The sequence below is a fragment of the Anopheles arabiensis genome, chromosome 2, assembly GCF_016920715.1.
Source record: "Anopheles arabiensis isolate DONGOLA chromosome 2, AaraD3, whole genome shotgun sequence".
Classification (NCBI taxonomy): Eukaryota; Metazoa; Arthropoda; class Insecta; order Diptera; family Culicidae; genus Anopheles; species Anopheles arabiensis.
In genome coordinates this window covers 39376013-39644839 of record NC_053517.1, presented here as the reverse complement: position 1 = coordinate 39644839, position 268827 = coordinate 39376013, and the positions used below count along the sequence as shown (strand labels likewise).

At 47.1% G+C, this 268827-nt stretch overlaps 42 protein-coding genes and 1 long non-coding RNA gene across 65 annotated transcripts in view; 21 read left to right on the top strand and 22 right to left on the bottom strand.

Annotated features, from left to right (window-relative positions):
* Positions 1-6869, bottom strand: part of LOC120895656 (transcription elongation factor SPT6-like) — a 9303-nt gene extending 2434 nt beyond the window's left edge. The window contains 4 exon segments of the mRNA XM_040299185.1: positions 1-3940; positions 4042-4244; positions 5908-5989; positions 6228-6869. The exon segment at positions 1-3940 is cut by the window's left edge and continues 491 nt beyond it. Of these exon segments, the coding sequence (XP_040155119.1) occupies positions 1-3940; positions 4042-4244; positions 5908-5989; positions 6228-6266 (4264 nt within the window). The 5' untranslated portion in view covers positions 6267-6869.
* Positions 6870-7226: 357 nt separating this feature from the next.
* LOC120895657 (serine/threonine-protein kinase Warts-like) lies at positions 7227-16550 on the top strand. Of its 6 annotated transcripts, none has more exons than XM_040299186.1 (8): positions 7227-7398; positions 10338-10522; positions 10610-13712; positions 13808-13928; positions 14009-14124; positions 14210-14279; positions 14359-14554; positions 14639-16550. In XM_040299186.1, exons 2-8 carry the CDS (start codon positions 10379-10381, stop codon positions 15074-15076), a joined length of 4188 nt encoding a protein of 1395 aa, XP_040155120.1. In that variant the 5' UTR covers positions 7227-7398; positions 10338-10378; the 3' UTR covers positions 15077-16550. The 6 variants fall into 6 exon arrangements, with proteins under 6 accessions (XP_040155120.1, XP_040155123.1, XP_040155125.1 ...); XM_040299189.1 differs by lacking the exon at positions 7227-7398 and adding an exon at positions 7773-7940; XM_040299191.1 differs by lacking the exon at positions 7227-7398 and adding an exon at positions 8100-8396.
* Positions 16551-18966: 2416 nt separating this feature from the next.
* On the bottom strand, positions 18967-28329 carry LOC120895349 (calcineurin-binding protein cabin-1-like). Its single transcript, XM_040298628.1, has 23 exons — positions 28151-28329; positions 27939-28052; positions 27210-27863; positions 26969-27140; positions 26797-26898; positions 26554-26734; positions 26303-26489; positions 25970-26226; positions 25506-25674; positions 25127-25429; positions 24880-25042; positions 24654-24810; positions 24443-24580; positions 24094-24372; positions 23684-24025; positions 23433-23606; positions 22336-23359; positions 22001-22255; positions 21770-21933; positions 21235-21697; positions 20583-21156; positions 19361-20519; positions 18967-19281 (listed from the first exon to the last, which is right to left on the bottom strand). The coding sequence occupies exons 1-23, from the start codon at positions 28238-28240 to the stop codon at positions 19113-19115; spliced, it is 7290 nt and encodes a 2429-aa protein (XP_040154562.1). The 5' UTR covers positions 28241-28329; the 3' UTR covers positions 18967-19112.
* Positions 28330-28616: 287 nt separating this feature from the next.
* On the bottom strand, positions 28617-30400 carry LOC120896802 (toll-interacting protein-like). Its single transcript, XM_040301253.1, has 4 exons — positions 30245-30400; positions 29642-29767; positions 29177-29554; positions 28617-29101 (listed from the first exon to the last, which is right to left on the bottom strand). The coding sequence occupies exons 1-4, from the start codon at positions 30284-30286 to the stop codon at positions 28832-28834; spliced, it is 816 nt and encodes a 271-aa protein (XP_040157187.1). The 5' UTR covers positions 30287-30400; the 3' UTR covers positions 28617-28831.
* Positions 30401-31674: 1274 nt separating this feature from the next.
* On the bottom strand, positions 31675-32726 carry LOC120895550. The gene is made up of 3 exons (XM_040299037.1): positions 32470-32726; positions 32030-32103; positions 31675-31949 (listed from the first exon to the last, which is right to left on the bottom strand). The coding sequence occupies exons 1-3, from the start codon at positions 32488-32490 to the stop codon at positions 31778-31780; spliced, it is 267 nt and encodes an 88-aa protein (XP_040154971.1). The 5' UTR covers positions 32491-32726; the 3' UTR covers positions 31675-31777.
* A 15240-nt stretch (positions 32727-47966) lies between these two features.
* LOC120896193 lies at positions 47967-48860 on the bottom strand. Its single transcript, XM_040300154.1, has 2 exons — positions 48721-48860; positions 47967-48663 (listed from the first exon to the last, which is right to left on the bottom strand). The coding sequence occupies exons 1-2, from the start codon at positions 48804-48806 to the stop codon at positions 48063-48065; spliced, it is 687 nt and encodes a 228-aa protein (XP_040156088.1). The 5' UTR covers positions 48807-48860; the 3' UTR covers positions 47967-48062.
* A 5556-nt stretch (positions 48861-54416) lies between these two features.
* LOC120898196 (vacuolar protein-sorting-associated protein 36-like) lies at positions 54417-55785 on the top strand. Its single transcript, XM_040303689.1, has 4 exons — positions 54417-54694; positions 54853-54911; positions 54984-55382; positions 55503-55785. The coding sequence occupies exons 1-4, from the start codon at positions 54671-54673 to the stop codon at positions 55783-55785; spliced, it is 765 nt and encodes a 254-aa protein (XP_040159623.1). The 5' UTR covers positions 54417-54670.
* Positions 55786-56683: 898 nt separating this feature from the next.
* Positions 56684-57619, bottom strand: LOC120894337. The gene is made up of 2 exons (XM_040296861.1): positions 57335-57619; positions 56684-57108 (listed from the first exon to the last, which is right to left on the bottom strand). Exon 2 carries the CDS (start codon positions 57080-57082, stop codon positions 56765-56767), a length of 318 nt encoding a protein of 105 aa, XP_040152795.1. The 5' UTR covers positions 57083-57108; positions 57335-57619; the 3' UTR covers positions 56684-56764.
* A 2494-nt stretch (positions 57620-60113) lies between these two features.
* LOC120894635 lies at positions 60114-62885 on the top strand. Its single transcript, XM_040297350.1, has 3 exons — positions 60114-60227; positions 62142-62194; positions 62389-62885. Exons 1-3 carry the CDS (start codon positions 60210-60212, stop codon positions 62648-62650), a joined length of 333 nt encoding a protein of 110 aa, XP_040153284.1. The 5' UTR covers positions 60114-60209; the 3' UTR covers positions 62651-62885.
* Positions 62886-64905: 2020 nt separating this feature from the next.
* On the top strand, positions 64906-66018 carry LOC120894190 (transmembrane protein 208). Its single transcript, XM_040296625.1, has 4 exons — positions 64906-65025; positions 65093-65251; positions 65317-65453; positions 65520-66018. Exons 1-4 carry the CDS (start codon positions 65020-65022, stop codon positions 65740-65742), a joined length of 525 nt encoding a protein of 174 aa, XP_040152559.1. The 5' UTR covers positions 64906-65019; the 3' UTR covers positions 65743-66018.
* On the bottom strand, positions 65962-67983 carry LOC120894188 (palmitoyltransferase ZDHHC3). The gene is made up of 6 exons (XM_040296623.1): positions 67581-67983; positions 67345-67388; positions 67109-67250; positions 66524-66745; positions 66211-66423; positions 65962-66136 (listed from the first exon to the last, which is right to left on the bottom strand). The coding sequence occupies exons 1-6, from the start codon at positions 67659-67661 to the stop codon at positions 65981-65983; spliced, it is 858 nt and encodes a 285-aa protein (XP_040152557.1). The 5' UTR covers positions 67662-67983; the 3' UTR covers positions 65962-65980.
* Positions 67984-68466: 483 nt separating this feature from the next.
* LOC120894189 (protein CDV3 homolog) lies at positions 68467-70066 on the top strand. Its single transcript, XM_040296624.1, has 3 exons — positions 68467-68813; positions 68962-69252; positions 69373-70066. Exons 1-3 carry the CDS (start codon positions 68640-68642, stop codon positions 69601-69603), a joined length of 696 nt encoding a protein of 231 aa, XP_040152558.1. The 5' UTR covers positions 68467-68639; the 3' UTR covers positions 69604-70066.
* Positions 70067-70237: 171 nt separating this feature from the next.
* On the bottom strand, positions 70238-75389 carry LOC120894187 (putative fatty acyl-CoA reductase CG5065). The gene is made up of 8 exons (XM_040296622.1): positions 75090-75389; positions 72835-72917; positions 72635-72751; positions 71830-72120; positions 71541-71754; positions 71252-71450; positions 70943-71182; positions 70238-70852 (listed from the first exon to the last, which is right to left on the bottom strand). The coding sequence occupies exons 1-8, from the start codon at positions 75094-75096 to the stop codon at positions 70480-70482; spliced, it is 1524 nt and encodes a 507-aa protein (XP_040152556.1). The 5' UTR covers positions 75097-75389; the 3' UTR covers positions 70238-70479.
* Positions 75390-83064: 7675 nt separating this feature from the next.
* LOC120898190 (muscle M-line assembly protein unc-89) lies at positions 83065-90820 on the top strand. The gene is made up of 8 exons (XM_040303676.1): positions 83065-83531; positions 83591-84378; positions 84453-85247; positions 85336-86295; positions 86366-86522; positions 86630-87447; positions 87529-90042; positions 90126-90820. Exons 1-8 carry the CDS (start codon positions 83065-83067, stop codon positions 90623-90625), a joined length of 6999 nt encoding a protein of 2332 aa, XP_040159610.1. The 3' UTR covers positions 90626-90820.
* Positions 90821-92981: 2161 nt separating this feature from the next.
* LOC120895804 (probable cytochrome P450 4aa1) lies at positions 92982-98994 on the top strand. Its single transcript, XM_040299457.1, has 8 exons — positions 92982-93213; positions 96973-97144; positions 97224-97421; positions 97494-97673; positions 97734-97800; positions 97864-97990; positions 98046-98192; positions 98258-98994. Exons 1-8 carry the CDS (start codon positions 93196-93198, stop codon positions 98843-98845), a joined length of 1497 nt encoding a protein of 498 aa, XP_040155391.1. The 5' UTR covers positions 92982-93195; the 3' UTR covers positions 98846-98994.
* Positions 98995-99058: 64 nt separating this feature from the next.
* On the bottom strand, positions 99059-104543 carry LOC120895803 (cadherin EGF LAG seven-pass G-type receptor 1). Its single transcript, XM_040299456.1, has 7 exons — positions 104233-104543; positions 103338-103416; positions 102894-103189; positions 102702-102814; positions 101072-102642; positions 100895-101007; positions 99059-99391 (listed from the first exon to the last, which is right to left on the bottom strand). Exons 2-7 carry the CDS (start codon positions 103390-103392, stop codon positions 99338-99340), a joined length of 2202 nt encoding a protein of 733 aa, XP_040155390.1. The 5' UTR covers positions 103393-103416; positions 104233-104543; the 3' UTR covers positions 99059-99337.
* A 686-nt stretch (positions 104544-105229) lies between these two features.
* LOC120894203 (putative fatty acyl-CoA reductase CG8306) lies at positions 105230-110263 on the top strand. Its single transcript, XM_040296653.1, has 10 exons — positions 105230-105415; positions 106211-106424; positions 107821-107901; positions 107985-108236; positions 108332-108477; positions 108589-108698; positions 108759-108951; positions 109039-109158; positions 109246-109623; positions 109702-110263. Exons 2-10 carry the CDS (start codon positions 106314-106316, stop codon positions 109838-109840), a joined length of 1530 nt encoding a protein of 509 aa, XP_040152587.1. The 5' UTR covers positions 105230-105415; positions 106211-106313; the 3' UTR covers positions 109841-110263.
* A 10-nt stretch (positions 110264-110273) lies between these two features.
* On the bottom strand, positions 110274-114703 carry LOC120894202 (cullin-2). Of its 2 annotated transcripts, XM_040296652.1 has the most exons (12): positions 114597-114703; positions 114104-114232; positions 113621-113878; positions 113165-113546; positions 112995-113080; positions 112694-112925; positions 112300-112619; positions 112040-112218; positions 111577-111953; positions 111385-111486; positions 111205-111318; positions 110274-111113 (listed from the first exon to the last, which is right to left on the bottom strand). In XM_040296652.1, exons 2-12 carry the CDS (start codon positions 114220-114222, stop codon positions 110982-110984), a joined length of 2301 nt encoding a protein of 766 aa, XP_040152586.1. In that variant the 5' UTR covers positions 114223-114232; positions 114597-114703; the 3' UTR covers positions 110274-110981. The 2 variants fall into 2 exon arrangements, with proteins under 2 accessions (XP_040152586.1, XP_040152585.1); XM_040296651.1 differs by having other exon boundaries at positions 111205-111486.
* A 1177-nt stretch (positions 114704-115880) lies between these two features.
* LOC120908351 (regulating synaptic membrane exocytosis protein 2) lies at positions 115881-135957 on the top strand. The gene is made up of 11 exons (XM_040319267.1): positions 115881-117004; positions 124456-124563; positions 126799-126910; positions 127155-127408; positions 127638-128356; positions 128452-128672; positions 128773-128897; positions 128990-129218; positions 129305-129369; positions 133784-133965; positions 134501-135957. Exons 2-11 carry the CDS (start codon positions 124528-124530, stop codon positions 135312-135314), a joined length of 2757 nt encoding a protein of 918 aa, XP_040175201.1. The 5' UTR covers positions 115881-117004; positions 124456-124527; the 3' UTR covers positions 135315-135957.
* A 149-nt stretch (positions 135958-136106) lies between these two features.
* LOC120908353 (methyltransferase-like protein 9) lies at positions 136107-138734 on the bottom strand. 3 transcript variants are annotated; one of them, XM_040319269.1, is made up of 6 exons: positions 137945-138092; positions 137739-137835; positions 137124-137411; positions 136879-137027; positions 136632-136804; positions 136107-136392 (listed from the first exon to the last, which is right to left on the bottom strand). In XM_040319269.1, exons 1-6 carry the CDS (start codon positions 137983-137985, stop codon positions 136181-136183), a joined length of 960 nt encoding a protein of 319 aa, XP_040175203.1. In that variant the 5' UTR covers positions 137986-138092; the 3' UTR covers positions 136107-136180. The 3 variants fall into 3 exon arrangements, with proteins under 3 accessions (XP_040175203.1, XP_040175204.1, XP_040175205.1); XM_040319270.1 differs by lacking the exon at positions 137945-138092 and adding an exon at positions 138155-138734 and having other exon boundaries at positions 136181-136392; XM_040319271.1 differs by having other exon boundaries at positions 136181-136392; positions 137894-137988.
* Positions 138735-139045: 311 nt separating this feature from the next.
* LOC120908352 (alpha-1,2-mannosyltransferase ALG9) lies at positions 139046-141329 on the bottom strand. The gene is made up of 4 exons (XM_040319268.1): positions 140892-141329; positions 140596-140795; positions 140085-140520; positions 139046-140017 (listed from the first exon to the last, which is right to left on the bottom strand). Exons 1-4 carry the CDS (start codon positions 141221-141223, stop codon positions 139339-139341), a joined length of 1647 nt encoding a protein of 548 aa, XP_040175202.1. The 5' UTR covers positions 141224-141329; the 3' UTR covers positions 139046-139338.
* Positions 141330-151062: 9733 nt separating this feature from the next.
* Positions 151063-169832, top strand: LOC120894833 (elongation of very long chain fatty acids protein). The gene is made up of 8 exons (XM_040297680.1): positions 151063-151884; positions 163527-163707; positions 166381-166488; positions 166660-166740; positions 166844-167006; positions 168092-168228; positions 168314-168472; positions 168563-169832. Exons 2-8 carry the CDS (start codon positions 163567-163569, stop codon positions 168764-168766), a joined length of 993 nt encoding a protein of 330 aa, XP_040153614.1. The 5' UTR covers positions 151063-151884; positions 163527-163566; the 3' UTR covers positions 168767-169832.
* Positions 169833-171002: 1170 nt separating this feature from the next.
* LOC120896544 (ATP synthase subunit O, mitochondrial) lies at positions 171003-172209 on the top strand. The gene is made up of 3 exons (XM_040300734.1): positions 171003-171138; positions 171314-171760; positions 171829-172209. Exons 1-3 carry the CDS (start codon positions 171109-171111, stop codon positions 171982-171984), a joined length of 633 nt encoding a protein of 210 aa, XP_040156668.1. The 5' UTR covers positions 171003-171108; the 3' UTR covers positions 171985-172209.
* A 566-nt stretch (positions 172210-172775) lies between these two features.
* Positions 172776-174557, bottom strand: LOC120896371 (protein SET). Its single transcript, XM_040300423.1, has 2 exons — positions 173749-174557; positions 172776-173656 (listed from the first exon to the last, which is right to left on the bottom strand). Exons 1-2 carry the CDS (start codon positions 174161-174163, stop codon positions 173319-173321), a joined length of 753 nt encoding a protein of 250 aa, XP_040156357.1. The 5' UTR covers positions 174164-174557; the 3' UTR covers positions 172776-173318.
* Positions 174558-175576: 1019 nt separating this feature from the next.
* On the top strand, positions 175577-184190 carry LOC120900222 (eukaryotic translation initiation factor 2 subunit 3-like). 2 transcript variants are annotated; one of them, XM_040306938.1, is made up of 4 exons: positions 175592-175800; positions 176270-176444; positions 182357-183467; positions 183576-184190. In XM_040306938.1, exons 1-4 carry the CDS (start codon positions 175723-175725, stop codon positions 183634-183636), a joined length of 1425 nt encoding a protein of 474 aa, XP_040162872.1. In that variant the 5' UTR covers positions 175592-175722; the 3' UTR covers positions 183637-184190. The 2 variants fall into 2 exon arrangements, with proteins under 2 accessions (XP_040162863.1, XP_040162872.1); XM_040306929.1 differs by lacking the exons at positions 182357-183467; positions 183576-184190 and adding an exon at positions 178232-180703 and having other exon boundaries at positions 175577-175800.
* A 98-nt stretch (positions 184191-184288) lies between these two features.
* On the bottom strand, positions 184289-193114 carry LOC120900231. Of its 5 annotated transcripts, none has more exons than XM_040306962.1 (6): positions 192391-192633; positions 191688-191994; positions 187712-187957; positions 187483-187636; positions 186283-187375; positions 184289-186204 (listed from the first exon to the last, which is right to left on the bottom strand). In XM_040306962.1, exons 3-6 carry the CDS (start codon positions 187831-187833, stop codon positions 185636-185638), a joined length of 1938 nt encoding a protein of 645 aa, XP_040162896.1. In that variant the 5' UTR covers positions 187834-187957; positions 191688-191994; positions 192391-192633; the 3' UTR covers positions 184289-185635. The 5 variants fall into 5 exon arrangements, with proteins under 5 accessions (XP_040162896.1, XP_040162906.1, XP_040162923.1 ...); XM_040306972.1 differs by having other exon boundaries at positions 191722-191994; XM_040306989.1 differs by lacking the exons at positions 191688-191994; positions 192391-192633 and adding an exon at positions 192929-193114.
* Positions 193115-194062: 948 nt separating this feature from the next.
* On the bottom strand, positions 194063-198917 carry LOC120905560 (protein RRP5 homolog). Its single transcript, XM_040316474.1, has 3 exons — positions 198732-198917; positions 194660-198647; positions 194063-194561 (listed from the first exon to the last, which is right to left on the bottom strand). The coding sequence occupies exons 1-3, from the start codon at positions 198819-198821 to the stop codon at positions 194221-194223; spliced, it is 4419 nt and encodes a 1472-aa protein (XP_040172408.1). The 5' UTR covers positions 198822-198917; the 3' UTR covers positions 194063-194220.
* A 468-nt stretch (positions 198918-199385) lies between these two features.
* Positions 199386-201805, bottom strand: LOC120905573 (transcription factor grauzone-like). Of its 2 annotated transcripts, none has more exons than XM_040316499.1 (3): positions 201692-201805; positions 201259-201601; positions 199386-201168 (listed from the first exon to the last, which is right to left on the bottom strand). In XM_040316499.1, the coding sequence occupies exons 2-3, from the start codon at positions 201364-201366 to the stop codon at positions 199762-199764; spliced, it is 1515 nt and encodes a 504-aa protein (XP_040172433.1). In that variant the 5' UTR covers positions 201367-201601; positions 201692-201805; the 3' UTR covers positions 199386-199761. The 2 variants fall into 2 exon arrangements, with proteins under 2 accessions (XP_040172433.1, XP_040172443.1); XM_040316509.1 differs by having other exon boundaries at positions 201259-201536; positions 201692-201796.
* A 141-nt stretch (positions 201806-201946) lies between these two features.
* On the top strand, positions 201947-205473 carry LOC120905567 (protein arginine N-methyltransferase 1). The gene is made up of 3 exons (XM_040316487.1): positions 201947-202057; positions 202147-202955; positions 203019-205473. The coding sequence occupies exons 1-3, from the start codon at positions 202042-202044 to the stop codon at positions 203898-203900; spliced, it is 1707 nt and encodes a 568-aa protein (XP_040172421.1). The 5' UTR covers positions 201947-202041; the 3' UTR covers positions 203901-205473.
* A 324-nt stretch (positions 205474-205797) lies between these two features.
* On the top strand, positions 205798-207726 carry LOC120895242 (60S acidic ribosomal protein P0). The gene is made up of 3 exons (XM_040298400.1): positions 205798-205894; positions 206145-206238; positions 206555-207726. The coding sequence occupies exons 2-3, from the start codon at positions 206185-206187 to the stop codon at positions 207443-207445; spliced, it is 945 nt and encodes a 314-aa protein (XP_040154334.1). The 5' UTR covers positions 205798-205894; positions 206145-206184; the 3' UTR covers positions 207446-207726.
* A 53-nt stretch (positions 207727-207779) lies between these two features.
* LOC120895241 (leucine-rich repeat protein 1) lies at positions 207780-209297 on the bottom strand. Its single transcript, XM_040298399.1, has one exon. It carries the CDS (start codon positions 209134-209136, stop codon positions 207829-207831), a length of 1308 nt encoding a protein of 435 aa, XP_040154333.1. The 5' UTR covers positions 209137-209297; the 3' UTR covers positions 207780-207828.
* A 762-nt stretch (positions 209298-210059) lies between these two features.
* LOC120895322 (protein ARV1) lies at positions 210060-211972 on the top strand. The gene is made up of 3 exons (XM_040298559.1): positions 210060-211175; positions 211250-211369; positions 211434-211972. Exons 1-3 carry the CDS (start codon positions 211029-211031, stop codon positions 211950-211952), a joined length of 786 nt encoding a protein of 261 aa, XP_040154493.1. The 5' UTR covers positions 210060-211028; the 3' UTR covers positions 211953-211972.
* On the bottom strand, positions 211846-213657 carry LOC120895321 (probable proline--tRNA ligase, mitochondrial). The gene is made up of 3 exons (XM_040298558.1): positions 213435-213657; positions 213108-213371; positions 211846-213021 (listed from the first exon to the last, which is right to left on the bottom strand). Exons 1-3 carry the CDS (start codon positions 213525-213527, stop codon positions 211993-211995), a joined length of 1386 nt encoding a protein of 461 aa, XP_040154492.1. The 5' UTR covers positions 213528-213657; the 3' UTR covers positions 211846-211992.
* A 109-nt stretch (positions 213658-213766) lies between these two features.
* On the bottom strand, positions 213767-214786 carry LOC120895323 (V-type proton ATPase subunit e 2-like). The gene is made up of 3 exons (XM_040298560.1): positions 214562-214786; positions 214429-214476; positions 213767-214351 (listed from the first exon to the last, which is right to left on the bottom strand). Exons 1-3 carry the CDS (start codon positions 214657-214659, stop codon positions 214210-214212), a joined length of 288 nt encoding a protein of 95 aa, XP_040154494.1. The 5' UTR covers positions 214660-214786; the 3' UTR covers positions 213767-214209.
* A 7525-nt stretch (positions 214787-222311) lies between these two features.
* Positions 222312-229711, top strand: LOC120895274 (sodium-independent sulfate anion transporter). 6 transcript variants are annotated; one of them, XM_040298455.1, is made up of 7 exons: positions 222570-222693; positions 222853-223995; positions 227152-227383; positions 227451-227879; positions 227937-228888; positions 228962-229162; positions 229490-229711. In XM_040298455.1, the coding sequence occupies exons 3-7, from the start codon at positions 227222-227224 to the stop codon at positions 229498-229500; spliced, it is 1755 nt and encodes a 584-aa protein (XP_040154389.1). In that variant the 5' UTR covers positions 222570-222693; positions 222853-223995; positions 227152-227221; the 3' UTR covers positions 229501-229711. The 6 variants fall into 6 exon arrangements, with proteins under 6 accessions (XP_040154385.1, XP_040154389.1, XP_040154383.1 ...); XM_040298449.1 differs by having other exon boundaries at positions 228962-229711; XM_040298451.1 differs by lacking the exons at positions 222570-222693; positions 222853-223995 and adding an exon at positions 222312-222563 and having other exon boundaries at positions 228962-229711.
* Positions 224530-226482, bottom strand: LOC120895275. The gene is made up of 2 exons (XR_005738306.1): positions 226346-226482; positions 224530-225530 (listed from the first exon to the last, which is right to left on the bottom strand). It is a non-coding gene; the product is annotated as an uncharacterized LOC120895275 (long non-coding RNA).
* A 661-nt stretch (positions 229712-230372) lies between the features above and the next one.
* LOC120897387 (phosphate carrier protein, mitochondrial-like) lies at positions 230373-235283 on the top strand. The gene is made up of 4 exons (XM_040302238.1): positions 230373-230492; positions 232598-232990; positions 233971-234311; positions 234412-235283. Exons 2-4 carry the CDS (start codon positions 232628-232630, stop codon positions 234755-234757), a joined length of 1050 nt encoding a protein of 349 aa, XP_040158172.1. The 5' UTR covers positions 230373-230492; positions 232598-232627; the 3' UTR covers positions 234758-235283.
* A 778-nt stretch (positions 235284-236061) lies between these two features.
* Positions 236062-239451, top strand: LOC120897397 (phosphate carrier protein, mitochondrial-like). 3 transcript variants are annotated; one of them, XM_040302249.1, is made up of 4 exons: positions 236062-236191; positions 237635-238042; positions 238345-238685; positions 238754-239451. In XM_040302249.1, the coding sequence occupies exons 2-4, from the start codon at positions 237683-237685 to the stop codon at positions 239097-239099; spliced, it is 1047 nt and encodes a 348-aa protein (XP_040158183.1). In that variant the 5' UTR covers positions 236062-236191; positions 237635-237682; the 3' UTR covers positions 239100-239451. The 3 variants fall into 3 exon arrangements, with proteins under 3 accessions (XP_040158183.1, XP_040158204.1, XP_040158193.1); XM_040302270.1 differs by lacking the exon at positions 236062-236191 and adding an exon at positions 236251-236336; XM_040302259.1 differs by lacking the exon at positions 236062-236191 and adding an exon at positions 237450-237563.
* Positions 239452-239641: 190 nt separating this feature from the next.
* LOC120897407 lies at positions 239642-240937 on the bottom strand. Its single transcript, XM_040302283.1, has 4 exons — positions 240688-240937; positions 240213-240613; positions 239980-240133; positions 239642-239911 (listed from the first exon to the last, which is right to left on the bottom strand). Exons 1-4 carry the CDS (start codon positions 240824-240826, stop codon positions 239802-239804), a joined length of 804 nt encoding a protein of 267 aa, XP_040158217.1. The 5' UTR covers positions 240827-240937; the 3' UTR covers positions 239642-239801.
* A 171-nt stretch (positions 240938-241108) lies between these two features.
* LOC120897373 (sorbitol dehydrogenase-like) lies at positions 241109-242839 on the bottom strand. 2 transcript variants are annotated; one of them, XM_040302226.1, is made up of 4 exons: positions 242745-242839; positions 242313-242616; positions 241442-242252; positions 241109-241378 (listed from the first exon to the last, which is right to left on the bottom strand). In XM_040302226.1, the coding sequence occupies exons 2-4, from the start codon at positions 242404-242406 to the stop codon at positions 241201-241203; spliced, it is 1083 nt and encodes a 360-aa protein (XP_040158160.1). In that variant the 5' UTR covers positions 242407-242616; positions 242745-242839; the 3' UTR covers positions 241109-241200. The 2 variants fall into 2 exon arrangements, with proteins under 2 accessions (XP_040158160.1, XP_040158152.1); XM_040302218.1 differs by having other exon boundaries at positions 242313-242634; positions 242745-242830.
* A 1930-nt stretch (positions 242840-244769) lies between these two features.
* On the top strand, positions 244770-246109 carry LOC120895674 (sorbitol dehydrogenase-like). Its single transcript, XM_040299218.1, has 2 exons — positions 244770-244940; positions 245007-246109. The coding sequence occupies exons 1-2, from the start codon at positions 244878-244880 to the stop codon at positions 246033-246035; spliced, it is 1092 nt and encodes a 363-aa protein (XP_040155152.1). The 5' UTR covers positions 244770-244877; the 3' UTR covers positions 246036-246109.
* A 1269-nt stretch (positions 246110-247378) lies between these two features.
* LOC120895673 (sorbitol dehydrogenase-like) lies at positions 247379-248629 on the top strand. Its single transcript, XM_040299217.1, has 2 exons — positions 247379-248289; positions 248371-248629. The coding sequence occupies exons 1-2, from the start codon at positions 247379-247381 to the stop codon at positions 248552-248554; spliced, it is 1095 nt and encodes a 364-aa protein (XP_040155151.1). The 3' UTR covers positions 248555-248629.
* A 233-nt stretch (positions 248630-248862) lies between these two features.
* Positions 248863-250288, top strand: LOC120896376 (sorbitol dehydrogenase-like). Its single transcript, XM_040300429.1, has 2 exons — positions 248863-249814; positions 249892-250288. The coding sequence occupies exons 1-2, from the start codon at positions 248907-248909 to the stop codon at positions 250073-250075; spliced, it is 1092 nt and encodes a 363-aa protein (XP_040156363.1). The 5' UTR covers positions 248863-248906; the 3' UTR covers positions 250076-250288.
* The last annotated feature ends 18539 nt before the right edge of the window (positions 250289-268827 follow it).

Genomic DNA, 268827 nt, shown 5'->3' with positions numbered 1-268827 from the left:
CGATGTGCTGGTAGATGCCGTCCGTTACCTTCCACGTCGCGGTCAGATGGTCCGAGCCCTTGCTCGACGGCCGCACGATCACGTCGCCCTGGTCGTACCCTTCCAGCAGCTTCAGCGCTTCCGCGTACGAGATGTTGTGGAAGGACGGATGCACGATCACGCGCTTCACGTACTGCTGGCGCGCCTGCTGCTTCTTCGAGTCGGCCTCCTTGCGCGTGTCCGCCTCCTCCAGCTCCTGGTCGTAGCACGGATCCTTGCGCGGGCGCCACTCCTGCTTCCGATCGCACAGGTCCGAACTCTTCGACGAGCACTCGAGCGAGAACCGCTCGATGTCGATTTTGGTGACGCGCACGTGCACCGTCTGCCCGATCTGTACGCGCTCCTCCGGGTTCTTCACGTGCTTGTCGGACAGGTTCTTGATGTGGATGAACCCGTTCAGCCCATTGTCGAACCGGACCCGCACCCCGGTCGCCTGGCCCGGACACTCGCCCGCATCGAAGTGATTCCACACCTCGGACAGCTCGGGGAACTCCGTCTTCATGCAGAACGGGCACTGCCAGAAGCCGGTCTCGTCGTTGCGCACCGGGTTCGCCTGGTCGAGCTGCTCGCCCTGCGGCTTGCGGTAGGTGAAGCCGCTCACCGTGGCCAGCATCATCTTGCCGACGAACAGCGACTCGGGCGTCTCCTTCGTGAGGTAGTCGAACAGCTCCTCCGCCGTCACTGAGCGGAACGGCGTGCGCAGATCCTTGTAGCGCGAGTTCAGCTCCGCCCGGATGTCGTACAGCGTGATGCTCTTGTTGCCGAAACCCTGCCGGTCTAGCTCGATCGCGAACGCGTCCAGATCGAGATCCTTCAGCCGCTCGGGCGCCTCCAGAATCTCTTCCAGCGCACCGGCCGGATTGGCCTCCTCGTCGTCGTACTCCAGCGCGTCGACCGCCATCTTGCGGGCCCACTCGTACGTTTCCGGATGGACGCGGGACCCGTCCAGCACCTCCACGTACGTTTCCGTGCTGTCGCCGAGCGAGTTCGTGTCGATCTTGATGAACCCGGAACAGTTGATGAACACCTTCGGGCCCATGTGGCAGGTGGTGACGAGCTGGGTGCGGTTCTCCAGCCGCGAGTTCGTCTGCTTCAGCACCTTCAGCAGCGTCTGGCCCTTGCGCGGTCCCAGCCCACAGATGAACTGTACCAGGTTCGCGGTCAGCGGGTTCTGCACCGCCAGGTTCACGTCCACGCCCACCTCGTTCGTGCGGTTGATGAACTCGAGCTGAATGTTTTCCAGCAGCTCCTCCTTGGTGAGCTGCTCCTGCAGCGTGTGGTAGCGCAGGCACAGGATTTCCTCGTCCGAGTTGCACAGCTGGGAAAACTCGACCAGCGGGTCCTGGATGCGGCGCGCGAGCGAGATGGCCTGCCGGAGCAGCGGCGGGTACTCCTTAAAGTCGGTCGTACCCTTGACCGAGTTGGCGTACACCTTCGCCAGCTCGTTGTCCGCGATCTCGACCGCTATCTGCGGGAACTGTTCCTCCTCCTGCAGCCGCTTCACGCACTCGACAAAGTCCTGCTGCACCATCAGCGCGTCCTTCGACTCGCCCCCGATCACGATCACGTGCGGTTTCTTGCTGCGGATGAAGTTGGTGATCGTGCGCAGGTCCGACTCCTTGCACTGCTTCTCCGACTCGCGGTACGCGTTCTTCTTCTTCAGCAGGTGCGGTATGCGCAGATAGTCCGTCACCTCGCCGTCGGGCGCGATGATCGCACCGAACGCGGACTGCGTGTAGTCGGGCACGTAGGCGACACCCATCACGCGCACGCCCCGCGTCGTCTCCCACTCGTAATCGTCAAAGTCCGGCACGGGCGGTTTGTACGGTGCCACCTTGATCCAGTTGTACAGCTTGCGGCAGCAGACGCGCAGCACCGCATCCTTCGCCTCGGTCAGCAGCGTGTTGTGCAGCTCGCGCTTGAGATCCGGTATGACCATGCGGTTCACTGCCAGCACCACACACTCCGCTCGCACCTTGTTCCACTCCTGCACGTTTTTCGCGAACTCGTCCCGGTGGTAGAGCGCCTTCAGCTCCTCGAGAAAATCGCCCGACGTGTTGCCCTCGATCCGGTCGACAAACTCCATCGTCAGCAGCTTGTCCTCCTGGGCGATGTACAGCTTGAGGTACTGGTCGCCGGTCAGATCGCGCACTGGCTTCTCCTTCAGATACTTCATCGCGTAGCAGTGGTGCGTTTCGTCGATCTCCTTCATGCCCTTCTTGGTCGGGCGCACGTTCAGCTTGGCGCGCTCGAAGTACAGCTCGCGGATGCACTTGCGGAACAGCGGTTCGCGGGCCAGCTGCCGCGCCACCATAAACACGCCACCCTGCAGCACCTCCTCCGGCGACTCGAACGTCGTGCCCATGTACTCTTTGGCCACCTCGAGCGGTTCCTTCGTTTCCTGCTCGACCTCGTGCCGCTGGTAGCTGTCGCGCACGTTCTCCGCAAACTGTTCCGGCGTCAGGCCGAACCGTTTCGTCAGCCCGGTCAGCCCGCGCTTGCGGCAAATCTCGTACGGCCCGACGTCGATGTTAAGCCGCACGCGCTCCTTGCCCGCGTCGTCCACCGCCTTACCGCCGCCGCTCCCGCCCACCGTCTCCTCCTCCTGCTTCTCCTCCTCTTCGTCCTCTTCCTCCGCGTCCTCCTCCTTGTCCTCGTCACCATTCTCTTCACCCTCCGCACCGTCCTCCCCGGCTCCTTCGCCGTCCTCCGGGTTCTTCTTTTTGGGTGCGCGTGCTTTCTTCTGCACCCGCTGCGTCGACTGCTGCTGCTGCTGCCCCGACTTTTCCCTCGTGCGCAACCGCATCGGTGCGATGTCGTGCGCGTAGTACAGCAAGAAGTGCAGATGCACATCCTTCAGCTCCTCGTGCGACTGCACCGAGCGCAGGCGGGACAGATCCTCGTCCCGGATCACCCGCATGTCCTCCGGGATCGGCGCGTCCGGGTTCTCCATCAGCTTGTCCAGCTGGTAGTTGCGCATGTTCTCGTACAGCCGCTGGAGAGACGTTTTGCGCCCCAGCAGCTGGCACCACATCGAGTCGAACTTGTAAATCTTCCACAGATCGTTAATGTTCAGATCCGGCTGCACGTACTCCTTGCGGTAGAACGCGATGAACGGCACCTCCAGGTGCTGGTTGCGCATGAAGTCGAGCGCGTGCTTGATCTTCGGCACGTTCGAGGGAGGCTTGCGCGTCATCGCGCCCTGGTCGGACACGTGCGGCTTGCAGAACGCCTGCTGGTAGATCCACTCCGCTTCCTCCTCCAGCTCGTTCGAGCCTTCCGGCACGGCCGTCACGGGTATGTCGCGCAGCTGCATCCGCTCCGGTATGTCGATCTTGCGGATCTCGTTGTCCAGGTCGGTGAAATGGCCGCGCTTCAGCTCGCTCGGTTCGTAAATTTCGTAGATAGACTTTTTCAGCATGCGCTTGCGTGCCGCCGGTTTCGACTTCTTGCCCCGCTCGCCGCTCGGCCGGTCCGCCTGGTCGAGCTGCTCCTCCTCGTACTCATCCTCCGCTTCCGAGCCCTCCTCATACTCGTCGTCATACTTCTCGAACTCGTCGTAGTCGAAATCGACGCCGAATATGTCCTGTCCCTCCTGCAGCGACGCGTCCGTAAAGATGTGCCTTCGCTTCTTGCGCTTATCGCTGATCGGCACCCCGTCGTCGTCCACGATGAAATCGTCCGCATCCGACTCTTCGTCCTCCTCCTCGTCGTAGTGCTCGCGCACATTGGCCATCGTGTCCCGCTGGCCGCCCTCGTGGTCGGACGCGCGCTCTTCGTCCTCTTCCGATGCCGCATCGAACAGCCGGTTCTCGATCGTTTCCCGTATCATGCCCTCGTCGCCCGACTCGCCATCGCTCCCATCGTCGTTGGTAAACTTTTTCAACCGCTTGAACCGTTTCTGTTAAAACGCCCGAGTGATAAAAGGATAAAGGATCGATTTACTTAAAAATGCTACAAGCCACAGGATGGTGCAGTGCGTCTGGACGCCATTCAACTGACCCGCTCGACCTTCACGCCCAGATTTTCCTCGATCAGCTCGTAATCTTCGTCCTCGAGCCGATCGTCCAGCTCGTCGTCGCTCTTTTTGCGCTTCTGGTGACCCCCCTCGGAACCATCGTCGGAATCATCATTGTCGCTTTCCTCCTCGATCGGGTTGTCATCGATCAGGTCCTTCAGCTCTTCGCGCAGCCGGTCCTCATCATCTGAAACCAAGCATCGGTGGGGGGAGGAGGGACGAACACAAAAAAAAGTCACAAACTGCGTACATGATTCGCGAATGCAAGCGGGCTTATGCAACATTTCGCACAGATTGCAACAGATAGTGGCAGGAAATTTGCGCTGGTTTAACACATTCTTCTTCGCAGTTCCAGATTCTTGCCAGCGCAGCTCGAACCACAACCGGTACGACCTGTTCTCACGTGCACTCTCGAGACATTGCGAGTGTCACGGATTTTCCAGGCGCCGGCCTAGACAGGATTTGGTGTGGTTTGTACGTGCACAACAGCACGCCATCGTATGCAAATGTGGGCAAACTTGTTTGTACTTTCCGGCGTACACGTACGCCACAAAAACCTGCTGCGACAATGTGGCTTAAGTGAATATGAATAAAAGTAGCACAATGAGTATCAGGTAGACTAGCGAACCGGAATGATCTGGTACGAAGCAGAAGCATTCTTCGTGCACAGGTTCCGGTTTTGCTGAGCCCGCACGGTGCAATAAACTAGCCACTATTAGCGACCGCGTATTCATTCATACGTGGCAGGAGCAGGTGTGTGAGCATCATTAACTGGAAATAGCTCATTTCGAGCTTAGTGCAGTGTCCGACTATGTCAAGGCCAAGATGTATTTAAGAGTAGATATCTCGAGCATTCGAATTGTATTTTTGTCCTTGTTGTGCGAAACATTCTCGCCTGATGTATCGTCTTTTTCACATCATTAGGACCTACTTGTTCCTGGTAGCCTTACATAGACTTAAAGAGGTATATTTTACCGCGTAAAAGACGGGAAAATCGATACTTCTTACAGGATGAAGGCACGGACTTGAAATGAACCACCTTGATATTAGCAGAAAACTACGCATTGATGTGATTGGTCATCTCGTTCCTCAAATAATCATACAGTATCATTAGAGCAAACATGAAAATAGGCGTTTCCCATCCGAATCATGCCCTCCAGATACAATTACAAGGAGCAAATGAAGTCTTGCCATAAGCCTGGGACAAGTCTGCCGATACCAAAGAAAATATTGTACAGTCTGTTCTCGAGTTACACGGTTCTCGACTTACGCGGATTCGAACATACGCGGTTTTCTAAATTTGACAGATCAAATGTCAAAACAGTACAATTTGCTTCAAGTTAGGTATAAATGGCATTTTGGCTAACAAATTGAAACCGCTTAAAAGCCAGAAATATTAGAATTTTCTGCACGAATTATCTCAAATAAATGATAAAGTGTATAAGAGAACTAAATTAAATAAAAAACTCCGAGTAATCAATAGTATTTTAGTCAAAAAACGTGAAATTCGACATACGCGGATATTCGAGTTACGCGGATTCGTCGGGAACGCAGAAACCGCGTAACTCGGGAACAGACTGTATTATTTAAGCCATTTAGGCTGAATTCTTCAAAACGTACGGCTTCTTGTCTGTGTTGTCGGTGTTATTGGCCAAGCAGTATTGAACAATTCGTACAGTCGGTTTGTCGGGCGATTTGTCCAAAATCACTCACGACTCATCTTCGTCTGGTCAAACATGTCGAAAGTCTTAAATTGATGAAAAATCTGTTACATTCGCTTCAAAACTGCATACCTCAAGTCCTGAAATGAGATAATTTTCGTATGAACATCCGGTTCGTACAGCACTCACCTTCCTCTTCATCTTCGCTGTCCGATACGGCCTTATTCTTCTTCAGCCTTTTCCGCTCATGTGGTTCCAACTCCTCCTCATCCTGCAGGTGGAAAAAAATACAAAAAGCATGTAGTGTAGGTCAGATAGGTTTTTTTCCGCAAATCTTTCTCTCTCTTTCCAACAGCAGGCTTAAAGTGGACATGGACAAAGATTCTTAAAATATAATAGCCCTTCTAAAAGGGTCGTCACCATTACGGACGGTCAAGGATGTTACACACCTTACACACACGTACATACAAACACACATTCACACACATACCAGCATCCACCCTGCTTACCTCACTCTCCTCCGCTTCTGAATCGATGAAATCAGCCATCGCTTTTGTGGGGGAAGTTGGCTCCTGCCTCAACTAGTTTTATCCAAACCCGATATTATCGTCGTCTGGCTCAGGTGCCTTTGCCTGAGTCCCACACCAAGGAAGAAGAAAGTTAACCTGCTTCCCCTCTTGCGGCACCGCAAAAAAAATCCTCTCCCCCGTCTCCTACTGATACTATTGACACAACGCAAAAACACGGCCTGCCCGGAACGGAGTGCTCCGATGTTCCCGACTGCACGGCTCAGCTGGCCAGCGGGTGCAGCTGACGCCGGAGGGTTCAAGGACCGCTACAACACGCAAACCTGCGGCTCGAAAATTAGCAACCACGAAATCGATGCCGACAGCGATGATGCATCAAGTCCCGCGTTCGGCCAGAGGAACGGGAAGGCGCTGCAAATGCTGCCTGTACAGCCCACCCAACACTGCCACGGCAAGCTAAACGCTTTCGCGTATCGCTCTGAGATTTTCCACGACCGGATGTGCAGTTTTTCGATCGTTTTTCCGTTTTTTAACCAGAGAAAATGGGGAAAATGCCGTACGACGGCAGCAGCTACCACGATGTATGACAGGGTTCAGAATTCGCCATGTTGGATTTTAGTATGACAGCGAGCTGACAGCTGGTTATCGATGTCAGCAGCGGACGGGTTGGACAATGCAGAATCAATAAACCATTCGACAAAAGGATGGCGTGCAGATTGCAATCAATAAAAGTGCTACAAGCAGCTATGTTTGATAAAAAATATTTTGAACTGGTTTTAGAATATTTGTTTGCAAAATTTGACCTGCGCTACGTTCTTCAACCCGTTGTCGGAGAATGTGACTTCGCAGTCGACCAAATCGTATTCAGCGCCGACAGGTGCCGAAACGCTGAATTCCCCCCGCGTACGGTACCATGCGTGTGTACGTGTGTGTGTGTGCGCACCGTGCGTATGTGTGTGCGTTCTTTTTGTGTGTTGTTGATAAACGTCAAAACTACAAAAATTTGATATTTTCGTGACGAGAGAATTGCTTCACGAGGGGTCCTGCCTGCACTACGACAACTCGCTCGGATCGGATCGCGATCGCGGGCCTGCAACAAGCGCGCAATCAAACCGCCCCACTGCAAACATATTTGCCAGTGAAATATGCGAAGGTAACGTTTCGGTTTGGCCCCGTTTTCCTTTCCACCGTCGCAGTGGTGGTGTGGTGGTGTGGGGCTGAATTTTTCACTTGCTACGGAGCTGCCACCCTGCCCTCCTCCGCTGGCTCCCTTCCCCTGGTGTGTGTGTTTGTGTGCGTGTACCATGAAGAAGAGGAGACAGTTGCGTCCGTGATTGCGTGCGTGCGTGCGTCCGTGTCTTTTTGGAAAGTGTAGAGGCTGCACTTCCCTTCGCTGGAGGGGCTGATGGTGACCACTCCACCACCCAACCTTGCCCGTCGAGCTGTTGGTATCCGTGGAACCACCCTCCCCACCCCCTCAGAGTGGGTGAGCGCAGGGGAAGGTGAAAAAATGTGCCCGTGACGGGTGGTGGTGGTGATGGTGGCGGGTGCTTTGCTACAGGGTGACAGTGGCGACGGTGTGTTGTGGAATGAGAAGCAGAAGAAGCGAAAAAAGCAGGTGGAAAAAGTGGAACCGTGAAGCAACAAGAACGAACGCACTGTGAGACTGTGTGCGGGAGCGAAGCAATTGCATTGGTATGTGGAATATTATTTTCGTCGAGATCACCACACACAGGCAGGCAATAAAGAGAAGAAGAAAAAAAACGCGTGTGATTGAAATGGCAAACGGTGCAGGGTGTGTGTGTGAGGGGGAGGGAAGGGAGAAGTGGGGAAGAGAAGGGAGGAGTGAGAGAGGAATGCCAGTGATGGTGGTAGTAGTGGTGTGGTGGTGCACGATCATCGCGATGATATTCTAAGGGCAGAAATACTCGCACACACACACATACATACACAACCACATGCACACACATGCACGATCGCGCTTCCACGACAAGGAGAAAACGCAGCGGAGAATATATTCGATATTCGCGCGGCTGACCGTCGAAGGGATTGTGGAATGTGGAATTGTGGAAGCAAATCCCACCGTGTGTCTCAGTGTGTGTGTGCGTGTGCGTTTGTGCTCTTTTAGCTGTGGTGGTGTTGTGCGCGCGTGTAAGTGTGTGTGCGTGTGTGTGTGTTTGACTGTGTGTACATGTGTCGCTTTTTGTGTGGATGGAGCAGGCTACTGCGCGCGAGATACAGCCTGAAATTCGGTGGATTTGTAGCAGAAATTGTGTGTTTCACCCCTGTCCGGTGGTGGTCCGAGGAGTGGTCTGCCCATCCCACCCTCCCCCCACCCCCCTTGTGCCGGAGTGAAATAGTGGCCGATCCGATCTGGTCACCTACACTCTCGCACACACGCATGGAGCTTTCGTCTCGCGTAAACAAAACTGGGAACGAAAATGGAGTACGCTGGTGGTGTGCGATGGCCTTAGCCACCAGTCCGCCGTGCAGCAGCACATTCCATCGATCGTACCGAGGGCGTGCTAGCGGTGAGAGGAGTGGCGAAGGGGAAGCGAGGGTGAGCAGTGTCGATGAAACAACGATTCTGTGGCGTAAAATGTGCATCAAAGCAAGCGAAATTACCCACGAAAAGATCATCCTCCTCCCTCCGCCAGTGTGTGCGATCAGTCGAAGGAATCCAGTGCAGTGTGTGTGTGTGAATGTGTGTGTGGTTGTGGAAAAATCAATTTTCTGATGCATTGCAATGGGGCCCGCACGGTCGTCCAACGTCGAAGAAAGAAGGTCCAGTCCAAAGCCAGTACAAATCCAGCGGAGAGAGGGACACAAAGTAAAACTGCTCAGTAAAAAAAAGAGGGACTTTGCCTCTGAGCTCAGGGGGGAGAGGGGGCGGGACCCTACTGTGCATTCCATTGCCCCCTCCCTGACACGATGACATTTACGGCAAAAGGTGGGGGAGCTGGGGGGAGCAGCGTGAAAATCCAATCGAATTCAATAACAATGTGCACACCCACCTGTGTACAGAATTGGTGCCAATCTGCTATTTTTTTCTTTTTCTGAACGTGAAATTCCATTTTCCTCCTGTCAATGAGTGTGCATCGAGTGCTCCGTAAATGATGATGATCCTCACGAAACTGGTCACTGCTCACGATGCTTCCGTTACGCATGAAAAGCAGAGCAAATGGTGAAAATATGTAATACTGCAGAACAGAAAATAAAAAAAAAATGCTGGGAAGGCCAACCAAAATTGCACTTTGCCTTCCACCGTCCAACAGATGGAGCGCTGCCTTCATGTGCGGCGCGGGGCGGATCATTCTAACTGGCATAACGCAACGGCGGGTACAGCAAAAAAAAAGATAAAAAGAAGAAGAAGCAGGATAGAAAAAAAGCACTGCACACAGAAACGTGTGTCTTCTTCTTCGTTTTTTTCCCCTGCCAATCCGTGCCCGTTTTGCTTTCTCACTTTGCATTCCGTGCATTCCACGAATAATTAGAATAAACACGCATCGGTCGGTGTGTGAGCGTGAGCCCCCCCTCGCTCACATATACGTGTGTGGTGTGTGGTGTCCCGGAGACTGCGAGTGCTCTGTGCGCGCGCGACGTGCGGTGAGATGATGTGCGATGATGTTCTGTGCTGCGTGAGTCACACGCAATTTATGCAGCGAGCGAGGGCCCATACAAAGATGATCTCCGTTTCGCATTGCTGTCGTGTGTGTGTGCGTTGGTTGGTTGGTGATCCCGATGGCGGAGAAGGAAGGAGGAGGCAGAAATTTTGCTCTTTTTTTGCATCGTGTTGCTGTGATTTGTCGTGTTGCAAAAAATAAATGGTTCTGCGTAATTTTGAATATGTGTGGATGTGTGTGAGTGCGTGTCTATTTCCACACATGCGATGGAAAAGTCCGCATCCTAGCAACGGACTGTTTTCCTGGACAGAGGGCAGACAGCACAGTATGCTTGGATTGACTCTGAAGTGAAAACAGAACTTCCCCTATAACTGATTGTGAATTCGTTATCATCCGCAAAGTGGCATTCCTTGTCTGGATTACTAATTTTCCATTCTGCTCTGCCATGCTCTCTTCTCTTACCACCCAGATCTAGGAAATAGCAATAAGTTATGCATATTATAATCCAGCATGAATGGAAAAGGCGGCAAAGTTCCGTTGTCGGTGGCTCGCCACTCGGCGTACAACGCGATAGCACTGGAGCAGATCAAAAACGAGTTGCAGCCGTACGAGACGAGCCAGCAAGCGCTGGGTGGTGGTGGTGGTGGTGGACAGGTAAGCGAACCCGCTGCGGCGGTGCTTTTACCGCTTCCGCACTCTCGCGCTAATCCGATCCCTCATTTCGATCCACTTGCCTTCCAGCTCGTCGCACCGCTGAAGCGCAAACCGAGCATCGAGAAGGATGCGCCGCAATCGCCGCTGCACATGCAGCGCACTAGCCCGGCGCTGGACTCCGGTGCCGGCAGCTCCCGCTCGAACAGTCCCCACTCGCAGCAACCGTTCTCGGCGGCGCACGTGGTCGGCCGCAGCTCGCAGTACTCACCGTCGCCCTGCCCGACCAACTTCAGCGATGCGCCCCCGATTCCGCCGCCGCGCTGCTCCTCCACCCCGTCCACTCCTCAGCCGCCGAACCCGATGCATCTGCTGAAGCGCATGTCGCCCGCCTCGGTCGCGTCCGGTCGGAACGGGCAGTTTGGCGGCGCGGCCTCGCAGTCGCCGGCCCGCGGCTCCTCGCCGATCGCGAGCAGCGGCAACCATCCGGGGCTGCGGCAGCCGATCATCGTGCAGAACGGGCCGCAGGTGCAGCAGCAGCTCAGCCAGCAGATGGCGGTGTACACGGGGAACGAGCCGCCGCCCCCGTACCCCCAGCTCGGGCCGTCCTCGCCGCCCAACTATCTGACGTCGTTCCACAGCCGCCAGAGCCCGACGCAGTCGTCCTCGGCCCAGTCGGACTTCCGCAAGAGCCCCAGCTCGGGCTTCTACTCGAACGCGTCGATCGGCTCGTCCAGCCCGATCACGGTGTCGCAGGGAGCGGGCGGCGGTGGCGGCGGCGGCAGCGGGCTGCTGGGCGCCGCGATACAGCGACCGATCCCGCTGCAGCCGAAACCATCCGCCGTGCATGCGCCCGCCTCGAAAGCGGCCCAGCATCCGATCATCATGCACTCGGTGAAATCGACCCAGGTGCAGAAGCCAATCCTGCAGACGGCCGTCGCACCGGCAGCACCGGCCGGAGGCGTCCCCGGGAGCAGCGGTGGCAGTAGTGGTGGTCACCCGCTGCACAACAATCCACCGCCGCCCTCGTACGCCGTGTCGGTGCAGGCCAAGCTAAACAAGGCTGCGTCCGGCTACGCAACACCGCCACCCCCCTCGCCGTCGGCCCTCGGGCATGAGGGTGGTGGGGCGGGTCGGCACGTCGGCGCAGCAGCTAGTGCAGCCGCGGGCGGCCCGGGCAGTGGCGTACCGAAGCAGCCCCTGCGCGCCAAACCATCCCTGCCCGGGCTGCAAAACGTGCTTCCTTCCAATGTGCCAGTGCAGACGGTCGGCGGTGGTGGTGGTGTCGGTGGCGGCACAATGAACGGCCAATCCTCACCCGCGCAACCACAGGCGCTGTCGGGCAGCAGCAACAATGGTGTGTCGAGCGGTAGCAGCACCGGCTCCCCGAACGATCCACCATCGTACGACACGACCATGATACTGCTGCAGAAGCATTCATCCCCCAAGAAGGAACCCCCGCCGGCTTATCTGCTGGACGGGGGTGGCGGTGGTACGCCTCCACCGTTGCCACCCTCCCCACACTGTCCCCCGTCAGCGATGGAAATGGAGCAACAGCAGCAGCATCGAAATAATGGCGGCAACAATCACCACCAGCAGTCATATCAACACCAGCAGCTGCAGCAGCACCACCACCACCACCTGAATCATCATAATCATCTTCTGCACCATCAGAACCACAACGGGCACGGCAATGCCGACGGTGGTGGCATGGTGAACGGCAACGCGAACGGTGGTGGTGGTAGCGGAATGAACCAATCCAGTACCAACGGCAGCAGTAGTCACAACGCGAACGCTAATACGATTAACGGCAATATGAGTAATAACGCTAACGCAAATAACAATAACAATACAATGAATAGTATGCATAACAACAACAATCATAATAATCACGATCACGCAATGATGCACGGGGGCAGCAGCATCGTCAGCAATGGAAAGGTGGTGCCGCCAAGCGGCTTGTCGCGAACGGTCGACGACGATCGGCACCATCACCATCTGCACCCTCATGCTACCAACGGGTTGATGCAGCAGCAGCAGCAGCACCCGGCCGATCCGAAGCCCAAGGCACCGCACAAGTTGTCCGGCAGTGGTGGTGCGGCACAGCACACGTTTACCGGTGCGCTGAAAACGCTCGGCGCGCTAATGGGAGGTGGCCAGCAGCAACAGTCACAGCAGCAGCAGCAGCAGCAGCTCAACCACCAACACCACCAACAGCAGCAGCAGCAGCAGCAACAACATGATGCCAAACAGCGTGGCATAGCGTCCACTGCGGCAAGCGGTGGTGTGCGTAGCAGCCTCATGAAATCGGTCCGCTTCCCGGGCACCGGTGGCAACACAAACAATAATGGTCCTGCGCCGGCCTACACGAACGGTGGCGGTGGGATGGATCACGGGACACCCAGTGGCAGCAGTACCGCCGAATCATCCCCTGCCACAACACCCACCTCGGCGAGTGGTGGTCGAACAAGCTCTGGAGGTGGAGGAGGAGGAGCTGAAGCTGGAAGCAGTGTTGCCAGTGGAGTCGGAAACGCTTCCACCAGTGGTGCCAGCAGCAGCGGCGGCGGCAGTGCTGCCGGTGGAGCTGCAGGTGGTGGTGCTGGAGGAAGTGGTGGCGGTGGTGGTGGGGAGGATAATCCGCGCAAGATCAAGCACCAGTCGCCGATACCGGAGCGGAAGAACCTGTCCAAGGAGAAGGAGGCGGAGCGGTCCGAGTGTAAGGTGAAGCACTATTCGCCCCAGGCGTACAAGTTCTTCATGGAGCAGCACATCGAGAACGTGCTGAAGTCGTACTCGCAGCGCAACTTCCGCATCAAGCAGCTGGAGAGCGAAATGTCCAAGCTCGACCTGCCGGAGGAGACGAAGATCGAGATGCGGAAGCTGCTGTGCCAGAAGGAAAGCAACTACATCCGGCTGAAGCGCGCCAAGATGGACAAGTCGATGTTTGCGAAGATCAAAACGATCGGCGTCGGGGCGTTCGGGGAGGTGACGCTGGTGAAGAAGATCGACACCACCAATCATCTGTACGCGATGAAGACGCTGCGCAAGGCGGACGTGCTGAAGCGCAACCAGGTCGCGCACGTGAAGGCGGAGCGGGACATTCTGGCGGAGGCGGATAACGAGTGGGTGGTGAAGCTGTACTACAGCTTCCAGGACAAGGACAATCTCTACTTCGTGATGGATTACATACCGGGTAGGTGGGGCAATCCGGGGGAGGGTGGGGGGTGTGGGTGCAGTGAGACGTGGGTGTGATTTAATTCGTATTTTTGCTGTCGTGTCGCCCACCAGGTGGAGATCTCATGTCGCTGCTGATCAAGAAAGGAATCTTCGAGGAGGATCTAGCCCGTTTCTACATCGCCGAACTGACCTGCGCGATTGATAGCGTCCACAAAATGGGATTCATTCATCGGTGAGCAATTGGAGCACAAAAAAAAACAAATATTAAGATATTAATGAACCTCAATCCTGTAACGCAAAATATCCTTACAGAGACATCAAGCCAGACAATGTGCTGATCGATCGAAAGGGACACATCAAGCTGACGGATTTCGGTCTGTGCACCGGGTTCCGATGGACGCACGATTCGAAGTACTATCAGAAGAACGGTATGTGGAGTGCCCAACTGTTTTAGCATTCATCCATCAATAGCTAACCTAATAATCATCTGCTCGTATCCTTTTTCTGTTGCAGACCATGCCAGGCAAGATTCGATGGAAGCGTGGAGCAAGTTTGGTCCCGATATACCCCCACCACTAGAAAGGTAACCAGGGGAAACCATGCATTGGTTTGCGATCCAATTGCCTATGCTAACGTGATTCATCCATTCCATTCCATTGCAGGCGAAAGTTCCGTGAGAAAAACCGCGCCAAAGCACACTCGATCGTCGGCACGCCGAACTATATTGCACCGGAGGTGTTGATGCGTAGCGGCTACACCCAGCTGTGCGATTGGTGGAGCGTCGGCGTCATCCTGTACGAGATGCTAGTCGGACAGCCACCTTTTTTGGCAAATACGGCAGAGGAAACACAGATTAAGGTAGGCTTGATCGCGCGCACAATCGCTCGCTCGTTGTGTTGTGTTTTGGTTTTTTATCAATTCACACCCTTCCCCTTTGCTTAGGTTATAAACTGGCGGCAAACGTTGCGCATACCGGTGGACGCGCATCTGACGCCGGAAGCGATGGACATCATACTGCGGCTGTGCAAGAACGAGGACGAACGGATCGGGCGAAACGTGGACGAGATCAAGTCGCACCCGTTCTTCCGCACGATCGACTTCACCAAGGACCTGCGCAGCCAGCAGGCACTGTACGAGCCGAAGATCAAGTACCCGACCGACACGTCCAACTTCGACCCGATCGATCCGGGCCGGCTGCAGGACTCGTCCTCGTCCTGCGACGAGAACGGCCACGGCAACCTGGACGAGGTGTGCGACAGTGGCAAACCGTTCCACCACGGGTTCTTCGAGTTTACCTTCCGGCGGTTTTTCGACGACGAATGTGATCACAAAATCACGCTCGACTCGAGCGAGGGACAGGCGGAAGCTATTTATGTATAAAAAAGTAATCATTACTACTAATATTATTAATCTATCTAATTATTATTGCCGAAACACACCTACCTATAGAGGGGCGCTTCTTAATCGTAACCTTTTTTTTTAGTAACTCTTCTAATCCACGCGCAAAGCCTGCGGAGCGCAGTGTGCGCTCGTGCTGCTATAACGGTTGTGCAGCAGCAGGTGTAAAAGGGAAGTAGAAGTTAGTATTGTGTGTGGGGGAAACGGAAAGAATGGCAATAGAGCGAGAGGTGATAGCTTATCGCGTTAGAAAAGGATTTGAAAAACCAACACACCCACATGAAAACAGGAATTTTAGATAGAAAAATGAAGGGGTTAATACAACACAAAGTGCTCTTAGAAACAAAACTATTAAAAACAAGATATACACACACAAGCAAACGGGAAATTTGAGGCCTTTTTGGGAAGCGTGAGATGAGGGACAACGATATTTGCTAGTAAATTTACAACCACAAAAAAAAACACGCTAAAAGATGATTGTAGGGCAAGGGAATGAGGAGAGAGGTTAGGGTGATAACGCATCAGTGCCGCTTCAGCTATATATATATATACAGGTTTTTCGTTTTGTCGATGAATTAATATAACTATTATTATTTTATTACTTTTATACGCGAATTGTTGTACAGTGCAAATATGTGTGATTCTGGATTTACAGAGTATTTAGAAAGTAAGATTGGGGGGACGAGTGGAAGAATTAAGGAGAGAAACACACACACAAACACACACCCACACGCAGCAAATGTGTGGTAGAAGATATATACAAACAAAACACTAGCAAAACCCGTATTCTGAAGCATAATAATACTCTCAGTAGAATCGAAAGCGTCAAATACGTTCAGACAATCGAATGTAAAGGTAAAGATAGAGAAACGAACTAAAAATGAGGTAAAACAAAACAAAAAAAAGCAATGAAATAGTAACAAAAGAGATGAGAAATGGAAACACATCAAATGCAAAGGTGAACAGGGCAGTGAATGGTGAGGGGGAAACACACAGTTACGGCAAGGAGGTAACAACAAAGGAAACATTTTACATACAACAGTAGCAGAAACAAACTATTTTAAAAGCAGGACGTGTTACAAGACGAAACAAAAGCAGAAGCAAACTCAATGGAAAACAGAACTAAAGTGAAAGAAAAAGGAAGAAATATGCATGTTATGTTGGTTTTTTGTTGTTGTTGATATATTAACTACCATGGAAAAAACGGAATAGGAAAATGGAACCTTATTTTCACATCGGAAAACGAAATCGAAAAAAAACAAAAACAGAACATAGGAATATACACATGCAAGATAGCAAGATATCCTGGCACGCGGGAGAATAGGATTGGGGCCTTAACAAGACGGTTTTATCCGGTACGCGATAGCGAAAGAGCGACGAGCCACGCACGAGATAGATGGTACCTTTTTCTCATCACAAATAAAGAACGGAATAAAACAAAAAAAGCCAAAACGAACGAGTCGAACCGACGTCTCTCTCTCTCTCTCTCTCTCTCTCTCTCTCTCTCTCTCTCTCTCTTTCTCTTGTTGGCCTGCTCACGATGGAGCACGTTGATATGACCTGGCCCGGTTAACAATCATTCTCCAGGATGCTCGGTCCCTGACTGCAGCATCCCATCTGTTGTGGGCAGCCGTGCGTGCCGACCCCTGGACTTTCCGTGGCAGTTGCGCTGCCACCGGTCAACGTCCAGGGGGACGACAGTGTGTACACGCACACTGTCGCACACACTAAGCGCGCAAGGCTTAGTGTGTGCCGAGCGCCGAGCAGAGTGTGCACGAAGGCCGATCGAGCAGGAGCTCTCGGCAGGGGCGCTCGGTGCGGCTGGCGCGCGGCCTACGTTGTAAAGTGTTGTACATTTTAACGTGTTTGTATTTCGTGTATCAGTATTTATTATGTACGTTATACGTGTTTAAATTAAACATAAGCAGTTCATAACACCATCCATGTCCAACAAGTCTCGCTTCACCTGATCCAGCTATTGAGATCGCTGTTGTGTTGGGTTTTATGAATCTTTCGTTGAGATTCATTCATGTGAATCTTCAGTGATGAGTGATTTGAATCTCGAGTCGAATCTTCAAATATTCATGAATCTCTAAATATTCAAGAATCTCCAATGATTCATGCATCTCTTAAGGTTCATGGATTTATACGATTCATTCATCCATTATATCTATATATATCTCCAGCGATTCATGAATCTTTAGATACGTATAATATTCAAAATATTGAATTTGCCCAATCCCACCTAAAACTTTCTCGTTTGGGTTCAACCCTGGCATCGACCGTCTCCTCGTAGCAAAACAAACTATCCGGATGCGTGGTACTTTCCAAGTATTCTTTCGAGATTCATAATCATTTCGAGATACATAAATCTTTCGAGATTCATGAATCTTTCCAACCTAGATTCAGATTCATTGAATCATCCCAAAGATTCATTCAGATTCATGAATCTGAATCAGATTTACCCAACACTAGTTCGCTGTGCTTCCCTGCGCCTTATGCCGAACTGGGGATCGCTGTCGAACACCTTCTTGGTTCGCCGTACAGCTCAGCAAGCTCGTGGTTCATCCTTCTTCTCCACGCTTTATGCTCGAACACACCGCCAAAGATGGTCCGGAGGATGAGTCGCTCAAACACGCCCAGAGCGATTGCATCCTTCGCTCCGATGGTCCAAGACTCGTGGCCATAGAGGGCCACCGAGCGAATCAATGTGCGATATATCTCACACTTCGCGCGGGCTCGAAGTCTTCTGGATCTCAGCAGTCGGTGAAGTCCATAGTGTGCACGATTTCCCTGCACAATGCGTCTCCGGATTTCGCTGCTGATGTCGTTGTCCAAAGTAACGACCGTCCCGAGATAGCAAAACTCCTTTACTACCTCGAGACTGTCGCCGTCAACTAATACCCTGCTTCCCAGATGGACTGTGTCTCCGGCAAACAGGTACTTCCTCTTCGTTGCATTCATTCTCAATCCAATTTTTGCAGCTTCGCGTTTGGGTCGGGTTGGCTGTTGGCCTGCCGATGATGTCGATGTCATCCACGAAGCTACGAAATTGGAGAGACCGGTAGAGGATCGTACCACGGATGTTGTTGTCTCGCCCCGCGCTTTGAAGAGCAGACAGGAGAGTCCGTCACCTTGTGTCTCGCTCAGACTCCTGTGAGATACGAACGATTCCGACACTGCATCCCATCCCAGATATTGCTCTTATGCTGCTTGATGGGGCTGGCAATTTCATCCAAAGATGGCGGGGGCACCTCGTCGTCGGCACCAATGTTGTCGCTGGTGTTACTGCTGTGCTGTTGCTGTGGTGGTTGCCTTGTTCTGCCACTTACTTCAGCCTCTCCTACCTCCGCTCCATTTAGGTGTCCTTCGAAGTAGCACTTCCACCTTTCGATCACCTCCCGCTCGCCCGTCTGGAGATTTCCTTCCGCATCCCGGCACATTGCGCTTTTAGGAGCAAACCCGCTCTGTGCCTCCTTCAATCTCCTGTAGAATAAGCGTGTGTCCCCCGACTGAGAAAGCTGCTCCAGGAGCTCAGTCGTCTGTAGATCTCCACGTTCTGACGGGTTTCATGCCGTAGCCTGCTGGCGCGCGTTGCATTCTTCTCGAATAGTCCTCGTTTGCACTCTTCGTTGAACCATTCCTTTTTCTCTCTACGCGGTAAGCGGCCGTTCTTGTGTTCGGCTGCAGTGCTGATGTCTCGTTCTACCATATGCCAGTGATCTGTGAGGGGCATCGCGGCGATGTTGTTGTCGGCCGGAAGCGCTTCCCCGAGCCTTGTCGCTTACCACTCCGACTCATCAGCACACTTCAACCGGTCCAGGTAAAGTTTGCTCAAGAGGGTAAGAAAATAGAAAACTCTCGCAAAAGCGTACAGTTTAAATAATGTTTATTGGCAGTTTCTGCGAGCTTCTTACTAAGCACTATATTATGATAAATGCAAACAATCGAGCGATCACGTGTATCATTGATCAGGAATCAAGCCGCTCGTTGGTAGCGCGGCATGATCCAGTAACGATCATTCCAGCACGATCACGTCGTCCGGATCATCCATCGGCTTGGGTTTGGTGTTGGACGATGGGGGACCCTGCTTCGGACCGGTGGCACCTTCACTTTCGCGCGCTTTGTTCGCCTTTTGTCGCTCGGCTAGCTTTTGCTGTAAAGTTTTCGCTTGCTGCTGGCTGGGCCTTAGGAAAAAGAGCGGGAAAGGATGCATTAAGAGCAAATAGGAAAGAGCGAACTGCAATTTCAAATTTAATCCCTTACCCAACGCCCATTGTATGCGCCGCCATCGACGGAGAGGATCTTCCAGCACTACCACTGCCGCTACCGATCGCCGACTTCGCCCCTCTGCTGTAACCGTCGGCTTGGAATGCTCCCGACGCTACTGGTGTGATCGTTGCACTGATTCTTGGCATGCCGCCCGTCGTGGTGGTGGGACTAGCAGTGAAACGACTGCCTCCTGCTGGACCAACCGGACCGGATCCACCACCAGCTCCAGTACCTGCTGCTGCTGCCATACTCACCATTGCGGCCTGCATCGCCATCGTATTGGTGCTGGAGGCTTTGTTCGATTGCTTTGCCGATTGCTTCCGGCCACCGCCACCACCACCACCACCCGTTGCCGTTTGCTGCGTGGTACGGTCACCGCCCTTCATGCTCATCAGCAGCGAGCGTGCCATGGTGGGATACTTTTGCAGCAGCTCCGCATAGGACGCTAGCAAATCCTTTGGCAAGGATCCGGCCCCGACACCCAGCCCGGCGGCGGCGGGGAGCGTTTTATCCGTTCGGTTGACGTTCGCTCCGGTGGCTGGTTTACTGCCGCCTGCCATTGGAGGTTGTACGAGGACGGGCTCGATCGACAGGCCGGGCACGCCGAGCTGCGAGATGGCGGCTTGATGCGAGTGCACCGGTCTGCTGTACGGTGTCGGGCGCGACTGTTGGCCCGCGGCGTTACCCGCTTTACCCTTGCCCTTCGTTTTGCGGCTTCCCGCCGGCTCCTTGTGCCGTGCCGGTATAGGTCCCTCCGATGGGGTAATGGTAAGGATCGGCGATGGTGAGGAAACGCGCTGCGACGCGCTACCGAACGGTGAGGACACGCGTGCATCTTTCTTCGTTGGCAGTGTGCCCGTCAGCGTGGACATCGGAGTGAGCGTAATGGTGGCAAGCTGGTGCTGCTGGTGCGGCTGGTGCTGCTGCTGCTGCTGTGGCAGTTGATCGAGGTTAATGGAAGTGATCGTACTGCTGGCAGCTGATTTACCACCGGAAGCCTTTTTACTTCCACCAGCTGTTGGCGGTTGATAATCCTTTCCAACCATTCCTTTCTGCAGCCCGGCCGGCAATAGAGGCAGTGGAGAGGGCGTGGAAGTGCTCCGATCGGTATTGGGGGACATCGACACCGCCTGTTTTTGCATCTTCAACGTAGCTGTGCATAGAAGAAAATGTTATGAAAATGAGTGGAATGTGCGCGTGGAACTGCTCAACTTACTCAAATACTCGTTCAGGGCGGCAGTCATCATTGGATTGGTACCGAGTGATGCGATGTTTGGGATTGTACTGAAGAGCTTAAGATACTGTTGAAACAGGGCGGCAGGATTGGTGGTCGACGATGAAGCAGGCAATTGTTGCGCTAGTGCACTGACCGCTGGCAACGGAGCAGCCGAACCGGTCGGCATCGGTAGGAGCAGTTCGTTCGGGGACGTTGCGGAGAATGCCATCGATTTCGTTGTGGTGGTCGTTGACGCGCCTCCCATCGTCGGCATTGTGCTGGCAGCGGAGGAGGTGATTTTCGAGCCACTGGCACCGGCGGTCGAGGTTGCTGCGGCATCGTGCATGATTGGTGTGATGGTCACACGGGACGAAAGCTCCGACATCATGCTGGACACGCTGGTTCGAGCGTATTGGCCTGATGGTCCGGAATAGCCCTGCTGCTGAACAACCGTCTGTTCCACGGTCGACGATGTAGCGATGGAGGATGCTGCTGCGGGCAGCGAAGGGTTGACCGCACTGGATTTGGTCCCACCCAAGCGTCTGTTCTGTTTCGTCAGCCCGGGAATAAAATTCTGTTGCAGGTAAAGTAACAAAAAGGTGAGTCATTTGATGTATCAAAGTAAAATAAAGGGTAGCCGAACATCTCTTACCGCAGATATGGGCTGCATTGGTACGATCATTGTTGCAGGAAGTTCGCCACTGGTGAGCATCTGCTTCGAACCATTGCCACCATTGCTTGAAGTACCCGCTCCGCCTGCACCTGTGCCACTGGCCGCATTTTGCTGCTTTTCCTGCGTCTTTCGGTAGTTGATTTCGTACGTGCAGAGCTTTACGGCCAAATCGAGCAGGCTGGCATTGTCCGGCAGTTTCAGGCCCTTGTCGCTAATGAACGCTCGGTACGCGTCGATCAGTACCGTCGCAAACAGCGGCTCCTTGGACTGCATGTGCTTGATGATCTTCCGGTACGCCTTGTACACGTCGACCATTAGCGAGAGCAGCTCGGCATCGTTGTGCCCGTCGGACGCTTTCTTCAATATGCTGCGATACACCTGCACACAGAACAGTATCGCCTGCTGGACCAACTCTTTCCGCTCAAAGTCATTTAAATATTTCCTATCCGGGAAAAAAGGGGAAACACTCGCATTAGCAGTGGGTCAAATGGAGATGGTGGACCATGTGACTTACTTGTCCGGTTCCGGTGTGCGCTGCAATTGAAGTGCCAACTCCAGCAGCACTTCATGCTCGGAAAATTCTTTCAACGTTTCCATCAGCACGATAACGCATTTCGAGATGTGTGAGGCAAAGTTACCCGGCCGATCGATATCCGATGCAGGAATACGCCACAAACCCTGTAAATGGATCGAGACGGTACATTTAAAGCTCACCCACTACTTCAAGCGTACGGTGCGATCTTACATTGAAAAAGTTGGTCGTCTTCCGTTCGGTAAACAGCCCAGGTATTTGATTGCCGAGCGTGGTACGATACGTGCCGAGCAGCAGCTGGCGGGCACTTTCGAACGACTTGGTCGCACCGGGCGCATGCATGAAATGATGTATGAGCCGGTACATCGATTTGTAGTGCTCGGGGAAGCGCGTTATGCACTCTTCCAGGTTTTTAATGCACAGCTTGAAGATGGTATCCCTCTGGGCGGGGCTGATCGTCTGTTGGTTCTAAAATGGTAAGAATGATACCAAATGCGCCGTTAGTACTTTCTGCCGAAGAAGTTCGTCTGTTGCTTGCCATTGCTTACAATAAGCTCATCATCCGTCGAGGTGCTATCACTGTCCGAGTCGGACGACGAATCCGTATCACTGTCGGACGAATCGCTGCTCGACGAGGACGTGCTAGTCGTGGTCGTAGTGGTGGTCGTTGTGGACGTAATTGCGCTTTCCTGCGAACCGCGGCGCAGTGACGGGTTTTGCGGATCGCCCAGCTGTTTCAGCTCCTCCACCCGGATGTGTTCGAGCACGCGGCCCGCTGGAGGAGGCGGATTCGCACCAGTGGTGGCTGGTGAAGGTACATTTTCATCTTCCAACACTAGCACATCATCCGTTGCCGGTTGTGTTTCGACCGGTTTCGGACTGTTTAGCGTTGGAGTAGTACCACCCGCCTGTTGCATCGGTGCTTTGTCACCTTCCTCGACTGTTGTAGGCGCGTTCGATGCCCCATCGGGTTGCACTGCTGCTGTTGTTGTTTCACCCGACTTGCCCACCTTTGGCGATGCAACCGAAACGTCCATTTCGACCGGTCCTCCCGCATTGCCACCGTTTGGCGAGATCTTTCGCTTGAGCATGGTTTCGTTAATTTTGGCACGATTCACCGCGAACGGACTGGTGGACAGCTCCTTCAGCGTGCGCAGAAACAGTCGCGACGTTTTCTTGTTTATCGGCGAGTGCTGCTCCACGTACTTCATGATGGCCGCGTTGATGCGGTAAAATATCTCCAGCGCTTCGATCGCCAGCTGGGACGGGCTGCTGTGATTGATCTTGATCGGATAGGTCGCATTACACTCGTACAGATATTTGGCCGACTTGAGGTAGTGGGTCAGATAGACGGCCGGGTGTTCCTTCTTCTTTTCCGCTATCTTGCCCAGCATGTAGTGATGCAGCCAGATTTCGTCCTCGTGGGTCGGGCCATTGTCCTGGTTCGGTTGCAGCTGCTGCTGTTCATCGATGCCGTCTCCGGCCGCGCACAGCTTGATCAGGCTTACCTTATTGAAGCACGTGAATGCTATATCGAGACAGCGCTCCTTGTGCGTTTCTACCAGCGCGAAGCTGTGATGGAAGAGGATCCACAAAGGGGTCAGTTAGGCAGTGCTACGTCATTTTATCAGTGCGAATAATGTACCTTTCCATGGACAGTGTGTCACTCAGCAGCTTGAGGCTGCGGGAACAGAACGAATGAATGTTGTACGCGAAGGAACCGTACTCGATCCACAGCTGCGAGTCTTCTTCGTTCAGCTGCAGGCACTGATCGAAACACTTCATCCCGTTGTCAGTTTCGTCTAGAAATTCCTGCAATCTGGAACAATAAGACACGTTGGTTACACACACACATACACCGCTCCGTTTTTGCACAAGCGTTTCCCTGCCACTTACGGTATTACTTCCGTTGAGTTGAGCTTCGTTTCAATTTTGCTCGCCTTGGACAGCGATATGCCTGCCCAGGAATCGAACCGTGCTGGTTCCAGGGCCAGATCCATCACGTAGTACTTGATCGCACGGGTAAAGTCCTGAGTTTTGAAGTAGAAATCAGCCAGCAGATAGAAGATTGGCTTTACTTCGCTCTGCAAAATGTTCGCGCCCTCGGGCAGCGTGTTGCCCTTGCCATCGATGAACTCCGATATGGGCCGGGACAGTTTCATCATATTGATATCGCTCGGTATCAGCAGAATGATGCGCTGGAGCAGCGCTTCCATGTCGGTTGAGATCGATTCCAGCCTGGAATTTAGTATGGAAACAGTTATATCGAACTCGCATAATACCGACCCCACACGCCGCTCACATACTTGTAGGAATTAAAATCGGGCAGCCGGTCGGGTCGATAGAGATCAAACAGCTGAATAGCTCGCTCCCAGGTAAGCGATACCTGTGCAGCGCAGTGATCTTGTATGTGCCGGAGCCGAGGTCTTTTTTGCGGATATCCGTACAGGCAGTACGTCACCTGTTCGAGATATTCGTTTAAAATCTCGCGGAAAGGTTCCAGCATTGGTGAACGAATTTTGGGTACCACGACGTCGAGTGTGTGAAACAGCAATCCACTGTCGCCCTTGGAGCACCAGTTTTTCCTGTGCGGCGAGAAAATAAATACGCGAATGCAATAAAAGCAGAAATTAACCACTCCCGGGCAATTCTTACTTTCCGAGCAACTCATGAGCAACGAAACACATCATGATCGAATTGCACAAACGCTCTGGCTCCAATTCTAACGCTCCACTTTGATCGGCAATTGCCGGCGTGCGATTTAGCTTAACTGAACTGTCCATATCGTCCTGTCTGTAAAAGCAGGGTGAGGGTTTGCATAAATGACAGTGTACAATTAGCAGTCCGCAGCCTTTCACCGCAATACCTTTCCAAGATGTAGTAAAGAACGATCCACGCTCTCCAGCATTCGATGAGACATAGCTGGGCGGTGTAGTTCTTCTCGCCGCTCGGGTCCAGCTGATGGGTGAGCAAACGATGCAACGATTGAAGGAGACGCGATAGATTTTTGCCCAGTATATCAACTGAAAGAATGCAAAGGTATGATTGTTTAACAAAACCCGTCACTATTTAGAGAGCCCCGCAACACGCACTCATCACCACCCCTTCCTGCTTGATGATGGACTCGATGTACAGCAGCGCAAAGTTAATATTATTCGCCCACATTCGCGACATTTTGCTGTCGTGCTGTACCGGGGCAGTAATAAACTGCTGGACAGAGTAGGTGAACGATTTTTCCGACCAGAGGAAACATTCCTGAAGTTAGAAATATCGCGAAAGAGAAGGGTAAATATCGTTACCAATCGTTGATTGCATATAAAGAGCAATCACGCGTGTTACCTCCATTTCCGCCATATTCCAGAGCGATTCCAGCAGCATTTGCATTTGAATGGTAAGGCTAAGAATCGTTTCATTTGGATTGCCAACCGATGTGTAGTAGCGTAAGGTATCCTTCAAGATATCAACCACCTGCTCATGTTCCCCGGCATCGTAGTGACGCTTAACGCGCTCGATGCGTAGCTTCCGTTCAGTTTCGCCGATCAGCTCACGGACCGAGCTGCTGCTGATGCGCGTGTTTGCCTTCTGATTTGGAAAGCTCAACTCTACGCGTGAACCATCCGACGATTCGACGAGCTCTTGAATCTGTAAAAGTTACAATTGCCGTGGATGAAAGGTGAGGCGTAAAAAAATATACAAATGGTATCGAGAATCTTCTTACCGTATAAAGGTTATCTAAAGCTAAATCAAACTTTTGCATACTGCAATCCAGAATGTAGGCAATCCACAGCAGTCGAATGCGATACAGCATCACGATTTGCAGATTGGGTAAACTGTCCACATAGAAACGGCAGCGATGGAATACTTCCTCGTCGAATTGATCAAACACACTGGAAAGGATTGGAGCATTGAAACATTGGCATGTCATTTTACTAATTTTGATATCGTTACACCCTAACATGTGCCGGTCTCATTGTACAGTCGTCAACTCGTACGACTTAACAACATGCCCTTCATGGGGGCAAGCCCCAACTAGACCGTGCCGCCATACGTAGGACTGGCTATCCAGCTATGGGGGGGGGGGGGGGTAATCCAAAAGTCACTGACAGTCTCAACCTCACAAGTGGTACAGGCAGGCCTTGACCGACAACGGTTGTTGAGCCAAAAAAAGACACCCTAACATACCTGTTTGTATCCTCCTCACGACACTTTGCCAGCCCTGCATCAAGCTTCAGTTCCAGATGAAACAGTGTGATTTGAAAGATCACTTCCAGCCGCTCCTCGGACAGTTGATTCCATGCATCGTAATCGGTAAACTCCACAAAGAACGAGTGTACCTTCAGGTACAGTGTGCGGAGTTCTGGCTTCATCGCAACACCCCAAGATTTAGAAACGTGAGCTAAAAATCCGTACATTAACGCGTACACGTCGATGTCGTTTTTCTGAGCGATATAAAAAGTGTGTGTGTGTGTGTAAGAATTAATAGTCCCGCCAGTGAATGAAACATTGCAATATTACCTTCATTTCGGCGATAAAGTTATGCAAATCACATTCACTGCAAAAGTCCAGCTGTGTAGTAATCTGTTGGACATGTTCTTTAGGTGAGCCGGTTCGATTTCCTTCCTCCTGCTTGTTTACCGTTACCCTTTTTAGCTCCTTTTCCTCTTCCACCGTGAAAGGCGAATCTTTGAATTGTAGTTCCTCCCTGCAGAAAAAATACGCAATTATTTTGCGAAATTGCTGCAAGAAAGGGCACACAGCGCACTTACGAAAGGTGTTGCTTCACGGCCTGTTTGAAGAATGAGTCCACCGTAGCGTCGACCGGATCATTCACCTCCTGTACGCTCTTCTTTCGGGTCGAGCGGCGATTTTTGTGCCATCCCCATTGCTCCAGAATTTTTAGCTCCGAGCCCCGTCGCCGTGCCTTGTTTTTGGCCTGCTCGTTGGCATCTGTGCAGTGGATGGAAACATGAATGCACTACGCATCGTTTGCACCTATCAACTCGTCTTACCGACTCCGGAATCAGCACTATCAGCAGCCGATGTACCATTGCCATTGGTTTCATCGTTACTTTTCACTGCACCCCCGGCACCATTCGCATCGTTTGCTTCTTCTGCAACAAAATGTGTAAAATTGTGTCAAATGCTGAGTACATTATGCTTGCTCCGGCTCTCAGCACTCACCACACAATTCATCCTCTTCCGTTTCCATTCGATTGTCGTCCTTTGCAGTTGATACATCAGTGGCAGATTCGGTCGGTAGCGGTGCCATTTCCACATCATCTTCCATAGGTTCCGGTTGCTCCTTCCGATGTTCGCAGAACAGTGCGTCCGTGTCAACCATAAAAACACATTTCTATGCAAAAGATAAAAGTCATGTATGAGAGAGAGAGAGAGAGAAAAAAGATTATGCTACACATCTTACCAGATCGAGCTCCTCCATTAGACAGTTCACCTGCACCAACGCATTGCCGATCGTTTCGAAACTGAGATCATCGATTTTCAGCACATTTTTAAGCGTCTCCGGCATGGCGGTAATGTCCACCGGCTCCTCTGCCGGGTGGCATGGTTTGAACAGCTCATCGAACGTTTCCAAAGCACGGGCCAGTGGTCGTTGTTTCTCCGCCTCGGTGAAATCAAACACCGGTGGCACGGTGAACACGGTATCCAGATATGGGAGGGTGGATTTAAACCGTTCCCTGATCGCTCGCAGCACATCCACGTACAGCTTGTTGCGGCCATCCTTCCGATGGCACTGGCTGGCCCATCCGTACGCTTCCACCACGTTCGAGGCGCTGCAAAACACGCGCAGCAGCCCCTCCATGCTGGGCCAGTGATTTGGGTTGCGCTTGAGACACTTTTCGAAGTACAGCTTCGATATCTGCAGATGGCCCGTCTTCAGTGCCATGCGCGCCAGCCGGGACATGGTGTACACATCCGTCTCGTCGAGATCCATCGCCTTCATGAGAAACTCGATGGCGAGCCGGTCGTTGCCCTGCTCTTCGTAGATCAGCCCAATGTTGCGGTAGCAGTTGTACTTCACCGCAAACAGTTTGCTGTCCGTTTGGGTGGAGGCGACCTAGAACGATACAAATGGGGTGTTTTGTGTTTTGAAAGCGTTTCCAAGCGGCTTCGTACGCCCGGCGGCTCATACATCGTTGATGACTTGAGTGTCCAACAGCTCCAGCAGCAGCTCCAGCGCATCTTGCTGCTTGTTCTCATTTTTCATCTGCAGAGCGCGCACATACTCCGAGATGGCAATGGTTTCCTAGAAGGAGAAGAAAGTTACTCTGAAGGGGTTGCCGATGATGCTGGCGGAAACACACCCGCCGCGGGGAGTGTAAACAAACGATGTACTTAACCTACCTCTGCTTCCTTCGTCACTATTAACTCCGTATCGAATCCATTGCTATCTTCGTCGGATTCTTCCTCGTTTAGTGCTGAAATTCGAATCATTTCTAAATGAATTTATCTTACGATTCGTTTATTCGTGTGACTGCACGAGTTTGCGATGGCGGCAAAAGCGACTTTGTTTACATGCCTTCGGTGACCCTTTTGCAAAAAAAAAAACACCGCTTGTCACTGCCAACTTAAGGTGACGTATAATGAGCGCAAAAGGTGTGACAGCTTTTCTACACGGAACGCTACAAATGTCGAAAGCGACATTTAGCTTTGAAACGTAAATCGTGAACCACATTTTATTCAAACGCTTTCTTGCTGTTATCCATTTAACATACAGCATTTTTAATTTATTTTTTAATTATTTTTATAGAGGCTTTGGGGCCTTTTGGCTGACATTCGCCTGTGGGATCATAAAGCAATGAAACACAAATTTCCATTGGAAGGTGTAAGTCTAGCGTAAATTTATTAAATACAGTTAGAAGCGCTCGTAAATATTAACATAAACAACAAAAATATATTGGAAGGTTCAATAAACTTGCTCACGCGGCGCCACTGAAAATGCCTCCTGCCCGATAATAAGCGCACCATCATATTCCTCCGAACACGGCCCCACTCACTCTCCATTCCCCTAGCGTTCCGAGCAATCTAGCTGCTCATCTGCAGCAGGGCATTAATCACTGCATCGCGGTCTTGATTGTTGGCCACGGCGACCGATTTGATCACTTCCTTGTCGACCTGCGGGAACATCTCGTGTATGCGCGTCAGATCGTCGTCCGTCAGCACTGGAGGCGGTGGCCGGGCTACCTGCGGCTGGTTCGGTGCAACGAACACGGGCATCGGAGTACCGGTGGCCACATTCGGTACCAATACGACCGGTGCATTGGTCTGTATCATGCGCGGTTGGACGACCATGTTCTGGAAAGGGGGAAAAAAAGATCCAATGAGCTCGAAGCTGATGCATGAAATCTTCTCGCTTTCCCTGCTACTTACATTAAAGCTCATCACCATGTCGAGGCTACCTTCCAGCCCTTCGCCCTGCTTACCGCTCAGCGGATACCAGTCTTCGTGTGTTTCGCCCCTCAGCACCGACTGGGGGATACGAATTTCGGCCCAGGCAATCAACTCGTCCATCGAAAAGTTACACTCGTCGTAGATCTCGAGCGCAATCGTGTCGACGCCGGCCGGCAGCTGACAGTGTATGACCCGATTCCAGCGTGGATTGCGACCACCGTTCGGTGCCGTCTGCGTTTCGTACACAAAGTGGCCCACCCGCAGACGCACGTACGGATCCATCCGGGTGATGCCGTAGTTTTTCACCAGCTTCGCCTGCGCGATGGTGATGCTCAGGCGTCCGACAAAGTTCGGCGCCTACGGTGGATGGTGGAGTGCGAGAAATGAGGAACAATTTGAGTACTGTGTGAACATTCGTGTGCGGGTGTGTATGGGCGTACTTACCATATGGGGCGTGTACGTATTGTGGTAACTTTGAAGGGCAAGTGCGGCCTGCCTGTCCGATACCTCCTGAATGTCTTGCGCTGTCGTAACACGCAAAAACTCATCCGGCAGCGGTCCAAGATAAGCCTGCAAATGAAACAAACAGAAGGTTCTAGATTACACCCAGCCGTAAAAATGCTCCCCTGCAAAGGTAGCAGGTTGAAATGAATCGGGAGCAACGTGTAGTGTAATGCTTTTCCAGAAGTATGTTCCAGCTACACTGCAAGTCATTCCCACCTGCGGTGAGATGCATTTGAAAGGTTTCTTGTCACCAACGAGCAACACCGCAACAATTACAAAGCACAGATACTCTGTGGAATCACGGCACTTTGTGTATGAGATTGCACGTTTTGCATAAGATCAGTCTAGCCTTTAACGAAACGGTCCTACACAGCCCAGTTGGAACATGAATCATATCAACAATGTGTACAAATTACATTTTTTATCGCTGATAAAGAACGACGTAGATAGATAGGGGGTAGAATGCTGCCCTCCCCAAAACCGCTGCGTACGGCAAGGGTGCAGGGGTGCGACAAGAAAGATATCGATATTTAGGCAATTTACCCGCTTCCAGTGTTCGTTAGATCTTGGCGTCACTTCCTCCATGGCTAGGGACAAAGCAAAGTCCGTAAACACAGGTCTTTTTTTCACTTGCTATCAACAAAAATACAACACCACCGCCAGCTGGATTTGCAGATATGGCACGAACGAGACGGCATCTGGCAGGTCGGGTCAACAGCGGGGTTTCCCTCATTCGCCATATTGGATTTTGGTGTGACAACTGAGTGAAGTAAACATCAGAAACAAACAACCAACTTTTGGCGCAAAACATAGGGTGAGTGAAAAAATTAACTGATTTGCGTGGTTTATATTATAAAAGGTGTGTTTTTTATACTCTAGATAACGAATTGCAGAAATCGGTTGGGATTTGGTTAAGGTAGAAATTGTGTTACTATTGAATTCGAACTGCCTCCTTGGTTAAGTGATTGTGTTCATAGTTCTCATCCAATAACCGACTTTGGTGTTTTAGCAATTAAACCTTTTAATAGAACTCATAAATATTGAACAAACTGAGCCTGTTGTTATGAAGGAGTTTGGCATAACGACCGGAAGCAACAATCCGTGAACTTATGAAGGCATATTGTCTACTGGTTCTTCATCTGATACAATCTGTAACAACAAGATAACAGACAAGGGATAACAGTCTTTAGCGGTAAGTACGCTTTTATTATTCAGATCAAGCTCACTTTCTGCTCTTCTTCACTATGATTCTTGTAAGGGCGGATGCTGATCGATCCCTATACGGAACGTATTCTCCGTTGTTGCTATTGCTTTTTTATCGTGATTTTTACTGCTATTTTGATCCTTCGCTACGTTCGCTTCTCTCCGTAGGAAGGGTTGACCATGTGATTACTTTTTTATTCCTCAGATGCTATATCACCTTGGTGGTCTAAGCTTCCTGGAGAATAGTCCGAAACCTCCGTTGTCTGTTAACTCTTAAACAGAACTTGTGCACGGCATCTTTTCACCGCAGCATGTGCCATTGGGCTAGGGTTTTCCCATGCAATGCGAATTGGTTAGACAGCCAGACAGCTCATACAGCTCGTTACTATTTATTGCACTTCCTTTACAGTCCTGTTACAGATATGGTGCCAACTTCTCTTCTAAGCATTCTCATCACGAACACGTTTTGGAGAGTTTCGTATTATTTGAAAAAAAAGGTCCATATTTCAGTGGTGTTGAGGCTGAATAATTTCTCAGCTTCAATTTCTATGAGCCAACAGCGGAACCACATTCTCATGTAGTCTTTGTCTCGGAAATCTCGAAACCAAAATTCTCAAAAATAATGTCCAAAACTGGATAAAAATCAATCCAAAAAATAGCATCCAATCTTTAATCCCATTCCAAATTTTACTAAATTTTGTTTTTTGATACCTACCAGTACCTAAAATATTACGCTTTTCTTTCATTGATTATATCACGAAACAAAACTGTTTCACCTATTAGTACCTACAATTTATTAATAATTCTATTTTTTGGTTCGAAACGCCTAAAGTGCACACGCACATTCGATGGGTGTGCTATCGTTGCCGCTGTTTAGATGTAGGACAGATAGCTGGAGGCGCCCTTCTTCTTCTTACCATACTCCCAACCGTGTTCCTCTTCGTGCGGCTTGACGTTCTTCACCGGGATGCCCACATGTACCGTTTTGACTACGGTTTTCGTATGCAGATGGGTGTGATGCTTAATCGGCACGTGGATGCGAATCCTGTGGACAATACGTATGGAAACACGAAAAGCTCCATCGATTAGTACGCGCGGTGTTACGCAGATCACGTGCATACTCACTTGGCGTGATCCGGAACGGGCAGTGCGTTAAAGGCAGACACAACCATGGCCATGATGAATACTAGGGCAAATACCTGTCCGAAAGAAGCAGAGCAGTAGTGCAACTTTAGTGTTAGTGTTGAATTATCAAATGCTGGGGTTTTCAGGATACACTTAAGGATGCACTTAAAGCTACACCAAAACGTATGTTCTCTGGGGTGCGTGATTGTCCAGGTGGTTGAGTAATTGAATTTAGATGTAAAATTGCATCAATAGTTCACAATATCCACACAAATGATTGTATGTCACTCTCCATGCACACTTGCGCTTTGTCCCTTTGGACGATCGATGTTTAAAGTTCATTTTCCACCATTTAATGTCCTCAGATGCACTATCCTTTTCACTTATTACAACAATTATTGGCACTACAATGGGAACCTTAACCGGGCGCCGTAACTTACAATTTTCGATGCCATTTTCATGATGTATATTTGCAATAGGGTTGGCTTGCGTACTACGAAACGAAATGAAATTAGTCGTAAAATGAATTCCACTGCTAAAGCACTTCTACTGCAAATCCACACTGAACACAACACTGAAATCGCGAGTATCCGTCAGAAGTAATCGCTGAAGGTGCACTGGAGTTCGGTTCGGTCTTCCGTTCCGGTTCGGTCCTGCACTGTGTGCGGTGTGTCGTGCTTGTGCTCGCAGCTGATCGCGGTAGTTATGGTCAGTTTTTGAAACCGACCGATCTTTAAATATCTATCTATCGGCAGCGAGAAATGCTGCGATGCTGCCGGTGCCCACCCCACGCCCTGCAACGCCGCGGGAGTGGCCGGGTCGGCTGGTGGTGGCAAAGCCAGCCGACTGCACGGTACATCGAGTGTAGCTCGATGCTTATGGTGGCTGATTGAAGCCTGTCCACACGCGTCCCGCACGGGTGGTTGGGTATGGGACGGTGGCCTCGCGAGCGGGACAGCCCCTCCGTTTTCCTGTCCATCCATTCATCCTATCCGCCCGGCTACACGGTCGGTGGGGTGGGGTACGGTTGGTTGAGCGGTGGGAGGGCGAAAGATAAACAAAATCCAACGTTATCTCCAGCGCTACTGTCGCGATCGGTGCTTGCCAGCTGCAATCTCTCTCCCTCTATCTTTATCTCTCTCTCTCTCTCTTTCTCTCTCTCCTTCTCTCTCACAATCACTCTATCGGATTCTTTCCTTCTGCCGGGTTTGATTTCCATTTTTGTGCTCATTCGCGCAATAGATGCATGGCATAGGGGTACACCGAAATTCATAGCCCACCCATCGTAGCAGAAACCGGCGAGCCCAAACATAATGTTGATTTCGCCCTCCCTTCCGGTTTCGAGTGGAGCTCGTCGTAACAAGCGCGAAAGCAAACCGCGCGTACCCCGCGAGATCAGTGGGCAGAAGCGCGTGAGACAAGGGGTGAAAGGTTCCCTCCTGCTGGAGGAAAGGCCGAGAAAAGAAAATGATCGCAGCGCAAACGCAGCGGTGATGATCGCAAAAAGAGCCGACCGTACGATCGGTACGTTGTGACCTCCGAAACCGCTCGGCCAGGCTTGTTGATGGAGCTTAGCATTCAAACTGTTTGGGGGATTATGTGTTTTTTAATCTTCCCATTATTGCACGGTTGGATTGGACAGACGCTAACAGAGGCGCCTCGGAAGTAATGGATGTGCGAAAAGTGGCGATTAACCGATATGTTGTATGGGGTCGAAATAGTGCTAAGAAGACTTAATTGGAAACTGATATCCGAACGTCGAGTGTCGAATACCCTTCAATCAATGGTGTTTTTTGCATAAATAATGGACTAAGTAGGATAAGTAACTGTAAAATGTAAACGAGAGAACCATTTGCTCCTATACTGAACTATGGTTTATAGATACAATGGATAGTAAACGGTTTGCGAACGTAGAGCTTTCGAACGTCAAATGCCGACTAAATGGCTTAATAATGTTATCCTTTGTACCGTATACGTCGTCCTTAATTATCTTGTTTATTTTACCCATATCTTGACCCCAAAAAGACTATCAAAGTTTATCTCACTTGTCAGAAAGTTAGTTTGTCTGAAACATTGTCTTCTAAATATTTTTAATTTTTTTATATTTTTTAATTTTAGACTGTAAGATCATTGGATCAGTTGTTCAATGAGATTTACATGATCCTATTGGTTAATATTTGCTGTACGTATATAATTTACTGCGATTTGTGTTTTAACACTCTTTTTAATATTTCCTTTTATTATTCTTCATGACATTATTTCAGTAATTTTAGTAAGTTTTCAGTAATTCAACTTCTTTTTAATCGTTATTATTATTATTATTGTTATTATTATTATTGTTATTATTATTATTATTATTATTATTATTATTATTATTATTATTATTATTATTATTATTATTATTATTATTATTATTATTATTATTATTATTATTATTATTATTATTATTATTATTATTATTATTATTATTATTATTATTATTATTATTATTATTATTATTATTATTATTATTATTATTATTATTATTATTATTATTATTATTATTATTAATTATAATAACGATAATAACGAGAATGACGATAATAATATTAATTAATAATAATTATTATTATTATTACAATTATTATTACTATTATTAATACAATTCTTACCTTTCTCATATGAAATAATTGATAAATAACTAAAATTAAGATCGTTGGCAAGCTTGTTTAGCAACCGTGCTCCGAAAATCTTTCATCCTAAACCGGTACTAAATTTGCGTACGTTTAAGTAATCGGTTTTCCCCTTATCCCGCCAACCAGCCCAGCTTGTACGATCTGAAATACATAATCCTAGCCCGTAGGGTTACCTTTTCTCCTGCTCCAATTCCACCACGATGCACCATAGAAACTTGTTCCCACTGCCCGAGATTAGGCAAGATGTCAAAAAAGGCGTTCGGCATTAAACTCGTTCAAATGCCGGTTCCGTGATGGCCGGGGTGTTTGGTTTGTGGAAAACATGCTTTATCGTAATCGAACATACTGGAACACTTTCCACAGTCGTGCCTGTCTGCACGTGTGTGCATTTGAGTGTGTGCGTGTGGTTTTAAAAGGCCTTTCCATCGAATTTCCCTTTACTTTAATGAAAATCGCGCTTCTTTATCGATTCGCACATCCCGCGGTTTTGCTATCCTCATCCTGTGATAAGCTGCGATAATTGAATTCTGTTCCCTTTTCATCAACCATCGCAACATCCCATCTGCCAACTGTCTGGCGTCCGATCCGCGTGAAAGCCGATGTGTGTGATGGGCTGTGTCCCTTCCGGTTACGAACAAATATTTTATCAGCCGTTGATGAATAGCACCGCTCCAACAGGGCGGCACAGTTCATCACCCAGCATTTTGGTGTGAAAATCACGTCGTAACACGCGTGGAAACGTAACCAATTACGGCGCCCGCCCCGTTTCGCGCGAACGTGTCCTCCGGAGGATTGGCTAGGTTCGTCATCAGCAGCCCGAGATAAGGAGCGCCCGACCGGGCTGTCGGTTAATTCTGTTGTTTTAATTGTCTTCTGTGGTGGATGTTGTTTGCTTCACGGTGCGTTGCTTTGCATACCGAAAATACCAAGTCCGGTCACAGTGCTTGCGCTCATCGAAAGCGGGAGAGTGCTTTCGCGCGGACCATCATTATCCGTCCGATTTCGTAACCGAATGCTGTGTGTTGGCTGTGCGTGTGTGTGTGTGTGTGTTTGTGATGCGATGTGTATCTTCGCACATCATTACGCACGGGTTGTGCGCCCTTTTGGGCAGAGACACTTGGAAAGCGATAATATTATTCGTGCTTTTCCAATGTTTGGTGCGGGAATGTGGCTCAATGCAGCTATCGATCTGAACTAAACAATTTGTTAAGCAGTATGGTAACGGTTTTGTTTACACATTTCATTACATGCTGCTTGTGGCGCATTCTAGTGGTTTGTTTTGGGTTTTGTTTGGGAAAAGGTAAAATGACGGGTTCGTCGCTTTTGTGAACGTTGAAGTCTTTTGACCGCGGCACAAATGAAACATTACTATTTTTATGGAATGTTATGTTGTAAAAACAAATAATGATTTTTAAGTTGATTCTTACAATTTACGTAGTCAAAACATAAATTCCTTGTCGATGAAATATTATTACGCCTTTATTTTCTTTTAAACCGTTATTAGGCAGTATATCCATCTCTTCTCGCGCCCATCACACCGAACCGACGGAACTCGTTTGTACCGTTTACTAGGTTACGAATTACCACTTTTCACTTGCCTGCAAGCACACTCGATCGAATAAGTACGATCGATGTACACATTTTGTTTCCCCGCCACATCTTAGAAAATCAGGTTCGTTATCATGGGTTCCTTCCTTCTGTCGTTTTTTTGTTGTTACTTTGCTTGCCTCTGTACCAACCCATGACTGTTTCTCTTTCTCTCCATCTCTCTTTCATACTGAAAATGGGAAATAATAAGCCGGTGCAAGATTCCGTTGTGATTAATTTCCGTTTCCGCAATGCACTGTGATCACTAAGCACCGTGCAGCGGTAAGCCAGCATCGTGTGCCGCGATCAAACGCTTAAACTACGGTGGAAGGCGACTCGGCTCGGAAAGAGGCCGAAAAGCGAAAGGAAAAGCCCAACCATGCATTTCTGCTACTGTTTTCGGCTGAGGAGCAGGCTTCCTTGCGCTTGCATAATGATAAAACTATGTTATTGTTATTCTTTCTTTCTGTTTTGCACATTGTTGAAGCTACGAGTGTGGGCATTTGAATGTGCCGAGATTGTAGTTTAGAGTTCATTGTTGCTGTTTTGTTGCGCGTCAGATAGTAGCAGCCAGCTTTGTTATCTGGGTAAGATTAGTGCAGGAAAGCTATAGCACAGCTAGAAGCACATGACACTACCTTTACGTTTTAAAACATATCGTAAAATAGGTAATGCACGTAAATCAATACAAAAAGGCTACAAAAGTGTTTGCTCGTTCAGTTTTGTTTGGCTTTTCGTGCATTGTTGTTTGCTCTATCCCACACACACACGGACACACGCATAGGAGAGCTTCGTCTTCAATTTTCCACTTGAAAACCACGCTCAATGGAGGAAATCATTGGCAGCTGTGTGCGGTGGCACACACTTTCACTATCAAACGCTTGCACACGGCGTCTCACTCATGCCCCTCATTAGCCTCCCAGCTTACGCATACTACCTGATACTGGTGAACTCGTTGCTGCACGCCGTTGCAAATAAACGAAAAATCCTCTCGCTCCTGTTGATTGTGGCAAGGGGGTGGGTTATTACGTAAAGCACAGCGAAAATGCATGATTAGAGATGGGCTGAAAAAAGTGCTCATGTCCGAATTTGACCCGAGCGCCATCTTCGGTTTCAGTATTGTCAATTGTATGTAATTTTCAACCAATTGTAGTATACATTTTTTAGCTAGCGCTGAACTTAAGAGGAAATGCTTTGGACCGTGTTTTTTGTTTGTTTGTAATCTACAATTATAGTAAAAAAAACACTGGTTGGGAGGTTGTTTAGGAGCGAGTGATTTGTAGTACACGCCGGCATGCTGTTTAGTGCTTCTCATGTAAATAATGTGAAGTATCCGATTGTACTGAACAATATAATGTTGCTAGTTTACATTATAGCGCATGGTATACGAATTAACGCACAAAAGCGTAACAAACCCGTATCGCAATGCCAGCATTGACAATTTATGTCATTTTACAGTCGGAGACTGGCTTTTTCCGCAAAAGGTGAAGGTTGTGGTGTCCGGTGAGTCAACCTGTACAAAATCTACTCCAGTTTAAGATTGCCTCCCCGTAGTTGTTATTTCACGCGGAAAAGTACGGTGGCGAAAAACTGGTTCAACAGTTTGTATTTCTCTGCACACATACACACACCGCTACGACTCCTAACGATGCTACGTGAGCTGGGCGACCGTCTATTCCGGACCGGACAATCCCGGACAAGTGACAGGTATTTGAGTTGACAAGATAGAGACCACAAAAAAAACATCAACAACACATCACTGACATGCTCACGTCGACGAAATCATCATAACCGTGCGACATAAAGTGGGTCGGTTGGTGTGATTCGTTTCTTTCTCCAAGTGTTTTATTTATTGCACTGGCCGCGGCGCTGGCGGAGGGCTGACAGTTTGCTGTGAGAAATGGCTAGGCTGCGATGATGTAACAAGCAGAAAGAAGGACAATGAAAGTTCGCGGGGTAGTTGAGTGGCTGTATGTAGCATGTGTAATTAGCGTGCACCGGTAAGCATGATGAAGATCAATGACAGTAGGCGCACTACAAATGGAATAATTAGCATAGCTAATGCGGTACCCGGGGTGGAAATTATAATCAGTAAGTTAGTGATATTAGCGCGTGTGGAAGCGGCTGCGCTTACGTGAGAACGATTTCACTGTTAAAAATAAAATGCTGTATTCATTTTATAATGCTTCATTATCGTAATGGTAACAAATTAAATCAATCAAATACTAAAATCAAAGCTATTTTGATAACAGCATGATAAAAGATAGTATAACTAAAAATAATACACTCTTAATTCCTTTTCCCAAAGATTATTGACACATTTTGAAAGATCACATGGATGTAGACAATCTGCAACAGTCTACAGCTATTCCTATTCCTCTAATGCTTTCAATGGCACTTTACGATCCTAGCGATTGTTGGGGACTCGGTTAATACGCTATTTGAACACAAATCTATTCGTATTCCCAATTCCCAAACATAATGGTAAAGGCAATCATGTCATCTTGGTTAGAGAGTTTAAAAAGAAATTTACGGACAGAGTGATCCTTGATTTTGCGGGAGAAAGATAGTTCTTTCTATTTAACGTAGTGAAGTTCATTTCGTCAGATTTGAAAAGGATGCATATGTGGTCTGGGGTCACTGAAAGCCTAGCTCACTTCACTAGTGGGTACAGGCAGGCCTTGACCGACAACGGTTCTTGTGCCAATGAAGAAGAAGAAGCATATGTGGTCGGATGCATACATGTATGTCGGAGGTACTATACAGGATCTTGAAGCAGATGGGATTTTCTATACTGAGGGTAAGATAGACATTTCTCATAAATACATAATAAAAGTAATAATTCGAATAATTTAACAATGCAGTACCCAAACTGAAAGTAAAACAACACATTTGAGAACATTTTGGCGTAATGCGTGCAAAATTAGTTAAATTCAAGCACAAAAGATAAATTCAAAATTAGTTAATTTTCAATCGTGCGGTTCCTTGTGGATCTAATTTGACACTTGCGGAACATATGCTCTGTAACTTTTATGATTTATATTTTTGTAAGCTTTATCACATGTTTGAGTTGTCGTGATTATTAAGCAAAAAACTGGCAAAAAACCAGAATGAAAGCAATAAAAAATCTTGTTTTCTTATGGTTTAAGCATCCTGACACCAAAGAGGTAAAGACTGACACTTTGTCGAGAGGGAAAGATCGACACCGAATACGAGGATTTGTTTTGCTTCTTATATACATTTGTGCCTATTCCATCAAATACCTTTAAATAAAGATATTCGGAAGATATACACCATCCAGCAACTAGAGAAAACATGGAAATATGCGTGAAACGGCATACCGGTCAAAATAGCAGCCATTAATTGCTCGATGCTGTTAAGGCACATCACGAAATGCAATATCTTGTCACGACTTTTAATCAATCAAAAGAAGAGGCATTGATATGACATCGTTAGATGATGAGAGTTGACGAGAGGTTGTATGGAATTACACATATCAAAAAGTTGAATTTTGACATAGTGGAAAAAATGGCTTAACCTATTAACAAATCCCTCAAACATGCTCGAGTCTTGGACTTTCCGTGGAGTACTTTCCTAAGGGGAAGTTCTACACTTTTGTTCTGTATGCTGGAGCAAGATCCGCTGTTAGTGCCCGATATTTTAATAATGCCTTAGATTCTGCATTCTACGATATGTTAGAAGCGGCGGCTTGCAGTTCCTAAATTCACGACTGTCGTTGCAATTGGCAAAGAATTGGTTTTGTACATACCAGGACATGGAAAACAATATGATAAGTTAAAATACTATAAACCACTTCAATTTCCAACGTTTTCTACAGGTCCATCTTACACTTCATGGTGTCCATCTTTCCTATATCAGGTGTCTGTCTTACTCGAACATTTCAAAACTACACGAAAAAAAAGTTTCAACATATTTTCTGATAAAATATGAGTGCAAGATAATGTATGCACGTTTTCATGGTCGCTGTATTTATACATCCAAAGTTTTTTTTTTAATTATTTTCCTTAAGGTGTCCGTCTTTACCTACTCTTAAGCCTTGAGTTCATCGCATATAAAGGAATGTATGAGATTTAGCAAACATACTATAAATATACTATATATGAACCGAAATATACATGATTCAACCGTCTAAAAGTAGTTGTCAAACATCTATAACATCTATGATACTTATCCCCTTGCATGTTATTGTTCGCTGAAAAAGGAGATATATTTTAATTTTAGTAATAATTTACCAAATAATTGTAAAAGCTCTTCAATATTTAGTCATAATCAGCATTCTCTTTTTGAAAAAAAAATACAATTATATACAATAATAAACAACACGCACAAAGCATACTACATAACAATTGATTTATTTTTTAAGCATCTAAGAAAGTTTGTTGTGGAAAGTGAACAGAAGAGGCGCGAATTACAGCAGTAAATTACTGAGGAGGATGAAAATCATTAACAGAGAACAACGGCTACTTACAGTAGCCAGAAAAGCGTCACGACCCCACACACTGGTGCGATCTTTACGAAACTTTCGCTTGCAATCGTACTTTGGTTTAACAGCCTTACATATTCTACCGTGTGTATAAATAAGCAACATGTGCACAAGCTGTGCCCAAATTAAATAATAACTAAAGCCATCGTGCACCGCCCCTCCTCCTGCACGTCACAGCTTCCTCCATGCTTTAGCCTCCTGACGCACCAGGGCGACTACTATCGCCCAACACAAACAAAATTACTGTTGCGGTTTTCCTGCGCTCTCTCACTCTCTCTCCATTGCGTCGATATCCGCCCTACCGGTAGATCTGGTCCGGGTTTTTCTCCAGCGCATCCTTAAACTTGATCGTGCCCCGGTTCCGGCTGTACTTGGGGTCGAACTTTTTCTTCACCCGCAGCTCGCTTTTGCTCGACCCGGCAACGGCACTGTCGCCGTGCTTGTCGACCGCCCGATGGTGGCCGGTCGTTCGTTTCTTGGTCGTACCCTTCGTCCCTTGCGAGCCGCCAGTCGGTTTGTGAGTGGTGGTCGAAGCAACCGTGGTCGCATCACTGTGTCCCAGGTAGGACGTCGCTGGCGCGTACGGTTTGGGACCCTTCGCGTAGCTCTTCTTCACGCCCGCATATGGGCTGGTCAGACCGTTCAGCCCTCCAGCGCTGTGGGGAACCGTTTCCGCCAGTGCGGCAAAGGTGGTGACGGGTGGGGCGGACTGGGTGCTGAGTTCGGCCGTGCTGCCGGCAGTGACCTGCGTCCACGGGCCCGCCACGGCAAACGGAGGAGCGTGGGTACGGTTGTATTGCATCTCGACGTTGCTGTACGACTGTGCGACGGCTGCCGGAGCCTTTCCATTGTTGCCGTAGAACATTGTCGCATCGTACGTCGGGCCGAACCGTTGCGACTGGCCGCCCGCCGTCGCCGGTAGTCTGGCCGGTGTTGGGTGTGTGATCGACACCGGCCGTACGGCGACGGTGGTAGAGGTGGCGGTGGCACAGTTCCAACACTTTACCCGCTCCTTCGGTCGCTTTTCCTTGCCCAGGGAGGCCGCTTTAGAGCGATGCTTCTGGGTCGGTGCGCTCGTTGCCTTCGGGCTTGGTGCGGAAGTGCTTGTCAGCCCGTAGCGGCCAGCCGAACTTGTCCCCGTTCCCGGCAGCTTCGGTTTCGCAGTGCGCGTGGATGCCGCATCCAGAGGGCGCTGCTTTTCCGCCGGCACAGGCGCCAGCGCGTTAACGATCTTCGACTCGGACAGCTCTGGCGCGGTAGCACGCACCGGCAGTGGTGCCTTTTTGATTGATGCGATCGGCCGCCAATCGTCATCGGCTGCGTCCGGGAAGAGCGTGTGTATGGTGGCTTCCACCTTGAGCTCCTCCCGTCGCTCCAAGTCGCGGATCACCGCGTTCTCGAAGTGCTTGTACCCCGAAATGCCCAAATCGGACATGAGCGAATCGTACTTGCCGGGCGGTGAGGCCGTCGATGAATGGCGGCCGCGCTTTCCACCCGCGATCGCCTTCTTTTCCCGCCGTAGCCGACGGAGGCCGACTTGAAGTGAGAGGGGCCCTGTTTGGTGAACGGCTGCCCGTACCGCAGCTCGTTCGCGTTCGAGTAGTACCCGGCGGCATTGTGTATGCCCGCTACCGGACGATGACTGCCGAGCAGGTTGATTGGTCCGTGGCCCGGCATGGAGACGGCTTGCTGGATTGCTCCGGTCACACCGTTCACGGCGTGCGCCAGCTTAGACGCACCGATACCGGTCTTGATGTTGTTGATGAAGTTTTCCAGGTTCGTTACCGCCGGCACGTAGTAGGACCGCTTCTTTGGCCCTCCGCTGGGGTTGCCGCCCGAATGGGCTTTGGAGAAGGGGGCCGGTTTGGCGGCAAGCTCGTGGATAGCGTTCGAAGTGCCATCAGTCGATGCTCTCGATTGCCAACGTGCGGCGTGGGATGTACCGCGGGATGTTCGGTGCTTCTTTGATCTAGCGGGAAAAACGCACGCACACAAATTGCATGATTAGCTGAAGCTGAAGCTGAATGCACACAGAACACTCAATGCTTACCTCACCCGACTGCCCCCAGCGAGAACCACCGACAGCAGAAGAACTAACAGCAACAGAACGTGTATACTGCACTGTAATCACACGAAAGGAAACGAGATTAACTTCCAATTTAGAACCAGATCACTGCAGATCACTTGCACGTTAACCCGGGCGGTCTCCAGCCGCTACACTTACCGTTCTCCGGTTGCTGCCTATCATTTTGAAAAGCGCTAACTGCATTTAAGCCTTCACGTACCGCAACAGCTGAACTCAGCTAAACTGGCCAACCTGATCCCGCACACTCACCGGACTAGACGCGATTGCTTCGGAAGCGTCGGGTGTGTAGTGTATTTATAACTTAGCTAATTGTCGGCTGCCTGTGCAGCACAGGCCGGGCCTCACACCAGCCAGGGATCCTCTATCGTGCCGCGGCCGTGTGCGTGCACTATCCCCACTCTGGCCGTTGCGCCAAGGGCGGGTAAATGCCCGGTGTGACGTTTCGCCACAGTATTTAGGAAGAATTCACACCTACCGCAACGATACAAAGCGCAAAAAAAAAACGGAAGGAAGTACGAAGTACGAACGAAAGGCAATGGGCCTGTGCCAATGCGGGGCGGTGGGGTGGTACCGTACCTGTCCGTGGTGGTACCGTTCGCTTTACCAAGCGTTAGCGTGTGAAGTGTCCGCACAGAGTGGAGTTACAAGAGGAGCAAAAATGCTGAAAATTGCGTGAGGAAGGGTAACGAATTGGAAACAACTGATTGGCGGTGTTAGTGGGTGGTAGTGATGGGTAAATGCAACAAAAATCCGGAATACCCATCACAAAAATGATGAATTTTACTTAAAAATAAAATCATTTTTTCATATTCAGTTCATTTATCCCTATTGGACGAATCGTTTTCCTGAAATTAAAAATTAGAATTAAATAAAATGTAAACTAAAATTGTTAGGGGATCTTGGAGCAAAATGGACCATTTACATATTTTTATTTGATCTTTATTGAGTAGACAAATCAAACACTCACGCGTTGGTAGTAGTAATCGATGTTCTTATTGAAGAAGTGCAAATAAAACAGTCAGACACATTCTGTATTATTATGTCAACAGGAACTGACCATTTTGCCCCATGCTAGATGGAGTCCTAGATGTTTTTTTAGAAGGAAGGATCAAGTCTCATTTTAAAACAACATTTTTAAACAACAAAAAATTGATACAAAATTGTATGGAATGCTTACATTTTCGACAAAAAACCTTAATTCTGATCACAGCTTATTATCAAAACGGTTGATTTACAATTTACATTATTTGCTATTTATCATTTTTTAGAATTTGTCATAGGTGACCACATTGCCCCCAGGTTCCTGTCCAATGGTGTTGCGTTGAGTTAAGTTTTAATTCATAATACCTATGTACTCATTTAACGTTGGGTTTAACATTAACACCAAAGACGGCAGCTAATGAACAATAGGGACACGATCGATATGCACGATAAGTGTAAAGACAAGCCTGTGCTCCTTTCGCTTTCCGCCGTTTTACTTGGAAACTCTCATTTTCATTTCGTGTTTTAGTTGGTAGTGAGCGTTTTTTTTGCGCTGTTGTTTTGTCTGTTGCATGTTTCACCACTGTCGTGCGGAAAACTACCGTCCAGTAAGTAGTGAGAGTGAAACGGGAGGCGAAAAACAAACCAAACCCCAAACACGGATCGGCACGATCGGGTTGGTGCCATGGGGATGCTAAGAAAAGTGCATCCAAATCAAACATCGCATGCGCGAAGAGAGAAGGTATAACGGGCTCGTGAATGTCGGCGTGCAGAGCCATAGAGGGGTGGTAAGCTAAGTAGACGGGAAGTGGTGTGCTTTTTTCTGCACTTCACGCTTCGCAGGACACGTAGGAAGTCTGCAGAATTTCCACAGCACAACATGCACACCGCGGTGCACAAAACAACCGTATCCTCGGTGACAATGCCGTGTAAGTGGATCGATTTGATAGTGCAACTATGCTCATGTATTGGTGTGTGTGTATTTGTGCAATCGAAGTGGGAAAGCACGGCGGAATAGCAGCATAGCCGGCATGCTTTTCATGTCGTAGACGGAGGGAAGCGTACTGCAAAATGAACACAAAATAACATAATCGTTTAGTAACGCGTTTTCAACGCACGCACATGGGGATCCAATTGATCGGTGGAAGGTGAATGAGCTCGAGCGGGTGTGGGCATGAAGCATTTTCTGCAACTGAAGTGTTTATGTGTTTGTGTGCGTGTGTGTTTCGAGAGAGTGCGATACGCAACGATCTTCAAATCAATTTCCGGTGCGCCCGGCCGGAAGTTTCGCGTTAGGCGATATGTATTGAGTGTTTTAACACTTTTGTACCGTGCAGTGACCTGTAGCCGTGTAGGTCGATGCAATGAAACGTATGCAATAATTTATGTACACCATTGACAATTGTCCTAGAGCGATCGATCTCAGTGTATTAACTACATTACTTTATGGATGATTTATAGATTTTATGAACCTAATAAATTTATTTTACCTTTTTATATTGTACAAAAAGAATATCATAAAAATGCATTTAATAATAAGAAAAACAACAACACAACATCTTTAAGAGAAGTATGATTAACAATAACAGTTATTAAAGTACAAAGTATCATTTGCGAGGGATCAATCGTTCGTTGGACTCCACAAACTCTCTGGCTGATGGAGTTGTTTTACATCCCAAAAACGTTCGTGACTTCAATTTGTTCGACAAGTAGTGATAGGAAGTTTCTTACAAAATTGTAACAGAAAAACGTATGAATTCATGGAATTTCACTTATAATGCTGCTAAATGTGGGCGCGAGTCGCCTTCAATCATAATCGTCACCCACGCTGCTTATCCGATAGACATGCGTGTTCCTCAAGAGTCATCCTCTGTGAAGTGAAGAAGGGATAGAAGCGCTAGTACAAGTAGGAAGATAATTTTTAATGTAATTATCTGCTGCATTACCTTAGAATCTGCATCTTTGCCAGATACTCCATCGGAGACATGGACTCCATCTGATGAGCGTGCCTGTCCATGCTGTAGCCAAGCACCTTGTAGTCCGTCTTTTGGAACGTCCGATGATGCACCGGCTTGACCCGCGTCTTGGTCATGTGAACGTTTTTGTAGTTGATGGGCACGTGGAAAACCAACCGATCGCCAGCAATTGCGGACTCGATGATCGCCGCATTGAACAGCACGATGAGAACCAGTAGTGCGAATGTCTATATCAAAAGTGTGTGACCGTTAGTAATGTTGGGTTAAGAAAACTTTGCATTACCTACCACAAACCGTTGCATGATGGCAGCTTTTATCGTGACGATTTGCTCGTGTGCCGACCTTCCGGATTTGACCCGATCTTGACGACTTCTCGAGATGCTTTGAGTGCACCGTTGCACCGGCCAGATGCATTTATACTCGTGCATTGAGCATGCAAATCGGTGTGATTATTTATGTTAGCAATGGTCACACTTGCGAAGAAATTTAAGACATTGGACTGAAGATAAGTTTCGACGAAAGCACGGGTAGGAATTGAGTTTCGGAAAATGGGAAACTTTCTTTGGTATGCAGCGTTCGTGACCTTCCACGGGGTAGGTGAGGCATAAACCTACCAGTCCGTAACAACCGATCGGTAGTCATTGACATTCACTTAAACCATGCTCCAGGGCTGGGACAGTTTATGCTTCACCGTGACACTGTGTGATCATTTGTTATACGGCGATCGCTGTAGCACGCATGCACCACGGTCTGTACCGGCTCGCCACGGTCAGGTGCACCGGTGCAAAGTGGCGGGCAAAATTGCATAAGAGATTGAACGTGACAATCAGCCGGTTGGAAGTGGGTGCATCGAACCGCTGCTGTAGCCGATCAGCTGTTGCTAATTGTTGAAATGTTTTAGGGACTGAATTATTATGACGCATTTTTGTGGTAAATTAAATTAAATCGGGTGTGAAGAGCTTTATTTATGTTTTATTCAGGAGGGTGTGAGAAGCTTTATCTTATCAACGAAATCATATTCTTACAAGATTTTTAGTGACATGTTATAAAAGATAGAATTTATTTATTTACCACTGTCTATAGTTCTGCGAAAAGAAACATATATTTTTCCTCTATGGAATTTTAAAATTATAGTTATTATTAAATTGATCATAAAAATACAGATACAGAAAATACGGAATTTGATATTAGAATCTGAAGGAATAATCATTTTATCAGACATTCATAAAAAGTTAATGATTATTTAGATGACATATTAAGGTTTCTGATATATTATGGGCCCCATCTACATATTCGCGAGATTGAACATGTTTTCTATGCGTATTTGTTTCGATGAGACAGCATGGATATTATTTTATTATTATTTTAAACGAATTATCTTTCAATAGGGGCGATCCCGTGGTACAGTCTTAAACTCGTACGACATAGCAAAATGCCCGCTAGAATAGAAATTCTAGTCTAGAATGGATCGTCCCCCCGACCGAGGACTGACTATCTGGTTGCGTGGTATTGCATAAAGTCTCGAAAGCCTGTATTAGTATTGGCCGGCATGTCTGCGTAGGACGGTTACGCCATATAGAAGTCTGTCAATACCATTACAATCATACTGAACTATGGGGACTATTGGGAATATGATTATTGGGAGACTAATATTGCTGTTTTACTTCAAATATGCCATAGGATGTTTTGCATTTTGTGTTTAGTATTTCGTACATCACAAATTTGTGCTCAAAAATAATGATGTGTTTGACTCTCATGTATTTTTTTTAAAGAACTTTAATGTTGAAGATATTAAATAAATTTGTTAAATAATGTGTCTTATACCACTATGAATGTGTTACAAGCCATCCGCCAGCAGTAGTAGGTTGGTACAATGCAAATGAAAAGAAACGGAGAGGGTATTGAGGGTAGTGAGACAAAATAGAAGGAAATTTAGTTTGCATGTCTCCTTTTATGACACAACAAATATTTGTTAAGACCCTAATCTCTACTTTACGTTATCAATATGTCAAGTGCTATCTTGTATAGTTTATCTAAACATACCGAATATTTATTAAAGTTAATGTGATTAAAATGTTCAAGGACATTGTTTTTAGTCAGAGTTTTCTTAAACCATATTATTTATTTAAATAACAGAGAAGCATTCAACAAATTGCATAACAATAGTGATAAAAACAAAATTCAACAAAAACTTGCTCCAACAGCAGTGTACACCACCATCCCGCTACAGATGTCCGTAAGCCTTCTTCTTTTTCGACTTTTTCACAAGCAAGGTCGACTGTTCAGCATCGCCTGACTTAACGCCAAACGACTTGTCCCAGTTGTATCCCATGCTGGACAAGTATTTGGTTTGCGCAAAGTTTGGCAACTGCATCGCTTCCTGCAGCATCAGCTGATCGGAAAGCTTCCGCTGCTGCCGGTAGTAGTCCCGCAGATAGTCCGATGCATCGGCCGGCTCGCGCAGATCGTTCGATCCTCCTCCGACGGTGGGCGTTTCCAGGTTGCGGTAGCGCATCATCAGCTCCTGAGCGAGCTGTGTTGACAGTTTGTCCTGCACCATCGAGGAGAGGGAGGCGGCTGCCGCAGCTGCCATTGCGGAGGAAGAGGCTGACGAAAGGGCCGCCGAGGGAGATGATACCATGCCCGAGGGTAGCGCACCGGAAGGCATCCACATGCCAGCGTGATCCATCGCCAGCGGTTGCTGATCAACGAACGTTGGTGGCATCTCCTGGACGACTTTTTTTGGATGGTACACGTGCATGTACTTGGTTTTGACGTGGACGTGCCGGTTGATGATTTCGGGCACGTGCAGTTTGATGTGAACACTGTGGCGGAGGAGATTATAAGGAGATCAGTAGGTAAAGCAAGAGATGTTGACTCACTGTTCTGTGTCCTCATCGCCGTAGCATCGATCGCGTAGGAGCGTTGTAAACACGCCCAGGCTTAGCACAACTTGCTGCAGATTCATGTTGTAGGGATTTATGTTAGTGAAGGTATCGAACCGGGCCCTTGTACTGATTGCAACGACACTCAAACGCAACTGATGCTGCCTGTGACACAGGATGTGCTTTAAATACAATCATTGCAAGAGCTCCCTAACATCCAGTGCGATTTCGTGTGGCTGCAATTGATAGTCAACTGGACCGCATGTGACGTTCTCTTTCTTACCACCAGTGCGCACTTGCCGCTATTAAATATCATCTGTGACCTTCCTTGCCAGTGTCTTGCGAGGAGTGTAAGATCATCGAGCCATGCAGAGGCAAAGGCAACGGAAACGTTCATTTGAATGTTCGTGTTCGTTTTCAAACGGTTCAACAAAACGTTTCCGCTTTCGCCTTCGGTTTGACATAGTTGAATTGCTGCTGAGTGTGACATTCCAGTTGCGTAATCTGGATCACACGAAAAAGGTTGAAATTTCTCAAGTACACAACACTATTCAAAAAAGGGATACCCAAAACCGATGTTTAATGAGTGTGAATCACACTCAAGGAGGGTACGATCGGTCAGACAGGCTTCTTCATTGCTAATGGAGTGATAAAGTGACGAATGATGTACAAAAAGATCAAAAGTGTAGCGTTTAGTCAGTAAAGAGGTTCACTAGCTTAACTTGTGGTGTTGTTGTGTTGAGGAAGAACAACTTTAGCATTTACAGGAAAATGTTTTAACGAGAGGCATATAACGGAAGCTCAATGATATTCTGCTATTTCTCTAGTTAAAAGATCGTTTGATCTTTGGTACATCATCGTAACAGTACAGGTATTAAGTAACTTGGTGTGAAGCATAACAGAACTGGCACACATTTAAAACACTATAAAAACTTCAATAAACCAACTGATCATTTACGATTGAACTGCATTGCACGCCCAGCCATAAACTTGTAGCTGGATTGGATTATTACAATTTCGAATCGGTTTACAACAACAGTGTGAGCAATTTAACTGCAACTTCACACGGGCGCCGAAAAGCTGTTGCGCAGCCTCATAAAAGCAACAGGTTTCATATCTAAATTTCAAAGCCACGAGAGAGAAATCCGATTCATAGAAGAACCTGCCTCATTCCCTACACCTCCAAGTAAATGTCTTGACCATACACTGCACCCGCATGCACCGCGGTGGCGCATTTATCAAAGAAAGGGGAAACAGGAATGATTTAGCATCAGTGAACTGCTTGCTTCTGCTACATGCTGTTGCCGCTCTTGTTTCTTCACGAGGTGCATTTTAAAGCCTCATAACACTTAAATTCTATGATTATGACGCATTTATAATCCCGACCGGGGAAACGTTTACTGCACCCTCTATACAAGCGTCACACACGAGCTGGCGGAGATTACGAAACCGAAGTACTCTTCTCTCTGTTTTAGCTAAGCGATGCCTACGATGCTATAAAATCACTTGCATCTCAAGAACGGAATTTGTGGTGGAAACGAGTTGTAACAATAGCATCACAATCTTTCGCCAGCTCAACTGATAATCTGGTCAGTTTAAATTATGAATATAGCTCATATTATTACACCCTTCTCTGTTCAAACCTGCTGTCATTTCTTTTTCTATGCATTTGGATGATTTCATAACGGAACAAATCGGAACGCCTCCGTGCACAATTATGTATGGGAGTTGTTCAATTTGATAGTCTTTTTGTGGTACCGTAAAGAATCATAGCTCTAAAGAGAAAGCGGGTTGTTTTGACGGCGAGAATGGCATCGGTCGGTGCAGTTGTTCACAAAAAAAAAACGAAAAAAAACCAAAATCCAATAAAACCGATTCCTTATTCGTTACACTCCATCGGCATCGTATTAGTGATTGGTGGCCGCAATTAATGTACGTCAGCATGATTAAAAACGTATCGAAAAGGTCGTGCCGTTGCATCCGAAATGCATTTTGAATCTTTTTTAATGCCCTTTTGGGGTTTTCCTCTTTACCCATGAATTTGGTTTTGTTTTTGTTACATATCCTGTCTTCTATTTACAATGAGCACCCCACCGGTTTGGCGGTCAGTGACCTTGGCAGGGTCGCCGGTCATATCGTCGGTATTGGTTAACAGCGCAGAAGGCTCATCCAACCGGGGCGACCCAAGAGTGATTGAGGCCAGGCTCGATCGAAAGTAATAACAAGCTTGACCGGTTACGCTGTCATTGGAAATGTCTAACAGATCTCATTTGAGCCGAACGGATTCTAATCCCTTTCAATCCTTTTGGGGCGGTCCTTTACAGTGGAGAAGTCGAGACAAAGAGAAAGAGGGTCAGACTCATCACCAGGTGAGCAAGCTTCAGGAGGAAACGTTTCCCATCGCGTACCAATATGCGCGGTCGGAGAAATGTTACAGACCCACATTTAAATGTTTGGACCGATAATATCTTAATCTCCGCTCCTTTGCCCGGGCCCCCTTCGGCGGTCCTGCGTCTGATGACAGACGCGTCCTTCTAGCGACCGGAGCGAACCGGACGAGTTGCGTTAACACGCTTTAGCTCAGCTATGTCTTCAGCTCTGCAGCCAACGACGGAAAATTCGGAATCTCACTCGGTTACATTTTTGTTCTTCGTTGTACGGATTCTTAACCCAAAGACTCCCAAAGATTCTCTCTTACTGCCGCTCCTGCCGTTGGATAAAATTCCACACCCCGGTGTGTGCGGTACAGGGACCGAAGTATTAAATACTTGTGGGGTTGATAAGATTCTAGCTCTATGCCATGACTTCCAAGCACGGTTTACGGGAACTTCCCGCCCGGCAACACATGTCGGAGGAATTTCAGCTAAGCTTGACTGATTATTTTTCACTTTCATAACCACGGCCGTCGAGCGGGGCGATGCGTTTTGGAGTGTTCTTTCGTCGAATGTTAACCCGTTCTCGTCTTTCACTTTCACGAGTAAACTTTTAGCGTCCACCCGTACTGACACTGCTGGAGTGTAAGGAGTCAGATTGGTGGGTTTGTGCTTCAATGCATTTAAAAGGAATGCGCAATAGAACGTATGCTGCCGTCCATATGTAAACACTTGTCACGCAGCTGTCATTAAACTCTCGCGGTGTGATTGGGTCACTTTGACTGTCACTTGACACGTGAGCGTAGTAGATTAGTTGTACAGGTGATTGGAGAGGTTTCAAGTATCTTTGTGGCCAATGCCCTCGGTATCGTCATTGTGTTCGGTATCTCTGTTGGTTGTTCTGCTCGAATGATGTTTCTGCACCAAGAACGTTGACCAAAGATGATAGTTAATAAGAGTAGACGTTACAAACCGTATTAACGATTGATAAATGTATGTAAATCTTATATTGGTATTCTTGGAGATACATGAAAGTGAAGATATGTTCAATTTTGGAGAGAAATGTATTAAATAACTAAGTATTTATCAGCACGTTGAAATTTCAATCACAATCCTACATACCTAGGAGGTGTTTAGATGAAATGGCTCATATTTCGACTTACACGGACATTCGAGTTCTCTGTCCGCAGACCTCATTGTTTACTTCGACAACTCTCTGTATATATCACATTTTCTAGTTTTCCAGAGCACGTAGTGCTAACTCTAAATGATAATTTAAACTATTATTTTAGTTGATCTTTTTTCTTACCATCTTAATTTAAAATTAATAATCAACGTTGTTACAATTTTAGCTGCATGATCTTGTCAATTTGCCTTTACTGAAGTTTTTCGTACATTTCCTTAGCATCAATAAAATACTCTACTAAAAATTCAAGGGAAGCTACTTACCGCAATCCGCCACGCGTTGGATTACCTCAAAATTAACCTATCGATCGATATCGATCTTCCATTATCTACAGTGGGAGGAGAAGAATGAGCATCTATGTAGGCGCCTCTGGACCTAATTACTAGTGACCACCCAACTCCTGAAGAGTTAACAAGAATGTTTATTTGTTTTCCTCTCCTCCAGTGTTTTAACCACTGTATTTTTTCACTTTCTCCATCAGCCCAACATCGACAGCTTCATCTCATTGGCCTCAGATTGGGGGCGATCGTGCCGACGATGACTTACTTAGATTTCGGTTTCCATTCTTCAGCTCCACTGCATCAAATCATACACATCAAATCAATTTCTCAATGCACTCCGTTCCGTTCGGATCAATTCGGTTGATTGTTTTTCGCCCTGCTCCCTTGCTCCCTCGGACCGCACTGAGCGAAACAAAAGCGCTTATTCTAAAACACTCACCACCCGTTTGTCCTTCCGCGGGTGTATAATTAATGGATCAAATCAAATCACTTTTCCACCCAGAGAGGTCGAGAGACGATTGACCGCACATCTCTATCATGGGTTGGCGGGCGTGAGGGCGGTACAATCAAATCTCGTTCGGAGGCCTACTCCACGCACACAGGCTGGTTAGGATTGTTGTTCTCTCTAAAAGGTTTTCAAAGCCGAGGGAGCTGGGAAAGATGCGCAAAACTTCCGCCTATAATACCTCTCAAATCGCAGATGAAAGTGAGTTCGTGAGGGCAGCAGGGAATTGGGGTCCATCTAATCGGAGCATATACATGCCGCCTCGACATGAATCGGTTGATTGTAATATTTGGGTACGTAGTTATTGCTTCATGGGAGTTTGGGGCATCCGAAGGTTACCAGAACTGTCATTAAAAAAGGCGGATGGATGGAATGGAGTAAAAAAAAACTTCAAATCATCGGCCGCTGATCGTTCAGTCCGGGCTATCGTGATGTCCCCTGCGGGGTTGTTTGTGTATGGACAAGATCGCGGTCGATCGCAAAGCAAACCGATTAACCGATGATAGTTTGGAGATCATGTGAAAGTGAAATGGGCTTAAGTAAGGGCACCGGATTTCCTTTACCCTCACCCGTATACTGCTGTTGCTTGCGTTCATTGTTCGATTTTCAATCAAAGAGTACAGCGATAACGATCGAGCGGGGTCGGTACATTAGGGTGTGGGGATGCTGGAAGCTTTTTGGAGACCACCATCGTTACGCCGATTGACAAATTAGCCTATCATAGGGCGTATGGGTTGGAAGATTGAACGATGGCACAATACATCGGAAACCCATGCGATGGTTGTTTAAAAGGGAAAACAAGAGCACAGAAAAGGCAGAGGTTCATCCTTCTGTACCAGTAGTATGGAAGATGCCGGCAACCCCCTTTTGACCAAGCTTTCGAACAGTATTTCTGTTTGAAAAAATCTATCCATTGGAGCAGCGCTGATATTGATTCTGGACATAGCTGGGAGCAAGAATGAATCAAAGGCATAGCATAGCTTTAAAGAAGAGAGAAAGAGGCGCCCACCAGAATCCAAAGGGGGACGAAAAAAACGTGTTTTACGTTTAGGAAAGTGAAAAGAAAGGAAGGTCAAACCTGAAAGAGGACCGAATTGTTTCGTTCGATTCTTTCTTTCCATGTGATTTTTCATCTTTCTTCCTCTTAAAGAATTCAAATCCTGTAAATGCATGTGCTAGTGTGTGGATGAAATAAAAAACAAACCAACCCAAAACTCCAAAAAAGGAACCATGGAAAACTAGCCAGAACTCTAGACTGGCCAGACCCGTCTAATTGCCGGTAGGGATGGGCATTATAAATATCTCGACAAATGGTGCATTCTTGGTCATTACGCGTCTGGATGTTTACGGGAGCACCGGTAACCTTCCGCTGAAAGAGCTCTTTGTGGTGGCTTTGTTCGATTGGATAGTGGCGGTGAAGAGAAAGTGAGTGTTTGTTCTGTAAAGAATTGTGTTGTGCGATCGAATCGATCGGTGAGTTTGTGCATTCATTCATTGTGTCTACACACAAGTGCCATTGAGACGCTGTTACGCAAAGTGCTGTGAGCTGCGTGATAGGGTGAAGAATTAGGAACGCGAACGGAATTACTACAAGTGCCACAGAATGATGCAGCCATTAAAGTTGTTGGTAAGATGGTGTGAAGCTCTCTAATTCTTGGGTTTCTTGGGATGACGCTTGGATAGAGTGATGGAGAATGAGTGGTTTTTGGAAGTAGCTGTTGTCTGCGAGGGTCTCCGTTGTTACGTTAATGTTAATGGTGTTATCTATTATTCCACCCGTTCCAGTTTGTGCTGTTAGCGTCCAGCGCATCAGTGCGAGCCTTCTGGTGGTCTAGCCCATCGAAGTATGTAACCTAACTGAGATTGTTTCCTTGTACGCTTTATTGTAATGCCACTCCTGTCCTGTCCTTTACCAGTGATCCACCGGTGGCCAGCAAACAGGTGCAGTACGTCCGTGCTTTTACCTACCAACCGGTGGCGTTTCCAGCGCACTCTCTCCTGACACCGCCAGCGCCGTACAAATTCATCCAGGCCAGTCCGGCGGCCATTATACCGACGGCCAAACAGATCAACCCGGTACAGCCCACCAGCCAGCAGCCCGTTCAGCCCGTACAGCAGCAGAGCAGCAGTAGTCCGTTCAGTAGCTTCTTCGGCAGTGCTTTCGGAGGGTTTGGTCAACCCGGTAGCAGTAATTCCGTCTTGGGAGTTGATCGGTCGAACTCCATCTCCTCAGTCCCATCGTACCAGCAGCAGCAGCAGCAACAGCAGCAGCAGATGCACCAGCAGCAACAGCAACAACATCAGCAACAATTACAGCAAGCCCAACAGCAGCAGCAGCAGCAGCAGCAGCAACAACAACACCAGCAACATCATCAGCAGCAGCAACAGCAGGTCGTACCAGTCCTATCCTCACCTCCAGTGACGCCCTCACCGAGTGAAGTGCCGAGCGGAAACCAAGGACTACCTCCGGCGGCCGCCTTCTACCAGGGCCAGCAGCACCCGAGCAAGTATCCGTACTTCACGATGGACCAGGTGCAGTACCTGTCCGGGCTGCCTTCCAACACACCGCAGACACCGCAGGTCCAGTTTGTGCCCTGCATGTGCCCGATCGCGGTCAACGTGCAGAGCAACCATGCGGAGCTCGCCGACAAGCGGTTAGACGAAACGACCACGACCGACGCGGAAGTGGTCGTGCCGAGCGGTGAAAGTGAAAAGTGAGGCACGTTCTACAGCAGCGAAGAAGCGGAATCGAAGCAAAGTGGAGCGCGATGTTGCGAGGGACAAACAAAAGTGTTCTAGTTGTGCTATTTATTTTTGAATGTTTGTTTCACGTTGAAACTGCGAGTTGGTGGAATGAGCAATTCCTTTAAAGGTTTGCGCGGTCAAATCGAATCCCCTTTACCGTACAGTATAGTACCCCCGTGTTATGTACTAACCAAGCCACACCTGATAGATGACTGATTAAATTGATAGTGAGAAATATAAAAATAAATCAATTATTCTACCGAAAAAAAAGCCTTCCGCTGCGCTGTTGTGCTTTTACGCTAATTAGAACACGAGGAAAAGCTAATGCACTCTCATTACTCATCCACCTTCGTTACGCTTCCGAACGTGCAAACGATCTTGGTGGCGTGCTGGAGAAGAATTAATCATTCAATCGACAGGTCCAGGAACGATCGAATCTCACATCTTGTGGTCTACATCTTTCCCAATCTGGGTCCAACATTTCTCTGCCTTGTTAGCCCATTGCTTGGGTCAGTCTTCCACCACTGCATTCCTGATCTGCCACAACTTGAACCCCCTTGGGGTTGGTTTGGTGGTGGAGCGCCTGAGGGAATTAATCATCCTCCGACCGGGCTAATCGATTTACGGTCCGCAAAGCGACCGGCGATCCATCAGCACAGGGCGCAGACAGTAATTGGGCTCCGATCATCAATCATCGATCGTTGACGGAGATCTGTCAATTTGGGTTTGGGCTTGAGGGCGGTTCAGGTTGAATGTATGGCAGTGCTGTGTGCTCCATTTGTTAGCTTCCTCTTGGGACGAGCCTAAGGGTGCGTCATTAGCATGTGACTTCTTTCGGAGGAACAGTCCAACGTATGGTGGGAAGCGCGTGTCTTTGCCATTATTTTATTGTAAGGAGAGAAAATACACAGACAGATGAAGCATTTCAAAGTCGTACTAGTGCCACCCGGTGCTAATCAAAGTTAAACCGACGCTTGCCATCGAACCGGAACCCGTAGGCGGCAGCATTGCGCACGTCCACCAGGGCCGGGTTGCGGTGCGCATAGAAGCTGCCGTGCGCGTGGGCCGGTCGTGAGTTGCCATTCTTCACGCCGTACATCTCGCGCGGGTAGAACGCTTCGAACGTTCCTTTCGGGGGGATAATGTTTGCAATCTCCTTATCGGTTGGATCGTACGATGCGGCGAACTGAAGGGTCTGGATGAGTAGCAGCAGTAGGAGCAGGATGCATGGCCGGGCGCACAATGGACCCGCCATCCAGGACAGTCTCATTGTCGGGAGTTCCGTTTTTCTTCCGCCTGAAATGGAACACACACACACACACGTCATTAGGTGGGCCTTGACGATCTAATCCATATCACACTAAACGTCACTCAAGCGATGGTTTCACATTTTTGCGCCACTTTTCTCTCTTTGTGTCACTACAGTTTGGTGTCTCGTTCCCTGTCCTTTCAGAGGACTAGCTTTTCTAACATCATTGTCTATATACTCAACCTGCATACCGCACCGAACAGCACCACTTACCGTAAGAAGAGGTTTGGAGGTTAGGGTTTGAACAGTAAAGTCACGCGCCACCGGTTTTGGGAAGAAGTGCCCTGCTAAGCTTCACGAAGCGTTTGATGAGCACCGGCCGGATGCTGCACACTAAAGCTTCACTAAAACCTCAACTCGCTTCGCGGCGAAGCACCCGCAGGGGCCAAAAACGAAGTGGATTGACTACTTTCACTAGACCAGCACCACTCTGTGTCTCTGTGTCTCTGTGTGTGATCTCCGTTCCAAAGCGTACGGCCGTGTTGATGATGCCTAAGCAGCGGAAGGGAAGCATACCAGCAAAGAGCCGTCGTTACCATGGTGATCTGTGTAAGCACTAGCGTTAGCGTACCCTACTGAAGCGTGTATGGGTGTGCTTTTTGATCGTTCAGCACGCGGGCGCTTCGTTTGACATCATCCTCCCTGCAGCACACAACGATGCGCGGACGCTGCTCGTTAGGGTGAGAAGATCGCTTATAACAACTTAACTTCAGCTGCGGTGTATATGTTTACACTCTTTAGCCATTGTGCGCATTCACCCAAACATAGACAAGCGCGCCTACAACTTCCGCTTCAATCAACCTTTACGCACCCCGAACGCGCTTCGGCGCTAATCTTTCGAACATTCGAGCGGCTGCACACAATTGCAGTTTTACCCACGCGCTTGCACGTGGTTTCCTTCCGAGTTTCCACCGATGTGCACCGATCGATCAGTCGCCCGGCGCCGGCGGGTGTGTGAAAAATTATGTTCATCATGTAAATTTAAAAATTACGGAACCCGCGATCGCACTGTTAAATTGCGCTTAATGCTGCGTGGGGCTGGCGGAAGTTGCTGCGTGCTGTGTACGCACTTTATTAGAATCGATTGTAACATGCGTCAGCAATAAAATGTTTTATTTAGTGTCCAGGAAATCCTCGTAATGAGCTCCGTCTAGTTATGCAACTGTAAAGCATAAAGCATAAAGCACAGCTTAATTATCTCCAGGATCTCTTTCTTATTATAATGCTGTGTGCGTCACGGTTCTTATTTCGTCTGCAATTAGTTGTACAAAATAGTTGCCGCCAATCGGACGCGACTCGTACAAAATGGTCAATGCGTGTTACAAATGCAAGCGCGCAAAAGCGCAAATCATCATAAAACAGTGTGTCTACAATCGAAAGCACATCATTAGCCAATGTTTGCTTCATTCGAAGGAATGGGCGCCATAAAAAAAAACAGTGAACGCGCGCGCACACATCGTCGACCCAATCAGAGCAAAACATTCGAATTCGTTGGGTTATTGCGAAACTGGTCAGCACAACTTAATTATTCCTTACCTTTGTTTGCTCGGCGATTCGGCCATATTTTGGACGAGTTTAAGGTAACGCAAAAGTGCATAATCGGTACAGCCCCGTGCCCGTTTAGATAACCCGTATGATTTGCCTATCGCAAGGTGCTTTCCCTTTCTTTGCAGTGTGCATTTATGGAATGTAAAACATTTGCATAAATGCGGTTGGGGAGGGGAATGGCGGGCCATTCATTCTGTGCTATGTTTGGTGCAATTGTACCACCCGCACAGTAACCTATTTAATCGTCTTGACTAATGTAACTTTACTTTCGTACCGCATAGCCGAAAATTTCCCCATTTCTTTGCGTCCCTTTTCACTTTCTGCTTTATCCCTTTGGAATGTGCAAATTGCTCCAAACCCCCAACCCCCTCAACAGTGATCCTCCAGTTGTGCTGGGCAGTCGTGCTAAATGTACATTTGTGTATAATAATGCATGCACTCTTGAACCATCGCGCCGAGTTTGAACCGCAGCATAATTATGCTGTCAATCAAAAGCAGCTCTACGCGCGGATTTAATCACGCACGCTTTGCCCCGCTTTGCGATAAGCTCGATGGAAAAGTTTATTGAATAAAGAAGTAGGAATTTAGAGATACGGTACTTTTGATGAAAACAGTATAACAATTTTTGTATATTTTCTAATAACTTTAATAATAAAACCGTTCGTTGAACAACTGGGAAAGTCGTGCGAGTTGACTTCTGTATCACGTGGTTGATTGAATTATGTGATTGTTCATTTATTTAAATTATTTATTAGTTTTGTTTTACGTATTTTTCTGATTTTTTTATTGTTGTTATAAGTAGTTTAAATAGCGTTTACTTACCTACTTATATTTTAGAGATTTTGCTTTCTACTAAAGAACTTTTCACTTCATGCAAACGTTTTGGCTTTCGGTTAATCGTTTGTGCTATCGTTCCTCACTCCCTTTGGGCTACATTACCCGCCCTCCTTAGTCCCCTTTCCCATTATCGCCCCCATATCGCTACCTACAATTGGTGTAAAAACCCATAAACTTTAAACGAAAGCAAGAAAGGCAGAAAGAAAGACACACTTGCAAAATAGCTGCATAGCATTTCCTTAATTTTTCCTACGACGTGTGCAGGGATGCGGCATGCATGCACATGCACCAGTTTGGTTTGAGAACGAGTGCATAAGCCATGGTGGTGGCGGTGGCGTCGCCCTTGCATGTTGCACTGCCGCGCGGCGAAGGAAAGCAAGAGACGGCGCGGAAAGAAAGTAAGCGTTTGCAGCAGCTGCGCGTGAGCGAGAGAGCGCCAGCCATTCATAATGAGAAGTGTACGATGCGCACACTTGCAGCACACCTTCATCGGGTGCATCGGGTGCATCGATTCTATCTGTCTTCCTTTTTTGGCTGCACCACTTGCCACCACACTGCACTCTGGTTGGTGGGGGTGTTGGATGGCCGTATAAAAAGCAACGCCATATCAGCAAAGGTGTTCATTTATGTATTATCAGTTAGCAGGCAACGAAGTAAACAGTCGTTCGAGATTTCATTACCCTCCCCAATACAAACCTTCACAATGCGGCTCCGATTGGTGGTGAGTGTGGTGGTCGAAGTGTGAACTGGAGTGCAATTAAGCGTGGACAGAGAGAGAGAGAGAGAGAGAGAGAGAGAGAGAGAGAGAGAGAGCGAGAGAGTTTTCGGGTGCAGTTTTCGGGAGGAGTGTAATACGGGAGCGAATTGTGTACTACAATTCAATTGTTTCATTCGGGGGAGTGGTTGGAAAAGTGTATCAAACTTAGGTGTGATGAAGTGTAACAATCGATACCTTTGAATGTACTTATGTGTGTTTTATAGTGTTTTTAGTGGACAATGTTGTAAATACTGAACTGTGTTGTGGCTGTGCTGTGCAGTTTAATTAATCAATCAATTAATGGTGAACAATTAAACACAGCGAAATGGCCCGGAAAACAGGTCAAGCAAGAAAATGAGTTCGTAATTAGCACCACTGTACAGAATGTAGAACTTTTGCGTTATTTGTCACAGTTATTAAGCTATTTTCTATATTTACTATTCTTTAAAAGTTTATTTACCTAAAGTATGTTGATTTACTTGATTTATCTGTTTAACTTTTGTTACATTTAATCCTTTATATCTAGTACTGGTATTCCCCGATATACGCTATTAATGCGTATGTCGAATTTCGAGGTTTTCAGTCAAATTATAGCTAATTTTCGTATAATTTTGCTTGAAGAGGTAGGTTTTAGCCACTAAATTAGTTATGTGATCTGATTTTAACTGAAGATTAAAATTTTTACCTTTTAAAATGGTTTTTCAAATTCGCCCAAAAGGGAATTTATGTTGCATTTGACATTCGATGAGTCAAATTAGTACAATTTGCTCAAAGAACTGTCAAATTTAAAACATAGCGTATAGCGAAATCGCATACATCGAGTATGGCGTATATCGGGGAATACATGTACTTTCAAAGGCTTTTTTATTCTTTATGTTAGGTAAAGAATTTTCTAATATTTTTATTCAGCCTAGATAATTAGAACTTAAGTAATTACGAACATTCAAAGTTTTTAAAACATTGGGTACTAAAATGCTAAAATACCCAAATACGTACACTAAGTACTTCGAGTTCTAGCGTGACTCATAAGCCAAGACACGAACCTTGTTCTTGGTATGATTTATATAGCGCGTGTAATAGAGAAATTCATCCAGGTTCGCTTTCCGGCGCACTAATCACCTTGACTTCTACCATTTCGAAGGCCACAGGTTGTACATGGCATCTTCACACCTTTTCGATGGCAAAGGTGTCAGTTTAATGCCACCATTGACGGTGGCAGATCACCGTACTAAACTGCCGAACTGCCGTTTAACTGGTTGGCAGTACATTTATTCCTAATTTTCTTTTTGTGAGAAAAATTATTAATGGTACACGGGAGTGTTTTTTCTCTTTCTGTCTTTCTCTGCACCCGTTGCTTCTTCTGGCGGGAAGATGATCCATTAGTGCCATTTAACCTGGCATGTAGCCATAGCTCTCCATACATACATTCACGCTGCCGCTCATCATGATCATGATCTTGAGCACAGTTTTTTGAAGGGTTAATGAGCTAACAGAGCGGACCTGCAGCCAAAGTAATGGTGGTAATTTATTTTATAATTCGTTACCGAAACAAAACAAGAAAAAAACAACTAACGAGAGGCTATGTTTAATGCGGAAAGAAAGAAAAAAAAACAAGCTGCCATATCCAAGACGCAAACATCGCTGAAAAACGATCCATTCAGTAACGTCAAATTGATCGTTTCACGTCGTTTTCACTTTCCTTTTCGTGGACCTGATTCTGCTCCGTTTCGATGTGGTTCGCTATGTATATCTCACTGGCTAAATGTATTTTCTCTCTTTCCTCGGTTCCATCTGTTTTCACCTTCATCATCGTCGGCGCACCCGGTGCTTCCGAATGTGGCCGTTGCGATCGTTTAACAATCGGTACACGCCCCATAGATCCTAGCGGCATTTATGCTTCTGTTCCTGCTCGTCGAATCCGCCACTGCCGGGTAAGCAAAACGGGTGAATTTTTCTCGAACCATCGCCGACGAGGAGAACAGTCGCTTGGTGCGGAAATCAAACACCCAGACACACACCGCACATTGCACGAGCTGAAACAAAGTCAAATTGTTCACGTTTACCATTATCTTTCCCTTTCCCGCGGCAAACTCCAATGGCCCCGCCACCCCACACCGTACAACAGCAAACGGCGGAAAATCATCATCCACGTACCGGTCAAAGTGAAGCAGCAGAAGCATGTGCACACGGAAGTGAAAACGGTGCACCACCACCACAAGCCGACGGTGATTAAGGAGGAGAAGATCGTGAAGAAGGAGGTGCACAAGCCGGTCGTGATCAAGGAGGAGGTGGAGCACGAACACTTCCACCATCACTACAAACACGATCATCCCACGTTCGAGATCGACGGCCACGACGCGAACGGACTCGGTTCAAGTCTTATCTGATAAGCCACTCAAAAAAAAAACCACAAAAACAAAAACAAAACAACCCCCCCCCAAATCCCAAACCACTGCCACCGGAGAAACTAATATAATGATAAGGATAAATTGAAATTAAAGCAAAACAAAGAGACGTAAGAAGAGAAAATCGTTAATAACTGTTTGCAACAAACAAATGAACAACAAAAATATTAAAAAAAAATTAAACAACCCCAAAAACTGATCTACATAAACATGAATAAAAAAGATATAAAAAAATTACTACCTCCCCTGTTTGCAGTGCCTCTACTACTGCACTGTGTTATTACACATTACCCACATTTCCTTGTGGCGATTTTTTTTCTTGCTGCCTTTTGCATTGTTCCCGATGCTGGTCGTCGCGTTTTCCGCCTTGCATCGACGGCACCCATAAAACCAATTGCAATTGAATTTTCGCGCAGCCAAACATGCGGAAAAAGCAGCGTGTGCCCGTGGTGCTATTTCAAAGGTGCTCCCCCGGAAAAGTGATTGGATGGATGGGTTTGGTTTGGTTCGTGATCGTGCGCGATCGGCACACCAGTGGCGCTATTAGCGCTTTTGAAAGAAAGTATGCACAATGCGAACGGTAAAGCGGTTCGATTTTCGCGCCACTTTTACATCGCCTGTAATTGGTAATCAATACGTTGTGTGTGTGTGTGTGTGTGTGTGTGTGTGTGTGTGTGTGTGTGTGTGTGTGTGTGTGTGTGTGTGTGTGTGAAGGGCGTTCGAGACTATCCCCGGTTTGGAAGTTCATATTTAATATGGTGGTGTACATTTTGCTTCGATAAATTGGAGTTTTAGGTTGCGTATGGGTTTGCTTTTGCTGTTCGACGTATGTGCATTGTTCGACGATTATTTGTGTATTATTAGCGGCAAATCATAGCAAATAAAATAGAAAAATTTATATTTTTTGTTTAAAACTATGCACAAAAGTTTACTACGCGTGCATGTAACTTATGAAGTAATTAATTGAACCTTATTACGCTATCGATTGCGTATGGCTTTTACTGTAAGGGTCAGGAATGTTTCAAGCACCTAATCAGATAACGAATGATTGCATAAATCATACATTATCAAGCCAGTGGATTTGGTAGTTGAGCCATCGTTTTTAGTAATTTGGTCATGCAGTAAACAAAACATTGTTTTAATTATAAAACAGAAATTTTACACTGATAGCTTAAAAAGTATTATTTTGATGTTTTGATAAAGACAATACATCAGACAATTCCCAGCTCAGCGAGTTCCTGATGGCTTCGTATAACGGATTTAGCCTCGTTGCACAAGGAGTTGCCCGCTTTGCATAGTTATGTGAAGTTAAGAAAAAGTGAAAGAAATAACATAAAATCTTATTAAAATAAAAAAAAATTAAAAATAAAAAAGTTAAACACAAGCAAGGATTTACAATTCCAATATTCATAGCTGTACTTCACAGAAGTAATTCAGAAAAGTGTAGCACAATTGTTCGCCTTCACCAATTTTTGGAAACAATTTAAAATTTTTAATATGAATCGTTAAAAAAATCAGTGCACATTGAAAATCATCACTGTAATTAGATAATTTCATAATGGGAATAGAAGTCATCTCAAGAATCGTTAAATTGATGTTTAATTCTGCATATAATACTTTTTACCATCCAATTAATCAATACCTCTTCTATTTGGCGTAACGTCGTATGCGGACATGCCGGCCTATACAGGCTTTCGAGGCTTATTCAGTACCACGCAGCCGGATTACTACGGGGAAACGTTCCATAAGAGCCATGAATCCACGACGGTCATGTTACTAGGTCGCACGAGTTGATGACTGTGACTACAGGACCTAGAATCACTATTTCGTGGAATTAATGGAAAATTGTACAATAAATTTCATTATTTGCGTTGAACATTCAATCTTATCTGCCGTGGTAAAAAAGGCATTATAAAAAAGAGAATTTAACGATTTAACTGTTTTGAATCTTGATCACGCACGTGTTTCGTTTGCGCCCTCGTTCACGCTGGGCACGGATAATCGGGGATGTGCCGGTTACCCTTTTCGCACCCCTATCCGGCACAGTGGTTATCACTTTGTCGAATCGTTCACCAAATTGTTTATTATTTGGTTGTACTTCTGTTTTTTTTTTAAATAAAAATTACTATTTTTTGTTTGTTTATCATCGGGTAATTATAAAACGAAAATATGCTTTATAAACACTTCTCTTTGTTAGTCCATGCTGAATCCCGTTATGCCGCCTGTGTGTACACGATTTGACAGTAAAGTGACGATGTGTTTTGACTCGGCAACTACGAAAGCACCAGCCGAGGGAGCAGAGAGAAAAAAATACACACTCACTGCATTGAACAAATTAAAATATCTGCACCATGTCGGTAGGTACAGGGTACAAAAACGTTGAATTAAACTCACACAATCTAACCAACATGATGCATCCCTCAGCAACAGCAACCACCGAAAAAGAAAGCTACCAAGGGCAACAAACAGATCGTGGAGGAAAATGTGGCCACGGTTAAGTTTTACCGCAACATGTCGCTCATTGCCACCGCGGTCCAGTTTCTTGGGTTTGCCGTGTATGCGGAGCTGTCCACACTGGCAGTGGTATGGTTGGATTACGGTTACTCTCTCATTACAAGGCATGTAACTTCAACTTTAACCCATTACAGGTCATGACTGTCCTGTGCGTCGTAGCGCATGTGGCCAGCTATTACTTTATGGCGTTGATCAGCAAACCAAAACTTACCGAAAAGGGAGACATCATCGAGACGGGTACGGACCTCAACATTGAGGGAGGCATCACGGAGTAAGTGGCTTTCGGGTTGAATGGTATTTATGTTCCGTCTACTGAGCATTTAATTTCCCACCACAGACACGTGAAAGACATCGTGATCCTGACGGCCGGTACGCAGCTTGTATCCATGCTGTCGGAATTCTTCTGGCTGCTGATGCTGCTGCTCCCGATTCGGGCCGGCTGGCTGCTGTGGCAAACGGTGGGAAAACAGTTCTTCCAGGGCGATCCGGCAGAGGAGGCTCCTGTCAATGAGAAGAAGCAAAAGAAGCTAATGCGAAAGATGAACCGAGCGCGGCAGTGACATTAATCGTGACATGATGGTAGGAGGCTGTTGCAGCGGTCTCTAACAGCCACATCGCAGCAGTGTCCATTCATTGTAAGGAAATCAACACCATCTTCAACCAGCAAACCATTCACCGGAAGAAGGCTCACGTGGTGCTGGTCCACACACACAACACTGGAGCAGTGTGTGTGTATTCATCGTCTTTGTGTTAAGCGCGACCTCTTGTTTTATGTTGAGTGTGGTTTTTTTGTTTTATTTAGACTGAATATAAATAATTTTCATGCTTTGCTCTGAGCGGCTGCGTAAACGGTGAAAACCATGCTAGCGAAAAGTGACCAAACACTGCCTGGAAGCTTTTCCAGCGCGATTTCTTCACCCAGCGGGCTTCCTCCTTTTTCAGCTGCTCTATGCCCTGCGTGAAAGAAAGGAGAATTGAAATATTAGTAGCTATCTGCTTAAATAAGAGGATTAAGTGTGCCGCCGTACCGTTTCATCCGTCCATATTGCGTTCAGCTGGGTGCCGAGCATGATCATCGTGAAGACGGCAAACAGTAGCGCTTCCAGTATGAGGAAGAGCAACAGTATCACGGTGGCCGGTGGCGAATAGTTGGAACACTCTCTCCACTCGTTTTTGATGCACAGGCAGAACTGATTTACAGCCAAAAATATCGAATGGATGGAAATGAATGCGATGTAAAACTGTTGTGCGTATTGGAGAAAAAAGGAAAATAGTAGTAGACCAACGATTAATTGATGCGATTTGCGTTGGGATATTTACAGCCGGTGTGCCCCCTCTTACCGTAAAAAGTACGAAAAACTTCTGATTGTTCTCCCCGACGCAGTTGTTTATCCACGGACAGTGGTGGTCCATCTTGCGTATGCACCGCTGGCAGACGGAACAGTGGTGGGCACGCTCCGGCTTAATACTGCAGCATTTGGGACATTTGAAAAACACCTGCCCCTCCTGGTAGCCGAGCTGCTGGATCATTTCCTTCGTGGCGTTTCCTTTCGGTACGGCACCCTTAGAAGGAGCAAAACGGGGAGGCTATTAGGATATGTTTGCAACGGTTTCCAAAAACATGTTTCTGGCCAAACCACATCGATCAAAAAAAGGCTAATCATAAAGGTGGCATATTTTCTTATCAGCGCGCTTCCGTAGACTCGCTTATCGGCATTGGATCGCTAGCCAAGAGCCCTATGCTGTTTACTAAAACGTGAACTCATGCGTATGGAAACGATAAAAAATTAAATCCTCAAACACGGGAGCACAATACTAAGGTATCCAATGCTTAAATCATTCAAATGGGCTGTGAAGCAACAATTGTGCCTGATTGGCCGCCTGGTACGGTGGAATGCAGTAATTCCCATTCCGTGGCTCACTCACCGGATCGGACAGCATGGTACGCAGGTGTGATGCAAACGCCAGGAACGAGCCCGTGTTAAAGATAATAAAGTTAATGTACCGATAGGCCTTGTAAGGATGGGGCAGCAGGATCACCATTGTGACGACGAATTCCGCATACAATCTGCAACAGCAAACAGTGGAGGGTTTGTTAATTTTGTTTTATTCGCTGTCCTCAATCGTCCATTTAATTTGAAACCGCGGCAAACGACACTTACATTAAACCCCACGTTAAAACGGCACAGATGATGCCGCAAATGTCCTGCAAACGGAAGACAGAATGAGAGAGAAAAATAGGATCATACAATATTAATAGCCGTACAAAGGTGGCTGGCGTACACGGAATGCGGCATTCCATCGATCATGGAGGGCTGGAGAGTGGGAGGCAATTGAATAAGGGTCAGCGGGGGAAAGAGGGGGAAGAAGCTCGCGAAAACAATTCACAAAACGGTACCTGTACACACCAAACGCGTCCGCCGCAGCAGCGGTTTTGCGTTTCCTTCTCGTTCCTCATCAGCATGTACTCGTACTCCATCGTTCGCGGAGACGGGAGAGGCGGGAGACGGTAGCAGCACCAAGATCCGGCCACCTTTCCTCCAGACGAACTGTGGTGCAGCAGCAGCACCCACCGGAAGGGAATTGCAGCCAACCACCACCACCACCACCACCCACCAGTGAAACGATTCTTGAACACACCGTAAATCAATCGATAGTACGCGGGCTGGGACGGAGAACGCAAAAATCGTTGCACATTCTGTAGGGTTTCGTGTTTTTCTTTGCTCTGGCGTATCGATAGTGAGTGTGTATATACGCAGGACAGGGCGCGCGCGGGTGGGTGGTGCGCGGTGTTTGCGGGTGTCGTCAAATCATGTAAGTTTTTCTTCTGTCAGACGCACGGTGGGAAAGGGCGCATGAAAACCGTGGAAAGTTTAGAAAAAAGGTAAATTAATTATAATACCTTAATCGTGGGTTCTAATTAGCTTAAAAGGGAGTAAATAAGCGATAAATAGCAAGCAACGCGATTTCTTCTAAAGAGAAAGAATTATTCACACACACAGAGGGCATTTTACTCTTTGGTTAGAGCTCTGTGCCGACAGCATTATGCTGGAGACCATCGATTTTGGCAATTTTTGTCAATTTAATTGACATTGCTTTAATTTAATTTTGTCAAACAATTATACGAGTCAATGTTTGACCTAGCTACATCAAAACAATGTTGCAAATCGTTTGCACAATTTCGTTGAAGCGCGAAAAAACAACCTTTGGTCGCTGTCTGCCATCGAAGCGCACCGTATGATCCAGCCTGGCCCGGCTCAAAACCAGCAATGCAGCGGACTTTGACAGCCGAGCGCACGTTGTGTCATTCGTCTCCGTTTTCCACCCATCATTCGCTCGCCCGTTTCCAGCCGCGAGGAAAATCCACGAGGAATTTCGTCTTTTGCGGAAAAGCAAGCGGTGCCCGTCTTTTTGCCGTACGTGCGGAACCCAAGTAGCTAGTGTGCATCGCATCGCCATGGCGGATCTGGATGATTTCTTCGCCAAGAAGGACAAAAAGAAGGGCAAGGCGAAAAAGTTTGGCACCGCCGAGGAGATAGCCAAGCAGCTAGATGACACGTCGAAGAAGGTCGTCGAAAGTAAGATGAAGCTGCGGCCGGTGGATTCGGATGGCAAACACGATCCCAACGAGGTGAGTGAGTGGCCGGTTGCGATTGGTGGCCGGTGTCTTCCCGTTTGCGGGAACAGGACAGTGCTAATGTTGTGAACCTGTGCACAGACCAAACCCATGCTGCTGCTGCTGCAAGATATCATATGGCATTCCGTTTTTTTTTTTGCAGCCGGAAGACGAGTGGAAGGTGTTCGAGGAGACGAAGAAGGACTACAGCGGACTGAAATTGGCACAGCTGAATATAGACGACGATGCGAACCATCACGATTCGGAGAACTCGGGCGGCATGCACGATCCGTCCTACGATGGAGAGGGCCGGGAAGGCGAAGAGCGCGATCCAAACAAACCGTGGATGAAAAAGGATGCAGCGAATGCAGCGAAGAAGGAGAAGGCTGCACCGGCCCCGGAGGCTCCAGCAACCACAAGCAATATTTATATCAGTCCAGCAATGAAAAGTCTCGTAAGTGTGGCTATACGGGGAATCGTTCTCGAATATCGGGCCTTCTCCCCACCTACCACTGCTGCTCAAATGCAACCCCCATTCTTACCCATCCGCCCATTGTTCGCACCATTTTTCCAGATGGCAAAACAGAAACAGAAGAAAGGCATCGCGCCGGATCTACAGAGCGAGGAGTACTTCCCAACGCTGGGCCAGGAAAAGCCGGCTGAAGCCCCCAAACCGCCGAAAGTGGACCCGTCGTTCGAGGAGGTGAAGCACGGCATGCGGGCGAAAACGGTCGAACAGTCCTCAACCAGCGGCCAGATCAGTATCGGCAACCGGTTCAACTCACTGAACAACGATGCGAGCTAGGGACCAAGTTCCGCGCGCCGCCCAGTATCGTTTTAAACTTTTATACATCTACCGCGTTACACACTACTACTGCTGCTGCATCAATATATGTTGCGCGCGCCGCCTACTACGTTCTCGTACTCTCTCTCTCCCTCTCTCTGTTAACTGCATTTGGGTCGGTGCCTTGGGTCGTTCCGTTTGAGAGCCGCCGGATGGAATTTTGTGTAGGAGTTTTCCTTTTGTTTTCGTTTCTCATCTGCTTTTTGTTTATTGTTCCCTGCCCCAGACCAGCCGGTACGGCTCCTTTGATCGTTGTGCATGTGTGTGTCATGTGAGCCTGATTTCGATTTGTATCCTGAACAATTGCTGCACTGTTGCCGAGCGAGTGCACGATTGGCTGTGGCTGAACGGCTGCCCTACTGCCCCCGAGTTTGTATAAATTGCAACTACAAATGAAATAAAATCGTAAAAAGGGAACCTCGGACCTGCCTTGTAATGGCTTAAATACACTCACACATACCCGTAGGCGTGAAAAGATTGAGAAGCACACGCATAGAAATTGATTCGCTCAGGATCTCCTGGTTTCAACGAAGGAAAGCATTTTTTTACCTCCACGAGTTCGCTGAACGGAAATAACGTTCCCACCTCCAGCAACTATTTTTGTTAGCTTACTTTATTAATCTGATCGGTTTGACACGAGTAACAAAACGGGAGAAAACTAATATCAAACAAAAAAAGGACACACACTCAATAGAAAAGAAGCACCACGTGCGAAGCCACGTGAAGCCTAACGAAACCCAGTTTCCCAGTTGAGTATTTTCTCCCTTGATCCCTGCTTCGACGGTGCGGGAAAAAAGGGCCGCTAAGGACATTGGAATGGGACATGGCCATTATGGCCTATGCCCAGCCGAGCATCTCGTACACCGGGGCCCTCAGCCCGGTCAGCGTGAGGAATAGCCACACCAAACCGTAGAGCAGGAATGCCTTCGCCACCTTATCCAGCACGTACAGACACTTGAGCTGGATGCGTGCCTTGGGCAAGGTGGACAGCGGTTCCCTCATGCAGAACTGCCGTCCGCCCAGAATGATACGCCGCAGGTAGTCCTTCGTGTCGATCGCATCCACGTCCATCGTGAAGATGGTGTTATCCTCCGGCGAGAGATGCTTCGCTATCGCTTGATACTGGTGCGACTTAAAGTCCCACTGCCGGGTGGTGAAGAACTGCAGCAAGCTAAGCCCCTCCGAGACCATGTTCTGTATGCGGCACATGCTGGAGAACGAAAGCGGGAAGGGCAAAACAACAAAAAAAGTTATAAAAACCTCCCGAATTGCGCCGAAATTGCTAAATGAAGCCACTTACAATCGCTTCTGGCCGAAGCAGAGCATCAGAAAGTCGATGAAGTAAGCGGGCAGCCAGTGGAACAGCAGAACGCAGATGTTGTGGTACGTTTTGTTCATCGTAATGTCGCCGTCCGGGTACCAGACGCCGGCCTCGAACGGATACTCGTAGGCGGTCGCCTTGCCCAGATCCAGCACCTCCTTCCAGGTGGTTCGCTTCGTCTCGCGGCAAGTAATGTTGTACACCGGTATTTCCTTCGGCCTGTTACAAAGAAGAACATGAGTCGTTAGCATGTGGGAAACTGAACTGCTTCTCTCCTTGCCAACTTACATCCCCTCCATCTGGCCCAGGGTGTAGGCGATCGTGATCAGCCCATTGATGGCCAGATCGACGGGGATGACTTCCGCGTTGTATTCCCCGTTGCACAACATCGACCGGATGATGCCCTTGCCACCGGCCACCATGATGCCGACGGGACCGTTCAAACTGTCCACCCATCCTTCAACTGGCTCCGCATTGGCAGGGCACACTGGAAGGCAAGAGGGAGAGAAAAAGCGGATATTCGTTTGTTTTGTGGAAGATCGATCTTGAAGTCTCTCCGAGGACTTTGCACACTTACCGATGCTGGGCCGGACGATGCAAACACGCAGCTTGGAATAGGTGTCGCGCACCAGCATTTCCGCCAGCCGCTTCGAGTAGGTGTAGGTGTTCGGATGGGGCGTGAGCAAGTTCGGTGTGATCATGTCGAGCGCCTTCTCATCCATCCACTCCACGGTACGCATCAGATCGTACGGATTGTGATGGAAGTCGTGCACCTTCTCGGTGAGTACTTCCTGCGTATGGGGGTAATGGCAGAAATTGGTTAATAAAACCGGGGTCCGGTTCCGGGCAGACCGTGCAGAGCTCACCTTATCGCAGTAGCAGAATGCCGTGGACAAGTGTAGCAGCGCCTTCAGGCGCTTCATCTGCAGGCAGAGATCGAGGATACGCTTCGTGCCGATCGTGTTCATCTCGATCGCATCCTTCAGCCGCGCTTCGAGCTTCAGTGTGGCCGCACAGTGGAACACGATCTCGGCCGTGTCGATCAGCAGCTGCTCGTGCTCCGGGCTGATGCCGAGCTTGTCGCTCGTCACATCGCCCGGTATCGGGACGAGCTTTTTGTACACTTCCGGCTTTTCCTCCCGGATGCGCTTGAAAACCTGCAGCCGAAACAGAAACAGAGCATTTGGGCGGTGAGTTAATCGGTGATCGTTGCAATTATTGCAATCTAAACATTCAAATCGCGGCATCAACATGATTCTCTAATCGAGACGGATCTTAATTAATCTTGAGCTTTGTTCATGGCTTCAATTATTCCTCACACACACACACACACACATACACGAAGCAATTGAAACCCGTCATGGTGGCATGGGTTTCATACAGCACGGGCCAAATCGATCGTACCACGACGTACTTGCTCGATGAGGTACGCATGATGAAGTGTTTTTTGTTGTTGTTTGATGTACCCCTTTTGCCCTTCAAAGCCACAGGTGCCCCCGGGCGGAGCCAAAAGATCATCCTTTCCCAGTGCCCCCATTGACGTCAAGCGGGGCCGGGCCCGCCATGAATTAAGCCATCATTCTCCTCCCGTTGCTCAAGGTGCGTTATTTAATCATCTCGCACAGCAATGCTCTGTGGCGCGGTGTAATTGCGCTAGCGTTCGTTACTTACCGGTAGCTTGAGCCAATCCTCAATACGTGTTTGTGGCGATTTGCCGCGCTTCGGTCGCATCAGGACGTAAATGCGCTCCAGGTCGGAACAGGAGTAGAGCAGTTTTTCCAACAGCACCTAGGGAACCGATTTACCAGTTAAATGAGGCATCTCGTGGGAAGGTTGTCAGAAGGATTTATCGCAGGAGGAGGATCACTTACCTTGCCCATGAAACCGGATCCACCGGTGACGAAGATCGTTTTTCCAGTGTACCATGTTTGGACTGGTGTTTTCTTTACCAAATCTGGAATAGACGATAACTTTGATTATCAGAATTGTATGTTTCAATTAAATTGATTCTTTTACATGTAAAAGTAAACTTAAATTAGAGTTTTATCGTCGAAATAATCAACTCCAAAAAACTATCATGTTTGCATACAACAGTAAGAATTTTCATATCAAAATATTGGAGTCTTTTCTCTTACGATAATCCATTCTAGAGACATAAATTTGCTTGATCAAGCAGTCGGAATATTCCAATACATTTGTATTAGCACTCCATTTAACAAATACTTATTTCCGATAATGCTTTCGAGGTTATCCTGCGGAGTATCCTTTAACAATTTACAATTTTAGTAATTAGAATTATATTGAATGAATTAATTTCCATCACTAGTATTCAAGAAATTTCCAATACAAACTTTTTTTTTAATAATTCAGCAAGCTGAAGAATCACAGAAGTGAAATTTAAAAGATCGATCTATGAATAGTTACATTATGTTTGATTATTTTTTATCATTTCAAATCATTCTTCCTTTATGTTAACAATATGTAGATATTAATGTCCCATGGTACAGTTCTCAACTCGAACGACTCATTGGCCTGCTCGTCATGAGCTCAAGCCTAGAATGGACCGTCCTTCCCATAGCAAGGATTTGACTATCCGGCTGCGTGCTAATGGATTAAGTCTCGAAAGCCTGTATAGGCCGGGACATGTCCGCATAGGACGTTCCGTCAAATAGAAGAAGAATAAGAAGATATTAATGTAACATTAATACGGAAAATACTTTATCCGGCGAATAAATTATTGATCGATGATTATTCAATCTTAAGAAGCACCCTTCTTAGCATTATTTTTGGTATTATGTTTGTGTTGGAGCGTACAGTTCTTTGGCATTGGCAGGATTGGGTAATTAATACAAAACGTCTCGAAAAAAATATATAAACCAATTAATGTTGTTTCTTATTATTATATCCAATAATCTTCAATCATTGAGCTCAACTTTCACCTTAATCTCAAAAGATAAAACACGACGGAACTTAATGAACCCATTCCGCTTAAATTATCTCCTCGTGGCAGACCACAACGTAACGATCACACACGTGAACTTTCCCGCGCACTGCTGACCGGAAAGAGCGTATAATTTATTGCGTACATTTTTAATCCGCTCCCCAAAAGCACCGGACGCAAAAGTGATTACTGCCACATCAGTGCCCTGTTCAGATGGATCAGGTTCATTTTTAAGGTCGGAAGAACGCAAACGCAAATAAAGCAAAAATTGCTCATAATCTGTCACTGCTGTTACTATAAAAAAACGAGCTACTTGCTGGAACCTTCTCGTAGATTTGCAACAACAAAAAAAAGAATCACTCACAGATGGACAAGAATTTGACCTTCTTGAGAGGGTGTTACGTCGCTGCCGGTGGTGCAGAAACAAACAAAAAAACGAACCTCAAGGGTATGGAAATGTTCCAAATGCCCAAGGTCCGCCGGCCTTTGGGCGATTTCCACGGCGTGCGGCGTATTTTTCCCACCGAAACGAAAGTGAGCGCGCGGAGCTTTTCGACCATCGGATATCGGCCCGTGCCCTGTCTTCCTATGCGCAATAGCACGGCACGCCAGCTCATAACGCAACGGCAGCGTTCGCCACGCGCATATGCGCAAGCGGTCCCAAGGAAGGTCAATACGCAGCGCAGTGTTCTGTACTAGCGGCGATGCGTAGTGGGGGGGTTAGTACATCACACTTAAGACACCCGCCATACGCAAACCGTACGCAACGACTTTTCCAGACTTTTCCGCTCCGTTCACGCATGCAAACACTGGCGAGCGATCACGCATCCGGTCGCGTCGCGTTCTAAAGCCGTTGGACGACAACAGCATGCGCAACGAAAACGTTTTGCGCGTTGACACCAGAGTCGCGAGGGTTCAAAGCACGGACCATTTTGTTCGGGTGATTTATGACGGCGCAACTTTTGCCGGCCCTTTCCCTTCACCGTGCACTGGCTCCCCATGCCTGTCCGCTGGCAGTGCTGTCACGAAGAACTGTTTTAAACATTCGCTTTTAACAAACGCACACCCCTGTTGTATCTCGTTGCGAAGATGACTCTACACAGCAGTGCTTCATGATTGTTGCTGCTTCTCCAGCAAAGGTTGCCGTTGGCAACTGGGAACAAAAACTCAAACGGATGGCTTTACCTTTCATTTTTGGAGAGCAAATCTCTGCTTTGCGGGGGTATTGGGCAGTAGCGAATGATTTCACACAAAAATTAGCCTCTAAACACCAAACTTTTTGGACACCTGTTCGCTCGCAGCACGAGGTTGATTAATTGGCTTCGACGGCACAACAACAACAGCAGCAATAATAACAACGGTACACGAGTAGCACAGTACACACGCGACGGCGGTACGCGAACGACGACGAGTCTCCCCAACACGATGCTCCGGTTCCTCCAAGCTCCAAGCGTAGACTGCTGGCACTGCGCGGCCCGTTCGCTAAGTCTATGACTATCGTTAGTGCCCCCCGAAAAAAAAAACCACAGCTGAGTGGAGTTCCTTCGTTGCGATGGATGGCGATGGAAGGGGTTGCTGCACAAGGGTCAATCGCAGCAGGCGTATCTGTGGCTCGTTGGTTTGCCTGTGAAGCTCTACCTTAGCCGCCACAAAGCCGCAGCCGAACAGATGGAGAGAAAGCCCACTCAGTGCGGGTGCGTGCACTCTAGATCAAATTGGAACTCATGCTCTGTCCGAGTAATTAGACTGCGTTAGAAACGCTTTAACGTACGGCTGTTGTTAATCATCATTAGACTCTGCGGAAAGTTCATAGTGTCCAGTATTGTCCAGCCAATATTGTACGCGCTGCTCGCTGGAACTCAACTGCTCCGAACTAAAGTGTGAGCACATTCCACATCAGACGAGCTGCGGAGCTACGGAGACGAGATCAAATCATTCGTCACCATCTTGCAGTCTCTCCGAAATCTGAGCAAACTCCATCGCTTTACGTAATAGTCCCAAAAAAAAATGGTTTACCATTTCACCAACACCAGCACGACGAGGCTCCGGCACTTCAGACCCCAGTTTGTTGGGCCACGCGCTCAAAAACAGCTTCACGCTGGTGGCCCTGAAAAACGCAAAGAAACGCGCCCCTTCTTGGTTGGGCTGACGGGCTCGGATGGCGGGAGCTGAAAGCATACACATACGCTTGGGGACGGTACAGATTTGTGGCCGCTTTTGACCCGGTTGTTTCGAGCACGCAACGGCGGCACGGGGGCATTGCGCAACAACACACTCACTCTGCCCCGTCCTCAGTGGAGTGTGATTGAAATATTCGAATAATTCATCGTGCCGTCATTGGAAAAGTTTGGACATGCGTGTGTGTGTGTTTTTGTTGCGATGAGTGCACTTTTACTATACCGAACAAACCCGGGCAAAGGAACCCGCCAAGGACGTATCTAAGAGACCAGCATCATTTGCATCTGCGATCAGGCATATCAGGTTGAGGACATCTTATCACTCTTTTAATGGCGCTTGGAGTCTCTTCCCCGGATGGGGAAATCCCCGATAAAAACCTCTCAAACCAGGAATACCTAACCCCAAATCGATCGGGTTCGGGTTGCGGCATCAGATGCAGCCCGAAACTAGAACATAAACATCCTGTCATTTCTGTGGACAGGAAAACCTGTTTCCACTAGCAACGAGGCGCACAAGAGCGTAGCGTTTGATTGCACGCGCCACCACCAACCAACACAGTAGGCGGCATGGTGTTTGGCAGCAAATCGCGTGCATAGAAAGGGAAACTGTCGGCGCTGGGTACGGTGGACTGCTGTGTTGTGGACTACGTTCTCCACCGACAGTGCACTAGAAGATTCCGGCACAAGAAGTTGGAGCTTGTGTTTTAAAACCCGTTTCCCCAGTCCGGGGCTATAGTCGGGCCTGTAATCCGGCAGGGCTTAACGAAAGATTCAAATCGTAAGGTAAAAGGTATTTCGAAGCTGAATTGGGTGTTTATTGCATAATTTCAGCGATCGATTGGGTTTTTGGACTTACGGTGGTGTGAGGGAGGGGATATGATGAGGGGGTATTTATGCCTCAGGACTCAGAGGGGTGGAAAACGTTTGAAGTGAAGCATGCAAAACAGGTGCGAAGCCGTTATCGTTATTAGGACCTATTAAATGGGAGTTGGCCCGATAATCTCTCGCAAAAACGATCGTGCAGTAGCAACCGCTTATTACACTTTTTTTGTTGCATTTTACTATTTATACTGTAATATAGAAAAATATAAACAATAAGATGTATCCAACACTAATGGAACAACCCTTTGGTGTTGATACCTTGTTTTTTAGCTCCGAAATTCAAGCTTCATACAAATCACAAATTCAAAAATTTTAAGTCATTTTTGCCTTCCCCTTCGCACGATCAGTATAGAGCAGATCGAGAGGGAAATGGATTTAAAAATACCTTTCAAAACAAGTTCTTCAGGGCCAGTTTTTGGGCAAAGCTGAATTTGAAATGCATTTGAATATATTCCAGTACCGCTGGAGCTGGAAGTTGTCCGACCGGACTGCTTGCATAATTGTTGCTCTGGGACGGTATCGAAAGCTCTCGCTATTGCAACTCAGCCGCTGTACTTTTTTGATGGTTCTATTAGTGCGTGATGATCGTTGATGGTGCACCTTTGCCAATAAATCTTGATCTTCCGTCAAAGGGGAAGATGATGAACGTCGAGCTATCGTAAATATGTTCATCATCTTCTCCCTCTGGATGATAGTCTGCCTTTACGATGATAAATCGATGCCCATCTGCCGGATGGCTGCCGAATATTTTAAACTTATTTGCGACTTCCATTTTGGGGAGTTCACAGTCACGGACTGGGAATAAATTACGCGGTGACAAACGCATTTCGTTTGGCTGCTTTGCACAAAACGGCCGGTAGACGTACGTCCATCTTCCCAGCTATACAAATCAGGTCTAGGTCGTTCAGTGCGTCTTCGTACAAGCCCAGATCACCCATAAAACATACCGCAAAACCACAACGCACGATGTTCAATGCGCTTGTTTGGCTTTAGATCGAGAGCGTTTCGATTCCGCATTGGGCAGTTTACGATCGTTCCGCCTGTTAGTCAACAGCGTTCATGTGGTGACTCGCTCAGCAGACTCGCTCAAACTCCTGCAGCATTATGCAATGCGCAGGGGTTTAAAATATTGTGGTCTAACCGAATGCACCACCACCGCGCACGAATGGCTGTTTTCCATTTAAATGACACCGATAAGCGGGCCTATGCCTGCCTCTTCGGAATCGATCTAATGCACTCTTGGTGCCTGTTCGTAAAGCTGAGCTTTTAACGCTAACGCGATGGGGAGGTTTGAAAGATGTCACCGTGTGGTAAAGAATGTTTGTTCCCTTCTCCGAGCGATGGAGCGCCGCACGATCGTTCGTCGGTGCATAACCGCAAGCGAAAAGATATTTCCGTAAGCTTTTCACAGGTGGAGCAGATTGAATGGTGCCTGCAGCTGGTGGGAGATGTGGCTTAAGCAACATATTAAGACACATGATCGTGTATTGATTAATCGAATGAGGAAAAATATTCACCTTACCATGTTGAAATGTATAGGAGAAATTATTTTAAATATATATATTTTTGTTTTATTCAGGAGGGAATATAAAAAAAAATGTTACAATATGTCTTGTTCAATTCCAACTGCAAAAATATCTTTCAATAACATTTTCATTCCCTAATGCATCCATTTGATTGCTCATTTTCGCTCCATTCCTCCAAGCGGTGCCTTGCGATTGCGGAAGCTGATCGACACTTTTCTAATTACACGATCTCAACGGCGCGGTGACATAATTAGACGCCAAACCCACACCACTAATCGACAGATAATTGGGAAAGTTCGGTAAACCAGCAAATGGTCTCCCTAACGTTACGTCAATCTGCTTACAATTGTGCTGCTAAACTTTTGGATGATGAACGATTTATTGTTAGCGCAAACGATTTGACTTGACTTGGCTTAAGGTTGGCAAAACAATGGATTAATTGTTTGGCTTTGAGGTCGGATTAGATGGGCTTAAAATGTTGCCATTTTTTTTTCTTTTCTTAAGCAGCTACGACATTATCAACTCATCTTTTCCGTTGCGCACACTAAACCACGTGGCGTCAACCGCGTGCATGGCATTCTTTAAATGTCCGCAGAAGCGTGGAGGGCATTTTTATTGCCCGTACGATGAAAGGAGCCAAAACATAACAGGCAAAACAAACAGTACTATAAGGAAATACTGCATTTCCACACCACAGGCTGTTTGCAAGTGCGCGTGAGATGACAAGTACAAGGTCGTCCAGTTACTGTGATGCAGGTGATAGTACGTGCCCCGGGGGTGAAACTGGCTCACTCGGCCAGTGGTTGTGCATCCAACAGCTGAACCACAGTCTGGTCGACATTCTGTCATCGCTGGTCACACCGGAGGGGGTCAATGCGCCAGTTCACTGCACGCTGCATCGCTGTAATGAGTCAGCTAGAAAAGGAATTCGATCGAAACCGATCGACTCGTGCTCGACAGTTACTATCCGCAGCACCAAAGGGCGCACTAGTTAGGGCGCCTGCGAACGTTCAGCCAGGTTCGGAATTTCGTTGTCAAGTTGATGCCATGACATCTGCACGGTTAGTGGCGCGGTTCGTCCTCTAGCCTTCAGCCGGGTTGTTGTGTACGTACAGAACCCTTACGCACTAAGTAAAAGTGAATTTGTTGATCGAGTGCTGTCGATTGGCTGATTTTTTATGTCCCCTTAAGAGCAGAGACCTACTTTGAGATTCAATTGCAAGGGGAAGGGAAAATGGAAACCACAAAACATGCTTGACCAGTGCCATTTTATCTACCGAATGCTAGATGGTTCGCGAAAAGCTATATGTGTCTATTGATGCGTGCCTTAAACAGTCCCGTCCACTATTTGCACTGTTGCAGCTTGTTTTTGAACGCGCTTGTGTGTGTGTTTGCTAAATGCTGAGAGGAAAATAGGCTTCGCATGCAGGCACTACACAACAAACACGAGGGCGCACGAGATGAAGGATTGTCACTGCGTGCTGCACACGGTTGCATAAGGGACGGGCCAAACAACGACGCCATCCAATAACTGTTTACCGGTGCAAATGCGTTTGGCTGTCATGCTGCCATGCTAGCTTTTCTTTTTAAAGATCAAGGTGATCGTCGGTCGGTCGGTGTGATCGTGCGCGGATGTGTGTTTATCCGACGCAGGATGCACCTTTTACGATTTGTGTGTACGATTTCGCTAGTGGTCGAGGATCGTTGTGTAATCGATGCGATGCGTTCACTTTCCTGGTTTTACCACCTTAGTAACAGGGATTAAATTAGAAAGTGAATGCCTCCTTCCTGTTCTTTCAGTATGCTGAGACTACATTTGTTTACGATTGAAAAATCATAAAAATGTCTCCGTTTTGTAGTTCGTATGAAATATGGAACAATTTTCACGTCATTTTCCATTAATCGTTTACGCATTTTCCACCGTACTCATTCACCAGAAATGGCTCGATCGGTCGAACGGCTGTGTTGGCGGGCTGGCATTACGCTACCATGCGTGTCGAACAAGAAGCAACCATTTAATGCGTGGTTTCCTCGTCCGCACATTTGTAGGTCCTCTACGGTAGGACAGTTTTTGGAGGTGTTCCTCTCTTCTATGTCGTAGTCGGCCAGTGTTATGGCTTCGGTGACAGAGCGGTTGAACTTTCTCCGGTGTTGCTGTTGCGTCGTGTTGCGGAAATAAAGGAAAGCCAAAGAGCTTAACCGGCTAGCAGAAAATATTGGGGCAACGTTGCGATCAATGATGAAAAGCAAATAAAAGTGACAATTTGTTATTATTAAATATTTCAACTGGATTTTTCTAAATAAAATGAACCTTAAGTATGGGAGATTTACATACACAAAATTATTTTCTTTCAATATATTGCTTCTTAAGCAACAATATTTGTAGGCGTCAAATTTGTCTTTCATTGAAAATTAAATGAATAAATGAATTAAATTCATCTTGCGATAATATTAATACCAATTAGAAAGCACATCAAACCATGCTCAATAGTATCAGCTTGATACTATCACTTATTTCAGTATGTAGTTAGAACAACAAAAATATACAAACCAATTACAGGAAGTTCCCGAGATATGGTACCTCTTACACGCAGATGTGGTACCATCGGAGATACGCAGCGAAATTTGACAGTTTTTTGTAGCAAATTGTACTAATTTTAAACAATTGTTTTTTTTTTTTAAATTTGTTTATCTAATTACGACATCTAGCCTAGACTGGCCTACATAACTATTCTGGATTTTTCAATACACTGGCTAACATGGACCTAACTGAAATTAACATCATACAAAACATGGTGATATCGAATTACAAATAGGTAGCTATGACGAAAGTGAAAACGGTAAATAAATATATAAATAAATAACGTAATGCTTCTGATCGTCAATATGTGCCTCGAAGAATCATTTTAAGATTATTTACACTAACGCTAAGATCGACAGTATTGTATAAAGAACTAGATGCATTAACCATTAGAAGTAAATGGTGTTTGGAGCCAAATTTCGGCAAGTTGTCCTGAAATCAGTGCTGCCTTTTAAGACAATATGCCTTTTAGTCGAATTATAAAAATCACTTCTTATCAGTGGTTTCTGCTCGCTCCGCATTAATAGCGTATATCAGCGACAATATGTACTGGATTGGAGGATATGCTCATATAGCTAACGTCCTCCCTGGTCGAGCGTCATGCGATATTTTTTATTTATTGATGAAGATTACGTAGTCTAATTAAATGGACACTTTTACTTAGCAGCATTAGTTGAAGGTTGCGGTTATTAATTTTTACTTTAAATCTGGCGAGCATTATCCTAGAAAAAAAGTCTTTACTTGATCGTATGTAAGCTTATGGTGAATTGAACAGCTGTTTTTTTTCAGATGAAATAAAAACGAATCGTAATAGTAACCTTTAACATCAATGTTAGAGCTAGAACCATACAAGATTATAGATGTGTTCACGCCCAAAGCGTAACCTAATCGTTGTATATACTAGTGTTAAGGATAGAATAAGGATGAGATTTGGTTAGTGTAAGAATAATTGCAAAATAAAGTATAGTCTAAGCTCGTAAGGCGTCTCAGCAACATCATTATTTATTTGCGTCAAAGTACAAGATGAATAGGCTAAAAATAAAAACATTTTTCAACACGTATTTTATTTCGTTTTTGTCATTAAAATATCCAACAATCTCAAACTCCCATAGTTCATAATTTTAAGAAAAACGGTTTTCCAAGCATAGAAAATAGATATTAGCAATAAATGGCATACTTCCAATACAATCCTTCCGAAACTATAATTTGATAGGATGATAAAATATGTAGCTAATTAAAAAAAAGCTTAACAACCTGACTTCCACTTACAACTGTTTTTTTAATTAATTTTTGTACTGAATTTGAGAATGTTCTTATACTTGGAAACGAGAGAGATCGCAGCTCAGAAAGCTCAACAACGCCTCACACGGCTCAACCGTGCAAAACCGAAACCAAAATCAAGGAAGTGCCCGGGTGCAAATAAGTTGCATTTTTCACGCGAACCATTTGACTTTGGCAGCACGGTTAGTGTGTGTGTTTTGGTGTGTCCCAAAATTAGAACCGATCGCACGATTCGTGTGCGTGTGGGGTTCGATTGCGTTCGCCTGTGAGTAACGCACGGGCAAAGAATCGCCAGAATCGGTTTGATTTGGCGATCTTCGCACCGACCCAAACACCCACCTTTCCCCGCCACCCTCCAAAAATGGCCTAGCCGTGGGCGTCTGGCGGAAACAGTTTGGCACCTTGCACCGGTCCGGGCGCTGCTTCGGGTGCGTTAAAATTAGAAAGTGATCACACCCGCACGTCATTGACAATGAAATTGCGCCCTTCGGATTATTTAAAAGTCTCACCGCTCAGGGCCATCCAACGCTAGTTCACCGACGACTGCCGCAGGTCCTTGAACGTGGTGATCGAACAGATCGAAGCAAAGATTTGCTAGTGCTAGACAACTAGTGAAAAGTTGGAGAAGGCTACAAAGGGTGAAAGTGGTACCGAGTGTGAGTTCCTAACCAGCGTGTGTGAGTGACGAATCCCGTTCCCAGGAAGCGTCCAGGATGGTACGCAAGCAAAACAGCGAAGAGGTGATCCCGCAGGTGATCGTGACGGAGCAGGAGCAGCAGCCGGGCGGCGATGGCGGGCGTTCGATGTCGCGCGAAGGCACCTACTCGCGGGAACCGTCCCGGGAGCGCAGTTCCCGCTCGGTCTCGATCTCGCGCCTCCGGGTGGACGATCCGCTGCGCAAGGAGATGATGCTGGTGCGCGAAAAGTCGCCGTTCGAGATTGGGGAGAACCGCAACGTGCAGGTCGCCTCCTGCAAGGCCATCATCGACAAGGCGCTGGTGATGGACGTGTCGGGCGGTGTGACGAACGTGGACGAGTACATCTCGCTCTTCTTCTCGTCCGGCTGCGTCATCGACGAGGCGTCCTGCAAGGACATCTCGACCGCAGTCGAGGTGACCATCATCGAGGAGGAGGAGGAGCGGCCCGAGCTGGTGGTGATGCCGCTGGTGGAAGAGGAACCGCCGGCGGTTGACGAATCTCAGGACAAAAAAAAACTTCGACGGACCAACTTGAAGATAGCCGCGAAAACGAACCCCCAGCGGTGGGTGATGCGGCGGCCGGTGATGGTGACGTAGCGGCGGCCGAAGACACCGAACCGTTGGAGGGTGAACCGATTGAAGGCGACGAGCAGGCGGTGGACGAGGCGGACGGTGCCGGCGAGGGCGAGGAGGGCGCAGCGCGCGAGCTTGAGCCGACGGGCGCAGTCGCTGCCGCCGACGGCGAGCCGAACGACGATGAATCTGATTTAAAAGAGGACGGCGACGAGTCCGAGGAGTCTTATAGCGAATCGGAGGAACTATCGTCAGAACTATCCTACTCCTACAGCGACATGTCCGTTGACGAAGTGGATCCCTCCCAGTGGCGCGTGTTCCACGAGGATGAGGACGAGATCGCGCTGATCAAGTTCGAGCAGGAGGAGAAGACGCCCGAGCCGACGGAGAAGGAGAAGGACGCCGAGTTCCAGCGACTCCGGAAGGCGTCGCGACCACCGCTATACCTCACCAAGCTGACGGACCGGAGCGCCCCGGCCGGGTCCACCATCAAGCTACAGTGCACGGTCGAGGGCCAGGAGGTGACGGTGCGATGGCTCAAGAACGATCAACAGATTGAGCGGACGCCCAACCTGCAGACGTCCGCCGCCGACGGCCTGTACACGCTCACCATCAAGCACCTGAAGCACTCGGACGCGGGCGAGTACAAGATACTGGCGAAGAACCGGGGCGGCGAGATACCGTCGGTGGCGCACGTCAAAGTGTACGACGCGATCAAGCCCAAGTGTCAGTTGCCGTTCTTTGTGAAAATCAGAGGTAAGTGTGATGGCGTGCTGCTGCTGCGGCCGCGAGCGCTGCCGTTGTGTAACTGTGTCTACTTCTTTCCCCAGACTACTTCCACCATGCATTGAACGACCTTGTGATCGAGGCTAGGATCATGTTCCAGAAGGAATACGAGCCGACCATCACCTGGCTGAAGGACGGGGAACCGATCGTGCTCGATCAGCGGATCGGGGCCACCTTCGAGGGGGAGGAAATCTTCCAGCTCAACATTTACGACCCGACGCCGGAGGACAGTGGCCGGTACACGTGCATCGCCGAGAATGAGGCGGGCCGGTGCCAGATGTCCCACACGGTCGACTTCGTGGACAAGGTGCCGTACATGCGGCTGCCCGGCATCACCAACGCCGACCGGAAGCAGCTGACGGAGGAGGAGATCGAGGAGCGCAAGCGCGAGGAGCTGCGCATCAAGACGGAGGCGAAGGAGCGGCTGGCGGGCGGTGGCCGCACGGCCCGGGGCGGCGACGACGTGCACGAACCGTACGAGTCGGAATCGTACGTGATTCGCGACTCGAAGAACAAGCTCGCGTGGGCCGGGCAGCTGCACAACGTCACCACCACGAAGGGTGCGATCGTGAAGATGACCTGCTCGGCGAATGGGCCGCTGCCAATGTTCAAGTGGCAGCGGAATGGGCGCGCGATCGACTTTGGCGATCACGTGAAGCTGATGAACAGTGGCGCGATCGGGCAGATCGTGATCAACGGCGTGACGCGCAAGGATGCGGGCGAGTACACCTGCACGGCGAAGAACAGCCACAACGAGATCAAGACGACGTGCGTGCTGAAGGTGATCACGCTGCCGTCGGCCGAGACGACGCCGGCCACGTTTACGCGCGCGGTCAAAGGTAGGTCGTGGGGGGAAGGCATCTTGGACCTAACAGGGATGTCATCTAACGCGCTCGCTCGCCTTCTGTTTTGTTTGCCTCCTTGCAGAGTTCTACGACATCCGGGCGGACGATCTCGTGCTCGAGGTGAACGTGCACGGTCTGCCGAAGCCGACGATCAGCTGGCAAAAGGACGGCGAGGACATCGTGCTCGGCGACAAGCTGCTGATCAACCGCGAACCGAACGGCGTGTACCAGCTGTGCATCCACAAGCCGGCCCCGGCCGACTGTGGCGTGTACGAGTGCCGGGCGGTCAACTCGGCCGGCACCGCCAAGGTGTCGCACGAGGTGAGCTTCACCTCGAAGGATAAGTTGATCCACGTGCAGCACATCGAGCACGCGGACTACTTTAAAAGGCGGCTCGAGGAGAAGGAAGCGGCCAGTCTACTGTTGACGGCGGAACCGACTCCACCAACCGACCAGCAGCAGCAGCAGCAGCCGGCTAGCCAAGCCCAGTCACAGGCACAGCAGCAAGCGGAACCGGCGGCAACAGACGAGCCCGTGCCACCGGTCGAACCAGCAGAAGGGGAAGCCGGCGAAGTAGATACAGAAGCGCCGGCACCGGAAGCTACTGCACAAGAGCAAACGGCAGCAGCAGCTCCAAAGCCAAAGTTCAAGGCAATGCCGGGCCGCCGCCGCTTCGAGGATGGGCCGGTGGAACCGTTCGTCATACGCGACTCCAAGAACCGGCTGATGTGGGAGACGAAGCTGAAGAACCAAACCGTGCCGGCCGGCAAATCGATCAAGCTGACGTGCAGTGTGACTGGGCCGCAGCCGACCTGGCGCTGGATGAAGAACGGCAAGCCGCTGGTCTGGAGCAAGAGCGTGGTGAACGCGACCAAGGTGGAGTTCGGGTGCGTGCGCATCACGCCGACGACGGTGGCCGACTCGGGCGAGTACACGGCGTACGCGAAGAACAGCTTCGGCGAGATCGAGTGCTCCTGCACGGTGACCGTGTTCGCGACGGAAAAGGACATCGAAACGGTGCCGACGTTCACGCGGGTCATCGGTAAGGTCGTTGTGGATTGGATGGGGTTAGGAATTGAGGTACTGATGCCAACCCGTTTTCGTCATTGCAGACTACTACGACTCTCTAGTGGACGATCTGATCCTGGAGGTGCACGTGCGCGGTGTTCCCGATCCGAAGCTGACCTGGGAGCGGGACGGGATGGAGTTTACCAACGAGACGGATCGCGTGATCATCTCCCGCGAAGGCAACGGCGTGTACCGGTTGAGGTAAGTTGAGTGATCTGACTGACTGACTGACCCTATTTTTATAGATACTTTGAGATCTCGCTCATTCAGATCTGATTTAACACGATTCCCAATCCCTTTCTTCGTAGCATCCACAATCCCGAAAAGCTCGACGGTGGCAAGTGGGTCGTGACGGCCAAGAACCACGCCGGCGAGGAGAAGCTGAAACACTCGGTCACGTTCAAGGGGCGCGAATTCTACCAGAGCCAGCTGACGCACGGTATCTACCATGCGGACAAGCAGATCACGCGCTCGGAAGAGGACGGCTTTGTGTACGGTACGCGGTCGCGCTCCGTGTCCCGTGCACCCTCCGTCGCTCACCAGGCCGGTCCCGAGCCGGACATTTCGGCCGTCGTCGAAGCGCTGGCAGCGGTTGAGGCGACCACCGAGGATGCGCCCGCTGCCGGAGCGGCCGCGGAAGGTGCCGAGCCGGCTGCGGATGCAGCGGACGCACCGGAAGAACCGAAGAAGAAGAAGGAACCGAAACAGTGGCGCAAGAACTTGCAGGGCCTGCTGAAGGGCCGCATCCCCGGCCCGATCGCGGAGGAGCCCACTAAGCACAAGGTGGTGGAGGTACTGCAGAAGCTGTACTTTGAGGCGAATCTGAAGAACCAAACGGTGGCGGAGGGATCACAACTGAAGCTGGTGTGCTCGTGCGTCGGTCCGAAGCCGACGATCAAGTGGTTCAAGAACAACATTCCCCTCGTCTGGAGCAAGAACGTGAAGAACGACACGAAGATGGGGGTCGGCGCGGTCCACATCCTGTCGGCCGAGCTGAACGACTCCGGCACGTACAAGTGTACGGCGAGCAATGCGGTCGGCGAGGTGGAGACGACCTGCAAGGTGATCGTGTACCCGGTGCCGGAGAAGCAGCACGTTGCGCCGAGCTTTGTGCGCAATGTTAAGGGTAAGTGCTCGCGTTGTTTGTTTGCAGAGGAGAGCACGATCCTCATTGGAATTTGTTTGTCTTTTTATTCCCCTTCCCCAGAGCACTACGACATCCAGACGAACGATCTGGTGCTGGAGGTGAACGTGCGCGGCAACCCGATGCCCACGATCAAGTGGCTGCGGGACGGCATCGATCTGGTCGATCCGACGGGCGAGAAGTTCTTCCCGATGCGCGAACCGGGCGGTGTGTTCAAGCTGACCATCCACGACCCGCAGGCGAAGGACGAGGGCCAGTACGCTTGCGAGGCCACGAACGTGGTCGGCAAGGACGTGCTGCGCCATGCCGTCCGGCGCATCATGGAGCGCAAGATCGCCGAAAGCCACGTGTTCGGCATTCGGTACCACGACCCGAACCTGATGAAGCACGGCGTGTACGAGGAGCCGCCGAAGCCGGAACCGGCACCGAGACCGCACCGGGAGTTTATCTTCCTCGAGGACGGTTCGTACTACATCCGCGGCCAAACGCCCGAGCATCTGTGGGAATGGGAAACGGATACGAGCGCGCCGAGCGAGTACGAGGACTACGTGTCGCCGGAACCGGAGCCCGAGCCCGAGGTGCCCGAACCGGAACCCGAGCCGGAACCGGCACCGGTCGAGAAGGTACCTTCCCGGTCGCCGTCGCCCGACTTTTTGATCAAGACGCCGCCACCGCCACCACCGAAGCAGCCGGAACCGGTCGAGGCGGACGATGAGGATGAGGATGAGGAGGACGAGGATGAGGAGGAGGCACCGCCGCCACCGCCGAAGCGTGGCCCGAAGATTAAGAAGCTGCGCAAGAAGCGCGTCCTGCAGCCGCAGGTCGTGCCGGAAGAAGAGGCGGCGATCGCTGCACCGGCCGCACCGGTACCGGAACCGCCGAAGGAGGTTGCTCCACCGGTGGAAGTGGCAGCTCCCGCCGAGGGAGAACCGGCTGAGGATAAGGACAAGCTGCGCAAGGAACGGTATCTGCGCCTCTTCCCCGAGCTGAACCCGGACGAAGCGAAGCGCGTTGATGCGCGGGCGGTGTTGCGCTTCGGCAGCACGCTGCACGACATCAACATCGTGGAGGGCAAGCCGGTGCGTCTGTTCTGTACCGTGCTCGGCTCGAAGGCCGACTTCAAGTGGTACAAGAACGGCGAACCGATGGAGTTCACCAAGCAGATCAAGAACCTGTCCGACGCGCAGGAGGGCACGGGCGTGATTGCGTTCAACAAGGCGTCCCGGGACGACACCGCCGACTACGAGGTGGTCGTGAAGGACAAGTCGGGCGCCGTCATCCGCGGTACCTGCCGGCTGAACGTGCTGCCGGCGCCGGTGCGCATCCCGGTGGCGGAGGGCGAAGCGCCGCGGTTCGTGCGCTGCATGACGCAGCACTACGATCTGCGCGTGGACGATCTGGTGCTGGAGACGCAGATCAAGGGCACGGGCCCGATCAAGGTGGAGTGGTTCCTGGACGGCATCATCATCGAGAACAACGAGAAGTTCATCCAGATCCGCGAACCGCACGGCATCCACAAGCTGTGCCTGCACAATCCGCAGATCCGCGACAACGGCCGGTACCTGGTGAAGGCGAGCAACGACTTCGGCACGGAGGAGCTCAAGTACACGCTGCGGTTCGAGGGCAAGGCGGCCGCGATGCCGATGTACCACATGCACCACGCGGACAAGCGCCGCACGTTCGAGGAGGAGAAGGTGGTGGAACCGAGACAGCACCGGGAGGTCGTCTTCCTGGAGGACGGCTCGTACTATCTGAAGGGCCAGACGCCTGAGCGGTTCTGGGAGTGGGAGACGGACACGGAGGCGGAAAGCGAGTACGAAGAGTACGTGCCCGGTGACACCTCGAGCGAGGAGGAGGAGGCCGAAGCCGAGGAACAGCCGGAAGCGGAGGAACAGCCGGCGGAGAAGCCGGCAACGCCGGCCAAAACACCGCAGCCTGCCCCGCCAGCTGCAGCCGAGCAGGAAGAGGAAGCGGAAGAAGCGGAGGAGGAAGAGGAAGAGGTGGAATCGCCCCCGAAACCGGTCAAGCGCGGTCCGAAGATCAAGAAGCTGCGCCGCAAGCTCCCCAAGCAGCCGGCCCCCGAGCAGGTGGTGGAGGAACGGCCGAAGGAGGTGCCGCGCCAGCGGGAACCACAGCCGGGCGCCCAGCCGAAGGTCAAGCTGAGCCAGCTGATCTCGAGCGGCAAGAGCCTGGCACCGCCCGAGGTGCCGCGCGTCAAGCGCTGGAAGAAACCGATCGAGGTCGAGTTCATCTCGCATCTGCGCAGCGGCACGATCAAGAAGGGCAAAAACCTGACGCTCAACTGCTGCTGCTCGGACGCGGCCAAGATTGAGGTTACCTGGCTGAAGGACGACGAGCCGCTGGTGATGGGACCGCGCTGCCGCAGTGACGTCACGCGCCAGGGCTACTGCACGCTCGATCTGGTCGACCTGCGGCTGGAAGACACGGGCGTGTACAAGTGCGTCGCCAAGACGGCGAACGGTACGGCGACCGACTCGTGCCGCATCACCGTGTTCGAGCTGGAGAAGAAGGACGAGGTTGAGCTGGTGCCGCCGACGTTCATCACACCGCTGAGAGGTAAGTGCGCTTGATGCGATCGCTTTTTGCATCTCCTAACATTGCCCCTCTTTGTTGCTCTTCTCCCTCTTCCCCCCGAACAGAACTGTACCATCCGACGACGAACGATCTGCACCTGGAGATCCGGGTGCGCGGCAACCCGGTGCCGACGTTCCGCTGGATGTACGACGGCATCCCGATCCTGCAGAGCAACGCCAAGTACGAGATCTTCAACCAGCACTACTACGAGAACCGCACCAAGATCACGACGGTGCAGCTGATCATCAACGATCCGCAGCTGCGCGACAGCGGCAAGTACACGCTGATCGCCAGGAACGACGTCAAGTCGGTCGAGATGTCGCGGCAGGTGTCGATCCCGCTCCGCTTCGACCAGCGGGTCCAAACGCACAAGCACAAGCGCATGGACGATGTGGTGGTGGAGAACGAGGCGCCGCGCGTCCTGCCGAAACCGCCCACGCCCGAACCGGAACCGGTACCGGAGGAGCCCGTGCCGGAACCGACCGAAGGGGACGAGCAGCCGGAGGAGGAGGAGGCGGAGGAAGAAAAGGAAGACGAGGAGGATGAGGAGGAGGAGGAGGAGTAGTGAGACGGTTGCAAAGGGCAGCTTTCTACCATAGGCTTAAGGTTGTAGACCGTTTAAGACTGTTTTTATTTATTTGTGTAGCCCAGTTTTTCTACTTGTAAATGATGGCGCTCATCGTCCATAACTGTGTGTGCGTGTTTTGATGTGCTTTAGATAATAAAATAAATATTCACTCGCGAGAATGTGATAAAGAAAGGTCTTGTGTCTTGGTGGCTTTTCTTTGTGACCTCAAGCATCAGTTTGCCCAGTTTTGAGCGAACTTCATACCCGAAAATATTGAAATCGATCCATGTTTGGCATTGTATAAACAGTAATCAAATTTGATACATTAATTCCCCAGAAATTATTGTTCAAGGTGATGAGGTAATACAAACAGCAAATGAGCTAATCATGCAGTACGTAAATTGCTCAGCAGACAGATTATCTGCTAAAATTACATAAGATACCGATCGATTGGCGATCGTACCGTTGGCGTCCTTGTGAATCGTTGGCCCGATCGTAACCTTGATTAGATTTTCCGGCATTGCACTGCATCGAGCAATTCCATTTCAATGTTACACAAATTGTGCAAAAGCATCGGAAGTCGAGATGAGAAGAATGAATGAGAAGGGATGAGTTTGTTTAGTGCTTTTAAGTGAATGCACTAACTGTGTTCACCTAACTATTTTTCTGTAATTTTTCCGTTCGTCTACATGAAATTTGCCCGTTAAATTGATGAAAGATCGATGAATTAGGCAGGCTTTTCTGTGGACAATTCCCCATAGAGATTAGCACGAGAAAGAGAGATCGAATGCAGTTGACAAGGTACAAAGGATGTGATGCCGCTCTGGTTCAGAACTTTTAGAACAATTAACTGGTTGGTCTAAATACTTTGAAAAAGAACGATATTTGGAAGTCTAATCGAAAGAAAGGTTTGCATCCAACACACGTCACATCATCTGAAATTGATCCATAGAGGACTTGTTATATTGTTGATTGTTGATTGATTATGATACGGACGGAGCGTAATCACATACCCAGTTTGCCCTATTTTCTCACAGCAGCAAAACTACAACAAAGCTGCTACGTTTCTTAGCAACCACGTTGCTATGTTTGGGATGGAAATTAATACCGATCTGTACATGATCGCACACCACACATCCGATCGGCGCTCTGTCACACGCTGTTTTGGGGATGAGTTCATTCGCTAATAAACTCACAACGCAACACAAGGGAAAAGTCCCGTTTTGCTCTGTTTATGTTTGTTTTTGGAGGTTTGCGGGTGGTGATTATGTTGGACATGGGTGAGCAAAAACGTATCTCACTGTGCAACAATTCTCAGCTTTGTAGCTCCCAATTGAAAGAGCAAACTTGAGAGGGAGACTGTTTTTTTTTGTAAAAGTTCGTCCACTTGTTTGCCTATGCCGAACAACTTCAAAAAAGGACACGGCAGGTCATCAGCCCTGTGCTTCATCAGGCATGTTCTTGGCCACCGTTCTTGTGCCCCTGCTAGCACATCCCCTTCCCCGGAGGCAAACTCAACAACTGTTGGTAGCGCTAAGTGTAGCAAACAACAACATACGAAAAATCGATTACATCCCCTTCGCTTGGCGTGCGTACGCGAGTACTCCCGTGGAAGCAATTATCTGAGTGTTTAGAGCAACACGTGGACGAAGTGTGGAGTGGATTGCCGTTGAGGGTACAAAGTGACCATTGTGGAGGGTTTTGCGCGTTTTTAGACGCTACGTGCTCAGTTTCCGCGACACAAATCTCAGAATGAACCAACGCCACCGGTGGGCCGTTCCGCGCATTGAAGGAGTAAATAAGTAAATAAACAAAATTATTGCTCAATGGGAGGGAGATGTTTTTTACATGGTTTCTATTTTTTTTTCTACTCATTTCGGCTTTTGTTGTAGTTTGTATGTGTTTCTTTTTTTTTTTGCGTGTGTTTCATTCGCATCCTTTTCCGCATGCTTCCCCCACTTGAAGGCGTTCGGGCAGCTTCTTCACTACAAACGCGCGGTTTCGTTAATTGTGTGAAGATTCTGTTGGAGGATCTTGGTGTACCGAAGGAGAGTGTATGTGTGTGTGTGTGTTTGATTTTTTACAACCAAACTCCTATATCGATGACTGCCGCTCGCGCTCTATCGATGTCAATACCAACGCAAAACGCTGATGCTCCATCGTCCACTCGATCACCGTTCTATGGAGAACGACGTCCGAAGGCTTCACCGGGGCAGATGTCTTGATGCTGCGATATATCCCCACCACGCCACTTGTTGGCACATCGGCACAATTGTACAACATGGTACAAACCGGGATGGTACGTACCAAGGCACGGCAAACTTTATATAAGTACGTGAAGCAACCGCTTCTAGGTGATAATTGCGGCACGTAACCGGCACAGTGCGCAGGCATCCGTAAAAATTCTCGCCACACTTGTGCAAAACCTTCCGGTGCAGTCCGGGAGCAGTCGGAACTCGCCAACCCGGTAGTAGTTAGCGGATCCCCGTACCAGTCGGATCATAGTAGGACGTGATTGTTGGGCTGCTTCGGTGGAACGCAACGGTCGCTCAGTACGCTAGACCAGTATGACATTCTTTCAAGCGGTAAGTGGACATTTAGGCTGCGAGATCACGCACGATCAGCGCCAGCCTTTGCATTTGCGGGGTGACAAAGTTCGGTGTGCGAAAAATTGCCCCCATCCTGCCGTGTACCACCCAGTGAGGCGGGTGATTTGATTTAGAATGCTATCAGCGTACCGGTAGGCATGTAGAGTGGCTAAGTAGTTTGTGATTTGTGTTGCGCCACGGTTTATGCGGTGTGTGACTTTACGGTATTAGTGAGATGATTGAAGCGGCTGGAAAGTGATAGCGAAATGATATTGCAAAGCAAAGACGTTCGTTCTTGAAAATAATGAATAGATAGTGTTTGTACGTCCTAAGTTTGATACGAAGAAATAACAAAAGTGTGAATGTGTTTTAGATGTGAAATAGATAGCTATAGAAATTACACTTCAGTTCTATAGAATATCTAAACGATATTGAACTTACGATACGCAAAAGAGTCAAAGATACCTTAGGCTTAGGCGAGCCTTGGCCGACTTCGGATATTCGGGGAATAGAAGAAGATTTCAAAGATTCTGGTCAATTCTTATCATAAGTTTTGTCCACTTCTTCTAATATATCAAATTTGGTTAGGGAAAAATCGACTCACGTTCGCCTTTACACGAACTGATGTGAATACCATGCGTATACAGACCACCAAACTGCCCTTAAATTTCAACTAATATTATTATCGGTGATTTTAAACCATAGAGATCTCAATTTATAAGACAAATCTCATGTAACATGTACCTAGTGTACCAAAACGGTATGAATCCTCGTTTCCCATATTGTCGGATGTTGATCGTTTTCCATCCAAAATATCCCTTTTATTTAGAATTGACTATCCTGATGTAGAAAAAAAAATAAATAGATAATCTAATTCATCTAAAAGGAATAAGCAAAATGAACCGCTAATGCACCAAAGAAAAAAAAAGCAGTATAATATAGTTCATCATTTTAAAAATCCATATTCTAGACAACTTTTTATGACTTGTATAGTTTTTTACGCTTTCGTAAGGATCTTTGAGTGTTTTTGCAAGTTTTATGAATTTGCCGCACGATGTATTGATGCTGTTTTCCAAATAAGCTTGAATATGTCTCAAGATTTATAGTATTTTTCCCAAAATATTTTGAATGATTTGATACAAAATTGTCCATTTGAAGATGAAAATGAAAAAATACAAAAATATATGGAAAACAGAAAAATCCCTGAAAAAACAGTGCCAGTTTCAAGCCAGTTCAGTACCATAAGCAAACGTTTATAACCTACAACATACATTATTATTATTGATACTTCATTAATATTGTTAATCAGACACTTTCCCAAACTCAATCGAAGAGGAACAATAGTTGCAGTTGCCTAGATACAACAACGCTCATACAAGGTTGCTTTAATTTATTGTATGAGTATCCAACTCAGTTATGCGTACAATATGGCAAAATGTTCAAAAAAACATCCAAGGAAACCACCATTTTATGCCATTTTGACAATCGCTACGATCGTTCCCGAATTCGATCGAGTTTGAGAAAGTGGTTGATGAGTTATTTGCACCAATATCGATCAACAATTTTCGGAAAGAGATTTTCTGATTCGGAAATGAAGCTAACATTCTTTCTTCCACCTGCCCTAGAGGTAAATGTGATAAACGATCCGTAGCGTTAATCCACTTGGTAGAAAGCAAATCTTTCTTAAAACTTTCGAAGCATACCGTACTGCATTTACATATCATGGTTAAGGACATTTCGTTTAAGGACAAAACCCTCCATATTTCCGTTAAATTGTCCATGTCTGGTACATATTTACACAATCTACTGGAAGGCAGTCAATGCGTATTACACGATTGCTTAAAATAATGTAATCGAACCAATCGATTCGACCCATTTCCACGCGCACACTGCCGATTGAAACGTCTATTTACGACACATTAGCCCCTTCCTTGCGATTTCGTTCTTGAGCGAAACATAAACAAAAAACCTTCATCCTCAACATCCCGACAACAGCCCCAACAACAAAAAAGCCACATAAACGCCATGATTTCGCTACTTGCCTACTTACGTGCCAAAACATACACACACAACGCGCCACTTTTCGTTTCGATCAATAAATAGCAATTATCCTCCACCGGTTTACCCATCGTGTGTACCACAAATACTGGATTATCATTGCTCGTCTTATTTTTTTTTTTTGCTCCTATCGTACCGTCAATTGTGTCAATCAGTTAGCACCCCTTGTGGAATCGATGGTTTCGTTGTGGTTTTGGTGGTGTTTTTTGCACCACTTCTTTCCATTCTTAAAGTCTTTTGCGTTTGCTGGCGGGCTTGAGGGTGAAGCGCGCACACTTGCATACGATAGCAAATATTGAACACTCATCGTGCGCTGAGAGAGAGGGATGCTGTACGTACCAGGGGGTGGCAGTTGGTCGTACCTCGCGTTACATCCGGCCATCGTGCATTACCGTTTGTAGGTTAGAGCTGGGTTGACGTGCTTTGGCTCAATTGCCATCGACAGGGAAACCACTTGACGGGAGCGGTAACAGGCATTTTCGATACGAATGACGCCAGAGTTTGGTCGAGGATGAGTCCGAGCGTACTTTGAGGGTTTCCATTTGTAAACCTTTTTTTTTTGCGCGCGCCCGATTGTTAATAGGTGTTGTAACGGTGGCAGCCAAACAACATAAAATGTGATTTTATTAAACAAGAAAGCATGATATTTAGAGAAAAAAATACATGTGCTGGATTTCAAACAAAAAACAAACAGGGTTGGAAAACTTTAACCTTGATCATAACCAAACCCTCCCCAAAAACGAGCTGTACTCACATACTCGAACATCGGTGCCAAGCAGTGGTACGCAACAGTTCATCGACCAAAGCCGACGTACTTCACCTCTCCGCCTGATTTTCAAGGTAACGAAATTCGGCAATTCTCTCTCTCTAATGATCCCCGACCAACCGAAAACCTCATTGAATTACACTTCACCCGATCGACTGGTTCAAAAGATGCTGCCATCCAGCATGGTTTCCTTTCATTGGTGGACGCGCACTTGCGAGAATTATTAAAACAGCGCAATCGCGTCTCTGGCACGTTCAATCAGGGCAGGCGTGGAGAAAAGCTGACGGCGGACTTATAACACACCAAAACGACATGATCGATGATCTTTCGCGTTATGAGCAGGGGTTGTGCAATGTCCATGCTTCTCTTCATGAAGGTAAATTGCGCACACACATCGTTTGGCCGTTCAAGTACTGCCCTGAAGAGATCAATTGTTTGCCATCATTTTTTAAATCGAATGGCCGCCCAATGGCGACTATGAGGGTAATGCAATGTGTTAAAAAATGCCATCGTGTCGACCGATGCAATTGGTAAACACGATCGAGTGTGATCATTAGGGTGGGACGATCCCGTCTCAAATATCCGCTTGTGATGCGTCCATTTGGAAGTGCAATTTGGCATGATCAAGCAGGCAGCGAAAACTTCTAAAATTATACCCCGCAACGACCATCTTTTGACAGTGTTTTCGTGTGTAGCGGCCGCAATCAGTTTGTAAACAAACAAAACAAAAACTCACACAAACAGTAGCTGTTTGCGTTTCCCATCCCGTGTGGACTCCCGTCCCTCACCAATCAGACATGTAAATTACTTGTTTCTATAGACGGTCAATTAAATGTAATCATCAGTTCCGGGAATGGGGACTGCGATCATCCAAGCGAATGCTTCAAGTTTGCTCAGTTGAATGACTCTTTCTTTTCCCGTTTATCTCCCAGCTTGAAAAATCCTCCGCGGTGGAGTTGTACACCTACCTGACGCTGATCCTAGTTTGTGTCCTGCTGTACATCTTCTCGGACTATCTGAAGATATGTGCGCTCGCGTTTCGTTTACCCGGACCGAAGTCCTATCCCATCATTGGCAACTGCTTGGACATTGCCCGAAAGGATCGTAAGGCTTCAGAGAATTAAGCTATCAGCTTTCGAGGTGTAGTACTATAGTACCCAGCGGCTTTCTTTTTGATTTCCAGTTATTACGCGTGAGATGGCCCAGGCGTACAAAAACTATGGCCCGTTGGCGCGCGTTTGGATATTTGTCTTCCCAATGTTTGTCGTGTTCGATCCGAACGATCTGAAGGTGATCCTGTCCTCGAAGAAGCACACCAACAAATCCATGTTTTACAAGCTGCTGCACAACTTCCTGGGCCGTGGACTGATCACCAGCAGTGGTAGGTGTACTGTGTTGCTATATCGTTTTTGCTGCTAGATCACTATGGATAACGATGCATTTCGTGTTTCAGGACACAAATGGAGCTCGCATCGGAAGCTGATACAGCCATCGTTTAACATTGCAATACTGGAGAAGTTTATCGACACGTTCACGGACAGTGCATCGTTTCTGATCGACAAGCTGCCGAAGGAGGAGACGGTACTAAACGTTACCGAGTACGTGAACAATTGTGTGCTGGATATTCTGAATGGTAATAGATTGTGTATTTCTCGTCAATATGGTTTCTAACACCTAACTTTGCCTTTTATAGAAGCTGTTCTGGGAGTGCCAGTGAAATCGGTCGATAAGAAAGAGATGGAACAGTCTCCCTTTAGACAGTGAGTATAAGCAAGCTTTTGAAAGCCGCAAATATGTCTCACCCTCGAATACACATCCCACAGAGGCAAAGTGGTTGCACCGTACCGTATCACCCATCCGTGGCTGTTGTTCAACTCGATCTACAAACTTACCGATGCGGCAACTGCGGAACTCAACCAGAAGAAACAGCTCGATGACTTCTCCAGGAAGGTAAGGATGGTGCGACCTTCCGTAAGCTTCATTCGTTAACTTTGGTTCCTTGTAGATGATTCGTCGTCGACGTGAAATTCTGAAGACACTTTCTCCGTCCGATCGACGCTGTTTGCTGGATTTTATGATCGAGATCTCGAACGAAAATCCCGACTTTACGGAGGACGATATCATCGATGAGGCCTGCACGTTCATGTTGGCAGTGAGTGTTTACGCTTTTGAAATATAACTTCCATTCCTGTGAGACTAACTGCTGTCTTCTTCCAGGGTCAAGATTCAGTAGGTGCTGCCGTTGCCTTCACACTGTTCCTTCTGGCCCGCCACCAGGACCAGCAGGCGAAGTGCTATGAGGAGATCGAACGGCACATCGGTACGGACTGCTCCAAGCCACCGTCGGCCGAGGGAATCCGCGAGCTGCGCCATCTGGAAGCGTGCATCAAGGAAAGCCTTCGACTGTACCCCAGCGTCCCGCTGATGGCAAGAAAGATCGGGGAAGATGTACGAGTGGGCAAGTACAACCTGCCGACCGGGACGGAGATTATGATCCTGCCGTACGCAACGCACCGTCTCGAGCACATCTATCCCGACCCGGAGCGGTTCGATCCGGAGCGCTTCGGTGATGGGGCACCGCATCAGAACCCGTACGCCTTCCTACCGTTCAGTGCGGGACCGCGCAACTGCATCGGCTACAAGTTTGCGTACATCGAGATGAAGACGGTCATTGCGCGAGTGTTGCAGAACTTCCACCTGTCGCCGGCACCGGGCAAGGAGGAGGTGCAGCCCATCTTCCGCATGACGTTGCGAGCGCGCGGTGGTCTTTGGGTAAAGATGACGCCGCGGAAAGTCGTTTCCTAGTCCGTAGCGTGGCATGGGGTTGACCAGTGTGGGTGTGAGCAGCGCGGGACCAGTGGGAAATGTGCGAATGGAAGGAACTAAAATAAGCGATAACTTGATAAGCCGGTCGGGGAAGCAATAAATTATGTTTTCAATTTTATGAACACGTATGCACGGTCTTCTTTCCTTGGTTAGGTGTAGAAAAGATAGAAGAAAAGAAACGAACGCTATTTGTACAAAGTACCACTAGCTACCTACGGTTCGCTTTATTGCCCTAGAGTGGAGCAGAACTGGGTGCACGATCACCGCGCGATCGCTATAAGAGTAAAATAAATAAAGTGTTGGCAAGGCAAATCTTCAAGACTTCGTTCAAAAACGGGTGCGTTCGTGTACAAGGTTGCATGCTACAAATAGGTAGCGTGATCTCAAAAGCACAGCTTTCAGTCTAATGTTTCAGTTGTTAGAATCGTTGAGTTTGGTGCTGGCGAAACTTTGGTCTCTTTGTTTTGGGGCTTAGAAGTACACGATCAGCTTGTCATCGATCGACATATCCTCCGTGCCGTTGTTCTGAAAATGAGCGTGAAACAAACCATGAGATACATCGAGATAGCAAGTTAACTTAAAATAACTAAAGTACGTTTAGTTACGTTGTGTTATGGTATTATAAGAGCATGAAAGATGAGTTGATTTGATACAATTTGTGGTCGAATAATCTTTTGAAGCCTATTGATCAATTGATCTGAGTAATTAATCCTAAATGTAAAAAAACGCAACTTTGTACTGCGGTTTGCATACCTTAAGATGTATACGAAATCTAAATGCATTGCCTATCTATGGACTTTAAACACATAAAGGCCGGGCACACGTACTGTCCGTACTCGCTAGTGTAATTTTGATTTTCACTAGCGCATCTGGCAGCGGCTGGTGGAAGCTTTTTCATCATCGGGGGCAAAGTCTATATAATACAGAGGTCGAGTCGTCCAGAACATTTGATCAAAAAGCGTGGGAAAGTTTTGACAGCTGGATGAAAAAGCTTCAATAGTTTCATCGTAGCATACATTGAGGTTTTAGTTGTTGTGTATGCAGTGGTCTGAAAGCATTTTCGGCCATTTTTACATCGTTTGTTTGTGATATTTTACTTTAAAAAGTTGAGGAATATCAAGAAAAGATAGAATTATAGTGAAATTATCAATTACAACAAGATCAGTGCCCGAAATTACGACGAAATCTTGTGCAGCTCAAGAGGGTCAAAGCTAAGAAGCCAGATTTCTGATTGTGGTCATTTTTAAGTGATGAATTACTAAAAAAACTACTCCACGCCACGTTCATGAGAAAGAAATGTATAGTTAAACCAAATGTATAGTTTTGAGCACAAAATGCACAATTAGCCCTAAAAAGTGTATGGTTGCTTGGAATCGTTTGTGAACGCTTTTTCATCTAACTGTCAAAAATAAGCTTTCAAAATGGTGGACCAAAATCGAGCTATGCATCGACCTCTGTATTATATGGACTTTGATCGGGGGAATGGTCATGCCGGATCTCAAAATTAAGTAGTTTTTTCGTTTTTTGTCATGAACATGGATGCAATGCGTGCAGGACACGTATATCTACCTTTTACAAAACTTTTTTTTTTGCCAAAATTAAGTAAAAAATATGGAAAAATAACATATTTCCTGAAGTGGCTCCAAATTGTTTTGCTAAATGTCAGTCGCCGCCAGATGCGCTAGTGAAAATCGAAATTACACTAGCGAGTCATTGTCCGTACTTTCCTCCGGCCTTTAAGAAAAAGCAGGATTGATATTTTAGAGTCTACTGATATCTAACTTTTAACCTTTTTTCAACTCTACGCTTATCGTCTGCTACTATGATGATTGCCGATTAATAAGCGCTAACATGATATTGCATACATTCAGGCTTATTTTTAAGCTGTATCAGGTGAATTTCTTCGAAAATGCCAAATATGAAATTCATTTAAACATACTTTTAGAGAATATGGAACTCATTTTCTAGTTCTATCGCTTTAGACCTCTTGAGTCAAATCAAATGACAATAATAGCCACTTTTACATACCTTCTCGTCGTACTTTTCCTGCCACTGCAGCAGTAGGTGGTTTAGATTCTGCCCGGCCAGTTCCTCCCGGTCGAGCGCTCGGGTGTTGTGTATTTGCGTTCGTCTTGGGTTTTCTGTAACGAATCGTTCCTACTGCACTGAACATTCCAATCGAATCGCCTCCTCGTCCTTCCTTACCTGCTCCCTCGTGCTCCAAAAAGTCCTGATTATCGCTTCCCAGCGTGGAGGAAGCGGCACAGTCCGCCGCGAGACGCCCGCCCGCATGCATGCCCGGCCGTTCCAGCATCCGCTGGTCGGGCCGTTGCAGCAGAAAGCGGCTAGAATCAACGCCATGCTTGAGCGGTGGTATCGCACCATGGCCGCCCGCACCATGGCCCCCGATCTGGTCGGCCGACGAGACTTTTCGCTTGCGGCGCCGATAAACGCACCGCACCAAGCCACCGAGCAGCAGCACGCCCAGCACGCACGCCACGACAATGTTCATCACGAGCAGGTTGGAGGTGAGGGAAGCCGTCTCGGGCTTCAGCTTCACCACCACCGGTACGGTGGCCGACTTCTGGGGCGTTCCCGAGTCGGTGACGGTGGCGAGCAGCCGCATCGCTAGCGGCAGATCGGTACGGTTCGACACCAGCCACAGGTTGCCGTACGGGTCGACCCGGAACAGGTTGCTGTAGTTGCCCTTCAGCACGAACGACAGCTCGTCCGTCCGGTCGCCGTCGGCCGCCTCGATGCGACCGACCAGCATCGGCAGCTGCTGGGCGTGCAGCGGATTTTCGATCGCGAACGAGTAGAACGGCTTGCGGAACCGTGGCTCCCACATGTTGGCGGGCAGCACGTCCACCACGACCGTGGTGCTGGTGTTGCGTTCGCCCCCCGGCAGGCTCGATTCGATCGCAAACGTGTACTGCGAGGTGCGGCGATAGTTGAGCGACCTGGCAAGCATTAGCTCACCACCCGGACCGACACGAAACTGTTCCTGGGCGAGCGGCGATCCCACGATACGGTAGCGGACCGGTTCGTCGACCCGGCCACCGCCACCCGGGACCAGCTGAGACACCTTCGTGCCGGGCACAGCATCTTCCCGCACCGTTACGTAGAACGTGCCGCGAACGAATTCCGCCCCACCGACCGGTGGCTGCACGCTCATGGCGCTTGGTGACGTTTCGCTGCCCTTCGGTGGCGCCAGTATGACGGTGGTCAGTGCGTAACGGTCCGGGTTGTCCACCTGCGTCGCCTTGACGACGATCGTGCGCGAGTGGTGGGCCTGGGCTGGCGGCAGGGCACGCCTCTGCCGTATCGTGCCTGTCGTTGGGTGTATCTCAAAGTTCAGCTCATCTTCCGAACCGTTCGAGGACACGATCGAGTAGCGTATGTCGGCCCGGATGCCCCGGTCCTGATCCTCGGCACGGATCGTTTCCGGTGTGATGCTGACGTCACCGGGCCCTACGAGCAGCTGGCCGTAGTAAACGTCGCGATCAAACTTTGGATTCTGATCGTCCGAATCGAGCACACGGATCGTGACGTAGGTGTCGGAGTACTTGGGCGGTTTGCCCTGATCTTGGGCGCGTATTTTGACCGTAAAGTTTTGCACCGTTTCGTAGTCGATGTACTTCTTCAGCACCAGCGTACCTTCTAGCGGTGTTACGAAGGCGACAAAGTCGGAGTACGGCCCAGGGAGTGTCTGGTACTCCACGGTCGAGTACGGTCCCGGCTGGTCCAGATCGTGCGCTCTAATGCCTTGGAGAATTCTGCGAAAGGAAATGTTTGAGAAAGCGCTCACAGCAACAAAGACAGCAGCAAAGCGTACCTCGTTCCAATCACGGTCACTTCCGAAAGATTCAGCTTGTACGGGGCCCCGATCCACATCGGTGCATTATCGTTCACGTCCGTCACCCGTATGTTGACTGGTATGATAATACCCTGTTGTGGATGGACAAAAAGAAAAGGACACTTTCACAAAAAAGGAACCCAAACCCGCACATCACACCCATTCGCTTACCGCTTCGTCGGAAAACTTGCGCTCACAAATCACGTTCACAAAGACGGCCGACGGTCCGATCAGACCCTCCTTGTCGAGCGGTTTCGCCACGATCAGATCCTTCGTACCGGGCGCAATGTACACGGGCGAGTCCTTTTCACGCAGCGTCAGCACAATGTCCTTGCCCGGGTCGCCCAGCACGCGCAGGCTGCCGACCACCGCCCCAACCGTGATGTCCTCGTTCGCGAAAAAGTTTACGGCCGATCCGCCACCGTCCAGATAGCACCGATTGTCCAGCAGCTGAGCGTGGATCGTTCCTTGTTTTTCGGCGTGAATAAATTGTGTGTTATTAGGTTGGGTGAGTGCGTTTGTAAAAATGATGAGGGGAATGGTGTGCCATTGAATGATTTCTTTCCAGTACGTGCTTTTGTATTTATTAAGCAAATCTGCTCTTGAGGTACTTACCAACCGTTAACACTAAACTACAAAACAATACTGATAGTGTACACTTTAGCACCATGTTTCTTCAATTGTGGAACTATCTGAAATCAATGGAAAGTGGTTGTTTGCATTGTATGTTTTGAGCATATTTACTATAAAAATGGTTGCAATAGACAAAATGTGTGATATTCCGTTCAACAAGTGTAGATATATACACGCGAAAACAATATATAATACAAATTTTGATGTGGTGCTGCATATTTTTTGGTGTATTTAAAACAATATTGAAGTGTATTTCTATATTAGAGATTGCAAATAAAATGATAAATTCGCTATTTAACACTCTTAGTCTAACAACGTACACTGCAGCGAGGTTCGTCGCTTGTTTCGCATTTAAGTCACCCTGTTCATTCAACCATGAGTATCTTAGGCTAAAGGGCAGGTAATGGCGTTTTAGTAAGGGAAATTGGTGCCTCCAGCCGTATGGATTCTATTCAACACCGTTAGGTTCATCTGCTATTTCCTTCCTCACTTTAGGCAAAACTTTAATCTTTTGAACGTCCTTCACCATTGCTGTTGTTCGAGAAGGGAGCGCGGAAATGCGTGTTTCTCATAACCTTCCCCACGCACTTTGCTCACTTTGCACGACATCAAAAAAGCCCTCCAAACCTTATGCACCATCACTTAACCCAACCAAAACTGAAACACACAACATTACAAAACACACCAATGGACGGTCTTTTTTTGTCTGCATAATACGCAAAAATAAGGGTAGGCCTCTAATAACGCTCCCGCTACGAGCTGGATTGGTGTCTTTCCGCTTCGTTTATTTACAGTTTTACGTCTTGTGCAAACACGGCAACAGCAGCGACATGCGCCATCACCATCACCGCAAACCGAACCCATCTTGGCTTACCTTTTTTTTATTAGAAAATTGGAAACACTGCGTCTCGCTGCGTTGGCCATTCAATTCTACAGCGGTTCTTGATGCAAATCCAGCCCGTCTGGCCGCACAGAACAGGCGCATAGCTGCACTAATTGAAATGTTTTGTTGATCGAAAGTGAGGAAAAAAAAATATTTATGCTGCGTGCGGTTCGGGAAGTAGCAGTGTGTACAGGTGTGTGTGTGTGTTTGTGGGCTGGTTTGTGCTGCACTGAAGACGTTTTGTTTTAGAAAGTGTTTTTTCGTTAAGTGTGTCTTCCATTTAGCGCAAAACTTTTGCTGTATTTTTTTTTGCATGGAATCGCTTGTTGGCATTGTTCGCTTATTGTTTTAGATTTTTAAAGTGTTTTGAGCATGTTTTATTTTTTTGAAATGTATCTGTGTTTTTCTACGACCCAAACCAGCACAGTATAAATAAAAACATATTAATTAAAAATAAAAATAACACCTTAACCATCGTGTAAGGTGTAATCGGGGCATTGTGCAAGGGCTCTTTGCGCTCAACGAAACTTAACGTCAAAACAACCCCTATTTCTTAACGAAAGGTACAGCAACATATCGACTTTACGTCAAACGCTGCGTCAATCTGCCCAAGGTTTACAGATGCTCCCCAAGGTGTAACTTATTCTTTTGTCGTTTGTGTAAATTTAAAAACATTGCAATTTATGTAGCCACATAATTGTTGCAATGTCTTTCACAACAATTATCACAATTATATTATACAATTTATTGATTGAAATTTAATTTATTTAATTTAATTAAAATACTAGATAATAATTGAAAACTGGGGCAAACAAACATTATTTTGCATTGCTTACTCGTGATTGGATTAGCAAAAACAAAACACACAAACGACCGTACTCATCCCTCAGCATCCCCCCACTCCCGCAATCCCTATTCACCCCAGGAAACGCCCACTCGAACGGCTTTGTTGACGGAAGCGGTTGCTGTTGCATTTGCTGCTCTCCACCCGATCGAGTTTCGTGCAGTTTTCATCGGCAAATCCCGAAACGTGTCGAAACGTTGCGCGATCGCCCAAAAAGGGTGTGTTTGTGTGTGTGAAGTGCTCTAGCTTTTTTATTCAATCGCACGCTCTAAAGGTTGCTGTAGTGTTTCCGATGAATAAACCAATTTCCACCGCCTAATCTGCCCCAAAAGCGTAATGTTTAATTCAGATTGGAATTAGAAAAAAACAACACACACACAAACGCTAGTCCCGCGTGCGCAAAGGAAAGCGAGAAACGCACGCCGCTCAAACGGTGCTGTCTACCACCTCTCCTAATCTTCGGATTGCCGAAACCTACTTACGCCGTTCAAGTGACGTGTTTTTCTTCGCCCGTTGCTTTCGTGTCGTCTTTCTTGCCCGGGCCCTTCTGGTTTTCGGGCGGTTTGCCCTCGAAAAGCATTTATTTTCCATTTCCCAGTCGCCCAGTCCCAAACGGTGGTTGAGGGTTCGTCGCTTTAGTGGTCATAGAAATCGTTCGTTCGCTCGCTCGCTCGTTTGCTTCGTTCCGTTAGGCTCTAACTTTCACCATTACATAAAACGGTGCCCGACCCGGTCGTCACAGGTTAGGCTCGTGTCGCGGGTGCGTACATGCAGTCCCACAGCGGGATAGACGGACGGGGCCCGGACCACAACAACAAAACCAGCCCCACCGGTAGGGACCGCACGAAACGCACCCTCTCCCCATACAGCAGGCGGGCGCATCAGCCAAGATCGATCGTGTGGTTGTATGGGTGTGTGTGTGTGTGTTCAGTGTAGTGTTGTTGGCTGTGTGCATACGCAGAGATCGCGTCCGCGTGTCCGCCAGCAACAGCGCTCACCGAATCTTAGATCATCGTCAGTCCGTGTTTGGTCGCCGCTCAGTAGCACGCGTGTGTGCAGCAGCAGCAGCAAAACAGTTTTTGTGCAGAGCGCTAGAAAATAGATAGTTTACATTAATTTCCATCTCAGTGCTTTAGGTGGTTCGGTCGGGCAAAACACTCGGCGCTTCGGTGTAGTTAAAGTATATTTTGGAGTGTATAAAACCAAATATTATCAAACCCCCTTGTGCACGATGGCTAGCGAAGTGCAAAACTTCTACAAAAACAAGTACATCTTCCTAACGGGCGGTACGGGCTTTCTCGGTGTTGCGATCATCGAGAAGATCCTGCGCTCCGCACCAGAGGTAAGTAACGATCAGTCTTACAACGTACACAGAAAAAAGGGATTTCTTATTAAGAGCCCAACGTGTACGCGATCCTCCTTCTCCTCCCCCCCATCGAAAAGATCGTTGATCAGCGTATCAATGCATATTGAGAGCGTGCGTTGGCAATTGAATAATCTCGCGTTGCGCGATCATCATCACATCAGATTGGGCGCCCCGAAGACGCTCACGTAACACACACTTGGTTTTCTGAAGAGAGTTCGGGTGTGGATGTAACTAAATTTGCTTCCTTTTTGTTTGTAATAATAATTTGTATCAACAAGTCAAGTTTTTGTCTGCTGTACGATCGCTTACGTCGTAGCAAACTGCAGTGAGGACGATCACAGCGCAAACCGCAAAAACCTATTCCAATACATGTTAAATATTCAAACGCCACCGTCGGTGGCGAATCTAATCTCTTCAACGGCGACCAAAGAGCGACCACTTCCTCCTCGCGCGGTCGCTCGCTTGCGCTATCTACGTCATCAGGCACCATCCATCCATTCGCTCTAATGAATAATGCCATGACACGGCGGATCTTATGCGTCAATGAGGGTGAAGTTTCCGACCGACGTAATACCCCCCGAAAAGGGGTTTAGATGAGGGGGGGGGGGGATGGTGTCTGCTTTACGCTTCGGACATTTGTTTGCTGTTTGCACGCTGTTTTCTTGCCACCACGAGGAGCGATTTCTTTTAGCCCGTTCTGTTTATTCTTCGCGGCTAATGCGGCAGAGAAGGTTGTAATGTTGGCGTACTTTGTGCCGTCCATTCCATCATCATCTTGCTTCCCGTACTGACCTTGAATTATTGCCGGTATGGAGCGGAGTGGAGGAGATGATCGCCCATCTATGTTCGCCCTCCATCCCGAAGCCATTGCATTACGCAGTGCAATACTTTTTGCCTATGATTTTATCGCTTCACTTGAGCCTGAATCGCGCGAGTACGCATTTAGCGCATCATAATAATTTCATGGTAGCTGTGTGCTGCACAGCACCAGTGTCCGGTTGTTTGTGTTTTGTGTGTGCTCTTCTTTGCCTTCCATTCCAGTGCGGAGGGAGTGGGTGTTTCTGTGGTAGTTTATTTTTCTTTCCCAAGCTCAATTAAACCCTTCTCTCACTCCGGCCACACGCTTTGCTCAAGGAAAGTTACTTTCAAATATGTTGAGCTCTTGTAAGGCTGTGGCCTTACGGAGGGTGTTTTGGTTGTTGATAATGTACCGTTTTTACAGTCCGCTGATTTTAACGCCGAGCGGGCTATTAAAACCAATATAATAATGCAATGATCGATTTATCTCGGCGTATAAAACGTAACACTCTTACCGATTGTGGTTTATTGTGGTTAATTTATTTATCCCCTCTTTTCCCCTATCCCCTTAAAGGTTGCTGGAATCTATCTGTTGATGCGCCCGAAAAAGGGCAAAATGATCGAGGAGCGACTGAAGGAACTTACAAAGAACCCGGTAAGATTATAAGGCTAAAAACATGTCTTTCCCTCATAAGCTAATTTCTCACTTTTATCGCGAAAATAATAAAACGAAAAAAGGTTTTCGAGCAACTGCTCCAAACGCAGTCGGACGACATCTTCAAGAAGCTGATACCGGTGTCGGGCGATGTGGGGGAAAACTTTCTCGGCCTGTCGCCGGCCGACCAGGCCACGGTCGTGGAAAACACCAACGTCGTCATCCACTCGGCCGCCACGCTCGACTTTCAGGCCACGCTGCGGCCAACGGTCAACATCAATCTGCTCGGCACCAAGCGCGTGCTGGAGCTGTGCACGCGTATGCGCAATCTGAAGGTATGCGCGCGGCACGATGGATGGTGGTGGGAGAAGAAACGCTCGTCTAACGCAAGCGCAATTTTTGTCTTGCTGTGTCCCCCTTTTTTCCCCAGAGTATGGTGCACATATCGAGCGCGTACGTTAACTCGTACCTAACGGAAGCGGAAGAGAAGCTGTACCCCTGCACGGAAACCGCCCAGAAGGTGGTCGATCTGGTGGACACGCTGAGCGATGCGGCGCTCGACGATCTGCTGCCCAAGTAAGTGATATCGAGTTGAAGGAAACCACGCAAACACACGCACATAGGGACCCTCATTACTTACCTTGTTTTATCTCTCTCTCTCTCTCTCTCTCTCACTCGCTTCTTTAGACTGCTGAAAGATCACCCGAACGCTTACACGTTTACCAAGCAGCTGGCGGAGCATGAGGTTAACAAACACGCGGCCCAGTTCCCGTGCGCCATTATTCGGCCGAGCATGAGTAAGTCGTTTGTTTGAATTTTGCAGACAAGAGTGGCTTAAAATGGGGTTTGCTTTCCAGTTACCGGTGCTTGGAAGGAGCCTACCCCCGGCTGGACAATCTCCAAGAACGGGCCGCAAGGTTTCCTCATGGGTGCGTCCAAGGGCGTCATCCGCCGTCTGCCCGTCGGCGTGGATCTCGTCTACGACTACATCCCGGTCGATGCCGTCGTCAACCAAACGCTCGTACTCGGTTGGTACATGGGCACAAACAGGTGAGTGGCTCTTCGGAGAGCGTTCGCTACCAGTTCTTGGGCAAACTAACAATGGGCTCCGTGTTTGCTTAATCTACCGCCCCACAGCTTCCGCGAGGTGAAAGTGTTCCACTGTACCTCCAGCACATCAAACCCGTTCAAGTGGAACTCGGTCGTGGATCATGTGAACGATCATCTGCACAAGTACCCGCTGAAATCGGCCATCTGGTAGGTGCCGGACACTGTCCCGTGCTATTCGAACACACCCGCGAGATCCCAAATGATTTGCGAATTTCTATGACGCTCCGCCTACAGGTACCCACGGTTGAAGTTCGTCTCGAGCCTATGGGTGTACAAGCTGGCCTCGATCTTTGTGCACATACTGCCCGCACTGGTGCTGGACCTGCTGCTGCGGGTGACCGGCGGTCGGCCCATGCTGATGCGCCTCCACACGAACGTGTGGGAATCGCTGAACCGGCTGGAGAAGTTCATCTTCACCGAGTGGAAGTATCACAATCCGGCCACCCAGCAGCTGGCTCAGTCGCTGCCGGAGAAGGATAAGCAGCTGTTTAACTTCAACGTTGCCCAGCTGCAATGGCCGGAGTATTTCGTACAGCTGACGCAGGGCGTTCGGCGCTACCTCAACAACGAGCATCCCAAGTCGCTCGATGCCGCCCGCCGAAAGGACAAAGTGTAAGGATTTGCTATGACGGACGACTTCGCCGCCATTCGGTTCCGTTATTCACCTTCGCTTTCTTCTCTTTTCTATAGCCTGTTCGTGGTAGATTTGGTGTTCCAGGTGCTGATCTTCGCCCTGCTGGGATGGCTGCTCGCCACCGTGTTCGGCTCCTCGAGCAGCTTGTTCTGGGTGTATGCCATCGGTAGCTATTTACTCTTCAGTCTGCTTTAAGACTGCAATTCGAGGCAGCTCTGCAGTGCATTTGACCAATCGTCGGAGGGTTGAAACAGCCGTATTAAATTGCATTTCAATGTTACATTGCCCGTTGCCGAACACGATCCTTTCACGTTTACTCTCTCTCTCTCTCTCTCTCTTGCCACACACACACCCTCATACCTCATACTCACTCGTTAGATAGCGTACTTGTGTGTAGGAGTGCCGGAAAACAAAGACTCCACATCATCCCGCAGCTTCCCGATCGGGGAAACGGGAGGATTTTTCTTTTGCTAATGATATTTCTTCTAATGTGTAAGCTACCAGGGAGAAGCGTACATTTCTAATTCTTGTTTTGTTTTGTGGTTTAGGTTGTCGGAATAAATGCTAACTAAATGATAACGATAATAAAAAAAGGAATTAAAAAAACACAAAATGCAACACTTTTTTCTTCTTTGTCGCTTTTCTTTAGAGAAAACATGAACACGTACAAAAGATTATATTTACAGTAAAAAAAAAGAATGGTACACAAAAAAACAAGATCGCCCGAAAACACAAAACACGTCCGCGATCGCGTTTTTTACTCCTCTCTTTTACCACAAAGAGAATAAACCAAAAACGACCAAAAAAAACTTACGATTTACCCACACGCACACACACGCACACACGCCAACAAAAACCCAATCTGTTCCATTAATTAGCTGTTCCGTTCAGCAGCGGTGATGTATAGCGACTTTTCTCAGCCGTAAGCCGTAATCAATGTTCATGAAACCTACAGCTGGTCCCGCGAGTGATTGATTGTTGGTGTCCAGCGGTTCTTCCTTGTTTTTCTCTCCATCACATAGTAAGAGAAGACACTGTTCAATTTTAAATTAAATTTTCAATTTTCAGATTCCTCACTGTATTACTTGCTCCAAGATTTTGCATATGGATTACTATCGCTGCGCGATCAAAACTAATTCGTGAGCAGCTGCCCTGGGCTCACACACAACAATATGGGAGGCGGCTGACTGCTTCCTCAAGAGTATTGTTTAACAATCCGTACAATTTCCATGCAGCTCTAGTCTAGTCGGGGTCCCTCGCCGTGGTGCGCATTAAGTGGATGGAGGGGAGGGGGGGGGGGAGTGGAGGTTGTAGGAAGTCGTGAACGTTACACAGCTTATGCCACGTAGCTGTATTCATCGCCGGAGTTGGGCGTTCGTTCGATGTACTGCTTGTCGATGAGCGACTCGATGCACTTCTTGATCATGGACACGTTTGGTGCGAAACTCACTTTCGATTGGGAAAGAATCTAGAGGATAAAGAGGAGCAAATGGAACATTTTGTTATCACAATCCGATGCCGCCTACTCGGACGTGTCGATAGCAGGCGTAATTACTGACCTCCTGAATCAGGGTGTTGTGCCGCAGCACCTTTCGAGACTTCATGATGCGTACGATTGCTGCCTGTAGGTACATCTTTCGGTCCTCATCGACGGCGTTCATCGTGTGCTCCACCTGTTTGCGGACAAGAATCGTGATGAGACAAGAAAAACAACCCGTGATCCAAGCATCCTCACTTACCTCCTGTGGTGTTTCCTTCTGCAGATTGGTGGTGATTTTGAATTTAGTACGCTTGTTGCTATAATTTACGTTAATGCTAACCTCCGTATCGTCATTCATTTTCTGCGAGTAAAGCGAGCAAAACAAAACAATTGATTAGGGGTTACAAGTTGAGCGCGGGCTCACTGCCGCCATCCACTACACTTCTATTACCTCTTCGTTGAGCAGCAAAATTTTCGCCTCCACCAGGCTCTGCAGGTGCCGTTGGAATATTTCCTGCTGCAGCTGCAGCGACGTCTGCAGCTCCTTGCACGTGTACTTGTCCGTGTTTTCGAACATCAGCAGTATCGCCATCTGGTACGTCTGCATCGTGACGATGTAGTTGCGCTTTTCGAACGACAGCTTCATCTCGCCGTGGCACAGATGGTGCAGCCAGGTTAGCTTGCGCCCGCTAAAGTTGATATGGTAAAACTCTTCGAACAGGCGGATGGACTTTTCAAACTCCTGCGGTATGGCGAAGGAGGCGACCACCTGCGTTGGTCCCAGTGGCCATGCACCAGCCTGCAGCACCTTGACGGAAAAGTTAATACCTTTGCGGGCAAGATGGGACAGACAATGTTGTGTTAGGTCGTGCTTATTCTCCAAAGCAACGGCAAAGAATGGAACTGCAGCTTACCAGTCTCGTGTTTGTTATCGTTCAAATATTTGCTAAATTTTGCGTTCAAATCCGTCGACACCGAAATGTCGGTGAACATGCGGTGCAGCTTGTTGGTGAACTCGTAACCACACGCCTGCTTCAGCTTGTTAATCATCAATTCTTCCGCATCCATGCTTTGCGACTGCTCGTGAATTAATCTGTAAGATAGGAACAAATGTCATGTACCTTATATCTTGTTCAACGGTGTCCCTCCCTCTCTCTATCTCTTTCTCTCTTACCGCTTTGCCAGCATACGGCTGTAGAATTTCTGATACACGTCTTTATCCTCGATGTACTTGAAGATGATGATGCTGCGCGTCAGCTTTTGATCGATTTCGCCTTCAGTCGTTTTCGATTTCTTCAGCAAGCTATCACAGTATTTGGCGACCAGCTCGGCGCTACGGCATACCTGATTATTGCTGTGCTTCTCGTTGATGATACGCGCACAAGCCTTATCGAGCGCACCGAGAAACAGCGGGTCCGACTTGAACGTCGTGTGGATCAGCTCTTCGTACTTTCGATGCACGTCCAGCATGTTTTCCACAAATTGTATGTGTACCTTTGCGAACAGCAGGAGGTGGAATTGGTTATGGCATCCGAAGGATTAAAACGACTACCGCATGCGCTACTTACCGAGTCACCTTTCATGCACGAAATCGTCTTCTTGCCCTGCTCCTTGATGTGCTCCAGGAACACCTCGATCAGTCGCTTCAAACCGTCCGTAACGGGTTTGAGCAGGATGTACAGATTGCGCAGATCAGTGCTCTTCTCAGTCGCTACCATCTCCTTGCACTCGGAGTACAGGAAGTTCATGTGCTTGGTCACCATTTCCTCCTCGCACACCTTGCGCAACTTCGGCAGGGAACTGGCCAAACAAAACCAAAATAATTAATGAACTGGTTTAGCATTTTTTGACTTGAATGTTGGGACGTACCTTTCATGTAGATAAATTTTAGCCAGCTTCTCTTCTTCCTCAAACTTTTTGATTATTCTTTCCATATATTGACTTACGCTGCACACCTGAAAAAAACCCGAAAAGCAATGTTTTGTATGCTGTGTCAACATCTCCCCTTTCTTTAGTTGACCCTCTAAAGATCGGCTCACCTGCAACAGTTCACTAGCGACGATGCGGAAGTTCTGGCCACTTTCCTCCAGCATGCGCGTTTCGAACAGCTCCTGGTACAGCTTGAGCGATCCCTTGCGTCGGTCCTCCTGCACCGCCACGAAGCTCTGTATCACGCCCCGAATAACCTCCGTGCTCTTGTTGTGCTGTCCGCTGGAATTGTTCACCCGTTCCGCGTTGATACCGCTCAGTATCTGGTCGACCAGCTCGTTGCCCAGCCGCTGTATCATGTACTGGTTCCAGATCTCGAGCGTCAGCTCACCGATCTCCATCTTTTCCTGATTATCACCATGGTTGCTGCAACCGTACACGGCTTCCGCTTCGTTCAGCTTTTGCTTTTTAATGTGCTGTTGATTGAGATACCTGCAAGTCGAGAGAGACCGCGACACATTAGTACATGAACGAGCTAGTAAAGCGTACCAAAAGGGGTATCTTACAAATAGAGATGATTTAAGTACTGCGAACCACTGCTGTACTCCATCCACACGTCGTAGTACCGTTCCAGCAGCAGATATGGCGAGGCAGACGACGACCCAGTGCCGGCCGATTGCTCGTTGGAAGCATTTTGACTGTCCCCGATCAGCACTCGCTCCTCCAGCAACGTTTGCACATGATTCTCTAGGAACGTTTTCGTCTCCAAATACAACCGATCAGCCAACGGTTCCGGATGCGCCACACATATCTCGTACACATCGCTGAAGAAAGAAATCAACGGGAGAGACAACACCGCTTTAGTATGAATAGTGACAACCGCAACAAGCACCCAAGACACGGCACACAAAGACGTTCGGTTGGTCGAACGTTTTTGTCGTCGCAGTTGCCGGTCCACGGTACAGTCGGCCGTGGCCTAGTTTTTGTTGTTGCAGCTACGCGGGGAGGGATAAGCACATTCTCTTTGCAGAACAGGGTGGCTTGCTTACACAAATCGATTGTTCCAAACGTCGCGCTTGATGTCTTGCAGGGTGATCACCTGCTGTACCGTTTCGCGCAGCTCCTTCCAGACCTCGTCGAACGCTATTCTGCGCGGCTTGAGCGACATCTCTGTAGAGCTGCGTGGCGGCAATGGCAAGCATGAAACAGAAAAGCAAAAAAAACGAGAACTAAATCGTGTATTCTATTTAAAGCACGCACCAGCGACCACCGCCCACCCAAACCCATTCGCTACCACCGCAAGCCCACTGCCCATGAGTAAGCGAATTTTTCGATCGGCCAAACATAAACATCACTTTTCATCGCTGCCCACAGTCGATGGGTGAAAATTGTTGCCGAAGAAAACGGGGCCGTGCTTTTCACCACGCAGTAACTAATAGGCAGCGAACAATATCGGCTAAACGGACTGCCCCTGGCTCAGGGTTTAGGTTGGGAGGGAGCGAATTTCAGCGGATCGGGGGAGAAAACGCTGCAACAACTTACTTCTTCGAGACTTTCGACGAAATTCACCTATCTGCACCGTCGCTCCTTGCGTAGAATTCTCATAACACAATAGCTGTCAGTGATGCCAGGTTGATTTTCAGTTGTCATTTCGTGTGACAGCTTGCGCTGACAGCGGACAGCGCGATTGACGCAAGCGCAGCTGCTGTTCGCGTCGCACACTGTGCCCTGTGTTGCTTCTGTGGGAATTTTTGAAAACGTTTTTGAATTCGTAGTGAATTCGTTTTTTTTGATAAATGGATCATGGGGAAACACGCATTCGGATAAAAATACTCCCTTCAGTTTTATAATTTGAGTAATTGAACTACTATTTGCTCAGATCTAAATTAAGAAAAGGTTTAACACTTTTTCTTAACTAAAACTCAATCGATTGTTGCGTGATTCTTCCCCATCCACCACTTGTTGCTTGTTGTTTGTAGGAAAAATTATTCGTTTGCATCCTGTTACATTATCTATAAAATTAAATCCGACATGAAATATGTGTTATCGATTCAACCGCATTTTTTTATGAACCATCTATGCAAATGAATCAATACGAATCGCTATAAGCTCCCAACCGTTCGGTTGCCCTTTTCAACTGCCATTTAACTCAAAAAACAATTTTCCAACGAACGAAACCTGAAACTTTTCTTCCCCCCGCAAGCGCAACAATGCACACGCCCGCAACACAGAAACCAAAAAACCGGAAATCAATTAGATTGTACCACCAATCACATGCTCCACTGCAAGGACATTCCTACGCGTACACTCCACCACGGCCCACGGCCATACTCTTCCGTCAAGTCGGGCGGCACCATCAACATGGCCAATGGTGCACCAACTCCACCAATTAATGCGTTAACCGCAAAATAAGTGTAAACTAGTCTCATCAACACTGACCATACGCATGGATGCTCCCCAGCACGCTGCTTCTTATGGTTATTTTCCGTTTGTTTATCAATTTTTAATTGAATTTCAAATCCAACCAGGGCGACAGCATGACGATAAACATTGCGAAGAGGCGGGCACGGTGCGAGTGGTTCCATGGGTGGCTGGGGATGGGTGGCTGTCCCCATCCCGCCGCAGCAGCGCAACAGGACACCATAAAGAATGAGGAAAACTCTCGTATTTATTTCATCGCTCGCTCAACAGCAAACAATCGAACGTGAGTGTGTATGCGTACGCTGTACGCGCGTATTTTCGCTCTTGCTCACGGCGCGTCCTGCGAGAATGGGCCCTTGATGCGCATGTCCCGCAGGAGTACTCCAGCTTTACTGGTGACGATTTTCCTGGGGCACTACTGCACAAACAGCCGCCCCGTAGACACGATAACGCATCAATTTTAAGTGCCACCAAAGTTCCCTTCAGCATAAATCACAACCCGTCTCCGAAGGGGTCGAGAAGAGCACGGTACACGGTGGGCAAACTCTTCTGCGACGGGGTTTCGAACCAGAGATCACTGCACAGCAGCAGCAGCAGCATCAGCAAGGATAATACCCAACATCGAAACACACAGTTCAACATCCGCTCCACAGGTGTAGGCCAAACCGTGCCACTTGCTTCACCGTGCCGTGGCGGCGCATGGCATCCTAATTTATTCGCCAAAATCTTGTGGTTTGTGTGGTGCCCATTTTTCATCCATACTGAAGGTGGGGGAAGGGACAGGATCATTCGTAGCTGTTGCGTAGAGACGGCCATCAAGCTTACTAGATCAAGGGCAATCAGGCGAAAGTTTAGTAGCGCAAGTCCCCCGAGAGTAGGCTGCCCGTGTGTTTTTCACCCGCTCGACCGCATCGTATGAAGGGATATTGGCAGGATACGCAGTGCCAAATCGCCATTCTGCTGCTGTAGCAGTGTTTTGTGCAGTGCACGCGCGACAACAAACCGTGTGCGCGATACGCATATTGCTCGGTGCTGGAAATTTTAGAGCAATAAAGCACACGCAAACACACGGTCGAACGGCAGGCCTCCCGAACTATTTTGTGAGTGATTTCCGCTGCTTTCTTCCTTTATCGGACCGCATTCTGCAACAGTCAACGCTCGCTGTTGCTCCACCGTTGTTCCAGGTTTTCTTGCTCGTCCCAAGAGAAGATTGGCAGGGAAGCATTCCATTTGTGTACGTCCGTGCGAGTGTATCTGTGTAAGTGAATTTGTGAGTGTGTGTTGAAGAAAATGTGCAACAAATGAATGAGCAGCAGCAGCAGCACCAGAGTGGTTCAATGTCGTACGTGCCCCATTTAGATCCATCAGCTGCCGCGCATGATACCGCCAATGACAGCATCGCATCCGCTGAAGTCAGCTCCCGTTAGCGTCACCAGCCGTGTGATACGAGTGTCAGCGGTGGAAAATAAGGACACACTGTAGGACATTCGCGCAAGAGACAGAGGAGGGAGGCACGTATCACGCTACAGGTAAATATAGACACAACGTTGTTGGTAACCTTTCCAAGCGGGCTGCAGAGAAAAACAACAAAAAAGGACCAGGGAACAAAACACAATTTTATGCTACCGCACACACAGACACATACACGAAAAAAAAACCAAACGCCGTCGTTGGTTGCTGCTCGCTATTATCCTTACGCACACATTGGCCGATCCCGAAAACATGTGTATTGGAGGGACGAACACACACCTACCCTATTCGCGAAAGGCACACCAGAGCGGACATTTACACTCAGTACAGGGAAGGAGATGAGGGAGAAAGGGAGAGAAAGAGAGGAAGGAAGGCTAATAATCAGCCAAAAATCGTTGACTCCCCATCAGCACCCCAGCCTCAAGTAGTACATAATGTACATTTAGTAATCTCCTCAATTTCGCACACACACACTCTCTCGCACTCTCCCTTCTCTCGCTCAATGGAGCACACCTCTACGCTCTCTCAGTTACTCTATAAATGGTCTTCCATTACACATTGCACACCCTCAACAAAACCCCCGCTACAACCTGCTACATGGTGGGGTGGGGGAGGGGGGGGAAGAGGGTTTCCTTGGAAGCATACCCTCACAGCGATCGAGCAGGCCGTACGGTTTAACGTCAGATTCCGGTACGGCTGCCGGAATCCTGGCTGGGGGTTGGCTAGTGGTGATGATGATGAGGACGATGATGAGCCTTCGGTGGTTCGGCAGAGCACACACACACACACACACCGTGCAAGCTGACCTCACCCACAAATCAGTCGCAGTGTGGCCATCACCAACCCGCAGTGACCCAGGAGTGCGGATGGAGAGGATATTTGCTTTTTTTTACAATTTGTTCTTCCTCTTCATGCGTGCATGCGTGTGTGTGTGTGTGTGTGGGTTGGTAGAGTGTGCGTGCTTGTGTCTGCGGTTGACAGAAGGAAAAGCTGACCTTCTCCGTGCGTAGGTGGCCACCTGGGAAGGAATCATCCGTGCACAGTTGGAGTCGGGGCGCCCGTATGTAGGTGTGTTCGTGTGTTCGTATACACACACACACACACACGGATGAAGCTGAGCGGTGGAGACATGGTGGATGGTGGCGCAGCACTGTTGATTTATTTGCCTCACCGTGCTATAAATAGTATCCGGTGGCTAATACCTTCGTATTATAGTAATAACGATAATAATCAATCATGTTTTATTTTCGTGCCAGCCAACACACACACACACCCGAGCGGCAGATTGCGATTGCGAAGATGGCGGTTTTTCGGCCACATGATGGTTGTTTTTTTCTCTTTTGCTTTTTGGTTTTTTTTTGTACCATCCAAGCAACAGGCTGCTGTTGGGACTCTCCAATCCTCCCTCCGTCAGTCTTCGCCAATCGAGCAGCAGCAGCAGCTGCAACAAAACATCCCGAGGGCAGCTATGATTGAGTTGTAATTTTTGGTTTATACCGAGAAGCAGAAGCAGGCAGGCATTGTGTTGTGTGCGGATGATGTGTAGATGTAATTTCTTGCCGCTTTCGCTTAAAACAATAAAGCAGGAGCCCCTCCGTCGCCATGTTTCAATTCTCCTTCCGTCGTTTGCTTGGTGGTTTGCGAATATATGGCAATCACCCTGTGGCCGTTCCCCATTACCGTTATCGATTAAATCTGAGCCACCACAACCCCCCGCCGATGTATGTCGACACCTCGGAAACGTCCGTCACACACACACCTCTGCCGGCAAGGATCAAGGCTCGCAGAAAATCAGAAAATCCAAATAGAGAGGAGCGCTTTCGCACGCGTTTGTGCGATCGAGCAAGATGGCGGTCGCCAAGTCGCCCGGATATTTAGCCTGAATGGCTGGTGCGATGGCAAAAGGAATGAAACAAAAGCGACCATATCTTAGCCCCTCCCCCGCCTTGACGCGCTGATGATGGTTTCCGAATTCCAAGCACTTCGCATTAAGCGTCAATCTGTGATGGAAAAGCGTGGTGGGGCTGCTGCCCAAAGCTGTTCATGCACCCAGCAGGTGATAATAAAAACAGAACCAAGCGGCAAAAAAAACCCCACTCCACCCACTCCACCCGCTCATCAGTTTGGGAATCGATTTTTTGATTCCTTGATTCCAATCATTCTTACTCTCAGCTTACTTCTGATTTTTCAATCTCATCTAACACGCACACATGCAGTTGAGAAAACACAGGAAAAGCCTCCCCATCAGAATGAAGTTTTCCCAGCACGTTCGTTAAATATTAAAGCTTCCAAACGACTGGGACACACACACACAGACACTTAACGGCTTACAGCTTAAATTCTATTTCCATCGGTGTCGTCGTCGCAGTGTAACGGCCCTTTTTTCTGTTCCTTTTCTCGATCGAATTTTCACAAATCTTCCCTTTCCGAAGGTATGTGATGAAATGAAAATTAATTCATCGTAAATGGGCAAGATTCCCCGAAAATTTCGTTTTGCCGGATTGAACGGTTAACCACCGTCCCTCCCTTTCTCCTTCTTGCCCACCGTACCGAGGGTATGCTGAGGCCGGCGGCTAATCATCCCCCGCAAACCAAAACTATCCCAAAACTGTTCCGGGCAGTTCGGCAAGTTCAGAATTCTCGACCGAATCCCCTCCACAGCACACGCGAGGCTCTAAAATAACATCGCAAAAATTGATCCAGCCGCTCCGTTTAATTCTTCCGCCGGCACCACTATCCCACACGGTACCTGCAGCCCCGATGGGTGAAAACAGCGCTAGAACTGGTAGTTGGTGGGATCCAGTTTCCCGGCGCCCGTGAAACAGGCTCCGTGTAGGATCCAAAACTCATCCATTCGAAATAATGTTGCACCACTCCCCCTGGGGTTGCGCGTCCCTTTACGCTCCGTTCCATGCCCTGGACCGGAAGAGTGGTCAAGGATGGATTCGTTTCCACCCGGGGCCACCGACCAGCAGGTCGGTTTGCTAAATACGTTTCGCTCGCAGAAACATTAGAACCTTCCCATCTACGCGACTAAATATCGACGGCGCTGTGCCGCTCACGTTATGTACACACGGGTTCCCATTTTTTTCTCGCTATTCCATAGCTTTTCCTTTCCTTTTTTCCCCTCCTGTGTGCTTTTGCTGCTCATATCGCACTACAGCATCGCATCTGCATCAGTCGCATCCACCACTATCGTGCATCATCATCTTCTTCCCCCCCGTGTGTGTGTGTGTGTGAGTGTATCTCTATCGCTAATGGAGTAGTAGGGCAGCATCCGCGCCCTAGGACCGAGGTTTGATGGTCGTAGATGGGAAGGCATCAGTAGCGGGCAAAACAAAACAAAAAAATTCCAGTGAAAAGCTCACACACACACACACATCTCATAACATAATGTGCGCAGCTCATGCTAGTTTAATAAATGCATTCCGGCGAGCATATGAGCGGGTGGAACGCGCGTGGCATACATCGTCGGGCGGTGTTGTAACATGGGTGAAACGGGTTGCACCATGCACCTCGTCCCGGTCCATATCTCGTCTTTTTCTTCCCCACCCGCTCCCGTTTTGCACGGAACCGCACTTCCTGTTCCTATTCCGTCAGCAGAATGAATGTTGTTTATTAGAAAGGATAGCAACACAGAGCGCAACACAACAACACAGTACTAGCCGACCCAGCTAACGCGTTTGCCCCCATTGCACTTGAGCGTCAATGCGATCGCCTGCCTTCACCGCATGCATTCACCAGGCTGGCTCTGGACGGGCTCTGGGAGAGGTGGCAACGGTTTACATAAATGTGGTTCAACACAGCCACATGGGTGGTCGGTTCAAGTGGGCCTTAAGGATAAACTTGTTACTGTGCCGTGTGTTTGTGTGTGTGTGTGTGTGTGTGTGTGTGTGTGCCCCATAGTATCCTTTACCTTTGAACAGCAGGAGGTGGTTGTTTAGTGTTTGGTAGGGAATAAAAAATAGCGAAGGTAACTTACATCCAGTACATTAGAGCCTTTCCCCGTGGGGTGAAGCGGTGTACGGGTGATATGGTACGTTAGCAACCAGACGCTTCATATGAGATGAGCGCCGCGAACGTGCTAAAACTTAAAAGCCTAAATGTTGCTACTATCAACAGCCCAGAGGTGAGGTACTTGTGTGCTGTTAATAGTTGGTCTAGGAAATAAAAACTGAAACGTAAAATAAAAGGGTAGTTTTTTATGTTGCCTCTGTGGGTAAAATTTAGGGGATGATTTTGAAAGTTATAGTGTGCAGTAGCGAATGAAGCTAAAAGGAGTAGGGTTCGAAGGAGCTAATGTAAAAACACAGTTACAGGGTTTTCCTATAGAACCCAAGAGCGCGGGACACTTTGATGAATCTGCGGGAGTCAATCGCAAAGACTAGGCAGCGGTAATCGCTCATGCGGGCGTGCGTGCGGAAACGTCAAAATTGTTTGATTCTGAAGCGTGCGTTTTCAAACTGTCACCCGTAGCGGGTGTCAAATTCCGTACATTTTCGATACGCACGCAGGATCGATTATTCTTCTTCTTCTTTCGCACAACAACCACTGTCGGTCAAGGCCTGCCTGTACCCACTCTAGTGGAGTGAGCTTGGATTACCATATCAGGATAGTCAGTCCTACGTATGGGGGGCATGGTCTATTCGGGACTTGAACCCATGCAGGAGCGATTAGCACTGCCTAAATCACGTTCGCTCCGCGCCAGGTCGTTGCGTTTGTGATCGTCACCAATCTGACATGTCGCGCACCGCGTTTATGAACTGTAGTCGTGCCGTGCGGCCTACCCTATGTTAGATTATTTTTACTGCGTTTAAGTTCATATATTTATAATTTTGTATAACATTTTTGCAACCTCGCTTCGAGAGGGCCTAAATAAATAAATTTACTGAAGCCAGACTTTAGTTTGGTCAAGGTCTTCTCTATACAAATTTCATATGCCAATTCGTCCTTAAAGACTTATTGTCGTGTTGAAACAATGTTTTTATTACATATGCAAATATTGAACTCTAGTTCGACCATACTGATTGGTCTGTCATTGCACATTACGATAATTAAAATCTTTAGCTCTAGAACAGGAGTCTCCAAACTTTTCAGTTTGCGGGCCGCATTGCTTCACATTTTTCCGTTGCCTGTAGCTAATGTGAACGTTTCAATTTCGTCTTTATAAGAAAATTCTAGCATAGTATACAAAACTCCTATAGCTTTCTATTATTAAAGCTTGTTCTATGTCTCTAAAAATAAAAATTACATTTTTTTAAATAGTCACAATAATTAACTATTTATTTTAACCTTCATAAAGTTGCCACGGGCCGCATAATAGGCTCTCGAGGGCCGCATACGGCCCGAGTGCCGTAGTTTGAGACTCCTGCTCTAGAAGGTTGGAAACTAGTTACAGATTGTCCAGTAGATACACGGTAACACTTACACGCAGATTCGGAGAAGCGCGGATTTCTAAATTTCACAGTTATTTGACCAAATACTGATTTGACACATCAATTATCATCGCGGTTTCTGCTCGGTCCGATATCTCGGGAACAGCCTGTATTTTAAAGGTTTTTGAAGGAGTTCCCAACTAAAATGCGATTGGAATTTGTGCGTTTTACATTGTTTTTAAATGTTTTAGACACTATTGAGCTGATTTTTTCCTTACTTTAGTAATTAACTCCCTTTGTGCAAACTTTGCATCCATTTTTGAGTAGATTTTTTTTTCTCCAAACGTGTTGAATATTTTCATTTTGTTATACAATTAGACATCAAGTTTATCATGCGGTTTAGGGAAGAATATAAATTTGGTTCTATCTCCAACGGTGCGGCCTCCATGACGTCCACCAGTCAGCAGGACGCCGTCAGTGGTTTCACCGTACACCCAGGGTAGCGACAGAAGTAGATGATAACAAATACCTTCGATACGGCTCCAACTGAATCTTCAAGATTTCATGATGTTACGATTTAACAGGCACACAGAGTTTGGACAATTTTAAACTTAATTTGAATTAATTTAACGCCTCATAATTGTCTTCTAAATCGGGCCTTAGTTCGGCTAAAAAACATACGAAAAACATAAAAACAAGAACAAAATTCAAACCAATTTAACAACGTAATCGAATTGTACAATGATTCAAAATTTACCTTAAGTAAAGACATAAAACATTGAAAGGAATGTCCATCATATAATAAGATAGAATTATAAATTGAACAGTTAGAGAGAACTGTTCTTCTCTAACTAGCCAAAGCCAAGCAATGGTTCCCGAAAAGCCACACGCCTTTTCTGAATTGTAGTATTTAGTCAGGTATCTTCACTGAAAGCCAAGCCCACAAGTGGGTACAGGCAGGCCTTGACCGACAACGGTTGTTGAGCCATAGAAAAAAAAAAATCTTCGGTGACTACCCTTTGTAGATTTGGCGAGTTGGATAAAGATCTTTACCTTTTAGTCTAAATATCTTCTTTAGGTATTTAGTTCGATAAGCAAAAGTTTATGTTGTCCGTTCATGGTAAAGAAACAACAGTTTATAAAACGGTTTCAAAAAACATTAAAATTCTGTTCTACATCAACATCAGTCACGCCTCGGACAACAAAAACATTGAAGGAAATACTATGTGGAGCCAATCTTTCCGCTCTTTTAATTATTCTGCCAATTTCCCCGTTTTCAATCATCTCTATCAGTCATGATCAGTGGCAGCGTAAAGTGGCCTGAAGTTTATTCGGTGGTGCCTTCGCATCCGACGATTCTCCTAATTTGCCCCGAACACTTCTATCTTCTATCTTCTATCACTTCTATTAGGCCATTCGCATCGATTGTGGTTTGTAATAGCAGCGTGTAATAAATCTAGCGCTGCCTATTTTTTTTTCGAAAATATTACACCCGGCTGGGCACACCCTAACGAGCATCCTTGCGCGAGGCGAGGAAAGTTCGTACAAACACCCATACGAGCCTGTTGTAGCAGATTGTCAACAACTGGATTATTTTCTCGAGAAATATTATTGTTGCCGTTTTTGGCGCACGGGTAAACCGAGCACAGCAAACAACACATCACAGTTGTTATTTCTTCACCATTTCCCACCAGACGGACGGTGTTGTTGCACCCCGCCCCCCGAGCGCCTCCATTCGTTTTCAATATGTTGCAGCAAATTTTTCAATATCGCATTACATACAAATTGCTCGGAAATCGCATTTGATTTTATCTCCTCCGTTTACCGTGTCCCGTTGATGTGACCGTTTCGCCCCGGGGAGCGGGGTGGTCATGGTGGCAGCGGAGCAAACCAACAACTACCCCAGCAGCAACACAAAAAATAATATCAATCCTACAGCCCCCAGTCCACCCAGCCCACACCCTTCCCCACCCATCATCACCCGGTGGCTCTGTCCATCTTTCTACCATCAACTGGTTGTTGGATGAAATTGTGCTGGTAGATAGAAACGGAGGGAGCAAAAACACATCCCCATTTCAATACTTTTCTGACGTCTATCTCTCTTATTTTTGTCTCGTTCTTCCCTCCCTTTGCAGCACATCTACGTCATCACACTACACACGCTCGAGGGGATCGCTGCCTGCTGCGGTGGAATTTAACATTTCAAAATGCTTCCAGCAAACGTAATGTCGTTCATGAAGAAGGTAAGTGTAGAGGGGATATGGGCAGTAGCGCAGTTGAAGACATCATTTTTATGCGCCTGCACACCGAACATCATGCAGCGATACGAAGTGAGTGGGCAAGAGTGAGAGCGAGCAAGAGCGACGGAGAGATCGAGAGCAGGAGCAAAGCAAACAACTCCCCCCTTCAATCTGGTCTCTAATCCTTGTCCACCGGAGCAAGCTAGTGATGGGACACATCGACCGGAGGAAGCACCGGGCCACCATACCGCCCCTCTCGACCGACGTAATGCATCCCTGGAGCTTCCGGAGCAGCTTGCTTTCTTGCTCATTTATGCAGCATTTGCTGTTTCCGGCCCGCACAGAAACAGTCGCAGGAGAAGCAGAAAAAAGACACCCATCATCTTCCCTGGGATCCCCTCACACAAACGCTTTCAGTTGTCACAACGTGATCCCGCTGTACAACGAAGCTTTTCCCTGGATGCCATTTTTCCGGATCGCGTAGTCGAAGAAGGAACAGCAAAAAAACAGCCTCACCCGCTTTGCATAACGTTGCCAGTACGGTGGCGAATGCGAAACGCAACATTGCATAATTTAATTTGCATCCCAAAATTATTAGCCACACTGATGATGGTAGTTTGGAGTTTGCTTTGGAGACTGGAGGCTAATGGTCTGCTGTAAAGCTCCGTCGGCCGGTTTAAAGTGGACGTTAGTTAATGCCGCCCCGGATGAGAGCAGAAGCAATCGCTTCAGTAAAGGACATCCGAGGGGCAAGCCTTTTAAAGGCGTTTGAAGCGCATTTCAAGTAAAAAGCCTTTTCTGAAAAAAATCTCTCCAGCGCAAGGGGATTGCCGTATTTAGCCAACAGCTTACTTTTTATGCAAACCCAAAGGAAGGATTTGCAAAACAAAAAAACATAATTATAACAAACTCTCCCAGCTTTCAATTCCTACTTGATAGCATTTGAGCCTCTTGCCTTCGGTACAGCACAATAGCGCAGCGTTTTGTACGGCGAAGCAATTCAACTTCCATTCTCAAGCCAAGTGTTTCCCGTGTTTTCTTCCGAGACGTCCCTCACCAACACTCCCTCTCTCCTTCGCCGCCTGAGAGAACTGAGAAAGGGGGTGGCGGGTGTTCGGGCGCTCCTAGTTTTTCATTTTAATTACACAACGTTCGGCATTTGTAGCCGAAGGAAAACGGTTTGAAAGGCTTTTGCGCCAGTATAAAACACTCACCCAACCCAACCCAACTTCCTCAACAGGCAACGAGGAAGGAAACGGGTGAAACAACAAAACAATGGCTTGTAGAACGCTACCATCCTTTAGAACGGGCATCTTCCGCACACAACACACGTTGGCAGGGTTCGTCAGCACAGGTGAGCTTGCGAACTGGTGGGCTGACAGGCTCTAGTGGGGATGGGTGCACAGTTTCACAATAACACATGACTACCCTTTTCCCCGGTACGTCTTTGCGGTGGAAAAAGTAAACATTGTGTTTTCTTGTTCCCGAAGAATTATTTCACGAAATGCCAAACCTACAAAGTGCTAACCCTCTTCAATAATACAAGCGCTACATGGCTGTGGGACAGAAAACGACCGAGCAGCAGCAGTAGCAGGGGAGAACATGCATTGTGAACTTTCCCAGCACCAGTGTGAGTACCGTGTACAATAAGGGATTGTCGTAAAAATACTACCCTGTAGAGGAGAGTAAGCACTGTTCGACACGCACACCCATTGGTAACGGGGTGGGAAGGACGATGGAAATGATCGTGCAATAGAGTCATCGTGTCGGTGCTAAAATATTGTGTCAATAGATATTAAAGCTACTCCCGTTACTTGATTGTCCTTTCGATTGTCCGCCGCCGACGTCTCTACGTCCGTGTGATGGCTAGGGCTCTTCTTGCAGATTATGTCCTGGTCCGGCATCGATGTGCTTTGATGTGCAACTGCAAGGGACGCGGGGCCAAATCTACGGGACGAAGGTAATACAAGCACCAGTTGATTGAAAGCGTTCCGAGAAAACGAACGAATTTAATAGTGCCATTTCATTTCGAGCCCTTCTCCCGATCCACCACCACCACCACTGTGCTACTTGGTGTTAGCGGTGCTATTTCCACTGTTTTAATGTTTTTTGACCAGCGAAGAGATACGATTCCTTGTGCTTTTCATTATTATTGTCTACTCGACGTACGGCGAAACAAGAGACAAAAGCAACACTGCTAAGCAACGTACTCTCTTGCGACTGTCCCATTATTTGCAGATGGTTGCTACCGATGAGGCGTCACATCAGCAACCATCGATGGAGAACACGGGCGCGTTCGGGAAGCTGAAGCAAACCCTTTCCACATCGCTGCTGACGGCCCAGGACAGAGGTAAGCACTCTTCCCGGTATCAAACGAATGTAATAAGCGCGAAATGGCAAACTTACAAACAAGCGATTGCATGGCAACGCGCCTAAAGTTATGCAATTCGCTTTACAAACCATTTTCAATAGTGTAGTGCCTGCTGCTGCTTATTACTTATTACTCCGGGCGCTGGTGGAAGCAACAATTTGAAAGCTAATTTTTACCCCGAACTGATTTCTTCTTCTTCTTCAACAACAACAAAAAACTAAAGTGAACAAAATGTCCCCGCGCCCATCGCTGGTACCGGACGCGACCGAGACGCCACAGGACGATCCGTACAAGGATGCGTCTGCCAGCGAGAAGACGGCGAGCGAAGGCAACAAGTTCAACACACGGTCCGGTTCGTGCCGGATATGTTTGAAATCGTTTAAACCGAACGACTTCAAAAAGACCTGCGTCGAGTGTGATCAGAAGGTTTGCGAAGACTGTGCCAGCTACAGCAAGCTACAGGACTCGGAAGACTCGGTAAGTGTGGGCCGGAGAAAGGGAGGAGGGGTGGGAGGGAGGGCTTTTTTCGGTCGAGACTTTCTTTTTGAACTTGCGTCTAATTGGAGTCGCTGCGTCATCCCGCCGAGCTTCTTTTAATCAAGAAAGAATGTTTTGGGATTGTTTTATTTCTTTTTTTTTTAACGATGGAAACCTTTTTCTGTTTACGTTCGTCTGTTTTTTTGACGTTCTTTCCCCCTACTAACAGGATCTTTGGCGATGTAGCGTCTGTCGGCGAAAGATGGCGTCCCGTATTTGCATACCGCAAGAATCAACCGACTCCGCCCTGGAGGTACCGGTTATGGAGACGCTACAGCGACGCCATTCAGACATCAAGCTAGGCTTCAACCAGCATCTGGACGATGGCAAGGGTTCGGCACTGGCCCCACCCCGTAGCCCCGAGCTGCGTCGCCATTCGGACGTTTCGCCGGCGTCGCTGAAGGAGCTGGAAAAGCTGAAGGGCGTCCAGAACCCGAAGAACGATATGGACTGGCGCAAGGGTCACAGTGCCGCACCGAGCCGATCGTCTAGCCCGCCCGGCCGGAAGGAGATGGAGCTGGGAACACCGCGCGTCTTTTCCCGCCGGCCATCGACCAAGATGTCGCGCCAGCGCAGCTACGACGACGAGTTCAAGACGATGAGCTCCGACACGAATCTGGCCGAGGCGGGCCTCAACCTGCCGCCCCCGATGCCCAGACGCAAGTCGGCGTACGACGTGTACGCGCCGGGTGTGCTGATTAACGCGATGCAGTCGGTAAAGCTGGCCCCGGACGATTCCGAAAAGATCAGCACATCGCGCCGCGCGTCTATGAAGATGATGGTGGACGGAGGCGAGTTCGGTGGGGATGACCATACGATGGCTGACATGAAGGCGGCCGGACTGATTGTGGACGATGATCGCCGACACAAGCGACGTGGATCGCAGTTGTAAGATGCCCTTTTCTAGCAGGCTAATGTTAGGAACATCCCTGTGAGGTGGAATAGTTTTATGTTTGGTTTTCTCCTATTCTTATCGCTTGCAGACCCGACATACCGGCACTGAAAGACAAAACTGCCCAGAACTCTGCGAACATATCAGTCTATCAGTGCCCGGCGTTGGAGGACCTGGAGGCACCGAAGCGGCAGACATCGCTAGACGGCGAAGGCATCAAGATCGTGATACACGATGCCGACGCGGGGCCACTGTGTGCCGCCAAGCGGAGCGTCCTACTGCGAAGAGACCCATCAGATAAAGCACACAGAAGTAGGTTCACAAACACTATCGCCCCTCCCCCATTTGTGATGGCTGGAGTATAATTTATGATCTCTTTTCCCTGTATCTCACTATCTTGCACGACAACAAGCACGAGGATTTGGAATGCGTGTCGTCGGCGGTAAAACCGGTACCGATGGACGACTCTTTGCGTACATCGTGTGGACCGTGCCGGGTGGACCAGCAGAGAAAGGAGGTCTCCAACAGGGCGATAAGGTACGGGTCACCCCTCAGAGGGTTGAAGGGAAACAAGGATTGGAAGACACTACAATGTTGGGACTATTTGGTGTCTTCTATTCTTCCACTAGATCCTGGAATGGTGCGGAACCTCTCTCACCGATCGGAGCTTCGAGGAGGTATGTGCCATCATGGACCGCACCGGTGACACGGCCGAACTGCTGGTCGAGCACGCAACCGACTTTAAGATGTGCGAGCTGCTCGACGAGGGCGGCATGGGCATGAACGTTAGTTCGAACTACAGTAGCAGCAACTCGACACGAGCTTTACCGGACACTAATGTGCATACGCTAGCATCAGGTAAGAGCCGTTACCGTTTCCCCCCTTTTGAGCACTCGGCACTGCAATGAGATGCTGATGTTTCTTTGTTCTTGGCCTACCCGCAGAAAGTGAAGCAACGATGGACAAATCGCCCTCTTCGCCGACCAGACGCAAATTGCCTAAAACACCGGTATAAATCTATCAATACGTTATTCCTCTTTTTTCCATCAAGTTGATGTGCGTGTACATGCAGCCAAACCGATAACTTGCAGCGCATTCGATCAGACAAACCCATACTAGTGTACTAGCAAAGAGCGAGCTACAGAAAAAGGAACAAAAATATCAACTACATTATGTAACCGTTACCCGTAGCAAGAGTAGTAGTGCAAAGTAGTAGCGTGTAGTAAGCAGAGGAAGGCAGCAGAGCCAACGCACACTCCTGAACACTTGGCATTGTACTCGAGCGAGCAGAAGGTGTAGCAAACAATAAGGACAAACAGGGCTCCAGGGTAGGCGAAACTAACCAACATGCCCAAAACCCGACAATTTTCATGGTCAAAACATTCTACGTTTAATGGAGCACTGTAGCGGGATATTTGCAAACTAAGCTATACTGAACAAAAATCAACTTAAAAAAAAGCAACACGTTCGATTAAGTCAGTCTCCCGGAGGATCGGCTCCGCAATACAGTTTACTTTCTTGTAGTTAATTGGTATAAACTAAACAATGTTGCGCTTTCGAAACACACAATCGGGTCTGCTCTCGACTTTTCTTGTACTGTTTATAGCCCGTATACACGTGATTAGATGAAAAAAGGCAAAGCTAGAAACAATGCGGGAAAGAGATAGAGAGAAAAAGAGTTCCATATTTTATATTTTGAGTAGCATAAGAACCAACAGAAAATGGGGAAAAGGATACAATAATCTATATATATATATATACATACTTATATATATAAAAGTATATATACATCAATACTTATACTCAATGCATATTATTATAACGAGTAAAGATACACATACACAACACGCACACAACATAAAACATACACAGACACAGCGAGGACTTCACGGATACGACGAGGATGTCGAAACAATTGGAGCCAAACAAGTCGTTTTGAGCTTTTAAAACTAATTGTTGATTACCGGACACGGCAACTGACAAAACAGTAAGTAGGTACGTGTTTAGCCAAAAGGAAAAGCTGCAGATCATCCATTTGAACCATGAGCAGAAACCTAAATTCACCGACAGATAAGAAGATACACATTGGGACACTAGTTGAACAAGTTGTGGCAAGTGTTTTTCAACTCGCGATTACAACAACAACAAAAACAACAACAGAAACAACAGCAGAAGAACAGAGCGAATACATGTAAAACGATGATTTCATTAACAAAAACATACATACACCTATCAAAAGCTGAATAAACTAAAAATATCAATTTTGTGGATAACCTATTTAGAGCAACGTACGTACGAAAATGATCCAAGATCTAGAAACCTAGGACTATGTCACAGAACAAGCTGGAACAAGCATGTGCCCGGCCCAAGATGCCACACAGCTGCTGCTCGGGTTGGATCAGGAGTGTGAAGAGTAGTAGAACAGACAGAACCAAATAAAAGGCACATAAACTAGCAAAGGATGATACGGCAAAGGGCGTAACAAAAGGCAAAAAAGGGCCCAGAAAAGAAAGATATAATTGGACAGAGAACAGAAGTATGCAAGGGAAACAATATTTAAAGTATAAAGGATACATAGTTGTCAGTAGCAAATTACAATTAAAAAAAAAAACACAAAAATGAAATTCAATCAACCATCATCAGCAGCAGACTCAAAACAGGATGGAAACAAAACGCTTCTCTGTTGATCGGTACTACCATGCTGAAGATTGAATTGATCTTGTGGAAGTTGTGCAAAACATCACCTACACCGATCTTGCCTACATTTAGGCGCAAACGCTGCAATCCGCATGGCAGCGTAACGCTACCGGGGTAAAAGTAACGTCTGCATTTGCCCGGTCCGAGCGGTGAGACAATAGCAAATGCCCCGATAAAAACCACCAAACCCTAGCAGCTGCTGCTGATGGCAGTTGATTTAATTTCATTTCCTTTCTCGACGCCATCTGTATGTTCCGCCGTTGCGTTGTCGTTCTTGTTCTGTTTTTGTATAAAACACCCCGTTGCGTACAGAAATGCCGGCAAACCAGAAACAAGCGAGCAAACAAAAACATCTTTACAATTAAATTGTATCCAGTAGGCAAATTAATTGCAGTAGAAAATGTTGTTGTAGTTGTGTTTCTTTTTTCTATCGTTGTCGTTTTAGTTGTTACATACTGTCTTAATCTGCTGTCTTAATTGCAATACCAAAAGCATCGTCAAAATAATCGTTAAAACTCCACCATCTCATCCTCATCATCTTCCACAACGTTGAGTGGTTCACTCACGCACACACAAACAGACACACACACACACTGAAGGGATGGAAAATTGTTCTACCACGTCTTAGGACAGTTTGCGATGTCCCTCAGTGTGTGTTTTTGTATCTACGGCTGTTATTTTACACCGTTGAATAATTCAGCATTTAAAAACAACAAATAACCACACATTTTACACAAACCACGTGTTGCGCTCATCGCCCAACGATCATCGTGGACAATGGCTTTCGCTGATGAGACAATCGCGCCAGCAGAACAAGGACTACTCACACACGCCTCGTTTCGTTTCTCATCGCCATTTCACCTCCCCCCCCTTCTTCCAACCCTTTTCTACTGCTCTTACTGCTAAGCTGCTTAACGCGCGCGCGCTCTCTCCCCCACCTGCCGAAGGCGCCTCAGTTGAGCGTGCCGTTGGCGTTTCGATCGTGCGGCAAATTAACAACACATGCACATTCTATCCTGCTGTCAGTTGCTAATCGTATTGTTTGTTTGTTTGTATTTTTTAGACAGATTTTACGTATTATTTTGCCACCACAAACACCACCACCACCTTCAAGAAACCACCTTTAGTTGCAGCTGAGCGTGCTGAATCTGATAAGCGTGCGTGCCTCCTCCCTCTTTATGCTGACATCTAATGCAGGCACAGCGGCGATCGGTCGATCGCCCCGAGGAACAGAACCAGGCGGCCATGTGATTCGTTCCGGAAAACCCCCCCCTCCCCGATACAGGGTGGTGAATGGAAGAAATGGGAAGGAGGAGAGGGTGATAGAGGGTTAGGGGAGGGTTGTCGAGATCGGTAGTGAACACACAGTAGAGCCATGAATGCACCGAAACCCACCCCATACCGAGTGGGTCAGTTGGGTCAGGTGGAAAAGCTCTCGGCTCGAAGGGAACACAGTTTTATTGTGGTTTTGGATTTATCGTTTTTTTTCTTCTGTTCCTTTCCGGCCTCCAACACTCTTGCGATCGTAACATCGTTCGCAGCTTACCTACTGAACCACCCACCACCCTCTGCTACTGCTGCAACTCGCACATGCACCACAGGCTGTCCCACTGTATAGTTCTTATTTAATCACTTACTCTAAATAGTAAACCGAACACGTTCAAATACACACACACGGACATAAACATGCGCACGCACACGTACACATGCACCCGACAGCATTGGAAAGGTAAATTGTGGGATGAAATTAGATAATGAACGATGTGCGCTTTTTCCTCCCATCGCTTTCTTGTTCTACGTGTGTTGTTTTATTCGTCACCACTACTTAACAAACATCCATACCAACACACACACACACAAACACTGTTGTTTCCTATTCTTGTGCATTTGCTTTTCGGTTTTGCTGTATCGGTGTTTTGTTTGTTTTTTGTTGTATTCACCATCCTAACGATGGCCATCCATCACGCCACAACAAAAAGGCTTTTACCATAAACCACCCACCCACCCTACACTACAGTTCACTGGAAATCCTAGCTCTATGTTTCACCTGGAATGCCACTCATCCCATGGGCCACCCGCTTTCTATATTGTTTGTTCGTTTGTTTTTCACCCTTCCCGTTTGCCGTTTTCTTTGGAAACGTGTCACACAATGTAACCGTTACTGTTTTGGATTTAAAATTAAAAAAAAAAGTTAGTCAAAGGAGCAACCAAATTACCAACAACACCCCTTCACCCCACTCTCCCTTCTATTGCGAGGCTGTGTAATGGGGGGAAGGGGGAAGGAGTTCGCCGTTCCTTGCCAATTTGTTTCCTTGTTGCTATTGTTAGGAGTATTCGTTAGTGTGTTGTGTTGATATGTTTGTTCCGTTCTTGTTCCGGCCAGTAACCGGCAGTGTAACACACATCCGGCACGTGCTGAAATGTCCCCCTGGCCAGCATGCCCTCCCGCACCCACCGATAGACGCGCGTGCATGATGCATTCATAGTACAAGCGAGCGAGGAGACAGACATTGAACCAAACATCAAAGAAAGCGGAGAGAAATAGAGCGAGCGAGATAGTGAGAGAGATAGGGCGAGAGAGAGAGAGAGCGATAGTGAAAGTAGAGAGGAAGTGCAGGAAAGGACATTTACACCCAGTATACAATCCCACTGCCACCACGCACAAGAACCATGCACACGATGGAAAGATTAATGTTATTCCCCTTCTCTGTTTTTCTTTCCTTCAGGAACAGATAGCAAAGGGCAAGTTAGTGTCCGGTAGGGTTCAGGTGCATGTTTACTATCACGGCGAGCGAAACGAACTTGTCGTTTCGGTGATGGCTGCCGATGACCTGCCGGAGCGCGATGAATCGCTGGGCTATGGCATGTATCCCGAAGCCTATGCGTCGATCAAGTTGCTACCCAAAACGTAATATCAAGCGTTCCATCGAAATCAGACACGAGCACGCACACACACACACTTATTACATAAAACATATAAACACAACAAACAACTTTTTGATGTTCCCACAACAGTCACGCGCACACGTCACACGAGTTGCAATAGAAGCACATGATCATGCGCCTCCATCTTGTTCGGTGGCCGGTTAAACATGGCCGACAAACAACAACTATCATTCGATCGCTCCATTGCACACAACACGCAGACAGGGCACAGATGGAAAAAGGAAAACGAACGCACGCACACACAAACACACTCACACACCTAAACCAAGCCCCAACCAACCACCAACCCACACCCTCCCCACTACCAAAACACTGCTCCATCGTTGTTTTTGGCAATTTTTCTTTCTCTGTTTTTCCGTTAAGATTTTCATTTCTTTAACGATTGTCTCCACTCACACACCGCCTCTCCACACTCAACCCCACCCAACCCACGGCTCTCACGATCTCAACGCACTGAAACCGGTTTCTTTCTTACCCCTCCACCTCCCTTTTTCTAGGAACGAATCGCATGTCGCCCAGACCGAAGTGTCCACTCCCTCTCTGAATCCCATTTGGAACGCGACCATTACCTTCCAGGACGTGTTCAGTGACAATCTGTTAGACCGTAAGATAGAGATAGTGCTCTACGATCTGTTGCCCCACTCGGAGCCCATCTTTCTCGGCGAGTGTGCGGTGAAGCTGCAGAAAGCCTGCCTGGACGATGTGGCCGTCTGGTACCGGCTGGAGGATCCGAACCATCTGCGCGGCTCCGGTCCGGTGCCGCCCGCCCGCTCCCGGCGCCGCTCGACCACCGGCTCCCAGAGCTCGATCGACGAAAGTTCCGCCTCGTTCGGCCGGTACGGCAGCACCGACGGCACGCGCTTTCAGCGCTCGATCTCGGACGATGTCGACAGCCTGGACGAGGGCCGGTACCTGCTGCATCCGAACTGGTCCGTTTCCGGGAGCCGGCGCGGCTCGACCCAGTCCGAGATACAGATGCAAACGCTCGAGGTGCACCAGGTCGGGAAGGATTACTCGAAATCGTTGCCCGGGTCGCGCCGATCCTCCTTTCAGGACTCGAAGGATCAGCTGGCGGTTGGGCCGGTGCCGCACGGCTCGCGCCGCTACTCGACCGGCCGCACCGGGCCGGGAGCGGGGGGCGGCACGGCCGGTGGGCGCGATGCGCCGCCAACCGAGCGGAAGCTCTCGTTTGGCGGCACGATCGGCGGGATCGGTAGCGGGGGAGGATCGCGGACTGAATTTATGCGCACCATGAGCCTTTCGCGCGAGCTTGACATGAAGAATCGCAAAAAGAAGCGCCTGTTTTCGTAAGGAAAACGGAAACCCGCAAACGCAACGAAACACGTGACACGAAGATGAAAACGGCACGAACGAACAGGATACCAGAAGCACAATCAAGCAAAGCGCTCCACCATGTGACAGTGATCGTACTGTGGTGGTGGTTGCGGTGCTGCCAACACACACATACACACAAATGGTTTTGAAACTTAGACAATGATTACGATGACGATGAGGACGATGATGATGATGATGATGATGATGGAGATGTTAACGATATCCACACAAAGCATAGGTAACAGTAAAGTGTAAGTCGACGGAGCCGATGTCCTGCGGTAGCTATGTAACGGCACACCAAGGCGAGAATGGGATTTGGACGCGGCATCTGGTGGAACCGTAGCCATTGATCAACGGCATAAAGAGGGCATATGCAGGCGCACTGGTGGCTAATTTATACACATTCATCATCCTTCTCGTTTATAGAGGCATGTTTTTGCCGTGCGACTATGTCTGCACGATCCGTTTTAAAAGATTATATACATATTATATATCATGTTTTGTGTAGCAAATATTTCAAAAGTTTACAGAATATCACTTTCAACACATGTTACTTGCATAGGAGAACGAAAAACGAAATAAACTATAATTCTGGTATATTAAACCTTTACAGATGCAATCGTGTTTCTTTTTCTTTTTTCGACCGTAACGAAACAAACCGAACTAAGTGGCATGACCAGGGGGCCAGCTCGGATCAGGAGTTTACTGCGTCGATGAAGTATGAATGTTTCTTTCAAAACTAACTATTTACGCATGCAACTGCATTGATACAAAGAAGGAACGGCACCGTAGATTGCCACATAAATCTTGTTCCTTTATCTTTAACTGGAATGATTGCACATTTATTTTGAACACAGTACAACGTAATCCGTTAGCCAGTAGAACGACTGGCGCAGGTCACCTTCACACAGGTATGGCGCTTTGGTCCATGTCCGTATCTTGAATCCGACCGCCTGCAGCACGTCGAAGAACATTTCCAGTTCCTCCTCGACCGTGAGCCGCTTCTCTGGTGGCCACGGTTCCAGCAACGTCCTTAACGGTAAATGGCTGGAATCTAGCAATTGATCAAGATAACCACGCTCATATAATAACTCCTTAATGTATTGAGCAATGTTTTTAAAACAAGGGCCAGGAAGGAAGAACATGAATACTGCACGTGTACAACGAACAAAAAACTTAAAACGAATAACTTAACTAATGACGTAAGCATGAAATATAATGCATTTGTGCGCCCTCTCCGCGGAGAAAACATAACTGTAAGTAAATGAGAAGAATTGAACAACTTGTACTTACTTTTCTCCACATAGTGACTGTATGGCAACACCAGCGCTATTAATGCGAATCCCGTCTGATCTAACGATTCGTAAATATCACTAAGCATAACGTGGGGATCGAAGCATCGATCAAGCACATTAAAACATACGATGAGATCTGCTTGATGAATTTGGTTTAAATTCTCCAGCACACTGTAAATGAAACGTCGTTAGTATTCCATTCATATCCTTAAACAGACAAATAAGTCCAATCCATGTGCACTTACATGAAATTCTTCTCATTTAGTCGGTTCCTCATCGTCCAGCTGGATTCTGTGGCGTAGGTCGTTACCTGCCAGTTGCGTTTCTGCTGCAACGTGTGCACCAAGCGTAACGTTACCTCTCCATCACCAGCGCCGATGTCACATACGCTAAGCTAAGATGTGGTGAGAGAGAGAGATAGAGGGCACCAAAGTTTGAAGCGTTAAACAGTGCACTGTTGAAATAGGCCGAGCCTTCCCCTAACACCTACCGCTGATTGCCTTTCGCGATGCTGGAAAAAACCACCAGCCGTGAGAAACTGGTCGAACTGCATTTCGGAAAGTATAAACATCGATCCGCGCTTCAGGAAACCATTGATGTCGGTCTGGGTCATGAACATGTTGAGAAACAGTTTCGCTACCTCGTGGCACAGCTGCAACCAGAACCGGCCGGACGTTTTCTTCGACCGTTCCAACCACTCGAGCGTTAGCTCGTCTGGACCGTTTAGGTGATGGTAAAGGCTACCATACTTTCGGGGCAGTTTGCCCATAGTATACCACTGAAATATTTAAAAAAAATGAATAAATAAATTAATAAAAGTTGCAATTGCAGGTAAATACAGCCAACAATGGGGAGTTGCTAAAATGATTGCCCTCACGTACGTGACCGATCTCACCCCACCGATACTCCGTTATCTGGAGTGGGCGATTAAAATGAATCAAAGTATCCACAGTTTCTAATCGATTATCGGCACTTGTTGCCCGCCCGCTTGTGCTTGTGTGGGCTGTACACAATCGAACATAAACTAAAGCGCTCTTTCCTTTGATTGCTTCCGATGCTTCCTCCCTCCCATTAACGCCATCCCATCCCATCCAAGGGCTCTTACCGTGGTCATATCGATCTGCTGTATAACATCGTCGTTATGTAGCCGATCGAAAAATACTTTCGCTATCGCTCCCCGGGGACGGTAGTTCGACATAATGCTGCAAAGGTGGTAACAAAAATTAGAAGCTAGTTGAAAAGTTCTCTAACATACTGTACTCTCGCAATAACACAAGGGCGACAACAAACGCAACACGTTACTCCACGTACACCGAAAAAACGAACAGAGCAAGAATGGTTAGGGGGAGCATGCTTGCTTAATTATTGCTTCACTTAAACAAATCAAACAAGCTCCATGTACATCTCGTATGCCCCGGTTGTTGTTGCTTCCGCTGCTGCTGTTCTAATTGTGGCCGTGGTATTGCTTAGCGCGTGCCAATGAAGTGTTATTGCTCGAGGGTTCTTTATCTTTCCACTCACCTGCGGCTGCGAGATTAGGATTGAAGTTTGATTAGTCTGCTCTTTTTTGTCCAGCTATGCTGCCTTCATGCACACGGTCGCGTAGTGAGAGCAATGAGGCCAGAATTATACGATCAAGCACACCGACCGTAGTGGTTGGTATGTACGGCTAAACACTTTGGCTAAACGGGACACCTCCACCACCAGCAATTATTGTCTGCTGTCCGCAAGCACAGCAACGGCAACGGGCGTGGTAACCGACAAATACAGGGGGAAAATGTTTTTCTCGGAAGCCAAGGGTTTTCTTCGGTGCATCGTTCGCGGCGTACACATCACCCCACCTGCCTCCCCGCCCAAACAGACAAAAACAACTACAGCTGTCAGCGGTGCGAGTTTTGCAGAGGATTTGCAGGAATCATCCCTTGCTTCGAACAGAACCGGATACGGGTACGTAAGGTTTAGTTGGTGTACGAAACGGAAAGCTTGACCCACATCGCGATGCAACACTTGTCGGTGGATCAGCGCAGCATCACGGGACGATTCCGAAAACACGGGTTGCCTGAAAGGATGTACGGGAAGCGTTCCGATCGACGAACTAGCGAGTATATACCGACGCGTTGACAGCTGTTCAAATTAGCAAACGATTAGCAACATTAAACGGTTGTTCACGCAATTTAGCATCTGTTGAATTGAGGATGGTAACAAGAGAATGATGAGAGTGACAATTTTATTGCAATTTTTTATCTCTGTTTTGCTACATTGCGATTAGCGCTGTACCATAAGCCATTCTCGTTCTTTTACATTTGTTCTACAGTAAAATTAAATATAAAGACCGAGGGGTGAATAAAAGCCATCATAAGAATCCGTAACAAGCGGCTGTGGATGTGGATCATTTACTCTAAGCTGGATCAATTATTTAGTCGAAAAGTATATATTTTAATCAATATTTAATGATATTTGACGTTAGACTGCACTTTAAAATCTCTAAATAACTAGGCAAACTGGTAAGACACGTGTAACAACCGTAATGGCATTAGGACCACCATGGATCACCGACATAGAATCTTCCTCATTTACGAACACATATTCTGACAGCTGCTTCCTCTTCTTTGGCTCAACACCCGGGATGCACGGGATGTTCAAAGACCACGACCGACGAAGGGTCCCGATGAGTCCTTCCGTAGCAACACACCAGCCAAATAGGCTTACGAAATAGGTTTCATTTTGTTACGTCGCAGCAGATTGTACCTGCCCCAAACTAAATATCGATACGACAGCAATGGTACATAGTAAGCGCGAGCGAATGATGCCGACTCTTCGGCCTGCACGAACTCGACGCTACTAGCGATAGACCACGTCTTCCTGTCGACGGAATAGTTTGGTTCCGCGCTGAGCTCGTCGTAAAACGCGCCCTTGTCGAAATCCACCAGATAATCGCATCGGCTCAGCTCGAACAGCATGTGCGGATGGCCCATGTTCTGGTCGTTGAAGTAATCGTGCACAATTTGCGTGCCGTTTTGAGTTTCGTCATAGTATGCCGGCAGCATGCCGGTGAAGCTGGACTCGACAAACCGGGCCCGATAGTTCGGGGGCAAGAAAAAGTTCCCGGGAAACCGATACCACTCTTTGCCGTAGCATACGGTCAATTCCTCATTGGTTGGAGGCAGGTCACTCAGCACGCTCATCGGTGCACGGTAGTACATGGATGTGGCCAGCATTCGCGATACACCTAGGCAGAGTGCCACTGCCAGGACGGCGAAACCCATTAGACGATTCGGAAAGGAGGAGCGTCCTGCACCGAGGATGCGTCGCATGTGGGAAAACAGTTGATCCATTAGCAGTGCTGTTCCAAGTGCAAATAAGGGATAGACGGGGAAAATGAATCTGTAAAAAAAGAAAGATATTAAACGATGAACGTGATAAAAACCCAATAATATCATTGTTTACGAACCGTTCTTCTTTGTGCGGTTGTATGGCAAACACAAAAAGCCATAAATAGAGAGGTGACATCAACCATAGGCCTTGCATCGGTGAGAGTCGATTTTTTGTGTTCCTTACGCCAAGACATGCAGCGGTCAGTACCACCAACGGATATGATAGACTGAGCATAAGCGTAATATTGTGGTTTAGAAAGAGATTTTTCACGTAGAACATTATAGGCTCGACGCCGTACAAATCAGGTCCGTGGGAGGTAAACACGTTATAGCGGATTATGTTTAACGCGGCGACCGTAAATGTTCCAAAGTAAAGGCTATCGATGAGCACTATCGGCACACCGTACATGGCTCCATAGAGTATGGCATTTTTAAAGAAATCCAAAAACTTTCTTTTTTTAAAAAGCAGCTCGAGAACGAAGGGAACGGCCACTATAACAGCGAAAGGCCAACCTGAATGTAAAAAAAAAGGATTTGTACGTTTCCAACAGTTCTGAAAGCTGGAGGTGTTGAGAATCGGTTACATACCAATCATTCCGGAAAATGCTGTTACCGCAATAGCCGTTCGCGTATCTTCATTCAGCCACGCAGCCATCGTTGCTAAGGTAATGTACATGGAAAAACTGCTGGGCAACAGCGCAGCGCTAGAGATAAACATTCCGGCACTGGTAAGCTGGAATAGCAGCCACAGACTAGCCACACCGCCGCCACATTTCCGTCCCAATATCCTAACCGTGAAGACGTAAAACAAGCAAAAAAGGAGAAAATGAATCAATTTACGGCGTTACAGAGGATTGTCTATCATTGAGTGTAAGTATGATTACCTGTACAGGCGATACTCGAGCAAGGCACAAGTAACAGCCAGTAGACACCGAACGAAGTAGAAAATAAGAACACCATTATCAGTCACCAGCTGCAACACTTTCGCCGGCAGCCCGTGTAGCCATAGGTAGCTGTAGGACCGCAAGGCAAATTCGGGACTGTATTCCCATGTTTGAAAACCTTTGCCCTTAAGCAGATAGTGCAACGGCTCCCAGTAATTGTACGTCTCGTCGCAATCGGAAATTATCGAATACAGGGCGGACTGGAGACGCACTACTACAAGCGATAACACGACGACCGCGTTACTTTTAAGCGCGGACATAATTCCGAGCATCCAAAAACACTGCGAAAACTTAATTCCAGCTATTTACTGTCTACCGATGAGCAGCCCCCTTTGCTAGCCGGAATGCCAGCGGCGTGAAATTGTGTGTACAGTTTGTTGTCAGTCGCGGTTGACGTTTGTATAATAGATAAACAAAACAAACAGCAAACAGGTGCAAAAAGGAGAGGAAATTACTTTATTCCGCTTATCTTTTAACATTACCGATAGTCTTACGAACTATTTTCATTCAGCGTAGGAAAATGCCTCAAAAGCTTGAAAAACGCATTTACATTAAAAAATTAAATTAAAAATGTCATCCAGGCTACTATCCTAGGGCTTTCAGTTTCGTACCATTGTCAGCGCTTCTCAACTCATTTAACCTTTGTGCGCTACACGGTAAGTTCCTAATATTTTTTGATGAAAATTTTCAATTTATTGCAATGTGCAGCGGTCTATGTGTAGTTCAAGTTGGGGTATCTGATTTAAATTTATAATGTAACTGGAACAAACTGTTATCTAATATAGTAGGTAAATAGGGGTTTCTGTAAAGCATTTTAATTGCGATCCGGACCGTCACACCATATTTATTCAGTTACACATTATAGGCGATCCCCGAGATACACGGTTAATGAGGACTAAAACGGCCGCAAAATACCGCGTATCTCAAATTTCCGTGTAAGTTGAATTTCACGGTTTCCAACCAAAATATCATTTATTTTCGTGTAATGTTGCTTGGCATGCTCTTTTTAAGTTAATACAGTGAACCCTCTCTTATTTGAGAGGCGATGGGACTGTCGAATAAGAGGGGTTTTCAAATTACAGTGGTGGAAAGTGAATGAAAGGTCCATCCAAACAAGAAAGAGACAGAACATTTAGTATGCAGCCTTAACTGTTGCTATAGGAAACTGCGAATAGGATTGCCAATTTGAGCATACATCATTCAATAACCATGGCAACACCATACGCAAATAAGATTGACACAGATTTCAGAGGTTTTCCAAATTAGAGGAACAAAAATGTACTGGAAATCAAGGGACTGTGCAAAATGTTCAAATAAGAGAGGTTTTTCAAATTGGAGAGGTGTCAAATAAGAGAGGGTTCACTGTAAATCAATTAATAGATATAAGGCCGGTCCGTTGTACAGTCTTCAACTCGTACAACTGAAAACATGTGCATCATGGGTTCAAGCCTCGAATGGACCTTGCCCTCAAACGTATAGGACTGATCCTCCTTCTATGGGTAATCAATAAGTTGACTGAAAGCGAAGACCACTAGTGGCACTGGGCAGGTCTTGGCCGAGAACGGTTGTTGTGCCAAAGAAGAATAAGAAACCTGCTTGAAAGAATTATAAAGTTCGACCAGAAGAGAATTTATTTTTTATTTGACAATTGATATGTCAAATCAGTCGGGCATGTTATTAAGTCGTACGAGTTGACGACTTTTCCACGGGACCGCCTTCATTCTCATATGGACTATTTCTTTCATCTCGGTGTAGTATGAAAAGAGTCGCTGGTTGTTACAAGATCGTACGTGGTTCGACTGCCGTTTAGATCGTCTACCACATACAAGACTAACTATATCACCATTTAAGGGTTTATGCGTATGCCTTCAGTTTTACGTAGCGAAGGCTCGGTTCTTACGGTTCTTGTACACATGACGGCTATGTTGCTATGTCGTACATATGGAAGACGGTACTATTGACACCAGCTAAATACGATTATATATTTTAACAAACTTGAAACAGACCGCTAATTTCTGCTTAAAAAAGATAGTCAGTGAGATGGGAATACTACCACGCAAGGACGGGTTTAAGCACTACGCAAACTAAGCACTACACTTGGAAAGGAAGCAATAACTTCTATCCATTAGCATATGTGTATCAATCTGCAAATGGCTACTGACTGACTACCTGGAAATGCACAACCAGTTCTCTTAATATGATTCAAATCTTTCCCATCGGTTACCATAAATTCACCATTAAGCTTCGATACCACATCAACATAAATTGGCGTCCCACTTAGACTGTCTTCTGAATCGAACGTTACTCCATTTTGCCCAAACAATCAACTCTAGGATTCTGCTTTTCATAACCCTGCCTAACGATTCGAGCATATTCTAATCGCCAATGTCAAAGTGATCGTGAACGCGCAACTACCGCCGCTCATCCATGCCCGGTAGATACGACCCAGCATATCACAGAATTCAATGTCACAAGCAACTGGTATGTTCGATTCCTACCATCCTCGCTGCCAGTTGCAAATATTTGTCACCCTCGAGCCTGGGTGGGGAGTGGCAATGATACACAGGCATGCCCGATATGACACGATTGCATAAGGCAACAACGCAAAACGTGGCGAATATATCTGTTGCATCCGGATTTGAAATGTGGGATCTTCCAAGCCTGAGAATCTACAGATACTTGTTTGCACTCTCATTTTCGGCTGGACAGCACGAGTGAACAGCTTGTTGATAGCTGGTAGAACAACACAAGAAGAAGATTATGCAAACGAACAGTTGATCTCCATTATGCTGAGCGTTTGATCTTTTCCCGTTCACTGAATGGTTTGGTACAAAGTTCAAGATGTGGTTGACATCAGCTTCGGGAATGGAACAACGCAAACGCCACGGAAATGCTGACGTCCCAGTGTGTCGTGACGTACAGCCACACGATGATGTGGTCAAAATTTGCCTGCCCGTCAGACTAAGTATATCACCCGATCAAAGTCCGCACCGTATGGTGGATTACGTGCGTGCGTGCACAATGACACGATTCTAATGAGGATGGACATTGGGGGAAAGGTAAGAAAAAACCAATGTGAAATGTATGATCACACATTACACGCGTTTCATTCAATTTTGCCCGCGTCTCAGCACCTCTATCTTAACCCACATAATTGGTTAATTTTAAGTTAACTTTTATACGGTCATAGATTACTTAAGCACGTTGGCTCCTTTCGTTGGGGCGCGAAGGCGTGCTTCATGCATGGCAGGTTGACACCATTTGCTCGCCAATGTGATGCTCCCCAGCGTCCGTTTACACGTGATCCTCACTTCAGTCGTCACCTCCCACTATAGGTCACCGCCAGGGAGATGAAAACGAAAGAAATGTAAGCTTAACTTACAATCCTTCTTCGTGTACTGCCCTCCGTGTACTTAGCCATGCCCCAAACTAGGACGGCCAGAAGCCGTGGTTCGGGATTCAAACCTCTAATGCCCATATGGTTGGTTCCTTTCGTATGCTTCGCAATGCGATCGCAACTGACACTGGCAACGGGAAGCGAAAGGGCCTTTTGTACGATTGGAGGGGTGGATACAATTGGCCGGAGCAGTGCGCTCGGCTTTGTTGCAAAATCAAACATTCAACCCCATCTCTGCCATCAACACCCCACACCAGACGGTGCGGCATAATTTTACGTCTCGACACACGTCTCGATTTGGGCGTCGTTGTAACAGGGGTACGGTACTTGAACTGCGAACGCTAATGAATGCTCTGTGCGCTGTACGAATCGAATCGTACCTCTCGGCCCGAAAGACCCTCCTTACGGTCGCGTCACTCCAGTCTGCTCGCGCCTCATCGGCAGCAAAGGAGGGTACATGCGTCGACCAACCCGCCCCGAGGGCTTATCGACGTAATGCCTTTTTACGAATACGAATCATCCATCAGACGGCACCGTGCGACAACGCCATCATCTGCACTGATCTAAGGTCATCCAACGAACTGGGAAGTTCTTACATATGTCAATCGCAGCACTGCCACAACCACTCCGATGAGTGGCACTATCTTAAAGCCTCTGGCCCCATTTACCAGCGTTTCCTTGCCATCGTGGCTCGGGGAGCTAAAAACAGGATCAACTGCCCCGAACACACTGGAAGCTTCTTCAGCGGTAAAACAAAACATCCAGCACCTCTTCCTGTTTCGCGCATCGAGGCCAATCCCCCGCCTTGCCATTTTCTAAGTGGTGTTCCAATTTCTTCCCACTACTGCGTAAAGTATGTGAGTGAAACGACGCAGTTACCCTCAATCGGCGCACATGATAAGGCAGCTTTTAGTTGGGACCAACGTTTGGTGGGTGCGTTTTTGTTTTGTCTGCAAGCACACCGGTTGGGCCGATCCTGCAGGAGGAAAGAATAATAAATAGTGCGATTTGATTTGATTGATGAGGGTTGTGTGGTTGTGGTAGAATATTGTGTACTCATGGATGGTAATGAGATCGAGCGGATGGTCGGTTTTTGGGTGACGTACGAGCGGACACTACAGCGGCACTACGGCGCGGCACTTGGACAAGGGAGCTAATGTTCATCCGCGTTTGGCATTGTTGTGTAAATAATTGAAATTGTTGAATAAACAGTGAAACACACGTTCGATTTTTTTTGCTGGTACCGCTGGTTCCGGACACATTGTTAAAACTTGTACTATGCGGTACTGTAACAACTGTAATAGTTACAGGGTTTTCCAGTCCAATACACAATTGTCCATTTGTTTATAACCATCGTCTTTTTAGATATACACCGCTGTCTACCAGTTGATCAAACGTCAACTCATGTGAGTTACTTTGTCCAGTTTAATAACACCAATTATTGTCATCTTGGATTGCACAACAGTCAAATTCGGTAAAGTTTGTGCCACTAATTGCTGTAAACAAGTGGACAGTAGTTTGTTGGACTGGTGAACCCTGTAACGGATTTCTTTCGTTTTTTTTATAATTGCACCGTTGATACGTATCAAATATTTATGAAAAAATGGTTTTGATTGAAAGGTAAAAAAAACAAAACATTGAGTAAAAAAAATCTGACATTTACATTTCATTCATTTATGCCTTTATGTTTGCAAAGGAAATAGTAAACTATCTTCTACTGTATCACAAATATTAAACCACACATTAGTGCTGGGCATTCTAAATTAATTTTTTTAAATTGAAATGAGAAAATCGTATCAAGGTATGGGTAAACCAACTCCATGTAGCTTTCAATGTTGCTCTACTCATCTCAAACGCTGGTTGGTAGTTTTTAATCGAATTACCTCCGTTCCGTACGATTGGGTGTAACGGTTGTTATAGACATACAATCAACCTTGGCCTTTCCTTGAAAATGTTATTATCCTTTTTCTTTCGAAGTAAAGATCCACGTGTATTGCAAAAATAGCAGTATATCATAAGGTAGTAAATCATGTAATTTCACAATTCTATGATATTGTTTGGAACAAACATGAAATATCAAGTACTCACGTATAGCATAGATCGTAAGGCGAGTAAGCAGAAGAAGAGAAGTAAGTCCACTAAAAGTATGTCAACTGCAATGGATATTATTAAAAGACACTGTATGTGCTTGAGCAAGTCTTTTTTACTTAATTTAATTCTCTTTTCTTCCTCATAATCGATTTCAACGCAAGCCGCAATACAATAACGTCACAGCGATTGCATTTTATCGTGATTTTTTCAGATGACTTTGCATTATCAAATGGTTGCATATGGTCGAACAATGATCCCACAGGAAGCGTCTCGATTCGTGGCCTGTCTTTGTATAAATAATCATTAATTCTTACGCATTTCCTGCACCTTCATGATTGATTTTTTAATCTTATTCCTTAACGTGATAGAAACAAAAATAAACATTCCAGAAATATCGCATTAAACCGTCAATTTCATGCGTCCATTACGGTGCCCCAACCTTGCTATGCGTAGTACATTTTTGAGTTAATGTTTTTTTCTCTGTATTTTCTTTTCCAAAGCATAAACCTTGCGTCAGGGTCACCAGATCAGGCTATCACTTTAAGCTCCTCGTGCTCTGGAGGTTGTCGATGCGCAGTGGCACCGCCGTACGTTCGATCGCTCGAGGTTCACGTTAGCGCTAATCAAGTGCTGTGCTACTAACACAAACACTAAACAAACGATCACATCAATTAGCTGACCAGAGCGCCGAACGTGCCAAGGGAAGCTTGGAAGGGAGATGCGGCAACAAAAAAACATACTCAAACAACCCTGCCAAATCAAGCCATCGAGCCAGCTTCCGTGGCTGGTGGTGTCAACTCTACCGATCACCGTGACGAATACGACGATGGTCAAGGTTAGTGCCCGGGCGGCCTCCTCACCTAGTGCGCGGGAAGATGCTACCGTTTTGCAAGGATAATTATCGATCCTGCGTTGCGCTCTAATTAAAAATTCGACCATTTGTGACCCACCAGTTGCCCGGATTCGTCACACAACATTTGCTGCTGGGGTCCGTCCGCTCCGGAACTTTGTGAGCCGGATCTGCATCGAACGAAATTCTAGTAAATATTGGCAGCACATCTGTTATTCTGCAGCAAATAGACACCTCCGTTTGCGTCACTTGACATTTTCCTCACACCTTTAACCGATGACGGCACATTCTTCCAATTAAAGGCGCAATTGAAGAATGCAACCTTAGATCCGTTGCAGCACAAAACGTTACACTATAGGGTGAGGGCGCTTCACAGTCAGCAGTGTAGCCGAGCCACACCAGTTGTGCCAGCGGTTACCATTCAAGATGTTGCCTGGACGAATGTGTACATCCCGTCACAAACTCTGCCGTGTGCTAATCGATTCTCGATTCGAGTCGAGTCGTGCAAGAAAGTAATACCACCTTCCGCTCGCGATTATTATCGCAAGACAATTAGAGTCCACACCACCCCAACACAATAGCGGCCACGATCACGATCACGCAATGTGATTCACCGCGCGAGCGAACACGCCGGGAAAAGCCAACCGTGCCTAGCGCGTGAGAGGCAACGCCCCTGCGACGGAGTGGGTTGTGTGTAAAAGTTTCCATCCAAAACACCAACCGAGCTTGATGATCAAGGATCGGTGGACCAGACCGCAACCCAAGGGCGGTACACGGGGAAAGCGGACTGTTAGGGCGGTGTAATAAAGTGGTAATAAAGAGTTTACAGCAATAGGAAAGAAACCGGCATCCAATTGGCTGGCAATGGTTCTCGTCCTCTGTGGACACTCATTACATTCACCTTGACACTACATACGGTCCAAGGGAGATGAGGAAAACCAACCTCGAAAGTAGTATATATTCGGTTTTAGATCGATACATTTGACCGTTCGCCACGCTGCAGCTTGTTTTCGTTCCGTTTGAGATGAGTTTCACCTTCTTCTCAGACGTGCGACTATCGTGCGGGACTCTTTGTTGCCATGCTAACAAAATTTCCCCATGAGTGTGGCGAGGGATTATTCCGTTAGATGAATATTTAGAATGGCCGTTTTTCATTCCAAAAAGACGGAGAGTGAGGGAAACAAAGCGCCCTCGATGTGGGAAACATTTTGCATCAATAATACAGTCTGCGGCAGTTTTCATTCCACCAGCCTAAATTCACTGGCCCGGGTGTTTGTCTCGCGAACGAAATAGAAACTAAACCAGTCGGAGCGAGATTTCATTAATGCCATCTGCCTGCCCGCGAAATACTTTCTTGTGACGCAGGCAAACACACAATTTCGATATAGCATATCGCGTTCCGGATGCTAATGAGGAGCAGCATCAGCAACCTCAGCATGGTCATCACCCACGGACACACACACACACACACGAACAGGCCACGCCAGGCCACTCCAGCGCTGAATTCAGCTTCCCGTTCACGTTTACGGTTACGTCGCCTTGAGAATGATCGCGAAATTTCCACCACCTCCCCGTTCCTGATCCCGTCCTTATTCGGCAGATGCTGCGCGTTTGTTGGCTGTGCTTGAATAGTGTCCACCATGTGTGCCAGGGGAGAACCCAATGATGCTACCCAAAAGAAAAATGCCAAAATAAAGTAACGCATGCCCGCTTGCTACAGACCGCAGAAGGGAAAAACGTGATGTCTCTTTCGGCTGGGCGGCAGCTCGGTACATTGACACACCTGAGCGATTCTTCTGGCTGTTCCCTACCGGATCTGCCGGGGCTGGCAGGCAGGAGAATATGCTAATCGCTCGGTCTCGCTGTTGCCTATGCTTCGCAGCATTACAGCGAGCTGAGATTTTGCACCCGAAAAACCAGTCTTGGGCCAAAAGTAAAAAGGGCAGCTAATGCGGTGCTGAGTTCGGCGATGTCCGTTTGGGATATTTTTAAAACAATTTTATAGGACTGGTTGTGACACGTGCTAACAACTTGGAATGCTTGTGTTCTGCAAAAAAAAAAGAACTCCTATCGATATTCTGAGTGGGTGGAGAAGGAAAAGCAAAACAGTGAAGAATTTTTATAACCCCTCGTAGAGTTATACAGCAAACTACGCCACAATTGAAAGGGATTCGTTCTTTTTTTTGGGTTCCTCTAGCACCATTTTCGTTCAGAATCAATTCACTTCTCGTTTGCCATCAACTTAGTTAGTTAGTTAGTTCCCATCAACTAGCACCAGCAAATCGTACCATCGTCGCTCTCGTACCTTTAATTTGTTAATTTATTTCAGCAGTTTTCCATTCGATCTCTTGGGTGCACGCCAGTTCATGCCCCAGTTACCTTGGCTCAATGCCGTTCAGATTAGCCAACAAGATTCAAAACCGCACCGAAACGCTTCTTAAGCTTGCTCCGTTCGGTAGAGTGGGGGAGGAGTGTAGAGAGGTATACCATTTTCGACTCAGTCTTGTGCATTTCGCACAGCTCCGTGCAACCGAACCGAACACCTCTAGTTGAAGGGCACGCAGGCGCGAGGGACATCGGACGGACAAATCCTGCTTCCAAAAGGGGCCAAGTTTAACAAGGTAAAGTTTTGCGACCGGTGCAGACTTGCCGGTGCGCCCGTACCTACTAGGATGGGAGACTTCAACGCAACGCAAACGACATTTGCGCGACACACGGGTTGCAGTTGTTGCGTCAAACCGGCATTTAATCTATACTACCTACGGGAGTGCAACAGCAAGAGCAGGCAGGGAGAGAGAGAGAGAGAGAAAGCAAGATGCAAATTGACGATGGGTGGTGCATCTTTGTAGTGCATCGTTCGATGCCGGGGGAGAAAAACTGGTTAGGCAAGTAGTGGCTGTCACCGTGCCCGGGCCAAGCGTGTGCACTTGACCAACAATCTGCCGCTGGGCCCGTTGGACACCTCCACAAAGGCACCCATGCAACCTTCTGCTTTGTATAGAGCTGATACGGTGTGTAGCCGCATCCAGAGGATCGAAGGCAGAGCTACGCGCATAATCACACTGCCAAGATCATCCACCAATGGCGAGCGTCTGTAACTAAGGCTCATTGCACTGGACTCAGAATGTTTCTTTATTCCCCAAGCTAAGCGTGCCTCACAATGCATTCAAACCACCATCGCAAGATTATCAACAACATCCAATCGTCATCATGGCGGATTGGAAGATTATCCGTTGAAAAGCCTGCTGTAGCTCTGCGCTGGAATTTCCGTCCCTGAGCCAACACACTACAGAACGAAAATTCGCCTTTTGCACAAAAACAAGCTTTGTCTAGAGCAGCGCGTAGTGTGTTCCCCTAGGTTCGGAACCGGCTTTTAGCTTTGTGTAGCTCCCGAGCGTGCCGTATCTTGCCACCCAAACGCCCTCCCAGAGCGGACAAAACAGAACCAAATGAGGCTGTGCTACTCTGTGCGCTGGTGGTAGTACTAATACCTGGTGTAGTAGTAAAGGGGAGGTTTGCCGATTCCACAATGCGTCCAGTGATTCGCTATGGAAGCGCCTAGTATCCATCTCGGTTCGGTACACACACACACACACACACCCTCTTGTACGATCGCGACTCGCTTGTTCGTTGTTGCTGCCGACGCCACGAGCGCCAATCTCACGACGATTGGGTGGTGGGAAAGCAGCAGGCGGAACGCGTCCCGGTGCCGCGGTGTGGAGCGGTCCGATCGCGAGGAGTGGGGTCGATATATAAAACAACGATGTCGCGATCGCCGAAAACTCATTTCGCTCGTACCAGTCGCTTGTGCCTCACGACGGACGCACCGGACCGCAGGGCGAAAAGGTGCTCGGCCTCCAGGATATTGGCGTATGGTCCCATGCAATTGGGCCTTTCTACATGTTTGTGTGTGTACGGGTGTGCTAGTGAGGGCTCATGTAGCAGAATTAATGTGCATCTGTGTCTATGTGTCTGTATCCGACGGTGTGTTCAAGCAATTCTATCATAAGTGAGTGTAGTGGGCAAGCAGGATAACACTGCAAGGACTTCTTTTTGAATCCCGACATTTCGTTGCTCCAGTGTAGTTCGGCCAGTGCGGTTCGCTTTTTCGGGCGGCTTTTCATACCACATCACAACCATTCCCATCAAAATCATCGTGCCCACCCCGTGCTAGGGCATCGAGGACGGTTTGCCAGTGCTTTGGTCTGCTGCATCAGCATTACGTGTCGCGAACGCCGCCGGACTTCCCCATCCGCCGGTCTGGTGAATAAACTTAGTGTGGCTAGCGGATTTTAACCAAACTAAGCGGAACACACAGCAGTGTGTGTGTGTGTCTGTGTGTGTGTGTGAAGACTGGATACCTGTGCGTTAATACAGAAAACGGGGCCGATTTGACAGCGTCTGTGTCTCCGACCGGTCAGCATCGTTTGGCGAAGTGTGGCAAGTGTCGGCAGAAAGGGATTTGTTTTTCCCCAAAAGTTTTTGGTTTTACTCTTCTTCTTCCTGCACCACCGCCAGTGGCTGCACTTTTTCGCTCGACGCCCGCTCGAGGGAGACTGTGGCGCTCTGTTCAGTGCCAGTAATTTATTAGAAAGGTAAGTCCCACTTTTCTAGGACCCCACCACATTAGCCTACGTGCTTATGCGTTATAAATGTGAAGTAACGGGGTGAGTGGTATGTTTTGCTTTCCTTTTCTGTTTTTTTTTTTTTGATTTTTTTTTATTTCGATCCTTATTCAAAATATAATTTTTGTACACCTGTTAACATTAGAGAAGCTACTAGTATTGTTTTTGTGCACGTTTGTTGGGCTAAAATTCGATTTTTGAATTTAAGTGTCGTCTCCCAAGTTCGTGAATGATCGGCAGTGACCAAAGCGTCGCGGAGCAAATAAAACTAAAAAATACCGAAGGTGTGTTTAGTTCACCTAGCTCGAACCGGTTTCACGTCAGGGAATGTCCCGCGTTCGGAGACCGGTGGGATGCTTTACCACAGCCCCGGGTCCAACCGACACAGCCGCGGTGTTCCGGCAACACGCGGCAAAAACAAACCTCGCCAGCCGATCGTTACGCAGCGATCCCATTCAAACGGCCCGGGTCTTACGGTGTGGTCTTACATAAGCGAAATTCGGTCAAAATCTGACTACCCCCGGACACCGTTCGGGATTGGCACGGCGTCCACTGCGCTCGGTGTAGAGTGCGGCCATCACACTTGGCCTGATGCTTTCATCCCAGCAGCGATGATCGTTCACCAGCGTTCACCTCGTCAACGGATATCGTCACGGGTGCGGTTTCTCGCCGAGCCCAACATGCGTCATCGTGCCTTTTTGGTTAATTTATTTGAATTTCTCGCGACCTAACGTATCTTCGCGGCACGAACCGCGTGGAAATGATACGTCCGCCCGATTGCATCAACGCGGCTCGGTACGGTGAGATTAAAAGTCTCCAAAAAGCCCCCCCGAACGATCGTTGAAATGCTCCATCAGCATCTTTACCCTGCGATGACCGTGAAGGTTCACGGCAAACACTGCCACACAGAAAGTGAAAACAAGTGTACAAGTGATCAAGGATTTGTGGATGCGCAAACGCGTGTGGATCTAATTGGTACAATCAACAATACGAGAGCAGCAGCGATCGATCGGGACACGGGTTGCGGGTTGAAGGTCACCGGGAGGAAACGGTACCAAAGGCACGCAGGTGATCGCATTTTTACGACACCCAGTGGGGGACCCAAACGCAGCAATAAACACGTCGCACACACAATCGCGATGCAATAAGTGATTTGCGCGTGAGTTTGCAGTTTTTTTTCTTTCGTTCCATTTCTTACCGTCCCGTTCCAGTTCACGTCGGGCGGTGTAAATATTTCACACCGTACCTCCCCTCCTGGGAACAACGAGTGCAACTGTGCAGAAAAATGGCTCGCAAGGGGTAAGCAGTGTTAGAAGAAAAAGCCGAAAGGTGAAACAAAATATATCAACCGATCGATAGCATCGACCAAAGTGGAAAGCAAAGGCACAGTCGCGCAAACAGTTTTGAACCAGACGAAACGTTTGTCTTTTTTCACGTCGCGAAGTGTGTGTGTTTTTTTGGCCAGAAAGCTGTGTGATGTTTGTTTAGCTATTGTTTTTTAGTGTCAATTGTTTCTCTACATAAGAGCGAATCGGTAAATATTATTAAAATGTTTCCTACTGACATTGTTCGTAAGATTTTTTCCTTCACTCTGGCTTAGCTCTAGAAACACCGTTTGCAAAAGGTAATTGGTGTGAATTAATTGCTAACAATCTGTACACATTGTACACATCACACGCAAAACCATCGATACGGCGGCCGCCTGGTGACAGCGCGCCACCCAGCTCAACCTGTCACTTCCGAGGCTTTTACTGCCACGCGTTCCCGCGTTCTGCCGTTGCCGCAATGCAACCAAAAGCAAACGAACGGATTCATTCCTCACCCTCCTCCGGGGCTAGTCACAGTACTGGCCCAGTGAAAGCACCGGTACCGATTGACCTGCCCCTAGGGCTCTGGCTTGCCACGTGTCTCCACGGTGTCTAACTCGACATCCGCGACGAGCACGCCATTCACCAGCGCCCAGTATCCGGTTGAGGTGAGATAATCTCATTTATGACCAGCAGAAACTCGAACAGTTGTGCCACACACACACTCACGTGCATACTCGTGCCGTTGGGTCATTGTACGGAATGAATTAAATCTCAACCCTCAACCGCTTACAGTTAAGGGCAGTGCTTGTCTTTGGGTTGTGCTAGGGTGAGAATTGGACGAAATTGGGTTAACTGAAACCGAAAAATTATGCAGCATCGATTACGATACAAGCACTTGGCCAACTCAGCCAACGGCACGGAACGAAACGCGTTTCGAACAGGAGAATGTTACCGTTTGGTCGTGAAAATATACTGCCAAGGTCCGGACGGATGCGCGACTCAACGTAAAGAGTCTCCAACCGAGGGGCGACTGCATCGGCAGCCCAATGTTTGTTTACCGTTTTTTTGTGCATTCGGATACGGTCGAAAGAAGACTACCAGGGGGGTGGGGGGGGGGGTTGGTTCGTCTTGCGTGAGTGATAATAAGTTGCCGGAGATAAATGTAACGTCAGGCTGTGCTTCCTTTTCAGCGTCCCTGGCATCAACGGGGGGATATACCGCTTTCATGTTAGTTTTTTTTCACTTCCTCCCCTAACAAATTCATTATGTGCGGCTTCTAATTCTCATTAGCGACAGTCGAGTGGTCGACTGGCAGCATAAGCAGCCACAGTTCACCGTCACCGGAAAGCACCAGTTGGGCAAAGGTGTCATTTAATAAATGAAGGCAAAAAAGCTCCGTTGCTCTTTGTGCGCAACAGCGTTGCTTAATTTGCTCATCACTCTTGAGCGCTCCACGAGCGGCCACGAGTGCGTAATGACGCGTGATTTTACCACCTTTCGTAAAAGCAAACTCTATTTAGTGTGGAACCAAAAAGGGACCACTTCTTTGACTGTTTTGTTTGCTTAAAAGCGTTCTAGGAAGTAACAGTGTGCGAAGAAAACTTTGTTCAACCGTGCCAATCCAAAGTGGTTATTTTCAGCTCCGGGATAAAACGTCACAAGAATGGATGCTACTAAAGGGGCGAGATCCTGTTCGAGTGACGTTTCAAGTGGTTGATAAATGTGCGATGTGTCTTTTTTGTCAAGAACATAATGTGCGGCTTTGAAGACGGATTGGGGTCCGTTGATGTCATTCCAGCAATCATGCTTAAAAAGTGACATTACAACGAGTGGAAGAGAGAGAAAAAATCGCCACATTAATCTATTGCCCGGATACAAACGAAAGACTTCAATGCTCGAACTGTGCTGTATCGCGTTGACATGATCAACACTTTACCAAGCAACGCTCCACGCACACAACCGCATCAATGTGTGATTTAAAGCCTTTCGTTCGTATCGTTTGTGTGCAGTTCAATCTTATCCTTCTACCTGCCTTCGCCCAATGTTGGGCGTGTTTATGCGCGTTAACGATCGTTACATCATACCGATCGATACACCGGCGGCGCTGTGTGTTTTGTTTGCCGTTCATTTCCCACTCCCTGGATGCTGCCCAATAAGTCACTCGGCGGGACTTATTAAACGTGCGCACTAGTGGTACCAAGAAAATGTGGTAAAGGAGGAAACAAAAGAGTAAATTGCACCTTCGCTGACCTTTTGCACCTGAGTATTGGAGCGGACGCTCACGCTGTGTACGAGAGTTGCTCTATTTTTTGCAGATTTTTTTTTTGTTCAGCTTCGCACCAATTCGAAAACCCGCTGGAAATGGGGCCACCGTTTGGCTGTTTCCTTGCTCATTTGTGCTTTCTGTGGCGGTGCTGGTTGCTGTTCCGCACCCCAAAGTGGCATGACCTAATCCCGGGACTCGCAGACACACAGAGGGAGAGAGATCAATCGACCGATCGCTTGTGACGATCATTATGAGCCGACGGGTTTGCTGTGCTTTTTTTGCTGTATAATCATTCCCCCACTTTACTTCTTCTCTCTTTAATTTGCATTCCCACCTTTTGCCCATCTCATTTGCCCAAAGCACCATCCCTTGGCAAAAGACGCAAAGCTGACCGTCCCGATGAATAATGCATCTCGCCGATGGTGTGGAGAAGCCAACGCGATGCCGCCTTTCCTCCTCACACAACCATGGACGGTTTTCACTGCCGAGCCGTTTTCGCTTTCGCAGCACTCCGCACCGCAAACACGCATAACAACGGCACATTCAAATATCGTCCCCATGTGGTCCCCATGCGGTGGATCGCGGATGCTGCAACCAGTAGGGTAGGCCTGCGTTGGCCCCATTTTTGCTGGCCCGCCAATTCCAGGCCGGTCTGTTCCATTGTGCTATTACATGATGTAATGGGCATAGGGGGTACAGCAGGCTCAGCAGACTCAACCACCATGCGATCAGGTCCTCTACACTAGGTCAGACTGGGCATCGACCAGACCGATCGAATACAGTTTTTCAGATTTTGCTGCGATGCTCAAGGTTGTGCCACTGTCCGATATCGCTGCAGACCGCACATAAAGCATAAACATGTAGATACCGTTCCCTGCTGCTCATGCTCGTTGTCTTCGTCTCGCCGTCGCCATGCGCAGCAGACGATCGCCATCTACGTAACGGTTGCGCACGTGGCCCGGGTCGCACGAGCGAGGCCAATGTAAACAACATGCCCATCCACAGCCTGGCCTCGCCGTGCAAAAGGGCCAACCTGCCCGCCCGAAGGTCGTCCACTGGTGTGCACCCTGGACGGTTATCAATTCGCTTGCCGCTTCGATCCAGATCGTAGATTTGCATCGATGGAGCGAGCTGGAAATTAAGCGGGGTAGGAGGGTGAACGGTGGTTGTGAACCTGCTCGATAGCTGAGGGCAAATAATTGATGCGCAATTTCGGGAGCGCACGTTTTGATCCTTTGGCGCCACGGGCGAGCTTGCATGCAAACGATCCGATTAGCCTTGAAGAGCGTTTGTTGCCACCCACGCTGCTTCGTGGAGGAATTTACCGAAAATGCGGCTGTGGACGCCGCACCGGTGACAGCAGGCGGCAGCACGGCTAGGTGATTGTCCTTTGTCGCACATGTCGTCAAAGAGTGGCACCGGTACCGGGGTTGGCTTTTGGGTTTGGTGTGGGAAAGAATTTTAAGTTCTTGGAAAAATGGCATCCTGCTTGTGCTGTAGAGTGCCACGTGTCGGGCACCTGACAATGGCCTTTGTTTTCGATTGATTTATACAAGGTTCGTCCTTTAGACTGTAACGCTATTGTACGTAAATGAATTTTCGAAAACGGTATAGTAGTTTGAAATTAATTCCAACGATTAGGCTGAAAAGCGTGAAAAGCTTTCCGTAAGCAACCTTCAACCTGACAAGAAGATTAGAAGCATGGTCAGTGTCCGCTGATTAGCCGCGGCTCGTACTGTCGCCGGACCTAAATGCTCCGCTAAACCAAACTCTGCCCCTATCTGTACAGCATACAAAATGCGCCCATTAGAGATTGGAGCGTGAAGAATCACCCTTACAGCCAGGGGAAACGGTCCCCCTTTGTTGTTACTTTTAAAAATAGGCACCGACCAATCAGGTGGCCCTATACCAGCGCAGACGCTACGTGCCCGTGAGACTAAAGTGCGTTTCGCTGTTTCTTCACCAACGTTTGGTGCCTTCAAAAACTGGCCCATGTTTGCCTATCATCACCATCGTGAACGATGACCCTCCGTTCGTTTGCCCAAAATCAGCACAAATCTCGGTCAAACCGGTAGAACTTCGACAGGCATCGCAGAGGACCGCACAGGACACAGCCCACAATGGCTTTCGGAGCTCAAAGTTGTGAAGCACAAACAGTTTCGAACGTTGCTAAATGTTGGCAAGCAGAGCACGCGTGATGCTTTTTCCATGTTCATATCCCGATGGTCGTAGTGTGTGTACTATCATGTAAATCACCGAAAAACCATCGGCCATGAAAAACACTCCCCGCAGGCGTGTGTGAATCTTCACACTTTCAATTAAGCATTAGCAATTGCTCCGAAGCGCGTTTTGGGGATGCTTTGTGTGTACCCAACGGCTTGAGCAAACGTAAACACTGGCGCTCGGGGTAAACACTCAGCTGATGAATTAATCCACCCGGCTCGATCGCATCAAAGCCGAAGCGTCAGCGAACAAAGAATCTGGGGTTAAGAGAGATGCTGCATAATGTTTGCTCACTGTGGGGACGGGGGACACTTTTCTTCTACTGAAACCAATAACCAATGAGCATTGCAAATGCATTATGCAACGGTATGTAACTCCATGAATGACGGGGGGGAAACAGAATGCAATGGGCACGAAATACAGTTACCTCCGTTGTGCGTCACGCGGCTGACTCGCTGGGGAGGAATTTTCCTTCGCGTTGTCACCCGCTGTACCACTACCAACCCAGTGTTACGGTGTTAATTACACCTTACATCAATCTTCCCTCCCGGCTGCTGCCAATCCCGTGTGCCGTGGCAAGATCAAGTTTAAGTTCAGAGCCTGGCAAAGTGTGTGTTTATCTTTCCGATCGGCACCCATATGGAAGGCTTGCTTATTAAAATGACAAGAAATGGAGAGAGAGGAAGAGCAGCAACAGAACCTCCCATCGGCATAAACAAAACGTCACATCCAACGATCTTCGAACGACAGATTGACAGGTGACTCGTCCGGACCTCCGGGGGTTTGGTGCTTGTTTACTAACGGTAATTGATCGATGCCTGTACCGCGAGCCACCCACTTGCCTTGCTTGGGTGCTGCTTGCAACCTCAACAGTTAATTCATAACGTCACCAAGTGCATCCAATCGCGATCGCGACTAGACAATCGGTGGAGAGTTCTAGAAGAAGGGGAAAACCCACTGGACCCGAGCCGGTTCTACTTCTGCGTTTGTCAACAGTGGCCTTTTCGACAACAGGCACTGTGGCTAGAATAGTACCTCCCGTGAAGTAGTGGTCTGCAGTACCGATCAGCTGTCTTTTTTCCAGTTCCAGAACCGTCTACCGAGTCAGACGGGGTGTGCCAGCCGGAAACCCTTTCGCCCACTCGAGTGGGTTGCGTCTTTTTGCGTCACGAAGCAATATCACTTACGCACTGTTGCATATTCATCACGAGTGGTGGGTGGGTTTGAGCTTATTTTTCCACTGGGATTAAAATTAATGAATTACAATCAAAGACACATTCCACTGCTCCTGGACCAGTTCTAACAGTGCGTCGATGTAACCTTTGATGGTAGCAGCAGCAGCGATCAATCGATCACTGATCGAGCCGGAGCCGTCGCTTTCGCGACATTCCGCATAACTTATCGCGTCGGATGCTCTAATCACTATGTTGTGTGTAATCGGCAGCCTGACTTAATCATTGCCGATAACGTTTTGCATACAATCGAAGCGAAGGTTGCACAGTGGTGTAGAGGAGTTTTGCTGGGGCTATATTTTAATTATGCGGCGATCGTATAGCTTTGTCGTTTTTGGTTTTACCTCAATTTATATGCGATCGTTTCGCAATGTTTAAATTTCTGTTATGAGAGCTGGCTATCAGTGCATCTAGTTTCACCTTTTTATCTCTCCTAATTCCATTTCCATTTGGGGGGGAAATCGGGGGAACCTCCCACATCACACCGTCTCAACCGATCGTTGCAACTGGGTACAAGTTTCGTCTTGCGATCGCGCAATTTGCGTTACACATTGATTAAAAGCAAAACAAGTGGCACACACTGAGTGGCCAGGTAATTCCCATGCACTAAACGGGAACGGGCTGCAAACTACCGGGTTGACATTCTTGCGAGAAGGTTCCCTTTCCTGCCACGGCAGGGTGTCGCTCGCTGTTTAATTACCCCACATTTGTCATTGACCCGCTTTGGCGGAGCACGTCACTGCATCGCCAGTAATCGATCGCAATAGGCCACAATCCACAACCAGCCAATCCATTAAACTGCACCATCCGCGCAATTCACGCTGCTCTTCTGCCGCTCTTGCGCTGATGGCGCCTCTGACGTCGATTATGACAGTGTGCCAAATTTTCGGCCAAACTCAACCACCTCGCCCGAATGCAATATTGTGGCGCAAAACGGGCCGAGAAGCATGTGCACACGTGCGTGAATTTGCCAAACGGATTGCAAACCCGGGGCATGCCCGGCAAGCGAACATCGCACCGCTCGTGAAGTGGCGCGAAAAACACTGAACCACTGCAACGGAGAAAACCTTCGATCGACCGAACCTCGAACACAATATCCGCGCACAATATTGACACGGGGCTTATTAATAATAACAAGGGGCAGAGATTGCATTTTCGATCGTGAGTCAGGCAGAACTAACGAATCGTTTCACCGATTTAGTGCGGTTCTAACATCGATCGGGGCCTCCATTTTATTGCCCATCATCCTCGTCGGCTAAGGTCAACCAAGTTAATGAAACTCTACCTTTCGTCCCAAAAAGGGTTTTGCTCGACGATGGTGCAACATTGCGGGGCGACTGAAGGAGTGGGGTTTTCATATTGGTCGGTTTTGCATGAACAAATCTTATTAAAAGTTTTCGTGTTTCCTTCTGTTGTTGTTGTTGTTGTTGGGGTATGGCAAAGGCTATCTGTCGATCTGTGTGTGGCCGCACGCTGCACTAATCGATCTTTCCGTTTGAACAACCTCTCGCGGTGCGCGGTTACGGAAAATTGCGCTCTAGCGCGTTGCGCAAACGCTTTTCGGTAAGTGGTAGTGGTGGTGGTGCGGAAAGATGGAGCTGAAGCGGTGTGGAATTCTTTGCCATAAGGGAGCGTCCGCTGAAAGGGCGCGTCTGGACACGCCACTTGCCATGAGCGACCTTGCTACTTCCCCGTTCGCTCAAGTGAATATAAATTGCATCATTTTCATAACCATAAAACGGTCCCTACCCACCCTCCCGGCGGTCAAGTGCGATATGTTTTCATCCGTCACCAGGGTGGCACATTTAGAAGTGGCATTAGTCGGTGTCGGTCGGCGTGTCGTTTCTTTACATGTTAAAAGCGCGCACGTTCGCACACACCGCGCCATTACAACTGTTCTCGTACGCCCTGTGACATCGTGTCGATTGGCTGTCTTTTTTTTGTTTTTTGCTCGATGGCTAAGCAAATTAATCACCTCAAGTCCTGAAGCGGTTGCGTGATCGGCATCCGCGCTCGGTGTGACTCGGCTACGCATGGCTAACGGGGAGCACATCCCGAAGTGCCAGAGCGCCACCCGCTAACAGTGCCGCACAGTGACGAAAGATTCTACCCGCCCCGGCAATAGCGGCGTCAAGCGACGAACCCCTCCGGGCGTGCTGACCTTCTTTTACATTGTGCGAACTCATCCACCTGCCGTCGGTCGCATCCGATGGCAACAACTAAAGACACTCATTTGCAATGAATCTACCGCGTCTCCTCCAACCACCACCGGCTGGACATCCTCCATTACGGCGCGTGGGTATGGGGTCAGCACAAGATTAGAAGCCGAATAAAACAAACCGACCGACCGTTTCGTGAAGGCTGACGGGGACGGTGCACATTAAAAAGCTGCAGCAACAACAACAAAACAGTGCATCTACACTAATACGGCCACCATTACGGTGACCACGCCGGGCCACCACTCTCATTAGATGGGCGGTTGGCACAGCGCAAACGGTGCCAACCGACTATAAAGTTCACCAACCCCGCACAGCTGGGTGCTGGTGTTGGCTGGTGACCTGCGGGCTGATGCGCTGGGCCCGGCCCGGCCTAGCTAGGTCGAGCTAATAAAATGTTCGCTCAATGCTCTGACCTTTGCATCGTTTACTGGCTGGCTTTTAGTTTTGCGATCGAAGTAGTACTCCTGATGCCGCGGGGTGAGCTGGGTGTGACGAAACGTTGCTGGGGTGTGGGTTGCGATGTGCCGGGCGCGTACGGTGTTGATGATGTAGGACACCCTGGTGGCCGTAATCCGTGCCGTTTCATTAGCCCAAGCATTCCGGTGCCCATCGGTGCATTATTTTATTCTATTTTATTGACACTGGGCGGGAGAAAGGGATAGAGAATCTTGTTGTTTTGTAAAAAGATGTGGAAGCTTCTCTGCTGAAAGTTTACTATGTGTAGGGAGCTCGAAACGATCCATTTTCAAACGCATCTCGCATTCGCTAAGTTTATATTTTATTTTGCCTATGTTTTTTTTTGTTTACAGAAAAATGGTTATGTTATCAGATCGCAATCTGCTTCTCTTGATAAAATGAATATTAGCATTTCTAAAGTTGAAGGTCGTTCATATACTCACAATGCAGATTTAATCTCTCGTGTGAATTTGTGTTGATGTTTTGTCCTATATTGTGGTCTATATGATTCTTTAATGTATTCCATTTTTTAGATTATCACCTTAACCTTTGTAATGCAATCGTACATCATAATGGTGGAATACGCTTTCGAGCGCTTTTCAACCAACGAAACCATCGATTTCTCACCTCACTGTTTATAATTAACTTAAAAAGGCACATAACACCATCCCACATTGCTTCACTTACCTTCAACTCACACACGCACACACACTCAGTGACAGTGGAAAAGTTTGTCTCCCACAGCCAGCCAAACGAAACCCCAACCCATCCTTTCGCGCAACTCGCGACAGTTGGCGTTACTGTTATGTTGACAATTTGCGTTCCGCAGCTCGGGAAGGACACCCAGTTTGCGAATGCAAAGCATTCTACACCCGTAGGAGACCCGGAATAAATATTCATTCTGTTTTTCTTCCTGGGTACGGAGACCGGTCCAAGCAAAAACCGGGTCGATGCCAATTCCGCACAACTCGATCTACCGAACGGCTCACCGAAAGCTGATCTTGTTTCGCGCATCCAATACTCTGTGGCGGCCATGGCGAAACGTAAAAAAAACAAAACCAGTTGCGTCCAGGAACTGGGGTTTTATTGGTAGTGCGAAATTTTAAAACCCATCGTATAAGCCAAAGCTCAAGCTCAAGATCTGCATCACATCAGGTGTGTGCGAGCGTAGTCAAGCAAATTTAACCACCAAACAAGCACACAGCTGTTCCCAACTGATAGTTGTCGGCGGAAGTCGAACTTCTTGGTGCCGTTTATGGTGCGAAGTTGTATCATACTATTTATTGCCACGATGGAAGCGATTCTGAAGGATCTGATTTAACGTTCACATGGCCCCAATGGCATCGTAAAATCTCCGTTTCGTAAATCTCCGTGCGGAGTGGCGGAGATCCAAAGACATTCAAAACAAACACCGCACAGAACCTTCTCGATCCATTGTGCCATTAATTGATTTGTTTACCGCAAAACGCTCAAAGACCGAAACTACTTTCCCTGTGGTCTGTTTGCTCTGTGGTCTCGTATTCGTAGCGAAGCGAACAATTATCAAACAGTGCAAAGGTTGCACACCGGCCTACATTCCGCCGCAATCCACGCGTTGAGTGTTTGCAGTTGAAGAAGAAATGTCCAGTTCGCTTCACGGTTGACAGCGACATGCCGGAAGTCTGTTGCGCCTGTCTGTTACCCGGGCAGGGCGATACGATTACGCGCGTACCGTTTTTGACGTCAGAGCTGCGAGGCAGGACCGAGACCGGGCGGTATTTACACAAAGTGAGAGTTAGGGAGTGGGCCGCCGGGACAACAAATACTTTCTCACCGTAATCGACTGTTCTAGAACCTTTTCCTTTCACTTGTACTCTTGACTTATGTTGATGTTTTTTTCTTTGTGTTTGCATTTCTTTCATTCCAGTAACACGGCGGAAGCTAGCAGTTAAAGCCACCGAAACACGATGGAGCTTATCACAAATGTGCACCAGGGCTGGCGGTACCTGATGGACGAGCTGTCCGATCCGCGGACGCGCGACTGGCCCCTGATGAGCTCACCCTTTCCCACCATCGGCATCAGTCTGTGCTATGCTTATTGCGTTAAGGTAAGCGCTGTGGAGGGAATGATTTGTGAAATTTCGTAACGAGCTAGGATGGGTCAACGGCGTTACCGTTGACATTGCAGGGTGGAATCTGCGGAATCTGGGGAATACGTGGTGCAGTGATACTTGACGCTTACAAAAAGCAAGGGGGCAAGTAAAAGGGCAGAAATTATTGTTTTCTATAATGCTGATAATATTTTGCTTTTACATAACTGTCCGTCACGAAGACTTCTTAATTATTGGAGATTCCTTTTCTGCTTTTCTGCTTCTTGTACATAGAGACATTGATGCTATATTGGTCTCATTCCTCTCGTAACTTCAGCCATGTATAGTAAGAAGCTTAATTAACAGCCAATATTTTTCAAGCTGGTATTACAGCATAGCAATTCTACGATCTAACAACGATGTTTGTCAAGGGATTAAACTCCTTGCTTCTCGTCGACTGGGCTAACTATCGTATCATCGAGAAATCAACCAAGTCACTATAAGCCAAACCTATTGCAACTATGGACATAGATCAATAAACGTTGTTACCCCAAATAATAACCAAAACTAGAAGAATCACTTTGGGGGAGCTATTCTTGCTTTATAAGAAAATTAATAAGAATGGAAAGATCACGATCATTAAATTGCTCAATATTAAACAATAGAAGTATAACATTCTGAAAAATCTTACAATATTAACACATAATATATTCACAAAACAAAGTGTTTGTTGTCGTTTAGTCCAATGGAATTGATTTCAATAATAAAGTTTAAAATTCAATTGCATGCTTCCAGTAAGATCTACCCGAAAGTCATTGCGAAAGGAAACCATCACAGTCCTGTAAGAACTGTATATGTAGAACGCCACAGACACTATCACCAATCCAAAGGTTATGATTGTATTTCATTCCTTCCATTCAAAGCCGCACAAATCTTTCGGGTGGAATGTCCGCAGCGCAAAAAAAAACATCCTTCAGACACTGCAGGAAGTACCCAGTTTGTTTGCACTTACTTTTCCAGCAAACCACAAAAAAACCAGGGCTACGGATCAACACAGAGTGCAGTGGGAAAGGTTTGGCGCGATCGGGAACCCTACTCCCTTCACCGATAACACAACCGTAGCCTGGCCTTGCACAACAGCTACAAAAATACCATCTCGCAAGTGAATGTTTCCTTCGAGAAACATCATCTTACGCGGATTGGTCGCTCGCTGGTTGTTTTTGTGTATGTTTGTGTTCGTACGATTCATTGCACCACTTCATCCGAGATGAGTTTATCACATTGACCTTCGATGGACGGTTTTATGCTTACCGGTATCGTTTTCGGTGCGACATTGAACTCACATCCCTCGGCATGTCTGTGTGTATGTGTGTGGTGTAAATTGAATCGTGACAAAATTGTGTGCGCTCTCCCTCGCTCCTCGCTTCTGCTGCACGCTAACCATCCAGCTGAGCGCTGGAAAACTGCACCCCGGTGCAAGTTCACTGTCAGCCCGTTCCACGGCCAGTGCACACATTGTTGCCCAGCCGACCGGTGGGAGTGCATTGGAGCAGCAAGAAAGCAAAAGATAATTTTATCTTTTCACACCTCACTAAGATCTTGAACCGTGCGGATATGGACAAAGCTTTCCGTCTTCGTGTATGCTTCGCCGGCGTCCACCTGGCGTTAGGTAACGGTAGAAACGAATTAATTTTCATTCCAATGCGATTACGTCGGTCCGGACGTCATCTGGTTGCAATAAAGGGTAAAACTGAATTGAAAATACACAGAAGGTCTCATGAGTAAATGTTTCAATTTTCCCTCTAATTAACCCAGAAAGTCAGGTTTGCAATGTGCACGCGTTACAATAGGTATCGTGATAAATGTATTAAGGGTGCAAAAATGCGAAAAAAAAGTGATGTAGCAATGAAAATCCCGAAATTATGGCCTAGCATTTCTATCCAACGTGTGTAAACCGTTATTACTGTATTTTTTGGCGTAGAAGATAGCTCAATTAAAATGAATTTAGTGATTTTAGTTTTTTCTTGAATTGAATTTTTAATCCTGAAAATATGAATCAGGCTAAGCTAACTTGCAAAAAAACTTCAAAAAAAAGGAGAAAATGAGTAAAACCATAAGGAACGAGTGATAAATACGTAAGAGAACAAAACGAATAATGAAAAGGGAACTAAATCAGCAAAAAAGCACATTAGTAAATCTAATTTGAAGCAAGAAAACACAACAGACATCAAAAAGCTCTTTTTTTTTGTTTCGCTACATTTTCTCGCCTTCGCGCCGACATTCATTCCACATAATTCCTTTTGCATGACTTTGCCCAGTTTGTAAGCTTGATATATTGATCTTTATTTACGAATCGAAGAAATGCTTCCGATCCCCACGTCCTTGAACCACACCACCGTTCGTCACATTACCACCTGATTGATCTTAAGCCCCCACAACACAAAGCATTCCAACGTTCGGATGCATATGACTTGCATTGCCGAGCCGTTCACCTGCAGCAGGGTTCGCTAACCTCACCATAGTGGGGAATCCCCTCGATGGGATCGTCTTCTAGAACCTGGACTTAATTGCCTTTGGAGAGAAACAGATTTCCAACAGGAGATTGTGTTTGCCAGTCAATTATCCAGCTTGTTTCTCAATGTTCCCGGCTTGCCTAACGATTTGCGTCTCTGTCTCTCTATCGTCCCCCAGGTCTTAGGTCCCCGGCTAATGGAAAACAGGAAACCCTTCGAGCTGCGTAAGGTGCTGATCGTGTACAACTTCCTGCAAGTGCTCTTCAGTACGTGGCTGTTCTACGAGGTAAGGCGCCCCAAAACAATGGTTTCCAATAAGGTTACCCAGTTCCGTTGACCCCACCGGCAACGAGGCAACGCTTTGTGTGCCTTTCACTTTTTGTTTACCAACCATATGTGCGCTCCCCTATCTCGCCAACATAATTCACCCATCCTTGATTCGTGCCATTTCCCGCAGGCATGCGTTTCCGGCTGGCTCGCCGGGTACAGTCTGCGCTGTCAACCGGTTGACTACTCCCGCTCACCGATGGCCCTGAGGGTAAGAGAAACTTGTTGTTCCGTGTCCTTTGCCTACCCACAGATCGCTTATTTTCCTCGGGTTTTTATTTCCCACTCCCCCCCCCCCCTCCTTCTGTTTCCAGATGGCGTCCGGTTGCTGGTGGTACTACTTCTCCAAGTTTACCGAGTTCTTCGATACGATTTTCTTCGTGATGCGCAAACGGTACGATCAGGTGTCGACGCTGCACGTCATCCATCACGGCATCATGCCAGCGTCGGTCTGGTGGGGAGTTAAGTTTACGCCAGGTTAGTACAACATAAATAGACAGTTTCAGTTTTGCATGCTGACGCGCTTGCCCAACATCGACCACCCGAAAATACGCACAGAAATACGCTGTTGCAAACACGCGCAGCGCACCAGTGCGGTGGCAATGAGTTTTCTCTTTCACGCTTGCTGAGACGTATTGATTAGCTGGCACCAGCCACCGGCTCACAGGTGTTTGCCACAGCCCACCGTTACACAACCGAGAAGCAGACTGAAGAAATGATATTTAGCAAAGCAAACCATCAACACAATGCGAGGGATGGGAATAGACCTCCCAGGCCCCTCTTTGGTAGCTGTACAAATACAAATTTATCATGACAATGTCATGTTTCGTTGGCACCTAACGAGCATAGGTCACACAGAGCCGTACGCCTTCCATTCCATTCCACGGCGCAAGATTGAATGTGTCGCTGAAGAAGCGCCCAACAGCGGCGGCAGCGTTTCCACTTCAGCTACCGTACTTGGGACCTTTTGTGACTAATGGTAGTCAGGGCAAAGTTTTCGCTTCTTTTTATCTCTCTCTCTCTTAAACGTTTTCGCTTCCCACTGAGTGTCAACTAACGAAATGAATGAAATGAAACCATCATCATCAGTGTGATGGGTAAGGCTCTTTCCTGTCAGTGGGTCAATGTTTGGCTCGCTTGCTAATTGAATTACTATTCCGCTTGAACAAACAGCCATGTGCAACATCATGCTGACTCTGAGGAGGAATTTCAGAGGGCAGCAAGAAAAAAATGGAAGGAAAAATGATAAATGTGTTCAATTAATTTTCACACCAGTTTTGGAAAAGAAATCCCAGATTTGTCTTAATGGTAATTGAGTAGGTGTTTGAGGGTTGTTTTTTTGTATGGAGGACTGTTGAAACTCCATTGACTTGGTATCATCAGAACCCAAAAAGTGATCGTAATATTTAGTTTTTTTTGTTTGTATAACACAATGTAAAATGTACAATAATTATTAAATATCGAAACATCGATCTACGTCTCGCTCAACGACTAAACAATTAACGACTTTTTCTGGTGAAACCATTCCACTTACTCGACCTTCTATCCATCTCTTGTTCCAGGTGGACACAGTTCTTTCTTCGGTCTGCTAAACACCTTCGTGCACATCATCATGTACACCTACTACATGTTGGCCGCGATGGGACCGAAAGTACAGAAGTACCTCTGGTGGAAGAAATACCTGACCGTGCTGCAGATGGTAAGTGCTAGTGATAGAAAACCTTCATTAAACAACAGCAAAAGAATCACGCCAATACTTCGTTCTTCGTTCGTTCGCTACCCAGGTTCAGTTCATCTTGGTGATGGGACACGCTTTCCAGCTGCTGATCTGGAACGAGTGCAACTATCCGATCGCGTTCGCTTACTTCATCGGTGCCCACGCCGTCATGTTCTACTTCCTGTTCTCGAACTTCTACAAGCAGGCGTACACCGTGCGAAAACAGGTGAGTGGTCGTTAATTTCCGGCTTTCCGGCAAACCATTGAATGTCACTCACCGTGCGTCTCTTGATTTTGATCTTCCGTTTCCATCCAGGCAAAGAAGGAAAAGGCTGAACAGATGGCACTCACCAACGGTAACCTTGAGTCGGTGCCGAACAAGAACATCTCGAATGGACACGCGGTCCCGCATACCGCAAGCAACGGCAAGCCGGACTTTTATCAGACCCTCGACAAAACGATGGAGGACAGCTACTCGACCACGCGGCACCGTGCGTTCGTCGGGTTCGGTAGTAATTAGATGCACACGACGGGAACGACGGTGCTAAGCGTAGAAACTAAAACCGAATGGAAGAAACAAAAGAAGACCGGTGCCTTTTTACTGTGATCGGTTATGAGCGCTCCAGCATCCAGCATGGCTTCGCTGCTCTGCGCACGCACGGAAGATGTTCGCAAAAACAGGAGCCACGCCATCCCCCTGCATCCCGCTAAAACCCTCCTTCCTTCCTTCGCCAGTTAAATCACCCTCCCGGAGCTCAACGCTGTTTGCTTCCCGCACGCTGCCAGTGATGATTGTCTTATTTTGAAGAGAGATGGGTTAGGAAATAGATTCAACATGCTTTATTTTCAACCCAATCACCCTCTAGCCCTCCCCCCCCCCACTCCCCTCAAACCACCCCATTTTTGGACGAATGTTTCTATACTTTTACTCGGGTCAGCGGATTGGTGTGAACATTTTCACAATTCCCCCGTTTGACCGGCTCACAGTGAGGAGCTAGCAGGAAAACGGAAGCCGTTAGGTCATTAGCTCAACGTCGGTAGGTCGATAGGTGATAAGCTCAAGAGCGTAGTGTAGCGATAAATAGCGTTGTAAGCCAGTTAGACGATATCACACCAGCATCGTTTCGGTGGATGTTCAAAGATTTCTTGTACTGTATGATAAGGACACATCTATTGAGGCTCGTTCACTCTCATGCACATGCCTCATCAGCAGGCTCCACCACCTCGGTAGCGGTGGATGGTCTAAAATACACCCAACTAGCCTCTTTTCTTCTTCTTTTTATTACCCAATATCTCTCTGTCTCGTATCCTTTGCCTTAGTCTACTGTAAATTATTAAGCGATTGCAAACGCCACAGGATCGTGCTTAATCGAATTTGTTGCCAGAGGTACGGTGAAATGAAGCGGATGGTCTCGATAGCCGAAACAGACATCATTTCTTTCCTTAGTATGTAACAAATCATTAAGTAATCAGCGATAATTGAAGCGCAATGCGATTCGTTATGCTCTCGCAAAACTGGTATTGGTAAAATCGACAAAAAACTGGTACTGTACAATATTGATAATAAAAAAAGTCATAAAATTCAACCCCTTGTTTTTACTGTACTTGCTGTTAATTAGTCTTTAATGTGTGATCGTTTGAAGAATGTTTGATCGATGTTGGAGGTAATTTGAACCACCTTGCAACATACATAATTGATATTTAGAAATTGGCTTCATAATTGGAGCAGGAGATGGCAATGCATTAATGAACCATACTCACGAAACTTCATGTGTACATTTGGAATTTTAACCTGGTATGCACTCGTGGTTTCACTTGTACTTCTTCTTCTTATATGGTGAAACACCTGTATTTGGTCAAGGCCTATCTTAGCGACTAATGGGCATTAGTTAACCCATAGAAGAATAGTCAGCCTCCTATTAAAAAAAAACAGGTAACAGTATAAGAGGCACGGTTCATAGGGGGAATGAACCGAGAATTTCGACATATCACGGCCTGACTCCAACATTGCCAAATGTCTCAAGTGAAGGACTTTCAGAATAAGAAATATAAATATTATACCGAAAACTGTGTTGAACAACACGAACTATTTTCTTTCTTTAATTTAAAGTTGGCCACGTGGTGACTGTTCGTTATGGCGCGCAAAAGCGCACATACAGTGGAGCGCCGTTTATCCGGGTACCTTTTATCCGGCTTTCCGTTTATCCGTGCTGATGAGAAATGACAGTTCAATACAAAAGTGACATTGCGTTATGAGGAGGATATTTGAAAAAGCGGTTATAAGAGCACATTGTCATTACAAAAACACTATAATGCATGGCAAATTTAAAATATTCTCTTTGGAAAAACATGAAGTTAGTAAAAACTGGGTTATTTTTATCAAAAAATAAGAAAAATTTCCAAAACATAACCAGGAATTAATGATAAAATATATCATTTGACTCATTATCCGTGTTATTCGCTTATCCGGGCGAGGTCAAGTCCCGAGAAGCCCGGATAAACGGCGCTCCACTGTAGTTCTTTCGTTAAATTACTTTCGTCCAAGACGAAAGTGGGGAAGAAATTGTATCTAGTTGTTCATCCGTTTGAAATTTAAAATAAACACACAAAGCACTCTTACATAAATATTTAATATTTTCTTACACGAACTAGAGCTCAAATAAAGCAGCTGTAAAATAAAAATTGTGGAAAAAGCATGGATTTTATTCCTACAGCACACCGTGCTTCGTTTTCTTCTGTCAAGCGACACATCCAGCTGTCACTATGACACTTGCCCATTGACCAACCTGTTTTCTGTGCAATTTGACAAAAACAATCCATCGTCGTGAAATTGTCTTATCCATCCGCATCGACACAGGAAAAATGGCAGCATCCGGAAAATTCACTATTTTGGTAAGTACTTTCGCACGCCTAGAACCAACGAAAACTCCACATCTTTCGCGGCAGGAAGCGCGTCCCATCGCTTCCAACCCGCTGCACACACTGCATCCTCGCGGATCCAAGTGTGTTGGTTATGTGATGGCCAAACAGGGTTATGTAATTTTAATTCCGGCAAAAACATTTACAGGCTCGTCAACTGAGCACCAGCTCGGCCGCCGCTCAGCTGGTCAAGCCACCGGTGCAGGTCTTCGGACTGGAGGGCCGCTATGCCTGTGCGCTCTATTCCGCTGCCTCCAAGACCAAGGCGCTCGATGCGGTCGAGAAGGATCTGAAGGGGCTGCAGAGCCAGATGCGCTCGGATCCGAAGATGCGCGATCTGCTACGTGACCCGACGACGAAGCGCAACGTAAAGGCCGCCGCACTGAAGGATGTCGCCGCTAAGGTGAAGTTCAACGCTGCCACCGGCAATCTGCTCACCCTGCTGGCGGAGAACGGTCGCCTCGGCCGCCTGGACGGTATCATCAACGCGTACAGCCTGATCATGGCTGCCGAGCGGGGCGAGGTCGTGTGTGAGGTGAAGACTGCCAAACCGCTGGATGATGCCCAGCGCAAGCAGCTGGAAAATGCTCTCAAGGTAAGCGCAAGCCAGTGCTTCGGATGTTTAAATCCATTTACAATATGGTATTTTTAACATTTTTTTAGGCATTCCTTAAGCCGAACCAAACGATCCAGCTCACGGCTAAGGTTGACCCGGCACTTATTGGCGGCATGGTTGTTTCGATCGGTGATAAGTACGTCGACATGAGCGTTGCCAGCAAAATCAAGAAGTACACCGACGTCATTACGGCGCCCGTCTAAAATGTAAGCAAAATCATCTACAAACACACCGGCCCCAGTACGGGTAGTACGGGCTCTACGATGTGGGTGTGCCGGGAGACGTGGTGCGTGGTTGCGTCCTAGCTGACGGTTAGTGTTTTGCAATGTGCTATAGCCGCGGGTCGTTGCGAATACTGGCCATATAGAATGTATGATGTTCAGTACAGCCGAAACAGAATAAAAATGTTCTCCTTAAAGGATTCGAAACTTAAACGACGTTTCCCTCGAATACATTCGAAGTTAAATTAAATGGCTTTTAATCCAAAGCCTAAGGACGAACCACTACCGTCGTGAATTGTACAATGTGCTATGTGAGGTCCTGATAAGTTACCAGGTGAGTAAAAATATACGGCTTTTCATCCGATCATTCGGACTTTCGGTGGGGCCATACAATCATCCGGGGTTCGATAACTTACTTACTTACTTATCCGGCGCTACAACCGCTTTGTGGTCTTAGCCTGCCTCAGGAGTGTCCGAAACCGCTCGCGGTCTCGCGCCTTCGTCTGATCAGTTCGGGGTTCGATAACAATGTATTCTTTTTCTTCTTCTTTGGCTCAACAACCGACGTCGGTCAAGGCCTGCCTGTACCCACTTGTGGGTTTGGCTTTCAGTGACTAATTGATTCCCCCCCATAGCAGGATAGTCAGTCCTACGTATGGCGGCACGGTCTATTTGGGGATTGAACCCATGACGGGCATGTTGTTAAGTCATACGACTGTACTACGAGACCGGCGCTCAATGTATAACAAATGGCAAATGAAAAAACTAGCTGATTTTTTTAATCCACCAAAGACAGTATATTTAGCACTTTAATAGGGAATTTACTACGAGATAAATTCCACCCAATTACAGATAATTCTCTTGATTTCGTCGTGTTGTGTTGTCCGATCCATATTCGAGATATACCATGCTGTTCCTACCACTACTAGGAGCCATAGGACCAGAGATGACGACCTCAAACATGGAAACGTATGGAACGTCTGCGTTATACTGACCATAGTGTGTTTGTGTTCACCTTGCTCGGTGTCCGTTTTGTAATACTAGGTATAAATAATGGTTACGATTAGGGATTATTGGAATTCTGCTGCGAAGAGCGGGCTACCATCGGCCGCTAATGTGACAAAACCCTGTTTACGTTTGGTGCAATGTACACCGCCACATAAATAAAATGCAATGATTTGGTACCGGTACACAATAATTTGCAGTTACTTTTTGAAGGATCGTCATTTGCTTGACTCGTTAGGTAAGATTTTCGGCCTTTGTGAACCGTCTGGTGGCTTTCCTAATGCTCATTTCCCCTCGTCAGCTCGTAATGCCTAGGATGCCTTTTCCTCCTCATCCTCTACCTCGTCTACCTCTTCCTCATCACCCTCTTCGCCAAACTCTTCCCCACCATCGCCATCTTCGTCATCCTCCGGTTCGACCTCGATATCCGGCACCAGATAGTATTGCAACGGGTTCGGCCACAGATCGTCCTTGATCAGCTCGGCAATGTCGTCATTGATGGGATCATTATTATCCGTGAACCAGTCGAAGAAGGTTCGGTTCTCCAGGCCGCGCTTCCGACGGTTGTTGGCCACCTTCTTTGGCAGCACCTTCGTGAGATCGTGATCCGGCTTCCATTTGATCGCTGTGCTAGTCGAGGATGGGCTTTCTAGCAAGACAAAGCAAATAAAAAAGTACCCGGCTTTAGTAAATTTGCATAGTTTTGGCTTCTTCTCTATTTCCGATTGACCCATCGCTTACCTCCATTCGAGCCGAGCTTAAACTCTTTAGTTAGCACGGTGTTTTCGAAAAATGGATTTTCCTCAAAGTGGAACAGAATCCGATATCCGCTCTTGATGTCCTCAAACTCCTCCACCTCGAGCTTCTCGAGAAACTGAAGGCAGTCCTCTTCCTCCTCCTCGAGGATGCCCGATATTTGTGGATGGTTCATAATCGCAGTCATCCAAAAGGAAGGAATGCGCTTGATAAACTCGTTCCGCTTCCGGTAGTACGGCTTCCGCAGCTCGTTGTACTTCTGCTCCACCTTCAGTATCTCCTCACTCGCCTGCTCGTTCAGCGCATCGATCTCGTTCTGGCAGGTATCGACCGCCTCCAGTGCCTCTGGTTCCTCCTCGAGCGCGTCCGATTTCTTTGCCTTCTTAGCCGTGGAAGCCATGGTGGGAAGTTGAATTACACTCTATTGCTGGGTTCCGATTTTCTTAGCTCTTCAGCCCACAAGCTCCCGGGCAAAACAAATCGCGCGAAGCACTTTACCGCGCGCTCACACAAACACAACACAACCACACACACACACTAGCGCGCGTAGCCAGCCTCACCGGCGTTTGGTAAACGCAGCAAGTGTACCTGCGCTGGTTGGGCTGTGCGGAAAGCGATGGCAATTGTTTTCCCGATTGCACCTAATCTACCACTGTACTTTGATAAATTCTTTTCCTTACGACAAACGCGCCAATCAGAGATGGTTCGAAAAAACTTGTATTGCTTGTGGCCTTTTAACAATTGTGCTTTTTCACGATATGACGTCCGATGCGCAACTTCGGCTTGCAAAAAACCGGTACAAATCCCGTACAACATGGCGAGGGTTTTTGACGTAAACAAATCGCTGCATTTCGCTCGCTTTCTCTACCCGTCCTTTGCTCGCCTACAGTGCTCGTTTCGAGGTGAGTTTTTGAGCTCCCACTTCATTACAAACGCTTCGCTTCCATTTTTTTCTTTATTTTTAAAGAGACTTGGAGCCAATTGGCCTCATTCACTTCTTACTTCGCTTCCATGTTTGTTCATATGCCTTTCGTTGTGTTGGTGACAATTTAATTTTACCTAAGAAGATTCCTGTCATAATAAATAGTGCATAGTTAACCACCAAATGAGTAAGTTGACTTTTATTTTCTCTCCATTTGATCTTTAAGGCCAAAAATGCACGGACAGGAATTTCGCGGCCGCGGAATTCCGCCTGCTGACAAACCCATGTACAAACTGTCAACGGCAACTTTTCCAAACTGTCCTATCCATAAAATTTTCAGCAGGCGTAATTCCGCGGCCGCGAAATTCCAGTCCGTGTATTTTCGGCCTAACAGGAACATGTACGAGCAAGTGAGACAGCGGAGCGAAGATGCACACACATGGAATGAAGGAGCCCTGGGGAAAAATGTGGGAAGGGAGGGGGGAGGTGGAGTGTATTTATTTTTTTTGGCCATTTAATGTTGTCCACCAAAAAAGTCGCACATCATCACGAGCGTTTAGGCGACGGTCTTGAACTCTCAAAACCCCTCACAACGCCTTTCAAAAACACTCGCCAGCGAGGGTAAACCACACCGATTTGGAGCGTTCGGATCTCATGAAAACCGGTTTTTGCTTCATGTCACTCACTGTACTAAAAACGGATCCAGTCGTTCTAACTCCATCAATGTCCCTTCTATTTGTGATCCGTGTGTTTTAAAATTACTTGCAAATGCTATTAAACTTAATGTGCTATTTTTTACATTCATCACAAGTTCTTTAAATTACGTTAAATTAAAATTAATCCAGGCACGGTTCATCTGACAGACCGCCCCGTGCCCGCTGTACTAACACACACGCATACCGCCTAACGTCAAACGAACCACAGTCGAGTGTGCGTGCGTTCGTGTGCGTGTGTGTGCGCAAAGGTTTCTCCGTTTGTTCGCTGGCTGTTCGATTTTGTTAATTCAGAAAAGAAACGCGTGAATCAAGCCGACCAGGATGTCGTCCGGTGATCAACAAATGTCCACCGCCACTACGGGGCAGCCCCACCTACAGCAGCAGGACCTTTCCAAACTGGTAAGCAGTAATGAGTGAGATTTTCGACAGAGCCTGCCAGCGGACGGGCTGGGGCACAAAGATTTCCACTACCTTCGTCTCAAAAGATGCCAACGAGACACGGTTTCTTCGGAGAGGCTTTACTGGGTGATTTACATGAAATAGGTCACATCCTTCTGAATGATAGGGAGTCTTTGATTCATTTCTTCCATTTTACGTACCATTAATCAACCATTGGAGGTGAAATATGGAATAATTGCGGAGGCTTTCCTGTGCTGATGCAATGCTACCTTCGTGTAGCGTTTTTGTGAGGTTATGTTTTTCTGGTGCGGTGTTTGAAGGAATGTACCACCGGGGAAGGAAATGCCTTTCTCCAAACGAGATCCATGAACAATTCCATCCTATGCATATTTCTTGCATTTATGTATTATTTAGCTTTGAACACAACTCTGACAAATATTGCTGAACGTTGGGTTTTTACCAATTTTAGGACATTACCAAGCTGACACCGCTCTCGCCGGAAGTGATATCGCGACAGGCTACTATTAACATCGGTACCATCGGCCATGTAGCGCACGGTAAATCGACAGTCGTGAAGGCCATCTCCGGTGTCCAGACGGTTCGTTTCAAGAACGAACTGGAGCGTAACATTACAATTAAACTGGGTAAGCTTCTTCCAAATCCCATCCTGTATTACCGATGAGCCGTTTAGTGTCACAATACGATAAGCATCATGATCCTTTCACCTTATTTTCTCGAGACCATTCCGCGTGTTGTTTCCTCCCGCCCAATGCTTACATCCCGTCTCCACTCCGTAAGCATCAGTCAAAGGAAGCTGGGTTTTCACGTCGGCTTAACCAATGCTTTAGATGCTTATTTCCGATCCGATTTTACAAAAACTTTAACCAATAACACATTCATTGTATTCTTTTTAAACTCCGACGTTTATGGGTATGAACATGGAAGTGTTCTACCTATCAACCGGGATAATTACCGAGACTGGGTTAGTTAATCGCAATGAAGGCTCGAACCTTTTGAATGGGAGATCCAATGTATTGGAATGCTGAAATAGAAAATTATGTTCATATTTGCCTATGTTCTCAACTTTTTGTTGCATACTTTTTGTTTAAATGATAAAAGTATTTGTGTTGAGATGCAGTGTTTCAGGGATGGCATGAGTTTTGTAAATTAAGGTTGCCCGAGCCCATGGAATGCAGCTTCCGGATTGGTAACTGCAATTAATCATGCAGACAAATCCGTTACGGCTAAGAGAAATAACGGAAGACATATTTATAAAAATAAAATACCGCTTATCGAACTCAGAGTTAGGCAGGTTTCAATTAAAAAATTGAAATCGGCAAAATCTAATCCCATCCCATTATGGAATATGATATTTTGAAGATCGGGAAGAATTGAGTATAAGCTGTCTTAATGCATGAGATTTTCATTTATATGTTCACACAATTACGGACTTTATTTCAATTATACTGACTCCATTTACTTACTTACGGTTGATTGATGTTGATATCGATGCTATATTTCAGTCCCGTAGTAAGTCTTGTTATGACCAGCAAGAAGCGATTCTGTTGTGAAACAAATTTACATTAATTATAAATACAGTTTTAAATCAAAGAGTTAAATTAAAACACAAAGAAGATAAAAAATAACTTACCTTTCATCCGAATTACGTTGTTGATCATTAAACCACGTGTTGAAATGTGTCGAATCCCAACGTTGCTGGGAAGTGTTGTTTTTTTATGTGTTGTTTTTTTTTTCGTCTGCCTCTGTTTCATTTAACAGGGTCAATATTATGGGGCGTGTTTGGATCATTGTTTGTTTGTTTTTTTTTTTCTTTTAAAATTAGAAACATAAGTCTATATTTTCTGTTTGCTTTCTGTCTTGCTTTCATCCGTCCTTATCAACAATGTATGTAACACAAGTGTGAAACTGTCTGAAAATTGTTCCTATGAGCCTTAGGCCTGCAATCATTCCATGGTAATCGAGACATTCGGTCAAATATGTATGTTCAAAATGTCCGTTCCACAATTAACGTGATCGGGAAATAGACATGTTGTTCAACATTTTATGACCGTAAAACAGTTAAGATTTGTGTGAATTCGGTTTATGTGTGTTTGTGTTGGTGTGTATGTGTTGTACCTGCTCGAGGTGAGATGAGAGAAAGCAAGAGAAAATACAGACGTAGATAACCGATGTTTGGCAGAACAACAACTGTGACGGTAATGCGTTGTTTCTTTGAATAAAATTAACGATAGGATTGTTAGCTTGTTGTCGAACGACTAGGTTTAGCTTCCTTCCAAATCCTGTCATGTAATAAAACAATTGATCTATATTTTTCTGTATTTTCTCTCTATTTCTCTTCATCTCGCCGTACGCGTGTACGCACACGCACGTCGCCCCGTCGCGCACTGTATCTTCGGCGGTGTCATACCAGAGAACCTGTCGAAAAGTTTTATCGAAACATTGCAATCCGATGCGAAAGCAATGGAAGCATATCTGCACAAGATGCACGAACAATACAAATCACCGTACAACCACGGTACATCTCATAGCAATAAGCACACACCTAGCCGAAAGCGCAAGCTCTCACCCAACGGACTGCAGACAAGTCCGACAAACAACGGCGAAACGCAACGCATGAAGCAAGCAAAGATTATGGACTTTTTCCACATGTCGCCGCCGGAAAGAATTACACAACCGTCGTTGCACGCTAGCAGGGAACGGGCACGAAGGAAGTCCTGTCCGGCCGCGCAGGGAAAATTCTCCGGTACGCACATACCCAAACCGAACGGTTTCCCTAAACGTATGTCCTGCTCGATTGATAAGGTGAAGAAAGAGGTAGATGAAAGTGAAGACGGCTCTCGCTGGGACGTACCCACGGACACACGTTTAGCAACCATCAACCAGGAGCAGGCGGACCTTAGTTACACACCCGACAAACAGAACATTAAGGTAGAATGTTCCGATGAAACGCCGAACGCAATGTCCTCGAGCTCACAGGTGGAAAATGGTACAGAAACGCCCAAGACAACCGCTTCTGTAAAGGTGGAAAATGGGACAGACACACCGGTCACACCCGTTGCTAGAGATAACTCCAAGGGTTTGTTGAAAGTGATGTCAGCAGCGAAACCATCGCCCAAAACGTCAACACCCAAGACAACCGCTTCTATTAAGGTAGAAAATGGGACTGTCACACCCGCCACACCCGTATCTAGAGATAGCTCTAAGGGCTTGTTGAACGTGAAGTTTGCAGCGAAACCATCGCCCAAAACGCCAGCAACTGGTGAGCGCAATTCTTCCCTCTCTGCTGGGAAATCCACCCCCAAGCGCAAGAGCACTGGCGGTGGAAGCAACTCAAAACAGATCAAAAAGTCGGCAACGACATCAAAAGAGTATACGGTGGAGAACATCGAAGACATTCAGCTGGTCGGAAATTCGCCATTCTTTCTTGTAAAGTGGCTTGGATACACCTCGAAAGACAACACCTGGGAACCGCTGAACAATGTAAACTCCTGTGCGATGTTGGACAGCTTCCTCTCCGCTCAGATGTCCCTGCTCGAAGAGTGGGTGGAGCCCATACAGGAAAAGATAAGGAGCTCACCGGAGTACTTGGAATCTCTGGAGAGGCAGGGCAGCAAGACGTACCAGGAGATTCTGCTCGAACACAAGGAATACGATTGGGATCAGCTGCGGGCCGATTTGATCATTATGGCCAAACTGTGGATGAACCGAGGCCGCAACAAGCTGATCTGGGAACGCATCACGAGGTTCATGTGCCGCGAGTTGTCGTACGCGAAGCGGTGCGAGCAGCTGGAAGAATTGCGACGGTTCGAGAAGCACATCAACGACCACGAACCAACGCTCCGTGTCGTAGTGGAAAATGAGCACGATCTCGACGCGCCGCCAAACAACTTCACCTACCTGCAGGGGAACATTCCCGCCGAAGGGATCTCCATACCGAACGATCCTCCGGTCGGTTGCGAGTGTAATCCGTGCACCGGACGGAGCACATGCTGCGGCAAGCTGTCCGAGGGCCGGTTTGCGTACAGCGTCAAGAAGCGGCTGCTGCTGCAACCCGGCGCACCCATCTTCGAGTGCAACAAAAAGTGCAGCTGCGGCCCGGACTGCCTGAACCGGGTGGTGCAGAATGGCGGCAAATGCAACCTAACTCTGTTCAAAACGCCCAACGGACGGGGCTGGGGCGTGAGGACCAACACCGTCATTTACGAGGGCCAGTACATTTCCGAGTACTGTGGCGAGGTCATCTCGTACGACGAGGCGGAAAAGCGGGGCCGCCAGTACGACGCGGTCGGCCGGACGTACCTGTTCGATCTGGATTTTAACGGTACTGACAACCCGTACACACTGGACGCAGCCCGTTACGGTAATGTGACGCGCTTTTTTAACCATTCGTGCGATCCGAACTGTGGCATCTGGTCGGTGTGGATCGACTGTCTCGATCCGTACCTGCCCCGGCTGGCCTTTTTCGCCCAGAGACGCATCGAGATTGGCGAGGAACTCACGTTCAACTATCACGCCCAGGTGAGCCCGAACAACGTGTCGATAAATGGTGGCAGCGGCGGCGGTGGCCCCCCGATGGACGGTGACAGCAGTACCGGTGGTGTGGTGGAGGAGAAACCTGCCGAGAACGGAGACAAGACCACTACTGCCAACGGTAGCGTGCGGAATACCAAAGGCGTTACCGAGTGCCTGTGCGGCAGTGCCAATTGCCGAAAGTTCATCTTCTGAGAGGCGTGAAAGTGCTATTGCATTTGTTATCGTATGAACATTCTGATTTTGATTATTTTCGTTCTGTGTATAGCGCCTCTTGTACACTTATTTCAATATAGGATAATCATTTTTCTGGAATGAAAATGAACAAAATAAAACTACAAATACTCTTTTACTTGCGATTTGGTTTAATTTGTCCCATCCGAAATGTTGATGGTGTAGCTTGTTGTTTTCATGTCTAAAGCGGCTTTTAACACACACCATACACACTAGCTATAAGGTTATCGCACTGTTCTGAGGTGTGGGATGTTAATTCATAAAGGTTACAATTTTATTACGTTCCATTTATTATTGAATTCATGTTTGTCTGGTGTCCGTAGTATGCCCATCCGATAGTGCATGGTAATGAAGCCGTCTATTCGGTAAAAAGAAGCGATTTTAATAACGTGTATTGTTGTAAAGAAGTTTTGTTTTTGAGGTAGTTCATCTCAATATTATATTGTTGTTCTGGAACGATTGATCGACATGATTCGTCAGTTCAATCAATCATGCAATCTTTTTTAACTTTAATAACTTCAAAACGAGTTAAAAAATAGACCAAATGCGTTAGATGATGTAGGAGCTGTTCGAGATAGGAAACGAAATTCTGTACCTAATCTCCAATCGTCTAAAATGATTATAAAGTTATCATCCGATCGTTTCGGGTTACCTTCCTTATTAAAATGTTTCATCTTACTATTCAAAACCAAAGACATATCCACTAGAGGTGTGTAGGTTCTTAAAAACGAATGACCTATGTTCATCTAATCAACGTTCATCGGTTCTTTATGAATCGTAATGTGCTGAGTTGTTCATAAAAAGAACGTACATACAAGTCGAAATAAAGAACGTTCTAGTACGCCAGGTCGTTCTGGTCGTCCTGCTCTACCAATTAATTTTTATGGTGCATCAACTGAAATGAACGAAAGAATCGCGATTCCCATTCAGTTCATCTAAATGAAAGAACTAGTACGTTCACGTTCATAAAAATGAAGCGAATTGCTCAAGCCTAATATCCACAGTTAGTGATATGCTCTCTGGAGCGCACCCACGACTCCGACTCCGACACCGGAAAAATAGAACCACTAGATCCGCTCGGAGTCGGCCGGAGCCGTTTGGAGTCGTTCGGAGTCGAAGTTGTCCGGAGTCAATCGGAGTCGTTCGGAGTACTCCGGAGTCGTCCGGAGTCGTCCGGTATCGATTGGAGTCGGAGGCCTTTACAGGCCTTTTTTTCGAACGCCGACTCCAGACGACTCCGGACGACTTCGACTCCAACCGATTCCAAACGACTCCGGATGACTCCGAACGACTCCGAACGACTCCGAACGACTCCGGAAGATTCCACACGACTCCGGATTCCGGACAATTTCGAACGATTCCGAACGACTCCGGATAATGCAGGGCGGAACTACCTTCCGGAGTCGATTCCGAATTGATCGGAGTCGGATCGGAGTCGACTCCAGATTTTTGCCAACTTTACCCATCAGTGGAATTACAGAGATACAAGAAGTTCGTGTCTCGAATAACAAGTGTCAGAGACAACAATCATCGTGGCCGTGTACTGTACAGTCTTCTATTGAACACACTAACGATCAGTTGTAATCAGTTCTATAATATTGTTAAAATGTCTGGTATATTTTGCAGATTGATTTTTATTATTGTCTACTCTTGCGTCGTAGCCAGGCGTTATTGTTGTATAAACTTTCCTAAAGATTTAAATATATATTTGACGTTTTTACTAATTCATAATATTCTTTTTACTTTTTCTCCTTTCCCTTTCCGCCGACAGGTTACGCTAACGCGAAGATTTACAAGTGCGACAACCCAAAATGCCTCCGACCGACGTGCTTTACGTCCGGTGGGTCGAGCAAGGACGATAGCTTCCCGTGCTACCGGCCCGCCTGCACCGGTCGCTTCCAGCTGGTGCGCCACGTGAGCTTCGTCGATTGCCCCGGGCACGACATTCTCATGGCAACCATGCTGAACGGTGCCGCGGTGATGGACGCCGCCCTGCTGCTGATTGCGGGCAACGAGTCCTGCCCGCAGCCGCAAACGTCCGAGCATCTGGCCGCGATCGAGATCATGAAGCTGAAGCACATCATCATCCTGCAGAACAAGATCGACCTGGTGAAGGACTCGCAGGCGAAGGAGCAGTACGATCAGATCGTGAAGTTCGTGCAGGGCACGGTGGCGGAAGGCGCCCCGATCATTCCGATTTCCGCCCAGCTCAAGTACAACATCGAGGTGCTGTGCGAGTACATCACGAAGAAGATTCCGATCCCGCCGCGCAACTTCATTGACGCGCCGCGCCTGATCGTGATCCGCTCGTTCGACGTGAACAAGCCCGGCTGCGAGGTGAACGATCTGAAGGGTGGCGTTGCCGGCGGTTCGATTCTGCGCGGCGTGCTGAAGGTCGGCCAGGAGATCGAGGTACGCCCGGGGCTGGTGAGCAAGGATGCGGAGGGTCGGCTAACGTGCAAGCCCATCTTCTCGAAGATTGTGTCGCTGTACACCGAGCAGAACGAGCTGCAGTTCGCCGTGCCCGGTGGGCTGATCGGTGTCGGTACGAAGATCGAGCCGACGCTTTGCCGTGCGGATCGTTTGGTGGGCCAGGTGCTCGGTGCGGTCGGTGCGCTGCCCAACATCTTCATCGAGCTGGAAGTGTCGTACTATCTGCTGAAGCGCTTGCTCGGCGTGCGTACCGAGGGCGACAAGAAGGGTGCCAAGGTGCAGAAGCTGGTCCGGCACGAAATGCTGCTCGTCAACATCGGTTCGCTCAGTACGGGCGGGCGCGTGGTGGCAACACGTGCCGATTTGGCCAAAATCGCTCTCACGAATCCCGTGTGCACGGAGAAGAACGAAAAGATCGCGCTCAGCCGACGTGTGGAGAACCATTGGCGGTAAGTGTAGCAGCCTTCTCGGTAGCAGTGTGCGGCAAAACGAACAGTTTCGAGGGAAAGGTGTTTTAAATCATTCTAATGCCATTTTTCTTTCCATTTTTTCGACAGTTTGATTGGATGGGGACAGATTCGCGGCGGTACCGTTATTGAGCCACTGAAGGAAAACTAAGACACGAACCATTCTGTGCCGAAAAAGGCATTACCCTCGTCAACCAACTTCAACGGCAGAAACTCACAGGCAGAAGAGAGATCAAGGGGGGGGAGAGAGAGCGAGAGAGAAAGAGAAAGTGAGAAGGAGTGGCAAATATTGGGGCAGGTAGGATAGTGTTATTATTATTTTTTGTTTGCATTAAAAAAGGGGTCGATATCGGAATAGTAAACACCCGTACCACGATACAATTGGGAAGAAGTATGCACCGTTTTACCATTTCGGTCGATCGTGACACCAACGCAAACGATCATTCGGAATCAGTGACGATCCCTGCATCCGGTAGTGGAAATGTCAGCATTTGTAAGGCACATCGGAATCGAATATTGAAACAGCGACGATTCGCAGCTATCTATCAGTTTGGCGCGAGTGCTAGTATTGTATCACGGTGGTGTATCAAACGCAGCTGGACTATGTTATGCGGAACGAACCGGAATGGTACGATCAGTCTCGGGCATGTGCGAAGGAGCGATCCAACAGAAAATACACGTAATCCCAGAAAAACGAATCAAAAACGTTCCTGTTCCATAGTATTTTGAAAGAAAATCCGGCAAACATGTGTGAAAATTAGCTACTTTCGGATAATTCCTCGAAACAAAACCGGCACAATGTATTTAGAAGAACGTTTGTGCTGCATGTAATTCATTTCAATCCGTTTCATTCTCGATCCCGCTCCACGTTTTAACAGCAATAGCGATGAAAAACAAGAAAAAAAAAGTAAAACTAATCATACATCCTGCTACCAAAGCTTAGTTGTGGTGCTAAACTTTGCGGTTTGAGAGCACCGTTTTGCAAACAGTGTTTGAGTGCATATTTTGTAATTCATAGAAAAGCTAATGCGTTTGACGCATTTTCTTAATACTTTTTTAACTTCTATCGCCGACCTTGCTTGTTGTGCTTTGTTGAATTCAATTCATTACTGAATTATTTCCGTGTTGCTCCTTTTGCTCTCTTAATTTACACACACTTCATAAAAGATCCAAAATTCTATATCTTCTCCCTGAACTTGGGTAACACACATAAGTAATGCGTTTAAAAAAAATGTAAAGAGAATCCTTTCTGACGTCCTGACCAATCCATCTGTTGCCCAATCACGTGCACGTGATTCGTCCTGTGCTGCTATTCTCACCGTTTAATCCATTTAACTAATCTAACTAATACAAATGACGAGATTCACACGATTGATACCTTAAGCTTGAATACGCTTGCATTTAGCACAAAAATTAGCACACCCACACGAAAGAAGGAAGAGGGGTAAAGATGGGGATGAGCATTTCAGTCGATCACGTTTCGTACGTTGCAATCCATCGCAGTGTAGTGCTGCTCGAACGTTACTGACAGTGTTTAAGCCGTTAGGACGCGTAGTAGTGCGGGAGGGGGGTGAGAAATTCTTAACATCCTAACATTCTGCAACGCGACGGTCACTGGCGCCGGTTATTGCAGGGAATCGATTTATTCGACCCATCGAATAATAGTTTAAATGCTTCAAAAACACTGAATGTAGAGTAGTGTAATAATACCGCCCGCACAGTATGCTGCCACAATTCTTCCCGGGACACATGTACTAAAATGTATTTACAGGGAGGCCGCATCACATCTTGCCCCACGCCGGATGGGATGAGTTGGAAGGTGGCTGAGGTTTTGAGTGGGGTGAGGGCAATAGGAGAGGGGGGGGGGTTTAGGAGATGCCAGCAATGTTGGGGCAACAGCGCCGACACTGCACTACTATCTACTACTGATCAGTCAACAGGGCAACAGTGTTGTAATAGTACATATTGTCGTCCGCTTGAAACAGAGGTAGGCTTTACAGTCTACCGGCGTAGGCCAAGTGTGTGCATGTTGTTTTGTTCAGTTTTTTTTACACACGATCACTCTTTCGCCCAAAAAGCTATGATTCTCGACGGCTTGCGAGAAGCTCGGGGTATAAATATGCGCTTCACAGTACGCAACACCGCAATACTTAATGATCTTCCTTGCAGTAGCAAAACTTGCGCATCTCCGGGTCCCGCTCGTAGATGCAGTTGGCCTGTTCGCCGTACTTGTTGATGCGTGAAATGTCACCCAGCTTCACGCGGAACCGATTGTTGGCCCGGTCGTGCAGCACACTCGCCTCGTAGATCGCTTTGCTCGGGTTGGTCACGAGCTTCACCTGGTACATGTCGTGCGGCGCGCGTATCGCATCGGACGAAAAGTCGCCGAGAAAGCCGTCCGTGTCGCGGTTCTGCTTGAAGCGCACCAGCCCCTCGTGCGGTTGCAACCGGGCCGCCCAGCGGATTTCGTCCAGCGTCAGCAGCGCGCAGATGCCCCGATGGCGCTCGGTATGGTGGTTGATGGTGTCGACGATCGTTTTCGCCGACCGAAACACCTCCTCCGATGAGGTCGTATCGTTGATCGGCTGCCAGTTCAGACAGGCGCACCAGTGCGGCTCAATGTACGCGTCCGCGCAAGACCGATTCTGGGGTATGACATCGAACAGTGAGATGGCACGCGAGATGGCTGGTTTCTGTTTCGCTTTGAGCGTCTGAAGTGCTACGAAACAAACAAAAAAAAACATTCGTTCATAAATCACAAATTTCCGGAAGGTTGGGCCTGCACGTTCCTACTTACTTAAGATATCTTGCAGCGTTTCGTGCACATCGAATGGCGTCACAAGCCGGTCCAGATTCTGGCGGAAGTTTTCGTACTGCTCCCGGTGGTGCGTCTTGAACCAGTCGGGAAAGGTGAAGCTGAAGAACGGCAACCGTTCCTCCTGCTTGCCCTGCAGCGTATTGCGCACCTCGGCGAACCGGTTGCCATGGTCGGACATCAGCACCAGAATGGTACTGTTCAGGATGCCCGATTTCTTAAGCTCCACCAGCCAGTTGGTAAGATCGGTGTCGGCCACACCGACCAGATTGATCGAATCGTGCGACAGTTCGCCGTGAAAGCTGAACACGAAGCGCGGCGTGCTGGGCCGGTAGCTGGTCATGAAGTCGCGGGTGTAGTCGAGCATCACCTTGTGGCGCGGTTTCGCCCCGATGCACAACCGCTTGTAGTAGCTTAGGTACGCCTCGATCGCGACGTAGTACGTCCGCATGTAATGGTCGGTCGGCTGCTCGTCGAACCCGTTCAACCGGTAGGAGAACGTGCCGATGTTCGGTACGTCCTCGTTGAACGCGGTCACATAGCCATACTTCTCGTACTCCTTCCAGATCAGCGGATACACGTTCACGTACTCGGTGTTCTTCATCCGGCGCCGTGTGTCGGGCAGTTCCAGCTCGGTGAACCCGGTCAGCAGCGGGATCAGCGCTTGCGGTGTCCCGTCGCCCACGATATTATACCCCTGCAGCACGTCCGCCGCCAGGTACTTGGTGAGGTACTTGTACGCCTTCGGCAGCTTGCGCTGGAACGCGTTGCGGCTGAGCGAATCGAACCCCAGCATCAGCACGTTCAGTGCGGATTCCTTGTTCCAGCCGGACCGTGCCCGCAGCTCTTCATCCTGCCGGATGCCTATCAGCAAACCTTGCCACCGTTCTGTTCGGCTGTCCGTCCAACACTTCGCGCGCACAAAGTCACTGGCCTGCAATGTGTAGCTGCCGGATGTGCGCGTCGTTTCGCCGAATGACAGCTTGAAGTCGCTTTTCCGCAGTATGTCCGCATAGTCGCAGGTGATTTTGCCCTTCTCCTTGATTACTTCTGGCTTTATATTACATACTGCTTTCTAGGTGTGTGTGTGTGTGAGAGAGAAAGAGACAAAGAGAAAATAATGGAAAAGAAACCCCTATTAGCAAACTATGAATGGAGCCGATGAGCTTGGCCGCCACGAACCTCGCACGTAACCCAGTCTTGGAGCTCGCTGCCACACTCGATCGGTGGTTCGTCCTTGAGAAAGCTCAACATTTCCGGCGAGTCCACCGGCAAACTTGGCATCTTGCAAGCTCCCTGATTGGCAAGTGATTTGATTGATTCTTCGATCAATACGCTGAAAAAACGAAAAACAGCGCAAACATTTAGTAGACGAATGTTACGTTTATCATCGTGCAGCTTTTTGTCTTACAGTTTTTCCCTGTTATCTCCATAGTCTTCGCCATTGAAGTAGTGATCGAGCAGCAGATACACCACACCGATCGTCAGCAGGAAGAGCAGATTCCTTCGCGTAAACTTGCGGCACTGATACATGATGCTGGACGAGTTTTTGTCGTTTTTGTGCAACGTTCAATCCGTAAATCCGAGGGTAACCTTCGCTCAACGAAGTATTTCTTCCGTTCGCTTACTACAAACACGTGAAACATTCAGCATAATTCTGTGAAGAAAATGAATTCATTTTTTTTTTGTTTAATGCCGTCACACTACTAGTCCAACTTAATGCGGTCTCTCATATATTACTCTTTTAACAAATGGCCCTTAAATAGTTGCTGATGAACGCATTATCGAGGAACACAGACTTACTACCATCAGGACCAGAGCTGCCTGGTCGTTCTTACGAGAAATTAAAAAAAAAAAAGTTCACAGAAAAGACTTGCAAGACACTTCCGCGTGTGCTATCAAACCGGAGGCCAGTTGTGTAAACATGCTCGCTTTTGGGTGAAATTTTATCAGCCCAATAGTTGTGCGGGACACTGTTTAACTTTACAACAGATCAAAAAAGGCATATGATTCATATCTTGGGCACATTTTGACGATCATCAAATGAAAAGAAAAAAAAACTACTCCATACAAACCCCCCTTGAATCACGGCCAGTTTCATAAGAATAACAAATAAAATTTATTGTTTGACAATACCAGACCTTAACCAGCCAAGGAACGCTGTAGTTGCGCATTCTTTACATGCGATGCAGGGCATATGCATGGACTCGGATGATTTCATAGCAACACTGTTGCAGTAATTGAATAGTGACATAAATATCGCCACACAAACCATACTAAGGTCACATAAATCTTGCTTGTCTTGCCGCTGCAATGGTACCAACTTTGTTTATGTAAAGTAAATAACATCCGTCCAAACAAACCGATAGTTTGTTGAAAGTCTTCCACATCTTCGTATTAAATGCTTACATATGTCTGCTAATACATGTTGACTACTACTTTAGGCTAATCGAATAGCGTCGGGCTCTATCATTCAGTAGATCTCGTGAACCCGTTTTGTACAACTATAATATTGATGTACTATAATTATGACTCGCATTGAAAGTGCCGACTGCTGGAATTCAACCAACATGCAGAAGAAATAATTGATTGTGGTAATCAACTGTTAGGACTGGTCCAGCGAGTTGTAAAGGACTTAAGGGATCCAACTAGTGTCAAGGCTGTTTACTGCAGTATTGTCCAGTATTATTCATTGGTGGAATAAGCTACTGTGGTATGGAAGCCGTCATCTCTGCTCCTTTCAGACCGCATTGAGTCCATACAACGCAGACTCACCCGCCATGCTGTGCGTCTGCTCCCGTGGCTTACAGGTGGTTAGCACCCGTGTAAGAAGCACGACTAAAGTTGCTTGAACTGCAAAAACTCAGCGATAGACGCCGCGTAGCACTACAAACATTCGTTGGGGGTTTATTAACAGGGAACATTGACTGCTCTTCAATACTCAAGCGACTTGAGTTATATGATCCAACGGCTCCAACACGCCCACGTCCCCTGCTTAATATAGTGCGCAGCAGAACAACCTATGGCTCATCCGACCCCATTACTTCTAAGAGCAGGACATTTAATCAAGTCTACCAACTCTTTGATTTTAATGAAACATTAATGCCATTTAAAGAACGTCTATACTCCAGTTTGCGATTAATATATGTAACCTAAATTAAGTGTCAAATCAAGAAAAATTATAATAAATAAAATAAAAATAATAAAAATTATAAAGTATAATAATAATAATAATAAAATGTCTGATTCAGGTATCTTTGAAATGAAACAATGCATATGCATCCAGTATAAGCCAAATACCCCAAAGCGTCGCCTAATCTCATTCTAATAGCCCAATGCTCCAATCTAATCTAATTAAAAGAGAAAGTCTAATTGTCATTATCCGCTGCCATTCTATATTTTTCGTTATCGCAATTAATCCAGATCTCCAGAAATTTCAGCTTTTAGTATAAGAGACCCAACACTAGTGTATATATCTTTATCATCATATATCTTTATATATGGTATACAAAATAAAGATTTCTCGTTGACTTTCACTAGAACACTAACTGGACCCTTACGATCGCGGTACTTTATCCCTTTCAAAGACGAATATAATTGCGTCGCTTCGTTCTTCGGTTTGGTTTGGAAGTTTTGTTTGAAGATTCGGTTTGCTTTGAAGTGTCGACCCATAATACGGATGATTATCAAAGATTCTTATACATGAATCTTCAAAAAAGCGTCCACGTTAGCCTATTACATGAATATTAAATATTTTAAGCAACTAAAAATATAAACTATGCTTAAGAATTGCACTGGCGTGATTAGCTGCGCCACGTTGTGCTAGTACAGTGTAGAATAGTACATACATGTGGCGCGCGTTTTGTTTGCCTAGAGATAAGCATTGCTTTAGCCAGTCGGAGCGCGTACGCACATTTGCATAACGAATTATATGATGCGCCAGGTGAAGCTGTTCATGGTCAATCTCATTAGCTGCCGCGCCAAACTGCTGTCCGCATAATACAGCTACTATCACTACTACCACTACTACTACTGCGTGCCGATCACGTGCTCCCAACGATCAGATGAAATCGCGCGCTCGCGCTCTTTTTGACTATTATCCGCTGCCGTGTTGCGCTGCGCGGCGCGTCGTACTAAAGAAGCGGAGACAGTGGTGTGAAATAATTGATGCCGGCGGTTTTGCGGCATGTAGGCAAAAGTGGTCCGTTTATCGTGAGTTGCATCAATGATTCTATTTTATCGACAATTTAATTTCCACCAATTGCGAACGTAGCTGCCGCCCTCGCACGGCACGACACGTTACGCGGGACATCATTTTTAAATTGATTCGCTGGTGTTTTTTGTTTAGCCAATAATGGAATGAAAGTGGCAAGCAGCAGGAGACCGCGGTCCGTGGATAGTTGTATCAGTATGTGCGGGCAATGTAAAAATGAAACAATTGAGAATGGGGTGGTCGTGTTCGCTTATCAGCTAGAATTGGTTCTGGTGCATACTGTAACAGCAAATAGTTATAGCAAAAATACATCAACAATGCCAGCCAGGCAAGATAAAACTAGTTTTCAGAAGCGTTTTACACACATGTTCACGTTTTGTTCTGGTCTGTAAACTCCCCACATGCGGGTTTACAATCGCTCGGGAAGGTGGTAGTGGCAGTTCGGGCGCTCGGGAGGTATTTTGGAACGCGAGATCGCTGCGGGTGTGCAGTTTTATGGCGTATAATGTTTGCATTTGCTCACTTCTTATTCCGTCGACACGCACACTTACTGCCTCTAAACATAGAACTTCACTCCAATGCTAATACTTTCAGCACAGCGCAAATACATCCGTTAACGCCATACAGCAGCAAATAAATTATCCAAAAATAGTTCAAAACCTAAGTTTTAGCTGGAGCTGGAATTTACTTCTCCCACAGCGACGGAAAAAGACAACACTACCAAACGATTCGTGTTTCTGTATAAGTTAAATCAACACACACGCAGAAGGTGCCAATTTGTTGCTCCTACCGAGGCTGAGAATACCGGCCTCGACGACTCCCTGCGCTACTACGGTGCTTTACCACCAGCTGATGATGGTTCTAGCCGGTTTTATTTGCTGTATCATTCCACACGCATGGCACACTGCCAGCACAACGAAATCACACACCAACAATACACACACACACGTACTGTACACTCTTTTGAGAAGCTGCATACACGTCGTCATTCGGTTTATGTGTTCCATTGTTGCCGGAACACAAAAACCGCACCACCACACGGGTTAATCTTTATGCAATACACACCACAGAAACAGATGATGTGTCCCTCTTGCATTAAACACAAAAGTGGAACGAGCGGAACAACCCCTGCCCTTAACACACTGTCCCGGGAAGGGTCCTTTTGCACTAGTACCTGTTTTATCCCATTTTAATGAGCAACTTTTTACCCGCTGTCGCTATAGGGAGGGTGATACCGTGTAGAGTCCTTTTCAGAGGCCGGCGGCGGCGGTGTGCGGCGTTTGCGATGCAGCGCTGTGTCCAGGTTCTTCGGGCTTGCTTGTTCGTTCGCACAGTGCCTTGAAAGGACTGAATGGTGGTGATGAAAATCGATATCCTTCGCACCGCCGTGTTAGCATGGGGGCTGTGTGTGCCTGTGGTAGTGTTGTAACCACGATTGCTGCGATGGGTTTCTGAGGGGGATACATTCGGCCGTATCGTTCCTAGTAACCACAGTGCAGAAACAACATTATATAAGGGCATCGGGGTTGAAACGAATTCTCAAGAACGTAGTTGCAAGAACGAGCAATCGAGATAGTATGCGGAATGGTTCAACAAACTAAACTTTACTAAACATGCACCACACGGTCGAATGGCGGAGGTTTTACTGCGTCCTTGAGGAGAACGAATTTGTGCACATCTGGTTTTGCGCGAGTGGGAGGATTTCGAGTGCTGGAAACCACATTCGTCTTTTATGGAGACAAACACGGGGCACAGGAACGTTTTACAATTTACAGACACATGCATTTTTACACTGCGCTAGGACTACATTTGTTTACCCTGAAGTGTAATACACACACAATCTATACAGTTGTTTTGTTTTCTTTTGCTGCTAGTACCTTTGGACTTCGCTCCAGCACATGCTGCACACGAAACATTCCTGTCCGCGAACGAAACAGTCGCGTTTATGGAAATGTTACTGTTCCACCTTCCGCCCAAATCCCAAAGCGTAAAACGGCCACTACTTGTTATCGGTCATTTCATTAATTAATGCACACGCCATGCACACTGTGCTACTGGGATCTACTAACACCGTTCTAACACTGCCGACGGCCGAGTGCGTAGCGAACACATAACATTTTTCTCGCGTGCAAAAATGGCCAAACAATAGTAATAGGGTGGGCGCGAAAAATACCCGCAAGAGAGGGAGAGAGAATAAGAGAGCGAAAATGATAAAGAGAGAAGTAGTGAGAGAACGAAATAACGGGAGTCTCTAGCGTACCATACCCGGCGCACTGTACGTCGGTACAGTGGTAAAGGACGGTCATGTACGTTAAATTTAAATTTATCTCTTTTACCGCGTGTCTGGTATTCCATGAGATTTAATGAGTTTAATTCACTAAAAACAGAATCACAGTAGTGTTTAAGCCCACCCACCTTTTCAACACAATCAACACAACACACAGTGGCCCTTTAAGTGGCCATAATCGTCTTCAGTGTAAATTTCGCTCAATTATCCAACACTATACCAACTGTGAATTTGCTGAGCACGAAAAAAAGCAGAGATTCGCACGGTATTTCTATCGGAACAGCGCTCGTGGTATGTTCTCAGAGTAACGCGGGAATTGTTGCTTTTTTCCGTTGGTCGTTCCTCGCACAGCCCGCATTGCCCGCTGGCCTCAGCAAATGAATTAACCACCGAACTTCACAGCACTCTCGGATGGTGAGTAGCGGTTTCTATAAATATGTTTGCCAAATGTTTCCCCCCAACGTAAGGGGCTCTGTTTTCTCGCGGTATGCAAATTGGTAAACACGCTAGCGGGCGTCATCGAATCTGCTGCTGTTTGGCAGAGAGTTGTATTATGAATGGCTTATCCATGCTCATCCGGAACTTACCGTACCCACGTGGTTAACTAACTGTGAAATGTTTGGGCTATTTGAGCATTTGGCTCCTAATGGTGATGTTAAGTTGTTCATATTCAAGTGTTTTTTTTTGGTCCGCTTTGGTAATGAGCATTTATTGAAAAGTAAAGGCAAGCGTAGCCGGTCTCGTAGTACAGTCGTCAACTCGTACGACTTAACAACATGCCCGTCATGGGTTCAATCCCCAAATAGACCGCGCCGCCATACGTAGGACTGACTATCCTGCTATGGGGGGGATTCAATTAGTCACTGAAAGCCAAGGCCACTAGTGGGTACATGCAGGCCTTGACCGACATCGGTTGTTGAGCCAAAGAAGAAGAAGAAGAAGATTGGCGGGAATTGGACCCTTTTTGTACAAATCCAACAGGATTGTCCCTGGAGCTTGTCCAAGGATGCCATAGAGTCCAACTACCATCGTATGACGTTCACTTCCAATAAGAAAGAGTCAAGGAAGTGTTCCAGAACTATGAAAACACCTGAAACCCCCTGTATATAGCGGAACCGAGTTTCTGGATGTATTCGGACAGCTTCTTTGATTTAACAACCTGCAAAGTCATATGATGGCCTATATAAACTGTCTAGAGTTATTGTAAATGTAATGTAGAAATGTAGAAGATAAATAGCTACACGATAAATATACATTAACCATTCGATCCTTTGAATATATGTATAAGTGGTACTTATAAATCGCATTTATTTCGACATATTTGAATTTGCAAATATGCACTAATAACATTTAATAAACACACGTAATAAATCTAGTAAAAAAAGAATGCTCCGGATGTCAGTTGCACTGTTCCTACCAATTACTTCACACCAGCACTGTTCAGCTGCGCCTGCACGTACTCGGCGGCCAAATGTTTCACACGCCGAACACTTTCCCGATCGCCGTGCTTCTCTTCAAAGTTGACGAACTTGGTGTAGAGCGTTTTCATGTTCTTCATCGGCAGCCGCTGCATGATCGCGCGCTCCAGAATTTGCCGTGCGTTTTCCACCAAATTGTCCTTCACCAGCATGTCGACGTACTGGGACCAGATGTCAGTGCGCTTCGGGTAGGAGGTTAAAATTTGCTCAAACAGTAGGTGCACCTCGTCCCGGTTCTCGTTGCGATTGTGCAAGAAAGCAAACTTCAGGATCAAAGGAATGTCTGTGTGAGAGAGAGAGAGAGCGAAGAAGAAAAGGAAACCCCGTTAAAAAGATGCACAAAAACTTCTAATAACAACGACTAACGACAACGACACTTACGATCCCTGGTTGGCAACGATTTCAATGCCTGGCTGAGGAGCGGCTTCACCTTGCTGCCCTGCCCGATACGGTACCACGCGTCGGCCACCAGGTACCACATGTCGTTCTGCTTGCGAAACTTTTTCAGCAACTGCTCCAGTATCTTTTGCACCTCCTCGTGCTTCTGGCAGTCGATCAGGATGTCCAGCGCGCGCGTGTACACCTTGAACGCGTCATTGTACTGGATCGCTTCCTGCAGCACCTCCTTGAAGCTGTCGATCGTTTCGTAGCGAAGTTCCAAATTCAGCAGCGCAATCCAAACGTTCAACCGTTCGGCGTTCTCGCGGAAGTGGATCGCCTTCAGCGCCTTCCGGCCGACCGCCCGTGCCTTGTCCAGCTCGGCCGACTCCATGTGGAACGCCATGTAGCGGATCCACAGCATGCTGTTGTTCGGCTGGGCCAGCACCAACCGATCGAACTGGTCGGGCGTGTGTGGATCGAGCGATGGATCGGCCAGCTCTTCCTCGATCTTGCGCAGCCGCGCCTCCTCCTGCTTCATCGCCTCGAACCGTTCGGATGCTGTTGCACGCTTTTTCGGTACCGTTTCGGCCTGGTCCTCCGCATCGCTGTCGTCATCGTCACTCGAGTCCGATTGGGCACGTTTGAAAACGGGCGTAGTGTCCCAGAAGTTGGTCGCACCGGGTAGCCCCTTGCCGTGGGCTGTCGTAGACTCCTGGTTACGACGCTTTACCGCCTTCTTTCCGGTTGTCTGGGTGTCTTCCGTACCATCTAGCTGATGGAAGACGATATCGGAGCACCCGTCCAGCTGATCGATAGTAAATCCTTTATCTGTTGTTTTTTTCTTTAGTTTGGACTTTTTCTGCTTTTTCTGCTGCTGCTGCTGCTGCTGCTGCTGTTGATCGTTCTGCTGCTCTTGCTGCCGCTTCTTGCCCTTTTTAGTCGGCATTTGGTTAGATGTCGCTTTCTTCTGCTTGTTTTTCGGTACATCCACGGTAGATTCTTTTTTCTTCAGTGTTTTTTGTTTTGCTTCGCTGGGGGTTATGTGCTTAAATTGCTTCTGTTTTGACATCGCGTGCATCATTTTCTGGTTCATGTCGAACTGTTTTTGAGGTTTTTTACCTTTTGCCAGCTTCCCAGCTTTCCCATCAATAGTTTTATCATTTTTATTGTACGCACTGTAGGACGTTGTTTCCAATGCCAAAATCATCGACCCGAGCGATTTCACGAACTGTGCTTCGACAGTGTTTGTGGACAGGGTGTTGCCAACGAAATCGTTGTAATGATGCTTTACCGGTACTATTACCAAGGGACACGGTGGATCGGATTGTACGCAGCAAACGTTCAGGTAATGGTTGCTAAACAGTACCCAGCACTGGCGCTGTACGTCCATGTCCGGTTCTTCTTCGTCTTCCTGCTGGAGTACGATGCGCGGGAACAACGGTTCGTCCACGCAGACGTGCACCAGCTTTCGTTCCACGTCGATCCACACGACCCGACCGGGCACCTGTTGCCCGACCTTGTAGGACGAGGCGGGCCGCTCCGGCAGCACCGTAGTGACGATGCCTTTCGTCGGATATTTAGCCCGCTTGCCGACCGCCTGCACCTCCACGGCCATTTTGTTGCACTCGGCAACGGTACTCTCGATGACACACTCGACCCGATCCCCGATGGAGTAGTGCGCAAAGGTATGGTCCAGCTCTCGGAACCGCTCAATCAAGCGGTTTACATCCTGCAGGTATTCGCCCATGAAGGAACCGATCTCGGTAAAAATGTCTTCGCACACTTCAACCATCTCCGTTTCCACCTTCATAGCCGATAAAAAATCTTTGGTTGGCGTCGGGTTAAGATGCGCCACACGAAGCTTAATGATGCTTCCATCCTCAATCTTGTGCCATTTCGGTGGGATGGACACTGGAAATCGGGCGTGGAAATCGCTTAGCAGCGGAGTAACATAAGGTTTACCGTTCACCGTGACACAGCTCCCCTTCAATACCATGCCCGCGCGCACGGACTGCAGGGAAATGGGATTTTCCTGGTAGTACTGCGTTAAACGCGCGCTGTACGTCTCCGAGTTGGTCTTGACTGCGGTTAGCGTTTCTCCTCCGCGCAACAAACGCATGTACAGCGAGTTGTGCTCGCCAAACTCGGAGAAACATTCGGCGGGGATCGTTCCCTGCTCGCCGTTCTCTGTCAGCACCTCGGCACCGGTAGCGTGGACGTAGCTAACGGTAACACGCGCCAGCTGAGCGGTGCGTACCGGCTGATCGGTTTGTTTCAACGCCAAATCGATTATGTTCGCACCCTCGTCGAAATCGAGCACGGTAAACAGCCTTATCGAGCCCTGGCGCAGCTTTGCTACCTCGGCCTCGTCCTGTCCGGCAACGGTAACGGATGCATTTATTCTACCGGATAGGTTGTTAAAGAACCGTACCCACACATACGATTTCTTTATTTGCGAAACAGCACCGACAAATTTCTGATCCTTGCGGTTTCTATCCAGCTGGCTCCAGTGCATCAGTATGGGTGCTTTTTCATTCAGCAGCATCGGTTGATTGGTAAACATGAGGAAGTCATTGTCCAGCCCACGGCACACTGCACGCATTGGGACGACATCGCGCACTTTAAGCTTACTGTCGCGATTAAAGAATTCGTACTTGACGATTCCAGTGACACGGCCAACCCCCACCAGAGCCCCCGTGCTGAGCAGCTGCAATACGCGGCATTTGTACGTCTTGCCGATTTCGACATCGAACGAATCCTGTATCATCGTTTCCGCGTGGTCAGGGCTGTTGCTGACAATGTAGGTGCTCTCGAGCGGATCAAAGTACACCACACCGACCCTATGAGTGGTACCTACTTGAAAGTTGCTCAGCATGACGCTCTCGTCGACATTACCTCCCGCCGCAGCTTCAGCCGTCTTCCTTATAACACCCATCGGAAGCAGCGCGCGACATTTGTTGCCGAATTCTAGCCACACTCCGCCACCGTCCGTAGATTTCACTCGTGCTTTCTCTACAATGCTACCCACCATATGCGCTTGGCCACAGTCTGCCCGATTGTTGGGATACGGTCGCAGGGAAACAAACACCTCGTTGGTGACCGGCATCACGTACAGCAGCGTGGCGGGCAGTGTTTTAAACATGCTGTACTTCTCCGGATTGCTCGTCACCTTGGTAAGCATGTTCCGGTTAACGTACGCAGTGATCGAATCTTCAAACAACATTCCGCGCAACCCGTACTCGACCGGTTCGCCAACGGTAAACGTGAGCTGGCAGCCGGGCACGATCGTCTCCACGGCAACCTCTTCCACATTCAGCACACGTGGTTCGTCGGGACGGAATGCTTTCAGCACTACGACCGCTCCCGAGCCGGACTGGGTCACCGAGTGGATCGAGCAGAACAGATTGCGACCCTCATCGTCCCGGTTTCCGTTCAGATGTTCCTGCGGCAGAAAGGCGCGCACGTTGTGCACGCCGATGTCCATTGTGTAGCCGTGGTCCTCCTTAACGGTAATTGTGGCCGCCAGCACTAGCCCCTCGACGAGTTGCGCTGGTTTAAAGTCGCTGTGCAGTTTGCTTGGATCTAGCGTGAGGTAAACCTGTCGGCGGTCCTTCACCTTTCGAAGCACCTTCATGTACACCAGATCGCCAACGGTGTACAAATCGCCCAGCGTGGGACAATCGGTCGATCGGTTGTTGTACATGTACTCCAGCCGTTTCGAGTAGGCCTCCGAAATGTTCGTTATCTGCACAACGCCATTTAAACGACCGGGCAGCGAAATCAGCAGCTCCGTCGCACGGATTTGCTTCACGCAGCCCAGCAGGAGCATGCCGGCCCTCACTTTGCCAAACACCAGGTTCGATCCTTTGAAGCACTGCTGAAGCTGCTCTTCCTCCATTTCCTTTTCGCTTTGCATCGCTTGCCATCGCTCCTTGGGTCGGAGTCGCTGCGCTTTTTGCTCAGCCGGTAAGGTTTTGGCTCCAAAATGCTAGTAAGTAGAAGAAAAAACAAACTCATTTACTTGGCCAAGTTTGGACCGGCGGCTCTGCGGTCCGAGGAGTTTCACACTTACGCTTTTGGGTGTTTTGTGCTTTTTCACTCGATTATGTTTAACGACTGGCCGACTGGGCCCGCGCGGGAGTGCCGGTTCAACGTAAACCATGTTTAGCTTTGTCTTTATCCAATAATTTTCAGATGCACGAACACAGAAAACGCACGTGTTTTGGTGTGATCACAAACAACATAGTTTTCCGAGCAGATAGCACCGGATTTGACAGCTGTATCCAGTGCTGTCAGTTCTTCGGCAATATAGGTTAATTCGCTCACTTCCGCGACAAGTCGCATGGAAGACAAATATAATTTAAAGGTGCAGTTTCATTTGCTAATAGTTTATTGGATTGGAAAAAAACACTTATTGTCCACGTTGACTACTGCAGACGTGTAAATCCGAAGATGGATTATCTGTGGCCTGAAAATAAATTATTTAACTGATCGTATTAAAAAACCTCATTCAATAACCTTTCCTGGATGTTAGAAGGGTAACAGACAGTCCTACCTTTAATATTCATTAACTCGATTCGGTCGTGGACATCCTGGAAATAATGAAATAGCTAAATGGCCATTTAATCCACAGCAAGCAGCATGGGAAAACATTCTTCCGTTATCATTTATTTTCCCAATAAAGAATCAGTTTCAAATCTTGATCTGAAGAGCTTTCGGCTTTTGATTGCTTGAATCTTGGAAACTATAATAGAAGTCTTGAACGTTTATTTTTCCATGAATCTGTTAAAATATTCAATATTTTCTAATCCTATAGTTTCAATTGTACAATGATGTCAAAACATTCTTTGTGATCCTAACCTTGCGTTGAGATATTATATGCGCTGTAGCATAACCGAGCATAATGACCTCGTCTCGTGGTGCAGTCGCCATATGGAATGAATACATCCCTTGTCTGAGGTTTTAAGAAGTCCTTCAAATAGAAAGCTAGTCAAACAGACACATATTCTTACTTGACCAGCGTGCTGAATCGACCCCGACCAGCCCTGAACGAAGCATTAATGCATCGAGTAGCTGGAGTGAAGGGAGAGTTGTTCGTGAATTTACAATTGCTCAACATCTACTGGGGAAGCAGACATTTTATCTAACAGTTTTTGGTGTTTCTGATCTTGCCACTCTTTGTTGTGCTTGCTCTTGTAATGCTTATATTTGTTAGCACTCGAGTTGAAGGTCACGTCACAGAACTCGCACGAGTAGAGCGGAACATTCGAATGCGTAGCCAAGTGTTCGCGCAGGCCAAGCTTCGACAGCAGCTGCTTGCCACAGTGCTTGCAGTCAAACAACTGTCTTTCCTTGTGTATACGGTTTTTGTGGAACACCAGTGACCGGCGATTAACGCTCACGTGCTCACATTTGTCGCAGGGAAACTGGCCCCTTTCGTCGTGCCTAAGTCGAACGTGCTTCTTTAGATTCTCCTTGCAGTCGAACCATTTCTCGCACTGCTCACACTGCTCCCAGTTAACCAGCTGCGGCTGATGATGGAGCCTGATGTGCCGTTCCATGGCAAAACTGGTGCGAAATAGTTTGCCGCACGTGGCGCAGATCTGATGCCCGTCACCGCTGTGCACCTGAGAGATGTGCAACTTCAGCGAGTAATGATTGGACAACATCTTCTGGCAAATCTGGCACTGTTTCTTCACGTGCATCTGCATGTGCGCTCGCAACAGATGCTCCTTCGAGTAGGCCATATGGCATTGGGTACATTTGAATGGTTTTGCATCTCGCTGGCTGTGACTCTCGCTCATGTGCTGGTTCAGGTAGCGCATTGTTTTGTAAGTACGGTCGCAAATCTCGCACCGCGTTAATCCTTTGTGCGATGCAATGTGGTCTACCAGGTAGGACCGATTAAAGTACTGCTTATCGCAGCACCGCACGTAGCCCTTCATATCGTGCTCCGCACGGTAATGGTTTACCAACGTCCCAAAGTTATTTGCAGGTGCCGAACAGATCTCACACTCCATGGTGTAAAACTCATCGATGATCTTGTCGTTTTCCTTTCGATTTGCACGCGTCTTTTTCGGTTTATCGGAGACCGATGTCTTAGCCTTCTTGCTACTGGGTTGATCCGGCGTTTCCGCCGTTTCCGCCGGTTCCTTTTCCTTCACTTGCAGCGTATCATCGTCGTCCTCACTACTGGCAATGTTGCGTTTTTCGTTAGCATCGTCATCATTCAAACCGATCGGATCCGGATCAGGCTGAACGAACTCAATCTGCATATCCTGTACTACGCCGGGTTCCTGTATCTTTGGCAGTTCTTCCTTTTCAAACAACTTTGTGTCACTTACTTCTTTCTCGACCACATATTCCTCTGCCTGAACGACAGTAGTGTTAGCCTCTAAGAGCAAACTCTGCTGGTTGGACCACACATCCTGGATGTAGGTGTGTATATGCGAAACTGTATCTCGGCATCGATCACACACAAGCTCCGGTAGGTTAGATTTATAATCAATCTGCAAAAACAATGTGGCGAGAGAAACAAACATATTATTCACAAACACGCTGGTGTGCTTTGCTGTTCAGCTCCCGTACAGTGTACTCACTTCAAAACGAAAAGCAGCCTTCAACTCTTCCTTAAATTGTTCATTTTTTATCGATATTCCGGTACATTTGGGCAGCGAGTCCAGGCAAAGACGACATATTTCACCCATTTTAGCAAAATGATGCCAAAATTGCTACGATGGTGGTTCTGTGTTTACTGTTTCTGGCCTGCTGCAAGCGCTTGATGCTTGCCCGTATTTTGACAGTGGCTCATTTGCTGTTGATCCACCAGGACACTTTGGACATTTCAAAAGATCGGTTGCAAAAAACAGATCCACGCCTTGGAAGGAGTGATCATCAAACAAAAGTGAAGTAAAATTGACAAATAATGTAAGAAAGGTGAGTCTAGCGAGGATGTGACCAGAAAAAGAAGTTAAACAATAGAAACTATTATGAATTACAGCGATTTCGTCTACCTACAGCAAGCATACGCACCTTTTTGACAACACCAAACTGTCAAACACTGCCGTACAGTCGCAACAACAACAAAAAGCATGTGCGCAGTGCGGTGATTCCCGTCTTTGGGTCCCTTTCGGTTCGATCTGCTCACGGAAGCGCGTTTTGTGTGCCCTTTCTTGCTGTTTTTCCTCAAATTTCCTTTCCAGCTATCCGCTGGTGAAAGTTTTCGATTTCCAGTGTACGTGAGAATTGTATTTCCTTCAGCTTCCATATTTCAGTGTGCATTTTTAGTTGTTGTTTCACGTGGTTTCCGTTCCATACACGCGTGTCCGCTGCGAACCAGTTGCGTTTGGTGCGTGTGTTTTAGATTCCGCAAGGGGGCAACCATGAGCGATGACGAAGGTATGTCGATTGGTCCTGCAAAAGTGTAAATGGCAGCTGGTTGGCGATTTTTAATTATACTTTTTCCTACTCCCCCGTCCCTACATTAGACTGTCCCCCGCTTTGCGATGCGATGGATGCGAGAGACGACTCGAACGGAGAGGATGATGAGTGGGAGGTGGCCGAGGAGCAGAACGATCCGGTCAAGTGTTTGTTTTGTGAAACGATCTCTCCAACGATGACGGTGGCCATTCGGCACGCCAAGCAGCAGCACGATTTTGATCTAGCCGGCGTCCGGAGGCGGTTTCATCTGGATGAATATTCCTACATCAAGATGATCAACTATATTCGGCGCGAAAAACCGGCCCCGGAACAGTTCAAAACGGCTGCCGGGAGCAGCTTACCGTGGGCCGACGATAAGTACCTTCAGCCGGTAGAGAACGAAACGTGGTTAATGTTCGATCTGGACGAGCTGGACGAAATTATGCTGAACAATGGCAGCGGCGGCAGCGGCGGTGCTGTTGTGGGTGGCAACGGTGGGGTGTCGGGGGAGAAAGAAACCGGCAGTGACCTCGGTGATACGATGACGCTTACCACCGACCAGTACCGAAAATTGCAGGGCATCATTAACGATCTGTCGGCACAGCTGCGGGAGAAGGAGAATCTGCTTCAGCATGCCGCCAGCAGCATCGAAAAGATGAAGGAAAGCTTTCGCAACGTGCTGGCGGATCAACAGCAGCAGCAACCGAACGGGAAGGAAAATGGGAAAGCCGGTACGGAGGAGGGTGCCGAGGGCGATAAAAAGCTGGAACAGATCAAGCGAAAGCTGGAGCATTGCGTGAGCAGCGTTTCGGTCGATGACGATCAGAGCTATTTCAACACGTACTCACACTTTGGCATCCATCACGATATGTTGAGCGTAGGTTGATGTTGTTTAATTTGTCCGTTAAATTGTCGTTTAACGAAGATCTCCCGTTTACAGGACGAGGTGCGCACATCCAGCTACCGCGATGCGATCCTGCGGAATGCCGACATAGTGAAGGATAAAACCGTGCTAGATCTGGGCTGCGGTACGGCCATCCTGTCGATGTTTGCATCGAAGGCGGGAGCGAAGGAGGTCATCTCGGTCGATCAGTCCGACATCATCTACCAGGCGATGGACATTGTGCGGAAGAACAGCATCGAGAACATACGGTTCGTGAAGGGCCGGCTGGAGGACACGGAGCTGCCGGTGGAAAAGGTCGACATTATCGTGTCCGAGTGGATGGGCTACTTCCTGCTGTTCGAGGGCATGATGGACAGCGTGATTTATGCCCGCAAGCAGTACCTGCGCGAGGGTGGCCTCATATTGCCGAACCGCTGCAACATTAGCATCGCCGGGTACGGCGACCTCGAGCGGCACAACGAGTTCATCGGCTTCTGGAAGAACGTGTACGGGTTCGATATGTCGTGCATGAAGAAGGAGGTGCTGCGGGAAGCGACGGTCGAGGTGTGCAAACCGGAGCACATCATTACGAACGCGAACATCATTGCCAACTTCGACCTGATGGAGGTCGATGTCGACTGTCCGAACTTTAGCTATGACTTCGAGCTGAAGGTGAAACGGGACACACAGCTGACCGCCATCATCGGATACTTTGACACGTTCTTCGAGCTGCCGGAGCACATCGAATTTTCCACCTCGCCGTACTCGCGGCCGACCCACTGGAAGCAGACCATTTTCTACCTGGAGGAACCGGTCCCAGTGCGGGAAGGGCAAACGATCGGCGGGAAGTTTGTGTGCCGCCGGGATCCGAAGGATGTGCGCTCACTCTTTATTAATATTGAGCTTTTGAACATGGTTCTGAAGTATACACTTAACTAGCAGGTAGGCATACTGATACTGATCAGCTAAGATGCACAACCGCTCGGGGTACCAGAGCGCGAGCAAGGGGGCGAAGTCACAAACAAGTCAAATAAAAATTGCAATCGCGAAACCACTCCAATCGGCATGCCGCGGGAGTTGCGCAGTGGATGGCGAGGCCGGAAGACAAGAAAGCTTTAAATTTTCGATGATATACATTAGTAGAGCCGTTCTGGCCGTACACATACGTACGGCCTTTCGTACGCATTTGCCAATGGTAGTAGTTGTGAGCAAACGGTCGTGTTATCGTTGCCCTTAACGTTCTATCGATGACAGCGAGGGAGCTTCACGCCGTAGTGGGGTGGCACAAAACGGTTGAAGAAGAAAAGATAAAAAATACACAGGAACTTATAGATTTCATCCTACATCAAATGGCAACACACGATACACGAAGGTTGTGAAGCGTAAAACAACGGAAACTATGGTATAGCAGGTTACTACTACTAGAGCGACAAATAATTAAATTTGTTTTTTTTTTTATACGATCCTAACTATACATACCCAGCCAGGGCTTACTAGCCGACAAGCAGCACCCACTTACGACCAACACGGCAGCACAGAGTAAGACTAAACTATCATTTATCTTTACACTCTTACACCGTCAGCTCACGTGAGCTACTGGTACCCTCTATATCCGATTCCAAACTAAAGACAATCCCTAGAAAAGATAAACTGCAACGATCATCTAATGATCTAGCCTGGGGTGTAAGCTAGAACCCCCGGCACACTTCACAGGACAGGACAGTGTGTGAACTGCACAATATCAGCAATCAATGGGCCGCTACGAACAGGAACAGGTTACAGCTTTAATTTTGAACTATTATAAAACTATTTAAAATGTTCTTCAATACAAAAGCCAATTTATATAGATATAGCAAGGTCAGTAAGGTCCACGCAATACGGTTCTGGTTCTGGTGAGCAAGAGCGTTTGGGTACATTTAAAGCGTAGTGTCGCTTGGGTGGCTCACAGCGTGATGTGAGTCGAATTAGATCGTATATAGAACATTTGGCATGCTTTAAACGGTTGAGGAACATTGATGCAATTTTTAAAATTAGAAACCCACATTCTTAAGCTACAAAGGAAACAGGTACCCGTGTTACAAGCATTTTTGAAATAATATTATTCCAATAGTGAAACAACATACAAGTTACATACATACCAACACATAATCAATGTACTAAGAAAAGATCCGTAGTGGAATATACCTTTAAACCGAAATCGTGCTAATTATATTGCCCCTTGCTTAACTAGATAGAAGCAAAATGAAACATGCTAAATGGAATATTAATCCTTTTATTAGACGCTAAACTCTGAACGTGTTTTTATAATACACAAACGTTGGCGCCAGTTTGTAGTGTGCAGTTCGGTAGCGTAGAGAGGTCTCAACCGTACGTTAAACATCGAATCTTTAAGCTGTTCCATGGTCGAGCCGATCATTTGCCAGTAACCATTTGAAGTTTACAATGTTTACATTTGTGCTTGAAAAAAAAAATGTTAAAACTGGAAAAAATAAAAAGCCATATAAAATTATAATCAAGTGTTTCATTACCTGCAGTTGTTGCAGTAGAAGGCATTTCATTTTACTGTAACGTAAATGGAGCTTTATTCGGAAATGCAAATGAGCATACCATTGTTGAGCTATTAACTTATTCAGTGATTTGTACCAGTCTCACTCAACACTTTTCTTTCGATAAATTGTCGAACGGACTATACCTACTATTTTTCATTGATCGTTCTTGTTAAAATCATGTGATTTTCTAACAGGAATAAAATAAAATAAATCGTAACGGTTTTGTTCTATAAACAGGGTGCTATAAACGATATTTTTGAATATTTTATAGCGCTCCGGAACCATCCGTTCCTTGTAGCGGGCGAACGGATAGGACGTGAGCGGTTCGTCCTCAACTCGTCCATTTCGTCCGCATACGCTAATCTGTCAATAGCGACCGCTTTGGTAAGAAGAAATTTTCCTTTTTTCACTAGATTTTTCCTTTCAATTCTCTTGAACGGGTGTCTATTTGTTGAACTAAAGTGCCTAGCTCCAATTGCAACTAGTCTTGTATTTCGTGCACTCCCAAAATGCTCGGTAAAAGCGTCCCAAAGCCTCTTCCGTTTCCACGTGTTCAGCGTACGATGTTGGGCACCCGAAGCCATTGTACCGAATTGTGACTAATGGTGATTTTGTCCGTCTTGGGTCTTTTCAGTTCTTAAATTTCTTTACGAAGTCCCTATTATCACATCAAGATGGGTAGGGAGGACAAAGCAACCTGGAAGTCCAACTATTTCCTAAAAGTCGTGGTAAGTAATCAATGTGTATAGAGCTTGCTGCTGGAGGTAAAGGGAGTTGGGCTGTGGTGTGCCAGCTGATGGAAAGTAGAATGTTCTCCCTATGATGATAATTAAAACAATGAATGATGCGTACATGCTGCTCCTTGCTTGAACAAAGCTGAACCCAGGAGGTATCGGTGTGTGCGCAAATGCTTGCATTGTTTTACGTCTGATTTGTGATGTACTCTGCCTTTCCTGACACCTTAGCTACTGCGACCTAACCTCACATATCTGCACGTGCGCAATATTCATAATGCTTTTCGCCTATCTTCGTCCCGCCCCGCAGCAACTGCTCGACGAATACCCGAGATGTTTCATCGTCGGCGCTGACAATGTCGGCTCCCGTCAGATGCAAACCATCCGTATGTCGCTCCGCGGTTCGGCCATCGTGCTGATGGGCAAGAACACCATGATGCGCAAGGCCATCCGCGGGCATCTGGAGAACAACCAGAACCTGGAGAAGCTGCTCAACCACATCAAGGGCAACGTGGGCTTCGTGTTCACCAAGGGCGATCTGGCCGAGATCCGCGACAAGCTGACCGAGAGCAAGGTGCGTGCCCCGGCCCGTGCCGGTGCGATCGCCCCGCTCGAGGTCGTCATCCCGGCCCAGAACACCGGTCTCGGTCCGGAGAAGACCTCCTTCTTCCAGGCCCTGTCGATCCCGACCAAGATTTCCAAGGGTACGATTGAAATCATCAACGACGTGCCCATCCTGAAGCCGGGCGACAAGGTCGGCGCTTCCGAGGCCACGCTGCTCAACATGCTGAACATCTCGCCGTTCTCGTACGGTCTGCAGATCCAGCAGGTGTACGATTCGGGCTCGATCTTCTCGCCGGAAATCCTCGACATCAAGGCGGAGGATCTGCGCGCCAAGTTCCAGGCTGGAGTCGCCAACCTGGCTGCCGTGTCGCTCCAGATCGGATACCCGACGCTGGCTTCGGTGCCGCACAGCATTGCCAACGGTTTCCGCAACCTGCTGGCCATTGCCGCCGTCACCGAGGTTGAGTTCAAGGAGGCCGAAACGGTCAAGGAGTTCATCAAGGATCCGAGCAAGTTCGCCGCTGCCACGGCAACGACTGCTTCCGCTGCCGCCCCAGCTGCCAAGGCTGAGGAGAAGAAGGTGGAGTCCGAGTCCGAGGATGAGGATGAGGATATGGGCTTCGGTCTGTTCGATTAAATGCGACAGCAAGACGACGACCCACGCCGACCGCATGCGCCAGCAGCAGGTCGGTTGTTCCCAGACGGTGTGGTTCCCTGAGCTATATCTACTTTGGCACGGACGTTGTAGCTGCGAGCGTATACTCGTCAAGGCTGGGGACGGCCCAATGGCGACACGCTGGCCATTCTTCTTGTTACGTACCAAAATACGTATTTTTCTGTGAAACCAACCATTAAAAGTAACACAAAAGCCGGTGAGTCAGAATCGCAAGAGGAAACAATCCGGAAACAAAAAAACAACAAGCAGTCTTTCTCATTTCAAAGCACGCGTGTCCGAATCAAAACCATAGAAGTAGTGAAAATGTAACAAGAATAATTTATTAAAACACAGTAGCTACTAGCTTAAAATCCTCGATTATGAAGTCTCCGCTCGTTCGCTTTCCGGATACACTTTTCGCTGCAAAAAACACTGTCCGCGATGAGAAGATGGTTGGCGTTGAGCACCAAGCAGGAACAGCGCCCATTGATCACTTTCGTGCGCTGGTACACTTTCGCATCGAAACACGGTTGGCCACAGCCGCAAAGAGGCACACGGCGTATAATGTCCACCACGGTGAACGGCAACAGTCCTGGCATTGCGTATGGCAGCTTCCTATGGATCACGGTACGTGCGGCGAGTTCGAACAGGGTCGACGGTTGCCGCTGCTGCATCGAAGGGCTCGGGTGTAGCTCAGCCGTTCCTCCGTCGGGCGAAAGATTATTTTCCGACAGATCTAACCGCTCCAGTCTTATTCGTTCCAAGGTTTCCGGTACACCATCGATCTGGTTTTTGGCCAACGAAAGCACTCGAAGCCGGCTCATAGTCCACAGCGCAAAGGGTAGCTTGCGGATGTGGTTGTTGTTCGCTGTTAGTGCCACCAGTGCGCCAGCGTTTATCACATTGATCGGTAAGAACGAGAGCCCGTTGTCGGAAATGTTAAGACTCTGCAGAGACGACTGAATGTTTGGTTCAAGCAGCCAGTCAAAGGTGCAGTCGGCCAATCTATTGCTCGACAGATCCAGCTCGCTCAGTCGTAGCTGGCCAAGGGCGCGGGGCAAGCTGCGTAAACAGTTGTTGGACAGGTTTAAAAATCGAAGCTTCTGTAGCAACAATATCTGTGAGTCGAATCGTGAAAGCTTCACGTCGGTAATCTGCAACGACACGAGCAGGCGGGAAAAGCCTTTCGTTGGGTAGTCCTTCCTGTTCGTTATCGCGCACTTGGTCGCCAGGACACTCGGAGAATCGAGAATGGAGGTTTTTTTCTTCCCCACGGTAAGACACGGCAGTCGGAGTGGAGCCGATGGTGAAAAGGGGTTCGTGACGGACTGGGTCCCTTCCGCCGGTTGTCCGCAACCCGTGAGCACCAGCTTTAGCACCTTCAGGAACGCCGTCAGCTGAACTTTATCACTTTTAATCTGCACATCGTGCTCGGGTGCAACGAACGAAATCGTGGCCTTTCCTTCCTCCAGAAAGCGGGTAAATATCTTGCTTATGTTCTTTAGGACGCTGTACTTGGTGCCGGCCTTGTTGGCGGTCGTAATGAGCATGATCTTCGTTTCATCTCCCTTCCGCTCGGATCCCTTCCCGATGGCAAGGATCGTTTTCTGGAATGCACGTTTACCCCCGGCCACGGACCGATTTATGGTGCAAGTCTCACAGATTAGCTTCATGTTGAACAAACGGCACCATACACATTCTTGATAATAGTTTTACATTTATTTTGCTTTTCGTTGCGCTTTTTTCAACACTTCGGCGGATGGGACTGATTTCGCGCCAAGGGAAAACTTGACATTAGTTGCCACCCGATGAGCAAAATGGTACACGTTTGAACGGTTTGTGATGGAAGCACTCTGTCTCTATCTCTCTTTTACTGACTCCCCAAGCGAAATTTTTCGGGGATAATGAACATAAACTCATGCCATCTCTTTCTATTCATCAGCTCTACTCTCTCACACGCATCGATGAACTTTTACACATCTCTTTGTTCATTGTGCTATATTTGAAGGGTTCAAAACTGAAAGATAACGATTCATGTTCTTGAACTAGTAATGGTCAAATGGTAATGGTGTAATGTTTGCACCATGGTCGACATGAGTTCAATTCCATTTTTTTTGTTTTCATTGATGATTTAAAGTTTTGATTTCTTTTTAAAACATGCAGCTCCAGTAACTTTAGACCCCTTTACTCATTGTTAGAAATGCGTGTTTAATAGTCAATCTGTTATTTTTATTGTTTTATTTATTTCTTTTAATTCATTTAGTATCAGTACCCCTTCATACAACAAAACAAGCAAATAGCACGATCATGAATAATAATATGGTGGCGCAACTGGCAAAGTGATTCGAAGTAGAATTAGCGAAGTGGTTGGTAGCATCAAGGATGAAGCATGAGCATGAATTGGAATATGAGGGAAGGGAGTGAATCCGAATGTTCATTTCTATTTTTAGCTCTTTTTTGCATGGGTTCATCCTTCACGTGTGTTCACTATCCCCGAAAATGATCTGTATTTCGCTGGTCTTTTCGGGGATAATTCGTTAACGAATTATCCCCGAAAAGACCAGCGAAAACCAGCGTGGTCAGGAGCTTGGGTCTCACCCTGTCTCGATCTCTCTCTCTCGCTCTCTAATTGATTTATTCTGTTCGAAACACAAATCAAAACAAAGCGACGAAAAGCGATGTGTACGTCAATGAAAATCTAAGAAAATCAAAGAAAATGCATACATCACTTTTCACCAAAGACTCCAAACAACAAATACACTACGGGAAAAAATCAACAAATTAAATCGAGGAATTCTCGCCCTATCACCTTTCATGGTATGTCAGAAAGAATGAGAAAGCAACTTGATTTTGTGCCTTGGCAAAAACAAGGTGGTGACTGCTCGATTATACAGACTGTCCCCGAGATACGCTCCCAAGTGCCACAAATTCACCAAATGACCACTAAACGGGGTCTAAACGGTTCAAGCTCTCAACCAAAACGGAAAATAAAAAGCCTTCGTTTAGCAGACGGTAAATAACTCATGCGTTCTAAAAATAGTAAAAAAAGCTGATGGCGCCATCTGTTGGTGGGATAACCACACAGCGGAGCTTTCTTCGGTTGGAAAGCTTTCTCATTCCCACTGTACTGTTGTATGGTTATGCATTGAAGTTATGCATCGCTAGAACTAGAACGTCGAAACAGATTGCTAGCAAAGGATATCAATATTATAATGAGATATGAAACGCCATCTATTGAGCAATCCAGTGAAGTTATGGAACTTTCGTTTTTTTCCATGGATATCTGATTTTCCAGTCGTTTAAGCTTAATCTCTGGCGTTTGGGATAGAATCTTGCACAAACCCAGAAGTTCGTGTGAACTGCAATTCTACACGTCGCTCGAGCCCTGTCAAAGATTGCGTGACGGGTAGCAGTCGAACGGAAATGCTTGCGTGTTGTAAACAACAACAAATCAACGCTTCAAAATTCTGGTTCGGAAACAAGCAAACATATCTCTGTGCAGAAAATGATATTCCCGGTGTGGAACTAAAACTCCAAACTAGGACAATTCTCAAAATCCTCAAAAATGAAGCTGTCGCTACCGTTGCAAGGATACTTTGATCTGCTGAAGCATTCACCGGGCGAGAAAAAGTTTGTCTGCATCCACTGCGGTCGGCCTGTGTCCGGCCTGTACCGTCAGATCAGTTCCACCGTGCTGAAAATCATCGACTGCGTAAGATTTTTGTTTAAACCGTTCCACATTCTCAAAATCGGTTAATAGCCTTGGATGCCCTTTTTGCTTTTTAGGATAAATGCAAAAAACCTGCCGACAAGTACATCGAGTTCGAGGTGCTTATCATACTGATCGATTTAATACTGCTGTCCAAGCCCGCCTATCGACATATTCTATACAATTCCGATTGTAAGGTGCGTAGATTGGCCATATAAATTGATTGCAAAATAGTGTTTCATCGTAGAATTTCTATTCTAGAACCTCTGGAAAATTGGCTGCATTCTGATACTGCTCGAGGCGTACTGTTTCTGGACAGATGCCTTCCGCGGTATAACCAGCATTACCTATCGTTCGCACCTGACCGATCCGTTCCTGTCCGAGAAGGGGTTCTATCTGTCGACCGTTCATTTCGTGGCCGGTTTTCTACTGCTGTATGGGTTTATTTACTTATTTACCCGTGTTCTGCACCGCTCCGTGCCGAAGGTAACGGGCAATGGGAAAACCTACCCGCACATGCTTCTGCATGGCGTGATACTAGCCAGCATCGGGAAGTTTCTCTTCATTCCCATCATTATCTGGAGGGAAAACTCGACCGAGACGGGCATGGCCATCCATATTGTGCTGGTGTTGATGTATTTTGTGATATCGCTGGTACAGATCCACTCGGTCGTTAGTGACTGTACGCGGTCGCGATCCGGCGTGATCGTCATTCTGGCGTTTATTGTTAAGGCATACTTTCTGACTCGAGTGAGCGGATTGCTGCAGCAGTTTGTATAATAAATTAGTATTCTCTCTTATATGTCCGTGTCTGCTTTGTCTACAGCTTCTGTGCAACTTTATTGCGATCGTTTTGCATTGCGGCAGGGTGTTCCGAACGCTTTGCAGCGGTCAATATTTCTGCAACGGCCGATAAAGTATCGCTGTATGGTAGGCTTACTTCCGTTCCCGCTGCTACGTCGTGCAGTTCCAGCTTCTCTTCGTTGGCGGCTTTCGCACCTACGACCACAACGACTGGATAGCCCATTTTACGCGCATCCAGCAACCGCTTGCCAATGGTGAGCTGTGTACGATCGTCCACAATAACGTCTCCCGCACAGTTTGCCAACGATTGTAGATCGTCGTGAAGTTTACCGACCCACGGGGTTGCTTGAGCCTCCTCCTTACTGCCCGCCTTGGGGGTAATGATGCAGACACGGTACGGCGCAAGTGCGACCGGCCATCGTATTTCCTTCTCGCTGGACAGGACTTCGATCGAGGCGGCCAGTAGCCTCGTCACGCCGATACCGTAGCATCCCATCTGGAGGGGCACCGGTTTCCCATTCGCGGCCAGACACGTCGCCCCGAGCGCCTTTGTGTACCGATCCTCGAGAATGAATGCATGCGCCACCTCGATGCCTGCCTGTCGTTCGAAAGTGTCATTTCCGGTTTCGCAACTTTTACACCGTTCGCTCGACGCCGGGAAAAGCTCAGCGTTCGTGTGCATTCCGCACCGGGTGCAGCGGATCAGCACATCCTCGCCCACCTCGCTCGGGAAGTGATACTCGTGCGACAGGGATCCACCCATCGTCCCACAGTCTCCGGCCACCTTTACGAACGGGACGCCGATTTCGCGGAACAACTGGCCGTACGCTTCGTTCACCGTGTCGTACGTTTCCCGACACCGTGCCTGGTCAACGTCGAACGTGTACAGGTCCTTCATGAGGAACTCTTTCGCTCGCATCAGCCCAAAGCGGGGTTTCATTTCGTCCCGAAATTTGGTCGATATCTGGTACAGGCGCAGCGGAAACTGGCGATACGTAACGGGAGCGATGGCGGCGAGTAGCGATGTGATTGATTCTTCGTGTGTCTACAAAAGGGTGCGGTAGGAGAGAAAAAAACAACAGATCTTTAGGCTTCAGTGCGGTGGCAGCAAATGTGGCACTGTAGGCTTACCGGTCCCAAAATTTGCACCTTTCCATGCCGATCGGTCGTTTGCAGCAGCTCTGTCGGTGTGCCCGCTTCGGTAGCACCTAGTCGGCCACTCTTTTTCCACAGCTCTGCCGATGTTAGGAGCGGAAGTACCATCTTTTGTGCTCCGACCGCTTCCATGTGCCGGTCTATCAGGTCAACAGCTTTCTGCAGCGATCGCTGTAGCAGAGGCAGTAGGTAAAACGTCCCATTGCCTGCCTGTCGGATGAGTCCCTGTTCCAGCATGAGCTACGAAAAAAGAGGAGCGTGAGTAAACCTAATTACACGAGAACCATTCCTTCGACGAATTACCCTTTGACTTTTGGAGGTGATATCCTGCGATTTGACGGTAGCATTTTTCGGGATGATTAAGGCTGGTTGAAACAGTTTGGAAACTCTCTGCATCGTCGTGTTCGTTCTTGGCCGGTAAAGCAACGAGTAATCACAGAACCACACGGCACTAACAACATTCACCCCGCACGGGCTTGGCGTAACAACATAAACAAATCGGCACAGCTGGAATACGTCACTACTGAATCACATGTCAAAATGGGGTTGCTAGGGAGATAACAAGTGCGGGTTGCGGAATTAAAAGAGTTAAAATAATAAAGCCTTTTCTTTCGTTGGAAAATAGTTCATACGGATTTATGGATCCAGCGTACGTATCGTTGGAATTTAGGTTACTTTATTTGTATAATACATTCTCTTTCGCTAGGGTAAATCATGACAGAAGAGATAAAAACAGTAAACGAAACGAAACAAAACTTTACATCAACACATTGCAGGGCGTTTGCGGACACGCGAAAGCGACACAACGCGTTCGCTTGGGAAATGATTGAACAAAATATGAAGTGAACAATACTTGTGCTAAATCCAATCCAACCATCCTTGCGACTGCAGGTCAGATTGGTGGAGAGCAACACATATTTTAAACGACTCACTTAGTTCCTCCAATGTCTCTTAAACGATGTTCACCAAATTTGATCGCTTCTGCAATGTGCTACTTGCAACGATGGAGGAATGTTCAGCGATTAGGTTGTTATACGCTGCGATTGCTGAGCTGCTGGGACGCACACCAGGGGAAGATCTAGTGATCCGAGTGTTCTGGCTGGAACCCTTCCATGTCTGGCAGCGGGTTGCCCCACTCACGTGCCATAATGAGAATTGTGTTCTGGTGCAGCTTCGGTCCAATCAGCGGGTTCATCTGGGCCATGTAGCAACACAGCCAGCTGGAAGGAAAGATATGGTGCAAAACACAAGGTCATTCACTGGCTGGTACGTATCGGTGTACTGCCGCTCTACTTACAACAACCAGCATGTCGCCGCCGTCAATATCAGCACACACTGGACGATTCTGTTGCAAAAAAAGAATAAATGGTAGTTCAGGCTCAGAGCGTAGGGGAGTCAGTCCCGCATCCAGTCACAAAGCGAATACATACCCACGGTTCGGGCCCTTCGGAGCAACAATCGGCAGGACAATGCCAACCACGCCAAAGATGGCAGAGAAAATGATAATTGGCAGCGCTGAAGCACCCATTGCTGAATCCGGCAGTAGACTTTTTAGGCGGGTTTGAACTGCAGCGACTGTATTTACCCCAAAACCACGCACACGGGATCGATCGATTTTCTGGAGGACTGCGAAAAGCAATGAGAAAAATATCACATGACAGGCGTACAGGCAGTGCGATATGACGTCACGGACAGTGTGGCCAGATTATATAGGCGGTTTTCGGTAGGCGCATCAAAATTTTATCGGTAGTTTTCGGTAGGTTAACCGTCTTGTGTACGACCAAAAAACATCACTTAATCGTACAACCGCCTACCCGGGTATGCCATACATTTTGTATGGAACAATGATGTTTTTCGTGGCTAAAAGAGTATATATTTTGAATTTCTTGTAAGCTTTGAATGAAAACTGTCTTAAAGGTCCATAATAATGTTTTATAACATATCGTAGTAAGATTAGAATTTTAAAAATCCTATCAATATTTTTTTCATTCGAAAATATGTTTTAACTTTGCCACCATAACTGGCCAGGGCACATGTTTTAAGTGGATGATTAGTTTTTTTCTAAGATTTAATTACATTTCTCTCAAAAGTTATATACATTTTTCAATTGTTTTGCTTGTTGTATAAAAACATATGTTGACGATCTATGCTCATCATGTTTTATTAAAAACCGGCTACGAGCGGCTCCAGACAATTTCGGAACCTCCTTCACTCCAACCCAACGGAACCGGCTCCGAAGCTGACTCCGCTCCAGCTGCTCCGGAGCCGGTTCCGCACCAACGACTCCACGCTCACGGCTGCTCCGGAGCTGGTTTTAACAGATTGCACCAAAAAATCATTTTAGATAATGTTTTAATCAGGAAGATCCATAATTAGCTGAGTAAATAATGTTGAAAGGAATCTATAAAAAATCGATAAGTTTTGAACATTGTTCAACAATCACACTATCACATCGGGTGTTAGTTTCTACTCTTGTGCGATGATAGATTCTTTTTTTAAGCTATCATACAATGCCGTCTCTATTGAAACGTTAGTCCAGAGCCGTTGGTCCGGAGCCATTAATTCGTTGCCGGCGTTGGGGCTGTTGGTACGGAGGTACGGTTCCGGAGCTGTTGGTGCGGATCCGGCTCCGGAGCCATTGGTGCGCTCCAAAACACCCATCCCTATTCGGTAGTAACACTATAAGTAACACAAAAGTATGAATGTGTGTGTTAACTTTCTGCCAATTTTATTTCATTTGGTTGTAGTGGTTGGTATCATTTTAAAAGAGGTTATTTCAGTGTTAATTTCAATATATTGCTACACAACAAGCAATAAAATTTAACTGTACACAACTGTAACCACGCGGCTACACGAGGTGAAATATACAGCGAAATGAACTATTTGACAGGTGAAATATCTGACGGATAAAGTATCACAGCAACCAGCTGATGTGCAATGTAAATAAATAACGTGTACACAATCGCAATTAAATCCTTAAAATAACTTTAATATCAAGTATTTCGTCAATTTTCAGTCAACAATTCATCATTTCTTGCAACTAGGGAATGTTCCGCTTAGAAAGATATTCTTTTTAAGGGAATTTAGAAAGCGGATATTGTATCTCCCCCAACTCTTTAGCTGTATCTGTCAGATATTTCACCTGTCAAATAGTTCATTTCGCTGTATATTTCACCTCGTGTAGCCTTACGGTAATACACCATTTGAAAGAAAAGAAAAATACATAAGCATCCTCTCAAAACATGCGGCAAGGCCGGTTAAGGTGTTGGAGTTACAGCACATTTTTGATTGCTAAAAATATTAATAGGATTTTTAAAAATTCTAATTTTACTACGATATTTTATAAAGCATTATTGTGATCCTATAAGACAATTTTCATTCCATTCTAAAGGCCGGGCTACATTGATCGTACTCCCAAGCGTAATTTTGATTTTCACTAGCGCATCTAGCGGCGGCTGGTGGAAGCTGTTTTTGGTCATCGAGGGAATGGACCTGCCGGATCTCAAAATTAAGTAGTTTTTCCATCGTTTTCCATTGCAAAAATGGATGCAATGCGTGCAAGACATGTGTATCTACGTTTTACAAAACTTTTCTCCTCCGATTTAAGTAAAAAACATGGAAAAATAACGTATTTTCTGAAGCGACTCCAAATTGTTTTAAAAAATGCTTCGGTCAGTCGCCGCCAGATGTGCTAGTGAAAATCAAAATTACGCTTGCGAGTACGATCAATGTAGCCCGGCCTTAACAAGTAATTCAAAAGATTTACGCTTTTAACCTCGAAAAACATCATTGTTCCATACAAAATGTATGGCCTACCTGGGTATGCGGTTGTACATGTGAAGGGTATATAAAATTAAATAATTTAAAAAAATATGTTTACATTTTTGATATTTGCACATGGGTAGAAAAAATCTTTTCTGAAGCATTTTAAAAATTTGAAGTCGATACGATTGTTTAATCCAAAGTTATTTTGGAATAAAGATGCGAAACTTACCCGGGTAGGCGGTTGTACACAAGACGGTTTAAACTCAAAACTTAACTGAGTTAAAAAAAAGTAAAAGCGAAAGAAGTGTTATCCCACTTAACACTTCTTTCGCTTTTACTTTTTTTGGTGGGGGGGGGGGACCTAATGCGCAAAATGAAACTTCCATCTCATGAGAATATGCATCCTTTATCTAAGATATAGATTAGATTTGGGTCAGCGGTTACACAAATGAAGGTCTTTCTGAAGTGTCGATGTAAAAATTGTACTGGGAATTCTAAGCCAAAGAAGAACTAAGATGCACATTTTTTTCTCAGTGGTGGCAAGTTCTTTTTCTCGGGGCTCCACCCGATCGCTTAGGGCCGCAGCAGTGCTCCATTGGATACAACTTTATCGTACATGCTGTCATTTGATTTTTGCTGGATTATTTAGACTGATTTGATTGTTTGGCTGAGTTTTATAGTTCAATGATTAAAAAAATTTAAATTTTTTCCTTCAAATCCTAGATATATATATATACATCAGTATTTCTGGTCACTTTGCCCACAGGGCAAGGCGAGCTTATTGGCGGCCACCGTCGCAAAACCGTCGCAAAACCGTCGCAAAACGTCAAAACCGGCGTCGCATGTACTGCAAACCGACGTCGCCAGCGAGCGAAACTCGCAACAATTTCGAGGCGCTGGCGACGGTCGTTTTTGACGTTTTGCGACGGTCTTTGACCTTTCGAGCGAGCTTTTGCCCTGCGGGCCAGTGTGGCCAGACTATATTGGCAGATTTCGGCAGAACCACTGTTGAGAACGCAACCATTTAACCTTCGTTTCTATCAAAGTGTATGAAGACCAGGTGGTCTCGTCCCATACAAATTGACAACTAATTTCGGAATCAAAAAAAGCTCCTTTTGACAGAATGGGAGAAATGAATTCCATAGGAACCGATCGCTTTGTTCTTAGCAACACATTCGTAGTACACATTGGTGTCTTCATCGACGGCATTACAGCAATTATCCGCAGTACGCGATACTCGATATACGCGAATTCGTAGTACGCGATTGCTCTAAATTTGACAGCTTCATGTGTTTTTTGCAAATATTTTAATACTTTGAAATATTTTATGCTCTTTTTGAGTTTTCTTAATGTTCTTTTTGCATTTTGCATTAAATTTGTGCAAAAGATACCTGTTTAACAACAAAAAACTTTAATGCAAAACTTTGTGGCGATATTTTTCAACCCTCGAACTGGTAGTGTAAACTATTTTTCCATACAAATCCGCTATACGCGAAAACTCGAGATACGCTATTGCGCTCGGTCCCGTCCCAAGCGCTACACATTATGCTTAAACGACTGGAAAATTGAATATCCATAGAAAAAAAAGAAAGCTCCACAGCTTTATTGGTTTGATCAATAGATGGCGTATTACAACTCATCATTATATTGCTATCCTTTTCTTGCAATGTGTTTCGACAAGTTTCATCTTATCATTACCTATATAGCCTTCTAAACTTTCTGAGCAAGAATCTATATGAATGGTCGTGTGGTCAGATACGTGGGAATCAACACCAAAGACCATTACTCAAATCTCACTTGCTTCAGTGCTGGTGGTTTCCATTGGAGTTTAGTATTTACAAAATCGTATCGCCGTTCTAGTTCTAGCGATGCATTACTTCAATGCGAAATCACTTGAGTCGTTTAGAAGCCGTTTAGTGGTCGTTCAGTGGATTTGTGGCACTTGGGGTACGATAGCGTATATCGGATAATGACTGTATTTTGATCCAAAAATGGATTTTAATTAGTTCAGATTTGGTTTAGCTTACAATAAGAAATATTTTGTGTGTTTTTAAAGGTATTCCAGTGCAAATAACGAAGATTCTAAGATTGGTTGTGTATTCGGCAAGTCGTCAGAAAGCTTGTTTGGGGAAATGTTTTCACCCATGCTGTCAAAACGTGACGTTCAACTTTTGCTATAAAAAACAGGCTATGAGACCACCTGATCTTCATACACTTTGGTTTCTATGACCAAAAATACACCCTCATCTTTATGACCACCTACTGTAAGGATATTGACATATATCAATTGTAGAATGCAATAGGGTAACTGTACCAGTTTTCGGCAGTGTACCTATTTTCGGCAGGGTAGCTAAAAATGTGAAATTCTGCACAAATGCGGTAAAAAATTTCACAAAATACAATTTTGTAGTGAAGGTGTACTTATTTGATATTCACATACGAAGTTTCGCACCATTTCATTACGTATTTTCCAAAATATCAAATAAATTGTGATTTTTTTCGGCAGCTTTGCTGTCAACCAATCGTTCGGCAGGTTTTGTGATTAAGAGAATCAGAACAGTAAAACAATGAAAAAGTGGTGTATATTAAAGATTTTATGCTTATTTAATTTATTCTAACTTGTTCGGAATTTTAAAATCACGATAAACAGGTTATTTTTCACTTTAAATGCTGCCGAAAATAGGTACACAGTAAATGTTCATTTTTGACAGCTCAATGTTGTGGGCTCCTGCCGAAACTCGGAACAATAACACACTTTGAATTTGGCTGAATATTCCTTTTAAAATTGATCAGAACACTACAATGCGTATGTCGACACATAATATGACCTTTCTTGTACCAAATATCACCAATTTTACGACAAACGATGCACTAACTGAAGAGAAAAATAAATATTTGTAAGCCAGTTCGCACCGTACGCTATAACCATCAAACTGTCAATGGCTGCTCTGTTTAAACGTCGCATCAAGATGGCTGTCAAAACGGACCAAAATAAGCAACATAAAATTAATAATTAAAGTGCTTTTTAACACCAATCTTAGGAAAGTAAGAGTGTAAAATTGCTTTAAACTTTTTTTGTACATATTTACATAGATAATAACATTTTATGACCCGTATTCGCGCTGCCGAAAATAGGAACACAACCTGCCGAAAATAGGAACAAACTGCCGAAAATAGGAGCAAAATCAATGTTTGCATTTTCACGAATATTTATGAAAAGGGCTTTGAACCGGAAAATAAAAAATATTGTAACATACTATGATAGTTTATCAACCAGAATAACAACACTTTCAAGAAAAATAATGAAAAATATTGATGTGTGAGCAATTTTTGTGAAACTGCTGCACTAGCCTGCCGAAAACTGGTACAGTTACCCTAGCAGTGACAGAGAGGGACAGCATGTACAAGTAGGGAGAATAGGTTGACAGTTGTTATTCAACCACCGCCGAAGACGGGCGAATAAATATTACACCGAACCAGAACTCTACACCAATTACATTCAAATGTACTCACCTTGGTTGCAAAACATCGCACAACTGTCAAAATGTCACAAATACGTATTGTCACAAAGAGCACATGTTTAAGGTAGAAGAAGACAGGAAACGCGTCACCCTCAGTTCCCATTGCCACGCCGTGAGCAGCAGACCAATAAAGTGCGCTTCTTAAAACACCTACCCGGGTGGGTCATACATTTTGTATGGGAGTTTGCATTTCTGGATGGTAAATTGATCATATCTTCTGTTTTAGTTATTGAAAAAAATTCAATTTTTCAGGAAAGCTGCATAAAACTTTGTTCTTTCCAGTATAAAAAAAAATTCAAAATTATTTTTCATATACAGGCGGTCCCCGACATACACCTGACTTCAAGCTTCTCTGAAAATTTGAAGTCATTTCAACAACCAAAACAGAAGTCATGCACAATTTACCACGCACAAGTGTAATTTCTCATACAAAATGTATGCCCTATCCGGGTACGTGGTCATAAAGATGGGGGTGTATTTTTGGTCATAGAGCGTTTCTACATACACCGAGAAAGCAGGTGAGAGATGGCTGTGAGAGAATTGACAACCGGTTTCTCACGCTGGTGTGTGTAGAAGCTCCGGAAAGCGCCGAGATGAGACTTTTAAAATTATGTTGTAAAAATCCATTTCAATCGCTAAAATGAAGCCAAAAAAGTTTCTTTTACTTTTTAATAATATATCTACGATTATTAGACGGCAAAAATGCAAACTATAATTGATCGATCGCCATAAACTGCCAATTTAATTTTTTCTCAGCTCCATCGTTCTTAGCATGCTGAGAATTCTCTCACCGAAAATGCTGTCAGTCGCTGTCAAAGCATGCTGTCAGTTATTTTCTCAGCTGCATTCTCGGTGTATGTAGAAACGCTCATAGAAACGAAGGTTAAATGGTTGCGTTCTCAACAGTGCTCCTGCCGAAATCTGCCAATATAATCTGGCCACACTGGTCCGCAGGTCAGGCGAGCTTTTTGGTGGCCACCGTCGCAAAACCGTCGCAAAACGTCAAAACCGGCGTCGCATGTACTGCAAACCGACGTCGCCAGCGAGCGAAACTCGCAACAATTTCGAGGCGCTGGCGACGGTCGTTTTTGACGTTTGGCGACGGTTGTTGACCTTTCGAGCGAGCTTTTGCCCTGCGGGCCAGTGTGGCCAGACTATATTGGCAGATTTCGGCAGGAGCACTGTTGAGAACGCAACCATTTAAATTTAATCAATTATTTTAACGATCAATTTCTTCTTCATTTTCTTCAATTTCTGAGGAAAATATAATTAAACAGCGCGAGCGAGCGTTCTTTTCAGTGGCACTCACTGGCGCTCTGCCTCGTGCATTTTAAAGGCATGCAATAGAGCGCATTCTCTCCGTGAAGGCGCTCCATCCGCCAGTTTTAATTTTCAGCCCAAAACAACGGACGTCGGATCCGATCTTGGGCCGGACCCCCACCGTGTGTTTGTACCTACCCCTCGACTGAAAATTTAATTCTCTTTTTCTGTCAGGTGAGCTTAAACCGCGGACAGCGAGATTCAAATTCAAATTTAAATAATTTTCTTTGACGAGCAATTCTCGGAATCCCCACAACTGACATAGTCTACTTATTAGGAACATTAAATTTTAACGGATAAAACTAAAAAGTGCCAGGCAAACAAACGTGCATCAGCGCGATAAGTAACAAATGAGGATAGCGATCCTTGAAACAGCAACCCAAGCGCCACAGATTAAGCTTAAACGACTGAAAAATCAAATATCTCTGCTTTTCGGTAGGATAAATGGAAAATCGGTAGTTTTAGGGCGGTCGTCTGTGAATCGGTAGGCATATAAAAAATCGGTAGGAATGCAGATAAATCGGTATTTCTGGTCACTCTGGTCATGGAACGTATTGTTTACGTTCTGCTTTTGCCTTTTTCGTACAGTTTCTTTTCATCAAAACAGTGCAAACTGTTGTGTGCCGCGAGATAAGAAAAATCCGCCAGCATCGAAGGAATGGACCGCTTTCTCCAACTCACTTCCGGCAGGGAGGAAAGATAGAATAGCACGGTTGTAATTTACAAAACCTACGGAGTGCGGTCGATGAGGTTGGCTCGAAAGTTTGTTTATAAAACTAACGATCATCTATGGACGACACCGACGAAGCAATCGTTGGGTGTGCAGGTACGCGCGTGTTGAATATCGCTGTTGTGAAAGTATTACTAAATTCCTCTACGTCGGTGTGAATAATTCTACTGCATGTTTGTGTACTGTGCTGTGATCCAGTGATCCGCCCGGCCTTGCTGTTTCGTTCGTAAGTTACTCTCCGCTTTGTACGATAAACAACAAATTAGGGCAATGGACGTGGCCGCAACATCGACAAAAATTACGCCCTATTAAGAAACAACAAAAGAAAGCCGTTGCGAGGTCCATTGAGTGAATTAAAGGTAGATTGTACTTTCTTTACCTTTAGATATGGCTGTTAGAGTGCTGCTGTCTCAAGTGAATTCGAGTGATGCGCATCAATTTGCACCGATAACGATAATATCGATATCGAGTGTTTGTGCTTACACTGAACATAATTTAATAAGGCCGATTGCTGCTTATTGTAAATTGGTTCCGAAAAGGGCACATTATTTGGCGACAGGCTCAAATTTGAACTCAAACAACCTTAACGCATCTTATTCTTCGTTGTACACAACATCATCCTCGACAAATTAAATTCTCAGCCTAACAACGGCCTTAACCGGCTTGATCGTAACGCAACCGGCTTACGCAACGCCAAGTGCACCCAAACACTTCTCACGCGTCCCATAAGAGAGCCGTCCGCGTGCACGCGCATTGACCCCGGATTGCCGGCAACCGGGCACGAGATTTCGTTTGGCATGCACACGAGATCAATCGCGCATTCCACACCTGAAGAATGTAACCAAAAAAAAGGATGAATATGATTTTATGCTACACAAACACACCCTTGCTGCTTGTTTTGCCGGAATTCAAATGAGGCTACAGAGCGAGAGAGAGAGAAAAAAAAGGATCACCAATAAAAAAAATCCAGTTCCTCCCTCTCTCGTGACCGGCGAAGAGGTTCTCCCTCCTTTTGCCCCCCCCCCCACCATCGCAAACGGACGGAATGGTTGTGTTTTGTGTGACCCTCCCCACCCGTTCGGATGGTGCCAGTTAGCGGCGAGCGCCGCTGTATCGTTCCAGACGTCGAGGCGAACGGGTCTGGAAAGCAATAGCTGCGCGTTCTTCCTATCGAAATCGTTTCGTGTACCACCTCGGGCGCCACACATCTTCTACAGTTCTAGCCGGTCCAGGCGGGTGAAGCCGGTCCAAGCGGTGAAGGGCGCGGGTGGCGGTGCGGTTTCCTTTTCCTTTTCCTCCATGCAGCCACGTGCGCACATGGCTTTCGGCAACGCGCGCGTTTAAGATAAAAAGGGTCATTATTGTTAAAGAGAGGCAAGACGACGCACGCACGTTTCACCAGGCGAACATAGGCTGTGCTGGAGTGGCAGTGCCGGGTAGTGAGGAAAAGTAGTGTAACTCGCCGCAGGCTTTAGAAGTAGATCGGCTTTGCAGAACGGCCGACCGGTTTGAAGGTAACCGTACTTTGGTAAGTGTTAATAAGTGAAAGCAAATGCGCTTAAAGTAGACGCAAAGTGTGTATGGAACATCTCCGATATCTGTAATCTAGTATTTCTAAGCGCTTCAGTCAACAGGCGCCCAGTTCATGGTTAGCCAGTTTTGTGGTAGATGATCCTGATTGATCCTTGGCATCGTTCTTTCTCTCCGGTGTGTATGACTAATGAGCAATAACCACAGTGTCCCCTACTGTGAGCTGTCATGCCAAATTGTGCAACGCCGTTAGCCGTTGTGTCCCCAAGTATAACTCATCCCTCAGTTGGAAGGCCTAAACCGTTCCATAATTACAATGTTTTGCAGTGAACGGCAGTGGATTGGCGTTTTGTGTTCTCCAATCATTTTGATACGGTAGAAACCGTTTCATTTCGATTCGTAATGATGATGACTTTGAATGTGTAGTGACCCTACAACCACGCGGGTATGCGCACGTGTTAATACCAATGTGATTGTTCATTGTGAAGCAGTTTAGAGTGTGGAATTATTGGAATTGGTACACCAAAACAAATAAAAAAATAATAATCCTTTTTATTAGGGGTAACTTGTATAAATCGTTCCATTGAAATTATAAAAAAAAATCGTAAAATCGGCCGTGATTGTACAACCCCAACTTGTTGCGACCTGTTCAAATAAGTTAATCCGCAAAAACGCAGAGCGAGACGCATAACAACCCCTATACACTCAAGGTTAAACCGCCCCAACAAAAGAGGGTCATACCAGGCACGATGATTTTTAAGGCTCGTTTGTTTCGTCTTTCCTCCACTTCAAACGCAGGATTTAGCTAAATCTGGATATTACCGGTTCGGGGCGGATAAGATGCGTAAGATTCTCATCTCACCTTCCATTCGATCTGTGCGTTCTGCGCAATCGACCTGTTTGGACACCCGAGGAGGACTAGAAGGTGTAATGAGGCTCCGCGGGGTCCAACCAAACGCCAAACAGCTTTCGATCATTTACCATCGGTGCAAAGAGCACATTTGGTCGAGGATGAAATTTACGCGCACGGTTTGCACGATCACCTTCCCCGCCGCGCAAGCTACTATAGAGTTGATATTGTTGGTTCTCACATAAGAGATGGTGCTCGTATCGTTAGGATATGGGTGAGTAACGATCGAACGCCGACCCGGCGAAAGATGTTGTGCAGCAGTAGTTGTTGGGTAAACATGTTTTTCTTTCGCTTTTATATCCTCTCACCTATCGCGTCTGAGGATCTGGGCGGGAGATATACGCTTTTCGGGCGCTTTGGAGCGGTGCGTATACGGCGATGGCCGGTTTTTAAAGCCGGTTTTTGTTTTTGTTTTGATGTTTTCTTCTTACATTTCGTAAACAAAATACACTTTTGAATGGGACCTGAACGTAAGCACAAAGAAAATAAAAAAAGTTCCACCATTTTAGGAATTCCACATTTACTGCGCACGTTTCGTACTGTACGCCGTCAGCAACATTTTGGGGGATTTTTTTTTCTCTTGTTTTTAATATCCATCGATCGCCCGAAAACCGTTCGCCGGACTGTAAACGAAAACGAGATTTTTAAACAAATGTTCTTAGCAACCTTGTCCACACACATAAACACACACATACACACACTTTGGCAACATTTGTGTAAAGCAAGCCTACTTTCTAACAATCGTTTCGCAAACGGTTGCTGGGTTGTTTACTTCGCACGTGTTTCTGTTGGCGTAGTGTGCTCTACCGGTTGAACGGTTGTGGGCGAAAGGATTTACAGGAAGCTTTAAACCTTCCACAATATATTCGTGATAAATCTGCCTTCCCGTTTGTTTGTTTGTGTAGCTTCTTGGTAGTGTGATAAGCAAAACGTTGGTTTGCTTTAACTGTTACCTACATGTCAAACTCTAGTACCTGTTGGTGTGGTGTTGGTACTTTCTTTACGACGAAAGCCTTTACAAAAATGTGTTTAATTGAATGATTTATACTGTTTTTTGTGTTTTTGTTTAATTTCACACTGGCCGACTTTGCCTGGAACATATATCGTAATTCGGAGTCAATAATATGGAGCTTCCCTACATCCGCATATTCAGTTTTGCCTGAACAATTAATTGCAATTAAGTAAACTGACTTCTGAATGGCGTGATCATCACTTTTTTTCTTCGGCACAACAACCGTTGTCACTCAAGGTCTGCCTGTACCACTACTGGGGCTTGGCTTTCAGTGACTTACTGATTACACATAGCAAGAAAGTCAAATCCTACGTAAGAGAGCACACGGTCCATCCGGGGCTTGATCCCATGACGGGTATGTTGTTAAGTATTTCTAGTTGACGACTGTACCACCAGATATTCCCTGATGAACACTTTACCACTTACTATAAGTATTTTCTATGAGAATTCAAGTCTTCTGTGAATAGACTTTCGAAATAGACGTTCTTATTCAATTTCTTTATATCTGATGGACATCTATAGTTTAATGTAGACCACAACACACGCATGCATTGATATTTCGAAGCACTTGGTACTGATCGACACCATGTATACTAGGATGCGTCCCATCGTGGGGTTATGGTAACAATCGGATTGAATTCATTTGGCAACTAGATGTAGAGGGTTAAGAAAAAAATGTCTAAATTAACCATTACTGAGAATCTACCATCCGGTTCAGAGTACGGTCTGCTGTGTAGCACAACAAAATAATGTCAATCGAAATCGATCGCGTTTCTTGCTAAGCATTAAGAGGATCCCACCGTTGTAAACTTCTTCCGGAAAGCATTTGCGCATCTACGTACCTGTTCAGTCGCATTTGTTTTGAATAAAACTATTTGTCCTCGGTGGAAGGTCTGTCGCATTCGATACCCGTCGATCATAACTGTGCGTACATGTATCCGATTTGTCGTTCAGTTTTTGCCTCATCATCAAACGGTAGACATTGTAATACCCTGCACGCAAAAAAAAAACACGTCCAAACAATGGCTTTATGTGTAGGCCGACACACAACATCAGTGCCAGATGGTAAAGAGACTATCGTATGTTCGAATACAAAAAAACAACGATAACTCGAATTGAAACAGTTGTGCTAATACTGAAGCCGATTCGTGCCGATAAACCTAGTATAGTGTGTCCAGAGTCCAAAGTAGTGATGAGCGTGTCTGAACGAAGATCTTTTACCACTTTTACAGCAAGGCAGCAACCGTAGCACGGTTAAGTAGCAGCAAGCAAGCAAGGCACCGGACCGTTTACCAAACCGTGATGGGTCTATCACGCGTGGAGCGCGTTATCCCCGGGACACGATGGCTGCGCGGCTACACGGGACAGTTCGTGGTGGCCGATCTGATCGCCGGTATCACCGTAGGTTTGACAGTACTTCCCCAAGGGTTGGCGTATGCGACACTTGCCGGTTTAGAGCCACAAGTAAGATGGATTCCTGTTGGATTCGTTCCATAGCTAACTCTTCGTCCTTCGTGTTTCAATTCCACAGTACGGTCTATACTCCGCCTTTGTCGGTGGCGTTGTGTACGCGCTTCTGGGTGGCTGCCGTGAGGTGACGATCGGTCCAACCGCCCTACTATCACTCATGACTAGCCGACACACTGGCTACGGAGGTGCGTCCGGTCCGCAGCTCGCCATACTGTTATGCTTCCTGTCGGGCGTAGTCGAGCTGCTGATGGCCGTCCTACGGCTTGGTGCGCTGGTCGATCTCATCTCGCTGCCCGTTACGGTGGGCTTCACGTCGGCCACCGCACTGATCATTGGAGCGTCCCAGCTGAAAGCGCTGCTCGGCATACGGGGTGGGTCGGGGTCAGGGTTCGCCAGCACCGTGCGCACCGTGGTGGAAAAGCTTCCCGAGGCCCGGATAGCCGACAGCATACTGGGTGTCGTATCGATCGCTGTACTGCTGGCAATGAGGGTAAGATGCTGTCTCCTTCTATTTGCATTCTTCCCCTAATCGTCTCCTTGCTTTCAGAAATTAAAAGACATCAAAACACCGCCCGAAGCTACGCGAGGACGCAAAACACTGGGATTCGTTTGCTGGCTAATTGCAACAGCGCGCAATGCGCTCGTCGTGCTGGTGACCAGCTTTGTCGCGTTTTACTACGATCAACGGGGCGAACGGCCGTTCATACTGACCGGCACGGTGAAAAGTGGAATTCCGGACTTTCAGCTGCCACCGTTCAGCACCGTACTGCCGACAGGCGGTGGACCCAATGGAACCGAACCAGTGCCGGTCGGCTTCGTCGGCATGATCGAGGAGCTGGGTGCATCGATTGCACTCGTGCCCATTATCGCGGTGCTGGGCAATGTGGCCATCTCGAAAGCGTTCGGCGGCAGCGGCATCAATCCGACGCGTGAACTGGTCGCCCTGTCGCTCAGCAACATTTGCGGATCGTTCTTCAGCTCGTTTCCCGTGACGGGATCGTTCTCGCGCAGTGCGGTCAACCATGCGAGCGGCGTAAAGACACCGATCGGTGGCATCTACACCGGTGCGCTCGTGCTGTTGGCGCTCGGTGTGCTGACGCCCTACTTCCAGTACATCCCAAAGGCTGCCCTCAGCGCGGTGATCATTTCGGCGGTCATCTTTATGATTGAGTACGAGGTGATCCGCCCGCTGTGGCGATGCAGCAAGCGCGAGCTTATTCCGGGCGCGGTAACGTTCGTGCTGAGCCTAATCATCGGTGTCGAGCTGGGACTGTTGGCCGGTGTGCTGACCGATCTGGCCTTTGTCGTGTACCGGACCGCTCGCCCACTGCTGACGGTTAGCGTGGCAGATACGGCCCTCGGCACGCAGTACATTTTAATCCGTCCAAATCACAGCCTCTTATACTTTCCGGCCGTTGAATGGGTGCGCAACGTCACGTCCAAAGCTATTAAGCAGCATGGCAACATTCCGGTGGTGTTTGACTGCCGGTTAGTGAATGGTAAGTGTGGGCAGTCTATCTTCTCACCACCGTCTTGTTGTGTACTAATGGATCTTTTTTTTTCGTTCGATAGAATTCGATTACACTGCCGCGACTGGTTTGCAAATGCTGCAAAAGGAGCTGGAGAAGAAAAAGATCCCCCTGATCGTGTACGGATCGACGAACGAGGTGCGAAAGCTGCTTCAGGAAACGCTGAAAAGCAGCCTGATCGAGGTGACGAACGATGACGAGCTGGAGGTTCTGCTGCAGGAGCTGTCGCCCGCCGACGGTGCAGGTAAGCATGAGCTGCGGGAAGTCGTTACACCGCTCCTATCGCCCGACCGTGCACCGCCCATCGCCGAGCTCGAGGATTCGTGAACGGTTTACCATGTGCCTTTTTATCAGTCTGTGTGTGTGGTGTGTGGTAATGTCCTGTGTACGCTGTGTTCGTTCCGACTCATCGATTACTTTTTATGTTGCGAATCATCCCAATCATCCTTTGCCGACCGCTGCGTGTACCGCTTGCGCATGTGCTATGTATGTGTAACCCACCCATATGTATCGGGCCAAATTCATGTTCCTTTCTGTATGTTATCCTCTATCTTCGTCGCGTGTATTATAGGTGTACGATAAGAAAAGATAAGAAATCTCCTTCCTAAAGCTCTCCTGGACAAATGGGGGGGTAACTTATCTGCTCATGCTCATGATTACCCCCTGAATATTAGTACCGATTGGCCACTGACAGGCAGAAATGAATTCGAATTTATTGTTAACTATATTTGTTAAGCGCACAGGTGTCTGTGTATTGCCGGATTACAATAAAGCAAATGTATTTTAAACACAATGTGGCATGTGGCGATCGGAATTTGGATTTCTTTGTTGTTGTTGCATTCACAATTGGAGTTATGACTATGCTTTACGTTTTCCGACCGTAATTTTTCGTAATTTTGTTAATGCAACGCCACATTTTAGGAAAGAAATTGTCTAATTTGCGTAATACTTTAACATTCACCCAAAAAAAGAAGTATTTCCGAAACTATAAAGTAAGATTTTGAGTTTTGTAATTAATTTTAGCTTCGCTTTAATTCTTCTGTTTAAGGAATTCTTTAGGTTTTTTGGAATGATTTTCTTTTACCAATGTTTTTATGATTCCCTTTCAACGACCATGTCCTTTTTTTCAAATTGCTGGAACGTAATGAGTCGGAGCTTTGGCTCCGACTGGAGAAGCCCATCACTAGTTCGATTGATTGAGCGAAAAAGCTGTCGCATTATGGGCGACATGGATTAATTGTGGTCAAAAATATGTTGTTTTTTTTTTATTTTTTGGTTAAAATTTTAATTTTATATATGCTGATCAGTCTATATGCATTTGAACGTTGAATCATAGCCATGTTTTATGTTTATACACAAGAAAAGTGCATGGTTTGGATGGAATTATGGTTGAGCAAAGAACAATTGTCTCGCTATCGTGCGTGACGTAGCCATTGTCAAATTTTGTTCTCCGGGAATTCGCTCTGCTGGAATCTCCAGCCTGTCAACGGAAGAAGAAGCAACGAAAAGCGGTCAAAGCTGTCTCAATCGAAAGCCAGCCATTTCTGCAGCTTGTCGTCTGCCTGACTGAGCCGGTAAGTTTGTGCACCAGAAATAAACTGCAGTCAAAGTTTATTCTTTCTATTTAAAGCTGACATTAGCAAACGAAGTGATCGAGTGTGTAGAACGATTAGTAAAGTGCAGTAGTTGCTTTTGGGACAACGAAGAGGCGCTGCAATGGAGTGTGCAAAGTGTGCTTCAAGGCCATCCTTAGTCAGATTTTATTCTTAGTGTTTTGTATGGTTAATTAAGCTCCCATCTGGTAATTAGGCCGAATATACTGTTCTGCCTGATGTTTATGGGGCAAAAGTCCCTTTTTTCCTATATTCTAGGGGGAATAACCAGTTCAATTTTTCACGCACTGTCTAGAATGTTCCGCCGATGCTCTACGCAGGTCCCTTCCACGTGACAGAAGCTCTCTTTCTCTCCTGTAGTGTTTCGTGGAAGGTCGTGACGCACTCTCCGGGATGGATGGCCGTGCACACCGGTTCCATTTGACACCCTCCGGAGGTGATAATTGTGCGTGTATGTGAGCTTTGAATGCTTCACCCGAAGTGTGAACGAACGCAAAGATTCCAACCCCTATTGTGATTAGAGTTGCATGAAGCTGGCTTAAGGGAGGGGGGATTTTGCAAAACCCTTATTTCGGCAAGCTTTAAAGTTTCCCAGTCATGAGCGAGGCGCTTACGACTAGTGATGGGCGTTTCGGAGCGCACCAACGGCTCCGGAGCCGGCTCCGGACTAACGGCTCCGGAGCCGGCTCCGACTTTTTCCCGGAGCCGGCTCCGCTCCGACGGCTCCGGAGCCGGCTCCGAAGGCTCCGGAGCCGGCTCCGATCCGACGGCTCCGGAGCCGGCTCCGATCCGACGGCTCCGGAGCCGGCTCCGCTCCGACGGCTCCGGAGCCGGCTCCGCACCAACGGCTCCGGAGCCGGCTCTGCTCCGACGGCTCCGGAGCCGGCTCCGGACTAACGGCTCTGTACTCCGTTCCAACGGCTGCGGAGCCAGCTTCAGGCCCACCATTCCGGGGCCCGAGACGAATCAACGGCTCCAGACCAACGGCTCCGAACTAACGGTTCAATAGAGACATCATTGTATGATAGCGTAATAAAAAAACGAATATATCTTCTCGCACCTGTGGAAACCAATACACGATGTGATTGCAGTATTGACATGCATGACGTTGTGTAGCATTCGTTGGTTTCGCCTTTCTTTACAATATTCAAAAGTCATCGATGTTTTTTTTTTGATAAATTCTTTTATACATGACTTACTCCGCTATTTACGGATTTTCTCGATTGAAACTTCATTGAAAAAGTTATTTTGGTCCTTTGTGTTAAAACCGGCTCCGGAGCCGTTGGAGCGGAGCCGTTGGTGCGGAGCCGGCTCCGGAGCCGATGGTGCGGAGCCGGCTCCGGAGCCGATGGTGCGGAGCCGGCTCCGGAGCCGTGGAGCCGGCTCCGGAGCCGTTGGTGCGGAGCCGGCTCCGGAGCCGTCGGAGCGGAGCCGGCTCCGGAGCCGTCGGAGCGGAACCGGCTCCGGAGCCGTGGGTGCGGAGCCGGCTCCGGAGCCGTGGGTGCGGAGCCGGCTCCGGAGCCGGCTCCGAAATTGTCTGGAGCCGGTCGGAGCCGGCTCCGGCTTCGGAGCCGTTTTGCCCATCACTACTTACGACATAATTGCGACTTTTTGTCTGGTTATATAACGAGATCGAAAAGTTGGAATATGGAATGTCTGGAAAAGGAAGGTGTACAATGATTAGTATCGGTATATTCACTTAAAAATTAACAAGCCTCAAATCCTCATACTAATTTTCCACTCTTTAAATCAATTGAGTTAGTAAAAGCAATCACCTCGAGCGCAAGAAAAAGGATTGTTTTTGCTAAATTGGAAATTAGTTTTTATATAATAGCACGGCCGAAGGAACGTTGTTTTAAAGGTCTTCCAATCTTATCTTATCGCAAACGTGGCTGCGTCGCTGGCCGCTTCTACTGTCCATAAAACATCGTTCCTCTTCAACTTCAACTGATGTCGTAATGTCCCCAGACTCTGCTGATATCGATTTAATACACTTCGAAGCGGTGCAGGAACTAAAATAAAACTAATCCATTTCTGCCCTTCTTTACCCTTTCTCTCTCTTCCAGGTGTCGCAAGGATAAAAGATTCATTCCACCATGTTTGCCGGACTGCTGGATGCCGCACGGAACTCGCCCTTCCGCACACCGTTCACACGCGTGCACTGTGACGACGGTACCGAGAAGGCAGTAGTGCCGGGCCGTTCCGTTCAGGCAGCCGCCAGCCGCGAGGTTGAGTTCGGCTCGAATGAATTCTTCGGCCTGTGTGCGGTCGGAGGTATCCTGTCGTGCGGTATCACCCACACCGCCGTCGTACCGCTCGATCTGGTCAAGTGCCGGCTGCAGGTCAACCAGGCCAAGTACAAGAATCTGTTCCACGGATTCAAGGTCACCATCGCGGAGGAGGGTGCGCGCGGTCTGGCCAAGGGATGGGCACCGACCTTCTTCGGCTACTCGGCCCAGGTAAGATCCTCAAGATGGATAGCGGATGATAAGCGGCTATGGGGTGGGGCACTCGGTTGCACTTATCTGTCTGGCAGGTCCCACGTGAACGCGTTTTGATAAACTGTCCGTGACCTTTTTTGGAAGACAAGCTTGTACTAAAATGCTGCAGTTTTTTAGTGGGTGAGAAACCATGTGATTACATCGCGAAGCGGTAATACGTGCAGGGTGGGAATCACTTCTAATGCAACCAGCACGACGTGCTTCATATGAGATCAGTTAGTCTGTGTGAGTTCTAAACATTCTACACTTCGCTCTGTGCGGCACAATGTTGGCTGAGTAATTGAACTGGCCTTGGGGCGGTTCAACGTATACACAAACGTGTGCCGTCGTGTCTCGTTACGTAATGCACTGTGAACGGCACTGTGCGTTTTTGCGATGCACGTTTTTCTTGCGGAGCGCTGTGGCACTTGAAAATCAATAATGCAAACTTTGGAAAGGATGCGTTCCGTAACAATTATGTTTGTATGATACAAACAAACCACGATACCAATGTTACTGTTTTGTTGAATTACAGTGGCAATTGACTTCGTGGTACGCTGTAAATCATTATTATTTAATAATTTCAGGGTTTTCCAGGAGTTCTCATAGCTGTGGGACACTTTATTGACTGCTACTTACATAAAATGAACTTAATATATTGCGAATTGGACACTATAGCACCCTTTTAGGATAAATCCAATAGGAATTTCAAGGGAGCCTGTCCAAAAAAGGATGCCATAGAGTCCAATTTCCATCATATGAAGTTCACTCCCTGTAAGAAAGAGTCAAGGAAGCGTACCACAACTATGAGAACTCCTGAAAACCCTGTAAAGTTTTTTAGTGTGGGAAGTTAAACAAATTCAAAATAATAAATCGGACTTCTATTTAATCTTTAGCAATATTCCAATCAGTTCTACAAGTAATGCTCACTTTCGTTTATAATTCGTCCACTTCCCCAGGGTGCCTTCAAGTTCGGTCTGTATGAGGTGTTCAAAATCAAGTACGCTGACATGATCGGCGAGGAGAATGCCTACCTGTACCGTACCTGGGTGTATCTGGGCGCTTCCGCCTCGGCCGAATTCTTCGCCGACATTGCGCTGGCCCCGCTGGAGGCGGCCAAGGTCAAGATCCAGACCATGCCCGGTTACGCCAACACGATGCGACAGGCCATGCCGAAGATGATGGGCGAGGAGGGCGTTATGGCGTTCTACAAGGGTCTGGTTCCGCTGTGGTGCCGTCAGATCCCGTACACCATGATGAAGTTCGCCTGCTTCGAGAAGACCGTCGAGCTGTTGTACAAGTACGTACTGGCGTTTTTGTGCCATCGTTTGGCCCGAGCATCACTTTATCTAATCCACTGTATTTCTTTTGTTTCTCTCCTTTGTCCACGTTCTGTGCAGGCATGTCGTGCCGAAGCCACGCGACCAGTGCTCGAAGGGTGAGCAGCTGATTGTGACGTTCGCTGCCGGCTACATTGCCGGTGTGTTCTGTGCCGTGGTGTCCCATCCGGCCGATGTGGTGGTGTCCAAGCTGAACCAGGCCAAGGGATCGTCCGCGATCGATGTGGCCAAGCAGCTCGGCTTCATGGGCATGTGGAACGGTCTGACGCCGCGTATCATCATGATCGGTACGCTGACCGCCCTGCAGTGGTTCATCTACGACGGTGTGAAGGTTGCCCTCTCCATCCCCCGCCCACCCCCGCCAGAGATGCCGGAGTCGCTGAAGAAGAAGCTGAACGTAGAGTAATTCTAGCGCCACGGGTGAAAGGAAGTCGAAGCATTTGTTTGTGATGATGGTGTGCAGCACTGTTGTGGAAGTGGCTTCGTGCGCGCTGCTTAGCAGGAACGAATTAGTAATATTTGTTGCATTCCCCGGCCCGGCAATTGGAGTGTTTTTGTGAAAAGGTGCACGCGCGAGAATAAGAGCTAAATAGGTATTGAATCGGAACGTTCCACCAACTGAATGATATTTTGTGAATACCCGAACGGATCGAAGTAGTCCCAGCAGTGTGTTCCGGTGCTAATGATTATGTTTTTTTGCAACAGCAATGACGGCCACGAAAGATGCAATATGCCCGGTTCATGTGTGTGATCGCGTGCTTAAACAACCCGAGCTATGTGTGTGTGTGTACGTGTGTGTTTGTGTGTGGGCAGTTGCCGCCGCCGAGCTAGTTTAAGCATTTGTGTGCTACCCTTTAAAGTGTCACAGCATCATCGTAAATAAAGTCCTTGAAGCCGTCGTGTGAATTACGCTACGATTAGTAAACCCATAACCCAAATGTCCCGTGTTTGTTCTATATTGTGAGAAATGTTCAAATTATTCACCCGAATTTCGCTTGGGAAGGAAAGCTGAAGTGAATGTGTAAGCTGGGTGTTGTTGAGAGTGTTGTTTTTGCGCTTCCCTTATGTATAAGGTACAAAATAGGCAACACAAGATTCCCTAGAAATCGAAGAAAATGAAGGAGATTTGGTAAGTAGAAAGGTCGAGCTAAATACGGCGTCGCTGTCCTTCATCAGCTGATAAAACCGAAAGCGTACGGGGATGTCCTCTGTTTCCACTGTGACGTCATCAATTCGTCTCATTCGTCTCTTTACCATCTTGTTGTGAAGTGTGAAAAGTCGCGGAGAGCAAAACGTCACCACCGTTGAGTACGGTTAGGTACGTATTACGAATCACATGACGACGGTTGCCCTGCGAGAGGAACATAAGAGGGAGGGAGGGGTGTTCAGTTTCTCGATTAGTGGGTCAGAAAGGGATACAATTTGCTCTCACAGTAATGCTCAAATCTTCTCCTAAACCTTTCTCACTACTGTTAGATGCCGCTCATTTACGCTCTTTCCTTTCTTTCTCTCTTTTGCAGGAGGGTGAAGCTACGGGCGCTCGCAGAATTTTCCCATTCGGACGGAAAAAAGGCGATCCGCGGGAGATCCGCTCGTGTATGTTTTCACAAACACACACATACAGTACAGCCCCCCCCCCTCCGCTGCCCATACATATGGCAAGGAGAGACCGGAAAGAAGGGATCGAATGTACGTACATCCTCCCCGGTGGAGTGGTGTGTGGGGCGAGTAGCAAAACAGCGCCAGCTCTAGCCAGAGTACATTAGCTGAACGAAACCGCGGCTCAGAGCGACCGTAGCACGGAAAGATCTCGCATCGCAGCAGGCGACGGCAATTGAAGGTAAAGTCAAGGGGGACACCATCAGTCAGGCAGTACAGAACAGAAAGCAGGCAAATTGTTCGATATCGTTTGCAGTGGTGAAGAAAAGGTGCGGCGAGCCAAAATTGTGATAGAGGGCAGCAAGTTGCGTGTGCGAAAAAAAGAGGTGTGCAGTGTGTTGAAGTTTATTTTGTAGATCATTCTTTTCGATAGGAGGGTTGCCTGAGGCTGTGTGCAAAACCACTTCACGCAAGAGGGAAAATGAACACGTCCACCAAGCCGGGTGTGCTTTACGGAACAATTAGTTTCTAATGCTAATACTCGCCCAGTCAAATCTACTATGCCATTTCGTTTAATCAAATCCGGCTGCAGCGCCAAGAGGAACGTTCAGTGGAATCCGCTTGAGGTTATGTAATCGAAGGAAGGATTTGAAAAATACAGCCGTATCACACCCGATAACCAGCCGAACGAACGGTCGGACCATAGACGGTTGAAACTGCAACGAATAAGTAAACGTGTGCATTAGTTTGCATCTTTACTGGATAAGAAAAAAAGAAACGAGATTACATCAAGCAAGCGCACGAGGTGGCGCGCAAAACGGGGAGGGGAAACAACGAGACGTGAAGACGTGTGGATGCTGCTTGTGACCCAACTTGTGTGCGCCAATGTCGCTGCTTGTTGCTTCTTCGCGTGGAGCGAAATTTAATTTTAGACACACTACTGTCCTCTCGTCCTACCCGTCGCGCGCGCGTCCCCTCTACGGCTACGTCATCTCCCCTTCATGTTACGCTGGCAAGCAGTTTCGAAACGGGCTGTTCTTGAACTTGGACAAAAGAAAGCAGCTATCCCGGTTAGCCGTGCACTTGCGGGGGCTGCCTTTCGTTTGGTGGTCCGTTTCCCAATTGCACAGAGCGGAGGCATGTGGCTCCCCACGAGGCCAATTAAAAAAAAGAAGCACGTGCAGCGAAGAAGGTTCAGGTGCCGATAGCGAAAGTATTTCTCTTTGGCACCAATTAGACAATCGATTCGCATCCCCCCTCCCCACCCTTAATCTTTGATGATGCACTGATCCACATTGTGCAGGCTGTGGCCCCGGTGTCGTACAAAGAGCTTTGCATTACAGCTTCGTTGGGTTGCCGCGTGTGTGTTACGGTTACAACTATTTTTACGACCAACGTCCGAACCGAAGAAAAGGAGGTCATTATGCAACATTGAACCTTCAAGTGTGTCTGTAGAGCCGTGTCTTTTGTGATAGGGAAGGAAGATGGTTAGAATGGGGTTTTGTTTATGCTCTGACGTCTTCTTCGACGGTTCATCTCTCTTCGGTTTGACGGTTTAAGGTGTCGGAACCAGGGACAGCCAGGGACAGCTTACATAATTGGCGCAAACCTTAGTCCGATCCGAAAAGCAGCAGTCAACCTAAACTTTATAATAAATGCATCTGTCTTCATTGATCGCTTTCAGTTAATATCCGAGTGAATCGAAGCAAGCAACAGCAGTCCCCCAAGCATCATGTTCACCGCACTACTGGACGCTGCGCGTAATTCGCCCTTCAAGACGCCGTTCACGAAGGCACAGTGTGATGCCGGTACCGTCGCCCCGGTCCGTGGCCGCTCCATTGCGGCCGCCGCCACCGATGAGGTCGAGTTCGGTTCGACCAAGTTCTTCCTGCTGTGCGGTCTCGGCGGTATCATTTCCTGCGGCTCCACCCACACCTTCGTCGTGCCGCTCGATCTGGTCAAGTGCCGGCTGCAGGTCGACCAGGCCAAGTACAAGAACGTGTTCCACGGCTTCAAGCTCACGCTTGCCGAGGATGGTTCCCGCGGTCTGGTGAAGGGATGGGCCCCCACGTTCTTCGGCTACTCGGCACAGGTAATAATGGCGCGGGATCATTTGTAGCGGGTTGCATTTCACTTCCATCATTGTCAGGGGGGATCACTTTGGGATGACATACGAGACACACAGACACGCACGTGGCGTTTTGCGCTTGCATTTCAGATAATGGAATGCTAATAGACTTAGCACACAAGTGTCACATTGTGCGCTTTGTTGTAATTGTGCATTAAGTGTGATCTTGCGATGACATTCCCTTCCGTTGCTTATCAGCAGCGTTCATCGCCTACTTGCTTCTGTTGCCCTACAAAGCTGTACTATTCCTCTTTCCACCTCCCCAGGGTGCCTTCAAGTTCGGTCTGTATGAGGTGTTCAAGGTGCAGTACGCCAACATGCTGGGCGAGGAGAATGCCTACCTGTACCGTACCTGGCTGTATCTGGGCGCATCCGCCTCGGCCGAATTCTTCGCCGACATGGCTCTGTCGCCGTTCGAGGCAGCCAAGGTCAAGATCCAGACCATGCCCGGTTACGCCAGCAATATGCGTGAGGCGATGCCGAAGATGATGGGCGAGGAGGGCATTATGGCGTTCTACAAGGGTCTGGTTCCGCTGTGGTGCCGTCAGATCCCGTACACCATGATGAAGTTCGCCTGCTTCGAGAAGACTGTTGAATTGCTCTATGCGTGAGTGTTTGATAACGGTGTAGGCGCTTGAAATGGAATTTATGAAACGAGTTCTCTTTCGCCTACAGTTACGTCGTGCCGAAGCCACGCGACCAGTGCTCGAAGGGTGAGCAGCTGATTGTGACGTTCGCTGCCGGTTACATTGCCGGTGTGTTCTGCGCTATCGTTTCCCATCCGGCCGACGTGGTCGTGTCCAAGCTGAACCAGGCCAAGGGATCGTCCGCGATCGATGTGGCCAAGCAGCTCGGCTTCATGGGCATGTGGAATGGTCTGATGCCGCGTATCATCATGATCGGTACGCTGACCGCCCTGCAGTGGTTCATCTACGACGGTGTGAAGGTTGCCCTCTCCATCCCCCGTCCACCCCCGCCAGAGATGCCGGAGTCGCTGAAAAAGAAGCTTGGAGTGCAGTAAACCCTCCCCACCACATCGCCCTTTTCCCCTCTCTGTTGTCCTTACCTTATCCTAATTGTTAGCTTCCCATCAACATCATCCTGTTCCGCAAACTCTCGTACTCGTACTTTAATATCGTCTATTAGGGATGGCTGTCTTCGTCAACACTCAACTTCAAACACGAATGCTTCGAATGCCAGTAATTTTAAGAAACTCAACACACGAACTCTCCGCGGATCGCCTGCCACCAGCCACCACCGTTCGTTCGTCTGTCGCTATGCGAAAGTCATTTGATTTGCAGTAACAGTTGTTGCAGCTGCAATAGCACAGTAATATTCAGTATTGCATCGTGTGCAAATTGAAGTTTAATAAAACAAAAAACAAAAACGATGGGGCAACTACTCGCGCGAGCTGTTATCGTCAAAAAGGATCGGACGCAATGTGTTTGGCTTGGTGTGTGTGAGTGAAGGATATATCCAAAGAAAGGAATTATACATACAGAACACAAAAACAGAAACACACCAAAGTCGTTGAATAATAAAAAAAAACTAGACAGTAAAAAATGTGGAAAAAATCAAACGATTGGACTTATAATTCCAAAATAGATCTTCAGACGCAAATGGTACATTCGCCCGACTTGGGTGGAAAGTGTTCGACTCTTTAACGGGTTTGGAGACTCCTGTCCTTGTAAGTAAATTGTAAGTACGTATACGCTTTATTGTTTTATTTCTTGTTTTTGTTCATTCGCAAAAATCGATTCTGTGTCTTTATGACGATATTCTTCAGCTTATTGTTGTAGTCATTAATGGTGGAGTATTCATTTTTCCAGATATCTGCAAAAGAGCATAGAAAGCATTATGCAAACAAGGTCATAAGGAAGGTAGGGTAGCACTGGACTCACCGTAAAGCAACTGGTTGAAGATGTAGAACGACAGCATCGATTCTTTGGTCGTGCTGTAGCCGAGCTCATTGATCAACGATTCTGTGATGAAATCTTTCAGCACGAGTTCCAGATTCCGGTTGTACTTTTGCACGGTGGCGCCGATGAAGTTGACCTGTCGCGAAAAAAAATATTAAGCCTTCTGCTACCTAGATGATCCACAGGGAGACTAAAATCAACGACACGAAACTTACAAACGACACAAATGACTCCTGGTCGGTCGTGATGGATTCTTCCAGCTCTTTCAACTCCTCGATCCGGTTGATGGGGAACTCGACCAGCTTCAGTTCATCCTGCTCGATGAATTCTCCGATTAGCTCGCTGTCGGAATCGAGAGATTCCAGCTTCAGCTCCAATCCTTCATCCCCACTGCTGCCAACAATAACTCCACCGGTGGATGGTGGTAGATTTACCATTCCGGCTTGCTGCTGTCGTGCGGCCGCTTCAAGCGAATCTGCCTGCTGGTTCATGTATACGATGTTTTCCAACTTCTTCTCAATGTCATCCAGCCGTGCGATGATCGATTTCAGTGTAGCCGGATCGAATGTCGTACTGTGCGGATCGGCGAACGTTTTGTGAATCTTCTGTATGACGGCTGGAAGAGGTTGTTTAGGGGTAGCGTTGTTAACGAAACCTACATTTTGATACAAATTATCCTCTTTTGCTTACAAATATCATCCTCGTCGTCCTCAATATCCACCTCGTCGATGCTCGCATTGGTGCGGAATTTCTTTACCTCTATTCGAATATCGTCGGAAATATTGAAACTCCTGATTGTGGTGGAGATGTTGGATTGTATCACGTTCATGGTGTTGGGGTAATTTTTGCTTAATTCCGGACGAGGACCTTATTTTTCTACGAAACAACCCCTAAAAATACAATGTAAACAAATGGCGCTGGTGGTTTGTTATGACAGTTGTTAGAGTGCCTAGTGGTTGGCATTTGTGCGGAGATGAGTGTCACGTTGGGTGTGACGGATTTTGGAAAATATAAAAAATATCAATTTTAATTAAAAAATCATTTTCATTAAATTTATTACCATTTGTTTCTAAAATAGACTGCAAACTCAAGCCAAAATCGCATTTCAACACTCTTTTACAATTATATGCTTAGTGCAATATATTTGCATGTTCTGTATAAGCCTTTTACACTTTGTTTGCCTCTATATTCCATCATACTTATCTATTTCGGATTATTTTTATCTTTCGGTTGTACATGGATCATAACCTTTATTGCACCATCGACGCCGTGGCGAGTCGTGTGGAACGCTTTGGCCGTATCTTCGATGTTGAAATGATGCGTAATGAGCCGCTTCACATTTACCTTACCGCTGGCCACCAGGCTTAAAGCGACAGGGTAGCTGTTAAAGAAAGACGAATTAATTTCCATAAAGAAAAGCACGATCACCGCTATCATCACTTACTCATTGCAGTACCGGAACACGCCCCGTATATCGACCTCTCGGGCAAGTGCATTGACTAGAGGCAACTTTACCTCGGGTGCGCCCATGCCCACCATCACACCAACACCGCCCGATTTGGTGGCCAGGATCATAAGCCGGGCCGTCGATTCCGCCCCGCTACAGTCGATCGTTTTATCCGGCGCACCGCCCATACGCTCGTGTATGATCTTCACCAGGTCAGCCTCCGTCGCGTCCTTCGGTATGGCTAACGTTTCATCAGCACCCAGCTCCTTCGCCACGTCCAGCCGGTTCTGGAGCAGATCGGTAACGAGCACTTTGCCCGCACCCATCGCTTTGGCCACTATCAACGTCACCAGACCGATCGGTCCCGCCCCAAGAATTAGCACCTGCGAACCGAGCCCAACGTTTGCCCGCCGACACGCATGCACACCGACCGAAAGCGGCTCCAGCAGGGCACCCTCCTCCATGGTCACGTGGTCGGGCAGTTTGTAGCAAAAGTCGGCCGGATGGGCAAAGTACCGGGTAAGGTTGCCATCGTACGGCGGGGTGGCACAGAAGATCATCTCCGCACAGAGGTTGTACGAACCGCCCTTACAGTATTCGCACGTGCGACAACCGTAGCCAGGTTCGATCGCAACGCGATCACCGACTTGCAGATGCTTCACCTTCGAGCCCACCTTGGACACCACACCGGACGCTTCATGGCCTATGACCATGGGTTTTTTCACGATAAAATCACCGATCCGTCCCTTGACTAGATAGTGCACATCCGAGCCACAGATTCCGACGACGTCCATCTCCAGAAGTACCTCTAAAAATGTAACCGAAGGTTAACTTAAAGGTCAATATTGAAGCACAGCAAAGGACTTACCGTCATCTTTCGGAACCGGAATGGGACGCTGCTCCAGACGCAGATCCTCAATACCGTACAGCACCGCTGTCAGATTGTCGCTCTTATTGGCCATCGCAAACGTACTAATCTTGCTCGCACAGTGCCGCGCTGTTCGTCCCGACTTTAAAACGCAACTGAAACGGACCCCTACCGAGTCGTCTTGCTTTATCTCTCCCGGGCGCAGGGTACCGTTTAATGGGTGTTTTTATTAGCTAGCCAGCTCTGTATGAGTGAGCTGTCGATAGCGCAGCTGTTTGTACGGGGTCCCGGCGATGAAGCTGAGCTGGAAAAGGAAGCAGTACTGGGTACGTTCAATGAGAATGGTTTGTGATGGCTTGCCAGTTGTTTTTTGTGTTTGTAGTACTTCATCGCTTCGATAGGGCATAGAGGACGTACAAACGCAGGATTCACCTTGAGTGCAGAATGGACGAGAAAGGCAGCAGGGATTCCGAGCAAATAAAGTGGATTGCTTTAGTCTTCTGAATGTTATTCACTCCTAAAAAAGTGTAAATAACATTATGCTTTTTATCCTACACACAAGTGCACTAACACTTTACAGTTCACATCAAACGTAAACAAAACATCATTCTTGATCGGAAAGCGTTATTTCTTATCTCATTTTAACAACATTCTCTATGCAACTTATCATCAAACGGATTTTACCTTTAAATGTAAAAACCAACAGATAAATGGATATTAATAAAAAAAAAACTGCAGAGCGCACGGCACTTTCTAACTTCGCTTGTTTACACAACAGCTGGAGTTTGTTGACATGATTAGGCTGTGCTCTTGACACTTGTTTCATCTAGTGCGTTTCTGTCGTATGGAGTAACAACGTGATCCCGAGATACGCGGTTAATGCGTGTTGAAGATATCTTGTGTATCAAGGACATTATTGTTAAGGCCAAAATAACAAAAAATATGGCTATGTTAATGGAAATTCTTTATTTTTACTAAATTCCTTATATTTCTTCTCATTAAAATATGCATCTAATAACATTGTCTTAAAAACATTGTAAAGTCTTTTTAGGCCGTCCACAAGGACAGAGGAGGCGTGGTAGGCCCAAATTGAGGTGGCAAGATGGCGTGGAGGCGTCCGCCATTAAGGCCGGGATAACGGACTGGCAGACGAAGGCGCGAGACCGTAAGCGGTTTCGGACACTCCTGAGGCAGGCCAAGACCGCAAAGCGGTTGTAGCGCCGGATAAGTAAGTAAGTAACATTGTATTTATCTTTTTCGATTTCTAATAAGTCGATTTCTACAAGTCGAAGAAATATACGAAATTTATTAATTTATGTCATATCTAAATCCATTTTTGTACTTTATTTTATTTTTATTTTTATATCGAAATAAAGCTGTACGAAATTTGCAAAGTTATTATAATTTTGGCATTATTTTGGACTCTTTCTTATTGGAAATGAACTTGAGAATTCACCTCATTGAAATTTAACTGTGTTTAGATCTTTAATTTTGGCGTTATTTGATTATCTATGTTTTTTCCTCCAATTTTCTACACACAACCCCAGTTCCAGTTAGGGCCGGTCTGGTCTGGTGGTACACTCGTCAACTCGTCCGACTTAACAACATCCCCTTAATGGGTTCAAGTCCTGAATAGATCGTGCCCTCATACGTAGGACTGACTATCCTGCTATAGGGGGTAATCCAAAAGTCACTGAAAGCCAACTCCACAGGTGGTACAAGCAGGCCTTGATCGACAACGATTGTTGTGCCAAAGAAGAAGAAGAATGTCTCCAGTTAATTAGATATACCTGAACCATAATATGTACATGCATAGAATGAACATGTTTTCTTTATTTACTTCTTCTTTTTCCATTTGGCGTAACGTCCTACGCGGACATGCCCGGCCAATACAGGCTTTCGAGGCTTAATTCATTACCACGCAACTCGGAGTGTCATTCCTGGCTACGGTGAGAAGATCCATTCTAGGCTTGAACACATGACGGGCATGTTATTGAGTCGTTCGAGTTGACGACTGTACCACGGGACCGCCGCGTCTATATTTAGTTATTCAACTTAATTCGTATGAGTATAACGTATAGAAACTCTCAACCTGGACGAATATCGCATCCATTTTCTTTGTTTCTTTTCAAGTTTAATTTAGCAACTGAACTAACGAAGTAAATAAATTTTATCACGATATGCTATTAATAATAATCTAACAACATTCATTGAAACAATCGATCCAATAAAACCACAACTTGATCAACGAATGCGTTTTGGTCGTACTGGTGATTAATGTGCATCGTTTTGAGCATGCTGATTAGCGTTTCACGTGACTCGGCTTGATCTTTAGTGCATTAAGCGTGAGTGGGGGACGCTTTGCTGCATCGGCAGTGTTTTTCTTCACAACGATTACCACCGACAATGTGCAGCGAGTAGTTTGCATTTGTCGGCGCGATACATAAACCGCCGCGAGATGATTCGGATGCTTTAGTGTACATTAGCGAGGGCTACCGATCGTAGCGCGATCGAACGAGCGAGCGCAGCACCAATCAGCAATAGCAGAAGCAGAATCGGTCGAGAATGGCACAGCGAAAAGTTACAAATCTTGCCGGCGTGGTACACGGCGTCGAAGACTTTCGTGTGGTGAGTGAGTGCAGCGCTGGCAGCAGCGGGTAGGCATGTACTGACGAGCTGATCGATTTTGTGCAGGAAGAAATCCCCATGCCACGGCCGCGCGATCATGAGGTCCTGCTCGAGATGGACTGTGTGGGTATCTGCGGTTCGGACGTGCACTACGTGTCGCACGGAGGATTCGGCGACTACAAGCTAAAGGACAAGCTGGTGCTTGGCCACGAATCGTCCGGTGTAGTGGTGGCCGTTGGAGCAGACGTAACCAGCCTGCAGGTGGGTGATCGTGTCGCCATTGAACCCGCGATTGGCTGTCGCACTTGCCGGCACTGTAAGGCCGGTCGGTACAATATCTGCCCGCAGGGTGTTTACTGTGCGACCACGGGGCATGGCAATTTGTGCAACTACTACACGCACGCGGCCGACTGCTGCTTTAAGCTGCCGGCGAATGTGACGATGGAGGAGGGCGCCCTGCTGGAACCGCTTGCCGTGGGCGTGCACTGTTGCCGCCGGGGTGGTGTCGGGATTGGCAGCACGGTGCTGGTGCTCGGTGCCGGACCGATCGGGCTCGTTACGCTGCTGGTAGCGAAAGCGATGGGTGCGGCCAAGGTGTGCGTCATCGATCTGGTGGAGCGGAAGCTCGAGCTGGCCAAGACACTCGGGGCCGATGCAACGCTGGCAGTTAGCGGACACGATACGCAGGATGAGATCGTGAAGCGCATTCATGCGCTGCTTGGTACTGCGCCAGACATTAGCATCGAGTGCACGGGGGCGGAAGCGTGCGTACAGCTGGGAATTGAAGCTACCGTACCGGGCGGTGTGGTGACGCTGGTTGGCATCGGTGCCATACAGCAGCGTGTCCCGATAACGACGGCCCTGGTGCGTGAGATTGACATCCGGACGGCGTTTCGGTACGCCAACTGCTATCCAGCAGCGCTCGCGATGGTAGCGAACGGTACGATCGATGCACTCAAGCTGATCACGCATCATTACGAGCTGCAGGAATCGGACCAAGCGTTCAAAACGGCCCGGTACGGGCTGGACGGTGCAGTCAAGGTCATGATCCACTGCCAACCAAGGAACAAAAATAATCCACAACGAAAGGTGTAGGCATCGTTTCTGGAACGTCCCGCTCGGCAGTGGGGCAAAGAGCTGCGTCAATAAATCTTTATGGTATTTGCACAGTCGCAGTGTTTTGCTTTTATGAATCAAACGTGACATCAGAAAAAAGCCGTGATCCTCCACAGCCCCACAGCACGTTGCATTGCATGATGTCCGGTCCGTTCAGCCAGAGATTTGCATTGCATCGTTAACGGGTGCATCCGTGACCCAGTGTCCTGTTCTCTCGCTATATCATCTACATCGACTAGGCCTGGTTGCTCCGATGCTAATGACAAGGCAGGGACAAAAGGCCAGATCGCACTGCAAGAGAAGTCAGCCCCCTCCATCGACTGCGTTTGTCTGTCTATAAACAATCATTGGGGGTAATTTGATTGGCCCGATATGGCGGCTGTTTTGCCATCGCCTGCTGCCGCTACTACTGCTGCGTCTTGCCATAATCTGTAGTCATTCGGCTCTCCTGTAGCGCACGACACCAACAACGATCGCGGGAGCACGTCTAATGTCGCCAGTTTAAACTAGTCATGGTGGTTCATGGCAGGCGAAGCTGAAAATAGCATTATCGCTATCAGCAGCAGTTGGAGCCATTGGAGGCATGGCACCCCAGCAATGTTGACGTATCGACAGCTTCTCTCGGTTGGTTCTGATTACTGTCCATCAAGCATGCAATGTACACAGCCGATTAGATAACCTTTTAAGTCACCGTAAAAGCTATGAAACAGTGTACTTTAACGTTAAATGAACAGCATGGAAAAACAAAACAGTTCTTGAATGCAAATCGAGCCCAGGTAAATATTTTTAAGCTATAAAGATTTGGCTAGAACAATATGGGCTTGGAAGATGACTGGGTACGAACAGAGCTGTAAACAATAAATGATAAAGTCCGAAAGAGTATTTCGCGGATGATAGTAGAAGCTGATTAAAGCTGTCCCCTCGTGGGGTTTCTTTTGCCTATGTGCAGGTTCGGGTGCCAAATCTTAACTCCATTACCGATGCACTATTGACAGCGGGAATGATAATTTGGCATGGATTGGTAATAATCTTTGACCCTGCACCATGCGCATCGATGGTGTGGGGGAGAATTGGCATTTTTCTCACAAATTTTGGGTCTTTTGCCTACGTTTGGTATTAATGAACGCCAGTCAACGCTATTCAAAACAATCAATCCATAGAAACGTCACTCCAGTTAGCGAACGTTGTTCGTTAACTGGAGCTTGTTTACCTCTCAGTTAGCGGTCATCTACGTATAAAAGATCGCACCGTGCATGCAAAAACCAGTCAGTAACGATTTCGTGTTTGCGTGAAGCAGTAGCAGCTAGCCCCCAAAAGACAACATGGCACCAACGCAACAGAATATGGCCGCCGTTTGCTATGGGCGGAACGATCTGCGCCTGGTGCCGATCGCAATGCCCGAGCCCGCCTTCAACGAGGTCGTGCTCGAGGTGGACAGCTGTGGCATTTGCGGTACGGATGTGCACTTCCTGAAGGAGGGCGGCTTCGGCGAACAGAAGCTGATCCGTCCGCTGGTGCTCGGCCACGAGTCGGCCGGTGTAGTGCGCAAGGTGGGCAGTGCCGTGACGCACCTGAAGGTAGGCGATCGGGTCGCCATCGAGCCGGCGGCCGGCTGCCGTACGTGCGATCTGTGCAAGGTGGGCAAGTACAACATCTGCCTGAACGGGAAGCACTGTCCGACGAAGAACCACGATGGCAACTGTTCGAACTTCTTCTCCCACTATGCGGACTGTTGCTTCAAGCTGCCGGACCACGTGACAATGGAGGAGGGCGCACTGCTCGAACCGCTGGCCGTTGGGGTGTATGCGGGTCGGCGGGCGGACATTCGGCTGGGCAGCCGGGTCGTTATTTTCGGTGCCGGAGCGATCGGGCTGATCTCGCTGGTGGTGGCGAAAGCGATGGGCGCTACCCGCACGGTAGTGCTCGATCTGGCCCGTGCCCGTGTGCGGCTGGAAGCGGCCAAGAAGCTTGGTGCTACGGCCGTCATACCGATTGGCGAGAAGGATAGTGAGGATGAGCTGGTGAAGCGCATACAGGAGGCGCTGGGCGGACCGGCGGATCGTGCGCTGGAGTGCACCGGCTCCGAGCCGGGCATGCGTACGTCCATCAGGGCGACACGCAACGCCGGCATTGTGTGTTTGGTGGGTTTGGGCAATGAAGAGGTGCGGCTGCCGATGGTGGATGCAATTTCGCGCGAAGTTCAAATCATTACCGTAATGCGGTACAATCATGAGTGAGTTGGGGAGTGCGCATGCTGGCGGCGGATTGCGATGGAGCGAATTGGTAATGATGCACTCTTTTGTTGTACTTTTAGCTATCCGGCTGCGCTAGAAATCGTGTCCAGTGGGTATGTGGATGTGAAGCCGCTGGTGTCGCACCATTTTGGCTTGAAAGACGTTAACGAAGCCTTCCGGGTGGCCGCCGCTGGTGAAGGATTGAAGGTGATGGTGCATCTGACTCCGCGCGATAGCAACAATCCCAAGAAGTTCGTAAACTGAGAAGAGATGCGAGCGTGGACAATAAATTTAAGCGGTCTTGGAGAGCTTTAATAAAAACTTGGGGTTGAAATCTTATCTTTAACTAAATATATACAAACCATTATCGTGATGACACCTAATAATTGATCTCGCCAATCTGCTTTGCTTCACGCTGATAACGCACCACCATCGCTGTGGGTATTGGTGCTGCGCTTTATCGCATCGTTTGATCGCGTTTGATTACGAGCCTATCGACGTCAAGCGCACGGTCGTGGTACGCAAACATGCTTGTGCGTAACGCCCGTACGTCTATATAAGCCGGTGTGCGACGCGGCCACGCGCCAGTTCATTTACGCCTAGAGAGTCTGCTACGATGGCACCGAACAAAAATCTTGCCGCAACCGTGTACGGTCCCAACGATCTGCGGCTGGACGAGCGTCCCATACCGGAGCCGGCATTCAACGAGGTCGTGGTGGAGGTTGATACCTGTGGCATCTGTGGTACGGACATCCACTTCTTGAAGGATGGTGGTTTCGGTGCCCAGCGGCTCGTCAAACCGATCGTGCTCGGTCACGAGTCGGCCGGTGTAGTGCGCAAGGTGGGCAGTGCCGTGACGCACCTGAAGGTAGGCGATCGGGTCGCGATCGAGCCGGCGGCCGGCTGCCGTACGTGCGATCTGTGCAAGGTGGGCAAGTACAACATCTGTCTGGACGGGAAGCATTGTACGACGCAGAAGCACGATGGAAACTGCTCGAACTACTATGCGCAGTACGCGGACTGTTGCTTCAAGCTGCCGGATCACGTCACGATGGAGGAGGGCGCACTGCTCGAACCGCTGGCCGTTGCCGTGTATGCGGGTCGGCGGGCGGACATTCGGCTAGGGCAGCGCGTGATCATCTTCGGTGCCGGACCGATCGGGCTGGTGTGCTTGATCGCTGCCAAGGCGATGGGTGCGACGCGCACGGTCATACTGGATCTGGAGCATGCCAAGCATCGGTTAGAGGTCGCCAAGAAGCTTGGTGTGACGGGCGTGATCGGTATCCGGAAGGAAGACACCGAGGAGGATCTGGTGAAGCGGATACACGAGATCTTGGGCGGGCCGGCCGATCGGGTGCTCGAGTGTTCCGGCTCGCAGCCCGGCATGCGGGTGGCGATCAAGGCGACCAGAAATGCGGGCCGCATCTGTTTGGTGGGGCTAGGCAATAAGGACGCTCAGCTGCCGATGGTGGATGCAATCTCGCGGGAAATCGAAATCACCACTGCGATGCGTTACAATCATGAGTGAGTTTTGCTCGGCGTATTTGGAGGAGGTACGATTGCGAATGATTAATTGTGTAATTTGAATTTCATTTTAACAGTTATCCTGCCGCATTGGAAATCGTAGCCAGTGGGTACGTTGACGTGAAGCCGCTAGTTTCGCACCACTTCGATCTGCAGGACGTGCACGAGGCTTTCCGGGTGGCATCGCAGGGCGAAGGTATTAAGATTATGATTCACCTTGTGCCACGGGACACCAACAACCATGGCAAATTTACGAACTAAACGGAAATGTTTTGTGATAATAATAAATGAAAGAATGTTAAAACATGTTAAAAATGTGGGGATAGTAAAAATACAATTCACTTCTGACTGACTATCCTGCTATGTGTAAACAGCAAGTCACTGAGCGGCAAGTCCCCAAATCAGAAGAAGAACAAGTTACTAAACAAACAGTTCATAAACAATGCTTCAAATACAGTAATGTTTAGAAGTGTATATGAGCCGACCGAGCCGGTACTCGTTAAATGTACAACCTAATCACATGTCCATAATGGGTGCAAATCTCGTATCAGAAGAGCATTCCCTTCCTCATACGTAGCACTAGTTATCTTGCTATATGTACATCAATCAATCATAGATAGGTAAATCATCAGTTGTTTAGGTAGGTCTTGACCGACCAAGAACCCATAGGATTTCTTGTGGCTGTAGCTATCTAAAAATAGTATTCTAATCAAATGAAGAAACAAAATCACTTTAATAGCAAAAAGAAAAAAAAAACAAAAACAAAATGTTGGTTTTTAGTTGCAGAAAACAATTACATTGGCTATCGATGTTACTGTTTAATATGGTAATGAAAATCTCGACTCATCTTAACAATAATATTCGAATGAGTAAAGCAATATAAGCAACAAACAACACGAGTTAAATAGTTAATGCTGTCTGCTGAATAAAAATAAAATAAATTTAACTATTCAGCTTATTTCGACTGCCTACGTTCCAAGATTTGTACTTTTACGAGATTTGTTATGCGCCTGCAATTAGGCAATGTAGATTGTTTGCTTTGCGGTGTATACGTTCCGCGCAATTTGGTTTTCTCCTGTGTAGCATCCATGCTATCGCATACCCGTTTAAAGCATGAATGCTAACAGCCAGGTAAAACACTGCACATGCGTTCCGTGTTTTACTGCACACGCGGTTCCGTGTTTTACCATGGTGGTCGCACCACCCAAGCTGGACATAAACAAGGAAGACCTCCAAAGTAGGTCATAAATAAGGAAGAACAATTAGCATAAGAAACGCATTAGACCTTAAGCAAAACATTGTAAATTGTAAAAGCCCACCAGGAAGGCGACCCTCTTGACAAACATGCGTTTGTCAAAGCGCATCAAGTTGCGAAAGAGAAAGTTACGAACGTAAACATCTGGTGAACAAATGTGCGCTAGCTTTCTTAAAATGGGAGTATAAATAAAGCTATCAGAACGGACAGAAGGTCAGTTCTGATCGGACATAGGATCGTACATCTTGTCCCTTCAACTCACTTATGAGCAGCATTGTCCCCCTACCCAAGGTAAGGCTTTACTGTCTCCAACAAACGCACCGTGTATCAGCTGGCCGGTCAGCAAAAACCCCAATCCGAAAGGTTAACGTATGCTAAAGTGGCATAACGTCGTTCCCACGGTTTAGCATAGCTGGAAGTTCGCTTTTCACCTGACGCAGACTGATTTCAATTGTTACGCAAGGTCAAGTTCGATTAGTTTACCGCGCCAATCGCGAAGTGCTGACACAGCGCTGCCTCCAGGCCTACGACGCGAACCCGTACCGAACCTACAACGATAATTTCCACCACCACACCTGTGACGACAATTCATGTGATCATGATGGCGATCACTTTTCATTTCGCACTCTTCCGCGGACCGTTATGTTCCTTAGATTAGCGTATTGTTTCGAATTACGGACACTTATGGCATTTTTGGCATTTGATATTTTCTAACTAATTAAATTTTAATCGATCACACCTCTACACAGCTCCCTTAACTAAAGCAAACCTTCTAAACCTGAGAAAAAATAAAGTTAAAAAAAAATGTACTCAAAACATTGCAAATTACGGACGTTTTGATTCGAATTTCGGACAGGCTCAAAATTTAGTCTATATTCTGAAAATCCGCTCTATAACTGTTTAGTTTTTAACTTATTTTAAGTTCTAAACACTCAATTCTAAGTGAAGGAGTCCTCCTAGACCGACAGAACGACGGCCTTAAATGCAACGGGGTTTCGGTGCTGTTTTTCTCTTGTACTCGTAGATGAATAGAACCGAAGAACTGCTATGGTCTTTCTCTTGACGGTCTTTCTCTTACGGCCATCAATGCATTTGTCACATACATCTTCAAATATCGTTGTTTTCTTGTTATTATCATTGTCTAAAAATATATTTTTACACAATTAAATCACAATTTACTTCGGCTGTCCGGAATTAAAAAAAACAAAAATCTTGCATCGAATTCCGAACAGAATTAAATATGTGATTTAATGAAATTCAAAGAATAACATGATAAAACACTGTTGTTTTCACGTTGATAACTACTTCCACAATGGAATCCGATGTATTTCAATGCACTTAGACGTGATTAATAGGAATTATCGGAGAAATAACACTGGTGTCGGTTTGAGGCAAAACTGCTAAGAATGGCTCTGGTGGTGAACTGACCCACAGAAATTATGTATTTACTGTGGCATCAGGGCCTACTAAGGGGTCAGATACATTTTGAAATAATTTAAATTAAAAAGCGGTATGGCCAGGGACTGGATATGAAGAAATTCAATAAAAAAACATGTGAAATGTCCGGAATTTGAAGCTGTTCGTAATTTGAATCATGAATCAAACCGAGTTTCTGTACGAATTACTCTTAAAAAAAATTTTTACTTTTATTTTTAATTAATTTAACGAAATGCGGTAGGGCCGTTCCTGGTGAATGAAAAAAAAAAGATATTATTTCCTAGCATTGCGCTTGTTGTGAGTTTCCTTCGGAATAAAAAAATAAATAATTGTTTTAAGCTGTGCTGAGGAATTAATTGATAGGCAATGTAAAATCCAATTCATTTATGCTATAGCCAGTATTGCTTTGTAGCTGTTCCAGTTTAGCCCTGAGCCTCGTCAGGCGTAACTCTGCGAAAGAAGATTAATGAATTCAACAGAATCAATCTCATCAAGTATCAGTGCGTTTGAATTATTTTACAAAACGAACGGTAATCGTTCGCTAATTCGACTACAGCAAAAAAAAGACATAAAATTAATCACTTAGAGAGGTAACGCAGTTCAGAAAGCTATTAGTGTAGCAGTAGTGACAAAAAGAGATTAACATTAAAGCACCGCATCAACAAAACACATTGCTTCATTGAAGGATATCTGGAAGAAGAACTAAGAAGGAAAAACAATGAAAGTTAGATAAATAAAAATAAAAAAACAACTGAATTAAGCCTCATACCACCCCCCTCAAAAACCAATACGAATGCCATGATGGATCACTCCATGCCTTGGCATTTAAAGACAATTTAATCACTCACCCAAACTGAAACGCGAGCTGTACCGTAATTGCAGCAATACCAATTTCCTCCCCCCAAAAACAAACCCTCCATCAAACACTTAACCTACAGCTACACCTAGTTGTGAGAAAAATAAGCGTAAATTACCCTGAATTATGTCCCGGCAGGTCCTGCTCACGTTTCACTGGGCGCTGCCCTAGAAACAAGATTCAAGATTCAAAACGAGCAATAAAAAGATTAGTCAAACGATCTATCCCCCTCGTGTGTCTCTGCTGTTCACCCGTTTGTGTATCTGTTTCCGCGAGAAGAACGTCAGAACCAAAGTGCTGTTTACGATTTTAACACGGAAGAACTCGTGTTTTGTTAAGCTTCTCGCTTATGGTGGGAATGTCAGCTTCCGCCCGATTGCCTCCAGTCAATGTGCCACCGGTTGAGGTGACAAGCGGATGGCACAAGTGGCCTGGCTTTACCGATAGACCCAGACCATCCTTTATTTTCGGCGAACGTATTGGATGTGTGTGTGTGTGCGTTGATGTCGTGTAGTGAATCGGAAATACTTTAACTGGCGCTTCACACAAACACGTCGTTTTGTTTTCGTCCTGATCCTTTTGACATCCGTTTTAAGGGTCCCGAACACGCTTGTAGCCGAAATGCCACATATCTCTCTTTCTCTTTCTCTCATTCTCTATCCTACCCTCTCCCCATCCGAAGGGTTGTTGGGTGGACCAGTGACGACCGGGTGGACATTGCGACGGGGATCGCCCAAAACGTCTAAATGGGCCTTTCAACTTGAGGGGAGCTCATAAATCTTGTTTTCACTCTATTTGTAGCAAGCTTTCTTACCTTCTACCACCCCCCCCCCCCCCCCCCCCCAATAGCAGGAATTGGAAGTGAAATGGGGGAAAAAGTATTAGTTAAATGTGTATCGTACGGAGGAAACTTTACCCACCGTTTTGCTTGGGAGCCGAATCGAACCGGCGGCTTCACTTGACGCCTGACAGTGAGCGGATCAACTATCGGAACGCTTGCGTTGCGGCACGGCCCACTGGGCATGGGTGGTTCCTCCACCACACAAACACCCGAAACTGTGTTTCGAGTGGTAAAGCGAGCTTAAAACAATGGCTCAGGCCACGAGCGCGCGCTGTGACAATGCGCAGTCAAACGGAGCGTTTGAATTTATCGTCCTTTCCCGCCTGTCACCGGTATCTAATCGCAATCGTGTTTGTTTTATGTTTTCCGGTGGCCATTCCGTTGGTGGGATGGATTGTGTATTCTCGCGGCGTCGAAACACGGTGCCACGGGTCGGTTTTATTTCCAAGAAACGAACTTTTCGAGTATACAAGATTTATGATCATCATCGCGACACAGTCATAAGCAACATCCCATCCCCCTCCTTAAAATAGGTGTATTTGGTCTGCCCTATGTCACTACAACAGCACCACCGAAACGCGAACGAAACGTAGCCTCTGCGTCCTGTTGTACCGTTATTTTTGAGCAGCCTCTCAATGTCAAGTGCCAACGTGGTTCCTCAAAAATAGACACGCGAAAACTGGGACTACCCGCGCAATTAACTTTCCCGAAACCGATGAAGAACGGAAGCTTCCCTTTATTTTTTTGTTCGCTGGGTCAATTTTAAGGTCACAAGGTGGCCGGTGGCTGTCGCGCAACCTCATTTTGCTGTTGCAAATAGATTGCGCTCTCCTTACCAAATGGTCCTTTCCAAACGGTCGATCATTACTCACGGAGATGTGTCACGCGCCTGTCACCGTTGCGGGGTGGATTAAGGGCAAAAGGACCGCTTACCACAAAAAACCAGAAAGGAATCAATTGTTCTCCTTACAATGACGTCCCTTAACCGCGAAAAAATAAGGACGAATGAAGCTCCGTCTCTTTCTCTCTCTCTCTGTCGTGCTCTGTTTTTTCTATCTACTTCTTTCTCTATCTCTCGTTGGGTTCCGTTCCAGCGAAACTCATTAAAAGTTGTCCTAATGTTTTCGTACCGTTTGGAGGTTTTCCCTTTGCTGGGGAGGGGAAAAAAGAAGGGATGGAGTGTTGGGTGTTTGTTTTTTTTTCTTCTCGCTGCTGGTTAATCATTTACAACTCATTGTTTTTCTGCTCTTTACCCAAAACCATTGCTGTCGATGCTTTAAATTTGTGTGAGTCATGAATTTTGTGGCAGTCGGCACCGTTTTGCCTTCCCACATTCTGTCCGGCGCGAATGAAGAAAGGTTAAACAAACCGGAAGCAACCTAGCGCAAGAAGTAACAATTCCAGCAAACCTTCCCGTGCCGCGCTCTTTGCAGACTCACATTTTCACTTGTCACACTTATTGTTTGTAATTCCTCTCCAGGCACGGGCAGCCTGTAGTTTGCAATTGTTTTACTTTGCCGTTCGTTTTTGCACAGGAATAAATTAGTGAACAGAGAGCCGGTCGGGGTAGGCGGACACAGGTCTTAAATTAAAATCGGTTTGAGGACCAACATGCAGGCAGTTGACAAACAATCTTGCCGAAAACTTTTCCCATCGTGTTCACCCGTCCGCTGGCTGATCTTTGATGCGCTGAGGGTCTTTTGTTTGGCGGTACGCTTTTCTCGACTGGTTAACGGGGAAGGTAAAACGTGTCGGCAGCGCATTGAGATTTCCTTCAAATTTTTGGGATGAGATGAATTTCAAATGATCCCTACTTATCATCTGTCTGCCGGTCGCGGTGTGCTGTACTGAGCCCCACGATGCACCACCAGCAGATTAGATGGTGGTGAGCAAAGAGTGAAGGATGAATGTTTTAGTTTCCCTTTCTCTTGGATGCTGGCGGCTGGGGCTGAGTTTTTAACAGAACGGGCAAATGAAAGCTTAATTACCACCAACTTTAACACGTGAAAATACTTTCCAGTGTTGTGTATCTTTGGCTTTGCATTGTGTTTGATTAACGTAAATTAATCTTGATTAAAAGTTAAATTTTAGTTTTTGGTTCGCTATAACGATATAAATGTGATTTAAAATAAGAAATTGAGCACTGCTTACTGTTTACTAAATAATTAACAATAAATAGTGAAATAAGTGTTAAAAATATTCGAATCATCAAAATTTTGCTTTTATTTTGTCAATTATGAGGAATCAAAATGCAACAGCCGAAACTTCTATTCAATAAATCATGCTTTTGTTATGGTACCTGCACCATTAGTTAAATAATTATAAATGAATGTTACTTATATCATTAGTTTATTTAAAATATATGATATTGCATCTAATCGTTTTTGGGAAATAATATTCATCAAATAGAAGCAAGTTTATCTGTCACATGTGAAGTATGGTCGGTTATATGGTTTATGGCATTTCGAAGGAAATTCCCTTAGTGCATCGTGCCGAACCGATGTCAACGATGACCCATGCAATGGGATTCCCTTCATACTGAAGCATTGTTAATAAAATCTTACGATTTTAAATTGGGATATCATATTATAACGTGAACGTAAATTTCCACCCTGATTTTATTATCTTTTTTGGCCTTCAAAAAGGATCCAGGAGGGACATACTTTAAGTTCGACGAAGAAGTAACCGATGAACTAGTTGCTACGCGGTGCTCTGGAAGAATAGTACGCCGCGGGGATAAAAAAGATCATACCGCGGCTTTAAATCGTCGATAAGAAAGGTGCTTGTGTTGAAAAATAAAAAAAAGGATTAGAATTGTGCTGCAATATGTTTTTTTTATTATAGAATGTCGTTCACTTTGTAAAACAAGACGAGGAGTTTACTTTGTTAAGAAGCTAATTAATAAGCGAAAGTATTGAAATTACTTTTGCGCAGCGTTAAATTCTAAGAACGTCGTCAACCGCCATACCAACGGAATTAATTATTGACGGCTTGCCAATCGGTTCACGCTGTAGCACTCGATCGATCGTGTAATATATAATGCCAACTTGGCCATATTCCGATACTTTACCGCAAAACCGCCAGCCAGCAAATCCAGCTTTTGCGTAGTACAATCTCACGCTACAAATCCTTCCCGGGTATTGACAGAAAGACACAACTTTTTATTAATATTTAACAATAGTCCCAAATTGCTTCGCTTACGTACGCCACTCAGCGGGACTAAGCGGATGAAAAAGTTAGTTGACGATTTGCAACATCATCCACCAAGGTAAATATGGTTGGAGGGTGAATTTTGGCCCGACCGCCTCACCGGCATGTAGCCCTCCACATCCACCTTTGTTCGATGTCGCCGCGGGAAGGATTCAGTCAATAATCGAAAACCGAAGGATGGCGTGGGAGGAGGGAGTGGAAAAAAGTAATTAAAACTTTTTGACACTGTCGGAAGACATCTCAACCTCTCTCCCTGGCAGTGGTACACGCGATGGCGTCTGCTTTGAACCGTGTAACCGAAAGCAGCTAAGAAACGAGAAATGTGAAATAAAAGAATGGAAAAAACCAATTGCACTGGGAAATGTGTAACACCATTTCGTAAGATTGTCTCGGTATGTGTGTGTGTGTGTGTGTGTGTGCGATTTTCGTTTTTAATTCCACCCCTTCTTCCAATGGATTGTGTTTTGGGTTTTTTCTTTGCACAACTTGACAAATTTTGGGCCCTGCCACGTTGCGCATCTCGCCCCGGGTGGACCAATTATTGACAGATCCCTGGGGAATGTTCCTGCCAGCATGTGACAGGTGCTAGGGAGCTGCGAAGCAATGGAAATGTCTGAAACCAACCAGCCCCGGCTAATGTCGATTTTGTCAGGTTTTGGGTACGTTTGCAGATTAGATTGGGGAATCGGATAACCGCAGCACGTAAGTAAACACACATTGCTACATGTGTGCCGCTGAAGGTGAGCTCCTATTGCGTGCCAGAGCTACACTGCAAACGACAACACCGAACTGGGGGGATGGTGCGATGCGTATGTTTCTGCCAATTGTAATTACACAGAAAAGAACGGTAATGATACAGAGTTGTAAAGTAAAAATAGCAATATTAGATAAGCAGAGAAGCCTGGGAGCATCCGTCAGAAACAGGAGAAGCACGTCATTGCCTACGCCTGTGGCTGTACAACGTAACTGTTCTGAGAAAAGCGGTTGAATAAAGTGGCCTGAAGAATATTACTGCTGCTTTAATTTACCTTAAAAAAACGTCACGATAAAGCAATCGAGTATTAAAATGTATCGTAATATTGCTAGGAATTAAACTCCACCGTCCCTTCGGTGTATTGATTTTCGCTTCGTACTAATTAATTACTATAATTAAACGTTCGCTCTTGGTAAGATGACACTGTTGTCGGGCTGTGGTGCTAAACCATGCTGACGTTAACCAATAATACAATCCATCATTTAACACTTTAAGCGCCGTGTCATATAAATTCGCATGACGGTTTTGCTCACCGTTCAGCTTTGCATCTGACGCTCAGTGATTCTCTTGAGAACGAATGAGGTAGGAAAGAGAGAACGAGAACGACATGTGCTACGCCGCTTATCGCAATGAGTCAAAAGAGTGATAACAATCGCACGAGAAACTGTCGCTCTCATCGCTCTCTTGCCATGCGCTACGTGCTCACTCAAAAACTGTGACGTCAGGCTGGCGGTCAAAGTGTTAACCAACGCAATACCAACGCACCGGCCCGCACCGGGGAGTAATGCATGTGGGAGTAATTTAATTAATTTCACTGCATATTCGTGTTGCAATAAAGCAAACCTGTGCTGCTGTGCATTGCTGCTGTTCGCTTGTTTGAATTCGGCTAATCCAGCCAATTTGCTCCCTACAGTATAATTACGATGCGTTTTAGTTGAATCGGTTCAAATTTGAGCTTTCCTTGCAAACAAACAATCGTAGCTGATTGGTTCCGTCGATGCTTAATAGCTTCTCGCAAATATGCCAAAAGCGCCCCGTCGGTGGCAGAGCAAGCAGCAAGGGTTTGTTTTCGAAATGTTTTCCCCTCACGTACGTGTGATTTGTCCCCTTCATGTGCGGTTGTTTTGTTCGATCGGTGTGAGCCACTCAGCTTCAACGCTGTCACGCCATTTGACGTGCGTCGGCAGGAACGTTATGAAAGCTACCGGAAGGATGTGAAATTTTTCACCGATCGTGCCCTTTGCTTGCCTCATTTGCTATCAGCTATATGCCTTTTTTTGTTCTCTATCTCTCTCATTCTCTCTTTATTTTTTCCGCTTTTGTTCCACACAGGAGTCTGCGGCCATCAGCATAAATTTATCCGTCGCACGGCTGGTTGTGTAGGAAGGGGATGTAGTATAATCAAAAATTAATAGAGACAAATTGATGAATGGGATTTGTGGGGCCGATTTTGTCCTTTCGTTTCGGGTTCGGGAATAAAAAGATCAAAAAAACGATGTTGATAGGTCATTTTTTCAAAGATCAGTTCGCCGCCTAGAATATACCATATGAGAGGTGAATTGTTTTGTAGGCTTTATAGTAAAATTAATTAATTCTCAAGAGGCAAATAGGTAATTTCACATTTGAAGTATAATATAAAAAATGTCTTGAATACGTACAGGTACACTATTTATTCTACAAACTACCTGTATACAATCAATAATTCACTCGAATCTGAACGAAGCATCCTTTTTGACCCATTTCCATCCGAATATTTGTCGGCAAAAACTAAAACTGCATCCTTGCTAGTGCGCACATCATAACACTTCGCAACGTATTGGCACGTTTCGTAGCAGAAATTTTTCATAATAGTGCCAAATCCTCACTTCATCAATCATGTCGAGCCACGTACGGTGTGCATCGAAATGTTTTCTCATGGTCGGGAGTGTAGATGCGAGTGTGTGGGGAGGGAGGTTCACTGTGTTTTCTATATGGTGTAGAAAAGCTCTAAGCAAAATGGGAATCATCCTGGATCATCTTTTCTTGTCGAGGAATTTCGCATATCAATCGCAACCGCCAGCCCTACCAATACCAAACGGAACTGTCGCTATCGGGCATTATCGGGATGTGGAGAGTTTGGTTTCATCGTGTTCCACCCTAACGGATGTGGAACGCAGGGTATTGCAATGTTCGTACTAGAGAAATGTGCCCCAAAAGCGAAACTCCCAAACGTTCGTTCCCGCTGGTGCTGAAATCAATAGGGTGAATGAGGCAAAATGATTCCAAAGCGAATATCATTCAACATTTTTGTTTTCTCTTTTTTCCATTTTTGCAGCCCGTTTTCCAAGCTCAAACTCGGTTCGCTCGTACCTTCCGAAAGGTTTGATCTTGGGACGAGAGGCACCGTTCAGGTTGTTTCTTTATGTTTCATTCTATCGGCAATAGTTTGCCTTTTTTTTGGAGTAAATTTTAGATCCGTTTCCACCGCCCTGTCACGGTGTCACAGCTGCTGGATGCTGCTCCGTGCTTTCGCGCGGAATCGTTCGGGCTTTCCGGATATAAGCTCGTCGCTGTCCGCCACCGGGTGTGAAGGTAATTTATTAAGTTTTATCTCTGCCTTTTGGTGCTTCCTTTCTCGAGTGAATTGTTACCATTGGCCCCACGACCTCCGCTACCACCACCATCACCAGCGCCATCATCATCATCATCATCATGGTTTGCGATCACGCGCACCATCATTGCCATCATCACATCGCGTCAATAGTTTTGGCGCCAACGGGCTACACTAGGAGCTTCAACATTTTCAGCATTCTGGGCAGAGCTTGAGGGAGGAAAAATTTCCAAAAAAGAATATGATACGGTGGCGTAGCTTCCGACCCGACGTGTCCATGTGCCCATGTCAGAAGCTATCTGAAACTTCGTGTGCGTTGGTGTGAACGGGGCGGGTGTTGTTTTCACTTTAACTGTTCGCGCAAATAGGGTTGCTAAGACACCAGCGTAGTGCAGTAGCACGTGCAGCATCTTAAACTAGCTTGCTGCCACTCTACACGCTGTGTGGCAGGTGTGTGTGTGTGTGTGTGTGTCTGGTTAAACTTTTCCTGCTGAACGGGCAGAGAGCGGTTTTAAAGCTTGATCGTGCCCGATACAAACGCGCGCTGCGGTGAACTGAAAACAGCTGACCGGAACAGTTTTCCCAGTGCTGCGATACAAGTTTTAGCGGAAAAGCGAGGAAACAGCAATGGAGCGGGAAAACTTATCTCGCAAACTGTCATAAAGTACTGTGACCTAATTGGATTCGGTGAATTTATCGTACAACGACACCCGACCCGAACGATGGCAGAACGGTTGGCAAGCGTTTTTTGTTTTGTTTGCGGACATCGAAACAGACTGCAGCCGATTTTGTGCTGTGTAGGAGAGATGATAAAAAATCTTAAGAAATCAATTAGTATTTTATATAGGCTGGTGGTTAGTATTCTGCTTGTAAGTAGGCGCCGTTTGCTAAATGAAATTTACCACTTTGATTGGCTTTTGATTAAACCATATATGTCAACGGCGTGAGTAAAGGTAAAGGGATGTAAAGGGATGTAAAACGTAGAACGAGGGCTTTTTGTTTACAGATGCAATTGTGTTGTTTATTATTTTAAGACCTATTACACGGAAGAACAATTTATTAAATAGAAAGCTTGAATGATGTATTGATAGTTGTTACACAGTTGAACGAAATGGTTACTGTCGGTTACTTTTTGGTGTAACTTTATGAAGGCAGTTGTTAGCTTCCAGAGCACAACATTACAAATGTTTTGATTCAGTGAACCATAATGAGCAGTGTTTGTTTTTTTTAATCATTTCAATGATTGGTTTCCATTATTTGTCCATTATCCATTATTTGTTGTACAAAAACCACATCATGCAAGATATTATTTTAAATAAAATCCTAAAATCCTAATGCTCAACTATCGATTTTGTTCTTTTTTTCAGCATAAAAAATAGTACATCAAACCCCAAATTCCCGTAGTACTTATGAACTAATCAAAGATTAACAAACAAATATTTGGAATTATATGCAGATCAGCTAGAATTTTGGATATAAATCTCGAATGTATAATGAACTGTATTTGCAAAAGTGATTATCCTGCATTGGAATAAACATTGGCCCACTGACAGCCATTTCTATAAAGATTAGACAGTTCTCAGCCTACATTACGCAAAACATTAAGCACAAGATTTATTGAACCTTATGCAGACGTCGTTTTTTTCTTCAAGCTAATGCATAATTTAAAAAAGTACAAGTTTTCTCTAAGGTTAGTTTGACAAAACACAGCTTCTTTTGTTATTTCACTGCATCCCATTAGAATACCCTTTCATAGAAGGCTTTTATGTTACGGCTTGAGATGTACCAAATCGGGAATTTTCAAATATTGCGGTCACGGGTAAATTGGGTTTTTTTCAATAGAGCAACAGCTAATGTTGCCTGTTGGATGTAATTGGTATCTATGACATGGCTACGATGGAACGGTATTGATAGGAAATTCGAAGTGCGAGCCGACATGCTTACAAGCATGAATGCATGATGTTTAAGTGATTCTAGTAGAACATATCTTAAGTGTAGAAAACATCAGTGCTACAACTTCTAACAGAAAGTGCTTAAGCAGTTGTATGAAAATTTGTGGATAGCGTCAGCATATACGGAAAAGCGGGGCAAATGGACCTGTCAAGAATTTTGTTCTGTATCTTATTGGTTAAACCACTTTACACTGTTAGTTTTATGGCAATTGATTCTTGAACGTATCATTCATGAAAAACAATCAGAAGTTTATGCACTGATAACAAATGTATATGTTTAAAATTAACTTTAAAAATCCACGTCAAAAGTCCTGGAAATGTATTGTGCGGGGTAAAATGGTCTTGCTATGGGGCAAAATGGTCTTTCACGAAATGTCAAAACACATCAAAACAAAGGGGCAAAATGGACCAAAGCATTGAACTTTAGGCTTTGGTTTAAGCTCTTGTATCTTAGAAGAATTGTGAGAATAAAGATTTAAGGCTAGTATTTAAGTGTTTTGTTGAATAATTTAGTCAATTGCTGGATTTTCCATTTTGCCCTATTTTGCCTCAAGCTGGAACGACTATTTTGCTGCAAGTGAAACATTTTACGAACTTTAACTTTACAAACTTTACATTAAATTAAGATGGTTACTTTTTTCACGTAAATCTTAGATAAATATCATGTGCCTGGATACACATTCTTTTTTTTTATCTAATTATGTTTAATTTTCTTTCGAAACCTTATTATCAAGACGGTGAAAATTACATCGTTTTAGCAAACATTTTATTTGATAATTTGTTTAATTTGCTTTGGAATCTTATCTTAGGTTATGCAACGTTCATGGTGGGCTTTAAACGTTGTAAAACATAATATTTTAGAAGTCATTATAAACGCGTTAATTTGTCAATAGTGCAGGTGACCATTTCGCCCCATATAACCATTTTACCCCAGATTCCCTTCTGTATGAATCTTATGTTGAAAGTTCATCATTACATCGAATAATTTTCATGTGGCCCGCAGATCATAAAGGTTGTTCTACTTATGAAAAGTTGTTGCGAAAGCCATCCTTGTTTTATATTAGCATTAGGTCATTGCATTAGGTCGTTGTAAAGCAAACGAATATAAACGTATCTTTAGTATGCATTTAGTATTTAGCTTCAAAATGTGTTAATTAATCTGTTAATTAATTTGATATTGAATCACCTTTGCTTAAATCGTATTTGTACGACAAAGGTAAAATAGCACTGGTGATGGCATATAAGGTGGTTTAAGGGGGGCTCACGCACTCACTGGTGAAGTTTATAAGAAAGCATGTTTTTTGAGTCTATATTGACAGATAAGGCAATTATACAACGGTCAAACCTGAGACAATGTCAGACCACACTTTAAAAATATTGTAAACATTTTTACTCATGGAAAGAATCTAAGTAATAGTTTTACATAGTGAGTTTTCCTGTGTAATGGTTTAATTAATATCACCCGGGTGTGCCTTCTCAAAAAATAAAAAAATCTAAATATTTATGACTATGTTCAAATTTCCAACGCTACATGGATAGTAAATATTTTGCCATTATTTAGCAGAGTTTAACAATGCGTAAATGACCAAAAATGAAGCCTATGAACTACCCGCTAAACCACAGTATCAACCCCATGGAATCGTTTTTTTGTTATGTTTTCGTACTATCCCTATCTGGACAACACAGGTTAAGCACTCGGCTCTTGTTCACTATCCTCACACGGATGTAGCGTCAAAGTTCCTACCGTGACAAAGTGAGCATTTCCACCCATCCCCATCCAGAACATTGAAAGTCATTAGGTCCGGTCCTTTCACCTTGTCGGTGGAAACGGCTAAGCTCGGGCACTAATCTGTGCCCAGGCTTCCCGTCACCACATCGGTGCTAATTGCTTCCGAGATCCTCGAGTTTGAGCAATGAATGGCACCTTAGTGGCGCGTTACCCGTCGACCCGTTGAAATGAAATGAAAGCATTAACAGTAAATAAAGGTGTTCGTGAATGTGGGCAAAGAATCTTGCACAGTGTCGACCCTACCGCCTTCACTCACCTCTCCCAGCCCCCTCTCAGCTCCATACCTTTATTGCCTTAACGTACCGCGTTAATCCTTTCCAGCCATTTCCATTTGCGCGTGTCAAACTTTCCGCCCAGCAGCTTCCATGCTCGGGCTGCCTGTTTATGTAAGCAAAAGCAAGTTTTTAATAACTCCTTGCCCGTATCCTGTCTGCTGCCCTCGCAGCTTACCGGCCCCCTCGCACGGTTGTTTGGGGCACATTTCTTTACACACTTCGCTTCCGTCGGAAATGGACATTCCATCATCATTAGGCACGGAATTAACCGGAGGGAGGAAGAACTCAGCATAGGAATGGGACGCTTTATTGCCCCCGTTGCTGCTGACCTGTAAGGGTGATGAAGGTTATCATTTTTGCAGGAGCAGTGAGCAGTAAACAGTCAGGCGGGAGGAATTGTTGACATTCCTGCTTCAAATCTTCCCCATTCTGTCTTTCGCTCGTTCACGCTCTCTCTCTGTCTGTCACTCTTTTCCAAAGAGTTGAGTATTCCTTTGACAAAGCTTAAGTTTACAGACTTTATCTTTTGTTAAGGAGCCGACAGTCACCCACGTTTCGGGCTTGTTGGCCCACCCTTAATGGAGAATGCCTTTGTTCATAGTTACAGCGTCCTGCTAGAAAGCGGTCGTGCAGTAAGAATGAATAAGTATGAGGTAGTGAATTGTAAAGTTTGATGCTTTGCACGGATTTCTAGCTCCAACCGGCTCACGCACTCACTCGCTCTCATCTGCATACTTATTATGTATTCCAGTGTTCTATTTGCGCTTGTTTAACATTTTCCATTTTCCAGCATTTTACAGCATCCTGCCGGTGCCAACCGAGCGGGCTCCAGCGAGCCGTTGCAGAATGTGTGTGTTTGCGGAATGGGTTCGTCGTTGGGCGCAGGCGAAGCAATAAATCAGACAAAGCTACGCTAATGGCGTCACACTGCAGGGGGTGCCAGAGTGGAATGAAAATCTGCACATCGTTAAACGCCATCAAGTAGCTCTAATTTAATGGCGTCTAGGTGTGCCCAGTGTCGAAGGTGACTTTTAGGTTAAGAATTTAAGCGCTGCCAGTGGGGCGTGAAATGGTGTATTCGGCAAAGGATATTGCTGAGACAGTTAAAGCGTGTCTTGAAATGTGTACCATCTCTAATGTGGGTTTAAGTGGCGCTGAGTTGGTTTGTTTGCGTGATTTGGCAGAAATTGTTATCATAATTATGATTATTTGATAGAACGCATTCTAGTTTGTTTTCCTGCTGTTTTAAAATTAAATTTCCTTTAATTTCAAAGAGTGCTACAAGCACGAAAAAGGAAAGGACAGTTAATTCCCAGCGGTTCATAAATCGTTTGAGCTTTCCCATTCAATTGAAGCTGTATCTTTAATGATTCAATTTATTACAGTTTACAGTTCCCTCTTTTTGCCGATGTTTTCCTTTCTTGTTTCGACATTACATGTTTGGGCGTGTTAATTTAGTAGGCAAAAACAAAGCGGTCGAGCCCAAACGATTCGACCCATCACGCGGGACCCGGCCCAACAACCGACCAGCCCAAGTGTATATCCTCATTAATCATACTAAATGAAGTGGAAATCTATTTTTCGCGCAATGCAAAGAAAGGAAACGAGTGAAAAAAAAAACTGTACAACAAAAATCATTATGAGAAAAGGAAAAACGGGTCGTCGGTTAGTCCGCACTGGCGGAACGGAACCCATCCCGGAACCATATGCCGGGACAGCGTGACGGTGTGCTTTAGAAACCATTGGCCGGGTATGTGTGTCTGTGTCGGTGCTTGTGTTGTCTTTCTTTTGATATCTTGATCGTCATCTGGACCGGAAGCGGGCTGTGGGTGGAACACTTCCACCATTCACGGGGATCCGGTTCACGGGTCAGGTCAAGCATCTAAAGACACAAAAATACGAAACCCCAGCGTACGATGGGCCGTGAATCCTTCCCGCTTGCTTTCGCACTGACTCACCAAACCTCCCGGGCACCTCCCACTTCCCTCCTGACCGAGCGACAGCGAGGGCAGAACCCTCGAATGAATTAGGACCTATTCGTTGTCGTTTGACTTGATAAAGTAAATTAATTTTCTTTCGCCTTCATACTTGTCGAATGGCAAAGGTTGCCATTACTCGTTCCGTTTGCGTGCCTTTAATGCTGGCCTCTGCTGGCTTCTGCTCCGCTGTTGCTCTTGGCTGCTTTGTTGTGCTGCTTTTTGTGCGCCGGCGTTCATGGCGTAATTGAATCTTTCTTCCTGTCCTGTGCTGCGTCGGTTGTGTGGAGGTAAGGTGAATGCTTACAGTGTTTTTGGAACCATTGGAAAGAGGACGGAATTTGTCAGGATGTGGATGTGGGGTAGTAGGCCAGTTTGGATCTACTGGTGCAGCACACAGAGGGCGTTAGGGTTGCAATGAATTTATTAGCAGCTAGTATCGGATTATATCCACTGCAGGCCTGTGGCACAGCTCCATTCATTATGCTCGCGATTAGCCTGCCTGGGATTATTGCATTTGTTTATTAGCAATGTGCAGATTTCTAGATGAATTAGCCAGAAACAACAGTAGTGATTTCAAGATATCAATACTACCAATTGTGTTTGCTTTAGTGGAATTCTACAAAGTCACCAGAACATACATCATTTTTAGTCATTTAGTAATTTGTATAATTTAACTGAATGAATAATACTATAAAACAAATATGTTGCATAACATTCCAGTAGGCCTGGAATATAAAAATGTGTTATTTATCGAAAATATAGTAAGAATGAGTAGCTTCTTTATTTGTTTGTCTACATTTATTTCATATTTATATTATATTTCAAAACATTTTATTTCATTCCTTCATGTGCAAATGATCGCCTTCCTGAATATATTTGTTTTGATATTTTGCTGACTAGTATTTCCATTTTCTCATTTGCAAGCCATTTGTGGCTTGCAAATTACCTTATACCGGGTAGTCTCGGATAACTTAAAGCTATTATCTGTTGATTTTATTCAAAAAGGGTCTGTTACAAATGTGGTTTTGGTTAGAGTTCATTGTAAAGGTTAGTGATACGAAGCAGTTTTAAAAGTTTACACTGGCAATCGCTATCAGCTGATTCCTATTATATATTATCAAACTTTATATTCTGAAATTTGAACAGCATTAAATTTTTTTTTGAATTACAGTATAGTTTTTAAAATACTGTTAATTTTCACGTGGATAAATAACTCAACAATAATTTTAAAGTTTATCTCAAAACTAGTTCTTTTATTTTAAAATTTATTTTAGTATATCATGGCAAGTATTTATAACTATTAAACTATTAAGCTATTAAACTATTAAAACTATTGAGCTCTATGGATACCGCATGATCACAGCACTAGAACGGTTGCCAAATAATTTTTTTTTTAATCGAACGGTTAACTGTTGGAATCATGCCAACCAATAGGACTCGATGAAAGTTTATCGACGGTTTGAAGCTTATTAACAATCCTACATGCATTAAAATATAAGAAATCAAATTACCTAGGTTCAATTTTCCATGTCACTTTCTGTTCGATCTTCCGTTCGAATGCTATGATCAGGCGGATAGTTTGAATTTAAAGCTGTTCGCTGTATGAACCAGAATAGTAAAACTTAACCTAAGACTCATCTTAATCTGACTGCAACCGACCGATCTTAATCTGTATCAAAAAGTTTAAAAAAGCTCTGGTCAGGTCGCAAGGAAAGACAGAGAGAGGAAATATAGTGGGAGGGAAAGACAGAGAGGATGAAACATGAATGAAATGATTTTAATAACAGTGTAATAAATGACGAAGACAAAAGAATCGCCCCAAAAGTTTTTATGCAATGCAAGTAGCAACAGTTGTAGTTGAGCATCCCTGCTCTCGATCAGTCTGGAACAGCTGATCTTCAAATGTCTCTCTACCTTTCTCCGAGTATGTGTGTGTGCGTGATCACCGACGAATTGTATGCTATGCTATGCTCATCATTTTATGCTACCATCAGCACAGTTGTGTTCCTCTCTCATTCTCCATCGCGCTCTCTCTCACTCTCAACATGGACCTAACTCTACCGGTGTTTGTTGTT

Coding starts and splice junctions, on each gene's coding strand:
- LOC120895657 (XM_040299186.1), top strand. CDS start 10,379: ATGAATGGAAAAGGCGGCAAAGTTCCGTTGTCGGTGGCTCGCCACTCG. Junction 13,929..14,008: donor AAAATGGGATTCATTCATCG/GTGAGCAATTGG, acceptor ATATCCTTACAG/AGACATCAAGCCAGACAATG. Junction 14,125..14,209: donor GAAGTACTATCAGAAGAACG/GTATGTGGAGTG, acceptor TTTCTGTTGCAG/ACCATGCCAGGCAAGATTCG.
- LOC120895349 (XM_040298628.1), bottom strand. CDS start 28,240: ATGATTCGAATTTCAGCACTAAACGAGGAAGAATCCGACGAAGATAGC. Junction 27,141..27,209: donor TAATGGAGGAGCTCGATCTG/GTAAGATGTGTA, acceptor TCTTTTGCATAG/AAATGTGTTTTTATGGTTGA. Junction 26,490..26,553: donor GCCGTGAAGCAACACCTTTC/GTAAGTGCGCTG, acceptor TTTTTTCTGCAG/GGAGGAACTACAATTCAAAG.
- LOC120896802 (XM_040301253.1), bottom strand. CDS start 30,286: ATGGAGGAAGTGACGCCAAGATCTAACGAACACTGGAAGCGG. Junction 29,555..29,641: donor ATACGTACACGCCCCATATG/GTAAGTACGCCC, acceptor CATCCACCGTAG/GCGCCGAACTTTGTCGGACG. Junction 29,102..29,176: donor ACATGGTGATGAGCTTTAAT/GTAAGTAGCAGG, acceptor CCCCCTTTCCAG/AACATGGTCGTCCAACCGCG.
- LOC120895550 (XM_040299037.1), bottom strand. CDS start 32,490: ATGAAAATGGCATCGAAAATT. Junction 32,104..32,469: donor TGAAAATGGCATCGAAAATT/GTAAGTTACGGC, acceptor TCTTTCGGACAG/GTATTTGCCCTAGTATTCAT. Junction 31,950..32,029: donor CCCGTTCCGGATCACGCCAA/GTGAGTATGCAC, acceptor TATTGTCCACAG/GATTCGCATCCACGTGCCGA.
- LOC120896193 (XM_040300154.1), bottom strand. CDS start 48,806: ATGAATCTGCAGCAAGTTGTGCTAAGCCTGGGCGTGTTTACAACGCTC. Junction 48,664..48,720: donor GGCGATGAGGACACAGAACA/GTGAGTCAACAT, acceptor CCTCCGCCACAG/TGTTCACATCAAACTGCACG.
- LOC120898196 (XM_040303689.1), top strand. CDS start 54,671: ATGATGCAGCCATTAAAGTTGTTG. Junction 54,695..54,852: donor TGCAGCCATTAAAGTTGTTG/GTAAGATGGTGT, acceptor CACCCGTTCCAG/TTTGTGCTGTTAGCGTCCAG. Junction 54,912..54,983: donor TGGTGGTCTAGCCCATCGAA/GTATGTAACCTA, acceptor GTCCTTTACCAG/TGATCCACCGGTGGCCAGCA.
- LOC120894337 (XM_040296861.1), bottom strand. CDS start 57,082: ATGAGACTGTCCTGGATGGCGGGTCCATTGTGCGCCCGGCCATGCATC.
- LOC120894635 (XM_040297350.1), top strand. Junction 62,195..62,388: donor GTCGAATCCGCCACTGCCGG/GTAAGCAAAACG, acceptor ACCGTACAACAG/CAAACGGCGGAAAATCATCA.
- LOC120894190 (XM_040296625.1), top strand. Junction 65,252..65,316: donor AGCTGTCCACACTGGCAGTG/GTATGGTTGGAT, acceptor AACCCATTACAG/GTCATGACTGTCCTGTGCGT. Junction 65,454..65,519: donor ATTGAGGGAGGCATCACGGA/GTAAGTGGCTTT, acceptor TTCCCACCACAG/ACACGTGAAAGACATCGTGA.
- LOC120894188 (XM_040296623.1), bottom strand. CDS start 67,661: ATGGAGTACGAGTACATGCTGATGAGGAACGAGAAGGAAACGCAAAAC. Junction 66,424..66,523: donor AGTTTTTCGTACTTTTTACG/GTAAGAGGGGGC, acceptor TACGCACAACAG/TTTTACATCGCATTCATTTC. Junction 66,137..66,210: donor CAATATGGACGGATGAAACG/GTACGGCGGCAC, acceptor TCTTTCACGCAG/GGCATAGAGCAGCTGAAAAA.
- LOC120894189 (XM_040296624.1), top strand. CDS start 68,640: ATGGCGGATCTGGATGATTTCTTCGCCAAGAAGGACAAAAAGAAGGGC. Junction 68,814..68,961: donor GCAAACACGATCCCAACGAG/GTGAGTGAGTGG, acceptor TTTTTTTTGCAG/CCGGAAGACGAGTGGAAGGT. Junction 69,253..69,372: donor GTCCAGCAATGAAAAGTCTC/GTAAGTGTGGCT, acceptor CCATTTTTCCAG/ATGGCAAAACAGAAACAGAA.
- LOC120894187 (XM_040296622.1), bottom strand. Junction 72,121..72,634: donor AGGATTGGCTCAAGCTACCG/GTAAGTAACGAA, acceptor TTTCGGCTGCAG/GTTTTCAAGCGCATCCGGGA. Junction 70,853..70,942: donor TGCTTCGGCCAGAAGCGATT/GTAAGTGGCTTC, acceptor TTCGTTCTCCAG/CATGTGCCGCATACAGAACA.
- LOC120898190 (XM_040303676.1), top strand. CDS start 83,065: ATGGTACGCAAGCAAAACAGCGAAGAGGTGATCCCGCAGGTGATCGTG. Junction 83,532..83,590: donor CCGCTGGTGGAAGAGGAACC/GCCGGCGGTTGA, acceptor ACTTGAAGATAG/CCGCGAAAACGAACCCCCAG. Junction 86,523..86,629: donor AACGGCGTGTACCGGTTGAG/GTAAGTTGAGTG, acceptor CTTTCTTCGTAG/CATCCACAATCCCGAAAAGC.
- LOC120895804 (XM_040299457.1), top strand. Junction 97,422..97,493: donor TGGACTGATCACCAGCAGTG/GTAGGTGTACTG, acceptor TTCGTGTTTCAG/GACACAAATGGAGCTCGCAT. Junction 97,991..98,045: donor TCGATGACTTCTCCAGGAAG/GTAAGGATGGTG, acceptor GGTTCCTTGTAG/ATGATTCGTCGTCGACGTGA.
- LOC120895803 (XM_040299456.1), bottom strand. CDS start 103,392: ATGGTGCTAAAGTGTACACTATCAGTATTGTTTTGTAGTTTAGTGTTA. Junction 102,643..102,701: donor GTGACCGTGATTGGAACGAG/GTACGCTTTGCT, acceptor TTCCTTTCGCAG/AATTCTCCAAGGCATTAGAG. Junction 99,392..100,894: donor AGGAAAAGTACGACGAGAAG/GTATGTAAAAGT, acceptor GCTCATTTTCAG/AACAACGGCACGGAGGATAT.
- LOC120894203 (XM_040296653.1), top strand. CDS start 106,314: ATGGCTAGCGAAGTGCAAAACTTCTACAAAAACAAGTACATCTTCCTA. Junction 108,699..108,758: donor CATTATTCGGCCGAGCATGA/GTAAGTCGTTTG, acceptor TTTGCTTTCCAG/TTACCGGTGCTTGGAAGGAG. Junction 108,952..109,038: donor TGGTACATGGGCACAAACAG/GTGAGTGGCTCT, acceptor ACCGCCCCACAG/CTTCCGCGAGGTGAAAGTGT.
- LOC120894202 (XM_040296651.1), bottom strand. CDS start 114,222: ATGTCGCTCAAGCCGCGCAGAATAGCGTTCGACGAGGTCTGGAAGGAG. Junction 113,879..114,103: donor GTTTGGAACAATCGATTTGT/GTAAGCAAGCCA, acceptor TTCTTTCTTCAG/CGATGTGTACGAGATATGTG. Junction 112,926..112,994: donor AAAATTTATCTACATGAAAG/GTACGTCCCAAC, acceptor TTGTTTGGCCAG/TTCCCTGCCGAAGTTGCGCA.
- LOC120908351 (XM_040319267.1), top strand. CDS start 124,528: ATGCTTCCAGCAAACGTAATGTCGTTCATGAAGAAG. Junction 128,673..128,772: donor ATCAGATAAAGCACACAGAA/GTAGGTTCACAA, acceptor CACGACAACAAG/CACGAGGATTTGGAATGCGT. Junction 128,898..128,989: donor GTCTCCAACAGGGCGATAAG/GTACGGGTCACC, acceptor TTCTTCCACTAG/ATCCTGGAATGGTGCGGAAC.
- LOC120908353 (XM_040319269.1), bottom strand. CDS start 137,985: ATGCTCCCCCTAACCATTCTTGCTCTGTTCGTTTTTTCGGT. Junction 137,028..137,123: donor ATCGCGAAAGGCAATCAGCG/GTAGGTGTTAGG, acceptor ACCACATCTTAG/CTTAGCGTATGTGACATCGG. Junction 136,393..136,631: donor CAGTCACTATGTGGAGAAAA/GTAAGTACAAGT, acceptor ATCAATTGCTAG/ATTCCAGCCATTTACCGTTA.
- LOC120908352 (XM_040319268.1), bottom strand. CDS start 141,223: ATGCTCGGAATTATGTCCGCGCTTAAAAGTAACGCGGTCGTCGTGTTA. Junction 140,521..140,595: donor AGCATTTTCCGGAATGATTG/GTATGTAACCGA, acceptor TTTTACATTCAG/GTTGGCCTTTCGCTGTTATA. Junction 140,018..140,084: donor CAACCGCACAAAGAAGAACG/GTTCGTAAACAA, acceptor CTTTTTTTACAG/ATTCATTTTCCCCGTCTATC.
- LOC120894833 (XM_040297680.1), top strand. CDS start 163,567: ATGGAGCTTATCACAAATGTGCACCAGGGCTGGCGGTACCTGATGGAC. Junction 163,708..166,380: donor GCTATGCTTATTGCGTTAAG/GTAAGCGCTGTG, acceptor ATCGTCCCCCAG/GTCTTAGGTCCCCGGCTAAT. Junction 166,741..166,843: donor GCTCACCGATGGCCCTGAGG/GTAAGAGAAACT, acceptor TTCTGTTTCCAG/ATGGCGTCCGGTTGCTGGTG.
- LOC120896544 (XM_040300734.1), top strand. CDS start 171,109: ATGGCAGCATCCGGAAAATTCACTATTTTG. Junction 171,139..171,313: donor CCGGAAAATTCACTATTTTG/GTAAGTACTTTC, acceptor AAACATTTACAG/GCTCGTCAACTGAGCACCAG. Junction 171,761..171,828: donor AGCTGGAAAATGCTCTCAAG/GTAAGCGCAAGC, acceptor ACATTTTTTTAG/GCATTCCTTAAGCCGAACCA.
- LOC120896371 (XM_040300423.1), bottom strand. CDS start 174,163: ATGGCTTCCACGGCTAAGAAGGCAAAGAAATCGGACGCGCTCGAGGAG. Junction 173,657..173,748: donor TAAGCTCGGCTCGAATGGAG/GTAAGCGATGGG, acceptor TTGTCTTGCTAG/AAAGCCCATCCTCGACTAGC.
- LOC120900222 (XM_040306929.1), top strand. CDS start 175,723: ATGTCGTCCGGTGATCAACAAATGTCCACCGCCACTACGGGGCAGCCC. Junction 175,801..176,269: donor AGCAGGACCTTTCCAAACTG/GTAAGCAGTAAT, acceptor TACCAATTTTAG/GACATTACCAAGCTGACACC. Junction 176,445..178,231: donor TAACATTACAATTAAACTGG/GTAAGCTTCTTC, acceptor GTGTCATACCAG/AGAACCTGTCGAAAAGTTTT.
- LOC120900231 (XM_040306989.1), bottom strand. CDS start 187,833: ATGTATCAGTGCCGCAAGTTTACGCGAAGGAATCTGCTCTTCCTGCTG. Junction 187,637..187,711: donor GGAGATAACAGGGAAAAACT/GTAAGACAAAAA, acceptor TCGTTTTTTCAG/CGTATTGATCGAAGAATCAA. Junction 186,205..186,282: donor AACGCTGCAAGATATCTTAA/GTAAGTAGGAAC, acceptor TTTGTTTCGTAG/CACTTCAGACGCTCAAAGCG.
- LOC120905560 (XM_040316474.1), bottom strand. CDS start 198,821: ATGGTTTACGTTGAACCGGCACTCCCGCGCGGGCCCAGTCGGCCAGTC. Junction 198,648..198,731: donor AGCACAAAACACCCAAAAGC/GTAAGTGTGAAA, acceptor TCTACTTACTAG/CATTTTGGAGCCAAAACCTT. Junction 194,562..194,659: donor ATCGTTGCCAACCAGGGATC/GTAAGTGTCGTT, acceptor TCTCTCACACAG/ACATTCCTTTGATCCTGAAG.
- LOC120905573 (XM_040316499.1), bottom strand. CDS start 201,366: ATGGGTGAAATATGTCGTCTTTGCCTGGACTCGCTGCCCAAATGTACC. Junction 201,169..201,258: donor AGGCTGCTTTTCGTTTTGAA/GTGAGTACACTG, acceptor TTGTTTTTGCAG/ATTGATTATAAATCTAACCT.
- LOC120905567 (XM_040316487.1), top strand. Junction 202,956..203,018: donor TCCATCACGATATGTTGAGC/GTAGGTTGATGT, acceptor TCCCGTTTACAG/GACGAGGTGCGCACATCCAG.
- LOC120895242 (XM_040298400.1), top strand. CDS start 206,185: ATGGGTAGGGAGGACAAAGCAACCTGGAAGTCCAACTATTTCCTAAAA. Junction 206,239..206,554: donor ACTATTTCCTAAAAGTCGTG/GTAAGTAATCAA, acceptor CCCGCCCCGCAG/CAACTGCTCGACGAATACCC.
- LOC120895241 (XM_040298399.1), bottom strand. CDS start 209,136: ATGAAGCTAATCTGTGAGACTTGCACCATAAATCGGTCCGTGGCCGGG.
- LOC120895322 (XM_040298559.1), top strand. CDS start 211,029: ATGAAGCTGTCGCTACCGTTGCAAGGATACTTTGATCTGCTGAAGCAT. Junction 211,176..211,249: donor TGCTGAAAATCATCGACTGC/GTAAGATTTTTG, acceptor TTTGCTTTTTAG/GATAAATGCAAAAAACCTGC. Junction 211,370..211,433: donor TATACAATTCCGATTGTAAG/GTGCGTAGATTG, acceptor TTTCTATTCTAG/AACCTCTGGAAAATTGGCTG.
- LOC120895321 (XM_040298558.1), bottom strand. CDS start 213,527: ATGCAGAGAGTTTCCAAACTGTTTCAACCAGCCTTAATCATCCCGAAA. Junction 213,372..213,434: donor TCACCTCCAAAAGTCAAAGG/GTAATTCGTCGA, acceptor CTTTTTTCGTAG/CTCATGCTGGAACAGGGACT. Junction 213,022..213,107: donor AGGTGCAAATTTTGGGACCG/GTAAGCCTACAG, acceptor ACCCTTTTGTAG/ACACACGAAGAATCAATCAC.
- LOC120895323 (XM_040298560.1), bottom strand. CDS start 214,659: ATGGGTGCTTCAGCGCTGCCAATTATCATTTTCTCTGCCATCTTTGGC. Junction 214,477..214,561: donor CCGAAGGGCCCGAACCGTGG/GTATGTATTCGC, acceptor TTTTTGCAACAG/AATCGTCCAGTGTGTGCTGA. Junction 214,352..214,428: donor GCGGCGACATGCTGGTTGTT/GTAAGTAGAGCG, acceptor CTTTCCTTCCAG/CTGGCTGTGTTGCTACATGG.
- LOC120895274 (XM_040298451.1), top strand. CDS start 227,222: ATGGGTCTATCACGCGTGGAGCGCGTTATCCCCGGGACACGATGGCTG. Junction 227,384..227,450: donor TTGCCGGTTTAGAGCCACAA/GTAAGATGGATT, acceptor TCAATTCCACAG/TACGGTCTATACTCCGCCTT. Junction 228,889..228,961: donor TGACTGCCGGTTAGTGAATG/GTAAGTGTGGGC, acceptor TTCGTTCGATAG/AATTCGATTACACTGCCGCG.
- LOC120897387 (XM_040302238.1), top strand. CDS start 232,628: ATGTTTGCCGGACTGCTGGATGCCGCACGGAACTCGCCCTTCCGCACA. Junction 232,991..233,970: donor TCTTCGGCTACTCGGCCCAG/GTAAGATCCTCA, acceptor CCACTTCCCCAG/GGTGCCTTCAAGTTCGGTCT. Junction 234,312..234,411: donor ACCGTCGAGCTGTTGTACAA/GTACGTACTGGC, acceptor CGTTCTGTGCAG/GCATGTCGTGCCGAAGCCAC.
- LOC120897397 (XM_040302249.1), top strand. CDS start 237,683: ATGTTCACCGCACTACTGGACGCTGCGCGTAATTCGCCCTTCAAGACG. Junction 238,043..238,344: donor TCTTCGGCTACTCGGCACAG/GTAATAATGGCG, acceptor CCACCTCCCCAG/GGTGCCTTCAAGTTCGGTCT. Junction 238,686..238,753: donor ACTGTTGAATTGCTCTATGC/GTGAGTGTTTGA, acceptor TTTCGCCTACAG/TTACGTCGTGCCGAAGCCAC.
- LOC120897407 (XM_040302283.1), bottom strand. CDS start 240,826: ATGAACGTGATACAATCCAACATCTCCACCACAATCAGGAGTTTCAAT. Junction 240,614..240,687: donor GGACGACGAGGATGATATTT/GTAAGCAAAAGA, acceptor AACCTCTTCCAG/CCGTCATACAGAAGATTCAC. Junction 240,134..240,212: donor AGGAGTCATTTGTGTCGTTT/GTAAGTTTCGTG, acceptor TTTTCGCGACAG/GTCAACTTCATCGGCGCCAC.
- LOC120897373 (XM_040302226.1), bottom strand. CDS start 242,406: ATGGCCAATAAGAGCGACAATCTGACAGCGGTGCTGTACGGTATTGAG. Junction 242,253..242,312: donor TCCGGTTCCGAAAGATGACG/GTAAGTCCTTTG, acceptor TTACATTTTTAG/AGGTACTTCTGGAGATGGAC. Junction 241,379..241,441: donor GTGTTCCGGTACTGCAATGA/GTAAGTGATGAT, acceptor TTTCTTTAACAG/CTACCCTGTCGCTTTAAGCC.
- LOC120895674 (XM_040299218.1), top strand. CDS start 244,878: ATGGCACAGCGAAAAGTTACAAATCTTGCCGGCGTGGTACACGGCGTC. Junction 244,941..245,006: donor GCGTCGAAGACTTTCGTGTG/GTGAGTGAGTGC, acceptor GATTTTGTGCAG/GAAGAAATCCCCATGCCACG.
- LOC120895673 (XM_040299217.1), top strand. CDS start 247,379: ATGGCACCAACGCAACAGAATATGGCCGCCGTTTGCTATGGGCGGAAC. Junction 248,290..248,370: donor GTAATGCGGTACAATCATGA/GTGAGTTGGGGA, acceptor TTGTACTTTTAG/CTATCCGGCTGCGCTAGAAA.
- LOC120896376 (XM_040300429.1), top strand. CDS start 248,907: ATGGCACCGAACAAAAATCTTGCCGCAACCGTGTACGGTCCCAACGAT. Junction 249,815..249,891: donor GCGATGCGTTACAATCATGA/GTGAGTTTTGCT, acceptor TCATTTTAACAG/TTATCCTGCCGCATTGGAAA.